The sequence below is a fragment of the Desmodus rotundus genome, chromosome 9 (assembly GCF_022682495.2).
Source record: "Desmodus rotundus isolate HL8 chromosome 9, HLdesRot8A.1, whole genome shotgun sequence".
In the NCBI taxonomy this organism is placed as follows: Eukaryota; Metazoa; Chordata; class Mammalia; order Chiroptera; family Phyllostomidae; genus Desmodus; species Desmodus rotundus.
The window spans coordinates 110,231,076-110,487,682 of NC_071395.1; the positions used below are offsets into that span (position 1 = coordinate 110,231,076).

General features: G+C 53.9%; 12 protein-coding genes, 3 long non-coding RNA genes and 1 other non-coding gene across 38 annotated transcripts; 5 read left to right on the forward strand and 11 right to left on the reverse strand.

Moving 5' to 3' along the window:
- Window positions 1-4,036: 4,036 nt before the first annotated feature.
- On the reverse strand, window positions 4,037-10,436 carry TRIM65 (tripartite motif containing 65). 2 transcript variants are annotated; one of them, XM_053911829.2, is made up of 6 exons: window positions 9,989-10,435; window positions 8,651-8,746; window positions 8,153-8,386; window positions 7,893-8,067; window positions 7,698-7,763; window positions 4,041-7,326 (listed from the first exon to the last, which is right to left on the reverse strand). In XM_053911829.2, the coding sequence occupies exons 1-6, from the start codon at window positions 10,400-10,402 to the stop codon at window positions 6,782-6,784; spliced, it is 1,530 nt and encodes a 509-aa protein (XP_053767804.1). In that variant the 5' UTR covers window positions 10,403-10,435; the 3' UTR covers window positions 4,041-6,781. The 2 variants fall into 2 exon arrangements, with proteins under 2 accessions (XP_053767805.1, XP_053767804.1); XM_053911830.2 differs by lacking the exon at window positions 7,698-7,763 and having other exon boundaries at window positions 4,037-7,326; window positions 9,989-10,436.
- A 1,689-nt stretch (window positions 10,437-12,125) lies between these two features.
- MRPL38 (mitochondrial ribosomal protein L38) lies at window positions 12,126-17,512 on the reverse strand. 2 transcript variants are annotated; one of them, XM_053910938.2, is made up of 9 exons: window positions 16,836-17,512; window positions 16,525-16,704; window positions 15,156-15,250; window positions 14,869-15,077; window positions 14,279-14,351; window positions 14,073-14,118; window positions 13,017-13,175; window positions 12,659-12,795; window positions 12,126-12,483 (listed from the first exon to the last, which is right to left on the reverse strand). In XM_053910938.2, exons 1-9 carry the CDS (start codon window positions 17,369-17,371, stop codon window positions 12,347-12,349), a joined length of 1,572 nt encoding a protein of 523 aa, XP_053766913.1. In that variant the 5' UTR covers window positions 17,372-17,512; the 3' UTR covers window positions 12,126-12,346. The 2 variants fall into 2 exon arrangements, with proteins under 2 accessions (XP_053766913.1, XP_053766914.1); XM_053910939.2 differs by having other exon boundaries at window positions 15,156-15,290; window positions 16,836-16,995.
- Window positions 17,513-18,223: 711 nt separating this feature from the next.
- On the reverse strand, window positions 18,224-39,586 carry FBF1 (Fas binding factor 1). Of its 4 annotated transcripts, none has more exons than XM_045190122.2 (30): window positions 39,379-39,586; window positions 38,405-38,494; window positions 37,820-37,847; window positions 37,030-37,071; window positions 35,586-35,679; window positions 34,974-35,034; window positions 34,343-34,393; window positions 32,728-32,863; window positions 32,181-32,258; window positions 31,483-31,602; window positions 31,028-31,166; window positions 30,756-30,889; window positions 30,052-30,160; window positions 28,693-29,169; window positions 27,547-27,642; window positions 27,205-27,293; window positions 26,966-27,024; window positions 25,785-25,940; window positions 25,549-25,649; window positions 25,210-25,416; window positions 24,443-24,550; window positions 24,223-24,362; window positions 24,020-24,138; window positions 23,264-23,386; window positions 22,992-23,177; window positions 22,374-22,550; window positions 22,146-22,283; window positions 21,901-22,018; window positions 20,598-20,710; window positions 18,224-20,011 (listed from the first exon to the last, which is right to left on the reverse strand). In XM_045190122.2, exons 2-30 carry the CDS (start codon window positions 38,405-38,407, stop codon window positions 19,928-19,930), a joined length of 3,486 nt encoding a protein of 1,161 aa, XP_045046057.2. In that variant the 5' UTR covers window positions 38,408-38,494; window positions 39,379-39,586; the 3' UTR covers window positions 18,224-19,927. The 4 variants fall into 4 exon arrangements, 3 of the variants coding, with proteins under 3 accessions (XP_045046057.2, XP_045046059.2, XP_045046058.2); XM_045190124.2 differs by having other exon boundaries at window positions 18,224-20,054; XM_045190123.2 differs by having other exon boundaries at window positions 18,224-20,072.
- Window positions 39,587-42,745: 3,159 nt separating this feature from the next.
- On the reverse strand, window positions 42,746-65,766 carry ACOX1 (acyl-CoA oxidase 1). 3 transcript variants are annotated; one of them, XM_024553703.3, is made up of 14 exons: window positions 65,633-65,766; window positions 65,229-65,388; window positions 53,176-53,333; window positions 51,199-51,306; window positions 49,937-50,056; window positions 49,674-49,789; window positions 48,865-49,034; window positions 47,231-47,393; window positions 46,629-46,819; window positions 46,183-46,362; window positions 45,947-46,052; window positions 45,662-45,805; window positions 45,207-45,413; window positions 42,746-44,593 (listed from the first exon to the last, which is right to left on the reverse strand). In XM_024553703.3, exons 1-14 carry the CDS (start codon window positions 65,751-65,753, stop codon window positions 44,543-44,545), a joined length of 1,995 nt encoding a protein of 664 aa, XP_024409471.2. In that variant the 5' UTR covers window positions 65,754-65,766; the 3' UTR covers window positions 42,746-44,542. The 3 variants fall into 3 exon arrangements, with proteins under 3 accessions (XP_024409471.2, XP_024409472.2, XP_045046060.2); XM_024553704.3 differs by lacking the exon at window positions 53,176-53,333 and adding an exon at window positions 60,048-60,208; XM_045190125.2 differs by lacking the exon at window positions 65,633-65,766 and adding an exon at window positions 60,048-60,208 and having other exon boundaries at window positions 65,229-65,367.
- Window positions 65,767-65,956: 190 nt separating this feature from the next.
- Window positions 65,957-81,838, forward strand: TEN1 (TEN1 subunit of CST complex). 2 transcript variants are annotated; one of them, XM_024553961.3, is made up of 5 exons: window positions 65,957-66,093; window positions 71,947-72,088; window positions 72,687-72,821; window positions 74,452-74,609; window positions 81,700-81,838. In XM_024553961.3, the coding sequence occupies exons 3-5, from the start codon at window positions 72,730-72,732 to the stop codon at window positions 81,819-81,821; spliced, it is 372 nt and encodes a 123-aa protein (XP_024409729.1). In that variant the 5' UTR covers window positions 65,957-66,093; window positions 71,947-72,088; window positions 72,687-72,729; the 3' UTR covers window positions 81,822-81,838. The 2 variants fall into 2 exon arrangements, with proteins under 2 accessions (XP_024409729.1, XP_053766614.1); XM_053910639.1 differs by lacking the exon at window positions 71,947-72,088.
- Window positions 68,705-78,842, reverse strand: LOC123479053 (uncharacterized). The gene is made up of 3 exons (XR_006654523.2): window positions 78,493-78,842; window positions 73,260-73,579; window positions 68,705-70,413 (listed from the first exon to the last, which is right to left on the reverse strand). It is a non-coding gene; the product is annotated as an uncharacterized lncRNA (long non-coding RNA).
- Window positions 81,839-82,063: 225 nt separating the features above from the next.
- CDK3 (cyclin dependent kinase 3) lies at window positions 82,064-85,904 on the forward strand. The gene is made up of 8 exons (XM_053910638.1): window positions 82,064-82,172; window positions 82,531-82,656; window positions 82,936-83,013; window positions 83,095-83,215; window positions 83,307-83,477; window positions 83,571-83,672; window positions 83,941-84,144; window positions 85,237-85,904. Exons 2-8 carry the CDS (start codon window positions 82,541-82,543, stop codon window positions 85,360-85,362), a joined length of 918 nt encoding a protein of 305 aa, XP_053766613.1. The 5' UTR covers window positions 82,064-82,172; window positions 82,531-82,540; the 3' UTR covers window positions 85,363-85,904.
- A 358-nt stretch (window positions 85,905-86,262) lies between these two features.
- Window positions 86,263-103,472, reverse strand: EVPL (envoplakin). Its single transcript, XM_024553705.4, has 23 exons — window positions 103,343-103,472; window positions 102,742-102,922; window positions 99,881-99,980; window positions 99,440-99,594; window positions 99,210-99,336; window positions 98,317-98,442; window positions 98,096-98,134; window positions 97,801-97,962; window positions 97,581-97,688; window positions 97,328-97,423; window positions 96,338-96,463; window positions 95,752-95,898; window positions 95,341-95,495; window positions 95,079-95,176; window positions 94,598-94,770; window positions 92,902-93,080; window positions 92,656-92,794; window positions 92,337-92,530; window positions 91,847-91,997; window positions 91,112-91,195; window positions 90,872-90,982; window positions 90,689-90,781; window positions 86,263-89,969 (listed from the first exon to the last, which is right to left on the reverse strand). The coding sequence occupies exons 1-23, from the start codon at window positions 103,398-103,400 to the stop codon at window positions 86,529-86,531; spliced, it is 6,243 nt and encodes a 2,080-aa protein (XP_024409473.3). The 5' UTR covers window positions 103,401-103,472; the 3' UTR covers window positions 86,263-86,528.
- A 6,849-nt stretch (window positions 103,473-110,321) lies between these two features.
- SRP68 (signal recognition particle 68) lies at window positions 110,322-137,069 on the reverse strand. Its single transcript, XM_024553707.3, has 16 exons — window positions 136,870-137,069; window positions 135,250-135,316; window positions 133,412-133,525; window positions 131,449-131,644; window positions 130,683-130,765; window positions 130,354-130,463; window positions 129,878-129,960; window positions 128,598-128,738; window positions 120,730-120,828; window positions 118,680-118,744; window positions 115,537-115,693; window positions 114,805-114,899; window positions 113,932-114,061; window positions 112,276-112,351; window positions 111,575-111,627; window positions 110,322-111,145 (listed from the first exon to the last, which is right to left on the reverse strand). The coding sequence occupies exons 1-16, from the start codon at window positions 137,039-137,041 to the stop codon at window positions 110,918-110,920; spliced, it is 1,869 nt and encodes a 622-aa protein (XP_024409475.2). The 5' UTR covers window positions 137,042-137,069; the 3' UTR covers window positions 110,322-110,917.
- Window positions 137,070-139,697: 2,628 nt separating this feature from the next.
- Window positions 139,698-142,391, forward strand: ZACN (zinc activated ion channel). Its single transcript, XM_053911277.1, is given in 10 exon segments — window positions 139,698-139,961; window positions 140,081-140,249; window positions 141,008-141,046; window positions 141,049-141,097; window positions 141,099-141,135; window positions 141,266-141,334; window positions 141,336-141,463; window positions 141,571-141,740; window positions 142,135-142,284; window positions 142,287-142,391. Coding segments are annotated over 10 exon segments (1,113 nt in total). The 3' UTR covers window positions 142,325-142,391.
- Window positions 142,392-143,228: 837 nt separating this feature from the next.
- EXOC7 (exocyst complex component 7) lies at window positions 143,229-159,438 on the reverse strand. Of its 9 annotated transcripts, XM_045190126.2 has the most exons (21): window positions 159,284-159,438; window positions 159,041-159,106; window positions 157,663-157,847; window positions 157,362-157,467; window positions 155,523-155,745; window positions 153,343-153,510; window positions 150,661-150,753; window positions 149,692-149,760; window positions 148,572-148,717; window positions 148,161-148,313; window positions 147,813-147,911; window positions 147,446-147,508; window positions 147,123-147,189; window positions 146,367-146,405; window positions 145,582-145,647; window positions 145,200-145,320; window positions 144,922-145,017; window positions 144,098-144,161; window positions 143,862-143,903; window positions 143,630-143,763; window positions 143,229-143,401 (listed from the first exon to the last, which is right to left on the reverse strand). In XM_045190126.2, the coding sequence occupies exons 1-21, from the start codon at window positions 159,341-159,343 to the stop codon at window positions 143,299-143,301; spliced, it is 2,163 nt and encodes a 720-aa protein (XP_045046061.1). In that variant the 5' UTR covers window positions 159,344-159,438; the 3' UTR covers window positions 143,229-143,298. The 9 variants fall into 9 exon arrangements, with proteins under 9 accessions (XP_045046061.1, XP_024409478.1, XP_045046062.1 ...); XM_024553710.3 differs by lacking the exon at window positions 149,692-149,760; XM_045190127.2 differs by lacking the exon at window positions 146,367-146,405.
- A 14,615-nt stretch (window positions 159,439-174,053) lies between these two features.
- FOXJ1 (forkhead box J1) lies at window positions 174,054-178,940 on the reverse strand. Of its 3 annotated transcripts, none has more exons than XM_045190134.2 (3): window positions 178,793-178,940; window positions 177,569-178,232; window positions 174,054-175,859 (listed from the first exon to the last, which is right to left on the reverse strand). In XM_045190134.2, exons 2-3 carry the CDS (start codon window positions 178,064-178,066, stop codon window positions 175,092-175,094), a joined length of 1,266 nt encoding a protein of 421 aa, XP_045046069.2. In that variant the 5' UTR covers window positions 178,067-178,232; window positions 178,793-178,940; the 3' UTR covers window positions 174,054-175,091. The 3 variants fall into 3 exon arrangements, with proteins under 3 accessions (XP_045046069.2, XP_024409481.2, XP_045046070.2); XM_024553713.3 differs by having other exon boundaries at window positions 178,677-178,940; XM_045190135.2 differs by having other exon boundaries at window positions 178,650-178,940.
- Window positions 178,941-180,097: 1,157 nt separating this feature from the next.
- RNF157 (ring finger protein 157) lies at window positions 180,098-243,577 on the reverse strand. 3 transcript variants are annotated; one of them, XM_045190132.2, is made up of 20 exons: window positions 243,249-243,577; window positions 227,779-227,897; window positions 204,750-204,838; window positions 200,730-200,876; window positions 200,162-200,279; window positions 199,645-199,711; window positions 199,307-199,350; window positions 198,890-198,937; window positions 197,233-197,304; window positions 196,578-196,737; window positions 196,358-196,470; window positions 194,301-194,539; window positions 193,590-193,698; window positions 191,853-191,964; window positions 191,232-191,455; window positions 190,931-190,993; window positions 189,822-189,870; window positions 187,998-188,108; window positions 184,481-184,521; window positions 182,722-182,853 (listed from the first exon to the last, which is right to left on the reverse strand). In XM_045190132.2, exons 1-19 carry the CDS (start codon window positions 243,334-243,336, stop codon window positions 184,481-184,483), a joined length of 2,013 nt encoding a protein of 670 aa, XP_045046067.1. In that variant the 5' UTR covers window positions 243,337-243,577; the 3' UTR covers window positions 182,722-182,853. The 3 variants fall into 3 exon arrangements, with proteins under 3 accessions (XP_024409794.2, XP_045046067.1, XP_053768004.1); XM_024554026.3 differs by lacking the exon at window positions 184,481-184,521 and having other exon boundaries at window positions 180,098-182,853; XM_053912029.2 differs by lacking the exons at window positions 182,722-182,853; window positions 184,481-184,521; window positions 187,998-188,108 and having other exon boundaries at window positions 188,604-189,870.
- LOC128779316 (uncharacterized) lies at window positions 180,866-193,710 on the forward strand. Of its 2 annotated transcripts, none has more exons than XR_008425220.2 (7): window positions 180,866-180,949; window positions 183,601-183,673; window positions 184,506-187,234; window positions 187,568-188,000; window positions 188,772-189,891; window positions 190,903-191,096; window positions 193,648-193,710. It is a non-coding gene; the product is annotated as an uncharacterized lncRNA (long non-coding RNA). The 2 variants fall into 2 exon arrangements; XR_008425221.2 differs by having other exon boundaries at window positions 193,674-193,710.
- Window positions 214,381-217,668, forward strand: LOC123479056 (uncharacterized). Of its 2 annotated transcripts, none has more exons than XR_008425219.1 (3): window positions 214,381-214,670; window positions 215,112-215,314; window positions 216,479-217,668. It is a non-coding gene; the product is annotated as an uncharacterized lncRNA (long non-coding RNA). The 2 variants fall into 2 exon arrangements; XR_008425218.1 differs by lacking the exon at window positions 216,479-217,668 and adding an exon at window positions 215,561-215,777.
- Window positions 231,396-231,502, reverse strand: LOC112298949 (U6 spliceosomal RNA). Its single transcript, XR_002974186.2, has one exon. It is a non-coding gene; the product is annotated as a U6 spliceosomal RNA (small nuclear RNA).
- Window positions 243,578-256,607: the final 13,030 nt, after the last annotated feature.

Below are 256,607 nucleotides of genomic sequence, written 5' to 3' on the forward strand. Positions count from 1 at the left end.
TCTTCGTGACTTTTCTTTAAATATGTAACCATGCTAAAATTAAAAAGAAAGAACAATCGAGGCAAGTTTCTCTACCCTGAGGCCTGCACACCTCCTGCTGGTGAGAGACCCCAAAGTGGAAGGAATAAAGGGATGAGGGGGTGACCCATCCAGAGCTGAGGTTGCCCCTGTCTCAGTGTGCCCAGGCCCCTCTCGAAGCCTGGTGCAGCCTGCAGAGCCCTCTTCAAAGTCACGCTTTTCAATGTACAAAGTAAAATGCGCAGGATTCCATGGAAACCAGTTACCCTGAAGCACAGGTACAAAATATTAAGAAAACAAATTTGTGATAGTTATATATGTGTTTCTTTAACACAATACATAATAAGATCTGCTCAAGGCCTGTTACTGTGTTTTTCTGAAACAGCAATAAACATAAATGGTACCGAGTTGCCTGTCACCGCTGCTATGAAAGTATCTATAATTTCTATCAGTGACAAGTCACAAGTATTGCTAATAGCATTGTGGCGTCTTCTCTCCGATCGTAACTGAGAGATATGCTAAATCTCGGCTAGAGGACAATGAAAATGAAGATAGACTTTTCCCCGCAAGACCCCAGGTTAAGAACGTCTAATTTAGAAATACGCTATGCAGCACCTCCTGACGTCTTCCCTGGGAGGAGGGAAGAAGACTGAGATCTATTAACTGTTACAAGATAGGTGTCATCCACTCCCACCTGGGGGACTGATTCATGGGAAAGGAAGGGGGGGCCCTCATGGAAGAAGTGGCATTTGAGCTGGGCTTTCACGGACCGACTGCTAGGACTCAAGCATGCACAAACTAGGACGGGAGAAGATCTTCAGGGCAGAAGGAGTAGCAGGGGGAGGGCCTGGGCGTGCCCCGTTTGGCAGCGAGGCCGGTAATGAGTTCCATACGTTGCTTTCCACAGGGAGCCCTTGATTGTGACCCGCCCTTGTTCGCCAAGAACAGAACGATAAGAGGCTCGGGCATCAGCACCACCCTGCTCCGCGGCTTGGCAGCCGGGCTGCCTGGACTTGCTGAGACCATGTGCCTGATTCTGGAGGGGACAGGGGTGCCTCTCAGGTTGGGGGTGCTCAGGGGTGAGTCCCAGCTGGCCCCCTCTCCCCGCCACAGCTGGCTCAGGAAAATCTGCTCCTCCAGGAAGGCGTGGAGATCGGATTTGTCTGGGCGGGTGGGGGGCGTTTTGATATTTCCTTTGCCATAGCATAGCTTTAAAGTTGCTTGCCCAATATAGTCATTCTTTTTTAAATGAGTTGGTTCTTAAGGGGAAAGGGTAACTGGCACTTCTGAGCTCTGCTGGAGCGTGTCCACGCCTACATCTCTCCCCTCTCCCCTCGCAAGGACTGTGTTGTGAAACGTGGGAAATGGAATGCCGGCAGGCTTCATTTCTTGCCGTAGGTCACATAACCAGTCCTGCGGAGGAGGAAGAATTTAAACCCAGAAGATGCAGGCTGAAAATAATCTTAAACCTCATATGTGAGCCTGTCTAGCTGCGGTTTTGCTTTTTTAATTTTTAATTTATTTTTAGAGAGAGAGAAGAGAAGGAGAAAGAGGGAAACATCAGTGTGTGGTTGCCTCTTGTGCGCCCCCTACTGGGGACCTGGTCTGCAACCCAGGCATGTGCCCCGACTGGGAATCAAACCCATGCCCCTTTGGTTCACAGGCCTGTGCTCAATCCACTGAACCCTGCTGGTCAGGGATTCAGTATTGTTTTTTTGTTCTTTGTCTTTTAAAGGTTGAACAGAAACCAAAAGGAACAAGCAAAAGCAGCCTAGCCAATGCGAATAATTAACAAACCATCCTAACTTCGCTTGCATCTTTGAAAGAAACTGAAGTGGGATTCAAAACATATTCTTTTTTGAAATGTTTTTGATGTACTTTAAAAAAAACTGGACTTGTGTTTATTTCAAATCATATCTTTAGAGTGTTTTAAAAGTAAACAATGGATAGGAGAACCAAGATGGTGGCGTAGGTAGACACACTGCGCCTCCTCGCACAACCAGAACTGACAGAAAATTGAACGGCAAGGAAGTCCGACACCAAGGAAATAAAAAAAATAAACATTCATCCAGACCGGTAGGAGGGGCGGAGATGGGCACCGGGGCAGGGAGGACTTGCGTGGCTGTGGCGGGACTGAGACTGGCGGAGTGTGGGATGAATGGGGCAGGCAGTCTGACCACTGGCAGACCCTACGACCCCACATTCGCGCAGATAAACCAAGAGGGCCAGACTCAGAGTGGCAAAGAACGGGGCAGGCAGAGTGCGGGTAGCACCCCTCCCGCGGCTCCACATTCGCGCACAGATAAACCGGGACGAATGGCGGGGCGCGAAGCAGACCGTGCAACCCAGGGCTCCAGCTTGGGGAAATGGAGCCTCAAACCTCTGACTGAAAATGCCCGTTGGGGTTGGGGCAGCAGGAGAGACTCCCAGCCTCACAAGAGAGGTCATTGGAGAGACCCACAGGGGCCTAGAGTGTGCACAGGCCCACCCACTCGGCAACCAGCACCAGAGGGGCCCAGTTTGATTGTGGGTATTGGAGTGAAAGATTGAAATCTGGAGGAGAGTGAGGCGGGCGCCATTGCTCCCTCTCCGCCCCTCCCCCACGTACAGCGTCACAGCGCAGTGACCAGCATTACCCGGCCCGGGGAACACCTAAGGCTCCGCCCCTTACTATGTAACAGGTGTGCCTAGACAAATGAAAGAATGGCCCAAATGAAAGAACAGATCAAAGCTCCAGAAAAAATACAAGTAAGCGACGAAGAGAGAGCCAGCCTATCGGATGCACAGTTCAAAACACTGGTTATTAAGACGCTCACAGAATTGGTTGAATTTGTTCGAAACCCAGATGAAAAAATGAAGCCTATGCCAAGAGAAACAAAGGAAAATGTGCAGGGAACCAATAGTGATGGGAAGGAAACTGGGACTCAAATCAACGGTGTGGACCAGAAGGAAGAAACAAACATCCAACCAGAAAAGAATGAAGAAACAAGAATTCGGAAAAATGAGGAGAGACATAGGAACCTCCAGGACATCTTGAAACGTTCCAACATCCGAATTATAGGGGTGCCAGAAGGAGAAGAGGAAGAGCAAAAAATTGAAGACTTATTTGAACAAATAATGAAGGAGAACTTCCCCAGTCTGGCAAAGGAAATAGACTTCCAGGAAGTCCAGGAAGCTCAGAGAGTCCCAAAGAAGCTGGACCCAAGGAGGAACACACCAAGGCACATCATAATTACATTACCCAAGATTAAACGCAAGGACCTACATCCAAGATTACTGTATCCAGCAAAGCTATCATTTAGAATGGAAGGGAAGATAAAGTGTTTCTCAGATAAGGTCAAGTTAAAGAAGTTCATCATCACCAAGCCCTTATTATATGAAATGTTAAAGGGACTTACCTAAGAAAAAGAAGATAAAAAATAGGAACAGTAAAAATGACAGCAAACTCACAGTTATTAATGACCACACCTAAAACAAAAACAAGAGCAAACTGGGCAAACAACTAGAACAGGAACAGAACCATAGAGATGGAGATCACATGGAGGGTTGTCAATAGGGGAGTGGGAGGGGGAGAGGGGGGGAAGGTACAGAGAATAAGTAGCATAGATGATAGGTGGAAAATAGACAGGTGGAGGGTAAGAATAGTGTAGGAAATGTAGAAGCCAAAGAACTTATAAGTATGACCCATGGACATGAACTATAGGGGGGGGATGTGGGAGGGAGGGGGTGGGCAGGATGGAGTGGAGTGAGGGGGGGAATGGGACAACTGTAATAGCATAATCAATAAATATATTAATAAAAAATAAAAATATAAACCTTTTTTTAAAAAGTGAAAAAAAAGAGTAAACAATGAGGCTTATACTAATAAAAACGGGCAGTCCCGTGCCCCACCTACTCCAGGCTCTCGTTCTCATGGACGAGTCTCTCAGCAGTCACCCCCACACCGCTAGAGCACGTCTGAGGAGCCTTGGGCCTCTGTGTGGATGCGGGGCTTGGATTTCTGGAGATTTAGATTCTCACCCACTTCTCTCTTGCATCACATTCCACTGTCTGGACCCCAGGTCTGCCTTTCCCTACATTGATTTACCTCTTCCCTTTCGGAAACTCCCCCGGGAGCTTCCGCAGACTGCACAGGGTGGGCCTGGCCTGCGAAGATCTCTGTTCAGCCCTCACCCTAGGTCGACAGCTTGGCTGGGTATGGCATTCCAGAACGGCATCCTTTCCCCGGAATCTCGCAGAGGTTCCCCTGGCTCCCCTGTCCTCTGGCTGCCCGTCACTTGGAGGCCCGTTTCCTTCAGAGCAGCCTCTTCTCTACCCCTCACCTCTCTGACCTCCGGCCCAACGCCCTCCAACTCCACTGGCCCCTAAGCCCATTTTTTATTTACCTATTAACTTTCAGGGTTTTTTTTTCAAAAACTTTTCTCGATTACAGTTTAATTTAGTATTATTTTGTATGAGCTTCAGGTGCACAGCGAAGAGGTTAGACAGTCGTGTACCTTACGAAGTGCTCCCCGTGATATTTCCAGCGCCCCCAGTACCGTACAGTTATTACACCATCACTGACTCTCTGTCCTGTACTGTAAGGGTCCCCATTTTGTAAAATCTCCCCTGCCCCCGTTCTGTGTGTCCATTCTGATTCTGCCTCGCAGAAGCCCAGAGGCTGTGAGCAGTGGGGCAGAGATTGACTGTTCAAATGTGACACCCCAAGTCCGTGCTTCCTGTCCCTCTATACCAGTGTATTTTCCTGTCAGAATCCACTGAACCAGGTGAGTTCAATTTGAAGCTTTCCGAGAGACCTGTAAATGTCCTGTCCCCAGCCGAGAGAAGTGCCGCTCTGCTTCGCTCCATGGAAATGGCAGTACCACCTCACCACGAGACATAAAGGCTAACAGTAACTGTGCAGAACACCCCCAGAGATCCACATGGAAGGGGCCAACCCGACAAAAAAGTAAATCCACGGAGTAGGTGACCCCAAACACGTCTCCCCACGGAAGCGAAAAGGGAGCCAGTCTTCCCTCCTGTCCCTTCAGAGTGTGGGCTCAAGCAGTTGGACACGTGTATCGAGGCTTTGGTGTCAGGAGGGATGGCAGTGGTCCATGCCCCATCCCACTTCCGGCCCTGCTGGGCCTTAACCTGGCTGCTCAGTGAGCTCCTGCCTGCTTCCTGTCCCTCTGTCAGGCTGCCCAGTGTTCCAACCCCCTCCCCAAGTTTGGGGAGCTCCCCACCTTAGGAATCCGACTGGGAGCTCCTTGCCCAGGCCGCACCGGTCAAAGACCTGGACAATTGTCCTTGACCAGAGAGCCACGCGGCTGAGGAGCAAGACCGCAGATGGGCCTCCTGACTCTGGCAGCGACCAAGGCCAGATAGCGATGTGGGAGGGAGGTTTGTTTTTAACAAATATAAAAGCACTGTGTAACAAAACCAAAAAATTATGTTTTTGCATGGGTTATCCTTAAAAAAAAATTTGTTTTGAGACACTGGTTTGTTGTTCTAGTTATTAATATATTCATTGATTGCTTCTTGTATGTGCCCTGACATATCAGGAAGACACTCTTAATCAACTGTGCTACCCGTCCAGGGCCTAAAAAAATAATTGTGAAATACTTGCACATGAGTATATAAACCTTGTATGTACAGTGTAAGAAGTTACACGGCAAACATCCTTGTAATCACCACACAGACTGAGAAGTAGGATGCGTCAGTAACAAAATTACAGCCGCCCCACAGCCAGAAACACAAGACTCCTGCGGGTTCCTCCCGGAAGCACGTTCTCAACAGCAAAGGGACCCCCGCTGTGCGCTGCTCCTCATGCGTATCAGCGCGCATGCGCCCCACACCCTGGTAGGGATGACTGGCCCAGGTGCCGCCACGGCTCGCTGACGTGATGGGGGGACAGTGGGCAGAGAAGAGGTGATGCGGGGATCAAGTTGACTCATGGGTGCTCCATTTTGGCCTTTGGTTCAAAAATAAAATCTTCAAGGGCTCACTGTTTTTCTATCGAGCAATTCCACTTTAGCTTGTACAAAGCTCCCTGCTCAAAAATATTCATTGTGGCAGTATTTTTATGGCCCTAAATAAAAGAGTGTCAGTGTCCAATGATGTGTAAATAAACCCTGAGAGTCACTAGAACGACTGTTTATATAGTAATCATTCTGGAAACAACTTTATGTGAAAAATGCAGAAAACACAACTGTTTATGGAATAGCTAATCACAAGGACAGCAGACCAAAATATACCAAAGTGTTAAGAAAAAAGAAAGAAATGGAGACCAGGAAGGAAGAGGTAAAAACCCCTTTTCTCTGGGTTTTCTGTGGGAATGCTCCGTGGCTCAGCTCCCTGGTCCACCCTGTCTTAGAGGGAGGTGCCCTGGAGGTGACACATGTACTAGATGGCTGCACGCCGAGGCGTGTACCACACTGCACATGCTCTCCTCCGGGACCAGGAGTCCCTGGGCGCTGCCCTAGCCTCTGAGGCCCAGGCAGCACCGAGAGCTGGGTGCTGCCTGGGACAGGGGCCTCCCATTTTATTCCATTCCTAGTCCCTGTCCCCTTCAAAGAGGCTGGAAAAGTAAACTCTAGTTTGGGGGAGGAGGTCCTCCCCACACCCACAAGTGGCCCAGCCCGGTCCCAAGTTGGTCTGCTGGCCAACAGCTGGTCCCGTTATAGCTGTGGCCTCAGGTCCCCAGGCCAGGGGCTGGGCAGCTCTTGGACACACAGGCACGGTGGCACCTGTTCCCAGCCCAGATTTCCATCTGGTGCCTTCCTCAGCTAAGCCCAGAGGCCTCAGGCCTGTGGCACAGGGTCAGGGTCCTACCCTCCAGGAGCCAGAAGATGGGGCAGAGGGGCCGGGTGAAGATGGCATGGAAGGTGTGCAGGTGCTGGATCTTGGGCTCCAGGCTGTAGAAGGTGAGGCAGCCAGAGGCCAGGTCCAAGTCCACGCCCAGGAGCCTCCCTGACACCCCTGGGAGGCGCTGGGCCTCCCCATTGTGCCAGGCCTGGGCGCTGTCCTCCTGGACGCAGAGCCCCCAGGAGCTGGGCCCGCGGCCAATGTTGTCTGTGTGCGGCCCCAGCTTGTGCCGTGCCAGCTCTGGGTAGGCGACGCCCAGCGTCACCGAGTGGTTAGATGTGCGCACCTCCCAGTAGTGCCGCCCCGACCGGAAGCTCTGGGCGCACTGAACCTGCCAGAGCTCGAAGCTGCCTTGCTCCGCCGGGCCCCGGGGCCTTCGGCAGTGCTTCACCTGCTGCGCCTGCGCAGACAGGTAGAGGTGGCGGTTGGCGCTCTCCGGGTCGAAGGTCAGATTGCGATAATCTGTTCGGGAGAGATGGACTGAAAGTGAGCGAGAGGGCAGGGTGCCTGCGCACCGTCCACCCTCCTGTCCCCGGAAGGAAGAGCTTGGCCACCTCGGATGCAGAGCCTCCCGTCAGCCTCATTTCAGAGGGGTAAGTGGAGGCCCAGAAAGGTAACCTAACTTGAAAGCAGCGGAAGAATCGCGATTGATAACAGTGAATCTCCTGAAACACTGTACCTGGAAGTTCCACTGGCAACAGGTATGTGTGTGGGGGGGCGAGGACAGTCACGGCATGTGCACACACACTCACAAGCGCACGCACACGGTGCACACCCGCATCCATGCACAATGCACTCACACACGCGTGCGCACACACCCCTAGCCGCCTTACTCTGCCAGAGTTTCCTCCTCAGCGGACAAACCGGGCTTGGGACTGATGCCAGGACACCTGGGGCCTCTAGGGGGCAAAGTAGAGTTAGGGGAGCAATGTGGAGAGGAGCTCATGGGGGGCGGACTCTACTCCCACCCCCAGTGGAAAGGACCGCTGGGCCTGGCCAGGTAGAAAGAGATTGTGGGGCAGCCTTACCCAAGGGAACCAAGTCAGCAGCCTCAGCTGGTCCCCTGCCGGGGCCACCCTCGTCCAAGAGGAGGCCACAAAGCTGGCTCAGACACTCCTTCAGGCCACCCAGCTGCTTATCTGCGTCCCACTCTGGAGGAGTCAGTGGCCCCAGAGGCCCTGGTGGCTCCAGGAGCTGTGATTCCTGAGTCCAGGGGACAGCTGCAGTCAGCCAGGGTACAACGGGCAGGCGTGTGGGTCCCCCAACCTGCCACCCTTTGCCCTGCTACCTGGAGGAAGGTTCGGTCATCCAGCTGCTCCAGGAGGCCCTGGATCCTGCGGTCAAAGCGAGTCACGGCCTCCAGGTGGCCCTGTAGTCGCTGCTCCTCCTCCTGGGCCTGCGCCAGTGCCTGTGTCTCCGCCACCTTGATGTCCCTCAGTACCAAGTCCCGACGCATCTCCAGGGCCTGAATCAGGCAGCTGAACTTGCCAGAGACCCTGGAAGCCAGGGTGCAGGCCGAGCTCTGGATGGGCACAGGAGGAGCCTAGGGTGGCCAGGGCCCTGCCCCATACCAAGGCAGGCCAGGGCCACAGATCCCTGCTGGGCTGAGGGGTGTGGATATGGGGAGCCGGGGCCCCTGGAACCTCTTCCCCCTGTGCAGCCCCTCACTTCCTGATTTCAGGAAGCACTTCCGAGGTAGCTTACACCTCCTGCCCAGTGTCACAGGGACCAGCTGGTGGCCACCTGATGGACACATGAAGAGGTGGTAGGTGGGACAAGCCTGTACCTGGATCTGGCTGTGCTGCTGCTGAAGCTCCTGTAGCTGGCTCTCAGCCTGGGTGGCCTGCTGCCGGGTGACCTCCCGCATGGCTCTCAGCTGGTTCTGTGGTGCCCACCGGGGGACAGGGGACGAGTGACATGAGGGCCAGGATTGGCTGTGAAGTACCCCCTCAGTCAATCAACAAACACCTGCAGATGCTGGGCATCCCCTCTTGGTGCTGCCCCAGGTGAGGCTGACCAGTGGTCCAGTGCACAGAGCACAGGCCTTGGTCTGGGCCGCAGGAGATTTGGGCCAGCATCCCCGGGAGGCCTAGACAAAGCCCCTTTCCCGCCTGGAACAGGGCCCTGCACGGGCAGAGCAGAAGCCTCGGGCTGAAGACCTGACTTACAGTCCGACTCATGGTCTGAGCGACCTGGGGCAGAGCACTGGCTCTCTCGGGTTGTAACCCTACTGTCTCTGACTCGCAGGGACAGTCGGGGGGAGGGTGTCCAGAGCACCAGAGTAGTTTGATGAGTGGGCGGTGCAATGCATGCGTAAGATGGGCTCTTCCAGACGCCTGGCCTTGGGCACCAGGGGAAGAGGACACTCCTATTTGGTCGTGTCTGCTCTGGTCCCCTTGAAGATCAAAATGTCATCTCCTGGGAGCTGGAAAAACTCCCCCAAGATTTGGTACCCTGCTCTAGGCCAAGAACCTGTGTTGCTTCCTCTGCTCCCCACAACACTCTGAGGAAAGGATGGTGTGATCTCTCTTCCAGATAAGGAAATGGGTGAGAGAAGTTGACAGTTCGGCTGAAGTCACCAGATGTTCCCAAGCCCAATGCTCCACCTTCGTCCAGCCCCCCAGTGGGAAATGGAAGGCAGACTCTCCTGGTTCACTCCTGGGGCCCCACAGGACACCCACGCAGCCCCTCATCACTTACCCTCGCTCTAGCAAGATCCGGGCTCCAGTGGCGCTCAGGCCATCTGGTTGTAGCACCTGTTACCCCCTCTCCTTGTTGCTGTCATTTACTGGCCTGCTGCAAACCCTCATGCTTAATGCTCGGTCTTCGTGCCACCAACGGTATCATCTGGGCCTCATTCCCTGTGACCTCAGCGGCCACAGGGATTATACTCCCGCACTCGGGCTCTGGGCTCCCTGAGGGACTCACTCCACCTCAGCTACTCCCGCCCATAACCCCGGCCTTGTCCCCGGCTCGGAAATCTCCTCTAAGTATCTGTTTTCTGACCACCACCTTCTTGGAATAAAAACATCCCGAAGTTGCCTCCTGCTGAAGCTGCCAGCGCACAGAGAGCAGAATGCCCCGCCCTGTCCCTCCGCGCCCCCCCCCCCCCCGCGCGTGTCACCTCGCGCTCCTGGCGCTCAACGTCCAGCAGCGCCCGCTCGTGGAGGCGACACTCGCTCACGGTGCACGCGCTGCACACACAGCGGCCCTCCGTGCGGCAGAAGAGCTCGAGCGGTCGCCCGTGCTGGGGGCAGCGCGCGCCGGCGTCGGCGCGGGGGTCCGCGGGGGACTCGGGGGCCGGGCCGGACTCGGCGCGCACCACTTTGAGCACGTCCGTGAGCGCCACGTTGCGGCGCAGCTCGGCGCGGTCCGGGAATGGCGCCCGGCACTCGGGGCACGCCTTCTCGAGGTGGCTCCACCCGTCCCGGATGCAGGCCCCGCAGAAGTTGTGGCCGCAGGGTAGCGTCACCGGGTCCTCGTAGAGCTCTAGGCAGATGGCGCAGGTCAGCTTGTCCTCCAGCAGCGCCTTGGCCATGGCGGCGGCGGCCGGCGGGCAGGAGGGCAGGCCGCAGCCACGCAGGGGGAGGGCCGGGTTTCTTAAAGGAGCCGCGAGCCCTGCGGTGCGGTGGGGGGAGAGAGGACCCGCCTGGGGGGAAGAGGGTGACAACCCCTCCTGGAGGACGCGGACCAGCCGCCACTCCGGCGGCCAGCGGCTGCCGTGCACCCCAATCCAGCCCTGAGACTCCCCTCATCTAGGCTCAGAGCCACCCCTGGCTGCCTCCTGCTACCCCAGGCAGGAAGTTGGGGTCCAACATGTTCTCACTGGCCCTACCCTGGGACCTCCATCCCACTTCCCTAGACCCTCAGTCCAGCAGCTCCTGAGCAGGGGATCCGGTCCCTGCCACTGGAGACAAGGATCCCAACGGGCCACCAGCCTCGCCCTGACCATCACCTGGACCCTTCATCCGAAAAGCTAATCCCACCGCGGCCTACCTCCCAGGCGTTTTAGCGCTTGGATGAGAGCGCTGAGAGTGCCTGGCAGCAAGAGCAGGGGGCACAGAGATTGTGCTCGTTACATGCTCTCTCCTGACCCGAGGGGCTCCGCCGTACTTTCCTGTGGAGCCGAGTTTCAGACATTTGCCAAACCAGGTCTCCCTTCAATAGGCTACACGTAAACAGCGAGGTGGAAATTTCTGGTCAACAACAGACCTGTCCCGTGGTTTTTTCACACCCCCTTCAATAGAAACTGAAAGTGCTCTTCACCTGCACTTGGAATCCCCTCTCTAGGCTGTAATGGCACCTCACTTTTCTATTTTTTAAGCTTTTAAAACATTTCATTTATTTTTAGAGAGAGGGGAAGAGAAACATTAATATGTGGTTGCCTCTTGAGCACCCCCTACTGGGGACCTGGCCCACAACCTGGGCACGTGCCCTGACTGGAGGAACTGAATTAGTGACCCTTGTTTGCAGGTGGACACTCTACCCACCTGAGCCACTCTAGCCAGGGCGGAACCTCACTATTTTTGAGCGGTGGCTCCCCTGTAGCTGAGCAGTGGGCTCTGGCCACTGACCCGCCTGCCCTGGGGCAGGGTGTGTTGGGCCAGGACCAACCGGAGGCGGGGACTGGAGGGGGGGGCACGCCCTCACTCCAGGGCAGCCTCCCCTCTCCTGTGTTGTAAATGCAAAGTGTTCCTTCCTGGAAAAGATGTACAGATCTCTTGCTTGACTACTAGGCAGTTTTTTCCTGCAAAAGTTGTACAGATCTCTTGCTTGGCTACTAGGCAGTCTTTTCCTTTTTTTTTCTAAAAATTTTTATTGTTATTCATTTACAGTTGGCTGCATTTTCTCCCCATCCCTCCACCCTACCCCAGGCAGTCTTTTTCTTTAGACGGCAGAAATACCCTAACCACCCAGGGAAGGTACAGGGTCTCTCAGCCTGAGTAGAGGTGCATGTTGTGCCTGAGGTCTCTGAGGTGACAGGAGTTGACAGGCCATGAGCCCACATCGCACTGCTCGCCCAGGGGCCAATGCACGGGGCTGGCAGATCTCTTTCCAGAGGCCCGTGGCCTGCTTTTCTTCTGGACCTGTCTTCAGCCACTGGATCATGGGGCCTCTGACTCCCTCAGGAGGCGGAGGGGAGGGGCTACCTCATGGGGTGGGAAGCTGCCCTCTTCCCACCCGTGAAGCAATACAACTCCATGGGACTGGTTGGGGGATGGGGTGACTGGCTGCTCCTAGAATACAGACCTGGACCAGCATAGCAGAAATCATCTTTATTCACACAGCCACCCCTGCAGAGTCCCTTCTCTCCCAGGCCCTGGGCCTGCTGGGAGGACCACAGAGGGGCTGCCTTTGGCAGGCCCTAGAACTCCACAGCTTGGCCCCTGGAGTGGGCATTTATGGTTCTTGGCCTGCAGAGGCTGACAGAGTGGCCTGAGAGGCCCAGGGCACCGTACAAGGTGCATGGCAGCCTGGCCACTCAGTAGATGCCGTAGGTGGGTTCGTGACTGTCTCTGTACCGGTCCAGGTAGCGCAGGGGCTGCCGGTGGGGGAAGCACTTCTGCTTGGGGTGGTAAGGAGGTGGCCGCACAAACTCGAACACAGGCTCCCGCATGTCTGCAGGAAGAGCGGGCAGGGAGGATGTGGGCTGCTGCTGGCTGGAGCCTCTCTGCCTCATCTCTAGGCTAGGCCAGCCCACCCAAGGAATGGCTGACTCCCTCCCCCTGACTGGTCAGAAGAGGCCTGTGAGCTCCGGCCAGCCACCCCCTCCTTCAGCCCACTCTGCCCTTACCCAAAAGCTGGTGGAAGATGTGGGTGACCGAGTCGTCCCAGCGGCACTGGAAGAAGGCCAGGCCAGCTGGGGTCATGGCTTCCTGGTGCTTCTTGTAGAAATCAAATGTGCGGAAGGTCCGCTGGGCAAGCTGGTAACTGAGAAGATGGGGGAATCTGACCGAGGGGAAGTGGGCACTGGAGCCCTGCCCCCTCAGGCACCACTGAGAAGGCCTCAGGGCCTGTCTAGCACAACTCCTGCCTGCCCATCTCAAGGCCTGAGTTAACAGAGAGAAGAACTGAGCAAGACTGACCATCGCTGGGAAGCTGGCCTAAGGCTGGGAAGGAGGTGTGTGGGGCACGTGGGGGGCGTAGATTACCAAGGTGAAGGCCGGGTGTCCCCAGAGAAGTCCATCAGCTTGTCCTGCTTGAAGAGCAGAAAGACCAAGCGGTGGAAGCCAGAGCCCCGGGCGGGGAATGGGGGGAGGTAGGGGCACGTCTCCTGTCCTTCAGCCACCCTGTTGCCTGGGATGTTGGTTCTGGCAGGAGAAAAAGTAATCCGTTAATAGTGGATCAGTGCCCCCACCACACACTCCCTAGAGGCTGAAGCAACTCCTGGCACACAGACCCTGAAGGAGCCCCACCAGACCATCGAGCAGGAGGTAGGGCTCTGCTAGCCCTTGCGGTGCAGAGGCGGCCGCCTAGGGTCCCACAGACAGCCAGCATGAGAGCAAAGCCCAGCAGCCTGTTTGCTGGGCCCTGCACAGCCGGTGGGGCTGCCACGGCCACTCAGGTGGAGACCACGCCACCTTGGAGCTCTTCTCCCTCTGTTTCCTGCAGCTCAGGCTTTGTCAGAGTGTCCGCCCAGCCTGGCACCGGGACAGCCACTGCACCTGCCTGGAGAAGCATCCCGCTGCACAGGCGGGTAACTACATCAAATAAAAGTGACACGTGCCAGACTCCCAGTCACTGGCCTTGATTACTCAGAAGTCCCAAAGCTAGGGTCACCTGCCTAGTGCTCAGAGCCAAAAGCCACTGGGAACACAAAAGGCAGGCCAACCTGGGTGGGCCATAGCTGCCAGAGGCCTCTCATGGTCCCTCCCCTGTCTGACCCTTGTAGAGCCCCGCGGGGGGATTAAGGAATGTGAAGGCATCACCCCAGATTTACAGGTGAGGGAAGGAAGGAGCTCAGGGAGACAGAGAAGCTGGCAGGAACAGCCCAGGCCCGTGGCCCGCTTTCCTTCTGCACCTGTCTCCAGCCACCGGCTCATGCGTCATGCAGCCCCTGACACTCTCAGAAGCAGAGACGAGGGGCTGACTCCAGGGGAGGGAGGCTAATCCACAGTGGGTCTGAGACTGAAGTTCAGGGGCAGCCCTTCCCATGATGCCAGGGCCTCCCTGTACGCCTGACCCGCGGCCCCACCCCAGGTACTTACACCAGCCAGTGGACATACTCGGCATCCGGCTCCAGCAGGTGTCCATCTGCACACAAACAGACCTGCTGACTGAGGGCTCTGCCACCTCTCCCCGCTCCTGCGGAAGGAGCTGGAGATCTCTACCTGGCCCCTCCCCCAGCTCCCCAGGGCCCTGGCTCCTGGCAGGTGAGGGAGGCAGAGAAGTCCAGTGCACCCTAGGTACCCACCCAGGTTGGTGAGCAGCAATGTCCACGTGGAGCCCTTGTCCGCCTCATAGGTCACCTCTGGGGCCTGGGCAGCCTGATGAGGAGAGAAGGAGGGAGCTGTCACCCCCAGGAGGGGCAGACGGCTGTTATAAAGAGAGCCTTCTGGAGGCAGGGGTCTGAGGGAGCTCTGGAGAAGGCAGAGCCCACTCAAATCCAAATGTCCTTGACAGCCCCTCTGGAGGCAGGCCAGCAAAGAGAAGCTTCTAGAAGGAACTGTGCAGAGTTGCCTCTCCAAAGAGCTGAGCCACAAGAAGGCCCACGGGTCAATGGACAGGGGTGAGGGGGGCACCCTGAAGACAGTGAACGGCTGCTTTTTCTTTCATTTTGTGCCCTTTTGTTTGGTAATTATCATGATGCTGTTTACTAGGAAACCAGAAAGAGGAGCTATAGGACAATAAAACTCCGACTCAGACCACGTCTCTGCCAAGCTGGTGCCCTCAATGACCATAAAAACCTGCTCTGTAAAGGCTTCCAAAAAGAGACTGTCTGTGGCCCCCCACTGGGCTGTGTCTGTCCACTCAGGGTGGGACGGGGCCTAGGCCAACACTCACCTCGGTTGGCGTGACCTCATTGCCGTGGTACACAGGCATCAACTCATCCTCACCCACCGTGTAGGCCACATGCAGGGGCACGCGAGGCACGAAGGTGGCACCGTGGAACAGGTCTCGGTAGAGGCCGTAGTACTCTGCCAGACGCTGCTTGTGGTAGGGGCCACAGGTCCTCTCCCATTCAGCCCGCACAGCTTCCAGTGGGATTTGCCCTGGGAAGGGATAATGCCAGTTTGGACGCAAGGTGGGGGTGGGGACACCCCTGGGGCCTCCCCCCTGGGAGGGCTTACCCGTGCGCAGGCGGTCGGCCCGCTCCTCCTCCACATTGGCCCGCAGTTCCCGGAGGATCTGTTTTCGCTCCCGCAGTTGTTGGGTACGACGGACCCTGGGTGGAGGCAGCCCAATGTCAATCTTGTCTTTGGGATCTAGGGAGGCAAGATGTGCTGGAGGAAGTGAGCTCATCCTTGGTAAAGCCACCTGTGCCTAGTGGTCCTCTCACTTGCCCAACCCGGGCTGCCAAAGCCTTCCCTTTAATTCACAAAACTAATATACAGTGTAGCCTGCCTCACAGACCTGAGCAGGGTCCAGTTGCTAAGCAAATCGGACAAGTGTGAGATTGCATTTTCTGGTCCCTAAACCAAGATACGCTGTCCGTCTAGGTGACGGGAAATGGAAGCAGACGGCCTCCCAATCACAGCTGGGATTGATCACCTTCAGGCCTGCTCACAGCCAGCCGCAGACACCCATCTGGGTGCTCAGTAGAAAAGCTGGAGCTACAAGGACTTAAAGAAGCACTGCTCACACTTTAACACGCAAACCATACAAGTCACCCGGGAAATTTAACAAATTTGATTCTGATTCAGCAGGTCACAGTGGAGCCTGAAATGACACTTCTAACGAGCTTCTAGGTAACGCCCGTGCTGCTGGTCCCAGAACACACGTTTTGAGTAGCAAGGCTCTAGAGAACTTTTAAACCAACACCTCTTCCCATTTACGTTAGACAATAACGGTGGTTAACACGATCTAAATCCTCATTAAGGATGGATTGTCTAGGAATTCCAACGGACTGTCCTTCAATCCTCACAATTTTACGACACAGGCACAGTTATTTGACTTTATGGTGAAAGAAATAAAAGCTCAGGGAAGTCACTCCTAAGAGGCGGGCTTGGGTTTCACTCCACACCTGTGCCCCTAACCACCACAAACAGTGCCTCTGGAAATGCCTTCCCAAAGGATGCATTTGTCAGTTGCTCAGTGGCAGGGTTTTCCAGCCACCTTGCCCAGGGCTTTTAATTTCATTCAGCCAAGTATTGCACACTACACAGGTGATGCGGGTGCAAGGACCCAATGACGGTTAAGACAGGCAGGATCCCTGTCCTTAGGGACCTCACCATCGCGGGGAGCGGGGCAGGGGGGGGGGGCGGCGAAAAGAAAGTAAGGATGCAGTGTGGCCAGAGCTACGTATTATTCTAGGAGGCCAGCCAGGAAAGGATTTTAGGAGTAGAAATATCTGAGGTGGAACTCCAATAGTGGGGGCGGAGCTGGGCGGGATTTTCCAAGCAGGGGGCCCACCAGGTGTGAAAAATCCTGGCACACCTGGCCCGTCCCCCCGTGCTCCGCAAGGACGCCGGTGGGGCCCTTGCTCTGCTCGCCCGGTACCTGACTCCTCCACGAAGTGCTCGCGGTAGGTCCGCCACCAGTGCGGGGCCCGCGCCTCCTGCTCCGCCCGGCGCCGGTAGCGGTCGAAGCTGCGGTATTTCTCTAGCCGCTCCAGGTTGCTCACATCGATGTCCTCGTTGGGCATGGGCCCCAGTGGGGGGGTCCTGCGGCTCAGCGCGGCTGCGGGCAAAGAGCGGGACGTCAGGCCGGCAACGGCCCGGCCCCGCGGACGCCGGGGCGGACGCTGGCTCGGTCTCAGGGCTTAGGCTAAAGGGAGACCTGCGAGAGCCCCACACCCTTAAACCGTTTACCTGAGGTGCTGAAGCCCCGCCACCTCCAACTTCCGCCCAGCACAGCTCGCCACCAGGGCGCCGCCATCTTCCCTCAGATTGGCACCGTCCCCGCCCCTAGGACCCCGCAGAGGTGGCCGGAATAGCGCCGGAGTTTCGCCGCGGAGCTCCGCCCCGCTAAGCCCCGCCCCCCGAGCCGAAGACCTAGGATCCCTGCCCTTGCCTAGGCTCCCCACTCTACCTTCCCTGGAGCCCGACGACCTTTCCTCCTGGCGGGAGGCGGCTGTGGGTCCTGGGAGCCCTGGTCGGTGAAGTGCCGGGTGGGCCACGGGGCGGTCGCGTCTCTTGCTTGCGGCCGGCCACCAAGGGTCGTCACAGACCGGGGTAGGTAGACTGGGCCAGGCGGCTACCCGGACGCGCGGAGGTCGGCCCTTTGCGGGGCTGCGGTGGGGCTCTGGGCCCACGCCCAGAAGGCGGCATCCAGAGCCCCCAGTGGAGCAGGGGCAGGGGAGAGGTGCGAACACTAGCTGCGTGTGACCTTTCTCGCACCTTTGCATTGCCTTATTTGGGGAAAAAAGCAGGTAACAGTAGTAATTACCTCAGGGTTGTTAGAGGATTAAATAAAAGTTATATAAAGCATTTGCCGTGGTACACGTATTAGCATTGGATCACCTCCAATTTACTAGTATCCATCCACACCACAGCATAAGCGACCTGGTTAAGGCAGTGTCTCTGTTTAAATCCTTCCAGGGCCATACTGCTCCTGGTACCCCAGGTGACTGGACACCGTGGGCTGGTACGCCAGCTTCCATGACACCATCTCATCTGCACTTAGCACTTCGCTCCCTTGGGCCCAGGGCCTTTGCATGTGCTGTCACATATGCCTTCCACTCCTCACCTTTCCCCCTGTGGCCTGGCTGTCACTGTTGGAGTATAAATTGGTCCAACTGCTTTATAGAGCAATTTGGCAATATCTAGTACAATTTAACTAGTGAAGTTAAGCACATACTCTGTGACCTAGAAATTCTTCTAGTTATCTATGTTAGAGACATGCTTACATATAGGCCAAGGAGGCATGTGGAGCACTGTCTGCGACAGCATTGTAAATAATACGGGAAACTGGGAACATCTTAAGAGCCCAATTAGCAGAAGAATGAATAAATCGTGCTATAGTCAAAGAATGAAATAGTATTCAGAAGTTAAGGCTCACAAGCTGAAATAGCATGAATAAATGTGAAAAAAAAAAGTGAGAAAAAGCCCTGGCTAGTGTAGCTCAGTGGATTGAACTCAGGTGGTGAACCAAAGGGTTGCCGGTTTGACTCCCAGTTGGGGCAAGTGCCTGGGTTGCAGGCCAGATCCCCAGTGGGGGGCACGAGAGACAACCACACATTGATTGTCTCTCCCTCTCTCCCTCCCTTCCCCTCTCTCTAAAAATAAATAAAGTGAGAAAAAAGTAAGCTTGCATAACTATACAATACTGTTCAGATTTAAATTTTTTTAAATTTATTTCTATTATTTTTTAGAGATTTTATTTATTTTTAGACAGAGGACAAGGGAGGGGAAGAGAGAAACATCAATGTGTGGTTGCCTCTTGTGCACCCCCCGCCAGGGACCTGGCCTGTAATCCAGGAATATGCCCTAGACTGGGAATCGAACTGGCGACCCTTTGGTTCACAGGCTGGCACTCAATCCACTGAGCCACACCAGCCAGGGCCATTTAGATAGATTTTTAAAAAATGTTTTAATTACTGATTTTAGAGAGGGAGGAAGGAGGCAGGGAGAAATACATCAGTTTGCTGTTCCACTTATTCCTGCACTCATTGGTTGATTCTTGTACATGCTGCGACTGGGATGGAACCCACAGCTGTGGCATATCTCGACGACACTCTTAATTGAGTTACCCGGCCAGGCTAGATAGATTTTTAAACACACAAATCAGTATTGTGTATTACTGGTGGACACATACATAGAGTGAAACTGTAAAACCATAAAATAGAAAGGCTGTCTCAGGATCATGTATGGCAAGAAATGAACAGTTGGATTTAACAAAAAAGAATAGAGCAGTTTAAGGGGTCCAAGATGAAGACTGAGTTGTCGGTAAGGCAGGAAGGCCGCACTAGAAGCTGTCCTGAGACAGAGTACAGACTGCCCACTCGGGGCCCCTCCACCTTCCTGCTCCCTGGGACACTTTCTTTCCCCTGCCTCGACTCATTGCTGGCCTGGAGAAGCCGTTTTACAAGCAACTGTGATTCCCACCCCTCCTCTCCAGCTGGTCTTGGCCCACACAACCTGGGTGGGTAGGGGGCATTCTGGGTGTGTCCCTCAGGGTTCCCCAGTGCTCTGCACCCTCCCAGGGCAGAGGCCCTCACGGTCATCTTCATTCCCGCCCGACTGTGGCTTCATGGTGGGTGAGCAGAACAAGAGAAGCCTTCGTGCTGTCCCTCCCCCACCCCATCATCCCCACCTCTGGGGTGCCTATTAGAAAAAGCCAACAAGGCGAGTGTCCATGCCAAGCTAGTCACCCAGGCAGGTGGCAACGAGGCAGGGACTTGGTGTGAGCCCGCCCAAGGGCACGAAGGGCTGGCTGTGAGGGAAATGCTGGCCAGCACGTTACCCTGCCTGCCCCTCACCCTCTGGCCCTGACCAGCAGGATAGAAGGTCCTTCCAAATGTGTGGTCCCACTCCACATCCCCATTAGGCAGGGGACACGGTGCTGTCTTTGCCGTGTCTTTGGGTGGAGAGGGCAGGAGATTGCTGGGGCATCCCTTGAGAAGACCCCCAAAGGGAGGGGTCCACGGAGCCCAGGCAGATCCTGAAGTCTGAGCTGGACCTACGCGGCGCAAGAGAACCAAAGCTGAGGCTGACTGTCTTGGAGCTGAGACAGCCTCAGCGCTGTGTCTCCCCAGAGGCCATCATACAGCAAACCCCAGAGGCAGGTGGCGCCTGCCTGCCTCAGCCACTAGGGGGCACGCTCAGAAATAAGGCCCAGTACCCAGTCCACAGGCAGAGCTGTTATCAGGCCCTGGGCAGCCCCTCCCTGGAGCTGGAGGCCAGCGGGGCAGTGGGGACAGTGCCAGGGTCTGAGTCCTCTGTTGAGGTGGCAGTGGGGCCCCTCAGGCTGAATGAGAGATCACGTTGTAGGAAGCTTTCTTCAGGGTCTCCAGGAAAAACTGTTCGTTCTCCAAGAATTCTCGGTCCTGGAAGGCAGAGCTGGGTGAGCGGTCAACCTCTGGCCCTGTCCTGGAACGCGGGCAGGGCCTGAAAGTGAGGTGGACCCCAGGGTGGTGGCCCAGCCAGCCCTTACTCGGGCCCCTCCCTGGCTCTGGGGCGAGGGGGCAGGGAAGAAACACGCACACTGGAGTGGGAGGCCCCTTGCTAGCACGTGACTTCACCTCTCTAAGCCTGCCTGTAAACTGGACATAACAACATTACCTGCCTCGTAGGGCAGGGGGGAGAAAAGCCTTATAGTGCACAGAGTTTTCAGTGCAGAGCTGAAACACAGGAACGCTCTGGAAGTGGTAACTGCCGTCACTGTTGTCACAGGGTTATCGTGAGACTCAACTGAGGTGACAGAGGCAATGGCTTCAAACAGAGCCTGGCCTAGAGGGCAGGTCTCAGAGATGGTGGCTACACAATCTGCCTGATTACCCTCCTCTGGGGGTGGGCTCAGTCCTCCCCCCGCCAGGATGTGCTCCTCTCTGCCTGTGCCCTGGGCTGCTTGTCACCAATGTGACCATGACAGGGAGTGACAGGCCAGGGCCACCTGTGCTATGGGATGCTTACCTGCTCCGCTGTGTGTTTCAGCAGCCCCAGTTTGGCGTGGAGGAGCGAGGGGCCAAGGCTGGCGGGCGGCCAGCGGCACTGACTGGTGGGGGCAGGACCCACGGTTGAGAAGCCTGAGGAGGAAGTCGGGCCGAAGTGTCGGTGGGAGGGCAGGATGGCCACAGCCTATCTCCCTGGGGCCTGCTCACCCCCAAAACGCGGGTGCAGCCAGAACCAACCTTCTGGGCATACCCACCAACTCGCAAAAGCCGTTGAAAGTGCTCATGGGATTTTACCTAGCAAGCCCAATTCTAGAAACTTACTCAAGGATAAAAACCGGGCAAAAGTGTAGAATGTATGTAACATATTTCCACTGACATGTCACTAATATAAACATGGCTGTTTATCTTAGTGACAAAAAAAATCATCTAGTAGAAAATCTAAAAATACGGAACGGCCTCATAATGGAAACTTATACTGATTAAAAGTTATGGTTAAATGTTTAATTACGGATATGAAAGCATGCTCCATGTAGTATTTCCAAATAAAAAAATCAAGGTACAAAACAGCATACGTCATATCAATTCTGTGTTTAAAAACACACACACAGCATCTAGAACACTATGCACCAGCGTGTTAAAGGGGGTTTTCTCCAGAGGGTGGGGTTGGGAGTGACATTTAAAAAGAGCTTCCTGCCCTGGCTGGTGTGGCTCAGTGGACTGAGTGCCAGCCTGAGAACCAAAGGGTCGCCAGTTTGATTCCCAGTCAGGGCATATGCCTGGGTTGCGGGCCAGGTCCCCAGTCGGAGGGGTGGGGGCATATGAGAAGCAACCACACATTGATGTTTCTCTCCCTTTCTCCCTTCCTTTCCCTCTCTAAAAATAAATAAATAAAATCTTAAAAAAAAAAAAAGAGCTTCCTGCTCTGGCGGGGTGGTTCAGTTGGTTGGAGCACTATCCCGTAAATCGAAAGGTCGCTGGTTCAATTCTGGGTCAGGGCACATGCCTAGGTTCTAGGTTTGGTCCCTGAGCAGATGTTTTCTCTCTGGCATTGATGTCTCTCTCCCCCTCTCCTCCCTTCCCCTTTCTCTAAAATAAATAAGCATGTCCTCAGGTGAGGGTAAAAAAGAAAAAAAGACTTTTCCTCCCTCTATTTTCAAATTTATTTTCTATAATGAACATGCACTCCTTGTATAAAATAGTAGTTGTAAGATGACTTGAAAACCCAGCCAACCCCCTAATTTGAGCAGAGGGAGGCGTGGGCAGGATGCTCCTGGCATTGCCCCGCCCAGTGGCCAAAGTCCAGTCCTCCTGGGGCCACTTACCACTTGGGCTGGAGGCTGCCAGGCCCTGGGCCCTGGAGAGCAGCCCCACAGGGCCAGAGGGCAGGTCCTGTCGGACACGGTCCAGCTGCAGCCTCTGCTGGGCCAGACTCAGATGCTCCTGTCCCCCGTCCCCAGAGAGAAGGACACAGATGTGAGAGCTGGAGGCTGGAGATAGGGGGTCAGTGGACTGCTCCAGTCTGACTCCCCCACACTGCATGGAGAGCCAGAGCTGGGAGAGGCCTTGCCTGGTGCACATGCTGTTCCTGCTGCTGCAGCCACTCCTGCTGCCGCCGCACTAGCTGTAGCCGGGCCTGCTGCTCCGATTGCACCTGCCGGGCCTCACGCAACGCCCGCTCCCCCTCCTCGTACTTCTCCGAGGCCACCTATGGGGAGGCCACGTGGGTCATCCAGGCTGGCTAAGGCCAGGGAACTGCCCGAGCTCCAGCCACACCCTGAGCTGAGCTGCCTGGCACCTGGCTCATCTTCTCCACCTCCTCCGCACGGAGCCTGATGCGCAGGGCGGTGGCGCTGACCCTCTCCTTCTCCAGCCGCAGCTCCTGCCGCTCCCGCTCCAGAGCCTCCCTCTCCGCTGCCAGCTGGTCCTCCTTGGCCCGGAGCTCACTTGCTCTGATCTTCAGCTCCGCCTGTTCCTGGAGATGGCAAAGTCATTGCTGCACTGTCCTCTCAGGAGCTGAAGTGGGCTCTGCTCAGGGTTTGAGGAGCCCCTGGCCTGTCCACTTTGTTGCTGTGGCTCCACCTGACCCTGACTCTGGGAGGAGGTGGTGATATAAGGGGGCCCAGTCACAGAGGCCTGGGGCCAAACCTCGGGGCTGCCCCTCTCCCTGGGCTCAACTTCTCTAAACCCGTTTCCTTATCTATGGAATACCTAAGTCATGGGGACGTAATGCAATTGAATGAGCAACGTGGACAAAGCACCTAGGACAGTAGAATGAAGTTGTTATTGTATGAGTATTGTGGTTTTAACTCCGATGCTGCTGTTGTGCCCTTTGCAAAGCTGATGCGTCCGGATGGAGGAGCAGACAGTGAGGGCTGGGAAGGGAAGGGGCAGGGCTGGCGGCTCTGGGCCCTACCTTGACCAGGCTGACGAAAGTGCCCTCCCGCTGGGTGTCCACCTGCATCGCCCGCTCCGCCTCTCGCTCGGCCCTCTCCTTACTCAGCTTCTGCTGCTCGAAGAACTCGGCCCACTCAGCTGCCAGGCGCCGCCGCTCCTCCCCACACTTATGCATGACGGACTTCTGCTCCTCCAGCAAGGCACTCTGGGAGGAGGGCGTAAGGGTGAGAGATGAGCATCCTTGGGCATAATGGCAGGGGCAGCAGCTGGACATGGTGTGGCAGGACTCACCTTGGTCCTCTCCAGCTCCTCCCGCTCCGTGGCCATCTGCTGGGCCTTGACCCTCCTCTGCTCCTCCAGGGCGCGCTGTGTGGACTCCACCTTGGACTGCTCAGCACTCACCCGCCAGCGTTCCTATGGCCAGGTCAGGGCTGAGAGTGGGTTCCCCTACTCCCAGTGAAGCCTGACTGCTGTGCAGACCCACCTGCGTCTCCCACACTATGTCACAAACACCTCCTTTCCAGAGAGATACAAAAGGAGGGGCCCCGAGAAGGACTCAGGGCCAGCTGCTAGGATTAACTGCGCCAAGGTTAACCGCTTGGGACCTCTACTGGGAGGCTCTGGAGGCAGCAGCTTCCCTGCCCCCTGAATTGCCAACACTCGGCCTCCCTGTCTCCCATCAACCAAGCAGGCAAAGCACCAGGGTGGGCATGACCCTGCATATGCCAGGGCACCCAGGTGTTTTTAAAGAATAAAGCTTCCTCTTATATGTGAAAGTATATAGGCAATTAAAAATATCTCTTAGGCAAGAGCGTTTCTCCCAATGTCACAGGCGTTGCCTGGCGTGACAGATTCATATGACCACAAAGAAAGTGGGACGTGCAGCCAACAGGCAGAAAAAGGTTGGGCTGCGGCAGGCGAGGGCACTTGTGGAGGTGGAGTGGGGAAGCAGGGGCAGGAAGGGGCAGGAGACATTTCAGAGGCCATGAGGGTGGGCTGTGAGTGCTGCTCACACTAGGGCCCTGTGTCGGCAGAGGGCAGCCCCACCTGCTCCAGCAGCCTGCTCTGCTCATTCAGGCGGGCCTCCATCTTCGCGATGACCTCCTGGAGTCGGCTCCGCTCCTCCTCCATGTCCCGCTGCTGGTGGCCCAGCCTCTCCTGCAATGCTTGAGGGGGCCCACAGGGCACTCACTGTCCACCCACCTTCCCACCGAGATGGGAGAGGAGGGGACATGTGGCCCCCACAGTACCTCGGAGCTGCTCGTCTCGCTGCCGGATGCCCAGCTCCCACTCCTGGGTGGTGGTGAGATGCGAGGCCTCCACACGGGAGGACAGCTCATTCAGGCTGCTGGAGAATTTCTCCATCTGCTCGATGATACCATTCAGGGACCTGGGGAGGATCCGGTCACCATGGCCTGAGGACCCCAGCACCGGCCCCTTGGGTGGGCACAGCCCAGACCTCACATGTACCTTGTGTGAGAGGTGGCACTGGTGACAGCATCAATCTCTCGGTCCTTCAGCAGCTTCAGCCGCTGCAGCTGCTCCTCGTGGTCCTTGCGCATCTCCAGGATGGAGGCCCTGTGGGGCAGTGGGGAGGGCGGGCTGTGGGCTCCTTCTCCAGGGAGGGCCGTGCCTCCCCTCCTCCTCCAGGCACTGCCTCAGTTCCCCTGGCTCCTCAGCCTCATCTGTCTTGGTGCTTTAATGTCAATGCCACATCTGCTCTCTAAGGGGGAGGTGCCTTCCATTATTCAGCGAAGGGTACTTTACACAGAGGAAAAGAAAGGTGAGTCTGGGCTCTGAGCAGTGTTCAAAGGCTGCTCTGCCCTCACCAGCCAACTCCTTTACGTGCCTTTTCCTCGTTTGTTCTAACCTAGAAAGGCAAGCAGATCGACACTCCAGGCACACAGCAGACCACATCCAGGGCCAATCCAGTAACTAGACTCAAGGGATCCAGCAGGCAAGTGGATTAAGCTGGGCTGAGTTAGCCTATGCTTGTTGCCACCAGGCCTGGCCCATACAGTGAGGGCCCTTAGGAACTGTCCCCACCCCCCCCGACTTGGGTGTGACGGTCCAGTGTGCTGGCCTGGGTTCTCACCTGGAAGGGAAGGTGTTAGGCTGTGGTTCAAAGGCTGCTGAGTCATGGCTTTGCTGAGTCTCATGGCAAACAGGTTGCTCTGACTACCCTTGAAGACTGCTCCCCTGCCTGCCTGGGCTGCTCCCCTGGGCTGGGCCCTCACCGCTGCAGCTCCCGGAGCCGCTCCATCTCCTGGTCCTTCTCCTGCGCAGCCGCCGACAAGCGCCGCTGGTGCTGGGCCGTGAGCTCGGCTCGGGCCTGCTCGGCTTCCTGGCAGTGAGACAAGTACCGGGCGGATAGCTCCTCATTCTCTCTCCGAAGCCGCTCTTCCCTTTGCTGGTACGATGTTTCTAGCACCTTGACACGGCTTCTGCCAACAGAACACCCAGCTCTAAGGCTCAGAAGGTGAGGGTGGCCTCCTGAAGGGCCTCTGGGAGTGCAATGGTCCTGGAGCAGGCCGTGAGCCTGGGAAGCTCAGGAGGCTGCGGGCAGAGTGGGGTACCTATGAGCATTCTCGATGAGCTCCAGGTCGGCCTGGTGTCGCTGTTGCAAACTCTCCAGCAGCAGCTTGTGCTGGGTCCGCTCCAGCTCCAGCTTCCGCACCTGAGAAGGCAAGAGTGACACCTTGGAGGGTAGGAAGGCGGGTCCCTCACGCTCCCTGGGGAACCCTTCCAGCCCTCACTGTGACACCTTCCCATCACAACCCTGCCCCCACAGGCAGCCACCTCTGACCCTCACCTGGGCCTCCATCTCTGCCAGCCGGGCCTGACTCTGCAGCAGCTCAGCCTGGAGCTCAGCAGTGCCACTCTGAAGCTGCACCTGGGCAGCCAGAAGCCGCTTCTGATATTCTGTGCCTGGCAGCAAGTGCTGTGCCAAGGACTCCGGGAGTGGGAACTGTGGGAGAAGGTGAGAGATGTTCCAGGTGAGGTGGGGCAGGGGCTCAGCAAAGCTCAGCTACCTCTGGTCCTCTGCTCACTGGGCCTCCCAGGCCCTGTACCTGATCTGGGCTGTACATGAGGACCCATGTAGATGGGGACCATGGCACCAAGAGGCCAAGAATGAGGCCCCGGAGAGTCACACGGTCACTACACCTCCCCTCAGGTCTGGTTAGGAGAATGAGTCTCCCTCCTTCCTCGGAACACCCTCCCCAGCAGTGGTCCAGATTCCCTGACAAATGGCCAAGTCCCAGCAGTCTGTTTTCTTTTAATTTTTAAAAATTTACCGATCGATTTTAGAGAGCGGAAGGGAGAGGAAGAAATACTGATTTGCTGTTCCACTCCGTGTTTGTGCATTCGTTGGTTGCTTCTGTGTGCACCCTGACTGGAGACTGAACCCACTACTGTGGCCCATCAGGACGGCGCTCTGACCAACTGAGCTGCACCAGGGCCCCAGCAGAGTCTTAGTGCCGACAAAAATTGAGAACACTGACCCTTTCTATCAGGCCTGCAGTCCTAATGTTGGTAGCTACCCTGTTTCCTGATGGCTGCTCACCAACCCCCATCTCCAAGAGGGCGCTTCTGGGTTACTAGGGATGTGCTCCTATGGGGCTGGGCCTCCTCACAGCCAGGGGCCAGAGGTGACTGCCATATCTGGGAAAGAGATGGAGGTGCAGAGGGAGCATGGCAAGCATGAAGGAGACTTTCTAGACTGAACTATAAGACGCCTGCAGCTCTGCTTTCGATTGGAGCATTCCTGGCTACCCCCACCTGGTTACCACCTAATTCCCTATTAGTGTTGGCAAGTTAGCACCCGCTCTGCCTGCCCAGGCTACAGGTGTAAGAAAGTGCCTGTGGGGAGAGCCAGGGTGCGCTCTCCGGTATCTCAGCAGGCTGTTAGGTCAAACCACTGGTACTGCCTCTGACCATGGGAGAATTGCTTCATGGGCCTGAGACCTATACCTGTTTGCCCGCCCTCCCTACCTGGACAGGCACAGGAAGCCCGGTGGGTTCCTGGGAGCTCAGGAAATGCATCGCAGGCTCTGAAAAATCAAGAGCAGAGAACTGACAGGGAAGGAGGCCCACAGAGGCCCCAAGGTCTCGTGCGTGTGTGTTTGTGTGTGCGTGCGTTCCAGCATCACTGTCTTCTGGGTGCCCCAAGGGAAGTTCAAAGTGCCTCTTTCCTACCCAGATTTAGCCCCCAGACAAAGCAGAAAACAAACCAATGCCAGAAAGGTCTCCAGGGGCTGTGTCCTTCTTTGAGTCACCTGCATAGAGGGCCAAGGTGGCTGGGTTCCGTGTCACAGAGGACCTGAGGACACAGGAATGGGGGGTGGGGGCGGACAGTAAAGGAAAACATCAGCCTCCCGTCATGGACTGGAAAGGCCCCAGTGGCTGGCGGCTCACCGAAGTGAGATCCTGGTGGGTAAAGAAGATGGGACCCTGTCTTCAGTGGACTGGACACAAGGTATCAGAAACCACATACCAATGGCCCAGGTCGGAAGGAGGCCCAGTCCAGCCCCCAGCGTGCCTCTCACCACCCTCAGCCCTGACTGCACACATACCCCATGGTGGCGGGCCGGGCAGGTGGCTTTTGCGCTGCTGGTCCTGAGGTCCCTTCAGCAGCTTGCTTGAGCCCTTGAGAGTTGGCAACAGGCTGACTGAGGAAGTAAACGTTAAAGTGAAGGGGGCAGAGATCCAGGTTAGGCTGGACAGAGACACAACAAGGCCCAAGTGTAAAGCTGTGTGGCTGTCCTCCTCCCACCTCCCCTCGGCCCTCCTCCTGTCCCTGCAGTCGTCATGGGAAGTCTCCTCCCAAGTTGGAGCCTGTGGCCTTCCAGAGGCCCCTCCCTGCCCCAGTGCCACCAGAGCACAGTGAGTGGACAGTGACCATCTGATGACTATCCAAGTAGCAACAATGGAAATGTTATAGGCACCAGAGTTAAGTTCAAGTTCTAGGGCTTTAGAACGAGGCTCTGTTCACTCTGCCAGGTCCAGCTGTCCTTGGGATTCCTCCCTTCTCCCACCTGTTGTTCTCACCTCTCTTCTTGCCCCCCAGGGTCAATGAGGAAGCTTCCCCCTTGGTTTCAGGTCCAGGTCAAGGCCGCCCTCCTCATTCACACCAACCCCTGGGTTGGGCGATGTCCCTGGCCTGTCACTTCATGTCCCCTTTGCTCTGGCCACACAGCATCTTGTCACTTCTTCTGGATGATCCCAGCCTTTCCAGCCCCTTCTGCCTTCCTGCCCTCAGGGGTCACTCACTGCCCTGCCCCACAGGACCGCCATTCTATGGCTTCCCCCAGGAGTCACCTCTTGGCCACTGTGTCTTCCCTAAAATCCCCAGAGAGCACGGGCAGATGTCAACCCACACGCGGCACCTTCTTCAGCTCAGGCCGACATGAGCACTGACAATTTGGGCACCGGGGTTTCACCAGCCCAAGGGCCCTGTGGGCAGGGCCCCTGCTCAGAGGCGCTGCATGCCTGCTACATCAGGGACCCTTGTTTCCTACCTATCAAGTCAGCACCCGTCCCCATAGCAGCTGGGGTACGAGTGCTAACAGCTTCCTGTGCCCTTGTGTCTGCACGGGGACAAAGGCAGGAGCCAGGTACCCTCTGTGCAGTGCCCGGAGGAAGGAAGCACGGGGAAGAGGTGGTGCTCCCCATATACTGCCCAGTCCTCCCGCCATGGGAGATAGCAGCCCAAGCCGTACCTGCCGGAAGGGGGTCGGCCCGCTGCCCCCTCCCCGTTCTGGCCCTCCGAGGTCAGAGCTCGCTCTTCCCTGGCCAGACCTCGGGACTTCTTCCAAGACAAGGCATGGCTCAGCCAGTCCTCCTCTGTTTCCTCAGACGCCTGCTGGGAAGGCCGGCCGGCTTTAGCAAGGGCATCAGTGCCCTCCTGTGGTGGTTTTGCCCCCACGGAGGAGGGGGGCAGCCCTGCTGGGGCAGAGTGCTGGCCCAGAGTAGAATGCTGGTTCTCAGGGTGGGGCACAAAGGGTGTGGAGAGTGCAGAACCTCCCTTTCCAGGCTCTCTGGTGGGAGAGGGAGGGAGTAGGTCCTCATCTTCGTCCTTGAGGCCCAACCAGTCAGCTCCTCCCTTCCTGGGGTTGGGGGAGCTGGTTGTCACTGGGATGCTCTGCGTGGAGCCTGGTTCTCCCCTGAGGTCTGTGCCACCTTCTGCTAAGAACCTACTTTAAGACAGAGAGGGACGGGGTCTAGGGCAGGGCCAGCAGCCTGTCCTAACAGCCCCTGAGCAGTCTTCCCCTCCACTGCTGGGGGGGACTATAAGGTCCACACCAAGGAGTCGGGGTGCCCAGGTGCTTGGCATGCCAGCCTGAGGCCTCAAGAACATGGTGCCTGCACCAGTTCAGGTGGCAGCACGGTGGCAGCTGGGCGCCGTCTGTAAAACACCATGAAACACAGACACCCTGAATCAGGGACAACTGCATCCGCAGTGGACAGGACCAATGACACTACAGGCACATGCGTCCAGGGTGAAAATCAGTTGGATCAAATGGTTTCCCAGCAACTGTCACTTTGTTCCCTGTTCGTTTACTCAGCCGCTGCCTGTGTGCGTTACCGGCCAGTGGCAGCAGGTTCCAAGGCTGAAGAATATACTGGGATTGGAAACAAATGTTGATGTGTACAGAGGATTATTTAAAGAGAACGGAAGGCTGACAAGGCCGACACGGCACAGTCTTGACAACCGCTAAGTTTGGGAGAAGGGCAGGGGGTTCTTTGTGTTGTTCTCACAGCTATTCTGTCAGTTTGAAATTATTTCAAAATACAAAGCTTAAAATATACACTGGGAGAAAATTCCAAATTCAGACAATTCTTTTCCCTCCGAGGAACCAGCGGCAGACAGGGGCCTGGGCTCCTGCTGGGGTGGTGGCTTTGCCAAGTGTCCTGTGCTGGTGGGGCTGGGCCACCTCCCTCCTCCTTCAGCACCCGCAGAACTGACACCATGCGCAGTGTGGCCTCCAAACAGGACTGTTGGTGGGATGGGGCGGGGCCTGGGCGTTTCCCAGCGGGCAGCCTGTCTCCAAGGCCAAGCTCCTGGCAGGCCCGCTTACCTGACTGGCCGGCGGAACTGCCGGCCCTCGGAGGAGCCCACAGTGGGCTGATAGGCCCCAAAGATGAAGTCCTCGTTGCCCCAGGTATCTTCTTTGTGAATTAAGGAGCCTGTGATTTAGGGAGGGGCAGTCCAACTCTATTGTAGCTGTAGAACTCTATTTTTAAAAAGCTGAACTGGCAGCTTGCCAGGAAGACACAAGCCGATGAAGCTGCTTTGCAGGAGTCGGGGTGAGGAGCTGGGCTCCACATCTCCAACCCCAGCGCCCAGAAGGCCATCGGGAAGCTGCTACAAGTGCACTAGTGGGGTCCCGCCCCACGTCCTCTAGGTGAGGCCAATGAGCTACTTGTGTAACGAGAACGATTCAACAGGTAGCCCCAGGGCCAACGCTTTCAGAAACACTGCAGTGGTTTTGAAACTGTGAGCTGCTACCTATGAGCAGGTGCAGAAACTGATTTAATGAGTTGCAAGCAATGTATTTATAAGTCAAATAGCATATAAATAAAAAAGCAGTATTAAACGTGGTAATTATGATTTCATAACTCTTGTCTTAGTTATAAATGTACACAATAAAAAAAAATAAAATAAACATGCACAATAATGTGTACATGCCACGATGTAAAGCTTATTTCTTTTTACGGGTTGTGGTAGGAACCTGCTTTGGGGGTCCCCCACTCCACCTCCCTGCCCCACAAGCCTTCTCACCCTGTGGCCTCTGGTACTTCCTGTCCAGCTTGAACTCCCGGTGCTCCCCGGGGTCCGGACGAGCCAGGTGTTTGGAGGCAGAGCCTCGGCCCAGCAGCTCATCCAGTTTGGAGCGAGCAGGGAGGGGCCCTCCCCTGCAGGGTGGAACACAGGGCTCGTTATGTGTGCATACGAGGGGCTCCTGGGGGGCCCACGCTGTACCCACCCTCAGCTTCTTCCCAGGCCTGAAGCAGCAGCCTGGCCAGGGATTCTCCCCTCCTAAGGACCCTTACTGGTCTCCTGTCTGCCTCCTCTCTGCTTTGGGGCTGTCTCCAAACCCTAGGGTGGCCATGAGGTCGTCCTCATCGTCAAAGAACAATTCTTCTTTCTTTCGGACAGGGGTGTCCCCAGGAGTTAGAGGAATGGAGGGACCTAAGATTCAGAACACAGGGCACAGTGCCCAGTTGTCTTGCCCTCCACTGTGATGTCTGGATGGGTGGAGGGACACGTTTCTCTGCCACCTTGACTTTTGGATGGGGTAGCAGGCATTGAACACATCTGGTTTGCCCACAAGACCTGACCAGACCCCAACCCTGACCCACTCCCAGGCTTGCACACCCCACCCCAGTTCTGAGAGATGAATAATCTTTTGATCCTGGATCTTGGTCCTGAGACACGCCTGGTGGGCGTGTTAACAGGCTGCCTACTGCATCTTCCTTGGAACAAGAAACAAGCCCACCCTCCCTACCTTGATCTCTGGCTAGGGCTGGGCTCTTCTCAGAAGCGGCTTTACTCTCTGTCCCAGGCGGCTTCTTGGTGATTCCTTCCTCATCATCAGAGAGAAGTCCTGCCAATGGGTCTTCCACATCTCAGGGGCGGAAGGGAAAGCACAGGTCAGACCGCACCCTTGCTCCAGAGCAAGCTCTGTACCGTGCTGGGGGAGCTACTGTGTTCTTCCTCCCAGCTGCTCTGACGGAGAAACAAGCCCCTGGGCACCGGGAGGGGCCTGTGTGAGGGGGGCCTCTGACGCAGATGGGGCACACAGGGAGAGGGATTGGGAGAGCCCCGAAGGCCTGACTCTGCCATGCTTGCCCGTGACCCCAGACGCTGCTGCCTGCATGGCCTTCTGGAAATGTCCCTGGGCATCAGAAGAGAAGCCAAACATCTGTGTGTTCATGAAGGGAAAGGAATTTTCCCTATACTTTATAAAATCTTCAGTTTGACATCTGGTTTCAAAGTCCTTGCAAATAAGCTTCCCAATTATCCAGGTGAATACACATAATTAGTCCCTCCCTGGAATCATGAGGCAATAAATCAGTGGCACCAGCGTTGGCTCCTTGTCTGATATACACAGCAGCTCGGCTGAGGTCAAGCAAGTAAGTGTTGCCATGGCTACTCCACCCCCAGACTGGAGTGTCCCAGAAGCGTGACTGAGACCCATGGTACCTTCAAAAGAAAACTTCTTGTACTGATGCCCAGAGCTGCTGGGAGATGGAGACGGCTTCATGGTGGGAATGGCATCTCCTGTGGAAAGCAAGGAGAAGGCAAGGCCTGGGTCTGTCCTGGCCAAGGTTCTTCCATAAATGGGGCCATGGGAGGGCATGGACTTCTCCCACGTGGAGCTGAGGGCTTGTGGCCGTGGACACAGCCATTCTCACACTGGCTTCTGGCAGGGAAACAGAGTCTGGAAGCTGCCTGCCCCTAGTCATAAGGCACTCCAGAGACATGGGTTTGGGAGATGCACAGGCTACCATAACTTCTCAAACACTGATAGCTTCTCCAGGAGCTGCCATGTTGGACTTAGAGGGACTGGAACAGCCCTAGGAAGGAAGCTCAACTTGTCCCCCTCCCCCACTATAATCACTCATAGACACGAGCAGCTCCTAGCCTCTCCGTCCCAGGCAGAGAAAACCCTCAGGACTGGAAATCTTCCTTCTAAGCACCTTCCACATCCCCAAAGCTCCCCAGATATGAAGAACTATGTCCTACTCACCCTTCTCATTGGCTGTTAACATATTGGCAGGTTTGGGGTTGCTAGGCAGCTCTTCCTTCCCAGTTGTAGGGCTTTTGCTAGAAGCTAGATGAGACTTCTTCAGACCTAGCAGATCGGCATCCATGTCGTCCAGATCCTGGAAAAGCAGGAAGGAGGGAGGAATCCCCACAGGCACTCAGATGGTGGTTGCTAGGTGCCTCCATGCTCCCAGCAGCCTGGTGGTGATGTTGCCTCTTTTTCCACATGGGACAAAAGGGGACCTGGCCAGACGGGTTACAGAACAAGACAGAGGCAGGGCCAAAGCACAGTCCCCACACACTGGCCTCAGGCAGGTCCGGGGCTCAGACTGGGACCCCTAGCAGCTGCGGCCCTGATGCTAGAATGAGAGGTGGTTGACACCTGCTTTCAGCAGCTGCTCACACAGACTTAGCCAGTGTTGAGACTGTCTGCAGAGGGAGCCAAAGAGCAGGGCCCTAAGACTCCCTAAGGGGTAGCTGCTGGGCATGAAAAGGGGCGTGAGACTTTCTGTCCAAAGTCAAGGAAAAACTTGGATTCCTTCGCCAGCCTGGGTCAGGGGAAATGAAGTGCAATTAGAAGCAGAAGTGTAGGTGAATGTTCTATGGTGATGACATTAAAAGCCACGTGAACCAAGCCAGGAGCCACCAGGAGCCCTCAATACAGACCCACCGAGTGACGGTTTTGATAAGGAGGAAGTTGGTACCCCAGGGGCAGAATTGTGAGGAAACAAAGGAAAATGAAAAACTACTCAGAAAAAGATGAGCTGGGATAGAGAACAGAACCAAAGGTGAGCAGCGTGGGGGGTGGGGGCTTAGCTCATGGTTCTGGAATGAGACTCAAAAGTCACCACCAAAAACTGCGCCAGAGGACTTAAGGGTCCAGCTGGCTCCCCTGGGAAAGAGCGATTTCAAGCTGAGGTTAGAGAGGTTGAATCTGGAGCCAGGAAGGGAACAGACTGCAGTTCCTCAGGGCCCCACAGGGCTGAAAGCAAGTGCTCAGCCTCGGCCCAGACGGACCAGGAGACATGTGTTAGCCAGAGGGGCTCAGGTCAGGCAGCAGGGCGTTGGTGGAGGGTGGAGGGAGAGGAGGGAGAACTAAGGGTGACTGGAGGCTTCAGACTCCGGCCATACCACCAGAGCATGGAGAGATTAGAAAGTCTTCAGAATTTGTCTTAAACTCCATTGCCAAGATTATCTTAGGGCTTGATCTGATCGAAGGACAGCTGTACTGAGGGGCACTGGGCAAGGGGTGTAGGGAGAAAGAGGGAGAAAGGTTAAGAATAAGCTTTAGAAGAGATAGTCTCCTCCTCTTTCCCAAGGGGGGACGCAGCCAGGTAGTTTCCGGTGGTGGTGGGGGGAAGGGGCAGGCCCATGTCACCAGAGGCCCAGGCCTGATGTGTCTCTGGGTAGGTGCATCTCTGCAAGCCGGGAAACCAGACTCACCCCCAGAGGGGCGGAGGGCAATAGCTCAAGGATGAGCTCCATTGTTGCCCTAGGAAGGGCTCAAAACACACTCTTTAGAGGGAGAATGAAGGCCTGGCACAAAATATCAGCACCCCAGCCCACGAGCTCCCAGAATGTGCAAGCTGCTTCGTTACCTTCATGGCCTGGAGCAAAGCCTGTGGGTCTGCCTCTGAGACATCGGAAACCTAAGTCCCCAGGAGGGTAAGGACATGTGTTAGTCAAGGCCCTTCAAAGCTCAGGGCTCTGGCCCCCTGCAGCGCTGCTTCTGTTAGGGCCGGAGCAGAGCTCTGCCCATGGGGCATCAACAGGAACTTCCCGCCCTCCTGTGGGGTTGGGTGTTTTTTGAAGTTGACCTGCCCAGGTATGGAGACCAGAAAGTGCTGCCACTTTCACTTCCTCCCAACCGGAAAGACCACTTCCATTGGGCTGCACTGTTCTGACTCCAACAGGACTCAACCACACCACTTCCCATCCCTGTGACTGGGCAGCTGCGGAGTTTATTATGGAAGCTCAGTTCCAAGGGGCAACATTCAAGGCTGCAGCAGATGCCAGGAGCTCTAACTTCTAGGTCATCTCACTGGTGGGAAGGAAGAGGATGTGGCTTTGGGCACTTGGCAGCCCTTGGGTATTGTTTGGCTTTAAGAACAAACTGGCTTTGCAAGGCCTTCTAAACTGTTCTGTGAGCAGCCCCCCGGCCACCACACCCAGCTCACTGTCTCCGGGGTAAGTAGAGAGGGTGGGAGGTAGGGACTGGACCAGGCTCACCTCGGCGTCAGCTCCTGCCAGGTCTGCCATGGTGCTGTAGGCATCGTTCTCCAGGAGGGACCTGCAAAGGGGCGGCATCAGCACCCACCTGCACCCCCAGGGTACTAGGTGACTCCAAGAAAAGAAGGGCGGCTTCGAGAGTCCACGTGAGCTTGGAGAGACACTCCTCTCCGGGAGAGCAGAGTTTCTGAAAGGGATTTCACAGGCCACCTAACGCTGTGATTTTTAACTTTTTAAAAAAGGAGTAGAGCCTCTTTAAAATCAAACTATTGAACACAACAAGTAAGAGAGAAAAACAGATCTGCTTTAGCTAAAATGAAGGTGGAGTGGAAAATTCAAAAAGCTCCCCCCTATTGCTCAATTGTCAGAACCTTAGAAGAACAAACAACCCGAACATCACCAATCTAGGCCAGTCCTCTTATTCTGAGGATAAGGAAATTGTGGCTCAGAGATTCAGGAACTGCCCAAGGTCACACAGTTAAGTAGCAGCTGTAAGACTACAAGCCAGGACTTCTGCCCTCCAGTTCCGACCTCCTTCCCCTCACCCAGGTTCCAGGGAGGCAGAGCGTCTGGATGGAACTGGGTTGTGGATCCCACCCATCCTGTGCTTACTTTGCTCTAGTCCTTGCAGAAGGGAGCGTGTGGGCTCCACCTGTGTTATCTCTGGCACGTGAAGCGATTTTAACAGGCTTCTCAGGTGGTGTCACTGGAAAAAAAGAAAACAGAGATGTCATTTGGCTACAGAGAACTGGAATGAAGGTGAGAAGGTTCCCCACCAAGTTCCCCACCAAGCTGTTAACCAGAACTTCGTATGGGAAGAAGGGCCCCTATGGAGGAAGGAAACAGGCCCGATACGCAGGCTCCAATGTTATCCCTTGAAAAACCTGAATGGGAGAGAGGATGTGATATTTCCAAGCAGGAAGTCAAGCCTAAACGCCAACTGATGACACATGAAGAACCCACTCCCACCCCAGCCCACAGGAATGCAGGAAGAACAACGCACTTCCAAGGCCCAAAGCTGTCAGTTGGAACACACGGGCCTGTGCTTGGTGGGTTCTCCTGGGCCAGGTGTGGGGAACCTCAGCCCGGCTGTCCCTGCTGTCCCCAGTGAGCTCTGCAGGACCCTGAAGTCCTGCCCCTCGGAGCACCAGAGATGGACACACAGGGTAAGGGACTAGTCTTCGGAATAATAGAAACTCTTACAACGCACCAATTAAACAATGGGCAAAGAATCTGAATAGACCTTCTTCAAAGAGAACAAACAAATAGCCAATAAATGCATGAAAAGGTGCTCAACGTCATTTTAGTCACTAGGAAGATGCACACCGAATCCACAACAAGATGCAACATTTCACCCAGCAGGAGGGTTAGAATCAAGCAAGCAGACAATAACGACCATCGACAAGGACGTGGAGAAACCGGGACCCTCCCACCCTGCTGGTGGGAGCGCAAAGCTGTACAGTGGCTGTGGAAGTAGACCGGCAGTTTCTCAAAGAGTGAAACAGGTTCCATATAGTCCAGTAATTCCACTCCTAGGTTTATACCCCAAAGCACACAAAAACCTGTGCATAAGTGTCCCTAATACCATTATTCATAATGGCCTAGGCAAAATGTGGCAACCACCCACAGGTCCATCAGCTAATGAACGAACAAACAAAATGTGGCATATCCACGCAATGGGACGTCGCACAGCCATGGAGAGGAATGAAGAAAGGGACCTTGAAAACAGATAAATGAAAGAAGCCAGACACAAAAGCCATACACTGTGTGATTCCATTTTATACAAATTGCCCAGGTGCAGCAAACCCATAGCGAAGTAGATTAGCGGTTGCCTGGGGCTGGGAGAGGAGAGAATGGGGAGGGAGTGCTCATGGGCATGGGGTCCCTTTACGGGGTGATGAGATGTTCTGGAATCAGACTGTGGCGATGGTTGTATGACTCTGTGAATAAGTAAAAGCCGTTGAAATGTACACTTTAAAAGAGTAAGTTTTATGTGAATTATGTCAATTAAAAAAAAACAAGCCTAAATCAGGGGATTCTGGGAAGGGGCACTTACTCTCATCCGCCAGGAGGTCACCAAGGACATCAGCGATGGAGCCTGGAAGAGAAGGGGCGGCACCATGACTTCAGGAGGAGGGAATGGTCCTACAGCCTCCCACCTTGAAACCACTCCCGGGACCTCAGGGCTCACAGACGATGGACCTCAGGCTTAGCTCTGTCCTCACTGGCCACGAGACGTTTTCTCACTCTCTGGCAACAGGCCACGCCGCCTCACTGAAACACCCCAAGGGGACGGCTGCGAACGACTTGCTCACAGGAAGATGGCGAAGATTTTCAGTGGAACCCACTTTCTGTTTGACACACTGGCCACCAAGCCAGCCTTCCAGACTCTGAACAAAGCCCAGCGCGCTTCTTTGGGAAAAGTGTCCAGGATTTCTGGACATATAAGCTTCTCTCCTACCAATACCCTCCTAATCCCCTTCCATCTGAGAACCCCCAGAGCTGGTCTGGAGGCACCCTCCCTCGGCCCCTTCTCCCTGGCACGTGGGAACCTGAGTGCGAGTACTGAATTCGTTCTCACGTGCAGCTGGAGTGCCTTCACCACCCTCACCCGACCGCGTACTTCTAGGTACAGAGCCCAGGAGAAGGGCTTTCTTCCCAAGTCCCACCCCTCGTTTATTTCTGAACTGCTCTAAGGGCCAATGAGGCAGCATAAGGCGCCCTCTAAAAGACCAAAACTGCCCATGGAATTAGGAGAAACCACCACGGACATTCGGGCCCAGACATGGACCCAAGGCGGGGGGATTATTTTTGGCTTAAGGGTGATGTTCAATCTCTCCACTCACCTTTCAATCCCTTCTTGGTCTTCGGTGGCTAAAATGAGAAAAACACATCACTTTTAAGAAATCAAACAACGAACGTTATGTTGAAACCGAGAACGCACAATGAATTGTTTTGCCTTTTGCCGAGTCACCAGTGGTAAAAGGAGCATGGATGGCATTTAGAGACAGAAGCCATTCATGCTTCTCCCAAGTTTCTGAGAATAGACTCATTCAAAGAGTAGAAAGAGCCTTGGCCAACAGAGGATGCCACTATGGGTCCCCACCCCCACCCCCATTGGGGACAGAAGTCTCCCCTTTTCCCTGAATTCCAGACGCCACACACCAACCCTCCCAGCCGGGACGTAAAGTGACTGGGAATGTTTTCCTCTATGCCATATCTCGAACTCAATGCCAGGGACAGACTTAAAAATGCTTTCAGCTGGACATGCAGAGGCTCTAAAGAAATGCCTGAAGTTCGCTATCAATGCACTTCCACCACCCTTGTCCAGGAACCACATCCCGGTCCTCCTCACCCAGCCCCCACAGCACTCCCTGCAGTCAAGATCTTGGGGGTGGGGGCCAGTTCACATTTCCAGGCATTTTACTCACCATCTCCAGGCTCTGGGGGCTGCTTGCAGCGCCTTCGCAGCGCCGCCCAGCTCATCTGAATTCTGCCCAAATTCACCAGGCCCCTGCTCCCTGGTGAAGAGAGGGAAAGAGATTGCTTAAAAACGATGTAGCCTTAACCGTGCTTGGGTCCAAGGCCTATCAAGGCTTCTCTCACTTTACTCATTCCAGAGGTCACGACCTATTTCCCTAAATTAAAACTTCCTTATGGGGGAGCAATTCCAATGAGAAGCAAAGTGGTGTGAGCAATTGGGTGGGCGTTGGGAGGCCTGGAGATCCCGCGAATAAAGGGCAGTGCTCCTCGGAAAGAAGATGCGGGGGGACGGCAGGTTCCCATCTCAGGAAGGAGGTGCCTGGCACTACAGCCTGAGTGCTGGCTACTTCCTGGCCGTGCATATTCCCACTGCCGGTGTTCAGTTTCTTTTTTCACACTAACCATAAATCCGACTAGCCCCATTAACAGAGAACTGTGTCCTTCAGAGTTATCACTCTCTGCCGCCCGACCCCCGACCATGTCACCAGAGACTCGGTCAATTTCGGTAACCGGCCTCGGAAGAGGGGAGTCGGAGCGGGTCGTCTGTTTCCTTGGTGCTGGCCTGTCCTGTTATGAGAACGCAAAGGTTCTCTGGGGTTACACACAGGGGCCGCTCTGAAGGTTCGTGTTTCTCTTTCTCTATAACGGCATTTTCACGACCTCGAAGTGCCAACTCGCTGTGTCCCACACGACGTCCAGGAACTTCCGGTCAGCCCCCCGCGGATCGTGTGCCAGCCTCCTAGATCGCGGGAAGCTCTCGCAGAGGCTAGCGGAGGCTCCGGGGCCCCAAGTACCGTCATGTCCTTGCGTCTGCTCAGCCGACTGCGGGCTAGTCATTTTAAAATCCCGAGCCCGCCCCTTAACGAGGGCCCTCCCGAAGGCACCCCTCAGTTCCGAGTCCCCGCGCCCCTCCACGCGTTACCTTTCCGCGCGTCCAGCCCCTCTCGACCGCCGCGCAGCTTACGATGCTCCCAGCCCGTGAAATACCGCGGGTTACGCGCCACTGCCTTCAGAGGCGCAACCGCTGGGACTTGTCCGAGCCATAGCCGCGGGTCCGCAAGGCCCTGGAGCCCACCTCGGTCAAGCCTCCCGCCTCGGAGCCCAGCGGCCGCCCACCTCGCAGTCCAGCGGCCCCCGCCAGAAAGGCGAGGCGCGAGGCATCCTGGGAGTTGTAGTCCGCGTCCCGCTCACCTGCCGGAGCCAAGGGAGCAGGGGGCGCCAAAAATAAACTACACTTCCCAGGGTTCCCCGCAGCCGCCGTTAGTCGAGACACAGCCTGGACTTGCGGCTCCGCGCGTTGCTAGGAGCCGTCAAAACGCCACTTGGTGAAGAAGAGTCCTCGCTCCAAGGCCTTCTTTCTTCTGCCATTCCTTGGAGGCCACGGCTCCAAGACCGAGCACTCTTCTGAGGGCTGGCTCGTGACGGGGACGGTGTGAGGAATGTGTTAAAATTGAAAGATTGACACGTCAAAACATAATTACGTATTTATCCCACGTTCCAAAACTTAGAGAAGTGGCTGCGACCTTCCTGTTCAATGAAGAAAATCCAAGGTGCAAAGCCAGCATGAAACCCAAAGCCATCACCAATTAAGACATAACACATTTTAGTGTTAAATACAGATTTTTATCAAGGGTCTTTCAATTTTGCAAAGGAAAAAAGGGTTAGTGGTTTGGCTTAACCGCAGGCCAGGCAGTGCAGGCTGGTCACCACTGTCTAACCCTGAGTGACTCGCCCTGGACCCCTGCACCTGCTCCGCACTCCCGCGCCCGCTGACAAGTCCAGCCAGGGATGGGTAGCTATGCACGCTAACTGCACCCCGTCAGGTAGAAGCCAAACTCAAACCCCAACAGTAAAAGAAGAAAAGGGTAGCAAAGTAATTATACACTCCAAAGCATACAAGTCCTACCCTTGAATGCACAGCAACTGTGAATAAAATGGTGTTTACAAAGTAGCTGTCAGCAGTCTGAATATTATGTGGAAGAAAGATCACACAGTCGTTACCTAATCTGTGAAACAGTCAACAGTATTGTAGCAAAAACAACTCACTTGGGTTCAGAGTTTGTAAAATCACGTCCAACTTACCATGATCTTCCTGAGATAATGAATGGCTCACTGAAATTCAAAGCAAAATCGAACGAACAAAAACCCTCTGGAATCTAGGAATTTGCAGGTCTGCAACAGCTAACATCTGGTAACTAGCTCCAAAGGTTCCTTGTATGTTTGTTTACTATCACAGACCACAGAATAAGTTACTGAACATTTCAGTAAGTATGTACAGTTAAAGGCAAAACTCCACTACCAACATTTTAAAATGAAAAATCATTTTAGTCATTTACATATGACTTGGTCTAATCCTCCAAGAATGGAGTAATGAATATTCAACTAGCTGAGATGGTCCCTGCATTTTCCATGAAAATGATCAAAGCCGTTATCAGAGCCAGGAGAATCAACAAGAGTCCAGGTCTGGGGTGACTAATCTGTTTCCAGCTCTGCTCCTCTCTCCAGCTGCAGAAGCAGCTACTGCTGGAAGACAACCTATATAACTCCAGGCCTATCTTCCCCACATGTAAAAAGATCAGCATCTGTTACAATCCACCTGCATCTATTCTCTTCCTTCCTAGTAAGATGGAAAGAACTCAGATGGGGGGAGCTGGGACTAAGCCACACTCTCCAGGGAACTCTAGGATCGTCAACTTGAACCGTTACATTTCTCCCGCTAGAGCTCTTCGCTGAAGGAAAAAAAAAAAAGGAGCCAAGGATTAAGATCTAACGTGTTAACATCAGGAATTACAAAATGCCTCCAGATATAAAAATTATGAAATTACAAGTAGTGAGTTCTCAGAAAGCGTGTAGAGTTAATGTTGCAATTCAAGTGTTCGGAAATAAACTGGTACTTGAGCAGTGTTTGTGCTGGAAACAAGAGCAGAAAGGGCCCCCAGGCTTTGGGAGCAAGAGTGTTTGGAGGTGACTAACGTTCAAACACCTCAGCACATACCTAACAGAGCATAAGACAGAGAAAACATCCCTAACCAACCTCAGATTTTCCACGTAGAGTACCATTCAGAGATTTTTTAAAAAGGCTCATCTCAGTATCATGTAATAGAAAAATCTCATTAATTCCACTCCAGTCATTATCATCATTTTGGAGGAGACTAGGTTGAAGTTTATCTTTGTACTCTTTGGAAACAGCTCACAAAAGAACCCAACAAAACCTAATTTACCTATGGCAAACGCTGGCTTCTTGGGGACCATCGACGAATCTTCTTCCTTTTCAGCAGTCAAGTTCTCCTAAACCAACCAGAGCACTCGTGGCTCTGAGACAACTACCGCAATTCTAGCAGGTTTGGTGCTATCGGTTCAGGTGGGTCTCACTCCTTTCTATTTTCATCCTTAGTGATACTCAAACCTAAGAAACCTATCTTCAAATTCTTCATAATTTGAACTCAGGTTTAATTATGTGGTACACTCTTTCCCCCTTTTTTTACTTTATTTCCTTATTGTTTATTCTATTACAGTTCCAGTTTTTTCCCTTTCGTCCCCCTCCACCCAGCCCACCCCTCTCCCCCAATCCCACTGTCCATGCCCACTTGTCACTCATGGATGTTTTCACTAGTCCCTTCCCCTTCCTTCCACTGTTCTCCCCTCCCTCCTCCAGCTATCGGTCTGTTCCTTGTTTCCACATCTCCGGTCCCATGTTCCTCGTTATTTTATTAAATTCCAGTTACAAGTGTGGTCATCCTGTATTTGTCTTTCACCGACTGATTTCACTTAGCGTAAGTGTCCAGTTCCACCCGTGCTGTTGAACAAGGTAGGAGCCCCTTCTTTCTGCTATGCAGTATTCCACTGTGTAAATGTACCGGTTTTTTATCCACTCATTTACTGGCGGGCACTCAGGCTGTTCCCAGCACTTGGCTGTCGTAAATTGTGCTGCTACGGACACTGGGGTGCATAGGTTCTTTTGGTGTTTCAGGGTTCTCAGGGTATATTCCCAGCAGTGGAACTGCCGGGTCAAAAGGCAGTTCCATTTTTAGTTTTCTGAGGAAACTCCCTGCTGTTTCCAGTGCCAGCACCAGTCTGCATCCCCACCGACAGTGCACTAGGGTTCCCTTTTCTCCACGTGCTCGCCAGCACTTATTGATTTATTAATGATGGCCATTCTGACAGGTGAGAGGTGACACTGCGGTTTTCCCCTCAATGTACAAATTACTGAGCTTTCCCTACATCTTTACTCTTTGATTACAGTGAATGAAGTTCAAGACAAAACACTCCAGTATTAATAAAAAATAGTATCAAATATCAAATTTAGTTTTTTATTAGGTTCACGTCATTTCAAACACCCTCAGATCCTGATTCCAGATATTCATCTGTAAGGTATTTAAATACTAATTTTGAAACAGTTCTACATTTACCAGGTGAATACTGAGCAATTTAAATTTACTATTTCCCAGAACCTGAACTGTTAAGATATACCCCAATGAGGTTAACACGGTGCTGTTTTCCTTCAATCTTAACACAATGATCAGTTTATTCCCCTGGTGGAAAGATTAAGGCTTGTGTCAACAGAGAGTACTTCTGCTGGACTTAAAATTCTCCTATTACAGTTCCACTGGGACAGACTGCGTATCAGGTCCCAAGACAGAAGTACATTCCCACTGAATGATACTGTACTCACAAGACTGATTGCAGGACACCTGGTTCCATGAGGCAGATGTCACAGGTACAGGTAACAGGTTAAAAAAGAAACCAAGGATGTGCCGCTTTACATTGATTTTAAGAATAAACTTCCTTAAGAGGTACATTTACCTTTTAAATATAGGATGATTGTGTACATTAGATTTCAGCTGAAAGGACAATTTCGCGATTCAGATAAAGCTCCTAGAAACATACTGGAAATAAAGCCAGACACACAGTAGATTCCATGGAACTTCCATTTATCCTTTAGCCATAATTCCAACCGCATTTTCTGATCCAAAAATCAGAATGCAGGGTTTGCAAACGATTTTTGTTCTACTCCTGGGTGTGAGAGTGAGTAACCTGAGTGATACTTTCACTTTTTGTCATGCCAGGCACTGTCACCTCCAAGCACTTTAATGGTTTGGGCCAAAACGACAGAACTCTGAGGTGAAATCCAGATTGTTCCGGACCATCAATGCGGCCACTAGAGTGGTGGCGAGCAGAACCGGGAGCTCCCCTATACTTCCTCTCCCAGGGAGGAACCGTGACTCTGGTCTCCTTCCTTCAGCGCATCTTTCAGGAGGTTAGGGGAGGAGGGGGGCGCGGAGATCAAACACCACTGACTGAAGTCCCATCAGCTGTCAGATGTCCTATGTGCTCCTAACTTTGCCACCTACCAAAGCTGGGGACGAAGGGAGTTGCAGTGCTGCTACTACTGCAGTGACAATTTAAGGACCCTTCAAACGGAAGATTCATACCCAGCTGCGCAGGACAGTGGCCCTGCTGAGGAAACCCTTGTGTTGGAGAAGCGCTACTGGGAGCAGGTGGGAACACTGCGTCTGCGACCGAGGGCAGGCGGGCGGGAAGCGTGCCGAGCACGAATCACACACACCAAATCTCCTGATGAGTTTATTTCCCCCAGTCCGGTTCTTCAGTCCTGCTTTTAAGCCAGGGCCCATGTGGGCACAGTAGGGTATTTAGCAGAAAGCTTACAGGGGTTCTACCCCACTTAAAAAATACCTTTGCTAAAAAACACATATATCCAGTGATTAGCAATTAATATGTGAAAACATTAACTACTTAGTAGTTAAATTCTACTAATTATCAAAAGTTATGGCCTACTGGGACCAGCAGTGTAGCAAAGGGAAGACATACTGCATTTCTTTAAGTTTTTTCTGAATGCTTAAGAGGCCTCTTTCAATGTTAATTGCACTTAAAACACATTGGTTTTTTCATTTAATCTCTGAAAACTGTTCATTTTTTTCCTTCATTTATAAAGAGGAAAAGGGTCAATTTATCATTTGCCCAATAGTTCTGATTCGATAAAGATTCTGCGCAGATCTGTGTGACGTACGGGGTGAGTGGACGGGTCCAGCTGCTTCCTGGAGCAGAGCGAACTGGCTGCTTGACAGTCACAGCTTGGACTGCAGGGGCTTCAGGTACTTGTAGAAGGATTCGTGGACCTGCAGGGAAGGGAGAGAGGCAGTGACTGGTAGGGGGCTTGCAGTGTAGAAGAGCACACTTTTAACCAAGACATTATCAGAATCTTATTTGGGTCCTGATCCAAAGAAATTGAAGGCATGAAAAAACGGAACTGAGCCAATTGGGAAAATCTGGACATTGAGTAGTTCATGATATTAAAGAATTATTAATGTGTTTAGGCGTGAGAATGGTATTGTGGTTATGTTTCTAAAAAGAACCCTTATCTTTCAGAGATACATACTGAAACATCCATGGGTGAAACGACCCTGGATTTGTTCTGAAATCACCCTCAGGAGGAGGGGTGAGGGCTGCTGACAGGTGCTGTGAGCAGACAGGCGCTGAAGCCTGAGAAGGGCCGTGGGGCTGCGCCATGGTGTCGTTTGTGGGTCTGTTCAAATGTTTCAAGTAGCCACCAGTCAAGGAAACGAAACACCTGCTTACCGAGGGAGCGACCCAGTTCCCTTCCGAGCCTGCTGCTTGAACTAAGTGATGTCCGACGCGAGCTCTCACAGCTGGACCATGCTCAGAGGTCTTTCCTGTCTTAGGGTCTTAATTGAGAATTCAAAAAGTAAAAGAAAAGACAGCGTTTTCTACCTCTGTTTTGTTCAGCGGGGAAGACTTGGCCCACTCAAACAAGTTCTCATAGACGTTCCCGTCATAGCGGCCAAGCACAGAGCCCAGCGACACATCCTGGAAATCAAACGCATCAACCAAAGCAACGGCATCTGGGCGAATGACAGTCAGCAGCTCCTTGATGCGCTGGTGCACCTGGGTGACCTGAGAGTCTGTCAGGATGTTCTCCTGGAAGAAGCAGAGCAAGCAAACGATACACAGGTGCGGGCCCAACTCGGTTTATAGTTGTGACACTCGAATTAAGAAAGCTAATTCATCACAGCCTGTGCCCCTGTTTTCCATATGAACAACTGTAACCTACTACAACTGTAAACCACCCCTGTATCTAGACAGATACATTATACGCATGTGTACTTATAAAGCAGACCAATTATTTTTCTACCAAAAAACAAAATAAAACTTAGGAAAATACTGACCTGAAGAAAATCCCCTGCTTCCTGACTGATTCCATACAGAGAATACAAGAGACATAAATTCCTTAAGACAGTTTGGATGGATTTATCTTGAATTTTGAGGAGCTGTTCTGTAAAGAGCTTAACTACCACATAGTGGCAATGTGCCTAGAAAAAAGAAAGCAGCAGAACGTGAGACCTTTGAAAAGGATCCTCCACGCGGCGACAGGGTTTCTGCCCTCCCCAAACGAGGGTGGGCGGTGGCATAAAGCGTGCAGAAAGGGGGACGGAGAGAGACCTGCCACTGACCCCACTTGCTCGAACGAGGTCTATGGAAGTCAGGTTCCATGCTACTTCCTTGCTTTTTCTGTGACTCACTTCGGTTTGAAGGTTTTTCGCAGCAATTTCTACTAATCTGTTGAGAGTGAAAGAAAGCTGAAGCTGGGAGTAAACGATCCGTGGTGCCCGTGCCTTCCTCCTCTTCCATCAGCAGGCCCTCACCCGAGGCCCCCACAGCAGCCACTCCAGCCCCTGTGGGGGCTCACCTGGCCGCACGGAGTTTGTACGCCTCGGTGAGGCTGTCGGGGCTGCTGAGGTCCACTGAGGTTGGCCAGACTGCCACCTGCTGTGGCTGGATGCGCTGGCTGGGCAGGTCATTCAGGTAGGACACCGTGCCACACACCAATTTCCCCGACTGCACCTGGTCATAACTTTTCATCAGGAACCTAAAAATCATCGGTACATGTGCTTTCAGTAACTCTGCTTCTTGTGAAACAGAAATAAAACAATCTTCAAAAGGCTTTAGGTTCTGACAGATGTTCCACCCTTGCAAGCAGGATCACGAGATAAACCAGTGGGCCGTGGCAGAAGGCAAGACGGCGTCTTTAGGAACAAATGTAATGTGCAGAGAAAACACAGTAACGGGAAGTGAGGAAAAGGGCGTGGACGGTCTTACCAACAGGTAACAGGTAGCTCGAACTAAGACCCTCACCTGGCCGTCTGCAGCATCATGACAGTGTTCTCTCCCTCAAAGGTGCAGGTCGGGGTGAAGGTGACGTAAATGTTGGGAAGCCCACTGCAGTGCGAATAGCCGTGCCCGCCACACGCCATCCGACAGGCCTCGATGGCGGTGTTTGTGGTCCAGGAGGTGAAGGCCTTCAGCCCGGCGGTGAGCGCGTGAAGCTGAAGGGGAAGCCCGGGCCATCAGGACACCTGCGCGCTGACAGTCCCTGTCGCAATGGGAACCACGAAACCCCTCTACCAGGGCCGCCCACTTCCAGAATCGCTGGCCACACACCCAACTGCAGTGGCATGGCCACCACACACGCCCAACTGAACTGGTCTCCTTGGCAAAGAGCCACCCCTCCTGTTCCCTGGATTAACAAATGACCCACGTGGCACAGCACTTCAGAAACTTCAAAGACAAAACCCACACATCCTCATACCTAATCTACTTTCAATCAAAAATTTCTGGGTCTTTTGAGACTACAGGGACTGCTGAAGAAACCCCAATATGCCATTGCCTCTGGACATTGCTAACGGGCAGACAGGAAAGAGAAGGGCGCCCACAGGTGAGCGCGACTCCACATGCACCTCAGGTAGCTCACTCAGGTCCCCGTGGCCAATGTCTTCGTTGATCCGATGGTAGGTCTCCTTCATGTATGCGCCTACGAAATGGAAGGCGTAGGCGGTGGCCAGCAGTGGAAAGAGTTTGTACTGCTGGGTCTGAAAATCCAGAATCTGTGGTTCCGGTTCACTAACGGATATACAAAAAAAGAGAAGAAAAAGAAAATTAAACACACGAACAGCACTTAGTCTGTGCCAGGGTCAGTCTAAGCACGCTGACATATTATATAATCCTCACAAAGACCCTGCCGGCGCTCATGCAGCCAATGAGTGGCAGATCCTTGAACCAGTGAGGCTATTTGGCTGCAGAAGATGCTCCTAAGCACCTCATTAAGCTGTCTCAGGTGGACAGACGTTTCTGGCTGTGAAGTTTGTATCTTTGTCTTTCCAGTATGACTAAGGAAATTATATTTTGTGGCAACTTACAGAATCAAAGTTAGTTAACTTTATAGGAGGAAGAGAATGTGTTTTTTTTTTTTTTAATTTAAAAATTTTATTTATTTATTTTTAGAGAGAGGGAAGGAGAGAGAAAAACCATCAATCAGTTGCCTCTTGCATGCCCCGAACTGGGGACCTGGCCCACAACCCAGGCATGTGCCCTGACTGGGAATCAAACCAGCGACCTTTTAGTTCACAGGCCAGCACTCAATCCACTGAGCCACACCAGCCAGGGCAGAAGGCAATGTTAAAACTACCTAACCCGCTAACTAGATGGGTGAATACACTACTGAAATATTTTTACCACAATTATGGAAAAGACCCAATGCACAGAGTTAAATATCTGAAGACTAAGATCTGCTCTCATCAATTTCGTTATTCCTTCTTTAAGAGTAAAAGGGCTGCCCTGGCTAGGTAGCTCAGTTGGTTAGAGCTTCATCCCGATACACCAAGGTTGTGGGTTCTATCCCTGGTCAAGGCTTTAAAAAAAACAAAACAAACAAACAAAAAAAGTAAGAAGGTTATCTGGGAGTCATGCCCAAGTGAAAGGCAGTAGTAGGAGTGAACTATGGGCACGAACACAACAGGGAATCAAGTTTAATGTCATTGCCCTGGCTTCTGTGACTCAGTGGATTGAGCACTGGCCTGAGAACTGAAATGTCACCTGTTTGATTCCCGGTCAGGGAACACGCCTGGGTTGCAGGCCAGGTCCCCAGCTGGTAGTGTGCAAGAAGCAACTGATCAACATTTCTCTCACACATTGATGTTTCTCCCTTTCTCCTTCCCTTCCCCACTCTCTAACAAACAAATAAAATCTTTAAAAAGAAAAGGTAAAATGACAGACACATACTTCTTAAAAAAATAAAGTTTAATGTTACTTTTACCGTGCCCGATTTATAGTTGTAACATTTTGCACATTTCATGTACAGAGCTCAAGTAGTGTTACTGTTTCTCTTAGAAGGTTAAAAATAACGAGGCGGCACTCTCATCCTTTTCACGTATGAAAAGGAAGTCTAGGTTCTAAGTAGCAGACCCAGCACACTGCTACCTTAATTGATTTTATACCATAAAAGTCTTCCCTATACCGTATTCGGGTAACTGATATTTGAATGGGCTTCAGGCCAGGTCTCCAGAATCGCACCCCCTTCAGACCCCACCCTTACCCGGGCTTGATTTCAGACTGGTGCCTCACGGCGCTGTATCGGACGGCGATGGTGCACGCCTTGGCCAGAGAGCGAGCAGCTTCCCCCACAAGGAAGGACCTGACAAACACCATGGTCCCGTAGGTCAGCTTGTTACTCACAGGTTTCACGTAGGTGCCATCAGGCTTCACCTGCAAAAAGAACATGGGACGGATGCTTCCTTCTGTTAAACCCACAGCACGGTTTAGGCTGGTGGGTCTCAAAGTGTGGCCGCTGAAACGGAACGGCAGCATTGGCTTTGCCCCAGAACTTGGTTGAAATATAAAATCTCAGTCCTGCCTTGACCGGTGTGGCTCAGTGTGTTGGGCATCATCCCACAAAGCAAAAGCTCACTGGTTCAATCCCAGACCGGGGCACATGCTTGGGTGGCAGGTTTGGCCCCCAGTCGGGGGATGTATGGGAGGCAGACAGTCTGTGTTTCTCCCTCCCTTCCCCTCTCTAAAAATAAATAAATAAAATCTTTTAAAAAAGTCTCAGTCCCCACACTGACTTATTAAATCATAAACTGGGGGCCAAGAAATCTGGATTTCAGCCAACCCCCCAGACAATTCTAACGTGCCCTGGGGTTTGAGAGCGCCAGTTCGGCAAACTAGAACATGCTCTCCGTGCCTGCCAACAGCCTCTGGTTTCACCGTCATCATTAAAGAAGCATCAGAGGTAAAACTACGTTATGACCTTCCAGAGACAGACCCCTCTTGACCCTGTGGTTATCAGCAGCCTCAGCAACCCCTGAGCTTGACACCTCCGCCGCCGCCTCGGTGCTGACATACCTGGGCGTACCTCATCAGCATGTTTTCCCTGGGGATACGGTAATGGTCCAGCTTCAGGTAGCCATTGTCCATCTCATCATAGCCAAATTTGGGGCCAATGTCACCAACGGTGATGCCTACCTCAGGAGAAGGGAAAGCCACCAGGTGTTCACGCTCTGGAACCCCGGCTGTCCCCACTCCCCTTTAGTTGTGTATTGTATGTTCTGCAGAAGGTAAGTGCTCAGTTTAAGTTTTCTCCCCAACGTCGGATGAACGATTCTAACCTGGCAAAGGCTTGTGGGTTCCGATTTCTCGAATGGGTACAATGAAGGCATGTAATCCATAGCATTTCCCCTTCGTGTAGAGCTGGGCAAGCACTATCGCATGATTTGAAGTCTTTCCAACTGTCACGTCAAAGAAAGAAGAGAGAGAAGTGAGCAACCATCCTTACATGTTCAAAGGACAGAAACAGAAGAAGGGAGAAGAACATCCATTAACTAGAACACTGGGCTCCATCAGCAAAGGGTGAGTGGAGAGCTGGTCTCAGGGCAGCGCCACACCTGTTTCCAGAAGCGAGTCCACTTAAGCGGACAGTTACCAAAACTTGTGGGATGTTGGCAGCGCAATCCCAATGCGATAACTGGCATAGAACACCGGGTAAGGTCAAGGTGGATTCGATAGCAACCCGTTTTAGAAGACAGCTCTACTTTCTTTCCTAGTTATTTACTCATTTACATAAAACACTTATAGGATAACCAGTAAGAACATTAAATTACTTCCTTTACCTCCCTTAAGGCAGCGCTTTCCAAAACAGAAGCAACGAACCACATATGGCTATTTACATTTAAATTCATTATAATTAAATAAAACACTCACTTCCCTAGTCAGGTAGCTACATTTCAAGTGCTCAGCAGGTGTACATGGCCGGTGGCACCTCTATGGAGCTGCAGAGATGGGGAGCATTCCCACCACCGCTGGCAGCTCCGTGGGCTAGAACTGCCTTGAGAGATTTCTGGTTAGTACATCCAGAAATATTCGTCTTCTTTGTGAATGCTAGTTTTTTTCTCATGAAAATGTAACAGTACAATTAAAATACATAACGTGAGTAACAAAAATCCTTCGAGCACTAACGTCATCTGAAACACACACCCTAAGACAATGACTCAGAATGCAAGACATTAAATAAGTTTCATGTCAGACTTACTCTCCTAATAAATATTTGGAAACAACTCAAGTGTTTTCATTATGGAAATGACTGACCAAACAGGGGATACGAAGTTACCTTAATGACGGCAGTGGGAACTATGCTAAGACACGGAACTGTGCAGACGAAAAACTAAGAAAAGCAGAGTGAGACAGCTGTCCTTTCTGCACTTGGTCCACCGTACAAATGTCTGAAACACGTATCACAAGGGACCAAGAAATACTGAATTGCTTAGAACAGTTTAACCCTTGTAAAATTATATTCTCATATAAACTCTACCTCTGAAACATGATCTTATAATAAATCTTCAAAACATCCTAAACTGTAAAAAAGTTCACTTACGTCCCCCAGGCCACCACTTGATGGAGGTCACAGTTGGACTATTGAGAATAAACTCCTGGGTTTCAGGGTCATAAGTGGCTGTGGTTTCCAAGCCTCGAAGATGAGTTCCTAAGGAAATAAATTACACTGACTTCAGATGGAACATGGGGAAAGATAGGTACGGGGTAAAATCTCCCGTCCAGTTCTTTAAGGCAGGGGTGTCGAACTCATTTTCACCGGAGGCCACATCAGCCTTGCGGACGCCTTCAAAGGGCTGAAATAATCTTAGGACTGTATAAATGTAACTACTCCTTAACTGTTAAGGAGCTGAAATTACATCCGGCCCTTTGAAGGCAATAGGGAGGCTGATGTGGCTTCTGGTGAAAATGAGTTTGACACCCCTGATTTAAGGTCTGATATCTCAGAGAATAACACAATCTGACAATAGTAAAATGTTTTTAGATGAGCTACAAATGGTTGATAACTAAGATACATAATTTCCATGATTTCTGGTAGTATTTACTTATATCAACCAAAAGAAAATGAGAAGGCAGCTTAGAATCATAGTTTCATAGGATCACAGGACACGAATTTCATAGGAAAGTTAACTGCCCTTTTAAATCCGTCTCTAAGTTGTGAGCACACCAGTTTCAACTCACACGATTGTGTTTACCACACCAACTACAAGAATAAGGTAACATGTGACAGGAAGAGACTCTAGTTAAAGGCCTTGTAAATGGAGAATTTATTTCAGAATGATTGCTAGAACGGAAAACAAGATCTTAGAAAGGTGTGACCATTACAGAGGAAAAGACCTCGAACGGTGACTTTGTCCTGGCTGGTTCGTGAGTGGGACCAGGAAGAATTTCCAGTTTCCTGTTTATTGAACAGGGACGGGGAGTCGTGTTTTAAATTCCAATACAAATCTCACTAAACACTCAAGCTCTGAAACCAGACCAACAACAGACAAGGCCCATTCACCTGTAACCAACAACCTCCCCCAGGTGGGAGTCAAGGAAAGACACTTTAGAGTCCTTTCACCAAAGAAGCAGTTTTTTAGGAAAATAAGATAACATTCACAGAACAGATTCTGACAGAACGCTTTTAAATGCACAGATGAAGCATTTAAAATGGTATTCCAGAGTCTTGAAGCCCCTGTAAAGCACTGTTCAGCACCAGCACTAGAAGCCAAAGCAGCTATAAAACGAGGACGAAGTCCCGGAGATGTAAGGAGCAAATGGCAAATACACATTAGACCGGCCGTCCTGAAACCTCTGAGGAGAAAAGGAGGAGCCAAAGCAGATGAATGACAAGCACAGACACCAACTCGGAACAGACTGAAAAAGGCGGGAGGGGGGGGGGCGGAAAGAAAAGAGGTGGTGGTTACAGAGTGGGAACCGAGAGCCTGGAGCCGCAGCTTATCTTATTTTCGGAACTCGGGCTAAGCCGCCTTCAGAACTTTACTGCCTTTACGGACTCAGGCACAAACCACTTCCAGGTATAAAATGCTGCATGTTTTCGTTAAGTAAACCACTCGTTTCCCATCAGCAAATCAAAGAGCACACACGCTATGAATCTGTATTTCTTCTGGAACTGCTGCAAGGCCAGTAACGGATCAGCAGTGAGGGCGCTCGGATGGTAAGGAAGAAAGAAAGACGGGGTCAGATTCTGTATGCACACACGTTCTATGCAACTTCAGGAGCCTGGAAAACCACTTAGTAAGGCCTCCCTTGTAATTCTTGACCTTCTGAAGGGGAACCAATTTTTTTTTTTTAAATCAGCATGTATCTTGATAATGTAACCTTTCATTTTCACTGAGCAAAGCAATGTTTGCGCCAAGACTTGTGTGTTGAAAAACCTGGCTTCTGCAGAGCGCCACACTTGAACAGCTCACACATGGCATGCAGGGCTGCTGTCGCAAACGTGCGGCGGGCACTCCACGCGTGCTAAGCCTACAGCGTCCCGCCCGACCCAGAAGGCAGACTGAATGCACCGTACCATGACCCATCTCTGTCTGGGCGTAAGTGCCAATGATCTCCAAGTTCCAGGCGGGCATGAAGAAGCGCTCCTGCTGTTCCGCAGTCGCCTGGTGAAGCAAGGTGGGCAGGAACATGCCCAAGTGAAGATCCAGAGGCGATGGCCCTCGGTGCGCAAAGCTTCAAAGGAATACCAAGGGAGGGCATTAGAGGAGAGCCACCGGGTGTGAGAGAATCAGCAGTGTGAACAGACAGATCAAGGGAAGGAAAAAAAAACATAAACCTCTGTACATATGAATTAGTTGGGTTGACTTTATCACATATGGGAGCACTGACCCTTTCTGTATTACTTTATAATTCTCGACCTTTTCCGGGTCTTTTATTTTGTTCTGTTCTGTTTTTGAGTAGGCACAAAGTATTGTCATACACTGCTCATCTCTAAAATAATCCAGTTTGGAAGAACTGGCTGCAGATTCCGAAGCCTGTGCAGCAGAAAACCACGTGAGCAAGGCAGAGGACTCCAGGCTTGCCACTAAATCAAAGGAAGTAAAAATCTACAGAGGCCGTAGGGAATGCAGAATTCAGGCTGGACAAGAATTAACTCCGATGAGCGGCTGAGACAGGACACAGAGTGCTCTCAGAGGGAAGCTCTTCCTAGGTACAATTCCAATTATGCAGGAACCTCTTCTGTCCGCAAACACCGGCCCTGATCCACCTTCCTCCACTAACTCTGGTCATTTCATTCGGGTTCATCATAAATATCTAGCCACATGCCTTTGAGACCATTTAATACAAAAACTGACAGTGCTCTTCATCCCAATAAATTTCAGAAATAAAAAAGACATGCAATTTCTAGTGAAGACCATAGTAACTACAAATAATAGATTTATGTGTAACAAGCTCTCCATTACAATTTATGGGACTTGTCACTAACAATAATAAGCATCTTAGCAGTCATTTTAATTCCACTTTCTAAAATCATTCTGTCCCATTTAAATCTGCAGGTGCCTTAGACTTCCGTGTGAATGTCTTTAATAGGAAACAGTTCTACGTGCCTTCCATATGCCCGTGTATTTTTTAATTTTAAAAAATATTTTATTTATTTTTAGAGAGAGGGGGAGGGAAAGAGAGGGAGGGAAAGATCAATGCGTGGTTGCCCCCCGTGGGCCCCCAACTGGAGACCCAGTCCGCAACTCAGGTGTGCACCCTGAGTAGGAATCGAACCAGCAACCCTTTGGCTTGCAGGCTCGCGCCCAATCCACTGAGCCTCACTCACCAGCCAGGGCTGCCCTTGTATTTTTGATGTTACTTGCAATCCATGAGCTTTCAGCTCTACATCAATCAACTCTACATTATTCTTACTATTCTCTTTAATTATCTTAGAAACATTTGTTTTAAGATCTTTCCATTTGTCCCATGTAAGGTGAGGAGGAAAATAATGAAGGCCCACTGCTCAGTCAAGGGCTGACCAAGTCTGTCTTCCAACTGGGTGGCTGTGCTTTCAGCTAACCAACCACATTAAAAAAAAAAAAAAAAAAAAAAAAAAATCAAAGAATGTGCGACTGACTCATTTTACAAAGAAATCAAGACTGAGAAGAGGTAAATGCCTGCAGGACAACAAGACAATGGCAAAAGGAGGACAAGAACTTCATCGCCCAGCCCTGGCCGGGTGCAGTTCAGTTGGTAGAGCATTGTCCCACTATGGCCAGGTTGTAGGTCCCCTTCCCAGCACCCCGTCCTCCCGCCATCAGGGCACATATAAGAATCAACTCATGAATCAGAAATAAGTATAACAACGGACTGATGTTTGCCTCTCTCTCTAAAAAAAAAAAAAAAGGAAAAAGGACTCATTGCCTGATGCCACTGTCTAGTCTAATGCCACCAGGCCGAGGCCACCAGAGACTTGCTAAGCGGGGCTGCCCTTGGAAGCACCCAGTCAGACGGGGCCACTTGCGGAAACTGGATGAAAGGTCCATGGGACTGCCCCACGCTATTTCTGCAATTTCCTATGAATCAATGATCATTGCAAAATAAAAAGTTAAAGAAAAATACATTTGTGGAATGACAGAGTGCCTTTCACTCACACTCAGGAATGCCAATACTCCCATTTTTAGAAGGATGGTAACTAGGGAGAAAAATAAATGTAGGCCTAGGACCCCCAAAGAGAAAACTCTTTGAATTAGGCCTGAAAACTGTGGCCTGGGACCAGCCCCTTCCAGCGCTGATAATGTGCATTACTGGAAGCCAGGGCGGCGCCCAGTGAAGGGAAGGCCACCGGAAGCACCCATCAGACTTGGGAGGCGAGGTGGCAGCGTGTGGCCCTAGGGAATAATACCAACGGTTGACCGCAAAATGCACACAGTAGGGCGGAGGTAAAACTACTACAGTCAGAAACTGTTTTGAGACTGAAGAATGTTTTCAGGAGAAAAACATCTCTGTGACTAAGATTATTCAGAAGTGGATGGAATTTAGACATGTTACAAGGAGAAAGTGACCAAGATAATTTTTTTGACTTAAATATTTGTTGTTAAAAAGTTAATTATATAAAGATTGTATATTATTTTTAAATAATTTACTTAAAAATTACAAAGCACCAGCATGTTCCTTGGGGAAGTGCTACAGAGTGAAGAGAGAGTGGTCTTCCCAAACCACGGCACCGAAGGCCTGCCCAGGCGCGCCTCCTGGGTGAGGCAGGGCCGCAAAGGCTGCCCTTCCACGCTGAAGACATGACTCGGTTAATGGGGTATGAGAAAGGAAGAAACAAAAACAACGTCGTCATGAATAAATGACTTTAGAAAATCTGTAAGCGATAAGGAAAAAAATCACTGCATTCTGATGCATTAGTTCCCCTCAAAGCAGAAACGGCACAGAGGAGTTTTACCAAAGCAGAGTCCGGCAGAAGTGAGGCCTGCTTGAGTGTGGTTGGGAGGGTACGTGTCTCGCACGAGGTGGACAGCAGTTGGAACGTTTCACCCAGAAGGTCACATGGTGTGCTTGAGTGTGATACTGTTGTGTTACAGAATTACATGCTTATGATTTCGTAATAGAAGACTTTATGTAATAAAAAAGGGGCATTACTTGTGCCAGACCCTGTATTTAAAATGTGTTAAGTAACAGGATATTAAAGATTTAACTAGGAAAAAATACATACCTAATAGGATAACTAAAAAAATACAGGGAAGAAATTGCTAATTCTTGGCTGAAAGAACTATAAAGTTAATACTTTATAATAAGGATTTAATGTAATATGGATTCTAAATTCCTATAGAATATATTTTACAACTCGACAAATTGAGATCGGAATTCATCTAGAAGAGTAAGTATGCAAGGACATCAAATACTTGTATCTTGAAATGTTGTAATAGTAGGCTTATCCTATCAGATTTTAAATATCTTACTAAGCAGCAATGAGCACAAATTTATGACGCTAGAGGAAACCAAAGAAACAAATTATTGTAATATATTTAAGAATCCAGAAATAAATCGACACTATTATAAAACTCCAAGAGGAACTAGAAAGAATGTAATGGAAAATAAGCTGATAGTTAAGAAACATAAAAACAATATAGGATTCATTCATCATTCTATAGCACACATAAGTGTTAAATATGTATCAAACAACAAAACTGGGAGAAAACAGAAGAAAACTTACACCTACTCAGAGAAGGATGCATTGAATACACACAATCAAAATGTTTAAAGAAACAGCAGGCAATAAAAAATACTGGAACGATAAAACGTAACCATCTATGATCAACATCCTTATTCCATGTAATCAATACTCAAAGGAGAACAACCCGGTTTTATACAAGATACAGACAGTAAGCCAAAACATGCGAGAATATCCAGGCTCGTTAGCACTGGAAAATTAAAACTCTTTAACTCTAGACAGTATTACTGTAGCAAAACCAAGTTAAAGTAACCATGTGGATGGGGCCATGGAAATACACGTACGCTAACAGTTGCTGAATATGTTGTAAGCTGGGTCTGTGTTTCAGGAAAAGCCTTGAACTATGCAACAGAAGCTGTAAAATGTTCATTTCCTTCAATGCACTAAGTCCTTTCTGAGATATTCTAAAGACATAAGCCCGAAGAATATGGTTTTTGTAAGAAGTTGATATTGTTATTTATAAGAGTGGGGAATTAGAATAGCCCAGATACTGGGAGCAAGCCTCACGGGAAGGAAGTCCAACAGCAGAGAGGCTCACCCAGGACAACCGGGTGAGCAGGAGACTGTCAGGAGACAGAGCAGTGAGGCTACGGGGCGGAAAGATCAGTGTCTTCCAAAATCAAGTTCACCATTTTTCAAGTTTCAGAGGAACAATGGTGCTCTACTTCATATTTGAGCATTTGCAATGGGAATTTGCAAAGATACTGCACCATCTTCAAAGATGATCTCTATGTATTGTAAAAGCTCCATTTTCCTTAATGTTAATAACATTAACAACAACACACAGGAAGAATCACCAAGTGACCAAAACTCGAAATGACCACAGGTCTGTGAAGACCACACATACTACCTGCTTTGTGACCTGGAGCAGGACGACTAACGCTGGACCACGTTCTAGGCTGTCCCTCCAACACCCAACCCCAGGGAGAGGGCGCCTTCCTCGGCCCAGACCCCTGCCTTTCATTAAGGCTCACGGACCCACACACCAAGTGCCGGAACGTGTGCGCCCACCAGACAGGTGCGCTGAGAGGAGGGGACGATCTAGAGGCAGTGACGGGACTTTGAGATTCCTGAGAATCCTGGAATGAGCATGAATGCTCCGGAGTCCCAGACTTGCCCTGGCCGTGTAGCTCAGCTGGTTAGAGCTTCATCCCCAAACGCCAAGGTTGAGGGTTTGATGTCCAGTCAGGGCACATACAAGAACCAGCCAGTGAATGCATAAATTAGTGGAAAAATAAATCAATGAAAAAATAAGAAAATTACAAAACAACAACAGACTTCTAGGAAAAAAAGAATCCCTGACTCAAAGTTACAGCCAATTCTGTGAGAATACTTTAGATAATAATTTCCAAAGTCTCAGAATTTAAATAGTCCAATCTTCATCTCAGACCAGCTGCTCTACTGCCAGTCTCTTCGATGCTGAAGGACTTATGTGCTCTGTCCAAGGCGACGCTGTCACACGGGGACATTCACTAACAAACTGACCGCTCCCCCGGGAAAGAGGGGCAGTGGAGGAAGCACAACCCGCAGCTGCGCGCACTGACAAGGTTCCAGCGGGGAACAAGGGAGACAAGACCTCATCTCACGACGCTGTTCTCTGAGGCTGCGACTTTCAACCCTTCCCCCTCGCGGCACTCACAAACTAATTACTCCGCGGGGCACCGAAAAATGTATTTTTTGCTGACTTGACACAAAATAGATAAATTTTTATTTTCATTTAATCTTTATTGTATCGTTTCCCATTAGCATGAATCCCCTGATACCCTTCTCCCCTCAGGTATATTTTTAATTCATTCGCACTGGACGGCTATTGTGTTGGTGGTGGTTTTTTTATTTGACAATCGAAGGGGAAAGAGGTCAGTGTCCCTGACTCGTCAGGTGTTGCACGTTTTAAAAATTCTTGTGGCACACCGGTTGAAAATCTCAGCTCTGAAGTAAACTACAGAAATTAAGACAAAGTTGGTTCAAATACAAGAAAATATCCAAAACCTAGAAGCAACAGGGAAAGACGACTCCAACATGCAAACTCACCCAGAGCAACAAAGGACCTTTAGTCCAATTTCTGGGCTCCTCAAACCAGTGAAGTTCAAGTCTTTGCTTCTTCCTTTCTTCCTTCAAAACTCAGGGCAAATACATATTTTGAATGGACTTTACAAAGAGAGGCAGAAAGATTATACTAATAAGAGATAAACACATCAGACTCATTCAGAACCACAAAGCTATTTCAAGATATTCTCTCTCTCTTCCCTCCCACCCCAGGACCCTCCAAGACAGAAGGACTGTAAATGTTATTTGCCCTCCCTCGGGACACCTTTCTTCAGGCTTGTTACTGCAGCACTGGCCGTCCTAAAGCTCCAGTCGGGGTGTTTGACAAGGTGTTCAGAACACCGCAAGCTCGAGTCTGCAGCCCGCCCCCCCCCCCCCCCCCAGGGATTACGATAAAAACCATTTCCTTAAACGGAGTCACAAATCAAACGCACCCAATCAAACACAAAAAGCAACTTTCCCGATACTTGCATCCTTTCCTGTTTCCCTCACTTTACTCTCCTTTATTTACGTAACAGAAGCAATATAATTAGGATTGAGACCGGGCAGCGCAAATGCAAGACACACAAACCTGCCAATGGCCTTGTCCGTGAAAACAAACTTATTTCACATTGAGACCAAACACAAACTTTTACAGTAGCCAGGCTTTTAGGAACAATTTAACCAAGAATTTTTTGTAATGCAAAGTCCACGGACATGTAGAGAGAAGATGTAGAAAAGAAACAGAGAATCAGGGCTTTTTCCAAACCATCTTATAAACCCACTAGTGGGCAATAGCAGAGTGACGACACTTAACTGCTCTAATCCTCTGCTCCATCAAAACCCACTGTTAACTTTATTTGGGCAGAGGCATCCACCACATGTAGAGGCATCGACTCTCTCAAGAATTTCCAAAAAAGACTTCAATAATTTGACACCGACACGATGCGGCACTTGGGCACATTTAAAAATGGGTGTATGGAGCAATGGTAGGTCACAATGAAGGATGTTTCAGGCCAGAGTCTGATACCCGTTTATGGGGCGCTGCTGAGCTGGACAAGGCACTGAATTTTAAGATTGAACAATTTTAAAAATAAATTCCTAAACATGTAGCAGCATGAAAAAAATCAAATGCCAGGAGCCATCTGTTAATTGAAGTCCTGAGGGGGGTTACCCACGACCCTCGAACGTGGACTAACCGTGGCCCAACTCCGTCTGGGCGTAGGTGCCATTTATCTCGAGTTCTTGAGCGGGTCGCAGCCATTTCTCTTGCTGAGCACTGGTGGCCTGATTCAGCAAGGTGGGGATAAACATGGAGAAATTGAGGGTCACGGGCTCCACAAAATTGATCTTATGTAGGCTACAGGAGAGAAAAGAAAAGTATCTCAGCCGCACTCTAGAGACTACACTCTACCACCCCTTCTTGCCGGATGATGTGGCCTTCAGGAGGAAGGTTAGGAAAATTCAAACCCCTCTCTCATGAAATTAAATGTAAACGTTACCATTTTACTACTTAAAAAGCCAACAGCAGAATCTGTGTCATGTCATTTCAGGGCCAGAATTCCTCTTTAATTCTACACTTTTTCCAGGAAGCAAATTCTACTTTCATTTTAGCCTAAAAACACCTTTTGCTTTGGTTTTGTTAGTTAAGACTTTTTTTTTGGAGTGTGTCTTTACTTTTGCTTTATTTTCAGGTTTAACTTATAAAAAAAAAAATCAAAAGAACTCCATAGAACACTTATTTGCAATCTGTTCACAAGAGCTCCCAAAGAAGAATAATGTAGGAAGGAGGCTTGACGTGGGGCGGTGAACACACAATACAACGTGCAGACCATGTATTACAGAACGGTATAGCTGAACACTATATAAGTTTACTAACCCACGTCACCCCAATAAATTCAGTTAAAAAAACAAGTAAAATAATTTCTGTTAATTTTTCCTGTATGGTGGCTATTTTAAAAATAAAAAGTTCTTTTAAAGACACATAAGAAAATATCACAAATGAAAACAAGGACAGGAAGAACGCAGACGATTTCCCCGGATAACTGAAGCAGGCGCCCGGGTGGTAAACGGACGTTCCAGGCCGGAGCACAGCGGGGTCAGGAGGCAGCGTGAGCGTGTTACACACTTATCGCCAGTGGTCTCCAAAACATTCCTCTGGATTAAGGAACTCTCTAATCATAGTGAAATTCAGTCTTCAGCTATTTTCTAATAAAACAGAATTTGGGAAATAGTCAAAATAGAAATTACACAGTCAGCTTTGGCTATGCTGAATTATAGATGTACAGGGGTCCATTTTGTTCCATCCATCCATTGAAAGGGTGTACAGTACAACCTAACCGATGCTCACGAGCTCTCAAGGGATGAAGAGGAGGAGGTGCTCCCCCGCCCCCCGGTGTATCCCCGTCTGTACAACAAACAGAGCATGCATTAAAGGACAGAGGGGGTACGCTGCCAGTTCACTTTTGCAGAGGCCCTGTAATCACCCCACCACGTTTAGGGTGGTGGACCACCTTTCAGCAGGGCCAGGACTGCCTCAAACATCCAAGGAATGGCTGGCTAGCCACCATCAAAGTTCTAGGATTTTTACAGCAGCATCAAATGTTAACTGAAACTGAGTGGAGAGAAAGAAGGAGTATGAACAGAAAAGGTGAGCTGTTTCCCAAGTAACTTGGATGAGCAGCTCTTTGCTGCTGCCCTGCAGGAAAGTAACATACTTCCCAAAACACACCCCACCTCACTGAAGGGGGGCCAGGGCCTAAGGAACAGCTGAGTGCAGAAGTCATTCTCAAAGGCACCAAGGCACTCCCCCGCAATCCCGTCCTACCAAAAGAGGAACCGGGCCTACGAGGGTTTCCGAGAAATACAAGCAGTCATCTAGGTGCTAAAAATGGTGGAAATGTAAGACACTCCAACTTCCAGGAGGGAACCGCGGCTCTGAGTTTATAAAATGACACTGGCACAAGGTAACTCTAGGAAACTGAGAGGGAAAAAGATGTGACACAAAATAAAGACTGCCAAATATTTATGTTCTTAATAACATACTGAGATTTTGTTTTGAGGCCACTTGAAAATCACCTCAAGAACAAAATCTGAGTGCTTGTTTTTATGTTGTTTTATCCCTCCTGAAGACACTTTGCAAGACACTGGCTTTAAAAACCTAAGAAAGGTAACAAAAACTATGACTGGTTCTCATTAGAATTTTATTTTATTTTATTTTAGAGTTCTTTTTTTAAAAGACTTTATTTATTTATTTTTAAAGAGAGGGGAAGGGAGGGAGAGAGGGAGAGACACATCAATGTGTGGTTGCCTCTTACGTGCCCCCTACCAGGGACCTGGACCACAACCCAGACATGTGCTTTGACTGGGAATTGAACCGGCGACCCTTTGGTTCACAGCCCGTGCTCATTCCACTGAGCTACACCAGCCAGGGTCTCACTGGAATTTTAAATTAGCCCTGGCTGGTGTGGGTTGGTGGATTGAACGCCAGCCCCCAAACCAAAGGGCTGCTGGTTTGATTCCCAGTCAGGGCACAGGCCTGGGTTGTGGGCCAGGTCCCCGGTGGGGGGCATGTGAGAGGCAACCACACATTGATGTTTCTCTCCCTCTCTTTCTCCCTCCCTTCTGTCTCTCTAAAAAGAAATAAATAAAATCTTTTTTTAAAAAAGAATTTTAAATTAGTCTCAAGACAGTTTTTTTTTTAATAGGAAACAATATTAATTAACAGACAAAATTACAGGAAAGGGGATCAGGAAAACATGTTCTCTCAACAGCAAGGCCGTATTTTTTTTTCAAGGACTGAAAAGTTCTTTTGTTGCTCAAGTTGAGAAAGTTCAAAGTATTTTACTAATATTTAGTCAGCTTCAAAACACTCTCATGAGTTTTGCTTTGATAGGAGAAATGGATGTAAAAGAGACCAGCAAACGCCCAAAATCCCCAGAAATAGAATAATTACTGTTTTCCATCATGTCTAGCATGCCCCCACCCCAATTTTAGAATTTAAGGAATCTGATGTACCTCACAATGTAGGCTACGTCATAGTTAACTTTCTTAATGTCTATAAATCACGGGCGTGAACTTCCACCGATGGCAGGTTTAGACTCGGTGGCGTTCAGAAATTGCCAAGATTACCTTCCGTTCCCTTCTCTTAACCGAAGTCGATCTCCCTGTCCTATTCTACAGATATTGGAAGGATGTCAAAGCAGGTACCGACGATTTCCTTTGCAGTGTCCAACAGCAAGTCTGCACCATGAAACAACCGGCTGGTGTCCACTAAACTTTAACCCACAGAAAGGACTTTGTTCTAGCTCCTCGTGACTTCCAATGAGTCTGGTTACCCCCCCAGATGGTGAAATCTTCTAACCAACTCTGAACTACATTACATCAACCATTTTAAAAGCAAAACAAAATAAATCTTTTTGTGTCATTTTTAGGGATAAAATCTTACTAATATTTTAAGGTTTATAAACCCAACTTGGATTATTCAGAAACATAATCTTCTAGGAGTTGCTCGACCTCAGCAATTTTCAACAGGTTTGCAGAAAGAATTTTTAAAACATGCAATACCTGACTATTTAGTCAGGGGCACTGACCTCTGCTCCCTTAGATTGTCAAATAAAAATTTTAAAAAATGAGAACAGCCAACATAGTAACAGTCATCTGGTACGAATGAATCAAAATTATACCTTTTTTGGGTTAGGTTGACAAAATATAAGGGTTTTTTTGGTGTGTTGCTGAATTTTAGTAATTAGTTTGTGCGTGCCATGAGAGAAAAAACATTAAAAATCACTGCTCTATCTCCATATTCCCACAGCCATGAGTTACAAACTTTAAAAATAAAACAAAGAGCATTCCGCCCTGGCTGGTGTGGCTCAGCGGATTGAGCGCAGGCTGTGAACCAAAGGGTAGCGGGTTTGATTCCCAGGTGGGGCAGGTGCCTGGGTTGCAGGCTGGGTCCCCCCAGTAGGGGGCACACGAGAGGCAACCACACATTGATATTTCTCTCCCTCTTTCTCCTTCCCTTCCCCTCTCTCTAAAAATAAAGAAACAAAATCTTAAAAAAAAAAAAAAAAAAGCCCACTTGGAAGTTACTAAGTACTCTGATATGGGCTACCAAAAATAAATTAAGTGTATTTTTGTAACTAAAATGGAATGGAATGGAATACAGAGGGCAGTGCTAAGGGCCAAAGTAAATTATTTCACCTTGACAACAATAAGCAGGTAAAGCTGAAATAACCAGAAACCGAATGTGCTAGAGGCGGTAGTAGTATGTGAGGGGTGACTATCACCCCATAAAGGCAGAGCTTCTAACACGTTTCATTTTTTTTCTTGGCTCTTGAATATACACCATTCATAATATTTAATCTTTATTAATGAAAATACTGGAGTTCTAAAATGCAGACATCTAGAGGAGGAAATGCCCGGGAATAAATGAGGAGTGTACGAGGCGCCACAGGCGGAACGAGTTCCGTGCAAAGATCACAAGGAGTGTTTATTTAGATAAAGGCCAAAACAAAGTGCATTTTCTCCCAAGTAAAAAGCACGACTGCTGTGGTGACTGTGGGGGAGGGTGCAGGTGGGAGAGCAGAGAGGGCAGAAATGGTGATGGAAAAAATAAAAAGAAGTAAAAATAAACAAACTACGAAAACAAGAGTGTACACTTGAAACCTGTATGATCCCATTAGCCAATGTCACCCCAATACAGTTAATAAAAAATAAAAGTAAGTCAAAAATGAAAAAAACAAGACACAACAGCAACAATAACAGATGGTCTGAAAAAAGGAAGTACTCAGCCCTGGGGCCGCGGGAGGTTTCACGGGTCTCGCGCGCACTGGAGAGGCGCGTGAACTCCGCCACCAGATTCGACAACGCCTCGTTCTTAGAATACTTCCCATTCATTCTGAGATTCGACTAATGCTCTTCTTCATCCATCCCCTATTCTCTCTCATTTAAAACCCAAGGTCTACACTATCCCACAAAAACGTTATTGACACAAAAATACTTAAATGTTGGATCTCGAAAAATCCTCCCGAACTCGGCTTCTAAATGTTGCAGGCCTCCTTCCTACAAAGAGCAAAGGCATTCTGAATTTAAATCACTCAGAATTGAGATGCCTGGCCGAAAAAATCTGTAGGACCCTTCAGAATGAAAACTGCAAGCTCTCCAACACATTATCAGCGTTCTACCATGTCATCCCTCTAAAGGGCTTACGTCCAAGAGTGAACATTATTATATATATATATATAAATAACTTTCAAAGGGCATAAAAACGTGCCAGTTGGAGACTTCGAGTGCCAAGCACGACGACACCACACACCGCGGATTTAAAGTTTGAGCTTGTACCACAGATAAAAATGTCGTCTACGCTTGGACATACATACTTTTTAAACCACATGATTTCATCGGGGTCTGAGATGCCAAACTCCCTGATCTTCTTCACCAAGGTGGCACTCTTCCGCACAGCCACGTCGAATCGCTCGCTGCGCGTGAGGAAGTTCAAGTCCTCGTGCTGGAAGTCTGGGTCGTTCAGAATCAGGTTCTCTGGAGGGGATTAAAGGACATCAAGACGAAGACATTCTGGTCTCCGTTACGCCTCCCTCAATCACCGCGCAGGTCCCCGTTCCAGATGGGCAACACCCCCCCACAGGACACCCTCAGAAGTGGGGGGTCGCGGCGCCTCGAAAGCTGGGCCACAGCCTACGGCCTACGCCCTACAGCAACCACAGGCTCCGTATCCAGAGCGCCTTGCTCCGGGAAGGAGAGAGGCCCGGCCCGCCGCCCTCACCGATCTCTCGGCGGCGCCGGGTGTTCTGGGGACTGCCGTCCAGGATGTGCGTGAGCAGCTCCGGGTTGAAGCTGGCGGCGGCCCGCTCCCGGCGCAGGTCCGGATTCATCGTGGCGGCCATCGGAGGCGGCGGAGGACGAGACGAAGGTGACGAAGGGTGTCCGTAGCCCCAGTGTCGACCTGACCCGAGGAGCAGCCCTAGTACCGCACGAAGCCCCGCCCCCGGCCCGCCCCTTCTGGTTCTGGTTCGCGGCCAGTCGGCGGGTGAAAGACTCGAGACAAAGCGGTGTTGGCCCCCGCGAGCTCGCAGGGTCCCGGCCGACCACCGAGGCGAGTCTCCAGCCCTCGGCCACGAGAGCCCTAGAGCGAACCCCCTGCCTCCCAAACCGCGGAGTTGTCTCCGGAAAAAGCTCAAGAAATTGGCCGGGAGTGTGGGGAGACGGAGAGGCCTGGGGTTCACGGTAAGTCGCCCCTCCCTCGTCACGTGATCACACGGAGCAGAAAAAGGAAGCGCAGGGCCGCCGGGATGCCCACAGGTTGGCTGGGGTTGGGAAGGGGCGGGGCAACAAGGATAAGGAAAAATGCGCCTGCGCCTTGGGATTCGCCGGTCCGCCTCCCTGTCTGGGTTCTAGGGATGAGGCGTCCGGGAAGGAGGCTCCAGGTCCGGGGATTGGAGGACCTCCGGGCTTTGCTGGGGGAAGTCGTAGGATTTCCCAAAACTTTCCCTCATTGGATTAAGAAGGGACGACGACGAAAGCAGCACTAGGGAGAGGTTGCAGTAATATTTTATGAAACTAATGGCGTCTCTGCTGCCGGAAGCGTGGGCGGCTTGGAGCTGGTGTAGGATTGCGGGTGCTCCCCGCGATTGATGTGTTGGGTGGGCGCGGATTTACAGTGAGACTGAGGTAGCCCTGCGTTTATACCTTGAAATCCACTTTATTTTCCCAATTATCTTGGTCGTCATCAAAGTTTTAAGTGCACAGGTTTTACAAACATGGTAGAGGAGGATTTACAATATAAAACAAAAGGTCCCCATCCTCAGAAACAGCCACTGTTAATTAGTTGTGCTTTACTTTTTATTCCTAAAAACTTTTGAAGTAAAATACTTAAATGCTTTATTTGTTCGTTTTCGTTAGTTTTTTGACTTCATCCCATTATAATAAAGATAACGCACTCTGTATACCATCCCCCTTACATCTCCCTGATTTACTTTTGTAATTTTAATCGATACTTAATCCCTTTTTTAAAAACTATGGTCCTAGTAAAGAATGGCCAAACCTGTAGAGAATTTTTATATGAGTTTGAGTCAAACTGACACCGTATTTGGGGAAGCAAGATCTCAGCTGCGCCAGACAGAATTTTGCAGCACTTGAAATTGGGGAGAAAACATAAAGATTGCGTGGAGGTGGGAAAAGGCAGGGAGGCATCAGGTTACAGAAGAGGTAACGAGGTTATGTGCTCTCTGGAGGCTGATTATGCTTATTTCAAAGGTGTGTTGACCTAGATGCACTAGAACAGGGCTGGCTTAACACCTTTCACTAAGTTAAAAGTGAGGTTACCGTCCATAGAACCTCCGCCCCCCCCCCCCCCCCCCCCGCCCCGCGTCCACGAAACTATACATTTAATTCTGTGTTCCTTCCAGTACTGGGAGTAGGATGAGATGAGTAAGGCATTCCCCTCCAACACAAAAATTTAAGGAAGTGCCAAAAAATTAACCAAGGTTAACAGTGTTTTAATGCAACTTTAAAAAAAAAAATCAAAATTCATGCAGGAAAAATCCACAGTGAATAAAATACCAAAAATTTAAATCTAGACAAGGTCATTACTACTTGTTTTTCTCTCCAAATTATTAGGATGTTACAGAGGCGGTAGGTCCCTGGAGCTTAAGAGCAAGAAAGGCAGAGGTAACTCCCCGGAGGGGAAGAAGTGCGGGGAAGGGAAAGACACTGATAATTCCTTTTGCTCGAGCTCCAGTATACCTGGGGGAAGGCACTGTTACTGATGCTGTTTTGTTTGGCTACTGTGTTAAGATTGTATTCCCCTGGTCAAAAGCTGGCTCAGACTCTGACCAGTGTGGCTTAGTTGGTTGGCGATGGTCCTGCAAAGTGAAAAGCGTCTGGTTGACTCCTGGTCAGGGCACATGCCTGGATTGCAAGGTTCAGCCCCCTGGTTGGGGTGCCTTTGAGAGGCAGCGCATCAATGTTTCTCTCCCTCTATATCTAGCCCCCTCTTTCCTCTCTCTAAAAATATTTATTTTTTAAAGATTTTATTTTTAGAGAGAAGGTAATGGAGAAAGAGAGGGAGAGAAACATCAATGTGTGGTTGCCTCTCGCGCCTCCTACTGGGGACCTGGCCCGAAACCCAGGCATGTACCCTGACTGGAAATCGAACCAGTGACCCTTTGGTTTGGAGGCCAGCGCTCAATCCACTGAGCTACACCAGCCAGGGCAAAATTAACTAATTTAAAGAAATGTTTTATTGTTATTCTATTACAGTTTCCCCCATTTTCCCCCCTTTGCCATCATCCACCCCCCAAAATAATTAATTTTTAAAAACTGGCTCAGAATATCACAGCACACCCTGTGGACAGACAGAGCCGGGTTTACTGCTCCTTGGGCAAGGAGCACACTGCTTGGCAAAGCTCTGGCAGTGTCTCAGAGGAGAAGGGCAGGTCAGAGCTTTTTGAGAATTGGAAATTTGGGTTAAGGCGGGTCTTTCGGTTCAGGGGCTTGACTAGGATTGGTTAAGAACTGTACAACAATCCAGAATTGGCAGAAACAGTAAGGAGAAAGAATTCAAAGAATCTCCATGGGCAAACAGGCTGTTGATGTTCGAACCATTTGCCTGGACTGGATGGTCTAGGAAGAGCAAACAAATGCCAGTGAAGGCAGCAGACCACAACGTCACCTTCCCATAGGCAGTAAGGTGTGGTTTGCCTCCAGGCCGAGTTTGGGAGTAGATGGTTATGTTTTCACTCTCTTCTGCATGCGTACCTTCACCCACTCAATAAATATTTAATATAATGTCCCAGATGCTGCATAAGACAGAGGATACCCTGAGGAATAATGTGAATCCTGACTTCGTGGAGCTGATGGTCTAGTGGGAGGCATAGACATTGAACTGGTAAACAAATCACTATTTGAAAAATCTATTATTTAATAAGCTACAATGAAGAAAGTAAACCAAGGTGAGGTGACAGAGTGATTGGGGGGGTGCAGAATGCTGTTTTAGGTGGGGTGGACAGGGAAGAGCTCGCTGAGGAAGAGGTGAAACCAGAGACACCGGCGTTGGTGCTGCCGGTCGCCAGACAGGGACTGAATCTCCATGGGGGCTTTATTCAGATGCCGGCGATCTGAGAAGACGGCGGGTTTGTACCCTACAAACTGTCTTAACATCTCATCTCGGGCCGCCCTTTTTTATGAAGAAAAGGGTAGGTAAGGGCTTCAGGAAAGGTTAATCAGGTAAGAGTTGCCGTCCTGTAGGTGATTTTCCTAGTATCTCTTTATGTGTTGGGCAGCAATTCTTCATCTGCATCACAGACACTTCCTCCCTGGAACCCAGTGGCTCAGCTGTCAACCTCGCAGGGTCGAGTATTCCAGTTGGACAGCAGCTTCCCACCTGCATCGTCACTTAAGCCTAGCATTTACAACTAAAGCTAAAAGCTGTCCCTCTCAGGGCATCACGTCCAGGAGGCACACGAAGGTTGTGTCTTCACTGAGAAGTGGACCATTTTTCTCTTTGTGGTTGATAAGTATTGTGTGGGGAGTTACGTAAATAGCCTGTTTGTCATCAACTTGTATTAGCATCCACGAGTGATTCTTCTGTATTTTCCTCCGGTGACTGGAAAACCTTTTTTTTCCTTTTTATGGAATGTAATGGGGTGACACTTGTTAACAAAACAGTGCAGGTGTCGGGTGCACAACCCTACAACACATCTCTGCACACTGTTGTGTGCGCACCGCCCCAAGTCAAGCCTCCGCCCACCACCACGTGCCCCCCATACCCTCCTCCGCCTCCCTCTACCTGCCCCCATAAACTTTTAAGGACAGTAAAATAATCCTTTTATTTGCTTACTGTAAAATTCATTTAGTCGAGATCACACGTAAACTTCCTAAACCCCATGGGTAGAAGCTTTTGAGGCCATAGTTCAAGTCGTGGGACATAACTCAAGTTTTCATGTTGAAGATCGTGCAGTATAGGCTTACAGAGAATTGTAACTTTTAAAGCATTAACGAGTCGCCTCTCGGTTGGTGAAATGTGCAGGGGTTCGTGGGAGCGTGGTGCCCTCAGAGGGCGTGGGAGCTCCACGCCCCTTCCCACATACTCGCCCCGTGCATGTCTTCCACCTGGCTGTTCCTGAGCTCTGTCCTTTCACAATAAACCAGTAATCTAACCTAACTGTGGAGTGGTAAACATACAAACAATCGTGATTCTTGTCTTCAAGAAAGAAACTCACCTTTCCCGTGGTGAGACCTCCCCATGACAACATGCCTCTCACTAAGGGTCGCCTTCATCCCTCTCCGGAAGAGAAGAGGAGACACAAGACGAGGGCGCCTGGCGCCGAGCCCCAGTTCTTACCTAGTGAGAGGGAAATGCCTGGGATGCCGTGACATCACCGCCACTTTCGCCGTGCGCAAACGGTGGCAGTCCTGTGTGCTGGCGCTCTGCTGTGCTCTGTCCGCCTGCAGGAGGACAAGCGAGGCTGACGGGAGGCTGCTCAGAAGGAAGCGCACTAAAGCACCCCAAACCAAGATGCGTGGGGGGTTCATGCCAATCAACACCTTTTGGATTAAAAAAAAGAAAAGAAAAAAAACCCAAAGCTGATAAAAGCTATGATGAGCTTGGTTACAGGTGTCACTTCTCTTACCTCTGGTCCTACTGCAGAAATCTTGGCAACTGTTTCAGAAAAAAATGAAAGAAGCAGATTGGTTCACCATCCTTCCTGTACAGCACTTTCAAACTTCCCGTTTCTTAAAAAGAAGCATATTTCTCCTCCTCCTACCGGGGATTTATCTCCCAGAAGTGCCTGGGGAAGTGAGAAGGGGAAGGCCCCTAAATTCCGGTGGCGCCATTACTCAGACTTCTAAGGAGATCAGCTGGAATCCAGCTGAGTCACAAGAGAAGCCGTCCTGATATGTCTTCTTGGGAACCTCTGACTGTGACATAATGTGCAGTAAAGGCTTATGGAGCCAGCTGTGCTTGTCTTAATAAACGCAGAGCAACTTTTGTTTGAAAAACAAATTGAGGTTAAACTTATGTGTATGCCCCCCACTCAATTCTACTGCATGATAATTTTGAAAATAAAAATAAATTTAATGGCATTGCTACTTATAGCTTAGCTTATAATATATATGGTGCTTGAGAGTGGAAAAATTACCTTAAAAAAGATTCTAAAATTTCAGGTTTTTGCAAGATTGGACAGGATCGTCCACATCATCCCAAACAGGAAGCACAGCAACCTCCTGGCAGTTTTTGAGGGGGGTTTTTGTTCTACTTTTTGCTTCTCTCTCATGCCAAAGATGATCAGAGGCTCTGCTTCCTGGGCGCGCCCTGCAGAGCGCTTGCGTTCAGGGGAGAGGACTGGACCTTGGCCAGCGGCTCCTGCAGCACAAGCCGGGCATGTTCCAGACACATGTGCTGACAGGACCGTGGGCTGTGGACGGCAACACTGCCCACCTCGGCAGGACACTGAAACCAGTTTTGCGAGACTCTCAGCTACGTTCCACTTCTGGACTAAAGCTGTCACCTGACTTCTACAAGGACCTTACTTGGGATTATTTCATTACCATTTTCTTTGTTTGGGTCTCCACGTTCTTGTCCTATCAAGAAATTGTTCAAGGTTCTCACCGGCAGGATGCCTTTGTCACTGAATAATTATTGCTGAGTCCCCACCTTGCTAACAGTCTACACGAGGCTTCTCATGTTAGGGAGTTGTTCTCTCTCTCTCTTGCACACACACACACATACAGACACACACACCCACACACAGAAAGGTACATATTACATGTACGTGCCTACTCCTTCTTTTCCTGATAGTATATCTTGGAGATCTTGCTATATGAGTATGTGTAATGCCTCATCTAAAAAAAAGCCTGTGAAGAAAAAATACAATAAATACTAAATAAAATACAGAAGAAAAGCCTGTGAGTGTTCCATTGCATTGTTATGAAATCACTTCTATAGCCTCTTTCTCTTTTTAAAAAATTGTAACAAAAACCTATAGCCCCAGACTAACCATGATAAAAACAGCAGACAAAAGCAAATTAGAAGTCATACTACAAAATACCTGACCAATATACCTCAAATCTCTCAAGGTCATAAAAAATCAAGGAAAGTCTGGGAAGCTGCCACAGCCAGGAGCATCTAAAGGAGTCACGACGACGAAATGTGATGTGTGTCCTGGAGGGGACTCGGAAAGAAGAGGCTGTTAGGGGAAACCAAGGAAATCCCAGTGAAGTATGGAGCTGAGTTAATAATGACTCTACGGGTTCTTTAATTCTGACAAATGTGTCACCTTAACGTGAGATGCTAATTACAGGAAAAACTGGGTACATAGGAATTCTCTGTACCATCTTTACAGGTTTTTAAAAAAAGATAAATCCAAAGCTATTCCAAAATAAAAAGTTCACTTTAAAAAACAGGAAGACTCCCTTTATGCACAACTCTGAACGAATGTCAAAACATGGTGGTGCAGAAGCCAAGGTGCAGAGCAGCGTGCTCCCACAGTTCACGGGGAAAGACACAGTTCGAAGACCAAGCTGCCCACGTGTTTCCGCGCGTGTGAGAGTTTCCGCGCTGTGACGGCAGGGCGTAGTTGTCGTGATGGAGATGGCAGACTGCCATCCGCCCTTCTGCGGAGCCCCTGCTGCAGGGGATCAGGGAGGGAAGGGTTGCACGGGGATTAGAGTAGGGACAGTTCTTCATTATGTGAAGGCACAACCTATCAAAAAAATATTTTTAATTTTAAACCACCACCCACTGGAACTAGCCTTCCAGAGGTAGCGGGTCTCAGGCATCTGCTAACCTCCATCTCACCGTCTGCTTGGTTTGTCAGAAATCCTCAAAAATCCACCCCAGCTCTTCGGTGACAGGAGCCAATGACGCTGCCCAAGCCCGGGGTCTATTACTTCCCCTGGGAGGTCTGTGCCGGCCAAGTTCCCGATGGGGGCGCCCTGAGGACGTTTGGCAGGTGAGAACGGTTCTTTCTTCACAAGGTGGGGGGGATCGTTAACTGACCCCGCCAAAAAACAATTAAAAATAGTTTTATTATCATTTTGTCGAATTATTTTTTAAATGCTAACAACTTCATGGGCCGTCGCTGTAAAAAACGTAGACAATCCATAAAGCAAGCAAACGTCACCTGCGATCCCACAGTCGGCCGGCGCTGCTAGCCTCCTGGTGATTACAGACTTTTTCACGGGTGTAGGTATGCACAGATGTGTAAGTGGGTGGGTATGTGTACACGCTATATATACACATGTACATGCTGTATGAGTCAGGTGTTGCTGTGTAACAAATTACCCCCAAATTCAGTGGCTTAAAATGACAACAAAAGCTTGTGATTTCGTAGTTACTACAGGCCAGGAACTTGGGAGTGGACTAGCGCATGGTTTGGGCCCAGACTCACTCGTGAGGCTGCAGCTAAGGTGGCGGCCAGGGCGGCCGACACTGAAGGCTGCCCTGGGCCTGGCGGGTCTGCTCCCAGGGCGACTGCACATTCGGCGAGTCTGTCCAGAAGGCCCTCACAGTGCAGATCTCTCTGTGGGGCTGTTTGCAGACCCTCAGGACGTGGCCGCTTCCCCTGGGAGGAGTGGTCCAGCAGAGACAGCGAAGAGAAAGCCGCAGTGCCCTCCTTCTATGGCCTGACTTTGGAGGTCACTCCCCATCACTTCTGCGAGATCCTGTCGGCTACATGGGTCACTGCCAGTCAGGGTGATCGGGGACTACCTAGGGATGCAAGTGCCAGGAGGAAAGAATCACTGGGGACTCTCTTGGAGACATGTGTACCTATATGTAGAAAACGTTTAACCTAAATGAGATCCTATTGCATTACTAGATGGTACCGTTTATTTACTTACTTACTTGGATACAGCAGCCCTAGTTCCGTGCCTAGTGTACAGATCCATATCATCACTTCAAATAGATCCATTTCATGTCATGGCAGAGATCCATCAAACTTACTTACCGGTACTGTCATCTATTTACTTAACCAGTGTTGACTTTCAACAAGGACATTAACGTGTCTGAGTGGGGAAGGGACAGTCATTTCAGTTCAACGTGGCTGAACAACAAATGTTTCATTTCTTTCCCCATGCATTGGAGTGCTACTGAGCAACGAAAAAGACCAAAGTACTGGTTTACCCAACAACATCAACGAGTCTGAAAACCACTTTGCTGAGTGAAAGAAGCTGGACCCAAGAGACCACATGCTGTTAGAATATCATTTGCATCAGATGCTTGAGCAGGAAAACTCATCTAGAGGGACCAGAAGCATGGGTGGGAGATGGGGAGACTGGCTTCCAAGGGGCACAAGGGAACTGTAGGGGGCAACAGAAGTGTACTAAATCTTACTGGGGTGGTGGTTACACCGAGTGTGCATTTTTGTCAAAACTCACTGAACAGGTGTCTTTTAATGCATGGGACTTACACCCCAACACTCTAGACTGAAACGCTTTTTCTGTTTGCTGCCACCATTTTACCTTGTTGGATCCAAGTATGGCTGACCATCTTCCCTTGGATTTATTGGCCTCCCCAAACCTTGTAAGCGCCGTGGTGTTGTGCCTATGGATAGAAACGATTGCATTTTCCCCGACTGCCAGGCTGTGCCTCTACGATGTGACCCAGTCCCGAGTGACCCTGACGGCTCAGCGCGGATCTGAGCAGCACCAGACCCTCGTCTGCACCAAGCTGGTGGAGCCGTTCCAAGCCCAGATGGGCTCCCTGTACACGGTCCTGGGGGAGCTTGAGCACCAGCAGGGTAAGCCGGGGCCTTGCACCCAATTTCTCACTCTGGCTCCTGAGTGGAGCCTCGGTTAGGACTGGGCCTGGTTTGTGACCCAATGGGAGTCCCTCTCCGGGGTTAACATTCCTTCCAAATCAGCCTACAAGTTCACGGACTCATGGGAAACAGATGATGGGGCTCACAGCCAATTTGCCACAGGGAATTGAGAAAGAGTGGAGAGAAACCATTCATTTCTGAAGGCCTACAACGTCCAGGCCTGGTACCGGGTTTTTGAAACTGCCCATCAGTTCTTAACCTGACTCTTACTCCTGCTAGTTCATAGATGAGAAAACCAAGGCTTGGAGAGGTTGGGGCTGAAGTGACCATCCGGGAAGTCAGGGCGAGAGAGCTAGAACACGGTGCAAGCAATAAAAGCAGCCGGGAAGAATCTCTGGCATTCAGAGTCGAAGGCTGCTCTTTGACACGCAGGTCCTCGGGGCTCTCTCCCCCGGGAGCACGCCCATGCCCTTCCTCTCTCTCAGGCCTGCATCTCCTACACTCTAAGGGTCCCCAAGAGACTTGCAGCCAGGGGAGCGGTGGGTGGCTGCAACTTGTCCTGGGCTGACCCCCTGAACCTGTCTCCAACGCCTCTTCTCCGACTTTCCGGTGAACCTAAGCTGCCCCGCCTCAGCTCCTTTCTTTCCTGTAACCTTTTTAGAGTCAGAGCACCCCGCCGAGGCTCCTGTTGCCCTTCCTTGTTTCACTGTCCCCAGCCTTAATAAATGTACTCTCAAAATCAGAGAGAGAGAGAGGGAGAAAGAAAAGGAAGAAAGAAAACCCCATGTACTCATATTCTTTGCCTCCTGTCTGCCTGTCTCCATGCCATTTTCCCTTCATATGGTTCATATTATATAACGTTGGATCTGGTTATTTTGGCTTAACGTTATATCATAAGCATCTCCTATATCTTCAAAACCTTTCTAGATATGGTGTTTAATGACTATAATATTTTATAGATTAGATGTGTGTCTAATTCATACACAACCACTGGACATTTATATTGTTTCCATTTCTTGCTTTTATAGATGTACTAAACATTGATTATGTTAATGCAATCATGGTATACTTAGTCAGTGGAATATTATGCAGCCAGCAAAAGGATGCTTTAAATTTCTATTAATTGACATAAAAAGTTTTACAATAAGTTATTACGAAAAAGTTTACAAAACAATAACAGTATGTATCATATGACCTCATTTTTGCTTAATATATTTTTACATAAATATAAATGTAAGTTTGTTACATTTCACATGTAGCATTTTGAAACATTATTTCCCAAAATGTTAATAGTTGTTTCTGGGTGGTATGATTGTGGGATTCTTTATACATTTTACAATGAAAATGTATTGCTTTTATAGCCAGAGGGAAAATATTTATTTTAAATCTATATATCTAGGTATAGATTTAAATCTATACCTAGATATATAGATTTAAAATACTGCAATTAATATTCTCATACACTAAACTTTGCTATTTTCTGATTATTTCTTCAGGGTAGTTTCCTAAAAGTAGAATTGCTACGTTAAAACATGTGAATGTTTATGGTTCTCCATTTGCACCACCAACTTCCTTTCCAGAAGTCACAGTGATTTTTAACTCTGGGTGACATGCACTGGAAAAAAAAAGTAATTAAGTGGTGCTCACTTCAATTATATTTGACTTAATACAAGTTAATCTCGGCCAAAAAAAAAACTCGGCCAAAAACTCAACAAGTTAATCTCTATTCAGACTTAAGCCTTGGCGTTCACAGAGTTCCTGCCCTGAACACTGGCTTGGCAGGTACCAGGAGGAGGGATGGGCAGGGGCACAAGGGCCATCCCAGGAAGGATGTCTGAAGCTCGCTTTGACCGGGGCCCAGATCCTCGGAGGCTTTCCCCTGCCCCCTGGCCTCCATCGAGTCCCGGGAGCTCTGGAGATCTGACCGCCTGGAGTCTGAACCCCTGAGGCGGATTGCTAATACAGGGAAGGGATGAAATGACTACGGGGCAGCAGGCTGGGACAAGGCAGGACCTGGAATGGACACTTAGAATCATTTATAGGAAGAAAAATGGAAAAAACTTTACAGTATAAATCTGACCCATACAATTTTTTAAATTTAATGTTTTTATCTCAAACACACACTATTGTAGAATGGTAGAAATCACGTCCACGCACCCATCACCCAGGTCCAGCGTGACCTGCGCTCCACTGTTCAGTGTCTCTTCGCCTGCATTTATCTTGCTGGTGTGTTTTAATGCCAACATAAGACATGGTCTCATTTTACTCATAAATACCTCACTGTGAATCTCTAACACCACCCCAGTCATGCCCAACAAAATTAATAGCTACTTCTTCATATGTTCTAATACCTTGTTCATGTTTACTATCCCCCAGTTGCCTTAAAAAAGAAAGGAGGACAGAAAGGTGGGTTGTTACAATTACCTAGCTTAATTAGATCAGGGTCCTGGAGTCCACACATCACGTTTGGGTTACGTATCTCCACTCTGTGTTCATCTCTAACAGTTCTGTCTTCCTTCTCTCTCTCTTTCTCTTTTAAAATGCCATTTATTGGAGAACATAGTCATTTATTCTATAGAATTTGCTGAAAAATACTGGAATCTGGGACTTCCTCATTCTTTCCTCCTGGTTGCCTTACGTACACCTGCTGCTCCTTCCCGTGCATTTCTCCTGCCTTTTCCTGTTTGGATTGTATTTGAGGGAAACCAAATGACTGGCGAGGGAAAGTTCTTTCGAAAAGAATCACAGTGAATAAACGCAGGAGAGAGCATTGAATTTGAAAGTCGCCTCTTTCAAAGCCCTGGTGAAAGACCAGATGCAGGCAACGGCCAGTATCACCAGCTGCTACTCACTAGGCGGAACTCGCCAGTGCCCGGGCCTGCCCGGTCCATCCAGCCGGTGACAAGGCAGGTGACCGGTCTGCTGTGGGACACACACACAGGGATGCACACAGTTCCTCTCTGAAGTATTCTGGCCAAAAAAAGGAAAACCTGAACCTAAACAATCTACCCTCAGACCAGGCAGCTTTCTTCCTAGGCTCTGGCTAGTTTATTGATCACATTTTAACCTTTTTTGTTTTCCCTCACACAAATGTTCCCCAACTTTCTAAAAGTCATACATGCTCATCATTTGCAGCTGACACAAGGGAAGAAAGGTGACAATGAGGAGGCAGGGGCGGAGCACGGGCTGACTGTGGAAGTGGCCACCCCACCCCAGCCTGGGCAGAGGGCGCACGTGTGGCTGGCCCCGCGGTCAAGTCCAAAGTCCTGTGGGGATACGAAGGTCAACCAGACACCAGTCATGCCCCATGACAGGATGGCAGTGCTGCCTACAGTCACCTAAGAGCTTGCTGAGCAGATAGAAGAGGTGAAGAAATGCCAGCTCTGTGTCGAAACTCGCTGGCTGTGTCACCTTCTTTGGGCACCACCCAAAGGCCTAAGGGCTTCCTGTCCAGGTACTAAGGTATCGGGGCACAGCCTCTCCCCACTCTTCTCCAGGGTCCCTAATAGAATCCCCAGGCTGGAGGTGACTTGCCTAGGGCATGTGGCTACCCTAGAACTCTCACCGTAAACCCCAGACATGCCACCCGTTCTGGTTTGTTCCACGGCACCACTGTTTCCTCCTCTGTGGGTCCTCCTGTTGTGTCCTCTGGGACCTTCCTCTGGGACCTTCCCTCTTACATCTTCGAGCATCCTTTGCATGTTTTCACCTTTGCCAGGACCCGCCTGAAACCTGTCCTCTCCCCAGGCCCTCAGTTCTCTGCCCACCCTCCCACATGGTGGCTCGGTCAGCTTCCCCAGCCACATTCCCCACAGAGGTGGTGCCTGGATCCTGCCGGCTTCTCCGGTTTGTCATTGCTCACCTTTCTCCTCGACCTCTGTGGGCGACCAGTTCTGCCACTGTGTGACCTGTCCCGCCTCTGCCTCTGACACCCACAGCTGCTCCTCAAAGGGCCACACCTCTGCTCCGTGACACAGCTGCAGCCCTTCCCTCTTCTGCCCCGTGGACTCAGGACCCCTTTATTTTCTTCCATCTTCCCTCTCCTGTTCCCTTTCCTCCCCTCCAGCTGGACCTCACTATCATTTCAACAACGTTCCTGGCAGAAGTTTCAACCCCCTGCCCTCCCTCCCTCCTGCCTGATGAAACCCCAACCTTCCCTCTCTGGGGCCCCACCCCACTGGCAATGGAGAAAGTTCCCAAAGCTCCTCAGAGTCCAAGCACAATGGTCTGTCGTCTCACCCGGGGGGGCCTCCACGCTGCTTAGAGACCCTCCCGCCCGTCCCGGTCAACCCCAGGCCCACAGTCCACACGGCTGCCAGGCACCCACCTGTTACGCAACACTACTGGCTCACCTCCCGGTTCCTTTCTGGGGATTGCCTCACCTCCTACATCCCGGGGAAGGTTGGGGCCACAGCAGCACCCGTCCTCCTACAATTGTATGCGTCCACGCCCATCAGCAGCTCCCTTGCCCCCACCTGGGATGGAAAAGGGTCCCTGCAGCCTGAGGTGCGCCCCCGTAGTGTGACTCTGGTCCGTGGCCTGCCCTCCGTGGGGACTCTGCTTTCTCAGCCAAGCCCTTCACCTGTTACCACAGGTTCCTCCCTTTCAACGCAGAAAGCACTGGAGCCTCTTGCATTTTAAAATAACAAGAATGACCCCTGGCTGGTATGGTTCAGCAGATTGAGTGTGGGCCTGCAAATCAAAGGGTTGCTGGTTCAATTCCCAGTCAGGGTCCATGCTTGGGTTGTGGGCCAGGTCCCCAGTTAGGGGCTCATGAGAGGCAACCACACACTGACGTTTCTCTCCCTCTTTCTCCTTCTCTTCCCTTCTCCCTAAAAACAAATAAATAAAACCTTAAAAAAAACATATAAGCATCTAAAAAGTTAAAAAATAAAAGAAAAAAATAACAATGATGACGGTAGTTGATACCAGGCGGCACCCAGGGGGGCCGAGGGAGGCCTCAGCCCCGTCCAGGTCCTTGTCACAGAACAAGAAAGAATTCGAGAGCACGACAGGAAGGTTTAGTGAAGCGCAGTAAATTTATTAAAGCGACCGGACGCATTCCAGACGTGAGAGCAGGCGACCTCGGAGAATAAGACGCACCCGTGAGTCTGCGTAGAAGGCTTTTATTAGACACGGGCTTCGGACGCTGGTGGGTGACTGCCTACATGGCTCGGAATTTGGTGGTTTGTTTTTTTTTTGGCCCTCTGAATTACAAGAAATTGAGGAAACAGGCGGTCAGCAAAGGGGGCACCTGTGATGCTCTTGCCCAGACAGAGAAAGGGAGAGGTAGAGCGTGAGGCCTTTGTTCCCCGTCCTAACCTTCCTGCCTCAGGAACGGTTAAGAACGTGGCGCTCTGCTCTCTATGCCCACCGAGCCGGGACCCCCCTTCCCTCTGCGGTCAAGCTTCCTAAGAGGCCTGTTCTCCCGATCAGCCCAGCACCGGGGTCAACAGAAGCCAGTGACACACAGGTGACCTCGTGTTTCAAACAGGCACGCCTGAACATCTTCCCGTGTTGAGGGCCGGCATCTACACGATGCAATGCCCTGAACTCTGCCCAGGCCGTGTTAAGTCAATAACGTGGCCCAGACTACAAGGAAAGCCGGGCACCGACTCTATCTAACCATAGGGCCTCTGTCTCTCTCAACTGCGTCACAGCAGGACAGGACAACGTCCTAGAACGCTGAGTGTAGTCACGAATTCGCCCAGAGAGCAGAGAACACATGAGTGACAAAAAGTAAAAGAAGTGTCCACGTGAGAAACATTCAAACCCGCAGAGAACTTCTGTGAGTTTGAGCCAAAGCAACGACAGCTGCCAGGAAGCAAACTCTCGGCGGGTTGAGAAATGGTCTGGAGGACAGCAGGGTAGCCCCTCGTTTCGCACGTGACAATCAGAGGACCGGACTGAAGGGGGTGACGGGAGTCCTCCGGTGATGGATTAGGGAGGCGGGGGCTCGGGGAGTGGGTAAGAGGCCAAACGCTAGACACCTACTTCTTTGACGTAGGCGGGGAAAGGAGGGTCCACAGGCAACAGTTAACACGGTAACAACAACAGTGAGGGGGTCTGTGGTCTCAGCGCTGGCGGGGGTGGGGGTGGGGTTACCTGGACACTGCAAAGGTGTGTTATCACAGATGCAAAAAGAAAAAGGGCTCGGTCAAGATAAAGATTAACCTTTGTTAAAGAAAAGTCCCGGCCTAGGCCCGGCCATGAACTGCTGATAGTTCATCTCAGACCAATCTTTGAGGTTGCTTTAGGGCTCTGCGTTCCTGAGGCTGCCTTGCGGGCCTCCCCTGAGCTGCTCAGGTTACCGTGGGGCCTCTCTCCTTCCACGGACGGACGGGTTAGGGCGAACCCCAGACCTCCTTCTGTTTGGTGTCACTTGCACATTGACGAACCTTTCCATCAGGTCACCACAGCTTCTGCTGGAAGCCCCCGAGCCCCTCGCCGGGGCGGGATGACTTGCCCCTCTAAGGCCAGACTCTCCCCTTGGATTAATTAAATAGGGGGTTTCTTCGCCCTGGTTTCCAATGCCAGAGGGTCTCCGGGTGCCCTTCCCTTGGTACAAACAGAAAACTGGGACGGTGACGGACACCCCTGCTCAACCCTGGGCACTTCGGCCTACAGAGAAGGTAGCAGGGAATCAAGATGACGAGGGAGGGAGGGAAGAAGGTCCCTCTGGCCCTTCTTCCCTGGAGAAGCGGAATTTCCCGGCTGCCCCAAGTGCCGGACGCCTGACTGCAGTACATGGGGGGCCCGAGTAGACGAATTGCCAGTGTCGCATGTGCTTTGTCCAACTCATCCCGTCAAAACGGAGGACAGAGCTCTGGCCTGGTGGCTCAGCCGGTTAGAGCGTCACCCCTTATAACCACCGGAACGCTGTGGCTTCGATCCCCCGCCAGGGTGCTTGCAGGAGGCAACCGATCGATGTTTCTGCCCCCCACCCCAAAATGACAAACATATCTTGGGTGATCAGACAAAAAAAGTCAGGTGGGGGGTGGGGAGAAACAGCTGGACCCCGGCGGCGGCGGCGGCGAGCTAGTAGGGCCTTTGTGTTCGTGTCTTTCAGACGGCGGTCCCGTGGTGAAGGCGCGAGTGCTGACTTGTGTGGAAGGGATGAACCTCGCGCTGCTGGAACGAGCCATCAGCGAGCAGAGGGCGTACCAGCGGGAGAGGGACAGCCGCCCGTAGCAACTGGCGGCGGCCACAGCTGCGACGGAGGAGACGGAGAAGACCCAGGGACTTACCGCGGTGACGGCCGTTTTCTGGAGCCTGACACCACTCCCCCAGGAGAGCACCGGAGGCCGAGCCCTGGGCGCTGCGGACTGTGGGCCTCGCGGGAGGCGGGGAGGGTTCCAGACGGTCCTCGGAATAAAGACCCGGAGAGGCCACGCCGTGTGCGCACGTGGTGCAGCGCCCGCCGCGGCCGGGAGGGGGAGCCGCGGAGCCGGCGGCCGCGCGCCGGGGCCGCGGCAGCGCGGGGTTTCTGGGGAATTCTCGGCACGCGGCCTGAGGGGAGAGGGCCGGGGGCACCCAGTCCAGGTGCGGGCCCAGGACGCAGGGCGCCCGACGCCGCCGAGGTTCCGCCCTCAGGGGAGGCGGAGGCCCTCGCGGCCTGTGGCGGGACCGGGGCTCCGGAAGCCCTTGCTGACCCCGACTTAGTGCTGCCCCGCCCCGGGCAGCCCCTCTGGGCAGCTCTGGGCCCCGTAACCCGGGCCGGCTGGGCGGAGGCGGGCTGAACCCGAGCAGTTGGGACTCTCCTGCGCCCCGTAGCAGGGACTTTGTTGGCGGGGGCTGTCCGACTCCAGACAGGGTCCCGGAGCGGGGGCGGGGCCGGGGCGGAGGGGCGGGGCCCTGAGCGTGGGGGCGAACGCCGGGGCGCCGTCTGTTTCCCGGGCAGCTCCGCGGACATGGACGTGTTCCAGAAAGTAGAGAAGATCGGAGAGGGCACCTACGGGGTGGTGTATAAGGCCAAGAACAAGGAGACGGGGCAGCTCGTGGCCCTCAAGAAGATCAGGCTGGATCTGTGAGTGCTGGGCCGGCCCCTGAGACACCCCAGCCACCCCGTCCACCTCTTGTCTCAGGGTTTCACATTCAGCGCCTTACCCGAAAGCTGCCCAGCTACCCCCGGGTGGCCACCCCAAGCTTTGCCTTGGGCCCCTGGTGGGAATGAGTGTGCTCTGAGGAGCCCAGCGCCGAGGGATGGGCCGTCCTGAGGGAATATGGAACACGGGCGACTCCCCCCCAGAGCAGAAGCACCCTTCTTGGCTTCCTGCCTCCACTGCTGTACCCTCCCTTCCTGCAGGGAGACCGAGGGGGTCCCAAGCACCGCCATCAGGGAGATCTCCCTGCTCAAAGAGCTTAGGCACCCCAACATCGTCAGGTGAGGTGGGGAAGGAGGCGGGGAAGCCGGGCCTGTGCCAGGCCCCCTGGGAGCCGCATCCTGACCGGCGTCCCCGGCCAGGCTGCTGGACGTGGTGCACAACGAGAAGAAGCTGTATCTGGTCTTTGAGTTCCTCAGCCAGGACCTGAAGAAGTTCATGGACTCCACCCCAGTCTCTGAGCTCCCCCTGCACTTGGTCAAGGTACCGAGGGGAGCGCGGGGGAGGACGCCCTGCTGGGCCGGCCAGTCGTCCACCCCAGCTCATCCAGCCCCTCTCACGCTCGCTGTTGCAGAGTTACCTCTTCCAGCTGCTGCAGGGGGTGAGCTTCTGCCACTCGCACCGGGTCATCCACCGGGACCTGAAGCCCCAGAATCTGCTCATCAATGAGCTGGGTGCTATCAAGCTGGCTGACTTTGGACTGGCCCGAGCCTTCGGGGTGCCCCTACGCACTTACACCCACGAGGTGCCACGGGACAGAGGGGAGAGAAGGGCAGCTGAGGCGAAGCCACCCGTGTCCTCAGCTACCCCAAGTGATGCTGTCCCCTCGTCCCCACAGGTGGTGACACTCTGGTATCGAGCCCCTGAGATCCTCTTGGGCAGCAAGTTCTATTCGACAGCTGTCGACATCTGGAGCATTGGCTGCATCTTCGCAGAGATGGTAGAGAGAGGGACAGACACAGCCCCAGGGAGGCCCCAGGCAGGGTCCTGCTGAGGTGGGGCGGGGGGCTCTGATCCACCTGTTAGAGGGGGATTAAGGGACTGACTGGAGGACTGAGGAATTGGGCCTGAGTCCAGAAAGGCCAGGATTCTTAGCACAGCCCTGGGACAGGTCTTGGAGGTGCCTCCCTGGCCTGGCCTCTTATCTGGAATTGGATTCCCAGTGATGAGGGAGGGGTCCCCACAGCTTCTCCACTCCCTCGCTCCAGATGACCTGCAAAGCTCTGTTTCCTGGTGACTCTGAGATCGACCAGCTCTTTCGCATCTTTCGGACCCTGGGGACCCCCAGTGAAGCCATGTGGCCAGGAGTCACCCAGCTGCCCGACTATAAGGGCAGCTTCCCCAAGTGGACCAAGAAGGGGCTGGAGGACGTTGTGCCCAATCTGGAGCCGGAGGGCAAGGACCTGCTCATGGTAGGTGCAGGGAGGTGGCCGGCAAGGGCAAGAAGGGCCGCCTGGCTCCCGCTGCTGCTCCCACTGGAAGCGTCCCTTTTGTTAGCCAGTGTCTTGTGTAACCCCGGCTCCTTCCGAGTCCAAGCTGGTCTCTTCTCTGACCGCTGTGCACAGCCGGCTCGTTCCCGTCCCTGTGCCTATTGATTGTTCCACCTGGAGACCTCTCCTGCGATAAGTCCAGCGTTCACCCTCCCTGTTAAACCTCTGTTCTAGTCAGCTCTGTGCTGTGACTCTTGCCCTTTTTTCCTAAGTCGCTGTGCGTTTTGGGTAATTCTCCCTGCGGTCATTATCACCCCGTCTAAACTGTAAGCTTTTCCAGGCAGGGACCACAGCTGCTCCTGCGTCACTATTCTGCCTTCCACAGTGGTCACTCTCACACGAGGCCAGTCCCGGCCCCTGGCCCCTGCCGCAGCCCTCACTCACCCCTCCTGTCGCACCACCTTGACCCCTTGGGCTGGCCCAGACCAGGGTGCCTCCAAAGACTCAGGCACGTTTCTCCCTCTAATCCGGTGTTGATCAGAGGATGGCTGGGCAGTGTTTTCATCTTCGGGCTGCGTGCCCAGCTTTCCAGACCTCTGTGTGTGCCAGCCCCGCCAGCTGGGCGGCACAGACTCTCAAGCAAGGCTTTCAGGACTCTGTCCTGGTCACTCGGAGGCAGGGGGTCCCTCCATAGCCTGGCTGGGGACCCCCCCACAAGTGTGCTGCTCCCTGGCAGATTTGGCCCATACCCAGGGAGCAGTCTGTCTCAGCCAGAGGTCAGTGGGGGCCTGGAAACCTCAGTGAGGAAGGGAGAGACCAACAGCCTTAGGAGCCTGTAGGAGACCGGGTGACTCAGCAGGGCTGGGCCAGAGCTAAGTCTCAGTCTCCACGTTCCGGGAGTGTCCAGAACTGGCTCCTGAGCTGGGAGGCAGTGGCTTTGTGCAGTTCTGGGCCTGAAGGCAGCACTCCCGGGGCTCAGGGTCCCCAGACGGGATTCACCTGGGAAGGTAATTCCTCTCCCTACCCTGGCCACACCCAGGCGCAATCTCTTTCCTCTTCCTCCTGCCTTCACAGCAACTGCTGCAGTACGACCCCAGCCAGCGGATCTCAGCCAAGGGCGCCCTTGCCCATCCATACTTCTTGTCCACCAAGACCCCCCTGGCCCCCCACCAGTGTGTGCTGGAGCATTTTTGCCGCTGAGAGTGTGTGAGGCCACCACCCTCGAGCCTCCCTCCAGCTGCTGCCCCAGCCGCCTCCTCACCAGCTTTCCAAGAAAGAAAACGTGTCTGGAGAGAGAGCAGAGCTCTAAGGAATTTGGCATCAGCCATCGGGGCTGAGTTTGGGTTAGTCCTGCCGACAAGTTAGTGAGTTCCTGTGTTGTTCATTGGGTTCGATGGTGCCGTTTCAAGTTGGGAGTACAGAAGCTCTGTGCACAAGGGGTATGTTAGAGGCGGGGTCTCCTGGCAGTGGGGCAACAGGCCAACAAGAGCACGCTGCCCTGCAGAGCCTGACTCTATGGGAAAGGGTGCCCCCTGCTGGCCTTTTTGGGTTTAACGTGTTTTGGAAAAGAGTTGTTTTCTAGTTAAAAGTAGAGTATTAAGTTAAAAGAGGGAGAGGGGACATTTCTCTGATTCCGGGGGAGATCGGGGAGCGTGTAGCTGTTCTAAGTAGTCGTCACTTAGGATATGCTCACATTTGTTTGTCTCTGGCTTTAAGAACAGGAAATAAAAGTGATACACTGAGTTTTCCCGTGTTATTCTGTTGGGGGCATGCCAGGGACTCACCATCCTCGATCTCTTTCCATGACCTGTCAGCATATCCCTCCCGGGATCAAAGGGGCCTCACCTGCGGAGAGCCCCAGGTTCCCACGAGGCCCAGTGGGCATGCTCACTCCTCACCCGGGAAGTGGTGTCCCTGGTGCTCGTGCCCCAGACACATTCACTCTACCTCAGCGGTCCCCAACGGATGGGGGTGGGGGGCAGAGGGCGGGGACAGGAGGTGAACTCAGGTGCTATTCTTCGCTTGGTTGCTTGCTCCCTTCCGCTGCTCACCTCCTGCTGTGGGGCTGGGGCCCTAACAGGCCATGGCCCCCGGGTCATACTCTACATCCCCAACTGTGAACGACGCGTGGGAGAATGCATTTATTGGAAGTACTGGGTTGGGGAGGAACAGCTCTGCTGGTTTCTGGGTCTGGGGATAGATTGGACACCAAAGTTAGGGGCGGGACCCAACACCATGAATGCTGAGTGATGGAACAGGATCAGACAGCAGAAGACCCACACCCCGGATTAGGCTGCTCTGGGGTGAGGGGTGCATGCACCCTACCACCCCCCCCCCTCCACGTAGACTTCTGAGACTTAGCCCCATCAGCGCAGCGCACGCGGTATGGTGGGGGAGGCCGAGCGGAAGCAGTGGTACCCCTCTAGCGCAGCAGGGAGGAGCAGCAGGCCGCTTAGGGGGTCTTTCCGGCAGCGTCCCATGGCTTCCTTATAGCTCAGACGCTCTTTGGAGATGGGGTCTGTCAGATCCTTCTCATAGCTGGACTCATCCTGCAGGAGCTGGGCCAACTCTTCACTGATCATTCCGGAGAGCACGGCCTGCGGGATTGGGATACGGCCTGTCCTCTTGGGGTCGATGAGCCCCCCGGTCAGGTGCTGCACCAGCAGGTGCGGGAGCACGCTCTCCCGGGGCATCCAGCCCTTCTGGATGGCCTCGCCCACCGACAGCCTCTTCTTGGTGATGGGATCCTCGATGCCGGTGAAGGCCTTCTGGGCATTGAGTAGCCTCTGCGTTGAGGTGTTCTCGATCAGCCCCCTCTCGATGGCCTTGTGCACGGAGTAGCGCTCCCGGCTGAGGAGGTCCACGATGCCACCCGTGGCCGCCTGGGCCTCCAGCAGCTTCTGCCCAGTGATGGGGTCCAGCATGTTCTTGGCCATGGCCGTCTTGATGGTGCACTTGTTGTCTGTGGTTGTGTCATAGACGCCGGCGATGGGGAAGCTGTCATCACCAAGCCCGAGGGGGAAGCCAGGAGAGAAGAAACAGGAACTCTGGGGGGCTGGGGAGATGGCCGGGGACTTGGAGATGATGGAGCCGATGGAGAGTGAGGAGCAGGGCTTGGTCTCCCCTGCCACGAGCAGGGCGAACTCAGAGATGGGCAGGTGGCCATCCTTGTAGAGATGGTACTCCTCCTTGGAGATGCGCCGGCAGCACAGGGCGGCCTCGATGGAGTACTGCTTCCCGCTCTTGCGATCCAGGAGCACCGACTCCTCCCCACAGGGTCCCGAGGTGGTGACCTCCTCCCAGTCACACTCGAGTTCCTGCAGCTGGAGGTACTGGTCTCGACTGATGATGCCCCTCTTGTAGGCCTCATACGGGGACATGTCCTTCCCTGTGTCGGGCTCCAAGATGGAGATCTTGGTGGAAAGGTTGGTCTCTCGCGTCTGGGTCTCCTGGTTGAGCTCTTCCCGGCTCACTTTGGTGTGCAGATCCCGGAGTGTCCTCTCCTTCTCGTAGATCTGGTCCTTTTCCTGGAGGATGGCCACCTTGAGCTGCGAGAGCTCCTGGCCCTGCTGGGTGGCCTTGTGCCGCTCGCTCTCTGTCTTCTGGCTGAGCAGCTTCACCTCCTCCTGCAGCTGCAGCACCTTCTGCTGCTTCTGTCTCTCCAGCTCCCGCAGCTCCTGCTGCAGCTGCTTGCACTCCTGGCTTGCCTGGTTCCGGGCCTTCTGGAGCTCAGCCTCCTCCCGGGTCCAGGTCCTGCTCAGCGCTTCGGCCCTATCGATCCGCTCCCGGAGGCGCTGCACCTCCTCCTCTCGGCCCTTCCGGCCTGCGCGCTCCCTACTGAGCATCTCCCACACCCGGGACCGCTCGCCCTCCAGGACCCGGTCCTTCTCCACCCTGATCACTTCCTTGTAGATGGTCTTCTCTTGTGATTTGGTTTTCTGGAGGATGTCAATCTGGACCTGCAGGTTCTTGCACTCCCGATGCAGCTCTGTCACCTGGGTCTTCTCCTGATCCAGGTCCTGCCGCAGGGCTTCTGTGGACTTCTCCAGCTCCGGGTCCTTCTCCATCTTGACCACCTCCTCCATGATGATCTTCTCCTGCACCGCAGGAGGCCGCTTCTCGAGCTCCTGGATTCGCAAGGTCAGCCGCCGCAGCTCCTTCTCCACGGCCAGCTTCTTGTCACGGTCCTCCTGGAAGCTGAGCAGACCCTCCTTCTCTTCCACACTGGCCAGCAGCTGCTGCACCTCCCGTTCCAACTGCCGCCGCTGGCCCACCTCCTCGTCCAGGCTCCGGCTCAGCCGCCCGTGTTCCTCGTGGAGCTTCGGGTCCTTCTGGGTGACCACCACCTCCTGCACCACCACCTTCTCCTCCGGCCGCCTCCTCTCCAGCAGCAGGTACTTGTTCTGCAGCTCGTAGACCTCATCCTCAGTGGCTCGCCGCTTCTGGGTCGCCTCCCGCACCTCCTGGCGGAGCCGCTCAGCCTCCTTCTCCAGGACTGGGTCCTTCTCGTGGCGCACCACCTCCTTGCTCACCGTCTTGGTCTCCACCTTGGACCGCTCCCGCTTCCACTCGTCACGCTCCCCCTGCAGCCGGATGTGCTGCTCCTGGGCCCGCCCGCTGGTGTTGACCAGCTCGTTGAGCTGAGCCTTCAGGCGGTCGATTTCCCGCAGCACCTCTGGGTTCCTCTCGTGCTTGACCACCTCCTGCGTCACCTCCTTGTACTCCACCACGGGCTTCTGGGCCCGCAGGACCGTCAGGTCAGGCAGCAGCCTCTCCACCTCCTTCTCCATGCTGCTCCTCTTGCTGGCTGTCTTCTGCAGCTCGGCCCTGAGCCGTGCGATCTCCCGCTCAGTCTCTGGATCCACCTGGAAGGTCTCGTGGACACGCTCCTGCAGCTCCACTTTGGGCTTCTGCTTCTCCACCTCACTGTACTTGTCCTGCAGCTCCTTCAGCTCCTTGGCCAGCGTCGCGTTCTTACTCCTCTCCTCTTCCAGGAGGCTCCGTAGCCTGGACGCCTCTTTGATGAGGCCTGGGTCCTGCTCCACCTTCTTCGCCTCCTTCACGATCACCTTGGGCTGCACAGTGCTGATTTCTCGCTCCAGGTCTTCGATGCGGGCCTGCAGCCTGGCCACGGCCTCATCTGCCCTCTTCCTCTGCTCAGTGTCTTCCTCAATCTGCAGCCTCAGGGCTCGGGCTGCCTTGACCATTTCCAGATCCTTCTCCACCTTGACCACTTCCTTCACCACAACCTTCTCCTTCACATTCGCCTCCTTCTGCTCAAGGGCCAGCAGCTCCTTCTTCAGCTGCTCCAGCCGGGCAGTGATGGCAGTGTTCTCTCCCCGGAGGTGCTGGAGCTCGCTGCTGAGCCGGGCCGCCTGGCTGTCCAGGCCGGGGTCCTTCTCTATCTGGGTCACCTCCTTGGTCAGCAGATGTGGCTGCATGGCCTTCCTCTTGCTCTCCAGCTGGACGACCTTCTGGGCCGCCACCTCCAGGTCTGCCTGCAGACTGGCCCGCTTTTTGCCCTCGTCCTCCACCTGGGACTTCACCCTGGACAAGCTGCTCTCCAGCTGGGGGTCCCGATAAAACTCCACCACTTCTTTCTCCTCCAGCCTCTCCAAGGGCCTCTGGGTCCTCAGCTGTAGCAGCTGACTCCTCTGCTCCTCCAGCTCACGCTGCACCCGGGCCACCCGTTTTCTCTCCTCCTCCAACTGGGACTTCAGGGCCTCTGACTCCCTTCCTGCTTGGGCTGGGCTCTCAGACCCTCGCTGTGCACCATGTGTCACCCGGATATCCTCACTGAGCTCCTTCTGCAGAGTGAGAGGAAGAATGGGAGAGTACTGGGGAGGAGAGGAAGCAAATGAGCCCCATTCCTCCTCCCACTCAAGATCAGAGACCCCTCTCTGCTTCCTGAGACATCCCTCCCAGCAGGTTCTGGGAGGTGGAGCTGAAGACCTGAGATGCTTGGATGCAGCATTTTGAGAGGACCCATTAGTCCCATGATGTTAGGATGCAAGACAGGGCTCAGGCCAGTTTGCACAGGAATATGCAAATAGGACAGGTGTTGCCTTCCAACCTTTCCCCCTTCCCCTTCCATTCAGGCTCCCCAAAATTGGTCCACACTGCTCTGGGGGATGCTGGAGTACTCCTCTGGGCAGGAAAAGCTGGCAAGTCCCTTGGCCATCCACCAAGAGTCATGGAGAGCCTCTGGCTCCCAGTCTCCCAGGGAGGATGACCAGTGGGTCCTAAGGCTGAAGACTGAGGGAATTTTCTCCTGTCTGCACCAGGGGACTGCCCAGTGGCTAAGCTATGGACTCCTTGAGTGCTGTCTCCAGGGTCTTACTCTAAGGTGGAGATCGAATGAGATCTCATCTTGCCCTCAGCTGAGATGAGAGCTGCTGGGGAGGGAGAGCAGGGGGAGGCAGAACCCTGGGACTGCAGGTGATGGGGCGAGGGAAAGGAACACAGCCAGCTCAACCACAGGGCTGGCTGCCTCATGCAGGAATGGAGTGGGTATCCCTCCCCATACCTTCTCCAGCATCTTTCTGGCAAACTCCAGCTGGTGCAGCTGCTGTTGGTGCACAGCTACAGCCTCGGTATAAGCTTTGGTCAGCTGCTTCTCCTGGAGAGGCCAAAGGGAGGGCGCGGGACACCACAGTCAGCTCCTGCCTCAGAGGCGACAGAGCTGGTGCCCCACTGGGTCCCGTCTCACCTGGGCCTGGATGTTCTCCTGCAGGGGAGCCACTCGGGGTCTCTTGGGGGCCGACCCTGCCTGGGTAGGCTCCAGGGAGCAGCGGTAGGTGTCTGCCTGCAGCTCGTAGTCCTGAGCAGGGGTGAAAGGACAGCAGGCTGGTCAGAGTTTGGTGGTTGGTGGTCAGTGAGGGAGAGCAGGGATTGGAAGGGGGAGGGAGGGCTGTGGGTAGAGAGAGACCAGCTGAATGAGACAGCTCACCTGGAGGGCCTCCTGCAGGTCCTGAGTGACTCGGGACACCGTGGCCCTGTCCTGCTCCCGGCCCTGGATCTCCCGCAGCAGCCTCTGCCCGGGCACAGGGGGAATCAGGGGTTCGGCTAACACCATGCACCTCCATGGGCACCTCCAGGGCCCCCGGCAGGGTCAGGGAGGGTTCTATGGGAAGCTGCCCCTTTCCCTCCCCTGACCCATCGTGGCCTCAGCTTGGGACATTTCACCCTCTCTACCCAGCCACCCTATCTATTCCCCAGGCCTCGGCTTAGACGTTGGTTCCTTCCGGGCTCCTTGCCCTGACCCCACGCGTGTCTTGCTGTGGGCTCCCACAGCACTCTAGCTCCTCCACCAAGTGCTTAGCAGCATCATGGCCCATGACATGCCAGTCTCCCACCAGCCTGAGCTGCCTGAGGGCCAAGCTGTCCCCCCCAGCCCCTGGTTCATGGCCACTGTGTCGTAGGGGCCTGGCAGGTATGAGGAAGCGGGTGCAGGAGGAGTTGGAACACCAGGAGCATCGAGCCCACTTTCCACATCAAAGGGCGCTGGGCTAGCCGTTTGTGGGAGCGGAGTAGAGCCATCCCGGTGCTGACCCAGGCCTCTGTGGTCTGAACTGTAAGGTCTTTTAGAACACTGGCCACTGGGGGGCCACAGGCACCCAGGCTGCTCTCCCTGTGGCAGGGGCTGCCAGGGAAGTGGGTGTGGCCTGCCTCCCCAGCCCCTCACCTTCTGGGCCTGCAGCTTGTAGGCAATCTGGCTGGGCCCGTCGCTGGGCCGCAGCTGGTTGCGGGGCAAGTGCTCCAGCCAGGAGCTCAGGTTGTCCCTGCAGTTCTTAAACTGCTGGTAGGTGAGGCCGGCGTCCTGCAGCATCTTCTCCCTGCACCACGGGGGTGAGGCCGGGAGCAGGGGTGAGAGCTGCCCTCTGGGGACAGGGAGGGGGTGCACGGAGGAGGCTGTGGGCGCCTCCCTCACTGGGGGAGGTCAGGAGTCCTGAGTGACCCCCATGCTGATCCCCTAAGTCTGGCCTGGTGCTGGGGCTGGGCGTTGATTGATGGACCCGACGTCTCTTCCAGGCACCACCCTGGGGGAGTGTGTGGGTGCTGCTCTTACCCCATTTCAGAGGTAAAGTCACCTGTCCAAGGTCGCACAGCTTGCCAGGAGCAGCTGCTGTGCACTGTGGGGGCAGGCCCCGAGCCCTGATGGTCCAGCCACTCACCGCAGGTCCAGCTGGTCCCCCAGGGCATGGTAGCGGTCAGTGAGAGCCCGTACCCGGCGCTGCTGGCTGGGCAGGTCTTGGCAGAACTCATGGAAGTTGTTCTGCAGTGCGCTGCACGCGTGCTCAGTGGCCTTGAGCCCGCGGTGCAGTCCCAGCACGCAGGCCTGCTGCTCCAGCAGCTCCCTTCGCTGGCGCTGGGCGAGGAGGGAAACCGCGAGAGGGACCTTCATGGTTACGTGAGACGTGCATCTAGCCCACCTGCCCCTGAAAGCTTGTTCAGGCTGTGACCCCTTCTGCCAGAAGGCCTCCTGGCCCTCACCTGCAGCTCGCTGACCCTCTCCTGCAGGGTGCCTGGGCCAGCGGGGATGGGGGCCTCCTGTGCCAGCGTGGACTCGAAGCCTCGGATGACCCTGTCTGCATCCTGGATCTGCCGCTCCAGATCCAGGGCAGCCTTGGCTCTGCCACAGGGAGGCCAGGGGAGACGGAGGGTCAGTCACCCCCTTGGCCACACCCCTGCTGCCCTGCCCTGCCCTCCCCTCCCCTCCCTCACCCCCAGAGCACTCACTTCTCCCCATAGAGGTTGCAGAGAACCTGCACGTCACTGTACTTGTTCTTGACATTGTTGAGGGCCACGGGCAGGTGCAGGGCAGCCGGGCCCGCGGGCCGCGCCGACAGGAACGCCTCACACTCCTTCTGGGCTGCTTCCTTCTCTGCTCCCAGGCTTTGCAGCTGCTGAGCTGTGCCCTGAGGTGAGGCAGAGGGCAGGGGTCTGTGTTCTGGGCAGGTGGGTTTCACCCAGCCCTCCTGCCAGGTCGACCTAACTCCGCCCACGAGCTCAGAGAGAGTGGTGGGAATGTGCTTGGGCCCAGGCTGGAGATCTGGGACGGGCCAGGTCCTGTTACTCCCTGAGTGGATGCTGTTGGGCAGGTGGGCCTCTCTGACCCTCAGTCTCCTCATCTATGAGGGACTGATGGGAGGATGAAATGACGCCGTGTGTGTCAGGAGCTCAGCGGCGCCAGGCACACGGTTGCGCACCATGGTCTTCGTGTGTCTGTCCTGTTCGCAAACCTTCAGTCCTCTGCCCCATGGCCGAAGGCCAGGCAGCAAAGCCCTCACCCTGTCCACTCGGGCTTTTGTTCATTCTTCTATCAGTTTCTCACTTGTATGTTCCGTAAGTCATAGCGGCCGATGCTGTGCCGTACCCTGCCCCTTTCAGCCTAACTGGGCTTCCTTCCCGTGGACCCCTGGCATCCCTGATGTGGCAGAGGCTGTGACTTCAACACCCAGGGACCTATCTGGGGACTACCTGGGCAGTGTGACCAGTGCTGTAGCGCAGGTCTGAGGCCCTGACCCCAGCAGACCCAGAGCGTCCCCTGGGGCCAGCAGAGGCCTTTGTTGAGACGGCATCAGGCATAACGCCTCCTCTGGCCCTGCCTCCTCTCCGACCCCACAGGCAGCACCTATGAGACGCCCTAGCAAGCATCCTGCAGGCTCACCTCCACCTCGGAGCAGGCTCCTGCTGGACCGAGCCTGCAGCGTCCCAGGCCATCCTCTCCCACCCAGGGGCCCTCCTGCCCCGCCGCCCTCTGACCCGGCTGAAATGCCACCTCCCGATACCGATGGCTGACTGCACAGCGAAAGCCACAAATGGCGCCACGGTGTGAACGATGGGACCCCAGTTTTTAAAGGGCCAAACGCAATCGATACACAGTAGACCCCAGGTTGGAAGGCGGCCACCCAAACTGCTACCCCACCCACACCCCCAGGGTGAGGAAGGGACCCTTCACTGTTAGCACCTCAGGGCGCCTTGGGTAACAACCCTGCCCCCTCCACCCCCCACTCTCCACCCCCACCCCCAACCTCCCGGGAGAAATCACCCTAAAGATGCTCCAGGCTTTTCACTGCCCTCGTTGCCTTCAGCCTCTGGGTGTAGGTCGCAGGGCCTTTATTGGGTCCTGCCCTTCTAGAACCTTCCTGAGCCTTACTACCTGTGATCCGCTAGACAACCAGATGAGCTGGGTTTTGTAGCTATTTTCAGGGATGAGGAAGCCCAGGCCCAGAGAGGTGAAGCGAATTGCCTAAAGTGGTGAGCAGAGGGGCCTGGACAGGACCCCGTCCGTGTTCCCCTCTGCGTGAGCCCTGGGCTGCGCTTTCCTCTCATCAACCTGGGGTCCCTGCGGCTGTTCCCACACTCATAACCAGCTTAGTTCACGTACCCCCAGCAGGGGCTGCCCCTCATCCCAGCTGCCTCGCTCACCCACCTTGTGGTTTTGGATGCGGCCTTCCAGGTCCTCCAGGGGTGTGGTGCGGCTCAGCGGGGCCCGAGCCCAGGCCAGCACCTGCTTCTCTATCTTCTCCAGGTCCTTGTCCAGCCGGGTCATCTGTGTCAGGAGCTTCTGGGCCTGCAGGTCAGCTGTGGCTGAGCCGGCTGGAGCTGTGGGCACAGGCTGTCTGTGAGGGCCCAGGGCTGACCTTGCATGGGCCCGTCTGCCTCAGGGGATCGTCCCTGAGTGCCCGGCAGAGGGTCCCGTGTGGGGCAGGGCGGGAAGGGGCAGGGAAGGACCTAACTGAGGGAGGACAGCCCCAGGGACCTGCCAACCCAGGAGAAGGAATCCCCAGAGCAGACGTCCCTAACCCACGGCCACCCTTGCCCATCATAGCCCCTCAGCAGCGGCCAAAGAAGGAGTCCACTCCCTCTATCCCAACGAGCCTGCCCTCCACACCCTGGCCAGCCCTGGGTACCCTGCTGGCCAGGCCGAAAGGGCTCTGCAGCACTGGCCTTCAGGCGGCTCTGAACTGTGGCGAATTTCTGCTTCAGGGCTTGCAGCTCCGAGGCCAGCCTGGAGGGAGGAGGAAATCAGAGAAGGACGTCCCTCCTCCTGCTCCCTCTCCCCAACCCACACAGATACCAGTCCAGGCAAAGGCCGGCAATGTCTCAACACCCCAGGGCCTGTGTGGGCCCACAGCCTGCCCCCTGCCCCTGGATACCCCCAGGCAGACTCACTTGGAGGCCCTGGTTACGACTTCAGGGTCTGGAGCTGGGATGCAGAAGCAGGTGGCCGGGGCACGCTTGGTCTCCCCTCCCGGGCCCTGCACGACCCAGGTGTGTGGGTCCGTGTTGTCCACCAGCGTGTACCGCTCACCCCGCAGCAGCTGCACCTGAGGGGCGGGGTGAGAGGCTCACGTAGGTCCACGGGCAGGGGCTGGAGAAGGGACCGAGGCCAAGATGGGGTAGGGGCTGGGGACAGGGACAGGTAGGGGGAGAGGGGGTGGGGAAGGGGCAGGAGTCAGAGTGGGAGGTGCAGGGTGGGGACAGGGACAGGCCAGAGGCACAGCAGGGCTTGGAGGGGACGGGGGCAGGGACGGCGGTAGTGGGGGTGGGGCAGGGGTGGGGCAGGGGGGGCTGAGCCTGTACTTCTCCTGTGTCCCAGTCACAAAGGCTGTCCACGTTCAGAGGCTGCTGGGGCAGCTTCCTGCGTTGTGGCAAAGGGGCCACCCCCTGGCTCCGCCGCTGCAGGTCCCCAATGGTCTTCTCGGCCACAGCCAGCTTCTTCTCCTCTGCCTGTGGGGCTCCAGGCAGTGGGGGCTCAGGCCTGGCTTGCCCCGTACCTCCCCCACCAATAGAGCCAGGGGTCTGGCCTTCATGAGGATGGACTCTAGGTCAGCAAAGTGAAAGGAGCCCCTCCCTGGGGGCTCGAGATCTTGGGATCTGCTCGGTGGGCTGGGTGGAGGGAATCACCCAGGCCTCCAGAGTAGGAGCTGGAGGGGGCTCCGAGCAATCCTGGAGGCCACATTACAGGTGAAGAAACTGAGGCCCAGGGAGGGGAAGAGCTTGCTGGTAACACACCAGCCTCTTCCTGCTACAGTGACCCCCTCCTCCTGTCCCCCTCCCAGGCCAGGGCTCTAGCAGGACCAGGTATCTGGGAGGAGTGAGGCCCAGACACTTGGGCAAGCCCCATCCCCAGGAGGGGGGTGCAGGGGACCAGGTGGGGCCTTCTCACCTCCAGCTGTAGTAGCAGCTCCGTGGGGGCACCAGGGGCCCCCCCAGGGGCAGGGTCATACTGGGTGTCCAGGCCAGCGCTGAGCTTCGCCAGGGTCTGGCTGACAGCGTCGGCCTCTCCCTGGAACTGAGGTCAGTGGGTTGTCAAGCGCAGAGCCCAGGGCAGCCCCCCGCCCGCCAGCCCAGCAAGCCAGCTAAAGGCAAACCGGCTAAACCCAAACTGCCACTTGTCCCCACACTGCCAGCCGTTCTCCCCGGGCAGTGGGGCCTTTGGAAGGGAGCGCTCTGCAGACGGGCCTGCCTGGTTCACTGAACTGGATTTCCTCCAGGGGCGCAGACTGGCGGCGCCCTTCCTGCACGGGTGAAGGGCGCCCCTCTGCTGCCTCCTCTGCGCCCGCCTGGCTGGGAGCCGGGACGGGAGCCGGGAAGTGCAAGCTGGGGGTGTGCTTTAAAGAAACACCCCACAGCTGGGTGGTATTACAGATTTTGTGCCGATGGGCGTGATATGGCATTGTGGTTACATGGAAAAAGAAAAAGGAAGAAAAAACGCCTTGGCTTTTGTCTCTCTCAAAGTATATAAAACATTTTGGGTGAAAATTACCCAAAAAAAGTTTTCTAAGGAGGTATTTTAGACACTTTTTTCCTTAATTCCCCCCCATCGCCACGACACCCTAGGCAGGCCGTGTGTTCTGTGCGTGCTCCATGATTTATGCATGAGGAGCACGGCACTTTTCTTCACTCATAAGAACCAGCCTTCACTCCCTCGGGAGTGATACCTCCCTGCTGAGCTTGCAGGAGCCACATTAGTTTCCCTCTGGGACCTAGCCAAAGAGACACACCTCGGTCATTCTCATGAAGTGTCTTGTCTCCCACAATGCGAGTGTGTCCCATGGTGTCCTCCAGGCCCCTGTTTTCCAGCCGGGGCCCTGGTGGCCATGCCCCCTGCACCTCCCACCCCAACCCTCCCACAGCCCACAGCCCACAGGCTCACCCAGCGGTAATCCTCAACGTGCTGCAGGTGGCTCTCCTGGCAGATGCACAGGTTCAGGAAGTTCTGCCACTCCATCTTGAGGGCCTCCTGGTGGACCTGGGGACGGCAGCATGGAGCCCTCGAACCCTGGTCCATGCACCCACTCTCTGGCCCTGCCCTCTGTCCCCAACCTGGGCCATGTCTCCCTCTCCCTCTCCCCAGCCTCCCTGGGAAGCCCTCGGCCAAGGGAGCAGGGTTCCGGAGGCCTTGGCACCTGGATGGGCCCCACAGCTGGATGGCCGAGCTCCACCATGCGCTCCCCATCGTCCTCCAGCTGGTTCACACACTGCTCCTGGCTCAGCAGCTCCTGCTCCTTGAAGTGCTGGGGGGTGGGGATGGAGGGCAGGGGACAGAGAGTTGGGAAGCAGGCAGTGAGGATGAGGATGCTGGCCCATGCGACCCCCGACCCGTCCCACTCTGCACCCCCTACTGACCTCGTACTCCCGCCGCACGCCCACGGGGTCCGCCATGAGGTCGCTCCAGTCCTGCTGCAGGATGCGCTGCTGCTCCTGGGTCAGGGCGCTCAGCTGGCGCGTGCAGCCCTGCAGGTGTGTGTACAGGCTGCCCAGGCTCTGCCCACGCCACGAGGCCGCTTTCTGCGCTCGGGGAGAGAAGGGGGAGCGAGAGGCACCATCAGGCTGCACCCGGAAACCCAGGCCCTGTCAAGGGCTCAGGCAGCTGGGCCAGCCCTGCTCCCAGACCACCAGCCCGGCCCTTCCTCCTGCTCACCAGTAGGTCCCGGTATTGGCTCCGGATGGTGTTTGCGTCCTGCCTCAACCGAGGGGGAGAAAATGCAGGCCCAGTGAGAGGCGGACGCCGGGATATCACCCCACGCCCTGGCCTGATGACTGGGTCCCCTTTCTCAGTCCCTCGCCCCAGAGGGCCTGGCTCAGGCTCTGGTGGGAGAACAGGGGCAGAGGCTGGGACGCGTGTGCCAGAGGCTCACCCACCGGCCCCACGAGGTTCCGCAGCTGCTGCCCGTAGGAGTCGATCTCCTTCTGCAGGATGTTGTGCTCGGCGATCTGCTGCTCTAGCTCTGCCATGCCCGGTCCGTACTGACCCTCCCGGACCTGCTTCTGCAGAAGGGCCGGCCACTCAGCTCTGCGTTGGGTCCTGGAGTGAGAGCCCTCCCTCGCCCTCCCCCACCCTCTCCGCTCCCCATCAGCAGGAGTGGAGCTGCTGATTTGGGCAGAGGGTGGACAAGCCAGGAGAGTATCCTGGGTAAGTGGCAGCTCACCCTTGGGGACATGCCATTCTCCAGTGGCCCCGGCTGAGGCCTTGGCATCACCATGTCTGCAGTCCCTGAATCCCACTGGTCCCCAGGGTTTGGGTCTCAGCCTCTGAAAAATCTCCTGCCCTGCTGTCTCCTGGCCCGGGGCTCAGCGCCTCCTGCCCGCACACCTCCAGCCGTGCTCTAGGAGCCTGGGCTGGCGAGACCCTGCCCGTGGCCTCTCCACTGTCCCTTCATGGCCTTCGGTGTGGCATCAAAGCACAGTCCCTCACTCAGGGTGAGGGCTCGGAGCTGGTTCTGCCTGCCTGCCTGGAGAACCCCACCTCCTACCCTGCCCCAGGCTTCCTCTGGCAGGTGCCTCAGTGTCCTCTCCTCACCACTTCTCCCCAACACAGCCAAGCCTTTCCACCTCCTTGAGGCCTCTGAGCCTCCCCTTGCAGGAAGCTTTCCCTGACTGCACTGTCTCCTCCTTCTCCCCTTCCCAGCCCCCTGACCCCCTCCAGGGCCACACATGCTGTGGGGCCCCTGATGGCACTCTGTGTGGCTCTGATTGCTTCTGGGTGTGACTTGCAGCTCCCTGAGGCGTCTCCTGCGTTGGGGCTGGCCCCTGACCTGTTTCTGGTCCAGCACCCGCGCCCAGTCGACCCTGGGCCCCATGTTCGGAGGCAGCACCACCGTCTCGTACAGGGCGCGGTACTCGGCACACTCCTGGGTCACCCGCTCGTGCAGCTGCTTGATGCTGCCAAGGAGACGGCGGGCAGGTCAGGGCTGAGCTGGGGGCTCCTCCGGGACCCCCGCCGCCTCCGTCCTTGAGCCCAAGCGCCTGCCAGCACTCCACTTACTCCTTCTCAATCTCTTCAGCTTGTGGGTGCTTGAGCCGCCGGGCCTTGTCCACGTCCAGGAAGAGGTCCTTCAGCAAAACCTCCGCCTCCTTCAGGTTCCGCCCTACCTCCTGCCGGTGCTGCAGGGCCTGGCTCTGCTCGCTGTGTAGCCGGTCCTGCAGGCAGGGCACCGCATCCTCGATACCCATTGCTGCCAGAGGCACAGCCCCAGGGCATCTGCAGCGTGAGCTCAAGGACACAGGGGGCCTGGACCCCCCTCGAGTCCCTAGGACCCCCCCCCCAGATTAGAAGCTCAGCAGAGAAGTGTTTGCATTGTGTTTGGGGAGTGGCCAGTGAAGAACAAAGGTTGTCTGTCTCATCTTCACGGTGACCAGTGGACACGTCAAGGCATGTCTGCGGGGCTCCCCTGTTCCCACCCTGTTCTCTGCCCCCAGGCCCCACCTGCTGCAGCCTCTTCTGGGTCTCCAAGATGTCCCTCTCCACCTGGTCGGCGTTGGCCTGCATGCGGGTGATGAGCAGGGCCAGGTCTTGGGTGGCAGCTCTGTTGGGTGGTGGGGACAGAGGGCAGCATGGTTGGGAAAGGTCCCTCTGTTCCCTTTGGGCAGAGGTCTACCCACCCACCTGGGGTCCCCTTCCTCCCGGCCCAGCCCGCCCTGCAGCTGGGCTCACCGCCCTGGAGGGCAGAGTCCAAACCCTGGGGGCTCTGGTCTCCTGTAGAAGGCTGAGATACTCTGTGGAGGCAGGTGGGCTGAGTGCTGCACCAGTCAGGGGTCAGAAAGTGAGGGTCCGAGGGATGTGCGGCACTGTGGCGCAGGCTGACCTCACTGTCCTGGCAGCGAGTTCCCAACTCCACCCAGCTCCCTGCCTGGAGGGCGGGCAGCCCAGGGAATGAATCACAGATCAGCTGCTAATACCTGAGACAGGGTGCCTGGGCCTTGGGGAGGGGCAGCTGAACTGGCTGGGGGCCGGGGAGCAGCAACACATGCCCCCCCAAATTCCTCCCGGCCCAGCCCTGTCTCGCCCTGCCCCCTGCCACCCCAGGCTGTGCCTGTGCCCAGCTCCATCCAGAGGAGCCACACAGCAGTGGGGCATGGGAGTGCCAACAGACTTCCAGGCCACCCCAACATTTTCCGGATTTGGGGGTTCCAAGCCCAAATCGGGACCTGACCTGCTCCAGGTCACATGACCAGGAGCAGCCAGCCAGGAGCCTGAACCGGGTCCCCAGGCTTCTTTTCCACATGCTCAGCCCACAGCCTCAATGGGGCGCCGGCTGTGTGCATGAGCTCGCTCCCTGGGACCTAGAGGGTCAAGAAGACCTAATAAAAGGAAGGGTGGTCCCAGCCTCAGCAGCGCGGCACCATGGGAGGCCACAGTCTTGGGGAAGGGGAGCCTTCCCAGAGCTGGGCCAGGAACCAGGGCGGAGGACAAGCCCCGCAGGTAGAGGGGCGGTGCCCCAGAGACTGAAGGAACTCCAGCGGGACAGTGTGGGTCTGGTCCTTCTCCATCCTTCCTGCTGTGTGGCCTCGGGCAAGTTACTTGACCTCTTTGTGCCCCAGTTTCCCCACTTGTAAAGTGGGGCTTTAATAATATCTGACCCGGGTCAGTGTGGCTCAGTTGCTCGGAGCATCGTCCCGTAAACTGAAAAGTCCCCGGGTCAGTTCCCGGTCAGGGCACATGCCTAGGTTGCAGGTTCGGTCCCAGCTGGGGCATGTACAAGGGGCAACCGATGGATGTTTCCCTCCCTCTCTCCCACCCTTCCCCTCTGTCTGAAATCAATGAGCATGTCCTTGCTTGGGTGAGGATAAACAAGTTCTAAAGGAACATCTGCCTCATTGCACCAAGAGAACCGACCCATCTGAAGCGTCCCGTATGCAGCCTGCGCAGCGTCAGCACCCAGGCAGTGTTACTTTTCTTTTCAAAACTTGTATTTATTGATTGATTTTAGAGAGAGATGAAGGGAGAGAGATAAAGAAACATCGACTTTTTTGTTCCACTTACTGATGCATTCATTGATTGATTCTTGTATGTGCCCTGACCGGGAGGAACACCTCAACCCTGGTGTATCGGGGACAACGCTCCAACCCACTGAGCAACCCAGCCAGGGCTTCAGTAAGTGTTAGTTTTTATTCCATTCGGATGTAAGTGCTGCGAAGGCGGGACCTGTCAGTTCTGTGTGCGGGGGCATCCCCAGCGCCCAGGATACATAGCCTTGGCACACACGGTAGCATGCAATAAATACACGTTGAACAAGGGGATCACACGTGAGGGGAAGGAGGGGCACTCTTTGGGGGGCTGTGGCCAAAACATAGGGCCAGGGGAGCATTGCCCAGGAGGCGGTGAGCGCTGGGCCCTGGGCCCCGGGGGCCCTGCTCCCATCGGGAGGAGCGCATCTGCCTCGGCAGGACAGGTCACTCCAGTGACAGCCTTCAAGCACCGTCTTTCCCGTCTGCCCAGAGCCCGCCCAGGAGCCCAGCCCCCAGTCTGTCGCCCTTCACCCTGATCTCTTATCAGGATAATGGCCTTCTGTCTCCACTCTCATTTCCACACCCGGGACCCCAGGGAAGCAGCCACCTGAGCCAGCAGAGGGGGCGGATGGCCAGCAGAAGGAATGCCTGCCAGGTCTGTCTGCACAGCATGGGGCTCTGGGGAGCCGGAAGGGGCCCTGCAGAGAGCTGGGTGAACCAAGGAGGCTCTGAGGGGTTCTGGGGTCTGTGGGCCCTTCCCCTTTCCCCACAGCACCCCTTCCATACACCTACAGAGTAAAGGAATCACCCCAATTCTGACAAAACTCTCAAGGCCAAATGAACAACAAAAGAAAGAAAAAATAAAAAAACAAAAACAAACTCTAAAGGCCTGTGGTGTGAGCCTCTGGGGACAGCACACCCCCACCCCCCAGCTCCCAGCTTCTCTGGCCTTGGGCCTTCTGCCCACCCTGGGCCCAGGTCCCAAGGGTCAACCCAGCCCAAGCAGAGTCTTGAACAGGAGCCAGGCACTCCAGTCTCCCGCCTCCCAGCAGGAAGCCAGCTGCTCAGGCCCCTGTCCAGCAGGGCTCCTGCAGAGTGGCCTTAACTTCTGGCCCCCAGCTCCTCCTAACCACCCCCCTCCCCACTGCAAGGAGCCCCAGGCCATCCCTGGCCCCTTGCCAGGACTGGGACAGGCACAGAGTCCACCCCCAGGCCCTTTTGCCTCGGGATACCGAATGCCAGCATGGGGCTGGCCCTGGGCTCCAGCTGCACCTCCAGATGGCTGGAGCACCTGGGCCTGGCACCACCCCGCCTGGCCCCATCCCCGGTCTCACTCACCGGCTGGGCTTGCTGGGGGAGCCCTTGCCCGGGGAGCCTTTAGGGGACCCCTTCCCCTGGGAGCCTTTGCTCAGCCCCTTGAACATGGTGGTAAAGGCAGGTGCTGGCTCGGGCTGGACTTGGCAGGCAGCGGCGTGTGTCCTGGCTGGCGGCTCAGCTGGGCTCTGGCGAGGTGGGGCAGCTGGGAACCGGGAGGAAAGGCAGTTTCTGGGAGGCCCCTCTCTGCAGGTGAGGCCTGGCAGCTGCGCATGCACCCACACTCACCCACACTCACACCCGCTCCTGCACAACCAGTTTGGGAGGAAAGGGCAGAGCCAGAGGGCGGGGCGCCCGAGCCTGCCCGACTCCCAGAGAAGGTCTGGACTAGTCACACCCACAGGCTCAGAGGGAGCCAGGAGCAGTCACACCCAGCTGGGGAAGCAGCTGGGCACATGAGGGACCAGGGTCCAGGCAGACAGACAGAGGCCCAGCCTCAGGGCTTGAGATCAGGTTAATAAACCCCTCCAGCCAGTGCAGAGGCAGGACCATCAGGCGTGCCCCCTGCCCCCCGCCCCACTATCGCTTTCCCCCTGCAGCGGGAGGGCCCAGGCTCCCCACTCACCACCAGGGCGCCCATGTCTCTGCTCCGTGCTCTCCTCTGATGGGGAAGCCAGGGGCATTCACCCCAGATGACTGGCATAAGTACATTTTAAAAGGGAGACCACCCAGCTGGCTCCTCAGAGCTCTACCCAGCGGTGCTGCTGCTCCATCTCCCTGGCTGGCTAGGTGTCCCACCTGTTCGTGACTCTGTGGAGCAGACTTGGATCCTCAGAAGAGTCAGAACAACCCGAGAGGGGCAGGGACTCCTCTGGGCCCCTCCCCCATTCACTCCCAGAGTTAGTCTTCAGGTGCTGTTGACCGAGCCCCTGGGAACCCGCTGTCCTTGAGGTTTCCTGCCTCTTTGACTTGGTTCTGGAAGTGGCCCCTGGTGGCTTTTCTCAGGTCAGATGCAGTGGCTGACTGAGGTGCCAGTTTATTGGACTTTTCCTCATGTTGAGTCCCAGAAAGCTGCCCTGGGTCTGCAGGAAGGGAGTGCCCCCCCGCCATGTCATTGGCCCAGCTCAAGTCTACTGTCGGGGTGAAGAGAGTTTGAGGGGAGCAAGAGGAGCAGTGCATTGTGCTGGGTCTGGGGTGCTGGGACACCCTGGCAGGCCTTGCTGAGGACAGAAAACATTCGAGACGGGAGAAAGGCCCCAGCAGGCTGGGGGACCAAGGACAGAGGCCTGAGACTGGCCACATGCTCCAGTGGGACAGAAAAGGCCTGAGTCCCTTTGGGCTGCATCTCATGGGTGAGCCACTGAATTTGCCCCTCCCTTGCCAGGGGAAAGGGACACAGGAGTCACCCGTCCCAGAGTGGGGGGTGGGGCTGGCAGTGGCAGTGGCGGGGGTGGGCAGCAGGAAGGTGGAGGGTCTCTGTCGCTCTGCTCCCACCAGCTGTGGTGGAGTGAGGGGGAAGCTGGGGCCCAGAGGCCACTCGGCCTCCGCCCCAGCCCTCTCCCCACTTGGTTCCTGGGTGAACCAAGGAACTAGTCACACCTACAGGCTCAGAGGGAACCAGGAGCAGTTCTAACCACTAGAATGGCACACCTGCAATCAACTGTTCTCAGAAAGGAGCCACTTGTTCAAATGATTGCAGAGTCCAGGAGCCAGGCCCAACCGCAGGCAGACGCGGCCCACCAGCCCGCCGCCTCCCCGAGGACTCCTGGCCCCTTCCTGGGAGGCGGCGCTCACTGGAGGCAGAGCCCTGGCGAGGGAGTGGGGGAGATGACGTCCAGACTCCAGTCAGGAGAGGCCTTGCTGAGCTGGGCAGGGTAGGGGCTGCAGGACTTCACCACATGCCCGCCCCCTCGCGCCCCCCCCCCACCCCCCCGGAGGGCAAGTAGTGAAAGACAGCCAGGCTGAGGCTTGGAACATTGGATCTTTGCCTGCTGTGTGCGGGAGCCCTCCTGGAAATAAATCAGCGCCACAGGGGCCCTCACACGCCCCAGAGATTAGGACTAACTGATTCACCGCAAGGAAAACAAGAGCCGGATTCCTGGCGTGACTGTCTAGTGCCCAAGCAAATCAGAGCCCAGCTCCCGGTGAGGCCGACCTGCAGCAGCAGGAGCTGCTGTGTCCGAGGCAGCGCCCCCCTCCCCCAGGGCTGCTCCTGCTCCGGTGGCTGTGTCCTGGCCCCCAAGGGACAAAGAAAGACAGGCATAGGGTTTTAAATATGTGAAAAAAAGAAAAAACAAGAGTTGCTCATTTAGAAGGCAGGGGTGGACTTACGCCAGCCCGCACAGCAGCCACGAGCCCCGTGTGACCCTTGAGAACTGGAAGCGTGGCCAGTGTGAGTTTCACACCAGACATCAAAGGCTGAGTAACAGGAGGATGTAAAATAGCTCCATGACGTTAGATATCGATTACATGTCAGAATGGTAGTTTGGATACATAGAGTTAACTGAAATGTATTTTTAAAAATTAACTTCACCCGTTGCTTTTTTACTTTTTTAATGCAGCTGTTAGAAAACTGAACACTGCTGACGCAGCTTGCATTTGGGGCCCACATTACAGGTCTGTCGGGCAGCTCTGACCTAGAAGCTGGGCAGGGGCCCCAACTAGCAGGCTTCCTGGGCCTCGCCCCTGCCACGTCTCCTCCTTCTGAACCGGGCAGGAGCTCAGCACCTGGCTTCTTGTCCTGTGCCGCAGCCTTCTGCTTGCCTGGCACTTCCTCCTTCTGTGGATGGAGAGGTTTGGGAATCACTGGATCCCAAGTCTCTGTGCAGCACTCTGTCAGCCGTGACTGGAAGTGGCAGCTTCCTCCCATCCCCTGGCCTGGGCTCCCAGGCAGGCTGCCGAGGGCAGCTTGGAGGGTGTTCCAGGGCTGAAGCTGCCCACGCTCTCCTCCAGCTCACAGGGCTCCGGGAGGGCAGGGCCTCCTTCTCCCTGCTGGAGCAGTGGGGGCACCTGCCGGGCTCCCGTGTGCACCCTGGTCGGGACAAGCTTCGCCGTCTCGGGCAGTTGTCCTCCGTTTATACAAACGCTCTGCTGCTGGACCCTGGGAGCCGAGCTGTCTGATAACTTTCCTTCCTTGGCTCGCTGAGGAGCGAAGGAGGAGCGAAGGTCCCTCCATTGGCTGGGACAGGCAGACAAGGGCAAGCGGGGAGGGGAGTTGGGAGATGGGCCCTTTGTCCGCAGGTGCCCTGGGGAGGCAGAGGCAATGGCCCCAGGGATGCACAGGGTGGTCTGGAGGAGGCACCCTCTTGGCTGCCAGTCTGCCCAGCGGGTCTGACCAAAAGCAATGCTGAAGGTCAGCCTAGAGAGAAGCAGGTGCCCCCCCCAGCTGCCCACCTAGAGCAGACAGGTGGAAAAAGTGCCGGCCATTCCTTTTGGACCTTCTATGTGGAGAGTGTAGAGGAAGCAACTCCAGCAAACTAACTCTGCCTGTGTTGAGAGAACAGGGTTCCCCACACTAGGTGGCAAGATAGAGAACACAGAGGCGACCTCAGGAGTCCTCAAGCCCCAAGTCTGGCTGGGAGGGCAAGGTCAAGGCTGCCTGGAGTGCCTGTCCCTCCCTGGAAATGGTTCCCTTCCCTAGCCTTGGGCGACCCTGCCGGCCCCAGTTCACCTGTGGCCGCAGTGCTGGCACAGCCCACATCTCTGGCCACAGCTGCCGCCTCTGGCACAAGCCACCTCTGAATTCCAGAAGTCCGTGGGGCTTCCAGGTCTCCCCAGGTGCCCATGGGCTCTGGGCCACTCTGCCACCTTAAAGAAGGGCCAGTCTCAAGAGTCCGGTCTGGGGCCTCAAGAGTTCAGGGTGGACAGAGGCAGCTACTAACCCACGAGGCCAACAGCATAGCACGGGCTTGGCAGCCGGAGGGCGGGCTACCACTGGTCTATGGAGGAGCGGTGGGGACGTCCTGCTGAGCACCGTTCATTGGTCCGAGGAATAAAAAGTTTTATAAAATGAACAAACAGGAGGGGGAAAAAACTACTAACAGTGTCCATAGACTAATTTCTAATTAAGTCTTTATTGCCAGGAAATCGGGAAGCACAGTACAGCTCATTTGACTCGGGACTCAGCTCCAGGAGGGCAGGAAGGGAGGCGGAGGGGCTGCTTAGAGATGCAGAGGCCGCTGGGAAGGGAAGGGTCTCTTCACCTCAGCTGCCTTGGCCCCACTATCTCAGGGCAGAGCAGCCCACGCTCAGCAGCCCCTGGGCTCAGAGACCGGGAACTTCCTCACTGTTGGGCTGCAGGGCAGAGAGAAGCGACGCCCACTGGCGAGGCAGGGGCTCCTCCCTTGGGGCCCAGGACAGGTCTCATGTGCCAATGGACAGGCGGCAGCCAGGGAGGGAAGGCAATTCACACTCTGCCCTTGCTTACCAGGTACCGAGCCTTCTGCACATTTTCTTTTTCTCCGTGAGAGCACAGACACGCCTGTCTTATGGGCAATGACGCACACTGCCCCCCCTTCCATGGATCGGACAGGGCTCGCTACCAGTGCCAGCCCCCAGGGCCCCGGTTACCTGCTTGTCCTAACCGTCTCCCTGGGAAAAGGTCAACCTCACAAAAAAGATGTGGCTCTTGGCTGGTGAGGGGTCATTCAACCACAGGCTGAGCGAGAGGACACACAGCTGCAGGTCATGGGGGTGAAGGAAGCCACCCGCTAGAACCGGCCCCGGAGAAGCACGGCCCCGCTTTCCGACAATGAGAACCGCCACGGTTGGGCGAGAGCCATGCCCACTGGCCTGGGAGTTCGCTGCAGGTTTCTAACAGCTGCTAAGGCTGCCACCGTCCTGCCCCCAAAGCAAAAGCAAAAGCACACACCTTAGGTCCTTAGATCACAGACCCTTAACAGCTGGAAATGTCAGACCAAAGGTCCCCACAAGGATTCCACCGGTGTTTGTCAGTTGAGGTACTTTGACTTGTATCAATTAATGATGCAGCTGACACCCGCAGTGCTCCGTGCCAGCCAGTGCTAGCACGCAGGGCCCACGCCCTGTAGCCAGGGGCTGTGCTTGACACTCGAGTGCTCCTGCTGTGCCCCCTCCCACCCCCTGCCACACGCACGGCACCTCCAACATCCAACAAGCCAACAGGCTGGATTCTCCCAGCTGCTGTCGTTGGGATGTGGGCTGTTTCCAATTTCTCTCTCAGCTTTGGAACACTGATAAATCGCACAGCTAAACCTGGTTTCTATCTCCTCTGTAGCAATAAGTGTCTTCAAAACACAAACCTAGAACCTACACGTATTTTTGCTATCTTTGGGCATTCTCCTCGAGCTTGGACGGCTCCCGCTCTCCAAGACTGAGACAGCGGCGTGCTGTTTAGAATTCTGGGATCAGTTAGCTCTACACGGATGAAGGATGCCGTGTGTGAAAAATCAGCTCTGCACAGTGAAGATGGTGAGCAGGCAGACCACAGCCTCACCTTCGGTCCCGGGGGTTCAGCTTATCGCCCCAGCTTCGGGAGGCACGCTGGACGACGGTCCAGGGCCACTTTGGGGGGAAGGGCACACCGCCAGCCTCGGTTGTCACCTCACGGCCATGGTGAAAGGTTCGGGCTGCCAGCATAGGCAGGGGGTGGAGCCAGGCCCAGTAGTGTTTCATTTCAAACAGGGTTGGGGGGTCTGGAATTCTCACTTGTTAGTGTGGAACCGGAGAGAGGGCACATCAAAACGATGCATATGAAAAGGAGAAAAGACCCAGTCCCAGCTGCCTCACACTGCTTTTTCCTAAACAGAACCAATAAGGTGAAAGGCAGACACGTGGACAAGTTGCGTCTTCTCAACCCCGTTGAGCATCATCCTGGCAATGGAAGAATACCAGCTTTTCCAGGCCAGTGTTGTGCGGGTCAAGACCGTCACCACCCAGCAGGGAGAAAAATGGAATCATTAGCGCAGTCGGAGCAATACAGAATGGTTGAGCTTTCTTCCTGCTCTGCATAAGGGGAGGCAGGAGACCCTTACCGGAGCCCCCTGCTGACAGCGCCACAGCCCATCCTGCAGGGGGTCTGGGCTAAGCCTGCACAGCAGGGAAGACCCCCAGGAAACAAAGCGGGCATCCACACCCACCCCTTACACCTGGAGACTGCCCTGCCTCGCTTTCTCCCTGGCAGAAGAACCACGTGGGCACTGCACCTTCACTCCTGAACCTGTCAGCCCAGGGCCTGACACCGTTTCTGGAAGAGGGGGAGCCGCTGCTGGGCCTGAGGACAGGATGGGGCTCTGCTCTTGGCATGTTGTCCCCCACGACATGGACTGCTTCACGTCCAGGGATCCTACGGGAAGGGATGTGCGAGCTAAGCGGAGACCTCAGCCCTGCCAGCTCTGTCCTCTTATGTAAACACGAGCTTGTGACACTAAACATGTCTTGTCACAGCCTCACTGGTGGATGAGGGCCACTGCTAGTCAGAGCAGCCACCAGGGACACCAGGAGAAAGTGGCCACAAGAACGAGCAGCTTAGGAGAGCTGCGACCAGAATGCCCAATATCGGTGCTCTGTGAAGGGGGCACTTGAGGGGCCATGGGTGGGGCAAAGGGACATCTTCCTAGAGGAGGAGGACAGAAGGTGCTGCTGCAGCCCGGGGCTCACCCTACAGTGCAGACACTGGCATGGGCAGGCCAGAGGACTGCCTGCCCGACGGGGCCTCGCACTGAGCTCCTGGCATGGGAGGACAGCCAGCGGCAGCCAGGGCCAAGGTCGGCGCGAGGCGGTGAGGGAGACTCGGAACCTGGACCACAGCCCTGGCACTGCTGAGCACACCGGGGAGCTGGAGGGGTGAGGGAAAGGAGAGCCCCCAACCTCCCTGAGCCCATCAGGCCCTGAGCCTTGGGGACAAAGATCCAAGACCACCACCTGGGATCATCTGTTCCATTTTAGGAGGGAGGGAGGACACCCCCAAATTGTGTGGCAGAGGCTACGAAACTTCCTGTTTAAAAACAATCACTTCCTGAGGTTCTGACCCAAAGCAAACCCCGGGGGGGAGGAGAAGCCCTAGCTGGGAGCGCCGGAAGAGTCCTAGTGCGGTCTTTCTCCCCCCCACTCTCTCTTGACCTCTGCCACTCTCTCTGCAGTTCACTGGGTGGGGCCACCATCGTGCCTCAGGGGATGCCAACCAGCCCGACGTTCTCAGATCTTTTAACTGCTCAACCTTCTCAAGCTGTGCGGGTCGGCTCCGTGCCCCAGCCACGTGTAGGCCAGTGTCCCCCGTGGTGGGTTCTCTTTCCTATGGGATGGTTCCATCTCCAAAGGGACCAGAGGTTCCGGGTCTCATGCTTCAGTCTCCTTTATTCCTTGCTTTCTCACATGGCTTTTCTGACTTCGTATTGATGCTACAGCAGAAATAAGACTGAGGAAAAAATAAAAGGGTTATGAAAGAAACTGATTAGAACATAATGGTACCTAAAAATTACAGTGTCTCCATCACTTGCTTATCTGGCATCAAACTCGCGTTGCCAGGAAGTCAGGATGTGCCTGACGTGACAGGAAGGTGCAGCCAGGTCCCCGTGAGAGACCTGAGGCCAGATGTGAGTGAGGGCGTGTAAAAAATGGGCAGAGTCTCCAACATCTTTGCCTTTTAATATAAGATTTGTTTTCATCATTTCTGAGTGTAACACATTTCTTCTAAAAATAGAGCTCTTTGCTTGTTCTGAAACTTTGCTCCCGGAGGGAGGTGAAGGGGATAAGGCTGGCTGTAGTTCTGGGGAGACGGGGCCAGTGTGTCCCAGTTACGAAAGAACCTTCCCAGGGACTTGGGTGCTCACGGCAAGAAGGAGCGCGTTTCAAACCCGTGGTGCTGAGCAAATGGGACGACCTGTCCCGAACCCCCACCTCTGCCTGGTGTGAGCCTCCTCCCTGAACACCTTACTGACCACAGGAAATCACAGCTCACGTGGGACCGGATGGCAGTGCCTCCCCCAGGAGCAGGGGACAGAGGAGCCCCACACACACGGACCAGAAGACCGCAGGGCACCCCCAGCACGCTGGTTCAGGATGGAAGTGCACAAATACACAAGACAAGGGATGCAGGGCTAAGGCTGTCACACTCCCGCCCTGGGCCAATGCGGACCTGGGTTTAATGCCACAGAACTCGCCGGGGTTCCCTCACAATACACACTGAGTCAGAATCTCCCCCTGCCCCCAAGGGAGAGCCCGGTTAGCTCCGGAACCCAAAGATCCCCTTGATGTAGCCAGTAAGGCCGCTCTTGGTCTTCTGCTCCAACTTGTCCTCGAGCGGCGGGAAGGCCACGTGGTTGAGGGCCAGGTCAAAGAACAAGGGCTTGCAAGGGATGGGCTGGAATCCCGGTGGGAAGTGCACGAGGCTGGCTTGCTTGGTGACGAGGGAAGGGTCCAGGCAGAATGTGTCAAACCGTTCAACCAGGGGCTGGAATCAGATCAAAGGGAGGAACTTTGTTGCGGGTCAGCCGCGGACGAACAGCCGGACACGCACCGTGTGGGGGTGACCCCGTTCGGGGCCTCTGTGTGCGACCTCATGTGACGCCCACCGAGTCTCCTGTGAGGGAGGGCTCCCACGCCCCCGTCACAGCGGAGAGTCACTGACACTAAGAGGCTGACAAAGGGGCAGGCCGCCAGACATCCGAGTCAGACTACGAGCCAGCGCTTGCCTCGTTTGGGACCGTCTCGGTGACACCTGATGAGCCTCACATGGGCAGCTGTCAGGCGTTTGAGTAAAAGGAGGGGGAGTGGACTATGTCCTTAGGCCTGAGGGTCCTGTGCTCTACCCATAAGCACACGCCCCTCGTGAGCTGTGAACCCTACTGCCTATTCCTCCAAAGCCACAGCCCACACTCACCTTGTTGTCCTTGACTTGAGAGGTGGTCTCTGTTTGGTGGGAGTCGCTTACATCTGAAAGTTTCATAGGGATTCAGTAAGGACAGGGACTTAGGTTCACAAATGACACTATCATACATGTGGGCTCTAAATCCCAAGAGCAGCCCTGGCTGGTGTGGCTCAGTGGACTGAGTGCCGGCCTGTGAATCAAAGGGTTGCCGGTTCAATTCCCAGTCAGGGCACATGCCTGGGTCTCAGGCCAGGTCCCCAGTAGCAGGTACGCGAGAGGCAACCCACACATTGGTGTTTCTCTCCCTTTCTCCTTCCCTTCCCCTCTCTAAAAATAAACAAAATCTTTGAAATAAATAAGTAAGTAAATCCCAAGAGCAGAGGAGGCCAACCTGTGGGCAACTGAGCCCCTCCCTCCCGGGCCCAAACCCTGCTGAGAAGCCACACAGAGTACAGACGGGCTGCCCTGACCAGGGCCATTGACCCTATGAGGCCAGCACACTGCACGGAAGCTACGACTAGGGACAAGGGACAGTACCAAAGTCTCTCTGAATTCTCCCCCACAACTGGATGTCAGAATGCAGCAGAAGTAGTGGCGGGGAAATAAGCATCTTACAGATTAACCAAAGCAACCCCTTTCCCTCTTCAGAGGGCAGCGTGGTGGCGGGAGAGAAGGGAGCTGCAGCACAGGGGGCCGGGGACCAGGAGGCTCACCCAGGATGGCTGCAGCCTGCAGGGAGCACTTCTCGGACCTCACTTGGGTGATGAGCTCTTGCACGTCGGGCAGGTCCTGCAACAAGTTGGAAGCCGTGCACGTGTGAGCCAGTGGTCAGTGCGCAGCACACCAGACCAACCTGATGCTTGGCAGTCCCACTGGCATTCTCGTGGGACTTAGGCTTTTAAAGCACCTCCCCCTATTTACAGGAACACCCACCAGCATGTTTCAAACGGGAAAAGCTAAGCCACGGATCAAGCGCTGTCCTGGACTAACAATGACACTAATGAACACGCCTATCTTACACGACAGGCATTCTGTGCGAGGCGCTGCCCTGAGGCGTGCACGCGACTGCTCGTCCCACCTTCAGTGAGCCCAGCATAGGCCGCGCCCACTTTACAGACCCAAGTGAGGGACAGAGCGGCCACAGGATGTGGCCAGTCGCACTTGCAGGGACTGCAAAGCTGGGACTCGCCCCAGGCGGCCGGCTCCAGCGCGAGGCCATTCTGCTGCCTCCGCCTCCTCTTGGCAATGGTCAGAAGGACCCGGTAAGGTCTGGCACCCCTCATACCCCCATTCCCTGACACGCCCCCAGACCCACGGGCATACAAGGTAGGATGGGTCTTTGTGAAACATCTCTTCCCTGCAGAGAGAGGCCATCACACCTGTGTGCCCCCACACCCCCTACTCCTCCCCCCGCTCCCTGCCTTTGCTCAGGGACCTCTTCCTGCACTGGCACTCGTGACGGGCTCCTGCGGGCAGGCTGTGACAACCACACGAGCTCTCTGAAGACAGCAACTGGGTTTATACTTCAGCCCCCCACCCCCAAGCCAGTGCCTTTCAGAGCAAACAGCCGGAGTGCAGGAGCAGCGGCGCTCACGCCCGGCCCTGAATCTACACTAGTAGTGTTGTTACGACACACCGCTGTCTGCTCTCTGAACAGCCTGTGCTCAGAGAAGACGCGAGGACTCCTTGGAGCAGACAGCGCATTAAGCCCGCCGCATTGACAGTCCGTACAAGAGACCACGCCCCCAGCACCCCAGGTTAGCTTGCACTCTCACATGCACCCCCATCACCCGTGGGGCTCGCCACAATGCAGACTTCGACTCGGCAGGCCTGGGTGGGGCCTGAGAGCCTGCATTCCAGCAAACGCCCAAGTGCTGCTGCTGCGCCGGCCCAGGCGCCGTGTGGGGAGGGGCCTCAGAACCGCTTCTCAGCCCAGTGCCTTTAAGAACCTCAAGCTCACCCCAAGCCCCCACACTGATTAAACCAGAATCTCTAGGAGGACGACCCAGACACACACTTCCCCCACCAAAGGCAGCAAATCAAGACACATGGTGTGTGGGGACCAAAGAGGACAGTGAGTCTGGACACCCATTTTTAAAAAACCTTCCCAGGCAACTTCAACACGTGGCTGAGTCTAAGAACAGTACTGCAGGTTCATTTTACCTGGAGGGATGGCTTCCCTTCCTAGAGCCCAAGTCCCCCTCAGGCTGGGAGTGCTGCCATGAGCCACCCAGCCTGCAGCTCCCAGGCCCTCGGGGATGCGCCACATCCTGTGGCTGAGCAGGCAGGACCGCCCGAGCAGCGGCAGCGCCTGCTCAGCCTCCCGGCACTTCTCCCGGCTTAGAAATGAGGACAGACAGACGGCTCACCTTCAGGCTGTTCCTGAAGGCCCCAGCCCCTGCGGTCACTTCATCTGCGTACTTCAGGACTCTGTCGTACAGGACAAGGGCCTCGCTCCACTTCTTCACCAGCACGTAGGACTGAGCGATGAAGAAGCACCTGGCGGGGGAGGGAGAAGAGCCACGGTGTTCTACAGCAACGATCCCCAGAAGCACTGCCTGGGAGACACCAACACCCTCACCATGCCGGCCTGCCAGGCGGACCTCACTTGTCCCCACAATCGGAGGGGGCAGTGAGGGTCCAACACAAATCCCAGCCAGCACCTCCCACACAGCTGGGTCACAGTCGTTCACCTCCACTCATCTCTTCAAAAACCAAGTGCAAAACCCTCTTCCTCATGGAAGCCGGTCCACTGGGATCAACAGAGCCTGGGACTGCTACCCAGCGGGACGCAAGGGCCCACAGGGGCTGGGAGGAGGGGCATCAGGGCGCTGGGGTGTTAGAGCCAGAAAGAGAGGGGCTCCAGTTCTGCTGTGTCCAAATCCCCTTTCTTGCACACAGCCCACATCCAAGTTAAACCGACACGAGTAATTGAAAAACAAGAAGTTTAGCCTTCTCTTAGCTTCAGCTCAGGTGTGCCCCGCTTCCGCTAACCCACACCTTTTCCAACACTCGTCCCTTTCGCACTGGGAGGACGGAGAGGACACTCAGTGCACATGCCCTCTGGCCCCCCTGGCCCACACAGGAGGAAACAAGAGCCAGTGGGAACCCCTGCCGCCACCTGAGACACCCCCGACCACGGGGCGGGGGGCGGGCTGTCCTCCGGTCATGGGCAAGGTAACCACACAGCCAGCCCCCCAATCTTCTGGGGGCTGAAGGGAGCCCCATCGGCCCGTTCTCACCTGTAAGCCTTGTACACCAGGGTCCGGAGGCCTATCTCTTTCTGGAAGGCTTTGTCCTCCTCTAAGCCAGGGAGCTGACGCAGCTCCACCAGGTTCTGCACAGGAAGCAAAAAGAGAGACCGTGAGGAGGTGGCCTCAGACCACGTTCTGACCGGAGGCCTTGCAGAACAGACGAGGGTGAGGAGGAGGAGCCTTTGCTTAGAGTAAAGGGGACAGTCTGAGTTGAGTAACTCGGCAGCAGCCATGTCTGTGTCACCTCCATCCTCTCGAACACCAAAAGCTATCTGTCCTACCCGACGCAGCGCACACCTCAGTCCTCCAGAGAACAGCCCAGCCAGAGGGGGCTGCTCAGCCCTGCATTTCCATGCGGTGTGGCCTACTCGCCTGGCACCTTCTCGGACACCTATGTGTGCAGGTGCCTCATGAGCCTGCTCACTGGCAAACTCCCAGTGGCCGACGCAGCGTGGCCTTGGCCTCGGTGCACCACAGCATGTGGGGAGTACACGCAGGCCAAGTGCTCCAGGAAACCTGTGGACTCACTGGTCTGCACATCAACACATCTGAATGTCAGGGTCACAGACCACTGGAGTGGGACAAGGACAAGACCTGTGTCTTTTACCAAGACGCCAACAGCTGCTGGTTATCACCACCCTTTCACTATGCAAAGCAAAGTCACTTGGTGTCCCACACATGCAAAGGCCAGGCCCTTGCTTTCCCAGTCCTCAAGGCCACCTGCAGAATGATGTCGTAGAGCCGGATCAGGTCCTGGGGACGGGGGGCGCGCTTGCTGTCGTCCTCTGGCTGTGGCTGCAGCAGGGCCTTCTGTAGACCTTTGGCCATGCTCTCGTTCCGCTTGATGGCCGTCGACAGCTTGATGTAAGTCAGGTAGCTGGAAGGCACCACATGTGAGCTCAGGTTACGCTCAGGAAGCTGGTTCTGAGAAGAGCGCAGGACCACAAGTCGGGACTGGCCTGGGGAGCATGGGGGTGAGGGCGTGTCACACAGCCGGGCTAGTCAGCCTGGTCCTCAGGCTTAAGGGGCCCTCAATTCTAGCTGCTGTCCAGTGGCTAATTTGCAGGGGACCAGTGTACAACCTCATGACAAAATCTGATTTCAGCCACACAGAGCTACTAATCCCAGAGGCAGTCTGCCAGGTGAGCCACAGAGAGCGAGCTCGTTCCTGAAACGAGAGCTAGTTCACGGCCTGGCCCACACTCAAACTAGGATGGCGTGCTCACTCGATGGCTGCCTCTCTCTTCTTAGAAAAGGGGGCAGTGTCTTTGGATGGGTGAGCATATTAACCGTGTGTGGGCACCGGAGACTGTACGCGACGCCTGCTCACTGTAACTGTGCCACCAGCACACCTCTCTAATGTCTGGGCATGAAAACAGGGTGACCGCTTAAAAATCTATTGAAGAAGTTTTTAGGTATCAAGGTCCCTATCCTCCTGTGGTAGAAGGCTGGAGGGATCCCTGGGAAAGGGTACAAAAGAGGCCTGGGGGCAGGGGGTCCAGGCACGGCCAAGGTCAGGGACTCCATAATGAACCAGGGGGATAAAGGGACCACCAAGTTCTGAGTAGTGCTGCCCAGCCTCCCGGCCTTCCTCCCCGACTCAGCTTCCAGAACAAGGGCAGCTCGGTATATCCCGGGATGACCTGCCCAAGAACCAGAGCCTCCATAATTCTAGAGTCGGGGCCCTTGGCGGAGGGGCAGAGCCAGAACACCTACAGGAGCCCGAAGGTGAGGAGCCCCGTGTGTGAGTGCAGCGCCACTGCCAGCCAAACCTCGCGCTTTACAGGGGTGGACGAGCCAGACATTTAAATCTCTCACAAGACAGAACAGGTCAAAACCAAGAGGGCAAAAAAGCAACTTAGAAGAACCAGATTTTGCAGGAAGTAGACAACTTAAGAAAACTATTATTAATAAGCCCAGAAAGGTAAGGGAAGACTTTGTGATTGTAAAATTGGAATGAGACACTGCATTTTAAATATAATATTCAAAGAACCAAGTTCTTAGAAACTGAAATAGCATCAGAGCTGAGGAAGCCCATACAGGACTTGGATGAGAGGCCAAGAAGGGTCAGGGTGGAGGGTGGAGGGTGGAGGGCGCAGGGTCGAGTGGGGCAGGCGAGAGAGGGCTGCTGTGGGAAGTGTACAAAACGCCTAATCCCCAAAAGCAGCAGCAACATATGTTGTCATCCAGAGACGTGAAGGAAAGTACAAAAAGCTTTGTTAAAAGAATTTAAAATGGCTGCTTCTGGGAAATGGGAAAGGTCATGAGACAAATCTTCTTCAAGCTCTGAAGAAAAATCGGACTCTCAAAACAAAGTAACTACTATTCACAAAGTGATACAGGGATTTAGATACATCGCCATGAAGTTTTATTAAAGTACCAGAGCTTCCTATTTCTGACCTGTCAAAGCCGGCCCCCAGACCCTCCCTAAAGCCTGGAGGCTGGCACTAGTGGAGCCTGCAGAGGGAGAGGGGGGCCAGGGCGGGGTCTGCAGCCTGGAAGTCCAGAGGCCGGAGCAACTCCTGACTCTGACTGTGACTGTCAGCCACACACGGGCCCCTACACCTCCTGGAACCGTGTTTTCCTCAGTGGGCTGTTCAAGTGCAGGCCATCTAGGGCCACTCCTGCTCAGTGGTTCACCTGAGTCATCTGGCGGTCAAGGTGACATTCGCATAGTATCAAACGCCCTAAGAATGGGGATGACGGGAAGGAAACAAGTTTCCGTGGTTTTGTTTTTATAAAAAAGCAAGGAGGCTGGGAGAAAGCTGAATATATTGCCAGGTTCACCAGCAAGTTACATGCACATTTTAATTTCTCAGTCATAGAGAACAGAATCTGTTGAGAAACAGAGTTTTCCCAAATTTTATTTCTCCCCAGGAATTTCCAAAAATGTTGCTCTTCCTTCCTCCTTTTTCTTCTGTGGAACAAATGACCTACTTTTGTGAAAAAATTAAACTTCATGGCTGATGTAGAAGTGTATAGGAAAGAGCCCTGGCTGGGGTGGCTCAGTGGATTGAGCACCGGCCTGCAAACCGAAAGGTTGTTGCCAGTTCGATTCCCAGTCAGGGCACGTGCTCGGCTGCGGGCCAGGTCCCCAGTACAGGATGCTCAAGAGGCAACCAACAGATCTATCTCCCTCACACTGATGTTTCTCTTCCTCTCTCTCTCTCCCTTCCCTTCTCTCTAAAACAGAAATAAAGTCTTAAAAAATATATATAGGGAAGAACAAAGGACAAAAGCAGTCAAGATGCACCTGAGGGAACGACCGCTCCACCAGACACGGCAGCTTCTCATCTCACAGCGCCAGCAGGCAGCACTGTGTGGGTGTCGGTGCGGGCGGCTCTGTGAGCGGAGCAGAAGCGCCCAGCCAGGAGTGCGCAGGTGGGGGTGGGAGGTGCGCCTGCAGGGCGGGGCTGCAGGTCAGTGGGGAGGCCAGAGCCTCCCAACACTGTACTGAGCAACCTGGCATCCTCACAGAGAGACGAAAGCAGACCCTTACTGAGCTCAAAAAGAATCTCCAGGTGGAACTGCACTTGTTTACATTGAACTTAGATGTGAAAGGGACAACGTAAAACATTCAGAACACAGAGGAGGAGGACCACAGAGGAGAGAGGGGAATGGACCAGGTGCTTCAAAGTCACTGGCTGAATTCCAGCTCTCGTGTTATATGAAGATTTCAAGTCGCATACAGGTCAGACCCCAAACGCAGTGTACACACTCTGCTTTGATAAAGTGTGCAGACACACAGTATTATTCATCGTATACTGAACTATACATTCACACGCACACAAACATTACACGCACTCTCTGCTCCAGTGATGCACGTCACCATATTTAAAAAGTAAAAAGGCCACAGCACTTACCTGTGCAGGTACTGAAGATTAGACACCTTCCCCGACTCCCCGTCAAGGGTGAAATCTCTCTGTTTCTGCAGAAAGTGAATGGGAAAGATGGAACAGCTGACCTCACCCTTGGCCCTGACTACCTCATATTCAGTGGTGAGGTCCCCGAGGGCCCTGGAGGAGGTCCTCAAACATCACAGACTTACTGGACGTACTCTCGAGTGACAGGGTCCCTTGGGTGCCACTGAAAAGTAGACTTGAGTGAGATAAGAGAATTCAGAGTCACGGCCAGTAAGGCTCCCAGCCCGCAGCTCCCAGCGGTCAGACCCATAGCACTAATGCCAGACATTCCACAGCCCACGGCTCCACTTGGACCCAAGCTGGACCCCTCCTGCTGTCTGCTCCTGCCTTTTACGGGTGGCTGCATAAGAACCCCTCGGAGACGTGGCATCGCAACTCCGGGGCCCGTGAGACTGTGCTCTCACGTGGAAAGAGACCCTGGAGCTGTGATGATGAGAAGTGTCTCTGGTTGGGCCTAGGCTGTCCAGCCAGGTCCAAGGGGACCACAGGCTCCTTCTCGGCAGGAGGAAGGAGAGTCGGTGATGTAGTCAAAGACCAGGGCAAAGGTCAGAGAGGAGAAAAGACACCATGCTGCTGGCTTTGAAGATGGGGAAGTGACCATGAGCCAGGGCAGGAAGGTGGCTTCTAGAGGCCAGAAAATGCATTCTCTGGAATGCTAGAAATGGATTCTCCCCTAGATCCCCTCAAGCTTCTGAAAGAATGCAGCCCTGAGAACCCATTTCGACTTCTACCCTCCAGAACCATTAGTAACTTTGTGTTGCTCGAAGCCACCAAGTCTGTGGGGATGTTACAACAGCCACAGAAGTACACCGTGGTATTGCTGTACCTTCACCCTCTACGAGGTGCCCCTCAGCTGCTGTGAGTTCAAGGTCACTGACAGAGGCTGGGGCTCTGTAAGCACCTGCTCAGCGGACAACGGGAAGTGTAACACACACAGGCAGCTTACTGGGAAAGGGAAGCAGGTGACTTCAGCCTAACAAATATCTATTGAACAGTTTACACTGTGGCCGATGCTGAAGAAAATATATTGTTGCTTTTAAGATACTTATAATCTTGAGGAAAGTATAACAAAAGTTAAATAGAAGACAATTCACAAAATATTAAAAGGCAATTCTTGATTAACTATCAAACCAAAATTTTGGCTGTAAGTATGAGATCTTTAGGAAACAGAGAGATCTTTGTGGGCCAGAATGGTGCCGACAGGCTTCTTGGAGGTGGCGAGAGGGCTGGGAGCAGCTGGGCCTTGTGCAGCGGAGGCGGTGCGCACACCAGCTCTAGGAGCCCGCACTCTATCTGCCAGACCAGCGCTCTCTGAAGTGCGGTGCACACGGCTGAAAGTGTAAGGGAAGTGTGTGGGTGTAAGGGGAAAACTAGGACTTCCACTTACGTCTATTTCATTTCCAAAACCTTTCTTTTAATGCATTTTATATATTACAAGTCAATTGAATAACAAGGTATACCTTTACGAATAAACACACTAACGCTCAATTTTACTTATGGAAGTACATTATCATGGACATTTGGAGACCACTGCTCTGGACCTGGAGGGCCCACTGGGTAAATTCAGAATCAGGAGAACTGGACAAGCAGCGAGAGATTACAGAGTAAGAGGAAGCAGGGTTTTTGGCGGTAGGGCAGAAAGAGGCAAAAGTGGTGGTGCTGAGGGTTCCCAGATGCCTCAATGAGCTACAGTGATTTTATTAGAAAAAGGAAGCACTGGAGACATCTACCTGAACTTGAGACCAAAGGCTTAAAAGGTGACACAGGAAGCCACCAGGAGAAACAGGACAGAGCGAAAATCCCTCAACCCAATGGAGACCCGAGCCTTCTGCTGTTAGCCAAGCGCCACACCTCAAAACAACAATGGCTAGGGGTCAGTGCCCTCAGGCCACCGGGACCCCACCTGGGAATGGGACATGGGAATGGGACACTCAGACGCAGGAGGACCCCAGCCCCGAGCAGGAGCCAGTGGCCCCACTGGTGGTCCTACCTGATCTGGCCTGAGCTCCTCCCGAACGGCCTGGATGGCGTCCCGACACTCGCTGAGCATGGACTCGAACAGCCGCTCCTTGGTTTCCTCACTTTCAGCCTAGGCAAAGGCAGAACGCGGTCAAGGTTTTCCTCTGAGTGTTCTGATGTGAGGGGGACGGAACAGTGTTTTGATCCCCCCGTTACTCGCCCAACAAAAGTACCCAAGTCAGACAGCATTCAATTGCTATTCTGCACCACATAAAATGTCCCTTATAGTCGTAGTCACTATTTACGTGGAAATGGGAATTACACACAGAAATAACGTGAACATACTGAAAAAGTATCTGCGTCACCATCTGAAACTATCTGTCAGGCAGCAGATGCTTCGAATTCCTTCCTGTCCCAGGACTTTCTACTGCCGCCCTCCAACGCTTCTCCTCTGCTCAGGCCCTGCAGTGGCCCCTGGAGGGGCCTCAGAGGGGCCCAGGGCACTGCTACCTCTCGCCGAAGCACCCCGGGGCTTTCTTTTCCTTTCTCCCTCCAGAACAAACTGTCTGAAATTCTGCTGCAGGCCGGCAGAATCACCCTTACGAATGTGACCCAGCAGACGCACCGACCCTGGATTGCTCTTACGTCCACGCAGGTGGTGACACTACTAATCAGCACCACTCAGACCCATTTCTCTTCCACGTCTCTCCACCCACGTCTCTCCACCCCCGAAACCCGGTGCTCAGACACCCCGTACGGCTCTGCTGAGGACATCTTTAGGGCAGACAAGGCCGACCGACAGGCGCGCGATGGTGGCCTCCGCACAGTACAGGGCTGTGCGGGGACTAGCGAGCTGGGAAGAGGGAAAAGTGATTCACTAACCGAACGAATACCTGCCGGACCACACCACCGTCCTAAAGAATCCGACTGAGCAGGTGCAAGTGGGCCAACAGCAGGGAGGCGGTGAACCTGTGTCACTGGCAGACCCGCTGTGCCATTCAAAAGCCAACATCCCATTATTATATCTGACTTCCCACACAAACTGACACCCAACCCGATCTCCCGACATCCAAGAGACCTCTAAGAATGCCCAAGGGAAAACCCAGTACTGCCCACTCCTTTAACAGATGGGTGGTATGGGCTTAATCTGTTGTTCTCTTAAGAACTCTCATTCAGTGTGGAGAAAGAGAAAACTTCCTTGTGAGTTACCCAGTATAAATCAAACATACTTTTCTATTTATAAGTCACTTGCCTCTCATCTCGTCCCCTAACTTAGGGACAAATCAGGGATCCAGTCGTTCTGTGACTCTATAAAGGCAAACACGGCCACCCTCACTGCATGGAGGCCAGAGCAGCTCCGTCCGATGGGACGTTCTGCGGTGACGCAGATGCTCTGGACCCGCACTGTCCGATACAACATGTGTGAACCACATGTGTCTACTGAGCACGTGGAATTTTAATTAATTAAACTTAGCCACACGTGTCCAAGTGGCTACTGTACTGGACGGTGCAGCTCTGGAGAAACTCACTTCACACAAAAACACTGTTAAGCACTTCAAGTTACAAGGTTCTTTATAATCATTTCATCAAACTTGCTGGCCAATTTTCTAAGTAAAAACCCTGTAGGACGGGGAAGCCATGTGATAGTTTAGCAACTGAAATAAGATTTATGAATAGGCATGGCACCAACCACAGAGCCACACCCTCAGTGGGCAGGACGACTCTGCGCCAGTTCTGATACCACGCACTCCGGCAAATATGCCACCAACACCCTCTTAAAGATGGGCGGGGCTCGGCGGGTGGGACCACGGGCGAGTGAGTAAGAGGAGGGTAAACTTCACTTCACCAGCCACACAGGACCTGCAGGGAGGGCAGGGCTCAAACAGAACACGGGAACACTGCCACTCCTCTTCACCACCATGTGTCGCCTTTGTCCCGAGTGAGGGTGCCTCTGCCCCTGGTGCCGCACAAGGCCAAACCCCCACTGCTCCCACACGCCCTCATCCCACGGCGACCTCAGAGGTCTGACACCACAGTGAGTGGACAGCCCATTTGAGGGACGACTTCCGACAGCTGTGCACAGTGGCGCAGAGACCACTACCCTCTGGAGAACTTTTGGTTCTCCCTGGGCTGGGCAGGTGTCTCCAAACGGGAAGCTTTAAACATATTCTGCTGTTTATTCTACAAACCTGTCTTGGCCCTGGCTGGTGTGGCTCAGTGGATTGAACGTGGGCCTGTGAACCCAAGGGTCACTGGTTTGATCCCCAGCCGGGGCTCATGCCTGGGTTGCAGGCCAGGTCCACAGCAGGGGGTATGCGAGGAGCAACCACACATTGATGTTTCTCTCCCTCCCTTTCTCCTTCCCTTCCCCTCTCTAAAAATAAACATTAAAAAAAAACCCTACAAAAAACCTGTCTCAGAGGCTAAGATAACCCTGAAAGGACAAAGGAGACAGAAACAGCTCTGCACAGGGAGAGCAGGTTTCCTTGGAACCCACACGCGGGCCTCCCAAGGCAGCCACTGGACCAACAGATGGTGCACCAAACACTCGGCAAGCTCCCGGTGTCCCAACCGTGCTCGCCTGGGCCTCCTCCCCAGGTGTGCCTGTGACGCAGAGGAACCTCGGGCCCAGAGGAATGTTATTCATTAGCCCTAACATACATATTCCAGACCAACGGTTACATGACTTCGCACATCCCAGGATGTGGCTTGAGGTCACCGGAAGGCTGGCTAGGACAGAGGACAGCCAGCTGCTGTACATACTGCACTAGAGGCGCCCCTGCTCCTAAAAACAGACTCTCAGGTTGTTTTCACTGGTCTAGCAAAACTGCTGGAGGGGACGGTGTGACTAAGAGACCAACAGGCCTGTCTGACCACATTCTCCACCACACCCATCGGAGAGCTGAGGGGATGGGGACCAGGCCCCAGCCAGCCTGCTGAGGTCTAAAAAAAACTATGGATATTATCTGGTAAAGGGACAGACAAGCCTCACTAAGAATGTATTTTTTAAAAAGAAGGATAAATGGTCTCCTTTCCACCCAAACGTTAGAATATGAACGGTGACTTGGTAAGAACACCAAACCTGCAGACACTTTAAACTTGCTGCCGCCCGGACCCTGCCCCGAAGAGCTGCCTCACAACACGACCTCCGTGGTGACCGAGTGTTAATGCGGCAACGTGAGAGTGAGTTTTAAAGCAAGGCAACGTTAAAGACATGAAGGCTTAAAGTCTGGCTGAAGAGACTTAGGATTCTGCAACTGGATTTTGACAGCTGAGTCACTTTCAGCTCCAGCCTTTTCAATCCAATGTTTTATCTCCCTGAATTATTTCTTCCTTCCATGCTTATCAGTAAACCTCCATGCTGTTTCAGGATTTAAAGTCACAAAAACCTCAACAAAAAAGCAGTAAGAGCGGGGCTGCCAAGTCCAAGTGTCCGGGCTTCTAGAGGTGGCACACACCAGGCTCAGGCCGGCCAGGAGACCCTGAAATGAGGAGCCTGCTCACTAAGGCCCAGCTCCCAGCTTCCCAGGCAGAGAGCTCAAGCACGACAGCGAGAACTGGCAAGGCCGGTGAGGCCATGTCCGAGCCGGCCCAACCGGCTGACACTGGCACCGAGGGCTAAGTGGTTCTTCCTGGGGTTTACTTCAAATGGCCAAAGGGTACTTCCTATACTGAATAACCCATGGTTCTTCAATTCAGCAGACACTTAATCAGCGAGATCTGACATGTAAGGACCTCATTACCTTTGACACCATATTTAATTATTTTATTTACCTGCTGGACTGGGTGTGTCTGTGACAGAGGACATGCGGCGGTAAAGTGTGTTTAATATTCAAAGCTGACCAGGATTCTCTGGGGTTAGTACACAGTTTGTTTGATCCACGTCTTCTACAACCACATTATTTAAAGACCTCTGATACTCAGAGGCGACCCTAACACACTGTAATGTTGTTAAAAAACAGAGATAATCACATTCACCACAACTAGGACATCAACTAGGTAATTAATGTGAGATAACACTACAGAGCCTACAAACATTAAAATGGTAAAGGAATATTAAAAACTTTGTCAGTAAATTAAACAATTTTCATGAAATTAATAAGTTCCTCTGAAAAATAAAACTCATCCAAACTGACACAAGATGAAACAGAAAATCTGAATAGCCCTGCATCTCGTAAAGGAATGATATTTGTTTAAAACAAGCAAAGACAAATTTTAAAAAACTTCCCACAAATATCAAATCATTATGCTGTACACCTGAAACTAATGTTATGTCAATCATATCCCCCTAAAACAAACAAAAACTTTCCCGCAAAGAAAACGCCATCCCCTCAGTTTCACTAATGAATTGCAACAAACATTTAAGGAAAAAAATACCACGACTGCATAAATTCTTTCAGAAAACAGGAGGAGCACCTCCAAAGTCGCTCAATGAAGTGTGTATAACCCTGATACCAAACTCTGAAAAAGGTATTACAAGAAAATTATAGACATTATTCCCCATGAAAACATGCAAAATTCTTAAAAGTAACAAATCAAATCAGCAATACACAAAAATATAATGCACCATAACCAAGTGGACTTATTATCCTAGACACACAGCTGTTGGTTTAACGTTGAAATTAATCAATGTAATTCACCACGTTAACAGCCTCCAAAGACCCTTCATCCTTCTGGATTTGAAACCGTCCTCACACGGTTCCTCCCAACCGTTCGACTTCACACACAATTCGAACACTCCACTGTGTCCTGCGGAGCAGCAGTGAAAAACCCACACAGCATTCCCGGTGTACCTGCACATCACAGTCTGTACTGGTGCAGGAAAGTCTCTACTGACCCAGTGGGACCCAGGAGCAGCAGCACCTGGCCGTGAAAGCCTGCACAAGCGAGGGCAGGGAACCCTGGTTACGCGTCCTGACCTACCTGCAATAACAAGTCCTGGAGCCACCCTCCACGGACCTGTGCAAAACACGCCCAGGGGGCAGAGCTCTGACCCTCGTGTGCAGAAGCACATGTACGTGGTTTTAATTTTTTTTTTTATTATTTATTTATTCTTAGAGGGGAAGGGAGGGAGAAAGGAAGAGAAACATCAATGTGTGGTTCCCTCTCATGCAACCCCTACCAGGGACCTGGCCCGCAGCCCAGGCATGTGCCTTGACGGGGAATTAACCATCAACCCTTTGGTTCACAGGCGGGCACTCAATCCAATGAGCCACACCAGCGAGGGCTCTTGTATGTCTTTAAAATGCATCACTTTCATGATTGAGCTACTGTAGTATTGCAAAGAGCTATTCATTGAAGAACTGTTTTCTTCTCGATAAGGACCCTCAATACCAAACAAACATAGCATGTGATAAAAAAACCTATCAAATACATTGAGATTCTTTTACTCTCTCCACCTGACTTCTTTGGGCAGATGCTTAATAATAAACAAAAGCTTTAAGCATCTTCTGCATTAAATAAGATGTAAATTCTTAAATTTAAACAACTTCAATCAGAAAGAGATCAAACACACTGAATTTGCCACGTACAGCGTGCTCCCGTGTATGCTGCACACCCATGTTTTGGGGCCAAACTTTCAGGGAAAAAATCTTTTAATTTTTTTAATTCAATTTTTTAATTATATTTAGAAACAAAATCAATTATTGTATTCCAGGGTATTCTGCATATGGGTATCATTATTGCTTTCTAGTGTTACACTTTTAACGCATGAACATAAATAAAAGAATTAAAAACATTTATATAAATACAAAATTAGTACTACCCATGTATAATGTGCACCATTTTTCCTTCAAAACTGTGGGCAAAAAAGTCCATATTATGCACAGCAAAATATGGTATATGTTTAAATTTACATGGTATTCTAATTTTTGGCAATTTATTCTAGAACAGTAATCCAAAATATGGAAAAATCCATGTAACAGAGATTTGCTACATCATCATTTAGTTTTGTGACAGCTAATAAAATCTTGAGAATTCTGGTTGGTTTTTTTTTTTTTTTAGATTCTATTTAGCCCTGACTGGTGTGGCTCAGTGGATTGAGCACCGGCTTGTGAACCGAAAGGTCACTGGTTCAATCCCCAGGCAGGGCACATGCCTGGGTTGTGGGCCAGGTCCCCAGTTGGGGGTGTGAGAGAGGCAACCAAACGATGTATCTGTCACACACTGATGTTTCTCTTCCTCTCTCTCTAAAAAATAAATATAATGTTAAAAACTTTTTATTTATTTTTAGAGAGAGGGAGGGGAGAGAGAAAGAGATGGAGAGAAACAATCGGCTGTCTCTTGTACACTCCCCAACTGGGGACTGAACCCACAACCCAGGCATGTGCCCAGCCCGGGGATCATACTGGCCACCTTTCGCTTTGCAGGAAGATGCCCAATCAATGGACCACACTGCTTAGGGAAAATCCTGAGAGTTCTTAGTCCAAAGGACTCGCTCCTGATCTTCTCAATCATTTAATTAAGAAAGCTGCTGCTGTTCAGAAGCACCCTGAGAGGGACAAAAAGGGTAAGGAAGGGTGTGACGTTCCATTGGATTTTGATCAAGGGCTGTGCTTACCAGCTGGCCTGAAAATGTAAGATTAAAGGAGCCCTGGACGGGCGGCTCTGTCCATTGGAGCACGGTCCCTTGCACCACAGGGCATCGGGAGGCAACCAATCGGGGTTTCTCTCTCACATCAATGTTTCTCTTTCTCTCTTTCTCCATTCCTCTCTCTCTAAAATCAATAAAAACATACCCTCGGGGGAGGATTAAAAAAAAAACAAAAAACAGCCCTGGCTGGTGTGGCTCAGTGGATTGAGCACCCACCTGTGAACCAAAGGGTCGCTGCTTCGACTCCCAGTCAGGGCACATGCCTGGGTTGCAGGCCAGGTCCCCAGTAGGGGGCACGTGAGAGGCAACCACACATTGATGTTTCTCTCCCTCTTTCTCCCTCCCTTCCTCTATCGCTAAAAAGAAATAAATAAAATCTTTAAAAAGGAAAAAAAAAAGTTTCTCATTCTAAAAATAACCTTCCTGGTTGTGTTCCATCCCTCTGTCACTTAACCAGATAAAAGAGAGAGGAGAGGGGCATTCTGCAACACAGAGGCACCAAGAAATTCCATCACTGAAAGCTGTCCCTAACGCAAAGCAGCTACTTTGGAAGGAGTTTGGATGCTTAAAACGACCCATCAGCACAACTCACAAAGTGCCCCTACATGCACATTTTTAGGGTCAACAGCTTACTGTGGAGTCTCATGAAATACACGCCACTGGTCCTTGGTGAGGCTGTGGACATGCTGAGCAGTCTGGTTTCGTGTGGTTTGGTTTTTAGAGGCTCTTTGTCTCATACAGAGGAGGAGCTCTAGAAAGTGCATTAATCACCATCCACTTTGTACAAGCCAAGAGCACCAGGGTCTCATCTTTTGAAACTCATTTGGTTGTTCACACCCTCACACGGTGAGCAGCTCTACATAGACATTACATACACGCCATGTGTCAAACGAGATATTCTGGCTTAGCCAGGCTCTCCTGAAAAGGCCCAGGAACAAGAGGCTGCCCCCTTAGGGCTAGAAGGCTGGGACAAGAGGTCAGAGGCAGGAGGGACATAGTTATGCTGCTGCACCACCTGCTGGGCCAAAGTTACCCTTCACCTCAAGCCAATCTTTTATTGCCCCCTTTTTTACGTTGCTGACTGTCCTGTCAATTTCTTTGCCCTTTAAACAGAACACCTCCTCTATAAACTTACCTCTTAAAAAAATTTTTATTCAAGAGGGTACATCTTGAGACTGTTACGAAATCCCCAACAGCATTAAGATGAATTTCTGTTTTGTGATAAGTGAACACCAACAAAACACTACATTTTAAACACACATGTCTGCAGACTCAAACCAAAGAGAGAAGAGGCACTTCCTCTTTACCTGAGCAATGGCCGCCTCGTTATCGGCCAGTCCCAGCAGAAAGATCCTCACTTTGTCGATCTTCACCGGGACCGTCCTCCCCCTCCACTCCACCTCGCTCATGGTAGCGGCCTGCTTGGCTCGAGTCTGAGTGATCAGTGCCTGCAGGGAGGGCCAGGGAGTTAAAGATCAGCCTGGTGGGCGTGAGTGACCGACGTGAAAGGAGACGAAATCTGCGTGTGTCCTTTCCTATAACCAACGCATTGTGCCTCACACAGTGAACATGAACTTACATTTAAGTTCCTCCTCGGTTTACTATGTCTTGGCTTACAGAAACTCAAATCGTAAAAGGACAAATCAGAAGGTTAAGAAGACCATCACTAAGTTCTAGTAAGGGTATAAGGCGAAAGTAGATCTGTATACACCCCAAGCAGAAATGTAAACTAGAAACTTAAAATATTTGTCAATACATATCAAAAGCTTCCAAACACTCCTTCCACTTTTAGGAACTTATCCTAGGAAATAACTAAGAATGTGTATGAACCAGACACACAGATACTCCCAGTGGCACTGTTTACCACTTAGTGACAGCGGAGCGGTCAATTCAGAGACTTCAAAGGGTGCCGTGCACCCACCCGAGACGGCGATGTGCGAACGCATATGCTGAAAGGGAACAGCTGCACGCGACACTGTGTTTTTAAAGAATGTTACTAAATAGTGTGTACTGAGATCCCACTTTCAAAATGCTTGCCTTTCGGTCCTGACTGGTGTGGCTCAGTGGATTGAGTGCTGGCCTGAAAACTGAAAGGTCACTGGTTCGATTCCCAGTCAGGGCACATGCCTGGGTTGCAGGCCAGGTCCCTGGTTGGGGGTGTGTAACAGGCAACCAAAGTTTCTCTTGCACATCCATGTTTCTCTCCCTTCCTCTCTCTCTAAAATAAATACTTTAAATAAATGATGAAATACACGTCCCCCCTCCCCCCGAGACATACAAAAGTCTGCAAGTTACCCATCCATATTATCAATACTGGCTACCTCTGGTGGTAACCTATGTATTTCCCCCCACCTTCTGTATTTCCTACTTTTTCGATGAGCCTATATTGCTTAAAAAATAAATGTAACGTGGTAAAAGAGTTGAATACTTAAAAGTATTAAGTGAAGAAAGTTTTTTACTAAAAATCCATAGATATAAATATGCACATACTAACAGCACCTATACTGGGTGGTGGAATTAAGGATACTTCTTTCTCTGGACGTCTTCAAACCAAAGACCTCCCACAACAGCGTGCGCGCCACATTACCTCCAGTTTTTCGGCCAGGAGGCCCTCGGTGCCCCCAGACCGCAGCCGCATCTGCATGAGCTCGCTGATGGCTGACTGGTCCCCTGAGAACGAGGGAGGGGGCAGAGTGAAAAACCCTCAAGGGTCTGGTCTGTTCTCTCCAAACCACGGGGCCGAACCCTGCCAGCAAAGCGCGCCCCTCCACAGGCACATGCAGCAACCCCATCCTGGGACGAAGCCGTGGGGGGGCCGAAGACGGCGGGGAGGAAACGAAAGCAAAGGCACTGCCTTCCTCCATCTTGAGTGGGGCTGACTGGCAGTTCCACCTATTTCTTTCTTTTTTAAAATTTAATAATTATTGTATTTTTTTTCCATTAAGCTGTAGGTTTTTCATCGACCAAAGCCCGTATCGAGGACGGACGGAGGGGAAAGGGAAGAGAGTCACGTAACGCCCAGGCTCTCTGAGCGGGGCCGCCGGCCGCCCACCAGCCGCTCACCGATGTTGTATGCACAGTAGCGGATGTTGGGCGAGATCTCCTCCACGCGCTGGTTGTACAGCACGGCCTGCTCTTCTGTGAAAGCACTGGCGAGCTTCTCGTAGATGGTTCTGCGAGGGAAGAAACACTAGGCTTCACAGCAGCCATATATTAAGAAAATAAACTCCCAAGGAACACAGTGGCTAAAACCAACACCCGGCACTGGGAGGCCTTCTACCGCCTACCAGAACTGGCACGTTCTGGGGAGGAAGGGGAATAACCAACATCTCTGACGGGAAGAAAAACCAGAAACTGTGCTAACTTGCACAGAAACAATCACCAACACTCACTTGCACTTGTTAAAAGCCTCGATGGCAGCCTTCCATTCTTGATGCTCGAACCGCAGCATTCCTGAGAGGTAAGCCGTGTAAGCCTGGGGGCGGGGGGCAGGGAGAGAGCAACTGCTTCAGCACCCAAGGACCACTCACTGTTCCAGCTCAACCTCCTCAACCTGCTTCGACCTTGGGTTTCAAGAATATAGATATTCAGGTTGACTTTGAAGAAGAAAAACTTTTCACTAATCAAAGGTGAGACACAGGTAGTTTGTTGATTCATTTACTTCCTAGAAGAAAAATTCCAAAAAAAAAAGGAAATGTGTTTTCTTCATTTGACTTAACCTGCATATGGCCCTGACTGGGTGGCTCAGTTGGTTGGAATGTCGTCCCACACACCAAAAGGTTGCGGGTTTGATTCCCAGTCAGGGTGCATGCCTAGGTCGCGGGTTCGAGCTCCAGTTGGGGCACATATGGGAGGCAACACATTGATGTTCCTCTCACTCTTTCTCTCCCTTCCTCTCTCTAAAAAATCAATAAAAACATATCCTCAGGCAAGAATTAAAAAAAAAAAAAGAAACATGAGCTGTCTTTAAAAGTTAGACCTAATTATTAAAAACCAAGAGCTCAAAGAAAGAGACACTAACTTCACCTTGAAAAACCAAGACCAGCTTTCCGTGTCCTGACTACCCTCGTATAACCTAAGAAGCTGTTCTGTTCAAGGGTGTTTTCCAGTAGCGTCTCTGGTCTCCAGACCGGGCGGGGCTGGCGCCGCCCCGCTCACCTGAGCCTCTAACTTGGTCTGGGCGTCCACGCGATTGCTCTCGCACAGTCGCTCCAGCTCTTCCGCATGCTTCACAGCTTTGCGCAGGCGAGACAGCAGGTGGAACCGTTTCCGGGGTTCGGTGTTAGCTTCCTGTTTGAGCTGCATGGCGTAGCTCCAGGCTCTTTCAGCATCCATCAGAACCAGAAGCAAGTATCTAAACCGTTGGCGAGAATGAGCGGCTGAACCACCAAGGCCAGGGGCGTCAGGCCTCCACGCACCCCGGGGCACCATCTCCAGCCTCTCACCTCTCCCCGCGCTCCCTGCTCGCTCACGCCTGACCCCTCCTCTCACAGGGTCGCTGTGACCCCAAATCCGCCCCTCCGATCCAATTCCAGCTCCGCCTCAGGTTTCTAACCCACCACCAGATCCATCTCACTGAAAAGCTTGCTCCCACCTCAGACTTGGCAAACCCAGACCGACCCCTCCCAAGTTTCAGCAAACAGAGGCAGGCTGTCCGAGCACACAGTCTGGCCTCAACTTTCAGTCAACACCTCCTTCATCCCGACCCAGTTAGAAACCAAGGCCCGAAGAGGCAATAGGCTGAAGGGGCTGAGGAAGAGGCTCCGGCGTCTGGGTTGGACGTGCAGTGCCATCGCTCACCCTCGCTCACCAGCTGAGTGGCTTTGGGCAAAGCACTGACCTGTCTGTGCCCGACTCCCACGCAGTCACACACGGAGCACACTAAGACCGGAGCCCGGCACTCACGAAGTGCTAAATGAGTTAGCTACTTCGTTATGACTGTGGTGCATCTCTGTTTAAACTACTGCCTTGATTCATCTTCCTTAAACATCAGCTTCCCCTTTTCTCTCCAAAATAAAGGTTCTCGCTATTGTAAGAGACTCTTCCCAATGTGATCACATCAGGTTCACGCAGTGTGTCCTGCCCCAGCCCTTCATGGTCCCTGTGCTCTAGTTTTCTGCCCCCACACGCCAAGTTCCCAGCCCCTTCACTGCCTGAGCAGAGACGAGTAACTGTCCAGGGAGGGCAGTGCCTGAATATTACGGCCACCACGGCCACCACGGTGTGGTGCTCCCTACACACCGTTCTTCCCTCTCACAAACCCGTCACGGTCCGGCCTCCTCTCACTTCCCAGCCTTCAGAGTCGACAACACACAAATGGCATGACCCCGTCCTACACTGTTTCCTGTTTTGTACCTGACCAGCATCTCTCAACAAGATCACAGTCAACAAGGGCTACGAACTATGCCTCCTGAACTCTTCTACACCCGGTACGGCGTCTAGCTCAGTCCTGCCTCATACTAGACCAGGGCACGGGAAACTGTTTTTTTGTAAAGGACCCAACAGTAGATATTTCAGACTCTGGAGGCCGTATGGTCTCTGTCACAATTACTGTTATTGTAGCACAAAGCAGCTGTAAACAATACTAGACGAACAGTGGGGCTGTGTTCCAATAAAACTTTATTTACAAGAACACGTGGCAGGAGGACCGATTTGGCCCCCAGGCCGAAGTCTGAGGAACTGGCTAAAGAGCTTCAATGCCTGTTGTTTGACGGATGAATCCTTCAGCAGATACCAAGCATGGGTGCCTGCGGCGCTGAAACACAGAACTCTTCTGTAATAATTTACACCCGGCCAGACTGCACTTAGATACACTGACTGAAGGAAGGACACTGAAATCTGCATTCGAGGAACCTTACCCAGTAACTGGTTAGATTTCAATCACTGACTGTAACGTTTCCCATTCCACCATGGTTCTAGAGCAAGCCCTTGGACCCCTTTGAGCCTCAGCTTCCTCATCTCACTATAACACAGCAATAGTAAGAACACAGGCCAGAGCTGCGAAGAAGTCTCATGAGACACTTAAAACACGAGGAGTCCAGCACAGTACCCGGCGCACAGTAACTGCTCAGTGACGTACTAGCCAAAGCGACATTCAGCACCAGCACTGAGTAGCCAATACCTGTTATCAGTCAGAAGATCTTCGGTTACTTTTTTTCCTGTGAACTTGTGTCTGTTTCCCATCTTGAAGTTGAGTGTTTTCCGGAGACGTCTTTGTCTACGGGAACAGTAGCCCCTGTAAGAAACCACAAACGAGAATTATTCGGCCAAGCTGACAGCACTTCAGCAGTAGGTTCTGTACTAAAGTGAGGTCACGGGATTCACACGTTCTGCTTACAGTGACTAGAGACACCGCACATCACGTTGCAGACAGTCATGGAGCTAAAACATGCAGGGCAGCCTGACTGGTGTCACGGACAACATGGAGAGGCAGGGGCACAGGACCCGTTCTCAAAGAACCCGTGCTCTCGTTGGGACAGACTGTGCAGCTAGAACGGTAACCAAGAAAACAGCGGGTGGCTCAGTTGGTTAGAGCATCGTCCCTATACACCAAGGTTGTGGGTTTGATCCCCAGTCAGGGCACATACAAGAATCAGCCGATGAACGTATAAATAAGTGGAACAACAAATCAATGTTTCTCTCCCTTCCACTCTCTCTAAAATTAATAAATAAAATTTAAAAAAAGAAAATAATACCAAATTGAATGTAGAGTAACAGTTCTCCTCGTTAACATTTTTACTGGAGCGGACTTGTGACAGGTTTTGAAAGAATGAAAAGGAAGCTCTTATGCCAGGTACTTCCTTTGTGCTCGTGTAGTTCTGTATTCTTTTTTTAAAAATTTTTTTGAAGATTTTATTTATTTTTAGAGAGGGGGAAGAGAGAAAGGGAGGGAAACATTAAACTTGGTTGCCTCTCAAGTGCCACCTACTGGGGACCTGGCCCACAACCTAGGCATGTGCCCTGACTGGGAATCAAATCAGCAACACTTAGGTTCTCAGGCCACTGTCAATCCACTGAGCCACACCAGTCAGGCCTCTGCACACTTCTTTGTATATAAATTATACTTCAATAAAACGGTTAAAAATCCTTCAATTAATTTTTTTTTAAAAAGGAGAGGGAACAGATGCAACAAAAAAGGGCAGAAGGTTCATCAGTGTTGAATATGACTAATGGGTTCACTGCACTACCCACTCTACCTTCGTTTTGTAAGTTTCCTTATAATTAAAAACAAATCAAGTCCTACCGGTCTCCTGTTTAACTCTTCAGTGGCTCCCCTCGCACCTGAATGAGCTGCGCTGGCCTGCAGCGCCCTACACACTCCGGTCCCGTCACTTCTCCCACCACCGCCCACCTTGCTCACGCCGTCCCAGCACTGCTGACCCTTCACCACGTGGCTGATGCCTTAGATTCTGAGATGTACAGTGTGTCAGTAGTACTTTTAAAAGTCAGGTAGCCAAAGCCCGTATCTACAAGACACGAACAGCTGGATACTTCTGCTTCCCCAGGATCGAACTGCACTACACATCCAGCATCTATTGTATGTCTTAAACTCATATTAAATGTTTTCCAACTTAAAGTCTGTTATAAAAGTTTACCAATACATTATAATGATGGAAATTCCCCTTATATGTTTAAAATACTGTAAAGCTTTGCATTTAACCAAAACTACACGATATGGTTACGTTAAACACGATTACCATTAACTGCTTATTAGTTTCAGCAGAAGCTCCCAATGTATCTGCAATATTGTGAGGCAAAATGGATTAAAAGGTTGGCTCCTTTTATTCACTATAACACTTTACATTTGAAAATTAAGTACCTTTTGAGGGTTCAATATGAGTTCGGAGCTGGACCTTCTAGGTGCACTTTCTGATACCGCAGAGCAAGTGCAATATTAAGAAAGGCAAGCTAAGTTGGAAAATGCCACAGTGATTTGCACGTACCCTGCACGATACTAACCTGTACCTCTGAAAATCTCCGTGCCGTAGACCATGCTGCTGCTGAGATTCCTTAATGATCTGAAGAACTTGAGCCAAGGTTAAGGAAAAGCTTGTGATGGCAAGAACCCAAATAAATCAAAACATGTCTCCATTGGTCTATATTTGTATCAAACCACAGCACATTAAACATTTCTGAAAAACCTAGCATATAAACTAGGGAAACCTGCTGTCAGCATTTCCAATAGCTATCTTGCCGTAGGGCAGGTCCAGGCGCATAGAAAAGTCGATCGGCTTAACTATTATTACTGCTGAATACTCTCAGGGGAAAAAAGGAGGGCACTGCTAGCCATTAAGGATCACCGAAACGCACCAGCTTTAAAGACGCTGTTCTGGTCTCTAAACGCTGACTGTAACTGCGGTGGCTCCCACTGATTTACACCTGGACCCAGCAATTTACTCGACTCATTGAAGCAGACTCAGGCTATAAATGACCTGTATTTCTCCCTATTTGCATAACCTCCTCCATCTGCCAACTCTACCTTCCCTTAACAGCTGTGACGCGGCACGAGCTATGGTTGGCACACGCCAACCTACCTAGGCCACAGTTTGCATAGAAACATTGAAGTTTTTCTTTTAAAAGAAAAAACCCTGACCAAACTCTCTTTTTAAGAATCTTAAAATGTTTTAAGATCATGTACCACATTTTAGAAAGTCCAATGGCCTGCATCTAGAATTTTAGTTTTCTTTCCAAGTTTTTTCAATGCTTCTTTATAGGTGTATTTTAAAATACTGAAAACTAAAAGGACTACTTCGATACCTAAAAAGGACAAGGAGAGCCGAGGTCCACAGTAAAACCAAGGCATCCGAACATGCATTCGGAGCTACAGTAGTTCAAAAAGCAAAACTCCAGCCTCCTGAAAACTTAGCATTAAGATGTCAAGTTAAATGTGTAATTTCAGGAATTCAGCTACATTTTCTCCATTTGCTATTTCATTTCAAAAAGCCACCAACAGTGTCCTCGGCGCTCAATCGTGATTGCTCTCTAATGTAAACTAGAAAGCAGCTCCTCCAGACCATCCGAACGGCTCTCAACAGGATAACATGCCTACAGATCCAGTCAGAAAATCACAGAAATGATGCTGAAAAGCTACGATGATGTACATTCACCATGCGCAACAAGCTTTCCCGCAGGGCAGTCCATCTTTGCCTTCATTTCCTGAACAGCAAACTCATTTTTACTACCCGTTCTCCGACGGCTGTCAGACAAAAGTATTAAGCCAAAACGTCCAGACTGCAGTTTCCTCTCCCCAGTTCAGTAGCTGAAGATGCCAGAGAAGGAGCTCGCTGGGTTGGCCACAGTGTCATTGCCGTCACCAGCCCACCGACTGGGCAGCTGCGGGGCAAGTGCAGAAATCTGCCAATGGTGCTGCCTGAGAGAAAAGGACGTTCCCCAGCCTGGAGATGCGAGGAAAGACCGCTCTCAATATAGACCCTGAAACCCTGTCAAAAAGTAAGGGCGAAAGAAACTGCAACCCTCGGCATCCCTGCCCAGGACACGCGGACCCGCAGCCGCCCCCGCCCCCGGCCCGCCAGATCGACACGTAGTCATTCCAAGTTAGGCCCGATTAGTCTAGGATACTCTCCAAACTCAGGCTATCCCCGAATTCTTGGTTTGCCTTCGATCCGGCTGACGGTCTTTCGTTTTCCTTATTTTCCTCTCCTCCGGCACCGCGTCCACCGCCGCTACCGCCGCCCCCGCCGCCGCCGCCGCCACCGCTGCCGCCACCAGGAACCTGTTTCTCAGCAGCCATCTTGCCCAGCGCCGCGGAGCAGGACGGGATAGAGGAGGCGTGACGATCGCGTAGGGAGAGAGCGGCACTGCCTGGACGGGCTGACGGGATAGCGGCGGACTCTGCTGCCCACCGCCCTGCCCGCAGGCAGTGACCACTTGGAGCGCGCCTGCGCATAGGCTCCGCTTCCCGGTTCCCAATTTCCGGGCAGGAGGCGGAGGGTGAGCAGACGCTTCACGGAGCAGAGTCGCTGAGGTCTTCTCCGGGGCAATCCTACCTCCCGTCCACCAAAGAAAGAGGACCAGGAGATGGAACCCCTACCTCCCGCATTTTTGCATGGCTCGGGCACAGAGACCGCGAGCGGGTGGTTAAACACTTTGGATTTCGAGTGTCCACCTCCCAGGGCTCGGGTACCCACCTACAGGAAGGAAGCACCCCACGTAGGAACGTTATGACTGCGAGGACCTGTGCCTTTCCCTGAACTCTGGGGCGAGCAGTCCTAAGAGAATTGCTGGGTTAGGGAGACCACGGCTCTTTGCTCTGGCTCAGCCGGCTGTGGAGTCTCGTGTCCTGCCGCTTCAATTCTGGCTCCACTATGACTGGTTAGAAGATTTTGGGCAAATAACCTCTCTCTACACCTTTTTCCTCATCTGTGAAATGAGGGTAACTAATTAAGATGGTTGTTTTGGAAGGTTAAATGAACTGGTTAAAGGAAGTTTCTGCTCAACACCACTGATCAGTAGGGAAATGCAAATCACAACCACAATGAATGATCACCTCACACCCATTAGGAGGGTTAGTATCAACAAAATAATGCATTAGCGAGGATGTGGAGAGAGTGGACCCTTGGTGCATTTTTGGTGTGAATGTAAAATGGTGCAGCCCACTGTGGAAGACAGTATGATGTTAAGGATCACCCCATGATCCAGCAATTCCACTTCTGGGTATACACCCAAAGGGATTGAAAGCAGGTTGACGTACTTGTGCACTCACGTTCAGAACGGTATTATTCACAACAGCCTGCAGACGGAAGCAACCCAGTGGCCCTTGAGGGATAAATAAAAGTGGTCTACCCATTCAATGGAATGTTTATTATTTATCCTTAAAAGGGAAGGCAACTAGCCCTGGCTGGTGTGGCTCAGTGGATTAAGTGCCTGTCTGCAAACTGAACAGTCCCAGGTTCGATTCCCAGTCAGGGCACATGCCTGGGTTGCAGGCCAGGTCCCCACTTGGGGTCGTTCAAGAGGCAACTGATTGATATATCTCTCAAACGTGGATGATTCTCTCCCTCTCTTCTTCCCTTCCTCAGTCTCTAAAAGTAAATAAATAAAGTTTCCAGGAAAAAAAAGGAAGGAAATTATGACACATGCTACAATATGAATGAAGCTTAAAATATTGTGCTAAGTAAGCCAGTTACAAAAGACAAATATGGTTTGATCCCACTTATGTGAATTACCTAGCCAAAATATAGAGTTACTGTTTGTTAGGGATAGTTTCAGTTTTATAAGATTAAAAGTTCTGGAGATTGGCTGCACAACAACGTGAATATACTTTACTAAACTGTACGCTTAAGAATGTTTGAGCCCTGGCTGGTGCAGCTCAGCTGATTGAGCGGGGGCTGTGAACCAAAGAGTTGCCTGTTCGATTCCCAGTCAGGGCACATGCCTGGGTTGCAGGCCAGGTCCCCGGGGGGGGGCACGAGAGACAACCACACATTGATCTTTCTCTCCCTCTCTCCCTCCCTTCCCCTCTCTCTAAAAATAAATAAATAAAACCTTTTAAAAAAAGAATGTTTAAGATGGTAAATTATATGTTTTATGTATTTAATCACAATTAAAAATAAACCTTTACGCCGTGGCTGGTGTGGCTCAGTGGATTGAGTGCCATCCTGAGAACCAAAAGGTCGCTGGTTCGATTCCCTGGGCACATGCCTGGGTTGTGGGCCAGGTCCCCAGTACGGGGCACACAAGAGGGAACACCACATTGATGTTCCTCTCTTCCCCCTTCCCTTCCCCTCTCTAAAAATAAATAAATAAAATCTTTTAAACTTCCAGCCAAGATGGAGGCATAGGTAGACACACCGTGTCTCCTCCCACAACCAAGAAAGGGACAACAAATTTAAAAACAAAAAATAACCAGAACCGACAGAAAATCGAACTGTATGGAAGTCCGACAACCAAGGAGTTAAAGAAGAAACTCCTCTAGACACGTAGGATGGGTGGAGACAGGCAGCTGGGTGGAGAGGACTCACGGCCAGGAAGTGGCTGGAGGACAGGGCGGTCCCACATTCCGGTGCAGATAAACCGGGAGGAACAACTGGGGTGGTAGACAGACTGCAACCCAAGGCTCCAGGGTGGGGAAATAAAGCCTCAAACCCTTGACTGAAAACACCTGTGGGGGTTGCGGCTGCAACGGGAGAAATCCCAGCCTCACAGGAGAGTTCGTTGGAGAGACCCACAGGGGCCTAGAACGTACACAAACCACCCACCTGGGAAGCAGCATCGAAAAGGCCCAACTGCTTGTGGGTAACGGGGGAAGTCACTGAAAGCTGCTGCTCTGGCTGCTGCGAGCCCAGAGTGGGGGGCGGGCAGTGAGTGCAACAGGGTGGAGGTGGGGCAGCAGAACCCACTCTCGGTCCAGCTGCGAAGTACCAGTCTTCACCAACCTAAGCTAAGGCATGTATACACAAAGACCCAGAGCCTTAGTGGTGTCCTTGTGTCCCCAGGCCTGGGTGGACACTCGCCTGGCCTGGCACGTGAGTGTGCACCCATGGTGCATGCTTACACTGCCCTGGGACTCACTATCCGTGTGGCATGAGGTGGGAGCTCTAGTCCCAGGACCCACCTTGCATGTCCCTGTCCCCCCATTTACAGCCTGGAGCCCTGGTCGTGTGTACCCTCTCCTGGTGGCCCTTCCAGACCACTGGCAACCCCCACCACCCGTGCCCTCTCCTTCCTGGAACCCCAAGGACTGGGGATGGCAGCTGGGCACCTGCCCATGTCCCCCGCTGCCCCCTTCAGAGAAGGGGCTGGGCCCGTGGCTGTGAGCTTTTCCCCACAGGCTCTGGGTGGACTGGTAGGACCAGAGCCCATGGGCCCAAGTGGACCAAGATGGCCACATCGAGCTCCCCGGGCCCTCACCACAGAGACCAGCTGCGACTTTGAGCTCCTCCACTTCCCCAGGGACCAGAGCAACCGCACCCTCAGCTTCTATGCTCTCGGCTACACTGGTGCTGACTGGTTGGGTGTAGGGGTGGAGGGTGGAGGGTGAGGGGAGACTCTGGCCTCCAGCCCATGTCTGACCAGGGATGGTGGGCCTGTCTACCCCCGGGGTTTAGGGCAGCTGAGAAAATCCAGGAGCAGAACACGCCTCTCACGCTGCACCGCCCACTCAAACAGCAGCCTGTCCCCTGCCTCTCCCTGCTCTGGCGGCCCGCTTCTGACCTGCCTCTTCCCCCCGGCTACTGCGAAGCAATTGCCCCCAGCGGCCAGGCCACTGGTGTTAGTGACCAGGTAGATGCGGCCTCATCCCTGGAAACATCCTGAAGGTGTGGCCACCCAATAAACATGCCCCCAGACCTGTCGGGGGACTGACGGCTTAGCTGAGCAGTCCCACCCTTCCCCGCCTCCCTCCCTTCCAGGAATCAGCACAGCTCCTGCCCCTGAACCCTGGTCCTTCAGACACAACATGAGACACTGGTGGGAGTATGCGACCACTTCCCTCCGTGGAGCGGAGCAACGTGCATTTATTTTTACAATGAAAATGTCTGTGAACCTGCGAAGCCCCTTCCTCTAACTGGGGAACCCAGCCAGGGGTGCAAATTCGGGTCTGGAAAGCCCTTGCAGAGGCCAGTTCCATCTCTGCATGTGCCCCCAGCAGCCGTCCGGAGTCTCCGTCGTCCATGGGCGCCAGCTCATCCCTGCCCTCCTCCCGAGATCTGGGGGCCGGATTTCTCTTAGCTCCCTGTTCTCACCCCACCCCTCGCAGTGATGGAGCTGGTGTTCCAGGCCCAAGTGGTGAACGAGATCATGTCAAGAGAGAGCATGTGGCTGGGGATTTGAAAACCCAAGTCCACCCAGCTGGTGCCCTGCTTCCAGGCGACGGTGAGTTGGCAGGTGGCCGACAGAGGGCTGCAGGGGCATCACAGATGCGGGGCCAGAGGCAGGATGTCACCTTTCTGTTCCCCACCACCTGCCCGTCCCCCAGAAAGCCCCCCAACTTTCTTCCTTCCTGTTGCACCTACAGAACACAGCACTAAAGGCCGTACTGTTGCTGGTGGTACCCGGGGAGGCACTGCTGTTGGTGGACGTGTGCGGGGGGGCTGCTGCCCCTCCAGGCCACGGAGCGCACCGCCTACAAGGTGACTCCCCTGCTGGGCTACCCGGTCTTTTGCTCCTCCCTGGTGCAGGCCCTGCCCAGCTCCTCCTCCTGCACCCTGCTGCTCCAAGCCTTGTGCCCTCGCCCCGCCCTGCCTCCTTCTCCTCTTGGGTCAGCTCTCCTGGCACTAGGGGCACAAGCCTGGCCCCTGACTGTTGCCCCCGCCCCTCCCCAGTTTACTACTTCACCGTCCCGCTGCTGCCGCTGCTCTTCCTCAGAACAGCAGAGATGGTCCTGTTGGCAGGGCTGCTGACCCGGGACCACCTCAGGACTGCGAAGAGCCCCAGCCCAACCCCGAGAGGGGAGCAGCAGGACTAAGAGAATGCAGGGCCTAATCCTGAAGGTGGGCAGAGGCTGGGCCCTTCCTGGGGGCGAGGGGTGGGGTGTGAGGAATGAGGCCAGGAACAGGTCGGATGGGGCAGAGCTGGCATGCCTGCGGCTAGAGGCTGGGGTTGGGTTCACTGGGCTATTGGGAGGCTCCTTGCACTCTCTGCTGGCCCCACTGGCCCTGGCTGACTCCAAACTCCCCAACACAACCCTGTGCCTGGGGAGCCTCTCTAGGAGGGTCTTTCTTCAGCTCAAGATGGCCTAGAACAGGCCACATCCACATACTCGCTGGTTGTGAATCATGGAAGGGGGGAATACAGCTGACAGTCCCTGGCCTCACTCTTCTGCTCTGGGAGAGGGGACGGGCTGAGCCCTGCAGTACGGGTCCTCTTCCTGCCTCTCCCCCACAGAAGCCACCCAAGGAGTAACAGGGTCCTGGAGAAACTAAGCCCAGGCTGCTGACTGCACCTTCTTCCTGCTGTACATGGCAGGGGCGGTGTGTAGCCAGTTCATCTTCTTGGGACTCTGGGTGTGGGTGGCGTGAGAGTCCGACCCAGCCTCCGCAAGGCTGCACCCCAGGGCGGGCAGCCCAGGCTGTGACAGGGTGGGGCCCGGGACTGTAGGCCTGAGGGAAGGCCATGGCAGGGTCTCTGGGAATAGGCACGGGGAGGTGGACTCTTCCCTAAGCCTGGAGGACCCCCTGAGCTCTCCCTTCTGTTAGCACACAAGCAACGAGTGTGAAATAAACCCGTCCCCTAGGGCACCCCCCAGGGTCTGTCTGCATTGAGCTGCTCACTCTTGTTACATAGGTGGGGCCTACTCCCCCCACCCCAACCCCCACTCCGCTCCTGAACTCAGTGGTGGCCACCTGTCTTCCAGCTGCCCCTCACCCCCAGCCTAACTGCTCTTCCTGCGCCCACGGCTGCTTGGCCCTGGGACAGGAGGCACAGGGACCAGGAGACAGGGGCCTGAGAGTCGCACAGGGCCGTCGGAACTCCTCTGAAGGGTTGAGGTGTACGGGACCCCAGAGGAAATGGAGAGAGTACACTCCTGGGGATAGAACCCCCCAGCCCCAGGTTGCGACAACAGGGAGTGTGCTTCTGCCCCAAGTCCAAGCGCAGGCCAACCATGCTTGTGCCCCCTCCAGGCCCCCTGGCTGCCATGTGGCCTGGGCCACTCTACCCACGGGTCTGAGCCGAAGGGGGGATGTTGCATCCTCAGCTCTGACCTGGCTGGGTGGCAGGGTTGTCCTGCCTCCTGCTGCTGTGCTCCTGAGGCATCTGTGGGCACAGGCCTGGGTCTCTCTCTGTCATTTCCTGCCTGGAAGCCACCACGCGGCCCCTGCAGGCTGTGCTCAGGGAAGCCCAGCGCCCAGGAGAGAGCTTTGGTGGAGGACGGGGGCTGCAGGAAGAAGCACAAACCAGGACCCAGGGACAGGACACCTGGCCGGGGCAGGGAAGGAACATCCCTGTCCCAAAGGACATCAAACTCACCCAGTTCGGAGGCAAGTTAACATTGGTTTATGTGTCCAGCAGCATGCTGGTCGGGGCGACCAGGCAGGGACAGGAGCAGGCTCAGGCGGAGGTGTCAAAGAGGCGATCGATCATGTCGCCCACCTGCTCCACGCGGTACTTGATGTACTTCTCAGGGTTCTTGGTGAAGGGCACGCTGCTATACCTGAGCAGGCACCGAGGTTGGTGGGGAGGCCCGGCCCCTCCCCACCCCTCCTCCTCCTCAGTCTGAGGCCCTTCTGATGGGGGTGCCCCTGAGAGCCGCCCCTGCCCGGCCCGACACCAACGCCCAGGGCACTGGATCTGCCGCTCAACCCCACCCCCCTCCATGTTTTCCTGAAGAGCGCAGAGCCCCAGCTGGGGGTGTGGGGGGCGCGGGGGGCGCAGGGCTCACCTGTGCAGAAAGGCCCCATAGGTCTCCTTGACAATGTGTTTCTGAGCTTGGCGGATCTTGTCCCTCTGCTCTGTGTCAGGAATAGCCCAGGCTTTCTGGATCTTGCACAGTTCTTCAAGGCCATCATTGAAGCCCTGGCCCCCAAAAAGGTGGGAAAGGAAACAAAGGTTTGAGTCCATGTCGCTACAGCAGCCACAGTAGCACCAGAGGAGGGGACGGGACCCCTACGCACCTTGAAGCGCTCCTTGATCATCTGCCGCTCCTTGTCCCGGAGCTGGGGGCCCAGAAAGCCTTCCTCAGAGCAGGGTCGCCTGCCCGCTCCCTGCCCAGCCCTCGCTCCTGCTGTGCTGGTGGCCACAGGCATCCTCCACTCTCTCCTCCCAGAGGGCCTTTTGTCCTTTCCCCCAGGGGCACGACAAAAGTACCACACCAGCTAGGCTCGCTCCCCAGCCCAGGCCTCCAGCTCACCTTGACTCCCGGTTGGAACACAGGTAGATTCTTTTCGGAGATGTAGTCAGTCACCTTTAGCCAACTGCCAGGAGGGAGAGAAAGCAGAGGGCAGCGGAGGGGCAGCGGAGGACAGCTGCTCCTTCCTGGGCTGGTTGGTTGGTTGGTTTATTCAATCTCTTGATCTACTGCAGGGCAGTGGGGAGGGCAGGAATCGATCTGGGTCACAACTGAGCAAAAGACACCTGAGGTTTTTCCTCGGGAATGGAAAGTGCTTGAGACGGTTGCTTTTAAAATGAAGAAGAGGAAACAGCATTCAATAAATTGAGCAAATAGTATCAGCTGTGCTTCACATCAATAGCATGGCCAGGTAAGATGGAGACGCAGATGAGCAGGAAAGGAGGGGCAGAGGACAGACCAGGGGGAGGAAGAGAAAGGCACTTTCAGGGCAAGAAACACACCCCCCGGAAGCAGAAGAGGGAGCTCTGCAGCGCGATGCTCAGCCAGTTCGAGTGCCCTTGTTGCCTCTCTGCTCGGGCCAAACATGACCCCCATCTCTGACAGTCAGCCCTTAATCCACGTTTGGCTTCACTTCGGCAGGCAGACTACCCTCTGAGGAGGCTGGCACAGCAGCCCCCTCGGGAGCAAGCGTGATGGGGGAGGGCGCTCCCACTGCCACCCCATGAATGTGGCTATAAAACAAGCAGAGGGTCGTTGTCCACAGGGCCACAGTTCCCCATTACTGACCCCTTTCTGGCTGGCCCAGCATCCTGCGACTCTGAGGAGGGTGAGTGGTGGGTACAGGGTTGGGGGGGGGCGTGGCGCAGAGGGGCCCAGCTTCTCACCTGCGCTGGTAGGTCTGGATCTGCTGCTCGATGTGCTCCCGGTAGGAGCGCTCGGCAGTCTTCTGTGTCACGGCCACCAGCTGGATCAGCTCAGACCTGGGGTGGGGCCAGGGACAGAGCAGAGGGGGTGGGATTGGCTCCCAGGGCCCATAGGCTCTGGGCCTTGGGGCGGCAGCACCGGTGGGGCCTACCCGTCCCAGCCGACCTTCAGGAGCTCTAAGAAGGCAGCACACACGCCCCCCCTGGGTGGGCTGCCGACCAGCACCACGGTCACCTACTTCTCCAGGGCCTTGAGGATGTAGTTGTAGTTGTTGTGCAGGAAGATGGCGCTCAGAGCCGGGTCCTCATACACCTTGGACTTGCTCAGCAAGTTCAGCTGCAGGTTGCCCAGGACTTTACCTGCACAGGGAAAGATGAGGCCATGCCCACATGGCATTGTGGCCAAAATGACCCACTCCCAGGACCCACAGACCAAGCCCTCCTGTCCCTCCCCAACTCCAGGAGCCCTCTGCCCAGCCCCGCTCCACCCCGGGACCAGAGGTTAGGTTGTAATCCCGAAGGTCAGGGGGCTCAGTGGCGTGAGCAGGGTAGTAGGAGCACAAAACAGGAGGGCGGGAGGCAGGGACCGGCCACGGCTGCCAGCCAGCTGGAGACACTCACAGATGTAGGTGCTCAGGAGGCGCTTGCTGAACTCGGAGTTGTAGCTGGTGGCCGAAGAACTGGTCTCTGTGAGAGAGGAGAAGTCCCGCTACCACAGCGGCAGTGGCCCACACCCTCGCTGGCCTTCCCTCGGCCCAAGGGGCAACTGAGGTCACGCTGAGAGGGGCCTCTGAGCCTGCCTTCCGCTGGCTGATGGGACAGAAAGGAGCTTGGGCCCCCTGCCCGCTGCATGGAACACTCCCTTGGACCCCTTCTGGAAGCCAGCGCAAGCCCCTCTATGGTGACAGGGTGGCCCATGATGAGCAGGACAGCCGGCAGGAGAGGAGTGGGACACCCCTGGCCCGCCAACCCCTACCCGTGCTGCATGGTACTTAAGGCCCACCTTTCCCATTGGCCAATATCAGGGTCGGAAGGGGCTCCATGGCCTCTCCCCCTACCCCGCTTCCCACCACCTCCTCGGCTGTGCCCTGCTGAACAGAGGGGACCTGCCTACACAGAGCAGAAGGCCAAGCTCGGGGAGAGGAGGGGCGGGCAGGTGCTGGGCTAGGCTGGAGGGTGTACTCGGGGTGCCGGTGACAGCAGGGCGCTGTCTGGGCAACCTCAGACACAGAAAGTGGCCGTGAGGGGGGCTTCGAGAGCTGGAGGCCCCCAGGAGGGCCACATGTTCCCTGACCCCCACTCCCCAGTAGGTCCTGAGTCTGTCCAGTTGCCTGTCCCCAGGGAGCCTCACTCACAGGGCTTCGGGGGGGGGGGGGAGGGGGAGGCTGCAGAACCCTGCCGCTTACCTCGGGGGTCTAAAGGAATATTGTATGTGTCCCCAAGAACTACGGAGTGAAAGGCAGTGCGCAGAGGGGAGGAGAGGGAGACAAAGACAGGAGAAAGATGCAAAGTGCAAAAACAGGTTAGAAACAGCTGTGTCATCCCGAGCCAGCAGACCACTCCCATGACAGCCAGGACCCAGACAGCAGTTCACACCCAGGCCAGACCCACTGAAGACCAGGGACACCCAGGACAGTGGGGCCAAACAACCACAGGCCAGCGCTGCCCCGTGGCTCCTCACCCCCCAAATGGGGGGAGCAGACACCCTGGGCTGGATCTCGGTGACTGGCACGACTGGCAGTGTGTGCACCCCCACATGCCAACCCCAGGGAGATGCCAGGCTGGCCCTGAGATGCCAGCCTCCGTAAGCGCCAGCTGTGTGAGGTTCATTAGAAGCACAGGCAGACACAAGAAGAGGTGGAGAAATCGGACAGAGGGCGGGGCCAGAGGGGCACCTGCAAACACCTGGGTGCCTCCCCAGAGAGCCCAGGGGCGGAGGTTGGCCAGGGGAAGCAGTGGAGCCCGGCTCTCCGGATGCTCGGCCCCTCAGGGGCTGCCCAGCCCGCTATCCCACCATGGGCAACATTTCCACCTCACTCCACCAGCTGGAGGAAATCTCATCAGAGGTGGCCAGTGCCCACTGGGGAGCCTAAACCCCCATCTCCAGGCAAGAGGGTGGAGGGGGGCACGGGGCTGGGGTCCCGCTCGGAGGTGCCAAGTACCTTGGGAGGCCAGCATGGCGCCCGCTGTCTCCTGGAAGTCCAGGAGCTGCTGCAGGAAAAGGATGGCCTGTGTGGGAAAATGGGTCCAGGGAGGTCAGGGGCAGGACCCAGAGGTCCGGTTAGCTCCCACAATGCATCCCCTTGACCATTCTGGGGCAAGTGCGGGGTCTGCCCAGTGAAAAGGGTGGCTGAAAACTTCCCGTTTCCCGCTTTGGGTTTGGCCTGCGAGAGAGGCCCGGTCTGCTGGAGGGGCTGAGCACTTCATGGTCCAGTCCTGGTGGCTCTGGGCACCCCCACCCCGGGCGACCACAGGCAGCACTTACGTTGCTCGTGAGCTCATGCACGGTGCCATCCTTGGGCATGTTGTACTCCTTGTCCGGGTCATTCTGTGGGGGAAAGAGCCGGATTTCCTGAAAGAGCTCCCAAGAGGCCTCGGACCCAGCCCCCCTGCCCAGCAGCCTGCTCATGGCGCCATCTCCTGCCAGATAGGTGTCAGGACACACTGAAGGCACAAAGGTAAGATGAACATACCAGGAAAAGTGAGGCAGGAGATTAGTAGTCAGGCCTGCAGCCCCCAGCAAGAAAGGGAGGCTCTGTGAGCCAACAGGAGACTCCCTCCCGCAGGCTGCCCCACTCGGAGCCCTGCCCACAGCCAGCCAGCGGGGTAGACAGCAGGGAGGAGGGGTGCACCTTGATGTTATCGGCGAAGTCCTCCAGCGCCTTGGCACCCACGGTCTCCATGGAGGCAATGAGGCTGGGCAGCTTGTTCTTGGTGCTGGCGGCTGTGCCCTGAGGAAGCACATGCTACGTGGCGGCCGGCTGCCGGCTGTACGCATGCAGCCCCGTCCACTCCCCGCTGCTTCCCGCCCCTCCACCCAGGGGACTGCCTCTTCTTCACTCACAGGACCCTCGAGTGGCTGCCAGCCACCCTCCAAGCAGAGGTGAGGGGCAGAGAACGTGGTTCCCATGGGAGGCCATGCCTGGTAGGGCAGCAGGATCCATCCTCCCCACGGCCCCCCGGCCTCCCCATACACACACCTGGAGCACCTGGTCAACCTCGGGCTTGGTCTGCTTGAGGTGCCGCAGGACGGGGAAGACGGTGAGAACTGCGGAGAAGTCGTGTCTCGCGATGGCCTTCCGGGCAGCGGACACAATGTTCTCCCCCTCGAGCATCAGCCCGTCCAGTGCGTCCTGAGAGAGGGGCAAGGGCACCGCTCAGGGAGGGGGCAGGGTGTCCACAGCTGCTTCCCGGCGGCAGTGTGGGCACCGGACGGGGCTGGGGGAAGGCAGTGTGCTTCCAATGGGGAGGTGGCAACCGGACAGATCCCTGGGACGCAGGGTGCGGGTGGTGGCTGTGCCTGAGGGCTACTGACAGCAGGCACGGCCCCAACTCCAGCTTCTGCAGTGACAGCTCCTGCTATGACAGCTGGACCCAGGGCAGCGCAGGACCTGTATCAGGGAGTCAAAGGTCTTCTTCTGGTGGTGCTCGGGGATGACCTCCATCAGCAGCTGGTACTCGCTCTGGGCCAGCTTGACGAAGGCGCTGACACAGTGAATGTAGGCGTCGGTCTCCACGTCTAGCATGTCATCTCTCCCTGGGGGACAGCAGTGCACTGAGCTGCTGGGCTGGGGACAGCCCTCTCCCTGCTGCGGGGGCATGGGTCCCCCCAGCTCCTGGCCTGTGACTCAGACTGGCAGCAGATGGGGAGGGCTGTTCTGGCAGGAAGCTGAGGACCAGCAGGCCTAACCTGGCTGGAGGGGAAACCTCTGTCCCGGCTTTACTTTTAGCTCTGCCTCGGACAGTGCTTATGTCCCAGAGCATCAGGTGCTGGAGGTGGTGGGAGTCAGGCAACAGGGTAAGGAGGAACTTCCCTAAATGGATTTCCTGGGTAGGGTTTGTCTGACCCCAGGACTGAGGGTTCTGGATTGGACTGGAGAGAGGGCAGCCAGGGATGGGCAGGTGGCAGTGTGCACGACGTCAAGGAGGCAGGCACCCTGAGGTGGACATGCAGCTCAGACAATGCTGGGTCTGCGAGGGCAGCTACCAGCCCAGGCAGGCCTTCTGGAACATATGAGAAGGCCGTGGGCTATGGCCTATGAAGCGTGAGGTTAAAATCTGAGAAGAGGCAATGTGAGCCCCAGAGAGTGAGGGCCCTCTGGCTGTCGGCTGGCCCAGGAGGAGACTGGACCCTACTGCTGGAGGCTGGGGCAGGGGCGCCGGCAGGCAACATAGTTCCATGTGCCAAGCGGTGGGCCCCAAGAGCCAGAGCCTTGGCGCTGCTGCTGGAGCCAGTGTCGGGGCTCCCTGCTCCCCAAGGAGCCACCTTCCCTCCCTGCCTGCCTTACAAGCAGCGGCAACTTCTCCCCTTGGCCCGGGCCCTGAGAGCCAGGTGCGCACTCCCACCTGGAGAGAGGCAAGGAGACCTAGCTCCCAGAACAGCGAGAGACTGGGAAGAGAGAGGACGTAGGTCTGACCCATCTTCCAGGCGGAGCGGCAGGCCGGCCGGGCCCTCCGGTGGCTGCTGTGGGGGCAGCAGCGGCTGCCCTCGGGCTGGGCTACGGTACTCACCGGCCAGCGGCCCGTGCTTGTCGTTCGGGGCCTCGGACAGGTGCTTAACTCGGAAATCACGCTCGTGACCTAGCGAGATGTCAGCCGCACAAATACAAGCAGCGTTTATCCAGGGGCTGGGCGGGCTGGCCCTTGGGGTTCTGGGAAGAAGCCCTCGATCTCCAGGAGGGGTATAAGATGGGATGTCGGGGAAGGGACAATGGAAAGGGCTCTGAGCCCCTCCTCTGCCTCAGGCCACCTTAGGAACAGCCGTTTCAAGCCTGACTCGCAGTGCCCCAGACCACCCTCAGGAGCTGGTTTCCCCAAGCCCGGAGGCTGAGAGAAAGCTGCGAGGACCGGAGAGGAGTCTAAGAATTCTGGCAGCTGCAGGGGCCGATGGTCGGCCCCAGGGGTTGTCTCCCTGTGTATGGGGAGAGACCCAGCTAGGGAAATGCCACTGCCAAGTGCAGGGGACAGCCTTCTGCTTGTCCTCCGGCATCATACTTATAAGCCAGGTCAGGTCCTCCAGGGTAAGGATGTCCTTCCTCTTACAGGACAGAGGAAGGGACACGGATGACCTGTCTCCTTGCTGCACACATCCCCCTTCTAAAGTTGGGGGTGGGGGGTAACCAGGAGGCCTAGGCCACCTTGGTCCTGCCACTGCTGGTCTGGGCGTGAAAGGGCTGCCCAGGCAAAGAACTTTCTCCGAGTTCAAACAGGAGACAAGGACAGAGACAGGGAGGGAGAGGGTGGGGAGCCTCAGGGAGGGCAGAGCTGCCGCCAGCCAGACGGGACCGGGCCAAGGCCACGGCCACAAAACCTGTCCCTGTACCAGCCGGAGGCAGTGGCACAGGGACCTGCAGTCCCCACCCCTGGTCCCCTCTCAGGGCTCCTCCCGAGGCCCTCCTGGGGGGCTGCAGACTCTGCCCTGCCTCGGGAGCGAACACACGGTGGAGGAGGGGGAGCAGGAGAGGAACATGGGGTGATTACCTTCCAGAGGAATGAGGTTAGAGCCCCCCTTTTTCCCATCTAGACCATGCTGGGAATACTGTTTCAGAAGGTTCTGAGCCTTACGGATCGTCCCTGTTACCAGAGCCACACAGAGAGGAGATAAGAAGACCTAGGAAACGAGTGAGAGAAAACAGCAGCGGCCCTCCCCTGGACCCCGGCCCCCGGCCCCATGCCCGGCCTCCCAACACCGAGCACGCCCAGGTGCCACCACTCCCAGCAGACCCTTCCCCAGGGCCACCGGGTAGCTAGCAGATGGAGACGAAGGAACGGACACATCCCCCAAGTGGGCCTCCTGGTCCTGCTGCCGACCCGCATCGTTCTGGCTCTGAGCTCATTTAGGATGAGCAGGGGGTGAAGGAGGTGAAGGTGAAGGTCCACGAGGAGGGGCCAGAATAAAAAGTGGCCCTGTGATCACAATAAACGAGGGCTGGCGGGGAGGAGCTGGGGACGGAGCCCTCACACCCAGAGGGCATGACCCGGGAGCAGAGCCTGGGTAGCTGGGAGCTGGGGGGCCTGAACAGACCACCAGGCAGAGCTCTCGGGCATGCTGGGCATGCTCGGTGTTGGTAGGGAGCCCAACAGTAGACAGCGGAAAGCAGCCCCAGGAGCTGGTGAGACTGGAAGCGCTTCCTGGGAGGCTTGGGGACACTGAGGCAGCCTGGCCCCAAGCACCGAAGTTCCCACACCACCAAAGCAACAGGAAAAATCTCAAAAGCTGAGCGAGGTTAACAGAGCCACCTCAGAGAGCAGAGGGAGGGCAGTAGGAAAGGGCACACGCTCTTGGCACGGAAAAAAACAACAGTTAGTATCACAAGTAAAAACGATGAGAAAAAATCCGCAGCACCCCAGGCGCGGGTCGGCCACCTGTGCAGGATGAGACACCTCAGGACATGGGGAGGTGAAACAACGTTTCAAACAGGCAAGTAGAGCTGCTTTGTGCTGGGGGAGGGGAGGCACCCACGAGCAGAGCTCTGGCCCCCTTCCCTGGAGACGGCCGGTCCCGGCCCGAGTCTTGGAGCACAGCGAGGCTGCTGGAGTCCTGGATGCGCCCCACAAAAAGCCGGGCAGAGTGAAAGGGACAAGGTCTGGAGGGGATCATTTCTTTCTGTTTGCACCACAACTAGCTACGGATAACCAATTTTGGGGCCCCCCTGAGCACCTGTCTCCTGTGTTCCCGCTAATGAGCACATCGGATCCTGCCCCACACCCGACCAGGAGCAGACGGGCCTGTGGGCCTGGCCATCAGGCACCCAGTCACCACGGACATGAGTCTGGTGTTTCGTCACCACCCACCGACCGAGGCCTCCCCGCTCCCCTCCCTAAGCCGCTCCCCTCCCTAAGCCAGGAACTGAGGTCTCCAGGCCCAGTGCCCCAGGCCTGACATCAGTCCTGAGCCCCTCCTGACAGCTCTCAAAACCCCACAGAGACCACGGGGACCCTTCCAGAGAGTTCTCCTCTTGGGTCTACAAGCCAAGGACTGATTAGGTCCCCGGTGAGCACCGCCTCCTGGAGGGCCCTGTTCCCACAGGGCCAGCCAGCACTCTTGGGCAGCGTACATGGGTCCGGGGCCTCCAGGGCCCATCGGAGAGACCGAGGGGAAGCGGGTGCGGACGGCCGAGGCCCAGGCGGCCTCCCAGGCACAGCCCAGCTGGACACACAGTGGCCCAGAGAAGGACCGACCGTGTGTGGAAGCCAGGCAAGCTGGTGGGGTGGAGTCACCGGTTTTCTGGGTGGGTAGCTGGGGTACACCACTGTAGGGGAGGACACAGTGCACTTCCTGCCAGAGCCCCCAGCCACCCTAACGCTCCCCTCGCGTGTGCTCCCTCGGCTCTGCCACAGCTCCAACCTGGACATGGGTGCTTCCGTGGGGTGAGAGAAGGTGCCTAGGGACCCGGCCGAGTGTGAGTGCTACACCACAGGCCACACCCGCTGAGGGCAACATCTCTCGGCAGCCAGACAGAGCCCGGCTGGCCGAGCTGCAGCTACATAAAGGGGCACTGTTGACCCACACAGCCTACAATCAGCCACTGATAACCAAGTAGCGAGTGGGGGACGTGGTGACTGGGAGAAGGACAGACAGTGAGCTGCTCACCAGGGCAGCAACACCACATGGCCCAGGCTGCTCCCTGCCCAGCCCCGCACCGCGACTTTCCCACCACCAGGCCCTAATTTCGCAGTGCGGCCTGAAAGCCAGACAGACTTCTTTCTTTCTGGACCCGAAGTGTCAGCTCTCCCCTGTCACTTATGTGCCATTTCCTGCCACCCTGGCTTTCTGGAAAGTGAAGTCTGCCCGTCCCATCCCACGGCCTTGGCTGTAGCAGCAGGCAGGCCTCCTGGCGGGACAATGTGGGGAGCGACAGGGGCCCAGCAAGTGGCAGTGCCCTGGCACCCTGTTACCCCGCCCCCCCATCTGTGACTCCCCTCCCTACTCCGAAGACACTGATGTAACCCCCAGACTCTGCTGAGTAGAAGGGAGAGCCTCACTGGATGGGGGCCTTGCTGGCTGGGCAGACACTTGCTTTCTGTCCTGCGCACCTATAGCTGGGGTCACTCTGACAAGCTCTGGAGGGGCCAAGGCGGCTAAGCCCAGGGTGGCCGAAAGCAGTCAGGGTCCCACACCACCTTCTGGCTGGTACTCACTGGGCCAGGGTGGGGACTCACCTGGCCGCTTGACAGGCTTCTTGGTGGGCGTGTCTTTCCTCTTGTTGGGGATGGCCGGGGAGTAGGGGACCCCAGAGGCAGAGCTGCTCTTCCGGAAATGCTCCCTCAGGCCCTTGATGGAGCGGTCCAGCTGGCTGGAGCGGATCTGGTAGTAGACGTTCATGAAATCTGAGGAGAGGTGGGGTGGCAGACTGTGGTGGCCGCCAGGGTCCCTGCTAGGCCAGCTCAGCAGGGCGGCAGTAGCGCCCACTATTTCTACTTGCGAATCCTTTCCAGCATCTGCCCTGGCTCACTGCCACCCGCGGGGACTCGTCCCAAATCAGGCGGACTCTTAAAAGGGAAAGTATACCCCAATAGGACACGTCATTTTTAAGGTTTGAAGCTGAAGTGCTTTTTAAGATAAAAAATATAAAGCTAACATCCAATTCAACTTGGTAAGAAGTCAAAGGGTGTGAGCAATTTATAGGAGGCAAAGAGACAACAAATGTCAGTGAATGAAAACATCCAATCTTTAGCCAATAACAAAGTGAACACTTAAGGAAGTAACTGGAGGAGCCCTGGCTGGTGTGGCTCAGTCGATTGAGCCACAGCCTGCGAACCAAACAAAGGGTTGCCAGTTCGATTTCCAATCAGGACATGGGCCTGGTTTCGGGCCAGGTCCCCAGTGGGGGGCGTGTGGGAGGCGGCTGATCCATGTTTCTCTCCCTCTCTTCGTCCCTCCCTTCCTCTATCTCTAAAAATAAATAAATAAAATCTTTACAAAAACAACCAGGGGACTGTGACAGCCCCGGTGAAGAACGAATAGCAGTGGGGCTGTCAACAGAGCTGTCACGTCCCCCTCTAGCTGGAGAGGAACTCGCCACGTGGTAACTGCACTTTCGAGAAAATACCCCAAAGAACTCCCTACCTAAGAAAAGCACTTCACTCAGGTGTGCTCAGCGCGGTGCTGCTAATCAGAACTGAAAAGCTGGGAAACCCCAAAACGCAAATGAGTGAGGAAAAGGGGATGGACTCCCGGTACACCTCAGCACTTCCCCACAAATGCGTCCCAAGGAACCCCAGGGCAGGAAATGGGCCGCAGCACCAAGGCTGTCTGAAGGGTCTGGACATGCCCGCTGGCCTCCGTCTTATCCCAGGAGGCCCCCCAGCTCAGCACATGCGCTATGAGGTGTTTCTGTGGTTAGCACAGGGCAGCTGGAGACCTGCCACCAGGCAGTCCTCGCGGGAAGGCAGGGATACCGGCGACGCACACCGAGAATGTGGCGCGTGCACACACGAACATAGTAGGGAGGGCTAAAACGCTTAGAACTAAATATTCGTTGGAATTTTTGTTTTCTAAAACGTTTGCTTGGTTCACAATTTTTGGTTTTTCAATCTGAGGGCTGGTGAAAAAATGATGGTACTGCCGTGCCATGGAATACGGTGTAGCCGTGAAAGGAGCCCGGAGCAGATGCACGTGTGCTGGTACGGAGCGCTCACGGCCTCTCGGAAGCTACAGACTGAAAACCGCAGTGGGACACCAGTGCTGGGTGCACTGCCTTCCACTTAGAAAGGAGGAGAACACACACACACACACACACACACACACACAAACTCACTCACTCCCTGTTGCAGGAGTTTCTGGAAGGGTGTGAATCAACCCTAAGAGCGCTCATCTTTGGGTAATAATAATGTTGTAGGCATCCAGAAAGCGTGGACACGGAATCCCGCTTTCTACCTGAGGCTTTCTGTACTATTTGAGAAAAAGTTTTTCGAAAATTTTATTTATTTATTTTTTTAGAGAGAAGGGAAGCGGGGGAGAAAGAGAGGGAGAGAAACATCAATGTGTGGTTGCCTCTTACCCGCCCCCTACCGGGGACCTGGTCCACAACCCAGGCATGTGCCCTGACTGGAAATTGAACCAGTGACCCTTTGGTTAGCAGGCTGGTGCTTATCCACTGAGTGACACCAGCCAGGGCTGAAATTTTTATAATTAATCCAGAAGAAAAGGTAAAAAAACGGGAAAGTAAGGTATATAAAGAAAAGGTTGGATTTGGCTAGACTCACAATTTCATATATAAGCTGTAGATTTATTGCCATATTATTTCCTATTAAGTTTTTTATTAAAAAAAAAAAAAAAACCAGGCAGATTAAACAAATAAAGGGAGACCGCACCCCCAACCCCGCCCGGGCCCTCTTACCTTGGTTGCGCCCATATTCCACCAGCCAGCGGGAGATGCGGACCACATCCAGGAGCACGCCCTCGGGCAGGTGCTCCAGGGGCACCTCCTCCTGGACCTCCAGCTCCTCCTCGCTGCTGATCAGATCCAGGATGAGCACAGGGGAGACGACCTTACTGTGTCGGGTCATCAGGCTGCGGAACTCGGACTCCAAAGACTCCTTCCCGCGCTCAAACAGCAGCTTCTGCGGGGGCCAAGGATGGAGGGAAGGAAGGAAAGAAGGAAGGAAGAGGGTCCGCTACTGCTTGGGCACTCAGCTAGCCCTCACCGCCCTCTCCTCTGCCTTCACTTCCTGGAACCCAGAGAGGAAATGCCAGGAAGGCTTCCTCGATTGTATCTTCACCTCGTGTTCTCCCAAACTGTCTGTTCCCAAGTGAAACCAGGGTTTTATAAGTAGATGCTTCATAGATATTGGCCGATTATTTTCTCACTGCACTATTAAATGGTCTTCTTGTTAGAAAAGGGTTTGCAAAAGAAAAAAAATAGATAAATTGAACTATGTCACATCAGAAACTTTTGTGCTGCAAGTGATACCATCAAAAAAAAAAGAAAAGACAACGCACAGAATGAGAGAAAATATCTGCAAATCATCTACCTGGCAAGGGGCAGGGACCTGGGACACGTGAGAGAACTGGACACGTTCATACAAGAGTGTGTGCGCGAGGGTTCACAGCAGCACTTTTCGTAACAGCCAGAAGGTGGGGCGCCCACCAAGTGAGCACTGCCACGCACACACTACGACATGGGTGAGCTCTGCGACAGTTACGCTGAGCGAGCAAAAGAAGCAAGACACAAAAAGTCACATGATTGAGTGAGTCCACTGGTAAGAGAAGTCCTGAGCAGGCCCGTCTACAGAGACAGAACGTGGACTAGAATAGCCAAATTCATAGAGACAGGAGGTAGAACAACGGTTGCCAGGGGCTGCAGGGAAAGGAGAGAGGGGAGCTAGGGCTTGATGGGTAAGAGGCTCAGTCTGGGCTGCAGAAGAGCTCTGGAGGTGACGGCGGTGATGGCTGCACAGCCGAGTGAAGGCACTTAGTGCCACAGAGCAGCGCACTTAACGGGGGTTGAAATGTGGATGGACCTAGAGAGGGGATTATGCCACGTGAAGTAAGTCAGACAGAGGAAGACAAGTACCATATGATGTCAGTTACATGTGGAATCCAAAAAACCAAAATAAACGAACAAACGAACAGGAATAAACTCACAGATACAGAGAACAGATATGGGTGCTGGATGGGAAGGGGTTGGAGGGACAGGTGCAAAAGGGGGAGCGGTTAAGAACTGCAGACTGGAGCCACATAAACAGTCACAGGGGTGTAAAGAGCAGCAGAGGGGATACAGTCAACGATGCTGTCGTAACTCTGCACGGGTCAGAGGGGTGCTAGACTTATCGGGGTGATACTTCATTAGATGTACCAGTGTCTAGTCACCACACCGGAAACTAGTAAGACGTCGCATGTCAACTGCAATCAAAAACTAAATTTTAAAAGGTGGTTAAATTGACAAATTTTTATATTATGCACTTTTATCACCATAAACAAACCCCAAATGCATTTGTAAAAATCAACGGTAAGTTTACATTGTACGTGTAATTTGTAATTCAGTTCACTTATACAAATGCAGTACAAATGTATCCCTGTAATTCCCGAGGCAGAGGCCTTAAGGACTATAGCATGTGTGCTGTATAACAAACTTCTGTTTATCCTGCTATATTCTCCTTCAAGCTGGTCAGTCTCTCGTGAGACCGGGCAGGGACGGGTGTCCCTGGCCCCTCACATTACCCTGCCAGCCTCTTACCACTTTGTTGAGCTCTGGGCTGTCTGGGCTATTGTCCTGGAAATACTCCACAGCCTTCTGAATCTTGGCCATGCTCGCCAGGTACTCTTCCAGCCTACCTGTGGGGCTGGGAAGGAAAGGAGCCGTGTGAGCCTGCGTGGAAGGAAGATGAAGAGGAGGACCACGGGAACGGCATTTGGAAGGGGAAAGAAGAGAATTAACACAGCGGCTCAAACATATGAGTATTCTACCCCTCCCTTCCAAGGCCCAGGGACACCCGTCCAAGAGGCATTAAGAATGCGGCCCTCTGGCCCTAGCTCACCCCTCCCTGATGATCTTCTCTGTGTCACTGGCCACGTGGTAGTAGCTGATGACGTGGTCCAGGCAGGACAGAGTCTTCTCAACGTTCTCCTGCAGCCGCTGCAGGTTCTCTGTCTGCTTGTGCACAGGGATGATGGAGTTCTCCAGCTTCATCAGGCGGCTCTCAAAGGACGACAGGATAGACACCTGCGGGGGGGACCCCAGGCTCTCAGGCCTCATGGTTGTCCCAGCGCTGCTCCTAGACACCCACCGGCCTTTGGCATTTGCTGCCTGTTCTCTGGTTTTCTAGACAATAAGCTCCGTAAGGGAAGCGACGAGGGTGTAGCTGTTCACCACTGCATCCTCAGCACCTACCCTCGGCCCGACACACAGGAGGTGGTCCAAACCAATTGGATGAAGCTTGATTTGAAGGCAATCCAGGCATCGACTGAATTCCTCCTAAGATAATCACTCCGGGATGGTTTTCCTTCCACCCTTTGGAGCCAAATCTCAATTTCTGTTCTTTCTGAGGCTTTCCTAGACTGAACAGGAAGTAGTTTCATATGGAGTAGCCGCAAACGCATTGCCAGCATTTTCAAAAGCTTCTCTCTCTAAGGGTGAATCTCATTAAATGAGAACTAGGACTTTATGATTATGTTACCAAATACATGCCCCAGTTTGTATTTACTCAGCTGTGCTTCACAGTCTCCTCTAGAAATAAAGAAGAAAAGCCCTATTTGCTGAGCACCTATTGTATACCAGGTACTGCACAAGATGCGTTCCCACGTGTTACCTCCTATGACCTCCACGGCCACACTGGGAGGTTGGCATTGCCTCTGTTTTATCAGATGAGTTCACTGAGGCTTGGAGTTACCTGTCAGGTGCCACACACAAGTAAGTGGAGGGTGAGGACTAGCTCCTGATCTGTCTGATTCAGAGCTCATGCTACCCCCAAAACCCTCTGGGGGGTGATGGCTCCTGATCTGTCTGATTTGGAGCTCATGCTACCCCCAAAACCCTCTGGGGGTGATGGCTGAGTCCTGTCTGCCTTCAGGGATCTCAGCAGTGCTAACCCCACCCTCAGCCCCCTCCGACCATCACCTGAATTGAGGATGACACATGAGCAACACCCAGCCCACCCAAGTCAGTCTCACAGATGTCTGCGGAAGGGGAGGAGGAAGAATGGAGAGCTTGGACAGAGAGCAGAAAGGGCAAGCCAGCAGGGCAGCGGCACCCTCAGTGAAGAGGCGGACAAGGGGAAGGGAGCCAGGTAAGAGACATGCCACACAGTTGCTGAAGAAACCACCCACTACCGCCATCAGCACCCAGGCCGCAGGTCGCAGGGCTCTCCTCCAGGATCTGGGGGCCTGTCAGCTCCCCCTAACCGAGGCGTTACTCACCATGTTCTTGGTGAGCTGGTCGCTCTTCTCCAGGCTGTCTCGGATGAAGGACAGCGTCTCCTCCTCCTGGGGGAGCGCAGGGAGGACATCACCAGGAGCCCGGGCCGAAGACCACCGCGCCGCGGGCCCACGGCCTGGCCTCCAAGCCCAGCTCTGTGCAGGGAGTGCCCCGCTCATCCCGCCTCCTCCCTAAGTGGACGCCCTGGCTTCCCCTCCTCCCGCGCCTCCCCGCACCAGCCCCACCTGCTTCAGCTTGTCCTCAATTTCCCGCCGCCGGGCGGACGCCTCTTGCGGGGGGATCATGTTCAGGACCCGCGGCTTCCAACCCAAGGGTTTTGTCTCAGCTGCGTGCCTCCTCGGCTTCCGTCGCTGTCACACCCACTTCCGCCCTCGGCCCCGCCCCGGAGCGCGCGGCTGGAGCCCCGCTGGGTGTGATAGGCGGAAGTGCTCCTGCGCGGGGCACTGGGATGGGCTGCGGCCGGCAGCCATCTCGGGAGTGGCTGGGAAGTGTGGCTCCCTCAAGGCCCTGCCGGGAAGCCTCCTTCAGCACTTCACCGCTGTGAACAGCACCCAGCCCAGGAAAAACACCGCTAACGTCTAGCTCTATAGGCCTTAGGAAGGGACTTGTCTGTGATTGTGAACAAAAACTTTGAACCTTGTGCAATACCTTTGCACTTTTGTAAATGAACTATATACGAGGGGAATTATCTCCTCGTATATACCTCCTAAAACCTAGAATTATCTTCTGGAGGGCGAGCCCTTTGTAGAGCACAGCTTCCCCCAGCTAACTGAGTGTTCTAGGAACCCATCTGGATCAGTGCACTAGTTGGCGTTGTTGTGAGAGGCTGCGTTCGGTTCCAATATATTTTTTTGTGAAGACTCTTTCAACACATTTGCCGATTTCACGATGGGTGATAAATGCGCACCTGCCCACACAGTGCTCAGTGTTCAGTTAAAAAAAAATAAAATAAGATTTTATTTATTTCCAGAGAGGGGGAAAGGGAGGGAGAAAGTCGGAGAGAAACATCAATGAGTGGTTGCCTCTGGCGCCCCCTACTGGACACCTGGCCTGCAACCCAGGTACATGCCCTGACTGGGAATCCAACCCCTGACCTCTTGATTTGCAGGCCCGGATTCAATCTGCTGAGCTACACCAGCCAGGGCTGTTCAGCAGTTTTTATCTGAAAACAGCATGCTCCATCCCTCCCTATTCACCTAATCTCTCCCTGAGCGCCTTTTTCTTTTTGTTTCCGTGGATGAAAAAAGCCCTCAAAAGGAAACGTTTTGCTGATGTGCAGGAGGTAAAACAAAAAATGGCAGAAGCACTAAAAGGCACCAAAACCAACGAGTTCAAAGATGTTTTGAGCAGTGGAAAAACATCTCAATAGGTGTGTTGCATCAAACGGAGAGTGCTTTGACGGTGACTGAAGTTTAAGCATGTAAGAATAAATACGCAATTTTTAAATAAAGAAACTCCGTTTGGGGGGGATTCCCCCGTGTGTGTCTGTGTGTGCGCACGCACACACACGTGCACACTGGCTGTTTTGTGTATTCTCAAATTTCCTTCACTAAGTGTGATTTTGTAGCCAGCTGCCCTGTACTGAGAGCCTTCTGTTTGCCCATCTCTGTTACAAGCACCTCCCTTGCACCTTATCTTGTCTAATCCTCACAGTAAACTTCCGAGTGGGGCACAGCTGAGGAAGCTCAGGCTCAGCAAGGTCAGCTGCGCTAAATCAACACAGCTGGGGAGCGGGTTCTCCTCTGCCCCCCTCCTCCAAGCTTGGTAGCTCAGGAGGTTGGTTGGTTGCTATGCAAAGCTGCCAATCTGGCTTTCAAGAAAATCCATTGTGAAAAGCAGGTTACACATTTGACAACCACATCTAGAAAAAGGTAGCAAGAATGAAAACATGAGTTTAAATCGTTCTCAACCCCACGTCAGGCCGGTGTTGACAAGCAGGCCATCAAGGACGCAGTACAAGCTGTCACCCCCAACTCTCCTGAGTACAAGCCGCTGTGTCGAAAAGAGCAAGTAGTGTTTCAACTGCAGTTTCAGAAGCCTTCATTCTCCTTCACAAACGTGTGCAGGACACAAAGGTGCCAATCACAGCTCAGCCCCCTCTGCCAACTCTCAAAGATGCTCTTTTCAGAGGGAGAGAGGGAGAGAGGGAGGGAGGACAGCTCCCTCCCCCAACAGTGTTTTGTTTTGTTTTGTTTTGTTTTTGTAATTTCCTAATTCCAGACTTGGTGCTTTTTCCGAGCCATCAAGTGTAACATTCCCCCAAATTAGTGTTTCCTGGCCCTGTTGCCATACTAAAAGTGTATGTGCTGTGGCCTGGGCAACCACAACAGCGTCCGCTCCCTGGGACTACAGCCGTTTAAAGTGATGCGTGCGTTGCAGACAGACAACCTCAGGAAAACACCGCAGAACACCAAAAGGGTCAGCTGAGTACAAGGGATGCTCAGTTTTTCTAGTTTCTGAAGATGGTGAGTTTAAATTACCTCTCTATTAAAACGCTTCTAAGAAAACAAATTTTCCTTCTTTTTCCATTCAGAAACTACCGGCCATCAACAGTGCATCTGACAAGAATGGTCAGGAGAGGTTTTTTTCCCCCTTGAAATCCTTTTATATATAAAATGAGAGAAGAGTGCGCAAAGCCCAGGAGGGCATGGCCTGGCGTGCGCTTTCTTATAAGGAAGAGAGAGCAAAGGAAATATCTAGCGTGCTTTCAGTCACATGTGGGCTCAAACCTGCAGTTGGCCTTTAAAATAGTTTTCAAATTCCATGTGATTCTATTGAAACTGCAAAGAAGGTACATAGTAAAAAACAAACAGCGTGCTCCTCCCCCTTGACCCCCAAGCATCTGTATCCCGGAAGCAACCGCAGTTACGACGTCCTAGATGAGTTCATCCAAATCCGGGCATATTATACACAGAATAAGCTCCTCTTTCTTTTTCTTAAAGAAAACAAACGCTACCACATTAAACACTTTCTCGTAGCCTGCCTGTTCACTTAACAGTATGCCTTGATCATCTTTCAGTGATAACGTTAGAGACAGGCTCCCCTCTTCGCCGAGACTCACCGAATGGGTCACAGAGCGGTCCTCCCAGCGGGCACTGGGGTTGTTTCCAGGTTTTTTCCTATTGGAAACTCCGTCTCATGGAGATAGGCGGCTCGTGCATAAGCACACCTGTACAGACATCTAGATATTACTAAATTAAAACCCACATACCTTCATAAAATTTCTACAGAAATGTGCACATTGCCACCCCAAATGGCTGAACTTGTCTGTATTTCCAATACCAAAGTATACGTGTGCTTATTCCTCTACACCTTAACTCACGCTATGTATTATCAACTTTAAGATTTTTGCCAAACTGATCAGTGAAAAATGGCATCTCCTGTGTAATTTTGAACTAAATCAAAAGGAAAGTACAGCGTATTGATGTTTGAGGGACCCAGGGATAGCAGTGCAGAGAGGGAAGTTTATTGAATGCACACAGTACGGGGAAACAAAGATCTAAAAGGAGTAACCTGCGTTCCCACCTTGGAAAACTAGAAAAAGCAAAAGCAAATTAAATCCAAAATAAGCAGAAGGAGAGAAATAAAGATGAGAGCAGAAATCAATAAAATTGAAGACAGGAAATTGACAAAGAAAAATCAGGGAAATCAAAAAGTTGGTTCTTTGAAAACATCAATAAAATTAATAACCTCTAGTTAGGCTAATCAAAAAAAAAGAGGAGATACAAATTACTAATACCAGGAATGAATTGGGAGCATCATTGTGGATCCCAGGGACATTAAAAGGATACTAAAGGGATATTTATTATAAACAACTCTAGCCCTCCAATTTGATCACTTAGGTGAAAAGACCTATTTCTTCAAAGACAGAATTTACCAAAACTCACACAAGGAGAAATAAATAATCCGAACGGGCCTCTAGCTAGTACAAATATTGAATCAATTAATAAGATTCCAAAACAGAAAGCACCAGGCCTAGATGGTTTCACTGATGAACTCTACGGAACATTAATGTACATAGAAGCGTTTCAGAAGACAGAGCAGAAGGAACCCGTCCTAACTCATTCTGTGAGGTCGGCATTACCCTAATACCAAAACTAGCGGAAGACATTACAAGAAAGAAAAACTACAGACCAGTATGTCTCATAAATTCAGCTGCAAAAATACTCAAAATATTAGCAAAATTGACTCCAACAATGTATAAAGAGAATTACCACAACTAAGGATTTATTTATTTCGGGATTTATTTCAGGTATACAACGCTAGTTCAACGGAATCGTATAACTTAATTATGTATTTCATGTTCAATATTTCCTTCTTGGCTTTTTTCTCAAAACAAACAAACCCAAAAAACCCACAAACCTCTCATTTTGTTTATTTTTTTTCCTGATGAGCTTTAAAATCATTTTCACAACTGCACATTGAATTCTGGTGCTCAGAGAGGCTGGGGGATGTCGCAGGGATCCACGCCCACTTCGGGGATGGAGGCAAAGTGTGACCCCGGGAAGGGAGGGCCGGAAGGCTGCCCAGGGCCCTCCTGCAGCAGCTGGTGAGCCTGCCACAGCGGGGAGCAGGAGCTCCCGGGCAGGAGCTGCAGGCTCGCCGAGGGCGAGGGAGGATCAAAGGCAGGCAAGAAGCACCTGGTCTTCACAGCGGAGGGACCAAGTGAGGGGGGGCTGGGCCTCCAGACAGGGCGGCATCATGGGGGTGCAGGTACACTTGGGCTGCTCTCTGGCACCCGGCCCGACACGGAGGGTGCCCACCAAATCTGTGATGGACAAATAAATAAGTGATAGCGGACCAAAGGGATGGACAAAGGGTGGGTGTGTGTCCCAGAGTCGGGGACGGAGGGGAAAGCGGTCGGTGCGCCATTGGAGACCACTGGACCCTCTGCGCCCTGAACGTGACAGCCACGTACTCACGAGGAGCAGCACCACCACACAGAGATGTGGCCGAGAAGACGCGCTAGTGCCTTCTGCCCCGCTGTGGACCCCCGACCCCAGCCTCCCACCCCAACTTGTCACCTGAGCAGGACAGGTCCCGGGGACAGGTGGGAGTCTGGCTTGGGACACGTGTTCCTCTGGGAATATGTTCCATGTGGCGGCTGACTCCCGTCCTCCCTCATCCTGCTCTCTCTCCCTGGGACATCTTCCGTCTCAAGGTCTCTTCTTAGGTCCCCTCTTCCTTCCAGAAGCCTCTGAGCGGGTTCCGAGGACGCGGCTGAGCCGCAGGGGGGCGCGCTCCCCCGCTAATTCGGGAGCCGAACGCCCAGCGCGGGCGCGGAGAGCGCGAGGGCGAGTGCGCGAGCCAAGGGGGCCGCGAGGGGGCGCCCCGGGCGGGGACCTCCGAGAATGGACGGGGGCAAGGCCAGGGAGGAGAGAGGCCCAAGAGCAGTGGATGGGTGGAAACAGAAAAGGGGGGCCAGAGGGGGCCCTGAAGAGGAGTGAAACACGGAGGCGGGAAGAAAGCCAGTAAACGCGGGGAGAAAGGCAGGCGGGGAGGAGAAACCGTGGGGCTGGGACCAACGCTCCCGGGCTTTCTTCCCGTTCCCCCGAGGCCCCCCACCGGCTGGGAAGGGGGTCCAAGCCAGCGGGCCGTGACGATGTCGTCGCTGGCACCCGCGCCATTTGGGCTGTGCGGCTCCAGGCAACGGAGGACGCCGGCGGTCGGACAGCCCTCCGCGAAGGTGCCGGGCCACTACGCCCCCAGCGCCGCCTGCCCCAGCGCGCTCCCGCAGCCCCTCCCGCCGGGCGAAGTCCCGCACCCCGGGCACATTCCCACAAGGAAGGGGCCTCGCCCCTGCACCCTGAAGGCCTGGCTTCCCCGGGGGCCGCTTGCCTTGAACTTGACTCAGTGCTTTCTCAGTACACGGCCCAAGAGGGCCACCACCCTGGCTTTTGTGGACTTGGGACAGGGGGACCTCAGCAGAGGAATGGCCCCCACACATGCCCTCCCTCTGGGTGGGGTGGATCCTTATGGGGTTAGGGTGAAGTTCCATCATTTGTTCATTAATTCGAGGGTGCTGACGGAGGACCTACCGAAGGCAGCAGAAAGAGGGAGCAGAGCCTCCCTCAAGGGGCAGACAGATGGTGTGGGTTGGTCCTGAGTCCCCCTGCTAGCTAAGTTTGCAGATAAGAAGGTAGGCCTCTTGGAAAAAATTGGCAAGCCTGTAGGATACAGGCCACAGGAGGGACAAAGGGCCCTGGGCCTCAACTGGGGAAAATAGCTTTACAGTCACCTGGACAGATCAGGGAGGCCTTGGGAGGCACCGCTGTGTGGACTGGATGTTGAAGGTTGGGGAGAACCCCAGGAAAATGGCCAGCTTCATGGCAGCTGGGAGGTAGGGGACAGGTCTAGGTGTTCAGAGAGGAGAGCGGTGTTTGCCTGGAGCGATCAGGAGTGGAGAAAGGGTGGCTGCAGGTAGCACAAGGCAGTCAAGGTTGGACTGTATTTGGTGAAGAGCCTTAGCAGGGTGGCCCGGGACAGGCACACCAGTAAGCAGCCCGCCGCAGTGATCTGGGTGGTAACTGGAGTGGACGCAGGAAGACAGCAGTGAATGGCCTCGCTCAGATGGGGAAGCGCAGGGGAGGCTCTACACACAGGGAAGTCCTGCCTGGAGCTGCCAACCATGGTCACTGGCGTCAATTCAACACCAACAGGAACCCCCGCTTTGGGACGTGGTGAAGAAGCAAACTTGACGCGGTGCAAAACAGCTCAATTGTGCTACAGCGTTGGGGATACTGCGCGGATGCGAGGCAGCGCTGGGTCCTGGCCACTCTGCTGGGCTCCTCACTGGTCAGCGGTGGTCGGTCAGCTTCGCTCTGTGCTGCTCTGCTCTGACATGACACCTTTCAGTGTTTCTGTTCGGCCAAGGAAAAAAAAAACCACACACACACACCCGTCTTCGACAGCAAAGGAACGTGGACTCCCTGAAGCCGAGGGGAGCAGGCTATACAGACAGAAGTCCTAGTCATGGGCCCCTGATTGGTTCATCCTCATGCAAATGAGGACTCCAAATCCTCATAGTTTGGTTGGTCAGAAAGTCACTGTCATGATGGGTCAGAAACGAGCTGCTGATTGGTCGGTAAAGATGTTGATGGGCACGTAGCCGCGCAGCTCCAGTTCAGAAGGGGGCAGCCTCAGGCCTGAGGCTGGCTGGGAGGACAGAAACACTGTCTGCGGACAGGTAGTTGCGTGCAGGCTTCCTCCGGAAGTGCAGTTTGCAGGACAGGCCCCGCTGGGTAGAGATGGCCCCTAGGCGCTTTTTTTTTTTTTTTTTTTTAAACATCTGAGCCCAGTTAGCCGCCAGGAGCCCTTCTTAGTAGGTATCTTTCTCAGAGTGCACAGGGCCAAGTCTTTCCCTGATGCTGAGGACTGAGGGATCCTGTCTCTGTGGTGGGAAACCAGGAGTCCTCCTTCCCGACCTGACAGCTGCCCTAGGGCAGGGGATTGAATGAGATGACCCCACCTGGGGCTGGTGTGTGTGTGGGTGGGGGGTTCTCAGTGCACTTGTGGGACCCACGTTGTCATGCTCTGCTTATTTGGTCTTCTGTGGTGTGCATGTCCCCCACGCCCATGAAAGGAAGGGGCCTCTCCTCTGACTATTTATTGAATGAATGAATAAATGAATGAGCAGAGAGAGGCCAGTGACAGTGTGTGTGGTTCTCAGTGAACATGACCTGCTGGACACCACACAGGGTTAGATCTTTAGCAAGGGGCTTTTTAATGAGGCCCAGAAGGAGGGCTGGGCTGGAAGAGGAGGCCTGGGATCCTCAAGGGTGGGGTGGACAGGCCCCAGCTGGCTTTCCCCTGGCTCCCCACTGTCTGCCCTGTCTGCCCAGCTTAAAGCTCTGGCTTCTGGATCTAGCTCTGCCAGGGAGTCACTGAGCATTGGGCCGTGCCCTGCCCACGCCGCCCCTCCATCTGCTGTGCTCTGTGGGGCACATGCCATGTGCCACTCCCGAATTCTGGCAGGTGGCTTGGAGAAACGAGCATGACCCCTGCCGTCCTGGAGCTCCCTGTCCAGCAGGAGAGGCACACACACTGCCACCTTGGTGAAATAAGGGGCGCTTGAGGCCTGCAGTGAGTGGAGAGGTGACAAGCGTCCAGAAGAGTCCCCAGCTAACAGCACCCAGGAGAAGCCAACCTCATCTGTGCTGATAGCCTTAGAGCTGTGCCCGCTTTCCGCACTCCAGTTTCCTCATCCGTAGGTGATGCTAGAAGGCCCCTAAAATCTCCTGCAAACTCCAAGTCCACGCTGCGATGACTACGGAACTTTTTGGCTGCTCCTGCCTCCCAGAGAGGGTAAACAGACCTGCACCCCGGGGGTCCAGGCCTTTAGGCCAGGGGTGTCCAACCTGCGGCCCATGGGCCGCATGCGGCTCAAGTTGGCTGTGAATGTGGCCCAACACAAACTCATAAATTTACTTAAAACATTAAGAGATTTTTGTGTGTGTGATTATGTGTTGCAGTGTATTTAATGCGTGGCCCAAGACAGCTCTTCTTCTTCTAGTGTGGCCCAGAAACGCCACAAGTTTGGACACCGCTGCTTTAGACCACACTGGCGGGTCTGCGTGGGTCTACCAGCGGCCTTGTCAGCTGATTCGGTGGCTGCTGGAGTTCAGGGCCCAGCCCCAGACCTTCTCCGGCAGACCCGAACCCCAGATGGCAGCCAGGAGCCCCCAGTGGGCCGTTCACACTGGCAGCAGGGCAAGGGCACGAGCGCTTGTCCTCTGACCTTGAGTCATGAACAGACTGCTGGGGTGAAGCAGGGAAAGGCATTCTGACGAAGGTCACCCCCCAAACCGAGCTTAGCTCCGCTCCTGCAGATAAAAGGGCTCAAGGTCGGGAGGGGACCATGGGAGGTGAGCTGGAGGCAGAGCAGGTGTCCAGGGACACTGCTCCAACCTGCCCCACCCTTTCTGGGGGGTGTGGCACTGCCAGTGCCGTCACTGGCTTGGGCACAGCCTGGGGTCCTGACATGTGTAGCCAACCGCCTCCTCTAGCAGGAAGGAGCCCAGACAGGGTTGGCCTGCGTGTTGGCCAGGATGGCAGCCTTCTATCCTCAGGGCCACAGCCGGGGACTCAGACCTCGGGGCCCTGGAAATAAGTGGTGGAGGGAGTCACCCAGGTGAAGGGGAGAGTGGGAGGGCAGGGCAGACTCTGTGTGAATGGTCACAGAGGGATGATGGGTAAGGGAGAAAGCGAATGGGGCCAGGGTGGACCTTGACCCTGCTTAGAGGGCCTGAGGTTCTTCTGTTGCAGAGGGAAGTCACTGCAGTGTTCTCAGCAGATGCGTGACGTGGTCAGAAGTGCACTTGAGAAGGTCACCCTGGCCCCTAACCCTCCCCTGTACTGAGCCTCCCCGACAGGTTGCCACCCTGGAGCTTCACCCATTCCCTGTCTTCTGCCCGTGACTCCTCCTCTCTGCGTCCTGCTGAGTATCCATGCCTACTCTCTTAGAAACACACTCCCCTTCCAACACACGCAGGTCTTGCTGTCAGAGCCTCCCCCGGGGCCTGCCTTCACCACTGCCCACACTCCCCTTCCTTTCCTCCGATTCTGAGCTCTGAGCGGCAGCCAGCGCTGGTGCTACCCTCACTGTGCTAAGGAAATGCCCCATGAGGGGCGGCAAATTCTGGCTTCCTCCCTGAGCCCCGCTCTGGTCTGTTGACTCTCCTGGCAGGCATGTTGGGGCTTGGGGTGGGGCCTGCCTGCAACAGGGACAAGGCGCCCTAACAGTGGCCCTTTTCCAAGGCTCGGTCCCTGCTCCCTCTTCTCTTCTGTCTCACTTTTTGAAGAGTGTGGACTTGAACTTTGACTTCCATCCTGGAGGCCCTGGGACCGCATCTCAGCCCAGCTCTGTGTCTTTCCGGTTCGTGGTACCCACTCACCATCAGACTCCACTGTCTCCACTGCCTGACCTGGGTTGACCTTCCGAAGTGTCCTCCCCTCCCCTCCCCACATCGGCGGCACTTCATTTGCTAATTCATGTGGTCATCCGTTCGTCTGTGAATTCAGCGAGCATCCGTTACGTGCCTGCTCCTTCCAGCTGCCCCCGATGTTTCCAGGCTGGATCAGTTTTCCGTTTGGAGCTGCACCTCTGGCTGCCCTTGTGCCTGTCTCTTCTCCGAGGCTGGAGTTCCCCTTCCCAGTAGAGTCCCCCGTGGAGGTCACCACGGGTCATCCAGGTGGAGGGGTGGGTCTGGGAGCTGGACTGGGAGTTGGGTGGAGGTCAAAGTTCAAGCCTAGTGTAGGGACTGCTCTCTCTTTGGGCATCAGCTGGGCTCTGACCCGGTCAGGTCAGGTCATAGGGACACTCAACACCAGAGTTAGGGATGAGACCACAGAGGTCAGTTCCCTCCTCTGCAGACGGAGGGCTTGGGCCAGCTCACGAGTCCATTCCACATGGAACCAGGTATCATAGTGGCCCTCTTGCCCTCTCCCCAAAGTCTTCATCAGACAAGAGCTCTCTGGGTCAAAGGGTGGCAGAGACCTTGAGCTGAGCCTTTGGGCTGGGGCCAGGGTGGGAGAGTCTGCTCTTCAGGACCCGCCTTTCTTCGTGGAGGTGCAATAATTGGGCCTAGTTGGTGATTCTTTCTTCCCTGCTTGGATTCCTTCCAGGGCTGGGAGACCCTCCATGTCCCACTCAGCCCAATAAAACCCACCCATGACATAGGGAGCCTAGAGGGACTGAGGGAACGTAGATGGGGGTGTGAGTCCTGGCCCTCTGTGAGGTTCCCCCTCCCCCTTTCTCCAGGACTGGCCTTGAACTGGTGGTCTCCACTCTACCTCGGCCCAGGTTAATTTTTAGCCAAGTACCAGGCACTGGGGGCTCTCTCACTCCTCCCAGATCTCCTGGCCTCATCTCAGATCCTGGGCAGCAGGGCTGCCAGGGGCATCTGCTCAGTGGCCCCAGGGCCCATCCTAGTGTCCAGTGGGGTGGGACCAAGCAGGGACAGCTGTGCTGGGCACGGCTCTGCTCTGGTGACCTTGCAGCCGGGGTGCAGATAGGTGAGAGGCCTGTTTGCTGATCCTGTGGGTTTCAGGGGGGCCTTGAATGCCAAGTTCTCCACAGCAGCCCTGCCTCTCAGCCCTCTGTGATCCCCCCTGCCAGGTCCTAGGCCCCAGGGAATGGGGACCAGAGGAACAGATGAGGGTGAGGAATACCACACCTCTTCCACCTCCCGCCATCCTTTGCTCCCTGTCCGATGTCTCCTCTCCCTCCTTCTTCACCTAGCTTGCACCTGCCACACGTCCCACTCAGGTTCAGCTGACACTCAAAACCCCACTTTTTCTTTTATTAACCCCTCCCCACACCCCTTGTTTCCAGAACGGGGCAGCCCAGGGCTTTCCTCGAGGAGCCCACTGGCCTGAGTTCTCTCCCCCCACCCTCTGCAGTTCTGGGGCTTCGGGAGCCTCCGCAACCCTACTGGCTGGAGACCCCTCCATGGTCATTGTGTGCATGGAATCCTGCCAAGGCTACCTGGCTGTTTCTCTACCCTTGCAGCACATGCAGCACATTCATTCATTCATTCACTCATTCATTCCCTCCTTAGGAGGTTGGGCCCTGTGCTGGATGCTGCGCAGAGAACAATGAGCAAGATGGGCCGCTTCTCTGCACGCAGGAGTCTGCAGACTCCAGAGCTCCTGAGACTGAAAGCCGGGTGCAAGGTCTGCACACCACCCTCCCACCTGTGCGGCCCACCCTCCACCCCGGTGCAGCACAGTGCACCGTCAGTGAGTTGGAGGAACCGGAATGCCATTTGGGGGTGGGGACAGGGCTTGGTGTCCAGACTGAGGCAGGAAGTGGGGCAGGGTGTCTGGACCAGGGGCAAGAGCGCTTGGCCGCCTCTCTGCTTAATTCCTTGGGCAAATAGCTGGGAGGGCTGTGGGCATTGGCTGCAGCTTCAAAGGGCCCTGGGGGCCATGAGCAGGGCGAGCTGTGTGCATGCAGCCCGCCATCCCCAGTTCCTGGAACTTCTGCTTTCCTGTGAGCTGAGCGGGCTGCTTCCTTCCAGGGGAAGTCTGCTCTCCGACCCGGGCCTCCCTCCTGCCCTCAGAGCAGGTGCAGGCATGGTGAGGGGCTGTGGGAGCTGGGGAGCAGGGCATTAAGGCCTTCATCCCTGTCACTCCCCTCTTGGTTAATGTGCACCTTGCCTCCCCCTGCACCCCCACAGGCTGCTTGGCTTCTGGGGACCAGTGCCCTCCAGCTGGTCCCTGCCTGCTCCTGAGTCACACAGGGAAAGATCCCGCCCTGGCATGCCCGTTACGTGGCTCTGACCCGTCCCTGTCCCACCTGGAGCCACTGAGTGGGACAGACACCTGTGCCCCAGGAGGGTGGCAACCCCCCAGGGCTTCCAACATGCCAGCATAGTCCCAGCATGGGTACCCTCAAAAAGCCAGCCCGCCCCCCCACCCCCGCCCGGCTTCCTGCCCTTCCTCTTCACGTGTGTTGTCTCCTCATCATTACACAAGAATGTGTCGGCGGGACCTGGGGCCACTCTCCACCCCATTGTTGATGCAGGACCCTCCCCTCATCTCCACCCCTGACAGGCCCAGGCCTGCCTACTCCCCCCTGCTGGGAGTCCAAATACACCTGTTTGCCTTTGGGCCTCTGCCCAGGATGGAAGTGCACCTGATTCCCGACCACCTCCCACCCACCTGCCCTCACACCCCCTCTCTCCCGCCTGCCAGCTCAGCCTCTTCCTTCTGAAAGTCTCTGTTCCTATGTGCGTGTGGGGGTGGGGTGGAGAGGGATTCCAGTCCTCAGCTCAGCTCTGCAGGTGCCTGGCCATCTGCTCCAGGACAGCAGGGAATGGGGGCTGGTGGGAGTCCCAGGTGCCTTCCAGACAGCCCGAGAGTCGCTGGAGCCTGTGGCAGCCTGCCCGGTGGGACAGGATGTGCTCTGGGTGGGGAGGGCCCCCAACATCCAAGCTCCTGCCCTGACCCCTCATCCCACTCCAGGCTAAGGATGCATGGTGGAGGGAGCATGGGGCAAAGGTGGTCAGTTAGGGGACACAAGGGTGGCTTTTTTGGGGGGAAGTCCTGTCCCCAACACCCAAGAATGAAACAGTCGAGGGGCTTCTCATTGCAAAGGTGGGGTTAAAGGAGATGAGGAACCTGCTCAGGGAGCTTGGGTCAGAGCACACAGCTCACAGAGATAGGCTCTCGGTGCCCCTCATCATCCGGGCTGGGGTGCTAGGCGGGAGGCGCTCCGGTGGGGCCAGCTGCGAAATTGGAATGGGTCTGAGGTTAGGTGGGGTACCATGTCAGCATTAACTTCCTGATTGTGACGGTGGTGCGAAGGTTAGGTAGGAATGTTCTTGTTCCAAGGACGCATGCCCTGAAGTGGTTTGTGCCGCTGGGCATCACTGTGTCTGCAACTTACCGTCCAATGCTGCAGAGTGGGCTGTGGTCGGGGTTACACTGAATTATAAATAAATACGAAACAATGAACATCCTTCCAGGGCAGGGATGAGGAGGAGTGAGGGGCTCTGAAACGCAGGCTTTCCGTCTTCTGGTGCTGCCTGCTTGGGGGCCTGGGAAGGCCTGTGCTCCAGCACCCTCTTGGCTTTGGTGACATCTGGGGACCCTTAAATGATGCTGATGCCTGGGCCCCAACCCCGGAAACTCTGGCCCTGGGTGCAGAGGTGTTCAGGAGCTCCCGACGATACTCCCTGCAGCCAGGGGCCAGACAGAGCCTCTGCTCCGCTCCCTGGGCAGTTCTACCTGCCCCTGACCTTGCCCTTCTTCTGGGCCGAGGCAGAGGGTGAGGTGAGGGAGAAGGTGGCACGCTCTACCTGTCCATCCAAAATGTAACCCCTTTGGCCGGTGGGGGCCAGTGTAGAGGCCCACCTCCTTACCCCACTGCTGGGGGCCAGTAGAGAGTTAGGCTGGTGGATGCTGGGGGAAGGGAGGGAAGATTTGCTTGGGGCTGAGGGGAGTCTCAGAGAGAAACTATGGGGAGGGGGCAGGCTGGCTTCTGGGCTCAGTAAGGCTCCAACCCCACCGATCCTGCAGTGTGTGTGCCCTTCTGAAATATTTGGAATAATTAGCAAGTGAAAGCAGCAAGTTAGCAAGGGGAATGCCAGGCTGGCCTACAGCCAAGCCCCAGTGAAGGGAAAGAAAGGGGCTGGGGGAGAATGGGGTCTGTGGAGGCTGGGCAGGGCTGTGTGAGACCGTGCCGCTTTGTGCCGGTGTCTGTGTGCAGGGGGGCTGTGTACCCCCAGGGGCTCAGTGGGGTGGGGGTTCCAGACAAAGCTGGGGGACGGGATGGAGAGGTGCCGCTGTGTGTCGCTCAAACACATGATGTTCCGTGCCTCACTCCCCATAAGAGCCCTAGTAGGCTGGCTCCTCCCTGAGCCCACCTGCCAGTACGAGTGGGGAAGTAGGGTCTGGGCCCTCGGACTTCCCTGGTGGCCTTCCTCCTGCTCTGGCCTGTGGCGGGCCTGGGAGGGAAGGCACTGGGCTGGGTGGACACATGCCAGGGTAGGACATGGGGGCCCTGGGGCTGGGGCCTCTGGCCTCACACTGTCCCCTCCAGGAGAGGACCAAGGGAGGTGCTGGAGGCTGGCCCAAGCCAGGGACAGCAGATCCGGGCAGGCAAGCCCAGGCAGGCCCTCGTGGTGGGGGATACTTGAGCAGAGTCCTGGGCGGGCCAGGCCTTTGTGGGTCCTCAGGGCCAGGGAGGGGGCTGTGTCTCCCTTCTCGCACCCCCCAGGGGTGTGTGGGCACAGTTCTCCCCACTGTGCAGATGGAGGCACTGAGGCCCAGGATGCAGGCGACCCACTGATGGCTGCCTCTCCCTCCCTGTCTTTCTCCCTGGGGACACAGAGGTTGAAAAGAGTTCACTGGGGACTCTCTTCAGGCCTTTGGTGACCCCCCAACTTTCTCCCAGTCATTCTCCCTTGGCATCAAAGACAAAGCCCCCCACTCCAAAATTTGCCTTCACCTTTTCCCAAAGAAAGGTGCAAGCAGGTTCAATTTTCAGATTTTTTAAAATTTTATTTTCAAAAATTTTGTATTGTAAATAATTTTCCATGAAAAAGGTTAAACTGCCCCATGGGGCAGGAGGATGGATTCGGGATGCAGCCTGGGGTGCTCTGGGTGGAGCCAGGCACTCCCTCCCACAGTGCAGGCAGGGGCACAGGGTGATCCCACCCCTTCTAGGTCCCATTGGTTCCGGAAGGATGGGCACCCCTCCCCGTTAAAGCTCAGCTATACGCTACACTCACTAGGTTAGTCTGTCTGTCCCCTCCCCCCCACAGCTTGGCTGCCTCTGTCCCTAACTCCCCCCGAACACCAACTCCTTGCTGCTCTCAGCCTCCAGTTGGGCTCAAAAATTAGGGATTTCTAGCCTCTGCTCTGCCGCACCCCCCCCCCCCACCCCAAGATGGGGCTTGGAGAAGACTGCAGACACCTTAGAAAATCTCCCTGCGCTTTCCAGCACCTGGGCCTCATTTTGGTCTCCTCTGTCCGCCCTCTCCTCCAAGCTCCTGCCCCTTCCTCCCGTCTGCTGCCCGCCCCAGCCCCAGGGAGGCTTTGCCCTGAGCGGCCTCCAGGGGGTAAATCTGCAGTCGCCTAATTAGCATTGGTTGTACCTGGGAGCTTTCTCTGGATAGAGACCTGGGGAGGAAAGTGGGAGAGGGAGAATCTTTGAAGCTGAGGTGCTCAGGGACAAACCCTGTCCTCTTGCTCCCCGGCCTGGCCAGGGCCCCTCCAGGTCACGGCTGTCACAGTGAGGGGCTCTTTAGCCGGTCCCTGGGGCAGAGAGGGGAGCGTCGACGAAACACTGTGCACGTGCGGGGCTGGGAGGGGAGGCAGCAGTTCTGGTCCTGAGCCCCAGTCCTCAGCCTCCTGGGCTGGAAGCAGAGGGCAGCCTGGGCTGGGATGGGGGGTGGCCTCGTGGGGCCAGCCTCGGGAGACTTGGCCCAGCCCCCATCTGGGCAGTCGGGTTCCATGGGCCTGTGTTGGGGGGCAGTCTGGGCCCTGACTTGGGTGCTGTCCGGAGGTGGGGTGGGGCCTGGCATCTTATAAGAAGGCGCCCACACTGGCCCAGTCTTGCAGGTCGGCAGCAAGGGTGGCATCCCCGGCCTCAAAGAGGGGCTCCGGGGGCAGGCAGCCACTGCCACTCTCGTCCCAGGGGTGCTGCAGGAAGGACGTGGCCAGGAAGGTCTCGTCGAAGTCCAGGCTGTCAGCAGCCTGCTCCACTGAAGGCCCCCAGGTAGCAGGGCAGTTGATGTGGTGACCGTGGACAGTGAGGTCCACGTCCCCGTGTGAGGCAGGGCTCAGAGGTGGGCTCAGCTCCAGGGCCTCCAGCGTGCCCAGCTCCCCACCCAGAGCGCTGGCATCGAAGACGGCCTCCCAGTCAAAGTTGCCTTTGAGGGGTTCCAGCTCGCCCTGCTCCTCCTGGGTCAGCAGCAGGGTGCTGGGAGGCCGTGGGACCTTGGCCACCCGCTTGGGCAGCGGCTGTTTGCGCTTATGACCCAGCCTGCCCTCGCCCGTACCCCAGCCCACCTCCCCGGTGGCTTCCTCGAACTCCCGCAGCAGCTGTTGGGCCTCGGTGTTCACGGTCAGCGGCCTGGCCCACGGGATGGTGCTGGGCTTCTGTGTGGCCTGGCGGGCAAAGGCCGGGTGGATGTGGACTGGAGTCAGCCGCCGCTTCTTGAAGGCCCCGCTCAGCAGGCGCTCAGCGTACTGGGGGTCGATGCGCCAGAAGCCCCCCTTGCCGGGCTCATCCTTCTCCCGAGGCACTTTGATGAAGCACTTGTTCAGGGACAGGTTGTGGCGGATGGAATTCTGGGCACAGGGAGAGAGGAGAGCCAGAGGACTGGGTGAGTGGGAAGGGGAGGTCAGTGATGTGGCAGCTAGCGCTCCTGCCTGTCCTCATGCCATCCTTTCTCTGATGGGGGAAGGGGGACAGGCTCTGGGACACAAGCCACAGGGCACGGGGAACCAGGAGTGCTGTCGGGGGCTTTTGTTCCCTGTTGCCGGGATATCTGCCTGCTCAGTCATCCGAGCCCTGAGCCACAGGGCGGCTCTCAGTGCCACCCTGTCCTGCCCGCCCTCCCTTACCCCACTGCTTGCAGCCTCTGGCCAAACGCCTCAGCTCCCCCAGGGCCTGGACAGCCATCTCCCTCTGCCGGGGCCTGGCCGGCCCTCTCTGTGGAGTGGGTGGGTCGGGGTGGGCGGCACCGGGCGGCCGAGGGTGTGAGGGTGTGTGCAGGGAGATGAGTGGGGCCATCTGATCACTTCCCTTGGTCGTTGAGCCAGCTGCTGACCTGGGCTCTGACCCTCCCAGCCCCCCTTCCCCGCCTAGGCTGTTTGGCCTCAGTTGATTATTACCCAGCAAAGGGCACAATGCTCATTCCTGGAACCCATTTCCTGCAGCCTGAGCTTCACAGGCTTGGCGGGGGGAGGGGGGGGCTCTGCTTTCTCACCAAAGCTACAGATGGCATTGCCCCCGTCAGGGCCCAGCGAGTGTAGAATAGCTGGGGACTGTTGTGACATGCGGCCTGCTGCCTGTGGGTGCCCCAGGGAAGAGTCTGGGCATCCTCAGGGCCCCTGTGCCCATCTAGCCCCTGATCCTGATGGTAGAGGACTCTCAGGGCAATATTTGATCATCATTCTGCCTTGTTCATTCCTAGGGGTGTAGTCTTATTCAAACCACCGTGGGGATGGGGCCAGGGGAGCAGGATGGATGGGTGAGTGGTGCCCCTTGGCAAGGCTGGGATGTTTACATGGCAGCCTAGCCCCGTGGCTGCTCTGTGCCAGGTTCCGGAGATGTGGACCGTGAAGCCCGAGCTGGAGGCAGAGCCCCTGTGGAAAGCACCTGGCTCAGGTAATTGTCCCCCCTGGGAGGTTGACTGAGAAGAGGAAAAAGATTAGAGGCAGAAAAGTGGGGAGGGGCTGGAGTGGGGGCTGAGACAACAGCTTTCGGAAGGCCTCATACCCACTCCGTGGAGACACAGCTGGCCTTCGCACCCCACAGCACCCCACCTCCCGCCCCCCGCCAGCCACCTGCAACTAGGCAGGATGCAGAGCTTGGCAGGGGGCTATGCTCCCATTTCCACCTCTGAGTCAGGTCCTGACAAGCTGCCCTTGGGCAGGGCAGTGTTTAGGAATTTTAAGACGTGGGACAAAAATGTATCACTTATTTTGTCACCTTATCGGGGAGCTGTGTCCACGGCAAAGGCCCTACCTAGTCTTTGGACTGAGCTTCTTGGATGAGTGACAAGTGCTTGCACCTTGAACCTCAGCATCCTCACCCCTAAAGCCCTCTGAACACCCTTCCTCCTCCGTCTCCAAAGTCAAATGAGGGGCATTTCCAAGCACTGGGCTCCCTGGAGGTCCTTCTTCGATGGCCTTCCTGCCTTGGGGCCCTGGGTGCACTGCACCTCCCTACTTGACCTGCAGCTCTGAGAGGTGAAGTGAGTCCAGTCCTCGCAAGAGTGGGGAGGGAGGGAGGAGTTTGGGACAGAACTGCCAGCAACCCAAGCCTCCCCTACCTGCCAGGTGGGATCAGCATGGCGGAAGTAGCAAAAGTTGTCCGTGATCCATTTGTAGATGGCCGACAGGGTGATCTTGGTGGCCTTGCTCGCCTGCATGGCCATGCAGATGAGTGTGGCATAGGAGTAGGGAGGCTTCACGTTCGGGTTGGTGGCGTAGTCCACGTCGTCTGGGGGCGGGGCCTGGAGCCCAGAGGGCGAGCTCCCGGATGTGCACGACGACGTGGGCTTGCCTGGCGTGTGCGGCTGCCCCAGGCAGGCTGGGTCTGCTGCCAGGGGGGACCCTGGCGCGGCGGAGCCCGGCACCTGGTGGTAGCCGTGGGGGTCGGTGCCCCCCAGGGGCAGGGCAGGGGCCTTGGCGTTGAGAATGGAGAATTCCTGCAGCCACTGCAGGCTAGTCAGGCTGTCGTCCAGGGCGTCGGGCTCCTCCAGGCCGCCCTCCAGCCCGGCCCCCTCCGCTGCCCCTGCTCCCGAGAGGCGTAGCCAGCTCTCCGCCATGTCTGCGCGGACTCTCCGAGGGGGCGGTCAACGTCCACGGCCGAGCCCACGGTGGCCCGCTGCGCTCTCAGCCAGCTGACTCCCGCGGCTCCAGCTACACAGCCTCCGGGACGCGCGCTTCCATCCTGCGACCCCGGGTAGCCTCCTCCGAATACGAATGGGGGCCCTGCGGGGAGCACGGCGGGAGCTGTGCACTCTTCCCCACCTCCGAGGGGAGAGGGGTTTGGGGGTGTGTGTGGGGGGAATTCCTCTAAAATCGTCCCTTCAGCTGGGAAGGTCTTTTAGTGCCCAGGTCTGGGAAACAGAAGCCCGGCCCTGAGGCCCGACCCCCGCAGGGTCGCCTCGCTCTTCGTTTCCTCTTCCAGACTGGACCGGAGACTTTATTAGCCAAATCAGGGAAGACGGTAGGGGCATCCGAGGCTATTCCCTTCTCCTCGAGGGCGGGAAATCAGATACCCCCACCCTGTGACACCTGGAAAAGGGGCGAGGGAGCCCGGGAGGGCAGTACCGGGGTGGGGGTGGGGGACAGCGGAGTTCGTCGGATCTTTGGAAGGTCGGGGGAAAGGAGGGGAACAGGACATACTGTTATGCGGGGCGGGAAGTGAGGTACCTCCAAACTCCAGAGATGTCAGCTCCCGGGCCCACCACTTCGGTCGGGACGGATGGGAGAGTGGGCTGGTACCAACGCTCTCCCTTCCCGCGGCCGGCAGCCCTTCAGTACCTTACCTGGCTCAGAGCGCAGCCCGGGCCAAAGGAAGGTTGTGGGAGAAGTTACCCTCACCCCCCGCGGCTCTCTGCCCTCAGCTTGAGGGCCTCGCCAGCACCCCTCGTCGGGCCCCCGCCTGACGGTGCCTCTCTGAGCGCCCGCGGCCGGGGGAACGGCGTTAAGTAGCGGCTCCAAAGGCTTCTCCGGCTGCCATGGCGACGCCCCGCCCCCATAAACAGCTTTCGCTCCTGCCATTGGCCATCACGTTTCCAAGGTGACCGCGGGCTCTGACCACTCTCTCCGGCGGTAACTCTCTTCGAACTCCCTCCTTTTGCGCCCCTCTCCCGCGTCACCCAGCCCCCTACCCGCCACCGCGGCGGGGCTGCCCTCATTCCCGCCCGAGGGCCGCGCGCAGGGCTCGGAGAAGCGCGCGGCTCGGCGCTCCCGCTGGGGCTCGGCCGCGCAGGAGAGCCGTTCGCCCCGGAACCGCACTCCCGCCGTGCCCTCTTCCTGGCCCCGCTGCTCCAAGGCCTCGACGGCTCCTGGGACGCGGCCCCGGGCGCGGGCGGTGCTGAGAGCGGGGTTTCATCTCCTCTCCTCTGGGCTGCGACGGGCACTGTCTCACGTTCTGCGGCCCGCCCCTTTCCCCCACCCCGGGTGTCGGCCCTGGTGCCCGCGGGCAGGTCTGCCTCTCCGATGCCACCTGACGCTCAGGTCCGCTGCAATGGCCGCACCGCTCGCAGACCCACCAAGCCGGGTAGGGTAATCCAGTTTCCCGGTAAGCGGCTGCCTCCCTACCCCCACCATTCCAGAGACTTCTGCGGAAGTACACGCCCTCCTTTCCAGATAGCTGAGGCAGAGCCGGCGGGTGAAACTCGGAAAAGCCACGGATTCACCACGTTCTCCTAGTGGGGTCATTTGCCCCATTCATTTCACCAACGTTTCAGTGGCAGGGACTGAGGGTGGAGGGACTGGGCGCGGGGACAGCGGCCCTTCCTCTTCCCGTCCCCTGGCCTCCCTCCCATCACGAGCACTCCTGCTCTTCAATTATTGAGGAGCTGCAGCGTTGGCAGTTCTCGGGTTTAAGGCCAATGGCGAGCCGAGGGCTCCTTACTCAAGCCTCTGGCCAGGAGCTGCAGGGCTGCGGGGGAGGCCTGTGCCCAGGGGGTGGCACCTCAACTCCAGCCCAGGGGCACATCCTCCCCTACCCCTTGCCCTCGACCACTCCTCCGCTCCCACACGTCTGGAGCAAAGGTATGAAAGGCTGTTGGAACAGGTCAGGCGGGAGCTTTCACAGACAAGCCCACTACAGTCAACAGCCCTCCTCCCCTTGTAAACAGTTTTATTCAGTTTTAAGAATCATGCAGCAATCCGTAAATATTGCATCCTTGATGTCCCCACTGTAGTGTGCCCTCGAGTGTAACTCCAAGGAGGGAGAGGGGCACAACAGTACACATACACACTTGCACACGCCAGGTGTGCAGATCCTAAAGCGAAGTGAGCAACAAGCGTGCCGGGATCAGGTGGACAGGACATGAACTCTCTCCAGGTGCCACGGCTTAGAGTTCACAGGTCCGAGCCCCAGAGGTGCTCCAGGCATAAACCCTGGTGGGGTGGAGCTGGGTAGGAGGAGGAGAAACGGCTTTGTGGGGAGCGGGGAGCCCCACACCACCTGGAGGCCGTAGGAGAGCTCCGACCTGAACGCGGCAGGGAGTCACTAGCCTCCAGTTACTCTGTGCTCCTGTGTGTGAGGAGCCAGGCTGTCCACTCTCCCTGGGTCAACTGCTTACGACACGACGCGACAGTGTCCAGATGATGGATGGGGCAGTGAGGCTGGTAGCTGCCCTGCTCCCTGGTCAGGCTGACTGAGGACCAGCCTCTTTGGATGGGGTTCTACTGTTTGCCAAAGATCTAGAGAATAAAGAAGCAGGGACGGGGAGGGGAGGATAGGATGGGTCTGAAAAACAAGAACTGAAGGGCTATTCTATTAACGCAGATGTCTTGGGTATGGAACCAAAGCCTAGAAGAATCTTCCTGGGAGAGGACACAGACCCCCCCAGAAAGGGTGAAGATAATGGCTTCCTCTTAGGGTTCCTGGCCCCTGTGGCTACTGTTTACCTGCACCTCCTTCAACTCAGGTGACACCACACTGTGAATACTACCTGCCGGGAGAGGAGGTGGGTCTGTGTATCCCTAAGCTAAGGGAGGCTTCCATTCCCTGACATTTCTGGGGCTCAAACTGCAAGGAAATCAGGGAGGGGGGTTATTGCTCAGGTTTTAAATATGAAAGGGACTGAAAGCACATGGGGGGGGGATGTGGGGGGGAGGAAGCGGGCCTTGACCTGCAGAGTCCCCTGCAGGAGTGGGGGTGGGGCTGGCAGCTCTCACGCCACATCTATCAGAACAACAGGGCAGAACATGGGCCATGACTGCTAGGCAGTGTGAGGATCCCCCAGCCGCCTGATGGCGCAAAGGAGCCACAAAGCAGGTGCAAAGGGTCCCCTAGGCCCTGGGCTCTCTGTGAGGTCTTGGAAAGGGCCCTGAGCAGCTCTTCTCGAATGGCAATTCCAAACACTAAGACAAGCCATCAGGACACGGATAGCCAAGGCTCCACAGTTCGGCCTTGCAAATTGTTGGGCCCAACTTTGCTTCCTGGCCCCGTGCGCCACTGAAAAACCACCTTTCCCGAAAGCCAGTCCACAAAGCATCTGCCTGAGAGCTATGAGGGGTCCGTATGCTGGGGCTCAGAGGAGAGACTCCCAGCAGCGTACGGGCCTGTGCAGCCTCGTTGTTGCAGCTTCTGTTCACACACCTTGCACTGGCCCGAGGTGGTGGGGGGCACGTGATGTCAACAGCATCTCTAAATCTCGAATGAGCCTGTGGAAGGCAATACCTCCCCTTCTCCTATCAGGCTCAGGGACATGGAAGGTGCTGGTGGGGGGAGGGGGGATGGAGGGTGGGGAGGCTCCCAGCCCACTGCTGGCCCCAGCTTGGTGCTCTCTACCACTTCCTCTGGGGCTCTGGAGTGCCAGTGGGGGGGATCATTGGTCCACCCCTCTTGCAGCCTATTTCTTCCACTCTTAAACTATTAACAACAGGATGGAGATGGGGCCGCCAGGGGTAAGAATACCACCTGGCAGGGTCATAACATAGCGCAGAAACAGCTCCTCACACATGCCCCGCACACGGGGGTGGTCAAAACTGTGGTTTCTGAAATGCTACCTTAGGGTAGAGTCCCAGGCCTTCGAGGATGCACCCGATCCTAAGAAACCCTCCTGCGGGTGATCATCTAGGGGGGGGTCTCCAATTCACGGCCCCCTTCCTAAACAGACAGACACACGAGGTGCGAGAGACTAGCTCATGGGCCAAAAGCAAGAACCGTTTTTCCGTCCATCCTTTCAGTTGCCACTGTCTCTCCTGTCCTTGAGGGACAGGAAACTCCACGGAGAGTGCCATGTGGCTTTCCCCTCTCCCAGGAGTCATCCCCATCCCCCAATTCAATAGGAGGGTTCAAATTGGTTACAATGTCCCAGAAACCAAAAAACGCCAGACGGATGTCTGTTATGAAGCCACGAAGACTCCAAGCCTCGTGGTCTACCCCCAAGAAGAGGGACGCTCAGGAAAAACCAGCCTGTGGACCTTGGCTCCACCTGAAGATCACGATATGGTGGGAACATTCTAGAGAGTCTCTGCAAAGGGTCTCATGAGCTGCAGTTCATCAGGCGGTTTCAGGCCGCAAGGAGAAAAGGAGGCTTCCAGTCCGTCCTGGGAGGGGAGGGACGGTGGTCACAGAAGGAGATGAGGCTGGGAGGAGGAGCAGGCTGATCTCCATATCTGGCTTCCACAGGGGTATGCAAGTCTCCATGTGTCCTGCGGAGGATGCCCAGGAGGCCCTCGGTCCAGTGAGGCCAGGATGCAACTTGGGGACAGGAGGGAGCTCTGGCATGGGGGCGGGGCTCTCAGACGGCCAAGGGACCCCAGACACAGGGCCTGTTCTCGGCATCCTCCAGGCTGCTGGACGACAGGCGACGGCACTGTGTGTTCCGACAATTGACGACGTTGTCATCAGCCTGCCAGGTGCCTGGAGAAGAGAAAGGAAGGTTACAGGAGCCAGACCTCTGGCCAGGTCCAGATGGTGTCTCCAGCAGGGTGGCCCAGGAGCTCTGCATGGAAGCTGGCGGGATGCATGTCACCTGAAACTCCTGTGCCAGCCACAGCGAGAAAGCACAACGGGAGAAGTGGTTGCCGCCAGGTGCAGGGGCTTCGCCAGCCCCACTGGGCTACGTACAGTCACAGCTACCGTGCCCACTGACAGGGGGACGCGCAGGGGGTTGCTTGTTTCGTGAACTTGCCCTAGGACCCACTTTTGTGTCTCATTAGTCCTGAAGTTGGTCTGTGTTCCGGTCGGACCAGGAGAAAGAAGCTGAGTCCAGCTGATCTTTTCCTCAGGGCGGGAAGAAGCGGAGTGGAGGGAGAAGAGAGTCCTTTGGGCCCAGAGATTGCTGAGGAGCCAGGGCAGGGCAGGAAGTGACTGGCCACCCAGCAGGGTGCCAGGGACATGGGGGGGCAGTGCCATGGTTCGAGACCCCGTCGTCCCCCACACCTGCTGTTCTTCATCTCTTTCTGACCCGAGCAGCCTGCTGAGGTTTGCTGTCCACTGGTGCCATCAGCCCCTGCAGACACCAGCCCTAGAATCTTGGGGCCCCCAGGAGTCACCCACTAACTTCCTCGCCCTCCCCCCCAGTCTGGCAGCCATGCTGGAACCCATCCTTTCCCTTCCCTTCATGCTCTGCGTCTGGTCTACCACTCCCGTTTGTTCGCTTCCTAGGGTGTCCCATCTGTCGTCCGAACGGTGGCGCTCCACTCCCGGGGCCCGGCTTACTGACTGTGGGCCCGGGCAGGTAGGTCACTTTTCCACACTAACTCGCAGGGCTGCCGGGAGGACTGAATGAAGCCACCTGGGAGAGTGCCGAGTGGGGCGCCCAGTGGCAGAAAGCGCTAGCACCCCAGGCTTTGTTCGGGCTGTCGTCATCCCTCTCCATCTCCCCTCACTCGCCCTCCCAGCCCACAGCCTCACCCCATCCACCGTGCCATCCTCTCCATTCTGGAGCAGCGAGGCAGGGCCTCAGCTGCCCACGGCTCAGAAGGCAGGCCTCCCTCCGCCAGAATCCCCCACACCCTGCCCTGCCAGGCCCCTGCCGGAGGAGGCCCAGGGGGCTCTGAGGGCTCCCCCAGCAGCCTACATGGCCACCCCTTCTTCTCACACTGTGCCCTGACTGCCTTGTCCTGGGCGGGGCCAACAGCTCTGGAGGGCAGCCTGAGGCTCGCTGCGCTGCGTTCATACTCACAAATGCGTGGGGTCGAATGGTGGAAACACCAGGATTAAGGGTATAAACTGCTTATTTCCCAGAAAGGTCCTGGTGGGATAATCCCGCTAAGGCTCTAGTAACAGCCTGAGGAGGGGAACCCCAGGGGAAGAGAAGTGAGTAGAACAGGAAATGCTCTGGTATCTCCCACAGCCCGCAGGGACTGGGGGACTCTGGCCCCTGGGGCGCTGGAGCCTGGGGTGTGGTCAGCGGCTCCCTTTCCCCCTGAGGATGGTACTCTCAGGGGACGAGAGGACGAGCGGGCAAGACTGCCCTTCCCGTTGGGAACCCCACAGTGACAGGAGTGGCGTGTTCATTTACATAATCGGGTAGATCTCATACCTATTCCTCAATGTTTATGGGGCAGGACTCCGGAACTGCGGCTGTTCGGTAGGAAAGACCAAAAGCACATGGTAAACAGGAGAGAAGACACACACGCATGCACAAAATAAAACCACACCGCCGCCACCAGCTCACCAGGAGCCCAAGGAATGACCGGCGGCCTGCCCGGACGGAGTGCACACGTGTCCTTGCGGCAGACACCGCCATTTCTAGGATCCGTAGCCAGGCTAACACCCCGTTCCTCCTGGGGCAGCCTCAAGTCCCAGCTCCAACGACATCTGTTCTCCTTGGTCACTGATACCTACGCTCTGTGGTGTCCTTTTCCCTCCAAAGGATGCTGACGCGCCCTCAGCAAAGCCCCACGCTGCACTTGCTCACCCGGTCAGGGGCCAGCCTGGCCACAGAAAGGAGACCCGGGAGGCTGCGGAGAACTTCCCGAGCCAGCGCTACCATCCCGTCCTGCCTTCGGCCAGACACCGGGGCCGGGAGGTTTAAAACCCTCAGAGGGAGATAGATAGAGGTGCTTTCCATTCAATTCCCATTTCAGCGAATCAGAACGGGAGAGTGAAGAGACCTCTAGAGGTAGATTTTGGGAGAACATTTAGGGCCCTTCCGTGCACCCCTTCCCTGTGGCTAAGTTTAAGGGCTACAGTAATAGTTCAACAGTCTGGCAGTTTCTCTCCAGGGGAAAGAGAGCCAGTCGGATGCTCCCTCAGTGCCTCCCAAGCGTGGACTTCCCCGGGAACATCTCGGTTCGGGGCCGCTCACTCCCCTGCAATTTCAGGAATCCATAAGTACTTTCAGATTTCATTAGATACACCTCCTTATGCTCCATACGGGCACTTAAAACTGTACTTGTGTTCCTACTACTAAACCCAAGTTATCTCTGCTCTTGCCCATCAGCACCCTCCCCAGAGGCTCTCCCCAGAATTGCCACTGGCCCCCAGGCCCCGTCTCCTGTGATGGTCCGTCAGACTCCTTGGAACCACAACTGCTTAGTGTGTTCCCGAAATCCCGATCCGCTCTCCGCCTGCACCTGTCCACTCGGATTGCTCCCTTTGCGAGCCTTGCAGAGCATTCTCAGAACACACCCCCTTGGTTTGGGGGCCTAAGAACACCCAGAAACGTCCTAGGGGAAGAGGGACTGGAAAGACACTGGTGCCCTCCCAGCGTCACGCTGACAAGCATGGTGACAAGGGGGACCTGCATGGTCCTCACCTCCACGGGCTAGGCCTCGGCCTGGGTCCCACCCCCCCACCCCGCATCCTGTCCCATGAGCATGGGGAGGGAGATGCAGACAGGGGGCTGGACAGTCCCCAGGCTCCGCCTCTCGCTGGCCAGACGTCCATCCGTCGTCCATCCACCTCGGTCAAGCAGAGTCCAAGGGCTGGGGAAGCTGTCCTGAGGCCGCAGGCCAAGAGAAGCCCAGTTGGCTGGCGGGTACCGCAGCTGTCAGATACCACAGCTGTCGGATGGAAGGTAGACCTCACGGCCAAGGGAGAAGAGGCCTATTCCTTCCACAGGACCTCCCAAAGTGGGTACGCCTGTCACTAGCACAGCGGATGCTTCACGAGAGTTCCCCAGCACTTTGCTACCAGAATGATGGTAACAGCAGAACCAGAGAACGTTCTACCTCGAGAGCAGATAGGCTCTCCCTCTTCCGTGGGAGCCCTGGAGACCTCTGGTGAGGGGACAATGGGACAAGCACTCACACCCGCATCCCTCTCCCCACTGTCGTCACAGGCACTTGGCTCAGGTCTGGCCTCAATTGTTGAACCCAGCTTCATCTCAGGTCAGCTGGCTCCCTGCCAAGGTCACCACAAGAACTCCAGGGGTTCCTCGTTCCTTCCAGGTCTCAGGTCCCTCCTGCAACCCCACAGAGCGGAGTATGTACCAACCAGCGGGCTGGCTAGAGGGAGTTAGGAAGAGTAGGAAGAAGAAGGAATAAGCTCAAATTTCTACCAGCATGGTGGGCTAGCACAATTTCCCTCTGCCAGAAAATGGGGGTGGTGGGGGAGCCCCTGGAGGGAGGCAGGAACCTCGGTTCTCTCCTGCAGCCCAGTGAGCAGACGGGGGTGCGGGTGCCACAGGCACAGGGCGGAGTGAGGGCAGAGACGTCTCCTTTGGCCAAAACCAGCCCCTCCCTTCACCCTTGCACAGAAGCACCCCGGTTCTTCTGGAACAGGGATTAATGTGTCCTCATACATTTTTTCCTCTCAGAAAATCTTAGTATAGAGAGCACAGGCCCTTGGCGGTTAGGAATGGGACCCTAAGCAGGAGCCTCTCGGAGGCGCGCAGGCCCAGCAAGCGCGGGCGCGGGCGCAGCGTAGCCGGGCCGGGCAGTGTGGGCACAGAGCGAACATGAACTTTCATACGGAGTCTAGATAACGTAAATGAGTTGAAAAATGAACAAACCAGACAGACAGATTTACGCTTGGCACACAGACGTGGAAAACAAACGGACAGACAGAAGCGAGGTAGGGAGCAGGAGGCAGGAAGTGAAGTCCAGACCTGACTGGGTCAGCGCTAAGCGGAAAATGACCCAAGAGCCCTCTGAAAGGCTGGAGGAAGCGTCTCCCGGGAGGCCTGGCCCCGGCCGCAGCCTGTGCGGGCCGGGCGCGCGAGGACCCTTTCACGGGCAGATGGAGCACGGCAGCCACAGGAGGCCGTGTGGCTCCAACGCCTCTGCCACTTCGCTGAACGAGGAAAGCACTGGACCCGTGACAGGACGGGGCTGCTCTGAGGCTGGCACAGGTCTTCATTTTGGGGGTGCTGGGGTGGTTACAAGCATGTGTGAAGGATGCTGTCTGCCGTAAAGCCGGGAGGGCAAGTTGGACCGCGCCCACTTGGGCAGGACCCGGCTTTGGAGCGGGGGCTCGCGGGGCCCTGAGGCGGGCACACGGGGCGGAGACAGCCAGTGCTCACCGTGGGGTCAGCGTGCCTCCTCCACAGGAAGTCGGCCCGGATTTGCTGTTGTGTTGTGGGAAGGAGTAAGGGGCACACTGACAGCCCCGATGATGTTTAAAGTTAGGGCTCCAGGGAGCAGTTACCCTTAACCCCTGACCTGACCTCTCCTTTGGGTTCCAGAGCTAACGAGTACAATGCAACTGGCAACCCGTGGGCAGCATCCCCCCTGACTCACTGAAATGCATTCCTCTGAGGGGCTGCAGAGGCCCCTTCCAAGCCGGAGAGCTGTGTCTGCCTCAAACTTCCTGCTGATGAAGACAAGACCAGGCCACCCGCCATGGGATCGCCAAGATCACGATGGAGGGGGCCGGCCAGGCCGGTGGGAAGGACAGAAAGAGCTCTCCCTTCTTCCTGTCCTAACACTCTCCCTCAGGGCACAAAGCCCAGGCCTGTCCCAGGCCTCCTCACTTCCTTTCCGCAGAGGGCTTCCAGCATCTCGGCACAGCCAGGGGCCCCTGCAGGGCAGGAGATGGGTGCCCCAGGGTGAGAGCAGGGGAGTGAGCAGGGGAGCGTCTCCCACCAAGTTCATGTTCAGCAGACTGCCACTCACCGGGTAAGCAGACCTCAGAGCACAGCTTATTGTCCAGTGCTTTCACGCTTGCGATGTCAAAGTCATTGTTATTGTCACACTCCATACCTAGAAATGCGCATGTCCTCTGGCCTGTAACGGAGTTAATGCAGTTAGACAGGGGCTGGCTGGATTTTTCTCTGCTTTGCTGTCCTTAACATAAAAGTCTTAAGGATGGAGACAAAAAAAAAAAAATCATGTGTTTAAAAAAAAAAAGACAATAATTAAGAGGGTAAAGAGTGGACAATAATAGGAATCAAACTGTGTGGGCAGGTACGTGTTCTCCAGCTCTCCTGCTCTGTTTCCCTAATCGGCCCCTTTCCAGCAGCTGATCCACAGCAGGTCAGACCGCTGGGGAGGGCTGCTGACCTGGTCGCAGGCTCCCCAGGGAACGTGACCCACGAGGAGCTCTGCCAGCGGCGTGGACCAGCTGGGGGACCCACTGGCGAGGCCACTGGGCCCCTGCCTGTGTCTGCCTGTGCTGTGGGGTGTGTTTGTCACCAGAAGGCTCTGCCAATGCTAAATACTAGCACAGTGACAGAAGATTGTAGGGTCCATGATTTTGCATATCAAGCCAGAGTCACCACGTTCACAAAATGACGATTTATTTGCTTAGGAGAACTACGAAATTTGTCATGTCGAGTATATTTTAAGGGACTGACCTGAATCCTATAGTCATATGAGAGGGGAAGGGGAAACTTTTAGAAGTTACTTTTTTCAAGCTCCCTCTTTTTTTTTTTTTCCCTTGGTGAACAGGAGGGGAAGAATCATAAACCCGCCGTGCGGGCTACGGAGCGTCGGGTGGGAACACCTGCGGCCCTGCACCTGCCGGAAGCAAACGCTCTATGGGGGGCGCAGTCACAGAGGGAGCCTTGAGCACTGAGGACGTCACTCTGGTCAATGGGGTGCCCAACGTCGTCTGGGGCTGGCGTGCAAACGTGTGGTGGAGGCTCAGCCATGGCGGCCATGCCCTCCTTCAGGGCGACTTGGCCAGGCGAGAGAGGTCAAGTCCGCATGCACACCCCTGAACTCCCAAGCAATGGCCAGCGCTAAAGCAGAAGCAACTAGGATGGCATCTGCGCCCCGGCTGGCATCCGGGTCTGCTTTGGAGGTGCCTTTCTGCAGGAGGCGCCCCAGAGCAGCAGAGGGAGAGACGCTGGGTCCCGGAACCCGTCGAAGTCCATCCCCAGGTGGGACGTTCCCAGCCCAACCCTCTCTTTCCTACTCCCTTGCTCTGGGGATCACCCCTTCCCTTCCAGCCACACTAGAAACAACATTCTTCCAACGGAAGCTCTAACTGAGTCCTGAATTAGCACAAGGAAATCTCTGCAAGTTACAGAACATTGGTCCCTACCATACCTTCCCTGCACCGCTGGCTCCTAAGGTCCCTGTTACTGGAACATCAGCCACTTTCTAGGCTAAAGCAAAACCAAACCGGCAGCCTAACAGTCCTTCCTCTGCTGTGCAACTTGGGGGCTGTGAGAGCAGCCCTGGGGGACTGGGCTGAACAGCCGCGGCAGGCAGGGAGGCGACGGGAGTTGCCGGAGAAGCTTCAGGGCCTGTCCGATGTAAATGGAGAACTGCGGTGTCGCCCGTGGCACCCTGCTCCAGGCAGCCTTGGCTCTGAGCCCAGAACGAGCTGGGAGGCCGCTGGGCACCCCAAGGGCTTTGCTGCTCCATCAGGAAGACAACTCTTCCCCCACTTGGAGGGGTGCCACCCACTCGTGCCAGTGCCCCCTGCGGGACCCTTGAAAGAACATCCAGGAAAGAAAATGATAAGAGGGAGCGAAAGACCAGGTCTTTTACCATCTTCTTGTGTGGGGGATCCGTCATCTTCCTCCATAACATCGTTCCCCTGCAACGGAAGGAAGGCACGGTGAGTGTCCCGAGCCGACAAGGGAGGACAGTCGCCCTTGAGCCATGTGGAGGCTGGGCACCGACCACCCACAGGGCAGTGCAGTCGATCCTCTGCGCAGACGCTCCCGCGGGCCGGCTGAGAGCACAGTGGGCCCTGGAAGCCGCGGTCGGCACTGCGCTGGCCAAGCCTCCGCTGCAGGAGCGTTTTTCTCAGGCTGCTGAGATCTTGCTCCCAGGTGTACCCTCTGTTTGGCCCAAAGAAATTGTTATAAAAATTTAGCAACGGAAAGGGCCAACTGTATATGCATGGGCTGAAGACTGAACGAATCCTCCTGAAGGGGTTTAACTCCAGGGCGCTGGGCAGAGGCAAGCCCAGCCCGGGGAGGCCCAGCAGGCTGGGGCACCTGGTCCGAGGCACGGTTAGCGGGCATGCCAGGAATGTCAGCAACAGCCTGGGTCCTGGTTTAGCTCGTCCTGTTTTCTAAGGCGGTGATAGAAGGCCAGTGAAAAAGCAGACAGGGAGATCTTAAAGCTTTCAGAAACCCCTGAGGGCTGCAAGCCCTACCCGGACACTCCTCTGAGGTGTGGCTCAAGACAAAGTTCTAGAGCTTTCCCTGTGAGCTGGGCATTTCATGACCCTCCACACACCTCGGTCAAGGTACTTCTCAGCTGAATTGTGACCTGTCTCCCCCTGCATTGGTACAGAGGGTGGGGGGCACGCAGAAACCAGGTCACTCAGACCTTTGTGGGCCCCAGTGCCAGCAAGTGCCCGAGACACAGCTGTCCTGTGTAAACAGTCACTAAGTGACCAAGGACAAACCCAGTGGTGTCAGGCCCAGGGTCTAGCGGGGGGTGGGGGTGGGGGGTGGGAGGGAGTCCCCACCCCAACTCCCTCCAGGCCTGTTAACTGAGACCAGTGCCCCCTGCTGACCAGACACACCATTGCTGGAATGTGCGGCCGCCCTAGTCCCCCTCACCACGCCCAATCCAAACACCACCTGGGAGAGCCCTGTCCTATCTGCCTCCCCAGCCAGCACCACGTCCCCTGGGGGTGTTACCTCTGCATCCTGCTCTTCAGCGAGGCCAACAAAGTTGCTGTCTGCGGCCGCCGCCGGCAGCACCTGTGAAGCAGTGACGAGAGTGACGGCGCAGGTGTGCCATCCGCGCACCCAGCTGGCCTGGCAGCAAACCCAGCCCCCGCCTCCGGCCACAGAAACACCAGAGGTGGGTCTAGGGGGAGCCTTGGGTCATGCTCCCCCTCATTCCCATGGCTCCCCTTCTAAGCATGAGGTCCCTGGCTGACACTGCAGTGAGCTACCTAGGGCTCCTCGCACAGGGTGACCCTGCGCCCCTCCTTACCTCTCCTTCCTCTGAGGCGGCCCTGCTGGCAGCCAGTGGGGAAGGGAAAGCCTCTCCCTCGTCTTCAGTGCCGCTGCCGGTGCCACTGCCACTGCCGGTGCCGGTGCCGGGGGCGATGTAGGAGCCGGACATGGAGGAGACGGTGTCGGTGCTGATCTGGGAGTGCCGGCTCTGGGAGGACACCATGGACATGACCGACTGGGCCAGACTGCTGCTGGCTGGGTCTTTGGAGACAGGAGGTGGAGGGAGGGGATGGAGGTCAGGCACGGGTTCGGAGAGCCGAGCAAGAAGCGACTAGCTCCCTGCACCACGCAGCGAGGGCCGCGGTGGCCCGGCCTCACCCTCACCTAAAAGGGTTTTAGATTTAAGGTTTTCCGCGGTTCTGCTTCTTCACATTAAGAGCTCAGAGCTCCACCTTGGGGACTAGGGGTTGGAAGGACTGGGAGTGAGACAGCTGCTTGCCCCACTCCCCTGCGCTCAGTGGCATGACCGCCCCTAGGAGAGGAGCCCTCTCCCCTCTATGTGGGGCTGGCTTAGGTGCTAACTGGCGGCCCCCAAGTCTGTCTCGGGAGAACTGGGCTGAGGGGAGAATGTGCGGCCCCTCCCTGCTCCCTCGTGTACCTTCTGGGGAGGAAATGGTGGAAGACAGAGGGGTCCCTGTGCAAGACGACTGGTCAATGCCTCCTGATGACGACAGGGTCAGGTTCTCGCTGTCTGGAGTGACGCCACACTCCTGGGGCAAGGGAGGAGGGCGGGTCAGACACACTGGAGGATGGGTGAAAGGGCAGGGGGCGTGGGGAGACGGGGAGGGGGAAAGGGGACCCTGGGAGGGACTGAGGCCCACGCTGGCACGACATCAGTGACGTGCAGAGGCAGCTGGTTTCTCTTGTGTCCCCACTGCCCACCCGCACGGCTGTCTCCCAGGGGAGGTGCCGACTTCAGTCAGCACAGCCGGCTGAGGCACAGCGTCTGCTGGGACCACACAAAGACGGCAGCTCAGGTGACACAGGTCACCCAGCAGCTGTGACATGGGAACACCCCAGGTCTCCCTGGGATTATAAACAGCTTTTTTTTCTGAAGGAAAAGAATACAAAAGCGGCCGAGGCCGCCCTGCCGGCTGGGTGCCTCCACATGGAAGCCGGGTTAGTTCCAGCTCGGTGGGTCGGACACAGCACCACCCTTCCCCCAACCCGCCCCTGGTACCCCTCCATCAGTCACCGGGCAGGCAACCTCACCCCACCCGGGCAGGTGCCCAGTCTTTCGGGTCCTATCTCCACAACCCATTCTTTTCGATCTTAAACCCGGCCTTGCCTCCCGCCTGGGCTCCTGGAGCATCTCCTGGCTCAGCCAGCCTCCCCCCACCTCCATCTCCACCCCGCTCCTTCTCCACACCGCCCACAGCTGGGCCTTCGGGACAACACGGAGCTCTCCCGGAACTACTGACCTGCTCAGATCCTGCCCCCCTCCCCCCACCCCCAAGGTTTGCTCGCCTCTGCCTTCATTTCTAAAACTTTTGAGACTCAGCCCCATGTTGGTCTTCCCTTGCATCCTTTCCTGGTTTCCTCCACTTGACCTCTGCCACACCTCTGCCACCGCGTTGTCTGGTCCCCGTTTGGGGCACACTCGTTTCCTAGAGTTCAATTCATTCATTCAACACTTAACTGAGCAACAGCTACGTGCCAGGCACGGTGCTGTCATCTGTGTACTCGTCTTGTCCCTGCTCGACTGTGAGTCCCTCACAACAGGACCCTCTCTGTCACCTGTGCGTGCTCCCTGGCCCCGAGCTCCCTGCTGCGCCAGGAGTGGCTGTAATGACCCCGTGGTAGCTGAAGTCTGCGAGGGGAGCACCTGCCCTCCACACTCTGCCTCCCGAGGCCCTTCTGCCTGCTAGGCCTGGGCCTCCAGCCCCCTTCCCCCGGCGTCTGCAGCTCGCTCTCATGCCACCCGTGGTCTCACTCAAGTCCCCAGTTTGATCCCAGTCAGGGCACATGCCTGGGTTGCAGGCCAGGCCTCCAGTAGGGGGCGTGTGACAGGCAACCACACATTGATGTTTCTTTCCCTCTCTTTCTCCCTCCCTGACCCTCTCTCTAAAAATAAATTAAAAATCTTTTAAAAATAAAAGTAAAAAAAGAATAGAAGCACTGCAGGCAGGGGCTTTTGCGACCTCCCCACTGCCACTGTCCTCAGCCCGTGGAACAATCACAGGTGAAGGACACAGGCTCCACCATGAGCGAGGGAACAGAACCAAACCTTTGCTGTCGTCTCAGGGAACGTTCAGAGGAGCTGGTGAGTGAGTGACTTGCGGGGGAAGCAAGTACTGGAGCCCCACACCCAAGCTAGGGAGGGCCACGTGGTTACCTCTTCAAGCTGCTGAGCCGAGGGCCTCTGAGACAGGTGCGTCTCCGATTCGCTGCAGGAATGCTCGTCCTCCTCTTCCCGCAGCACGGAGGAATTCTGGGAGACGGACCTGCGAGAGCCGGAGGGGGACGGCAGTGAGCCCACAGCCCTCGAAGAGCGCAGGAAAGAGGAGGACCGCGAGGGAGTAGGGAGGCGTGGGAGCACCAGGCAGGGACCAAGACCTCTCCTGGGGGGCAGAACACCTACGTTTTCTCTTCAGCTCCTTCCGTAACTTGTGCCTGGACTTGGGAAAAACCACTGATGGTTTTAGTGTCCTAATATTTTCGTCTATAAAATGCCTTCCTTTATCATGACTTGTGCCTAGCTGGACAAACGCTTAAAGAGACTGATCACGAGATTGCTTTAGTTTTCAGACTGAAGGGTGCTTCCTATCCCCCCGCCCCCCCACCAAAGAGAATGCATAACAGACTTGTCCATCTGGATCCTCCCAAGTGCTGTGTGCCATCTCAGTGTCCTCTCCTAAGAGATGGGACAAGCTTCCCCCAGGTGTTGGCCCCAGGTCTTCAGTGAAATGGGAAGCTCTGGGAACAGCCCAGAGGGTCCCCCCTGCCCTGGGCCCCCAGGATGAGGGCCAGCGCCAAGGAGACGAGGGAGGGCTGGAAGCCCCCCACCGAGGACCCAAGCTGACACTGCCAGGTGCTGGCCACTCACTTGGAGAGACTCCTTTTGAGCTTCGGCCCCTGGCTGCTGCAGTCGGACAGGTGGCCAAGTGGGGAGAGTGTCCTGACAGGGGGCAGGTGGCCTTCGCTGCCGTAGGCAGGCAGCATTCCTGAGAGGTGGCCGTCCCCCAGCACGTGGAGTGGAGGGATCGCTGGGGAGGGCGTGAGGGGCCCGTTGAGGGCCTCCAGAAGAGACACCACTTCATAACCTGGCGGAATGTTCTCTGAGGACTGGGGGAATCAGACAGGTTGAAAATCAATGAAATGCTCTTCGTTTTACGGAATGATGTGTTTCTTACTCTGCACTGGAAAAATGTCTTTTTTTTACATCTGGCCTGGGGTTCTGTCAAAAAAGGCTTCTGCACTAGAGGCCAAAGAAAGCTAACATGCCAAAGCACCCCATATTCCTAGCTTCTGCTTACACACGAACTTCTTCTGAACTTTTTTTTTTTATCATAATAGAAATATACAAGGAACATTTGTTACAAGAAATTTGGAAACTACATAAAAGTAGAAAGGAGGGGAACACCCATCAATAATCAAATCACCCAAAAAATAACTTTATCAGCATCCTGTGTATTTTCCCATGTTTTCCTCTCTACTGTCCACACAGCTACAGTCTGTCAGTAACAGCTTAACAACCTGCTTATTTCCCCAAACAGAAACATTTTCCTTCACACACGTCCCCTTTTCAAAGACACCGAGAGTCCGCACGGTCCCGCCGGCGCTGGGGTTCAGCAGGGTCTGACATTTCTGACCGTGAACATTCTGAGGAAAGTCTTCGTGCATAAATCTCTTTTTTTTCAGACTTTTTTCTTGGTATTAAATTTGTGGACCTTAGAACACCGGGTTGAAATGTGTGTAAGGCTCTTGGTATATACAGCTGTTTTGTTTCTTCAACGATCTTTCTAGTTACTCTCCCAAGAGCGGAACAGAAAACCTTAAAAAGGTTTTCATATTTGAAAGGTAAGAAATGGTGTCTCATTTTAACTTGCACAGTGTTGACTTTTAATGGGATTGACTTAAAAAAAAAAAAAGGCGACTGTCAGCCTGCTGTGTCTCCTCTTCTAAGAGGTTTTTTGTATTCTCTGGGCCTTTATCCGCTGTTCATATTCACATGAATCCATTCGTGACCTACAGCGAAGCTCTGAGCCTTTGCTCCGATGGAAATGTCGTGAAGACGTTTTTTTCTTTAAATGGTTGGTTGTTTGCCTTCTAGTTTTGGTCATCTTTTACACCTCTGAAGTTTTAAAAGTTTTATGTAGTAAAGTCTGCACAGTCTTTTTTTCTTTTAAGCTTAGAGAGCCTCTCCCACCCAGAGTCCACCGAAGAGTCACTGATAATTTATTCCAGGCTCTTAATGTTTTGCCTGGTTGCTTTGTTTGTAACATAGTTCCCTCGTTACTCCACGTGGACTTTGTTATCTGGTAAGGAGCAGAGCGCTGAATGGAGTTTTCCTCCCCCAAAAGCTAACGAATTATGCTGATATTGTTTCCTGGAAGATAAATCTCTTTCACTAGTGTGTAAATGTAAAGCAAGTCGCTCTCTGCCGGGCTGTACCCACACGGCTCTGAGCCTTCACCCCGCTATCCTGCCTTCCCTCCGCAGCCAGGAGAAGTGTTTCATCTGCTCGGCTCCCAGCCCCTGAAGCCATGAACTGGGATAAGCAAAGCAGTTCTCCCTTCCAGGATTCGGATACGGACAGTAAACCGTATTCCAATGTGGAACAGCACCCGCTCCGTTTCTGCGTGGGGGCGTTCCAGAGCAGGGCCCCACTGGGGGAAAGGCAGGAGGGCTCTGGGCATGCTCAGTACCAACCGGATACCAGGTTCCCAAGCAGGGAAGGGGTTTGACGATCAGTCTCCCACTTTCCCTGGCGATACAGGTCAGTTTCAACACAACTTGGTCTCGGCCAGCTTACTAACCCCTCCCGCTGCCAGGTTTAATCACTCGCTGCAAAGTCAGGGCAAGAGGGGCCGAAGGTGAGAAGAGGCGGCGAGGGGACACAGTGCTTGCTTGGCAGGGGCCGTGGCTCTGAGCCAAACTCACCGAGTGCTCTTCCGAGTCGGATGTCTGGGAGGAGATGATGGGGTTGAAGCTGGTTGGGGACAAGGGACCCAGTTTTTTCCTCATGGCTCGGATCTGAAGCAGAGCCCGGAAGGCTGTGCAGCGGGAGAAGGACCGTCAGGACGGCTGGGGGCAGGAGTCAGACAGGAACCGTGACCCCTCCTCCCGCAGCCCCCCGGTGCGCCGACCCGCAGGGGCTTACGTAGCCGGCAGATGGGGCAGTTGTTGGCCTGGTAACGCAGCGTGTCCGCGCAGGTGTTGCACAGGCAGAGGTGGCGGCAGGGCAGGATCAGGGTGTCCCGGACGTCCGAGAGACACACCACACACTCGGCACTGTTATCGCTCACCTCGTCCTCCACCACCTGGCCGGGGAGGCGGACGTTGGGCCAATGAGGGAAGATATAGACTTTCCACACAAGGCAGTCTGCCCGCAGGACTGGGACGGGCCAGGAAACAGCACCTCACGTTCACAGACATCGGACTTTGCAGTTTACCAAGTGCGGTCACAGACCCGGGTTCACTAATTCTGGGAACTGTTCTCTCGAGCTCATCCTACGAAGCTCAGGTCTGGCCCGCTCCGGCCATCTGAGCCGAGGGGCCGAGGAGACCACCCAGGAAGAAGAGGGGTTTAATGCTCAGTACCCGGAAAGCCCTGCCAGCAAACCGGGGGCCCGGGGCTTGCATTTCCAAAGTCATCAAAGTACAGTCATCTGGAATGAGGAACAGGAAAATGCCCTGCCAGGGCCAGGCTGCATCCAGAGTTTGGCTCCTGACACCCCTCGACCTCGGCTCTCTTAGAGATTTTTCTCACTCTGCCTCTTGGGAAGAACACATTCAGAATTTCGGGTAGGACTTGCCTTGGACTCTTGCGTGTTGTACTTGTTTTCAATTCCATAGATCTCCTGAAGGAGGTAGCTGACCCCATCTACCTGCAGAGCAAACAGAGAAAGAAGTTCAAGGGCGGGCTGACTGCTGAGAGATAAGATGGGAACTCACCCCCACCCCCACCTCCCTTGCACCTCAGGACCACACAGCTTCGCCATGAAAAGATAAGCAAGGGATGCTTCCATTTACTTGGGTTTTCTCTTTGGGAGGAGAAAGAAAATCAGAGGCCTGATTCACCAGTGGGGTACCATCAGGAAGCACAAAAGCTCATGGGCACAGCCATGCTTGTCCCGCCCCTCACTACTGCCGACAGTTAAGAAAGGCGTAGACCAGGAAAAGATGGAAGGATCTGCCTCAAAATATAACATTAGCTATGAAATACAAGTTAGGTTTAGACATTATAAACATGAAGGAATGGAAGAGAGAGAAAGAGGAGAAGAAATGGGCAAGGAAAAGAAGGGAGCGCCCTTCCCCGCCACGGAGTTTCCAACACGCGGCAAAAGCACACCTCTTGGCCTTGTTTCCGAAAAGTCCAACATCAACCTCCAATGTCACTGCCACTAACCTGGGCCACGTCGGTGCTAAGCTGGCCCTTCCCTTGTTTCTTTATGCGAGGCCACTCCCCTCCTCTGCCGGGCTTCTTCCCCACTACCTAGCCTGTCACTGATTTTGTAACCCTGGCCTTTCCAGGCACCCCCCTGGACTCAGGCTCTGCTTCCTCCTCTGCCTCTCTTAACACCCGTTTTAACTCAGTGTCCTTTCTATATTAGAAAGGACACTAGCAACCGATCTATACAAAGGTATTATTGACTACTAGTGACCTTGTTAAGAGGGGGTAGCACTTAACCTCCAAAACTGAATAATGCAGGATTTCAGATGCTCATCGCCCATGGGAGGGCGCCTGCCAATGTCACGGGCACCCACCCCCTGCCTCACCCTCCATGACTCTCCTCCTGCAGCAGCAGCAGCAGCAGCAGCGGGCGGCGCGGCACCAGCGGGCGGCGCGGCACCAGCTGGGTAGGGCTCCCAGCAGACATACGCATGACTTGCTGATCTTTCTGGAGGGGCGGACGGCCAGCAAACTCTGACTTTTAGAAACGCATTGCTCAGATAAATTAAGCCAAGGGCTCCAATTGGCCCTGAATCGGACACCAGCACTTTATCCTTTAGCTTGAAATGTGTCAGGCCTGGCATTTCAGATAAAAGGAGTTCTCCCCAAACCTAATGCCAGGAGACAAATCTTGTCCTTTCACTTCGAGAGGCCTTCACTCAGATAATGTGACTCAACACCAACAATTCTGGGACAAGAAAGGTACCAAAAAAATCAGCATTCCTTTCAGGCCACCCAAGTAGTTTCTAACATATAAAAGCATACCCTTTTGTTGCTCTTTGAGTTAAAAAAGGGGAGTGGGTGGGAGGGAAAGAAGTGTGCTTAGCAAAAGAGTAAAAGAGAGAGGGAAGGAAGAAAGGAAGAAAGGGAGGGAGGGAGGAAGGGAGGAAGGGAGGAAGGAAGGAGGAAGGAAGGAGGAAGGAAGGTAGGAAGGAAGAAAGTAAGGGAGGGAGGGAGAGAGGGAGGGAGGGAGGAGGAAGGAAGGAAATGTTAACAGTCCCTAGCCTTCCAATACTTACTACTTGTTTCTGTTTGAGGGGCTTAACACAGAAGGTCCCGTCTGTGTGCTGGAATGAGAACAAGACAGCTGTGACAAGCGGGGGAGGCCAGAGCGCCCCAGCTGTTCACTGTTACTTCCCCAGCTGTGCGTGTTCTGGGACACCCACCGTGTGGAATTACAGACTCCCCGGGCTGGTCAAACCCTTCCCCTTGAGGAAGAGGAAATGAAGCCCACCAGGTTGAAGGTCACGCACAACTGGGTGACCGGGTTGAAGGTAAACCACAGTGTAGCCCCCAGTGTGTTCTTTCAACACCCCCCAGCCTCCAGAGCCCCCGTCTGCTGAGCTCAGGCAGTCGGCGATAAGGGTGACCCGCGTCCTCCCACGAAGGGGTCAAACGTGCCAAAGTGAGGCCCGTAGAAAAGGCCACTCGCGTACCTTTTCAAAAGTGCCCAGCAGCACGTGGCAATGGCCGAAGTACTCTGAAAGAAAGAAAGGCACACGGGTGAACGAGAAAACCAAACAATACACCTGGAGGTCCACCGACCTTCCCTGGTTTCCGCCCTCAGGCAAATGGCCAGAGCCGTCCCAACAGGGGCACGTTATGGAGCCCAGCGGTGTTCCCGAGGTCAGTCTGAGGGCCTTGGGGACTCGAGTGTGGGGCAGGGCTGTGTGGACACTGCCCGAGTGACCCCCACAGAGGAGACCACGCTGCCCCGGGCCTTGTGCCACAGAAGGGCAGGGTGTAGGCGGAGGAAGACAGAAAGCATCCGTACCGTCTCCTTCGTCCACCACCGCGTGGACCACCAAAGGGTAGACCTCCCGGTCCAGATCGAAGCCAAGCTGAAGAGAGAGAACAGAACATAAGAATGAAGAAGGACTCCAGTGTTTAAACGGCACAGGAGCCCATTGGAGAGGGAGGCATCGCCGAGAACTGCATCTCCGCTCCTCCTCCGTCCACCTCGTAGCTGCCCAAGTCCCTCGGATGCATGGACCCAGTTTCTTTTTGAAATGTCATAGGTGACAGCCCTGTGACCTCTAGGTGCTTTGAGTGTGGATCTCTTGACATACCCTAAGCTAAGGGGCGAGTTTGGATAGAAAAATTATGAGGTTAGGTGTATCCTTTTAAGAGTGTGCAGGCCTTACAAGGCTGAAGGTGAGCATGACCTTTGAGCACGGGGCAGTCCGTGTGCCGCTAGCCATGGTCATCACTAGCTCCGGCCCGGGGCCAAGTGCGGAAGCTGCCCCTCGCCCTCTCCCAGCAGCCTGTCCCGTCCGGTGGTGGCAGCTCACCTCGTCTTCGGCCCACTCAGACAGGTCCACCGTGTGGGAGGGCAGGCAGAACTGCTGGCACACCCCTCGCTTGTAGCGCACCGTCTCCGACTGCAGGCTGTTGTCTTTGGGGAGGTAGCTGTGGGCCAAAGCAGGGGGCAAAGCGAGAGTCAGCACGCGGCCGGACGGATCCGACGGCTTCCCCCGCTCGTGCCTGTCCTCAGTGGTCCACGGGCCCGGGCGCGGAGTCGACTAGACCAGACCTCCTTTGTTTCCGATTTCCTTCGCTTTTGCGTGTAGTGCTATTCAACTTATCTACGCAACCCGTGCAGCCACGGAAGGGCAGCTTAGTGGAGTTCTCGCAGTTTCTTAATGACCCGAAGGGCTGTGCCACTGTCCGCCGCTGCACCCACACGCACAGTTAAAGGGAAAAGGTGCAAAGTGGGGCTCGGTAGAGGAAAACCCAAATTCGAGAGCCAGGTCTCACCTCATTGCAGACGAAGAACGTTTTCCCCCACAGCTGCACACAGAAGGCGCAGGCCCTAACCTGGCTGGGAGGGGAGGGGCTCGCTGGGCCTCGTGCCCTTACCTGGCGATGCCGTTCTGGAACTCCTCGGTGGCCTGGTAGTAGATGGTGATGGCCACGCGGGCATCGGCGTCAAAGGTGAACTCCACGTTGTAGTGGACTCTAGCTCTGCCAGCCTCTTCCCCTGGGGTCTTCACTTCCTCGGCACACCTAGGAAGCCAGGGGGACCGCACTCGGTGGGTGCAAATCACTATTTTAAAATTTTTCTTTTTTACTTATATAGTGGGCTTCTCTCCATGACCCCGACCTCTGGCCTGCACCTCCCCTGGGGACGCCCGCAGAGGGCTTCACGCCACCGCCGTGGGTGCTGGGTGCTTTCTGATATTTCACGGTGCTGCCGCTGATGTCCTCGTGCACCTGCCGGCTTCATTTTCGGTTTTCATTGTAATTTAAATGGATTCCCTGGGGCCCACCCCTTCCCCCTTCTGCCTCGCCAGGGGAAACCTCCTGCGTGCTCATTCCTGCTCCTGTACCTGCGTGTTTCTAAATGACACGTCAGGTTTCTCCTTGTGTTTCAGCTTCAGGCATCATCGACTGACTCCCTGCTACGGAAACGAGGGCGTCTTTGTCTCCCCGCTCCGCTCTGCCCCGTGTAGGGACGGCCTGCTTTTGTCAGATCGGCCCACTAGTGTCCACAGCACTACGACCACGTCAACATTATTCACGGCTCAGCCACAGAGTTGTTCCTGGTTAGGGTTCATCCCTGCATACACTTTTCTCCGCATTTGTGCTCATTCTGTTTTCCTCGGTTGCTGAGTTTTCTGTGTATCTCAGCGTTAACTCACACCTGAACCCTCTGCAGGCTGTCGGACCCTCTGGACAGTCAGCGGTGCCAGGTGTTCTGTGCTTTTCGTCTTCTTGAGAAGGTTCCTCCTGGAGCCTCCGGCCTCCTCGGCCTGGCACCTGCACACAGCCCCGTCCCGGGACCTCCTGCCCGTCACCCTGCTGAGTCCCTTTGCCTCTCCCAGGGGATCGAACATTTCCCGCCTCTCCTGGCTTCCTTCCACTTGCGGGGAGCACAGCTTCCAGTAGCTTCCTGGTAAGGGGCGTGTTGGGGGCTAAAGCTTCTGAGAGATTTTATGGTACAGTCGGACAGACTTTGTTGAAAGTCTGGCTGTGTAAAGAATCCCAGGTTATAAATCCATTTAAAAGCCGTGCCAAGGCGTCACCGCCTTCTCTTCCAGCCTCTGCGTGTTCTCACCCCGTCCCAACGGCTGACCCGTGTTTCCTTCAAGACAGAATTTCCTCGGTCATCCATGGTGCTGGGCGCACCGTGGCCCTTTCAATTTAGAAATTCTTTTATTTCTTATTTTTATTATTTTATTTTTTTATAGAAATTATTTATTTTTAGAGAGAGAGGAAGGGAGGGAGAAAGAGAGGGAGAGAAACATCCATGTGTGAGAGAAACATGGATCAAGTTGCCTCCTGCACGCCCCCAACTGGGGGACCTGGCCCGCAACCCAGGCACGTACCCTGACCGGGAATCGAACCGGCGATCTTTCGGTTTGCACAGTCCACTGAGCCACAGCAGCAGAGCTAAAGATTCTCACAGCACCTGTCACTGCTGATTTCCTTCCTTCTGTGTCCTCTGTTCTCTTCCCCAAACCACTGCCAGACGTTAACCCTCCAAACTGCTGCTCTAGTCTCCATCTCTCTCCTTTTCTATTTTCCGGGTCTCTGGTTCCCGGTTCCACGTTCCAGAGTGTTCAACTTTTCCTCCAACATTCCACCGATTCTCTCATTCCAACATGTTTTTAGTTTCTAAGGGCCTTTTTGTTCCCAAAATGCCATGTGAGGTTGCATCCATGGAATAAGAAGACAGTACTCTCTCTGTGTCTGGGGCTGCAGATGAAGTTTTCCCTTTCCTGCAGAATTTTTATTGCCACTTTGTGTTTTCCCTCCATCAACTTGGTTTGCCACTTTCTTTCACGCTACAGGCGCCCCTTGCACATCCAAGGATCTTCGGTTGTCTGCTTCTGTTGAAGAAACGTCAACCCCGACTGGAACTCTGAGGACATAGGGGACTTGGGGACACTAAGCCTCCCTGGGGGCTCCCTGAGTCTTTCTGGTCTTTCCATCCAGGTGCCTCCGATCCCTCTGCTTTCTGACAAAGGCCTGACTGCCGGCATTCTGGGGGTGAAAACGGGGACAGGCTGGAGGGCTGAGTGCCCAGCGATGTCAGTGCTGTGTCCAGTCTTTAGCTGAGTCGGGGTCCCCCAAGTCCAGGGATTCTCTGAGCCTTTCTGCCAGCTGCTTGCAGGGTGTGGGGAGGGCAGTCCTGGCCAGCCGTGCAGTGTAAGGCGGTGTGGGGTTGGGGGGGTCTGACTACCTCGCAAGCAGACTTTCCACCGATCCTCACGTTGGCCTGCCACCCGGCGGCCAGAGGTGCCTGGTGCTGCCCGGTCCGCAGCCTCTGGGGATGCCGCCGCACAGGCCGGGCTCTTCTCCGCGTCTCCTGCTTGCTCGGGCTCTGACTTCTTGGATCTGCTCCGTCACTTAACACACACCATCTGTTTCCAGCTCCGAGAATTTTGTTTCTGCCGCTCCTTTCCCAGTCTCCTAATTCTTGTGGATTATGCTTTAAAAAGTACTCTTTAGGGGAGTTTTGAGAGAAAGCAAAAGTAGATGTTCAATCCTCCACCTTTACCCGGAAATCAGAGACACTGAATTTACTCTGTTCCCATATTCTCAGAAAACCAAAACAGAAATGCCCTTCCCCCAACAGCTACTGGGTGTCAGGCCATTTCCCTTCCATTATCTCGTGCATTTTTGATGACAGCCGTGAAAGCCAAGGTTGTCACCCTTTTTCACCCATGAGAAACCTAGCAAGCAGCCCTGGGGCTGGAGCTCCCCGGGCTCCCGCTCCCTGGCCGGGTTCTGGCGCTCCGCAGCCGCTCCTTCTGCTCTGGAGCTGCAGCCCAAGGACAGGACCGCCCTGTGGCGCAGGCCCTTCGCCTGCCCCCATCAAACACGTGGGCACGTCATGAGATGACGGACACAGAGGGACAGAGTAGCTGACCACTGGAGGCTCCCGTGGCCTCAGGAGCCTCAGTCTGTTCTGTCCCTGGGGACTGTCCTGCAGTAGGGGGGACTCCTTGGCCCCTTGGCCCCAGATCTGATCCCAGGGCTGGGAGAGTACTTAGGCAAGCAATTAAAACTGCAGGGACAAAGAAAGTATAAAAATGAAGAGAGAGAGGCAGAAAATAGATGAGCGGTTGCTTAGGCCTAGAAGAGAGGTTTCGGGGGACATGGGAAGTGACCGCCAGTGAGCATGGGGTGTCTGGGGGGCGGAGAAAGTGTCCCCGAGTCAGATGAAGTGACATGGCGCACGTCTGTCACTGTACTACAAACCGCCGGGTCGCCGGCTTTAGAAGGGTGAGCTGTATGGTGTGTGAGCTGTATCTCAATAAAGTTGTGATGTTCGAGCCAAATTATCAGAGAGCAATCACCCTCCCAGCGCTAACACGGCTGACCTGAACAGCACGGAGCGGTCTGAGTCATCTTCCCGGCCCGTTCAGAGGGATCTGGGACTCCCGGTGTGCCCTAACCAAGCCGTCTGCCCCGGGAGCCGATGAGCTCAGCAAAGGGTGGCACGGGTTTGAAACTGACACAGTCTGGGCCGGCACAAGGACGGGGAATCAGTGATGATGATGGGGATGAAGCAGCCGACCCCGGCCGGGCACGCTGCACCCCTTGGCGGGAGGGCACAGAGGTGCAGAATAAATGTAAATGGTAAACATAAGAAACAAATGAGGATTTCATATTCCAACTGCCAATATCCCGTCTTTCCACAGGCTTGTTGAGGTATCTGCAAGATTCACTTTTTCCCCCCTCAGGAACTCTTTTTTTGTTTGTTTCTTTAAATGCATAAAGTGGAGCCAATAGCGACTCCTCCAGGAAAGGAGCGCTCTCCACAAGCACAGACCGTGTGGTGAAGTCTGAGCGGCCCAGATGCAGAGAGCCCCGATCCGCGCGGACGCGGCCCCACTGACCTGGCACCTGGCCCCAGCACCAGGGACTTACTTGACGAGTCTCAGTGTGTCCTTCCGAATGTTGATCAGGCTTCTCAGCGTCTTCACTGGCTCTTGGGGCGGCGGGGCAGCGTACGGAAACTGTCAGAAACAAATCAGGAGAAGGCCGTGTGTTTATAAAGACCGATGACTGTCCCTCACTGGTACAGGGCTTCACGGGTGACAAAGAACAGCCTTGCGAGGCGGGGTGGGCAGGCGCCAGTCTCCCAAGTACAGGAGGACAATGACATCTGACATGTCAAGGGAGCTCGCTCAAGGTCACGGCTAGTAGAACTGGGATTTGAATCGGCATCGGAAGAGCGAGATTCCTCTGCCTCCCCCATTCCGTGAAGCTTATCCGAGTCAGCATTTAAAATGTGGATAACTAATAAAAACACCCACTGCAGGTCCAAATACCAACGACACACCGTGGCCGAGTTAATCACAAAAGGCTTTTCCTTCTGACCTTGGACCATGGGGAGCCAGAGCGAGGTTTGCCCTCCAGTGAAGCCACATGGAGTCTTAGGAATTTCGGGGCTGCGAACAAAACAGCCGGCCCGCGGTCAGAGAAGAGCCCATGCTCCCTCGGCTGACCACGTGCAGCAGAGATCTTTCGACCACAAGCCAAGGGCTCTTTGGGGGCCGTCAGAGGTTTGGGGTTGTCCAGCGTGTACCTTACACTTTCACTCTTGGGGTTCGGAGTTGATGATAATGAGGACATAAGAAAGGAGAAACGGTAACAAATTTAACAGGAACGGCTTTCAGAAGATTAGGAATGATTTAGAATGTCCCCAGTACTGTTCTGATGTTTTGGGGGCAATAAACAAGTTTTGCCTATAATTCATGGAAAGCCTCCTGGTCCGTGGACTCCTGCAGGAGTCTGTCTACCTCCCGGCACCAGCTGCAGGGCTCCAGACACCCACGTTTCACCCCAATGTGCCTTCCCTGGTTTCTGCTAAACGTGGCTCTTTCGCCTGGAAAACACAACCTACGGCACCTCTGATTTTAGGGACTCAGTATGACTGCTGACAGTTCGCGGGTATGGATGCGGCCCTTAGGAAAACACATTGAGTCTAAATGGCCAGATGTGTGTCCAAATGACTAGCTTTGTGGGTACTGAATAGCAACATTTTATTTTTTTCACTGATACATTAAACATGTATTCTTTTAAAATACACGATAGCTGATTTTTCTAATTACAAAGTAATACACATTCAAGCAGAAAAATTGAAAAGCTCAACGAAGTACGAAATCAGCCATCATGTCATCACTCAGTGACACCACAGTTGACACGGGGGAAGGTCTTCCCCGGGAGCTGTGCCTCCTCCCCCGCTGCCGCCCCTGCGGCGCCCCGCCCCCCATCCATGCCCCCCCATCCACACCCCGGTTTGAACCGTGCACAGGTTCATAGCCTCTCTTTCCCTTAGGAAGGCGTGGCGAACATTTTTAAAGTCTGTAATTTGGCAACACGACCACACACGTTAGCAATAGGAACACATTTGACGTAATCCGTTCCATATTCTTCGATGTTTAACGTGCACTGGTTTTATTTTATTTTTTATGCTGCTATAAACTTGTGGTGAGTGCCTTGTTCCTACATTTCTGCATGCTTGTTTGATTACTTCCTTAGGACAAATTCCTAGATGTGGAATTGCTGGATCAAAGAGTAAGCATATTTTTAAGACTGTTGAAAATATTTTTGCCAAATTGTTTTCCAGAAAGCTGACTCCAATTTTCTCTCCCACCAACAGCGTATCGGGAGGCTCTTAGGCAGCGGAGCCGAAATCCTGGGTCGGACCACCTCTGTGGCCGTTCCTCCCCTCCTCTCCCCCAGGCTGTCACACTGAAGGAATTTAAAACAATTTAAAAATAAGCTTAAGCAAAAAGTAATTAGGCAGGAAAATCCGACACAAACGCGAGTCTATTCTAAAGCCAAAATAAATGACTTTGGGATTAAAGTCTTTTCTTTTTTCTGGAGGAGCAAAGTTAATCATATACATTTGCACAGGTACTTGGTAGTGAGCCATAACACCCCCTGAGTGAAAGAAAGAAAGAAAAGAAAAACGAAAGGGTCCTCCACACTCTCCGAGAAAAGAAAAATAATCGGGGGGTGGGGGCGGGGGCAAGGGACACAGAAACCTGTGCCCTCGGCCTTGCATCCAGAATGTCCTCAGAGGACCTGAGCCTCAGTCCTCTGTCGTTAAAGGCTCAGGCACATAAGGTTTGGTTCACAAGGCCGGGAGCAGACTGCCTGTCTCCCTGAAGCCGGTCTTCATGATGAAGAGTGAAATGGAGTTCCAGAAGCTGCATGTAGGTGCCCTTCACGGCTGTTGAGTTTATTCACTCCAGAATGGCGTCTGGGAAACGGGAAGATGTCCCATAGCCTGTATGGGAAGCCAGGACGCGGCACAGGCTTGGCAGTCCCCTCCACCTGTGGGCCCGGGGACAGGTTATGCGCGAGACAGAGAAGGCTACTTCTTCCCGTCCAGGCCTGCACATGCCGGGCGCTGGCACCCGGGAGGAGCCACTCTAGCTGGTCTTCCTGGTCTACACTCGCTCCCTAAGGTAGTAAGATGTCTACTGAGTACCTACTATGTGCCAGGCATCATGCTGGGTTCTTTAGATCTCTTTTTTGATTTTACTTTATGAAAATAGGGTAAAATACACACAGCATAAAACTTGTCACCTTGACCATCTGAGGCACGCCGTTTGGTGGCACTAAGTACATTGGCACATCATGCCCCCCTCGCCACCGTCAATCTCCAGTCCAGACCCGCCCTTATTTAATGTCCTTTATGCGAACACACGTGTCTGCTGTGGCTGCCGGGCTGTGGGCTCCTGAAGGACCGCCGGACACGCGGGAGAAACTCAAACGCATGCTGGCTCACTGAAGAGGCGAAGGCTCTCAGCACCAACATCCCCATTCTGCTTGTAAAGAAGCAGAGGCTGAAAAGACTCATGTTGTCACCGAGGGTCCCAGGGCTCATGAGCAGCAGGATCAGGGTCTCAGTCCAGAAGCCACGCTCCCTCTATGGCAGCTGCTCTACAGGCTTTCCTGAGCCTGATGGTCTAGAAACTTGAGAGGGACGTGGAGGGCCTCACGGCCCAACGGTCGTTGCAGAAGTCCTGGAAGCCTGTGCGGGCTCCTGGAGCTAGCCCGGACTCTCTGGGTGGCACCCCCGGCTCGGGTGGCAGCACACGGCAGGGCACCGAGTGCCACACCCCCTGCACGTTAACAGGAGAGCCTCGGGGCTCCTCAGAGAAAGCTGTGCTGGGGCGCACATGACAACAGCCTGGTCTGTGAGCCCCAACAGCCCCTGCAGAAGACACAGATGGACACTCCAGAGGTGGCAGTGTCAGAGAACACCGCTGGCAGCCACGGCAGGGGCAGTCACCGTCCCCCTTCCGCCTGAGACGCGCGAACACGCGTTACCCACAGACACAGAGGAGTCTCTTCTGAATTGTTTTCGAAGCACCCAGGCCTTCGCCCTTTCATTCCACACTCTCGCTGTGCCCTGCCCAGCCCGGGGTTCAGGGGAGGACCAGGAACACCTCCCCTAGTTCCGTCTGTAGGGGGCAGAACTCTGGCGGCTTCCACCCGGCCCCTGTGCTCCGCACAGCACCCTCCCTGGACGGGCCTGCAGCGTCCATACTGAAATAAGCCCAAATCTCAGAGTAACTTCAACCCAAACACCTCGAGCCCAGGATGGGAGGACAGTACGGGTTCAGCCAGATGAACTCCTTCGAGGGGTCCCCAGGGGCTTGCCGGTCGAGGCTCTGGGTGATACTGAGCAAGTTTCTCTCTGGCCTTTTACCCCCGATGTCAGCAGTTTCCCTTCACGTGAGCTTTACATTGGCAAAGTGCCACCTGGTGACCAAATGTGGAACTGCCACTGTGTCTGTATATTATCAATCATACATCCTAGATATTTTTTGATTTAATCTTTATTGTATTTTCCCCCACTACTATTCAGTCCTCTTGTAACTCCCTCCCCCCAGCAATCACCACACTGTTGTCCATGTCCATGAGTCCTTGCTCCTTTCTGCTCAATCCCTCCACCCCCAACCTCCCCTATCCTAGATATTTTTAAGCCATTCTAATTCCAATTATTTTGTTAAACTAGCCATACAAATGCACTCACAAACAACTTTGTTGTAGAAAATACGGTCACAATGAATACAAGACAGTAGGATATCTTGTTTCAATTGTAGTTTAGGGGGCAATTCCCATTAAGTCTATAAAAAGGATGATAATCCACTCAAAAAATAAATCACTAAAAAGTTATTTTGCCTGGCTGGTGTGGCTCAGTGGATTGAGCGCTGGCCTGAGAACCAAAGAGTTGCCGGTTCGACTCCTAGTCAGGGCACATGCCTGGGTTGCGGGCCAGGTCCCCAATAGGGGGCACACAAGAAGCAACCACACATTGATGTTTCTCTCCCTCTCTTTCTCCTTCCTTCCCTTCCCCTCTCTCTAAAAATAAATAAAAATATTTTTAAAAAGAAATCTTTTTAAAAAAGGGTTTTTTTCCAAGTATATAATTTGCTAACATCCGCTACGTGTTTCAGGCCCGATCGCATGCCTCTCACACCCCCGATCTGGCCCCCAGGAGCCCCTTCAAGGGGAGCCATGTCCTGAGCGCCCCCTATCACTCTCTGAGCGCCCCCTTGCTGTCGGGCACCACAGGAGTCCCAGCTTCACCTTGGGTTTCTCCTGTCCTGTCCCTGGAAGTGACTGTGTCTCGTCTCAAGGAGCCCTGGCTCCTTCTCGGAGAAGTCGGCCCCGGACCGTCCTGCGTTCACTAGTCTGTGCTGAACACGTGGCCGTGTCCAGGGTTCACCTTTAGAAACCATGATGCATGAACATTTCTTCGAAGGAATTTTAATTTAATTGGGGGCGGGGGTTAAAACAAATTAACATGCACCAATGCAGTTTTTACTTGGAAAAATAGAAAGCCCCAAATGCCAAAAATCTGCTTCCAAAGAGAAAGAAAATTATTTTAGACAATCTGTAATTTAAATAGAAAGGCACTCATTTTATGTATCCGCAGACGTGTAACATTTGTGCCAAAGAATCAAGGGATAGTTCCTAGGGAGAGTGAGATCTGGGTCATGTGAATAACTCATTTACGATACTACGTAAACCCTTTCTTTTATAGATTTTAGGGGTTTTATATTTAAATTTCAGTTCCCTTTTATTTGGCGCCTGGTTATTTTCTCAGCTTTCTCTACTTCCTCTCTTCTCAGAAACACAGTGTGTCCAAGACTTGCCGGTGGATATTTTTAGACTGGCGATGCTTTAGAACATTTTCTTAGATCAGTGTTGGGGGAGAACAGTTTAGTCTCCGCCTGAAGGCGGCAAATGCAGGCAAATCTGCCTCTTCCACCAGCTGCGGCCCCAAGGCCGACAGCATCACGCCGGCTGCGGGCCAGAACGTCAGTGAGCTGTATTTACAACAGAAAAACCCCCTTTTGCTCATTTTCCATCCAGTCCTCGTGGGGAGTTAATCACCGGAGCAGAAAGGTGATCGCAGAGCTGACAAGACACAAGACATTCTTCCCACTCGAAGCAAAGATGTCAGGGAGACCCCAAGAGGGTGTCACGAGGTGACCTTCACACAAAGATGCTCTGTGTCCAGGTTCGGTCACCAAAGGTTTCGACCGGGAAGGCGGCCTATGTACAGTCTGTTAACAACTCTGCTGGGTCCCCTGGACCCGTGGTACATAGGACCAATGGCCTGGCTATGTGACATCACATCTAATGTGGACCCTTTCCAAAACGTTTAAATCCCCAGCACGAGTATGCCCGACTCACCCATTCCCTCTGTTCACCTCAACTGGCGATAAAAAAAGAGCAACCAGTCCATTGCAGAATAAAGCGCCCGTCATCAAATCGCACGGCTCTCCGCCCACGACCACAGCCGACCCACTGCGCCCCCCTCCTCACAGTTCGGGTACAGGGGACAACAAGACCTGGCAGCCCGCTGGGCACCGCTGACACCAAGCGCACCCTTGGGGCCCAGCACACTGTTTTCGTGACAAACGCAACCTACTGGGCCTGGGGGTCCCTCACTGAGTGGGGGGCCTCTCAGCAGGACAAAACACCCCCCAGTCACACTGTACTGCTACAGTAAAGGTACCAGCCTCGAAACAAGCTGTGTTTAGATACAAAGGGTTTTGCCCACCACCAGCTAAGTTTAAGGAGAGTTAAAAGGGAAAAAGAAGGGGAAACAGCCATCTTTTCCCTCCAGCAAGTCAGTAAACACGGCAGGCAGAGGGGTCCCCCCTTTCAGATGAGCACCCCATCCCGGACGCCCAGCCTCGGGCTTGCATCTGCTTCGAGGCTCGTCCCCTGGCTCACGCATAAGAATGCACCTGTATGAAAGATTTTCAGATGCCTGATACTGTGTGTAGAGAATTTGCCCAGAGAGGTAAGAGCCATCTCGGTCAAAATGGACATTTTTTTTTAAAGATTTTATTTACTAATTTTTGGTGAGAGGACAAGGGAGAGAGAAAGAGAGGGAGAGAAACGTCAATGTGTGATTGCCTCTCATGTGCCCCTCACTGGGGACCTGGTCTGCAACCCAGGCATGTGCCCTGACTGGGAATCAAACCGGCAGCCCCTTGGTTTCTAGGCTGGTGCTCAATCCACTAAGCCACACCAGCCAGGGCTCAAAATAAGACATTTTAAAATATGCGACATGTACTGTTCCAAAGAGGCATAATATAACTATTACGTTCCAGACAGCGAATCTCAGAGACAAAAGTCAAATACCCGCTATATGTCGTGTTCGGAGGCCAGCTGCAAGGCTGACTTATGTCACTGGCAGCTCTCTTGCCCTGGGTTCCATCTCCAACCCTTCCTTGGCCTCCTCCCCAAGATCTCTGCCTCCCTCCACGTCTGTCACGGACGGCCTGTCCATCCATCCTCGTAAATCACCCTTCCTGAGCCACATCCTCCAACTTCCCTGTTCTCAGCAGCTGCCCCTGAATGGCTCCTTCTTTTTACTGATTTCCTGCCTGCGACAGAGACCCTGGGCTTCTGGTCATCTTTCGGGGCTTGTCAGAGGTGATCCCAGGTCATCCAGGACAAACAGGTGTCTGAGCATTAACTGTCAGCTCTCTGAGACTAAAAATAGCCAAGTGCCAAGTTTAAACACGGTGCAAAGCAAAGACGGTGCAGCAGCAGATAGTAATTCCCCAGGATGCATACTCGGTCGGATCCCCTAACATTGATGGTCTGGCTCCTGGCCCTGCAATCTTAGCCTAGTCATTGTGGCTCAGGGGATTGAGCATGGCCTGCAAACCAAAGGGTCGCTGGTTCGAATCCTAGTCAGGGCACGTGCCTGGGTTGCCAGTCAGGTCCCCAGCAGGGGGCACATGAGAGGCAACCACACATTCCTTATCTTTCTCCCGTCTCCTCTCTCTAAATCATCTGTCTGTCGAGAAAGTGGTCAAGGTCACCATCAGCAGTCACAACACAAGCTGTTACATACGTAACGTGACGCCACAGGCAGGGCACTGTCCTCTGTGTTCCTTCCACCTCTGCGTTCATCCCATCCCTGCTCTCCTCACGAGGAAACGGCAGAAAACCCAAACTGAGGGAAGCTCTGCCAGATACACAACCGGCCCATCTCAAAACTGTCAGGGCCCTGAAAAATAGGGAAACCCGGGAAACTGTCACGGGCCATGAAGGGGGTGCAGGAGGCGGAACAAAGGTAACCAGGGATCCTGGATGAGATCCTGGAACTAAACAGTGACAACAGTGGGAAAACCGGTGCCGTCCCAGTAAGGTCAGCGGTTTCTCGAAGCACAACGCACCCCGGCGAGTTTTCAGTGTGGATAGTGTGCCGTGGTGGTGGAAGGTGTTAATGTGAGAGGAAGCTGGGTGGAGGGTGTGTGGGAATCCTCTACTGCCTTTGCAATCCTTCTGCAAGGGGCACACAGGTTTTGGAAAAATAAGTTCAGCCAGACAGATGCTGCGACGGACCGGCCAGCAGAGGACCTCCGAGGGGAAGGTGTCGGTCTTGGCTCTGGTGTGACTGCAGACAGGTGGTCGGGCCCTAACAAGGCTCCGCCTCCCTCCCCCGTGCAACGTGCTCAGCAACAGCCACCTCAGCACCGGGGAGGTGAAAGGCTGCGTCAGTCTAGGTCCAGCCAGGAAGACAGAAACCACACCAGTTGTTTTCATGGAGAGACTTTAACATAAGGGACTAATTAAACACGTATGGGAAGACTGAAACACCACAAGGTGACACAGGGCTGACAGAAGGTAACAGCAGGGGTTATCAGATCCTAGAGACCCCCCTGAAGCTGGGACTCAAACCTCCAGCCCGCGACCACCTGGCGCCCCCTGTTGGCAGAGTCTGGCAGGGAGCTGCAGGCTGTGGAGAAATGCGGCCACTGCAGGCGCGGCCACTGCAGGCACAGCCTCAGCTGCATGGGGAGCCCAAGTTCAGAGGGCGCTTTGGGGCAGGCAGACACCAGCTTCAATGTTAACTGTGAAAGAATTCGAGTGTAAGTGTCAGCCACTGGTACTCGTTTCTATCACAGCAGCCATTAAGTTCCGAGGCTAACTGCCTGCTCCTCCCCTCTTTCTTTTAAAACCATGTTACAGCGTGGATCAGTGCAGGAGATGGGCCTCCGGTGCTCACGGCAGTTAGGGTTAATAAATGGGAAATACAGCTAGGCCCCCTGTTCGATTCTGTAACTGCAGCACCTTCACTGCGGAGCTCAAGCATCGGGGATGCCTTCCAGAGATGAGGCCTGCGTCTGACCCATTTCTGTATAAATCGGGGCTACGTTTCTGGTGACGCGCGTGGCAAGGCGGTTTTGGGGAATGACAGAGCGTGCCGCTCACTCGTGGCCCACCGGGAAGCTACCTGACCCACGGGTCTTTAGCTTCTACAGGCTTTTGCAGGACAGTTTCACTACAAGTGAGGGCCACGTGCATGTCTTTAAAAGCTGAAAAGTTAACCAAATTTTTCTTTGAAATGCAATACCACTAAGTACAGTTTCCCGTAAGTGGGGCGCGCAACAGGAAACAGAGACGAGCGTGTGCGCCCCAGGTTTCAGGATGTTTCAGAGGCATTTCGAGGAAATTCCTCCGGCACTGGCCTGGTTCACCGGTGAACGCCACAGAGGCCTCTGTGCTCCAGTTTGTGAAGAAACACAGTTCGACGACAAACCAAAAGTTCAAGTGTTCAGTGGCGTTTTCCAGGTCAGCGGAACTGACACCTCAAAGTTCCTTTCTCCGAGCTTCTGTGAGACCATCTACACTTCACTTGCTTCTCCCCCTGTGTGTGTCTGATCTTCCCACGAGATTGTGAGTTTGAGGGCACATCCACGTGACAGCCGCCTTTGTGCGACCCGGCGTGACGAGGCCGGCGTGGCAGAAGGCGGGGGGCGGGGGGCCAGGGTCGCAGGACCAATGGGCGGATGAGCTCCTCGGATGAGTACAGCGTGCGCCTGCGGTGACCCTCCGAATCTTGAGCGTTTGTTTGTCCCTCAGACTACGTGACGGGCTGGCACAATTAAGGCTCACAAAATACCTGGACGACAGACTGCCGTGGGTTCTCCAGTCACGCGTTTGAGGAGCGGGGACCCTCTGGCCCCACCAGGGAGCTGTGGGCAAGCCTGGAGAGGGAATAGGAAGAGACTTAACAAAACTGGTGTGAGGGCAGGCGCTGGAAGACCCAGGCCTCGGCCTCCTCAGCTGCACAGTGGAATCTGCAGCCCTGGCCTACCTCGCAGGGTGATCAAGGGCAAACAGAAAATGTTCGCACAGCCGTACAGACTGTGCGAATACAGGCAGTCGCCAGTGGTATGCTTACTGCTGGTGATACCACCTTCTTTACAGAGTTCTCCCTGAATGCAGCTCTGCATCCTCGGGGGAAAGAATGTGAAATAGCAGCACGCAGACGGGCGGCTCTCATCCGTGAGTACCAGAGCACTCGGCGTAAACACAGCTGTGGCCCAGCGGGACTCCTGCGGGTCCCGCCCCCCCTACGCACGCTCTACTGGAATTTTTTTAACTTCCCCGTTTTTCTTAAAGTATATTTTATTGATTATGCTATTACAGTTGTCCATTTTTCCCCTTTGCCCCGCTCTGCCCAGTACCTCCCTTCCTTCGGCAATCCCCCCTTAGTTCGTGTGCGTGGATCATGCGTAGAAGTTCTTTGGCTTCTCCATTTGCTGTGCTATTCTTAACCTCCCCCTGTCTATTTTGTGCCTACCATTTATGCTTCCTAATCCCCCCCTCTTTCCCCCCATTTCCCCCCTCCCCCTCCCCGCTGATAACCCTCCATGTGATCTCCATTTCTGTGACTCTGTTCCCGTTCTAGTTTGCTTAGTGTGTTTCTGTTTTTGTTTTTGGAAGTTAACCTCTTGGGCACAGCAGCCTCCCACGGAGACCCATAAAGCCTCAGCTCAGTGACGGAAGGCTCTCAGAGAGGCCCGATCTGCGGAGGACACTGCTCGAGGAAAACGGGAGTGAAGCGACGTCTGTAGCCTCCTGTCTGCTGTGAGCCTGGTGGTCTAACTCGCAGACACAGACGGGCCTGCAGTGGAGAGAAAGACCAGGTCTGGGGGGGCCGTGTCCATCCTGAGGGGGCGCCCTGTGCACTGCTGGCTGGGGTGGCAGATCCACTCCTCTGGCTGAGGGCCACCAAGCACCGTCACGCTGGCCTGCCAGCCCCACCGCCACATGCGTACAGTGCCTGGGCCTTTCAGTAGCACATGTACCCACAGGGGCTCCCGGGGCTCTGTGGCATGTCTGTGGTCCACCCCTTCCTCCCAAGAAACGTTCTTGTTCTTTTTTTCTTAAAGTCAGATACATATCGAGGTATAACTTACAGCCAGTAGAGTTCGCTCTTTTTAGCCTTCAGTTCCATGAATTCTGATGAACACAAATAGCTACAGAACCAACATCAGAATCAAGGTACAGGGCGTCTCCATCACCCCCAGCATTTCTCTGTGCCCTCTGTAGTCGCCCCCCGACACCCCCCGTCCCTGGTGACTCCTGACCAGCTTCCTGCCCTCTGGTTCTGCCCTCCCCAGAACGACAAGACCCGTCACAGTCTCCACAGTGCTTAAATGAAACAGCCAAGGGCCTCCTCGGCTCACACAGGCCACCGCACGCCCAGCCGCCCCCCGAGCTTCTGTGCACGTTGGGAGGAGCAGAGAACCCAAGGTGCGAGGGCTGCGAAGGGCGGCACAAGTCCCCGCAGCTAGGGGTGACTCTGCCAGCTGTGCCCGACACAGGACATGTCCCAGGGAGGCATGAAGCTGGGTCTTTCCATCCACAAAGACCTGTTTTGTTTTGTTTTGTTTTATTCATTCATGTATTTATTTATTTTAAGTGGAATTTATTGGGGTGACATGGGTTAATAAAATTATATAGGTTTCAGGGGGACCGTTCTATAACATATCACCTGTATACTGTATTGTGTGTTCATCTCCCCAAGTCAAGCCTCCTCCCGTCACCACCGAAGCCCCCTCCACCGTCTCCTACCTCCCGCCAGCCCCGAAGACCTCCTGTTTTCAATCGTGCCTTTAGAAACACCCCACTTCCCTCTCCCGTGGCGGCACTGTACTAGACACAGCCAGACTGCCTTCCAGTTTTGGGGAAAGTTCGGTGTTAAAAGAAAACATGAATTACTGTGGCTAGGACTGACGACAGGTTCATAAGAAAATTCTGCTAAACTAAAAAGCTTGAGTTCAATAGAATGTTCTCCCTCCTGTCAGGTCGGGCTTGACCTCACACTGGGCTATCCCGTGCCCAGCAAAATACTGAAGCTTCGCTGAATTCTCCAGGAATCCCTCAAGCGCCCCCTGCACAGCCCAGGCGACTCCGGACGCGCGGACACGCAGTTCGGCACCACTCGCGTCCTGAGCGCGGGGATGGCAGCCAGTTTCTAGCACGACGCGAATCGCCTTGCAGTCATTTCGAAAAAGAATTTTAAGTGTTTCCAGAAGGAAAACTCTCATACCGGCAATTTCAAAGCCTTAAAGCCCAGCAGTGCCCCTCCTAGGTGGACCCTAACAGGCATGCACACATGTGCTCAACCACATACATGTAACAGACTGGTCACGGCAGCGCTCTCGGCGACGGCGAGAATGCTCCAAACGACAGAAGCCAATGCCACACACAGTGGGACAGACCGCGGAGCACACACCCGGGGACAGACACCCGACGGGCATGAACGAAGGGCCGCCGCGTGCAAGGAGATGAACGTGCTCGTGGTCACCTCGGGTCAGAGGTAGTGACGGGAGGGGGGTCTGAGGGGAGCTTCTGGGGGGCTGGCCGTGGGCTGTGTCTCGATCTGGATGCTGGTCCCTGAGGTGTGTCCACTTTGTCAGAATCAGCTACACATGTGTGACTTGCTGACTTTCAGTGTATCTGTTATAGTTCAATGAACGATTTTTTAAAAGGACAAGCCAGCCCCATGTAAGTGAATCTAGAATGATCTCCAGGACACATTGTTGGAGTAACAAGCACAGGCAGAAGCGTGTACGGGGTATGCAGCAACGTGTGGGCTACCCCCCACCCCCGCCAACCCCCCACTGCTGACCATGCTGGCCACACACAGCCCGTGGCGGCTCCTTCTCGGTGGCTCCCTCTCGGGAATGAGGAACCAGAGCCACCCGGTCTGTGCCAGGGGCTGACTCCTGCTGCTTCATACCGCCGCCGGACAGCCGGCAGCCAGTGACTCACTGACGGGGTGCACCGCAGGCTGGCCCCTCACCTCAAGATGGGGTGACTCTGTACAAGCTGTACACCCCAAAGCTCTCCCCAGGGGCCAGGTTGATGTGTCTGGGCTAAGACCAGGCTGTTGCTTAGTGCTGCCCCCACCCCCGTCTGACTCCCGCACCCCCGCCTCCCGGCATTGCCCCGCTGCAGGGCGCTTTCGCGGAGCTCTGCAGCCCTGGCATGCTTCCCGAGAGGCCGACCCAAAGCCGCTGGTGCCAGAAGTGGTCTAAGGAAGCGAGTGGAATGTGGGGAGCAGATGGTCCACCAGCCAGAGGGCAGTGAGGACCACCCCTGGGTGTGGTCCCTGGCGTGCTGCAGTAGTGTGACATGGGGCAGGTGCACTGTCCCTGGTACAGGAGGCCTGGGAGCAAGGGTCACACTCAGGACTGGAATGGGGCGGCTGTTATTAAAAGTTCATCGAAAATGGCCCTGGCTGGTGTGGCTCAGTGGATTGAGTGCTGGCCTGTGAACTAAAGGTCTCAGGTTCAATTCCCAGTCAGGGCACGTGCCTGGGTTGCAGGTCACGTCCCCAGCTGGGGGCGTGTGTGAGAGACAACCCAATGATTTTCTCTCTTTTGCTGTGCCTTCCCTTCTCTCTAAAAGTAAATAAAATCTTTAAAAAGAAAAAAGTTTGTTGAAAATGGAAAAAGAGAGTCCCAGATGTGGCTACCAACCATTTAAAGCCAGGAGGACCCGGCCAACCGCCCCTGGGAGCACTTACTGAAAGGAGCGGCAGAACTACAACTCTCAGTCCCGCAAGTCTCCGAAGCCAAAGTCGGGGGAAGCAGGGATGGGGACGGAGTGAACGCTGAGGCTGGAGATGGGGTGTCTGTGAGATTACCCAGGAACCACAAACCCAGAGTCCCTGGCCCTGCAAGGTGGGCGACCCCCCTCCCTGCAAGACAGAGGGACCCCCTGCTCGAAGACTGTGCCGCCGTCTCAGACACATGTGCTTACAAGGCAGCACCCTCCAGAGGCCCTGCCCCCATCTTCCCTCCTGGCCACCAGACCAAACTTGGGGTGGAATCTCTGCATCGCTCCCCGGGGGCCTGCCGGGCCTGCCCAGAGAGGAGGGGGTATCACAACAGCCAGAGCGCCGCGGGCCCAGGCCGACACACCACTGCCAGGGACGGGCAGCGTGTGCGGGGTGGGTCCTGAGGGGGCTGGCCAAGGGGTGTGGAAGCTGAAGGAGAAAGAGCCGGTTGCTGTGGAGACATCCTCTTGTGACACAGAATGAACACCGGGACAAGGGCGCTGGGTCTAGCACATGCTGGCGGAGGGGGCCTCTTGGGAGCTTGGAAAAGCCAGGGACCACACACTACCTGTCCCCAGAACCCGCACAGAAGTCTCTGGAGGAAAAGACCAGCAGGCTTACAGGAGCAGGCGTGGCTCGGCCGCGGGCCACAGGAAAGCCCAGTAGCTGGGCGAGTCCTTTGGGGGGGCGCCTGAGGCCTCTGGTGACCAGAGCCTGGGCACTGCTGCTTACCTGGCTGCCAGCACAGCACTGCCTGGAGGACCAGGACGCCCTCTTCATCCCTCCTGCTCCCCACGAGCAGACTTCTTGGGCCTCGTTCAGACAGCTGGTGCTCCATTATCTGTCCTCACACCCTCCCGTCCGTCTTTCCACGCTGGAGTTGGTCTGAGTGATCTTTCAAACTGTGTGTTACATGGCTGCCAGTTTCAAACCCAGCAGCGGGTCCCTCGCCTACAGGTTGAAAGCCCTCGTCCAGGCCTGGCTCCACAGCCTCACCTCTCGCTGCGTCCCCCATGGCCCCCCTCTGGACCCTCCAACCTGCTCCAGTCTCCAGGTTATAGAACTCCTTCCTTAGGGCAGGGATTGCCTTTTATCTGTCTCCACATCTCTAGTGTTTAGCATTAGCCTGGAGTATCACAGGTGCTCAATAAAATGAAGGAATGACTGAATGAGCCAATCAGTCAATGGTTTGTGTAATGGGAGGGGGAGATCAATGGTGGGCGTGGCCTAATGATGATGAAAGAACACGGTCTTTTCAACTCCAGCAGAAACTAAATTAAGGTAAGAACAAAGCAGAAACCATTTCCTCCTCCTCCTCCTCCTCCTCTACTTCCTTCTCCCAGGGCATAGTTTTATAATCCAAAATAGTTTTGAAATTTGTAAAGGGAGAAGGGAACCCGCTAGGCTAACAGCTAGTAAGAACCTGCTCCTGCTGCTCTTTCCTCTCCTGCCCAACTTCTTCCCCAGGGACTCTCTTTTCACATTGTTTCAGGTTACACTGCAACCCCTTCCTCTCCCTTTGATTCCTAAAACCACACCCTGAAGTCTGCGCTCCAGACAGATACACCACGATCCCCGCCTCAAAGCAATGCCGTAGGTCCACACACACTTTCTACTCACTAACCTCAACCAGCGCAGTGCCTGTAGCTAAAGAAAGGAGAGGAGCAAGCTCAGCTGATGCTTTCTGTATAAAATGAAAAAATAAAAAAAAAGATCTAAGCAGTAGTTTCTAATTATCTTCCTTAAGCTACTTAACTACAAAGGGAAAGACGGTCACTACCGAAATTCAGCCCCTGGTGGATTCTATCTCAATAAGGCTGTTATTTAACCAAGTAACAGCGCTGGGACCGGGGCACCGAGGACAGCGAGGGTGCTGGCATGCTCCATCTTGACCTGGGTGTGGTTACGAGGGTGTTCAGTTTCTTAAAATTGTAGATATATGGTTTATGTACTTACAGGTAAATATTTTGTAATTCCACAGTAAAAAGAGAAAAAACAACAAGGAAAATTAAAAGCAAAATAAAAACACAAATGAACTCAAAGCAGTTGTTTCTTGTTTTCAAAAAAGAAAGTTAAACAGGAGGGGACGGTTCATCTCTTGGAGCAGGCCTTCTCGTCCCGGGGCAGGGGCTGGGGGGCTGTGCTCTGAGGTGTAGCTTCACCAGCCTCTGTCCCATGGCTGGCGGGCCCCCGGGGACCCCTGTCCCTCTGGCGGGCCACTGGCTGCAGACACGCAACTCCATGAAACCGGGGTCTCAGGGTAGAGAACCCTCGGAACAGGAGCCACATAAAAACCCCCTGTGCACGGCCGGGCGGCAAACGCTCACACCCAGCTAGTTTTCACGGTTGTCTTTTTCAGGCTGTAACTGTTTCCCAAAGCTGTGGCTAACTTTACAACCACTGTGGGTCTCCTGTGTTATGCTCTTATCTACCAAATGAACAAAATCCATCCCACTCCCCACACACAGGTCACCAGTGTTTCCATGCTATCTCCGGAATCAAGACACAGTTGAAACTAACTCTTGAGTAAAACCTACAACTTGGCTATTTGGAAAAATGACTGTGATGTTATCTCCATACTGCAAAAACAGTCTTGGTTTACATATTTGGTATGTATTCCCTAAGTGGACCGAAGCAACTTTTCCTAGAAGAAAGCATTTGAAATACTTTCGTCTTCTTAATAAGGATAAAAAGTAACCTAGATGGAATAAGGGTGTTTATTTTAATTTTTAAAAATATGTTTATTGATTTTAGAGAGAGGAAGGGAGACAGAGAGAGCGAAACATCGATTGGTTGCCCCCCTACGTGCACCCCAACCGGGGATCAAACCCACAACCCAGATTTGTGCCCTGACTGGGAATCGAACCCCCAACCTCTTGGTGTATGGGGGTGATGCTCCAACCTACTGAACCACCCAGCCAGGGCAGAGTAGGTTTTTTTGTTAGAAACACAAATCAAGCTAAATTTCAAAATTGAAGAGGTAAAACAATTTCATTATGTAATTTTCTAAAACTGAACAATCATTTCTTCCTTATCCCCGGACCAGTGAGCGTGTATGCCTCAAAAACCAGTGTGACTGACACCCATGTTCCCAGCAGCATCGTTCACAACAGCCGAGTGTTCGTCGGTAGGTGAACAGATCAACAGAAAAGGTGGTCGGTCCATCCATACAACAGAATATCAGCCTTAAAAAGGAAGGCAATCCTGCCCTGGCCAGGTAGCTCAGTCGGGTAGAGCATTATCCAGATACACCGAGGTTGTGGGTTTGATCCCTGGTCAGGGCATGTACACGAATCGACCAATGAATGCATCAATAAATGCAACAACAAATCGGTCTCTTTATCTCTCTCCCCCCTTCCTCTTGCATTAAAAATCAATAAATAATTTTAAAAATTATTTTTAAAAAAGGGAGGGAATCCTGACTCGTGCTATAACAGGAATGAACTTGAGGACACTATGCTAAGTGAGAGAGCCACAGACAGACCGACCAAGACCGGGGACTCACGTGAGGTGCCCAGACTGACACTCACAGGGACAGGAGGCAGGGGGGCGGTCGCTGGGGCGGGGAGAGGAAAAGGGGGAACGGATGTCCAATGGGTACGCGACCCTTTTACAGGATGGAAGGAGCTCTGGACGCTGGGTGCACAGCAATGCGGACGCACTGAACACCACGGACGTTCACTTAAAGTGGCTAAGAGGTCTCGTTTCAGGTGACGTGTATTTTCTCACAAAGAAAAAAACAACCTGAAGGTAAAACGTTGAGAAGATCACTTACTGAACCAAGCAGGGAAGTCAGTCTGGGGGAGCCTGCAAGCAGGGAAGTCAGTCTGGGGGAGCCTGCAAGCAGGGAGATATGTGTAATAAAAACGCTGTTTTAAAACCCTTGAGTAGAAGGTCTGCAAGCCCCAAACCACCTAGAAAGCAGGCATTCTCCTCCCCTGCTCAGCTCTTCCGTTGTCTGGGTTCCCTTTCGCTCTCGGCTTGCCCTGCAGCGGGCACAGGCGCTCGGAATCCAGTGTTCCAGGAGGACGAGGCGCCTCGCTCTGCTCCTCTGCTGCTCACTCTGACTTCCCGTCCTGCTCCACAGGCCCCACCCACTTCCCACCCGTACCCAGCGGGCCACACCCTTCCTGCCGGTCACTGAAAAAATTACACCTGTTATTTTAGGAACTACCTTCCTTTTCCTACATCTATATATTCTCCTAGACCTCCTTCCTTCCTCTGCTCGGCAGCTGTCCCTTCTCTATATTTTAAGAAAATTTAAATGCTTTTAATTAAAAAATGAAAAAGTGTCCAGTGAGGAAAACTCAAACAACATAGAGAAGACTATGCCGATGGACCCCGAGAGTTACCAGTGTATGTCCTTCTATGCAGCCATCAGTACAAATGTGTCTACGTGCACAGAAGCTGTTGCCCATGGCTACTTCTCTCACATGTGAACTTGGACTCTACACATAGCAACTCGCTTTCTCCCATGAGCGATGTGGCTGCGGGCACATTAGCGACGCAGGGGATATAGACCTAGCTCCTTTTTGGCTGCACACCGGTTCACAGGTGGATTTACTGTAGGAGAGGGAGGACTCAAAACAACAGATTTACAACAAATTATGTATTTATTCCTACAGGTTTAAACTTCAGTCACCATCAAGGTGCACTCCATTTGACGCAATACACCTGTCGAGAAGGTTTTTCCACGGCTCAAAACAGTTTTTGAACTTGTCAATGTTGATGCCTTTTAGGGCTTCTGTTGTTTTTTGGTTTCACCTCTTCCACATCAGCAAAACATTTCCCTTTGAGGAATTTTTTCATCCAGAGAAACAAAAACAAGTCACTTGGGGTGAGATTGGGTGAACAGGGAGGGCGGGGCATGGGAGTCGTGCTATTTTTGGTCAAAAACTGCTGAACACTCAGCGTGGTGTGGGCAGGTGCGCTCGTAAATCACCCATCATGAAATGGGCAAACGTGTTCAGAGAGTCTTCAAAATAAATTCACTGAGGCCGATGCAGCCTCTCACAACAACGCCAGCTGGTGCACTGATGCAGATGGGTTCCCAGAACACTCACCTACTGGGGGAAAGGCTGCACCACAAGGAGCCCACCTCCAGGAGATAATTCTGGCTTGTTTTTTGTTGGTTCCTGCCTCGTAATTTATTGAACAGTTCCTACCTGATGTGTGGAGAGCCCACACAATCCTAAATTCACTAAACCTCTAAATAACAGAGATTTTAGCAGCAATTCACTTATAAAATAAGATCAAACACAATAAAGAAGCAAAAAAGCAGCCCCAGCTCCCCCACCAGCCAGGACAGGGAGGGGTGGCCTCTCTTAACATTTGATGGCTGTGATGTCCGCACAGGATGACCTCAGCCCCCACACGGGGGCCGCAGCACAGACACCTGCAGAAGCCCCGTTCGCCACTTAAAAACCAGCGAGCCTTCTCTGCACCCAGAACCATCAGCAGCTGCAGAAACCACCGCCCTGAAAGGCTGGCACGTCTCACTAATGCTGCTCCAGGCTTCTCGCCACGCAGCAACATCAAGGCTCTTTGCAAGCAGGACGCTCCTCTAAAGGCAGGGCTCCCCTCACTGTGCAGCTGGGTGATTTGAGAGCCTGAGCGATAGACTTGCCAAGGTTGCAAAGAGTTTAATGCTAACATGCAAAAAACCCTTGAAGTCTTGGTTCCAACCTCTCTTCGCCCAGGCTGCTGGGCGGAAGGACGAAGCCAGCCCACTTGCTATCGCGGCACCATATGCTGAGCTGGCCTATGACCTTGTTAAACATAGCTGCCATTGTACTCCTCGGGGCTGATGTCCCCGGGACTGGAAATTACTGGAAAGCAAGAACAGAACTGACCGCTCCCGACAGCCACAGGCAGAAGATAACATTGGAACAAACTGCAGCCTCCTGTCCCCACGCCCCAGCAGCCCAGGGGCCACACCACAGCACCCCACCCTTTTCTAATCCAATTGTAACCCAATAAAAGCCCAAAGCCCCCACCTTGCCCCTCATTGCTGGTGCATCTCTCCCCACCGTGCCCCTCAACTTTCTTGGAGAGGGAATAAAAACTTGACTCTACACTTTCCTCTCTTTGTGAATTCTCTCACAGCTGGAGTCACTGACCACCCTAACCCTGGGCCCACAGACACTCTAGTTCTTAAAATCTGACCTTGAGACTTGATGATAAATTTGACTTCCACGGATTCTCCTAAGTGGGAGCTCCAGGAAAAACTACAGGCGGACTGATGCCCCATCACACGATGCTCTTTTCAAAGTCTGACCACTAAGAAATGCCAGGGAGGACCGCAAGTCCCAGAAGCCAGAACGTCTACGGCACTTCTGGTTTACAGCACAATTTATTTCCACCCCATCTTCATCCCCTCTGGGAAGAGGAGCTGCTCTTGCCTCGCACTGCTGGGTGGCTTTAAAAGGCTGTTTTCTTTCCTGTGCAACCTGACACGGGAGCGCTGGCTGAGCGGGAGGTGAGTTAGGAGAGAGTAGTCAGTGCTTCAGAACTCAAGCCGCCCACTCTGCAATCACTGGGCCTTCCGCTGACCAAGCGTGACATGCAGGGATGGCAAAGCCGGGGCGCAGGGCAGCAGATGGAATTACACACCGCGAGAATGCTCTCAAGAAACACTCCAAGAGAACACATGGTCGCCACTCAGTCTACTTTTAGACATCGCTCCACGTCTCCCCAGGTGCACTGTGTGCCCACTCAGGCCCACGGACCAGAAGCGGGCAGAGCTCCCGGGCCGCCAGGCCTGTGCGTAGCCGTGGATCTGGGCTGCTCTGCTGCTCCAGCCCTGGGGCGGGGTCTTCGTTCACATTCTTCAGGTCCCCAGTCCCTCACCTGTCACTCGGGAGCCTTCCTCAGTAGGGTGTGGGGAAAACGTGCCTGTAGTTTAGAACACCCAGGCCTGGCAAACAGTAAGCGTTTAATGAATGTTAACCATTATCATTACTAAATAACGTAGGGAAAGTACGCTCCATTCGTTCTGTACACTCTAACTCGATCTGCCTACACGGCAGTGCCTGATTTGCTTCTCTCCTTTTTTTAACTTTATTTTTCAATTGCGGTTGACATTCGGGATTATTTTGTGTTGGTCTCAGGTGTACAGCACAGTGGTGAGACGATCATCTACTTTATGAAACGACGCCCCGATATCTCCGGGAGCCGCCTGGCCCTGCACGCGGGTATTAATCACACCGGTACTGGCTGTATTCCCTAAGCTGCACTTCACGTGGCCCCCCGCCCCCCGACTGTTTCCTATTTGCTGTCTTAACGTGACATTTTGATGTCTTTGGAAAAAACATCTGCTCTGTACACCGTGAAGCACACTGAATGATGACTACATGGAAATAATGGCAGAAAGGCCCACGTCAGCGCTCCCTGGGTGGGGGAAAAGACTCCAACTTCAGGTGTGGGCCCTCGCCTGCACTTCGGAAAGAGCCCAGTCGCCCCGGGCTCCCGGAGAGGCCAGAGCACCGCGATGGAACTCTGGGAAGTGTGCTGGCCAGCAGAAGCCTCGAACTGAACCCAAACAAGCATGGACTCGTTTCAAAGTCATCTTTATGGCCTTTTGAAAAGGTCAGAAATGGAAAAACGAACCAACAAATGAAAAGCTGCTCTGGCACGAGACAAGGAAAGAGGAAGGAAGGAGCTGAGGTGAAGGGCAAGCCCACCTGAGAGGAGGGCTGTTTCCCACGCCTGAGCAGGCCTCGGTGAGTAAGAAAAATTCTTCCCCGGCTCAGTCGGGAGAAAAGGTTCTTTTTCCTCTAACTGCCAAGGGCGGCGAAGCAAAGTCAGAGTGGACATTTGATGAGTCTCAGCTGGCGTCACTTAATTGGAAGCCCAAAAAGCTTGGTATTTTGAAAAGTACTACTGGGCTAAGGATTGGAGGAGGAGCCAATCCAGACAGAGAGGAAGAAAACGATAAAGCCACCAACAGGAATGTTTTTAAATTACAGCTCAAGATGGAAGACCATCACTGACCAACCTTCCTGAAAAAAGTCTTTAACTTGCCTGCCTGTACGTCATCAATACTCCCCACAGCCTACCGGACAGAGCCAGAAACCTGTCCCAGTAACGAAGCCCCACCTATCTCTCCAATCCCCTTGGTGGGGGTGTCCACGCCCGCCAGACCGGCTTTCCTGTTCGCTCCAGGGAGGAACAAACCACGCCCATTTCAGCTGTGTACCCCCGCGCCTATCCCACAGTAGTTGCTCAGGAAATGTTTGCTGATTCAACAAAGACGCGACTGTGTTCAGGCCCGTATGCTGTGCCCCACTCCTGGAGAGCCCCTTCCCCAGCCCGCTGCTGGCTGCCTGCCACCTCTTCTCAGCACCGGTGACCAGGCAACCCGCCCTGGCCTTCACCTCTCCCGGCCCGAGTCACACAGACTCCCGTCAGACTCTCGTTGTTGCTGAAACACTCCTGTTCCTATGTTTTGTCTGCGCAACTGAACCGGGAGATTCTAGAGGAAGGTGGGATATTTTGAAGCAGTGAGAAGCAGCGGAAAGAAAGGTTATTGTTCTGTGGCCTGGCAGCCCTAGTTATGTGACTTCGGGACAATTCTGTATGAAACGCTTAGAACAGTGCCTGGCACGTGGCACGCACTTTGCAAGTCTAGCTCTTGCCGTTCCTCATCTCTCGGAACCTCAGTTCTCTCACGTTCAAAGTGGGATTAATAATAACTCCTCTAAAAAAATAAGTAAGCAAATAAATACAGAAGTAAATTAAACAAAATAAAGACAAGAAGTAATGTCTGAAGTCTCTAGAACCTTCCTTAGCCACTCAGTAGCTACATGGCAGCCATTATTACAAAGCTTCGTGCTGGGGGCAGAGAAAATGCTCCATAGAAGTTTGTGGAGTGAACCCTGGTGTGGCTCAGTGGATTGAGCACAGGCCGGCAAACCAAAGGGTCACAGGTTCAATTCCCAGTCAGGGTACATGCCTGGGTTGCAGGCCAGGTCCCCAGTCGGGGGCACAAGAGAGGCAACCACACATTGATGTTTCTCTCCATCTCTTCCCCTCTCTAAAAATAAGTAAATAAAATCTTTGTGGAGTGAGTTGAATGAACCGAGAGAGACACAGCCTAACATCAACTCGGATGTCATTATGTACAGGCTGGGAGGCAACAGTGAAAATAGTTCTTGACCTATGAAACCCACATTCTAAAGAGCAAGACAGAGAAGAAAAAGTTTCTATGGTATGAAGTGCTACAAAGAAGAAAAAACGCAGGGTGAGAGCAAGCTAGCGGGGCTGGGGCGGGGCTGCCTGCAGAGCTGGCACTGGGCAGAGGTCTGAACCCTGGGCAGAGCTGGCGTTGGGGAGCTGGCCTCTCCCTTCAGCAGACTCTGGTAGCCTTTTCACGGCTCAGCTTCAGGTGCCAGAGGCCCAGCTCTGTCAGAGAGGCGGCCACCTGCCTGCCAGGACCCAACTCAACTCAGACCAAGCTATAATCACTGCTGAGCCAGCAATGGTAGGAAGGAGGTGGCCACTTAGCCCCACGCGGAGGAAGTAAGCAGATCACAGCCATACCGCCACTGGTCTGTTCCCCAGGAAGTTCAGATCACTGTTCTCTCCAAACAGGTAGCCTTCGGGGTGAGTTGAGTCGAACTTCTCTCCTCCCATAATAAAGTGGCTGGCAAAGTAGCTTCCTGGAGAGGGAGAGACAGAAAGATCAGCCCCAGTCAAACTAAACCAAGCGAACCTGCCGGCTTGAAGAAATGTCAGCCCTTCGAACAAATAATTAGAGCACTTGCTAACCCCAGGAGAGCTTTCCTCTCCTGATTTGGGACGACAGCACAAAATAAGTGAGCGAAATCATAGCGGCAAGAACCGAAGATACCAAACATAAAATAGATCGCAGGTCTCCTCTTAACATTCTTTATTCCGTCTTTGCCGCGACCTACCTCTGACACCGTCAGCGGAAACACCAGAAGGCCCCACGATGCACATCAATGAACATACATATGTACTTTGTTCCTGACTTTCCCCTTAAACTTGAAGTGGTTATTCTCTGTCCTCCAGCTATTCCGGAACCTTGACCACAGAGATCAGCGTGCGCACACATTCCTTTGCCTGGTTCCCACAAGCCGGACGGTCCCCCCACACAAAGAAGGCTCACTGCCCCCGACACCAGGTGGGTACCCTCCGCAGCCCTCTCCAGCGAGGGCTCTTCATTTTTCATACGTGCTTCAAAATGACCGCTTAACGGGAGCATACGAACGTAAATAACACGGCCAGCGCTGACTGTCCTGGCAATTACCACATGGGCTACAGAGTCTGGCTGGACCACAGGTCAGCGCTCTGAAAGACAGGCACACCCGCACACCCTCCATCTCGAATTCCCTGACCGGGCCGAGCCAAGGGCCAGGGCTGCGGGACATCAGCGGTGATGGGCCCTTCTGCCCTACGCTGCAAAAACCAGACACCATCAGCAGTCAGGGGTCAGAACCCCAGGCAGCCTCCTCCAGACCCAGCCAGGCACTGTGCCAGCACACAGTGGCACTGACCGGTCACACGGGAGGCTCAGGTGACTCCGCAGAGTCCACCTGGGAATTCGTTCCAACCCTGCCCGTGAAGTGAAGGCCCTGCACCTGGACGTCTGCGTTCCCACTCTCCTGTGACGGGGTGGCCCCAAGCGCACGGCTCACACCGTAGTAAGCCTCATCCACGCTCCCAGGCACCCCAACTCTTGGATTAGAACAGAGAAATTATGAAATGACCACAGGCTTCTCGCTGGGTCGTGTCAGCCAGGATGCTGATTAAACTCCCCAAGTCAGTCCTAGCTTTTGTGGAAGGTTTGCAGCAAACTCTAAAAAGATCAGACGGGACGCTTTCAGCCCGTGAGGGAGCCACAGGAAGGAAGACGAGGACAATTCTAACGGAGAACCTGAACCAAATATTCAATTTCTGGATTCTCTACACACGGAGCTTGGGTCCAGAAACACTTTTTAGACAAAACAACATGGATGAAATCACTCGCCACACAGTGAGGCAATTCTTTAACTAAACAACAAGCAAGAAAAGATTCTCAGCCGTCAAGACCAGAGCGGTCCCTGAGGAGCCCCTGACGGTTACCCATCAAAACTTAAAAATGCAAAGGGTAGCCATCTGCCCGGAGGCGAGTGTGCAAGTCCTCATCAGGAGAGACTAATTCTCAATTATTTATGTCCAGCGCTTGCGGGCCCTACTTTCCAAGTGCATAATTTATACGGGGGGAGGAGCCTGGCTGCCTCCAGTAGAAACAGCCACCTCAAATCATCGAAGACACTTACAGTCGACCGTCAGTGAAATCTATTTTCTACACATTAGAAACAATGTCTTTATTACACGTTCGGTAAAATCAGAGGAGTTGGAGAGTGTGCCTTGCTGGGTGGCTTGCCCGAATCGTGAATAAAGAATGGTGCCAGCCAGGTTTGGGGCCTGGCGTTGCACAGGGTGAGGTCAGTGTGGGACACCCCGGGGTTCCAGCACCTGCGAGCAGTCGGGAGGGGGATGTGGGGACAGTGACACGCACAGATAAGCAGCTGACACGGTCCTAGCAAGAGAACAGCACTAGTGGCCAATGGGTTAAAGAAGGTGCCAGGGTTCTACTGGAAATGCCCCCCTTTTGCCATAATATTAAAAGGAATGATGGAGAACGTAGTGTTAGAGCTCACTGCAGTTTTGCCTTGCATCAGAAACCAAGAGCCCAAATAGATGAAGACCAGAAACTAGGGCCAACAATTCACAGATGCAACAAGGACTTTTCATTTCAGGAGAAGCATCAACGCCAAGTTCCTTTATAAAAAGCTGACCTCCCCGGTGCACTTAAAAGAATACCTCCTCAGTCAGAAGGAAAAATAAACTACACCAAAAGTTAGCCTTCTCCTTTCTTTGAAATGGACCCTCCAAAATCCTGCCCCCATGAGACCAGAGAAGGAGCAAACCCACCACCTGCAGCCCGGGTGAAGTTCTGGCCACCTGTCCCCGCCCAGAGACACCAGCCAGCGGGACTGAGCGTGTGCTAACACTAAACGCTCCAACAGCTCCTGAAAAGGTGCCTTTTAAACCACATGTGCGCATTCTTCGCATGAACTGCACTCTAAAATCAAAAATGGCATGGAGGGAAAGAACTATACCAAAATACTTCTTTGCCTATTTGCGAAAAGGAAAAAATATTTATGACTCATAAATGAAGGACAAGTTTTCCATTATTATTTAAGTGTAATTCTTTTTTTTTTTAATCTGCACCTGAGGACATTTTTCCATTGCTCTTACAGAGACAGGAGAGGAGAAAGAGAAGTATCGGCTGGTTGCCTCCTATATGTACTGGCCAGGGGACAGTACCTTCCAGGACCAAGGATCGAACCTGCCACCTAGGTATGTGCCCTGACTGGGAATCGAACCTGCAACCCTTCGGTTATAGGACGAAACTCCCACCGACTGAGCCACACCAGCCTGGGCTTTAACTATAATTTTTAACCCAAACTCATACTCAGAATTCTCTGAGGGCTTTAAGAAGACATATCTCGTGGTGATCATTTTGCAATCATTATACATATATCAAATGATCACACTGGATGCCTTAAACTTACACGACATTGTCTCAATTATGCCTCAAAAATGCCGGGAAGGACAGGAAGGCGTGTCACACACAGGACCTCCAGAATCACATTTAGAGCGGAAGGTGCAAGTGGGAGGGAGAAGGGGGAATTAGTGCTCAATGGGTACAGATTTTCAGTTTTGCAAGAAAGAAATGGTCTAGTGATCCTCACACTACTGAACCACACACTTAAAAATGGTTAAGATGGTAGGTGTAATATTATATATTTTTTACTACAGTAAAAATCAACAGCAAGGAAGAAATCCTACAAGGAAAGGCCCAGAACGGCCAACACTAGCATAAGTCCAGCATTCAGGGATGCACGAGAAGGTGCAGGCGAAAGGGATTAATTAAGACGGGCGAACGGCCCGTTATAAAAATAGTCCCGGGGACGCGAAGTACAGCCCAGGAACAGCCGCAGGACTGTGATGACTCTGTGTGGTGTCAGGCGGGCCCTGGACTTCCGGAGGGGTCACTTCGAAAGGGATATAGATGCCGGATCGCTGTGTTACACACCTGAAGTTAACATCATATGGTATATCAACAATAACTTTTTCCTCTTAAAAAAAACACGGAACGCTTCACGAATTTGCACGTCATCCTTGCGCAGGGGCCGTGCTAATCTTCTCTGCGTCGTTCCAGTTTTAGTGCGTGTGCTGCCGAAGCAAGCACTAAAAAATAAATGTAAAAAAAAGTGTTAAACAGCCCTGCTGTGGCTCAGTGGATTGAGTGCCAGCCTCCAAACCGAAAGGTCGCCGGTTCGATTCCCAGTCAGGGCACGTGCCTGGGTTGCACCAGGGCCCCAGTATGGCCGGGAGGGGGGGGTGGTGAGAGGCAATAGATTGATGTATCTCTCACACATCTATGTCTCCCTCTTTCTCCCTCCCTTCCCCTCTCTCTAAAAGTAAAATAAATAAAATCTTTAAAAAATATATTAAAGAAAAACAGGCATCCAGGCAAAAATGCAATTACTTAGAAGGGGAGAAAATGACACTGACGCTTTTCCTCCAGGTCGGCGCTGTCCAGTGAAGACATCGTGCAAACCACATCACTGTACATGGCCTGATGGCCACAGCGTCAAAGAGTCAAAATAAACAAGACAAGTTAATTTTACTGTGTTTTATTTATGCCAATATTGGATATCCCAATAGATCCAAAATATGATTTGAACATGAACATGAATCAAGATAAAAAATTATTAAGCTATTTACATTCTTTTTTTTTTTTTTTTGGTATGGGCTGGAGTCTTCAAAATCTGTCACGAGGTAAGCCAGTCAGAGGAAGACAAGCACCATATGATTTCGCTCATACGTGGAGTCTGCTGAACAAAATAAACGACAAACAAAATAGAAGCAGACTCACAGACACTGGGACGGACTGACAGCTGTCAGAGGGGAGGGGGCGGGGGCTAAGTGGGAAAGGTGAGGAGACCGATCAAGTAAAAACAATAGAAAAAAATCCATCACAGACACACACAACTGTGTAGCACCCGCCAGAGGAACGGGGGGGTCACAGGGCGGGGGGGGGGGGAGGGTAAGGGGGGATAAATGGTGACGGAAGGAGACTTGACTTGGGGTGCTGAACACACAACACAACACACAGAGGACGAGTCATTGAACTGCACCCCTGAAATCCATATACTTTCATTAACCAATGTCACCCCACAAACGCAGTTAAAAGAGTGATAGTCCAGCTCTGCTCCATGGGAAGGCACCACGCCCGCCATTCACAGTGGGCTTGAGCGTCCGGGTTTTCCCGCACACGTGAGCACATACTCAGCCGTTTTGATTGGTCGCATTTTGTTTTTTAACTTAACTGGGATATTACACAAATTGACCTGCAAGTTGTTTTTTTCCACCTAATGTCCTGCGGGCGCCCTCCCACGCCCGTCGTGGGAGCTGGCCCCCTTCCGACCGCCCACACACGTCGGCCCCACACCGCTCAGAGGCCTGACTCCAGCCCAGCTCTGTGCCGACCAGTCCCACAACGGCCCTCTCACGTAGGGTTACTAACCACTCTATTTTACAGGAAAGGAAATAAATGCACAGAGTTTAAGCAATTTGTCCAAGGCCACACAGCCGGTAAGAGGCAGCGCCAGGCCCCAAAGCCAGATATTGTTATCCCAGAGCCTGTGGATGCTCTACCTTTACCCCACATCCTCACTGAAGGCTAAGAAATTTTTATTATTATTATTTTTTTTTGGCTGTTTGAGTGTTTTAACACCTGGAACCTGCCCTTGTGAATTACGTAGGATAAGAATTTAAACTTTTTTTCCAAGTAGGAAACTTTACTGATACCATTTTTGAGTATTTTTGGAAATGCCAGTTTTAGCCTGCTCTGCGTACCTCGGTCTCGGCTCTGGTCTGTTCTGAACCTGCACCATACAGTTCACCTGCCACCAGAACAGGTTTCAGGGCCAGGCACAGGTCAGCGGATCCAACCTTTCCCACACTCCCGAGTCCCCGACCTTGACCCTGCCACCTTTCCTCTTTGCGGCCCTCCCTCAGAACCTTCTGCATTTCGAAAGCTCGACCCCTCCAGTAGGCCGACATTTCCAGCCATACTTTCTTAGGTCTCAGGAAGCTGCTCTCCGCTCCCCATTCCAAGGCTAACTTCTTCACCCGAGCTCTCATTCCCACCTGCCTCTGCCTCCTGGAGACCTCAACCACCATCCTTTCTCGGTATTTCTATTCTCCTCTCCCGGCGGGCTTTTCATCTCCCTCATTAGAAAAAGCATACTCTCTCCGCAACTTAAAAAGTAAGTGCAAAAAACAGTTCCACCTTCCATGCCTTAATATCCTCCCTCCCGCCCATCCATCCATCCATCCGTCCATCCACTCCGTCCATCTGCTCCCATCCCACACCCAGTCACTCCTCACATCTTTTCAACAGCTCCCACCAGTCCACGGAAGCTATTCTCTGGAACACCAACCTGGCCGGTAGTCTTTCTCACACGTCATTCACCGTAGGAGCTCTCAGAAGACTGAGACTCTCATTTCTGAGCACTTCACTCCTTGGCCCCTGAACCCCTCCCCGTTCTGAGCCTCTCCCTCCCTCTCACTTGCTCCACTTTTCGCCCAGTCTGCAAACAGGGACCTGTCTCCAAGAGCTCAGTCCTCTCCTCAATTTGTTCATTCTCATTCATCCTCACTCTCTCTCTCCCCAGCCCCCGCCCCCACCTTCCTCTTTCCCTCAGTGGAGATAATACCTCTTTCACAAAAGGATTATTGTTGGGACTGAGGCATCTGCAGCGGGCTGGGCACCATGGGCAATACATACACGTAGGCTTCTCCCTTCTCGTACTCCTCGACTTCCAAACCTCTGTCTCTCATCCTTCTCTAGAGTTTCAGTCCAAATCTTTAACCACCTGCCCTGTCTTTTCTCTGGATAACCCATCTTTGCCTGAGACTCAATGAATGACCTTCTCCTCTGGAAGGAGATGGAGTAAAGCGCATTTTATCTTCAGAGCTGGCCCCAGAGCTCCTCTGGGGAAGGCAGGATCCTTTTCTGGAATGTACCTTGTGAAGCTATTTAGATGAGAGAGCTACACCAAGCACATGGGCACTTTCCTTGCTTCTTGATGGAACGCAAACTGCTTTGTAATTTGTTTTTCTTCTCAGAGGGAGGGGTGAGGATTCAAAAAAAAAAAAAGCGGGGGGAGTTAAGGGGAAAGAGACAGTAACAGAGGAAGGCTGGGGCGGCTGAGCTCGGGAGCCAGCTGAGCTCCGCGGAAGTCCCAGTTAGGGGAAGGAGGCCAACTGTTCTTCTGCTTGTATTTCTGCAACGTAAGCCCCAACTTCTTTAGTAGGATCTACACTGCAAATACTTCCCGTGAATGGAATTTTCTGGAGAAAGTGAAGAAGGCACTGATGTCAGGTTTGCAGTGGGGCGAAGACAGCAAGCTGGCGCTCAGGGCCCAACGCCACCAGAACGTGAGTCCCTTGGGAGCTCACAGAAATCTTGGCGGGGGCACCAGACGTCTGCACGCGGCGATCTGGGGGAATAGGTGGGTTTCTGTCTGATTCGCCCAGACCTTACCGAACAGTAAGGCCCCAGCTGACATTCGGGACTCACTTTAAAAGCAGTGTCTGCTCCAGATTCCCGATGTCTGTCAAGGGTGCCTCACTCCTCGAGTCCCCTAGGCTAAAAGTGTCCTCGTCATCAAAGCTCCAAAAACCCTGAACGTGGGCTTTGTGGCAGGGGTGTCCAACCTTTTGGCATCTCTGGGCCACAGTGGAAGAAGAAGAGTCTTGGGCCACACATTAAATATATCATGACACATAACCACAAAAAAAATCTCATAATGTTTTAAGTAGTTTACGATTGATTTTGTGTTGGGCCGCATTCATAGCCATGCTGGGCTGCAGGCTGGACACCCCTAGAAAGCATCCTCGTCAAGAGCCCCGGCCTTTCCAAGCTCAGTTACAGCGGGTTCCCACGCTACAGCTCCCTAGCGAGTCTCTGTGCTCCCAGCCTCTCCCCGTCCAACCTACATCTCTGCAAGATAAACCTTCCTTAGGACACCACGGGGTCCCTCTCAATCTTGGCTGCTACCTATCTTCTTAACTTATTTCTCACTCTCTTTCTAGAACTCTCTGCCTCAACCAACTAACCTGTTGGTTATTCTCTGAATCCACCAAGAACACTGGCAACTAACGCGATTCTCCACACTGGACTATTTGAGAGTTCTGTTCTGCCTTCAAAGTCATCTGCCCCCAAGAACCCCACGCTTAGCCATCAAGCTCTTCTCTATTTTATTCAGCTGTTCTGTCCTTTTAAAGAGCTTTTTCGAGGTTTAACACACACGGCATAAAACCCATCCAGTGTACAACTCAGTGCCTCTGCTAACGAGCACCCCGAAACGTCCCCTCCCGTCTGTTTACAACTGAGTCCCGCTCCTGTCTCCAGCCTCAGGCGAACACTGTTCTACTGTTTCTCTCTGTAAACCTGCCTTGTCTGGCCACTCCCCACAGATCGGCTCACAGGAGACACAGTCTTGCCTTCGGCCTCTTAGCGTGCTGGTCTGGAGGTGAATCCACGCTGAGCCGGGTGCATCGGCAGTTCACCCTTTTACACTGCTGAGTAGCGTGTTACTGTACACGTGCTCTTGGTGTTGTTAAACCATTCACCAGCCAGTGGCCATCCCGCTCACTTCCGGTTTGGTGACCGTCAGACGCGATGCCCGTTTCTCGGTGTTCTCACCGACACGCGATACTGACTTTGTTATTTTAGCTGCCCTGGTGCTTGTGAAGCGCTGTCTCCCTGCAGTCTTAGTGGCACCTCCCAATAGCTACGGGTGGCCAGCGTCTCTCTACGTGTTTACTAGCCGTGTCTGCATCTGCATGCGTGATGTGTCTGACCCACTCCTTGTCCGCGTTTAAACTGCGCTGTTCGTCTAGCCGGTGAGTTGGGAAAGTCCTGGATCTTCTGGATACAAATCCTACATGTGCTTTGGAAGTAGTTTCTTTCAGAGGACGGGTTGTCTTTCGTCTTCTTAATGTTGTCTTTTGAAGCAGAAACATTTTCAGTTTTGAAGAAATCCAATTTGTCAGGTTTTTTTTTCTTCTTATGGATTTTGCTTTCGGTGTTGTATTCATGAACTCTTTGCCCGATTTGCATCAAATAAATATTTTGTCTTACAGCTTCTTGTAATGACTTTACAGTTTCAGCTCTTGTATTTAGGTCTCTGGTCCATTTAAAAACCAGCTTTATTGAGATATAAGTCACATACCATACGATCACCTAGTTAAAGGGCGCTGTCCAATGGTTTTCTGTATATTCGCAGGTATGTGACTATTCACCACTATCTAATTTTAGAACATTTTCATTACTCTAAGAGGAAACCCAGGAGCAGTCACCCCATACTCCCCCCGCCAGCCACTGGCAGTCAGTAATCCACTTTCTGTCTCTGTGGATTTGCTTCTTCCGGACATTTCCTATAAAGGGGATTATGTAATACACGAGGTTGGTCCAGAAAGTATCCAGTCACACAATATGAAAAATACAGACACTTACTGAAGATACAAGATACAAGAAACATTGTGCACAGGACAATGGTCTCTGTCCCCTTCAAAGGAGGCACCTTGGGACCTCACACAGTTCTCCCAATTGCCATCAGCTGCCCTGTCCTATTTTCCTGAATCTCATCAAAGGTCTGCAATCTCTTCCCTTTCAAAGGTGATTTTAGTTTTGGGAAAAGCCGGAAGTCACAGGGCGCTAAATCTGGGCTTTAGAGGAGCTGAGTCACCTGGGTGATTTGGTGGTTCACCAAAACACTGCACAAGACGTGATGTATGAGCTGGTGCGTTGTGGTGATGAAGCTGCCAATCACCAGTTGCCCACAGCTGCAGCCTTCTGAATCAACTGACCAGCTTCTGGGGAGGAGTGTTCGAGCTTAAACCAGTCCAGTATTTGATGCAGATTCACTGCTCCACTTGCTCAGTATTTTGAATGCGACAGCCACACAGTACACATGCTCGCTCAAGGGTATCTACCACCCCCACTGACCAGTACGGTGAAGTCGACATTGTTCGCACATGCGCATTCCAGCCCACTCTCCCCCGCTATCAGGTCACATCACGTCACGAAGACTGCTCTTGTTACATTGTTACATTGACAATGGCTGAACTTTTTCTGACATCTGGCCACCTCTGACTTAGCATTAGTGTTTTCATGGTTTGTCCATGTGGTAGCAAGGGCCTCATTACTTTATATTGCCAAATATTGCATTGTATGTAGATTTACGTTTTATTTATCAGTTGTTTGATTCATCGTTTGATGGACTTCTGGGTTATTTCCACCTTTTAACTATTACGAATAATGCTGCTATGAATAAGCATTCATGTACATGTTTTGCTTTTATCTTTGTTTTTTGTGTACATGTTTTGGTGTGTATGTTTTTTCTTTTTTCAAAGATTTTATTTATTTTGAGAGAGAGGGGGGAAGGAGGGAGAAAGAGGGGGAGAGAAACATCAATGTGTGGTTGCCTCTCATGTGCCCCCAATCAGGGACCTAGCCTGCAACCCACGCATGTGCCCTAACTGGGAATCGAACCAGTGACCCTTTGGTTCGCAGTCTAGCACTCAATCCACTGAGCCACACCAGCCAGGGCTGGACATGGTACGTTCTGTCTTCTTGTTTATCTCTGTATGTACGCATTTTGCCTCTGACTCCAGATGATAAACTCTGAGATTTTGGAAGGTGCATAATTTTTAAATAATAATTTTTAAACACTGCTAACATTTGGCTTTTAAAAAACATTTTCATAATGCAAACACTCTTTCAGCAACTGAAAATTCAAGCTTAGCATTTAGGCAGTAAGAATAATTAGTTAAAATGGAAGCCAATATGTTCAATTTCATGTGTCAACTTGGCTAGGCCAAGGTTCTGGCTCAGGGTAGACACCAGTCTAGTGCTGCTGGGGAGGGGGGGGATTAATTATCAAGGGAATAGGCCCTCAATAATGTGGGTGGGCTTCCTCCTATCAGTTCAGGCCTTAAGAGCAAAAACTGAGCTTCCCTGCAGAAAGGATTCTGCCTCCAGGCTGTAACACAGAAGTCCCGCCTGGGTCTCCAGTCCGCCAGGAACCCTACCAACACCAAGCTCAAGACCACAGCACAGCCCCACGTCTGAGTTGCCCGCCCGCCCCACCAATCTGAGACTTGCCAGCCCCACAATCACATGAGCCAATCAATTGCATATACGTCTTTGTAATTCTCTTTCTCTGCAGCATCCTGACTCACGCAGCCACCACACATTCAGTGTCGTGGACACTGCCTCTGGGCCCCACATCGTGAATAACAAAGTTGATTCGAGGGCTCCGACCTACCGCTCGCCACAGGCATCAGACTCGCTGGGCAGAGGACCAGAATCCATACGCGGGTGCACAGTGCGGAGCAGCGTGCGCGGCAGGCGCCCAATAAGGGGCATTAGCGCTAATAACAAGAAAGAGAAGAGAGATGCCACAGAGCAAGCAGGCAGAACCGCCATCATCCAGGGAAATCAGAGGTCCTGAATCTTAAGACAAAACCGGGAAGTGAAAGCAGTCAGTCTGCCCTCAATGAAGTAATGTACGAGTAAGAAAAAAACACTGGGATTTTCTAAAGTAACAGGATTACCACCTTTGAAATCTTTTAAAAATAACAGTGGCATTTGAACTCTTGTCCCGATGACTTCACCGTTAAAGAGAGTGACATTTTGTTTTTTTCTGGTTCAATGCATTTACTACAAATTTCAGGAACCTACTTAATTTCAGCTGAAGTATCAATCAGACTGCGGCGGAATCGCATAATTCTTTATTAGGTAGTTAAGTTCCACATTTTTAAGTCCCTCATTTTAAAACACTAAACTGATGCTCCTAAAAGCTAAGAGAAACTTTTATAACTACTTGACAGGCAAAGACTTATTACCCCAGTTTTCAATTCTGCTCTCACCGTAAGACTACCCCCTTGACGGGCAGAGGTGCACTCCAGCATAACAAAAACCTGGAGAATAATGCTATTAGCTGCTCAGGATGCTGATAACCATTCTGAATTTTTATAAAAGGTTTACCGCTTAGCACTTGAGCAAAATTAATTCCTCCTATTTTTCAATGTGGTCAGATATGCAGTGGGGAATGAACTAGACTGCTCAGATACTGAATTAAAATAAATTAAATGGTCTTTATAGCATGCCTGTTGCTTCCTGGGCAGAGAAAACAGGCCTAATAGTCAACTGTTAGCGACGCAATATCCCTTTCAAAAGATGCGCAGGCAGGCATTAAAAGCCATCGCCTCGGCAAAGCCACACCTCTGCTAAAAACAAACGACCTGTGGAGAGAAGCAAAGACCTGAGAGAAGGACTTAATAGCCTGCATAGCTTCTAACTCAAAAATGACAAAGACCAAACCAAATGCAGCATAGAGCTCTATAAATAGCTTTCCATGCTAAAGCAGAAATACTATAGAGAAACAAACTCCCACCACACCTTCTCTTATTTAAATGATTAGTATTCATAGATTTATTAACAAATCAAAAAAACACCTAAGAACATATGTGTAACATTAATTATTGCTGCATTGTTTGTAAAAGACTAAAAAAAAAAACCCTCCCAAATATTCATCAACAGGAGACAATGTTTAAAAATATAATGGCGCGTGCATACAAAGGAGTATTATACACTTGTTTAAAAAGAACCAGAAAAGCCCTGGTTGGTGTGGCTCAGTGGATTGAATGTTGGCCTGTGAACCAAAGGGTTGGTGGTTCGATTCCTAGTCAGGGCACGTGACTGGGTTGTGGGCCAGGTCCTCAGTGCGGGGTACGTGAGAGGCAACCACATGTTGATGTTTCCCTCTCTTTCTCCCTCCCTCCCCCTCTCTAAAAATAAATTTAAAAAATTTTTAAAAAGACTCACTTTAAAAAAAATAAAAAGAACCAAAAAACTCTCCAATATGGAGATAACACAAAAATATCTCTCACAGTGGAAAACACAAGGTGTAGAACAGTCTAAATAGCACGCTGTGCGTCTGTGCCCACAAGAACTTCTGGGAGAAACTGAAAGCAGTTACACGGGGATGGGGGGACAGGGGAGGGGGAGGGGTGGGGACAGGGATGGGGGAGGGCGTGGGGAGTGAGGAGAGCTGGGTGGGCGGACAAGCACAGTGAGGACAAGGCTTTCACAGGACACCTTTTCTCTCTTTCAAGCTGAACCATGTGACTACATTGGATATTCAAACGGTAGTTCTAAATAATTGAGGCTATTGTATTTTCACCTATCTCTATAAAAAACCTACAAACCCAAGTTCTGACAAGAAATCGGCTGTTCTCAATGATTTTTCAATGTTTCCAGGTCGACGTACATACAAAACTAAGGGTTTCCTTTAAAAATACAAAAAAAGGGAAAGCCACTTGTGCTGGGCACGGTGACCATCATCGAGGGGGCAGATGACAGTGCTGGTTTCTGGAACGGCTACCACGAGGGCCGCGGAGACTGCCCAGGGCCCGGGACCCGGCGCCCGGCGCCTGGAGAGGGCGGGTGCTGCTGTTGGCTTTGTCCTGTGCCAGGCCTCCCGGTAAGGAGGCCTCAGAATCAAGCCAGCTTGATTCCTCAACAGAGCCAGGACGCTGGGTTTTGTTTCAGTTCCGACACAGAATAACCTCCATTCCACAATCATCAAGGACAAGTTCAAAATCTACTTCCCCGTGAAAGGCAGAGGCTAATGTGTAGTAAGAAGGGCACTACTTCCTAGGTCACCCTTGGCCAGCTCACTCCTCCGGGCCTCCACTTGCTCACGGGCGAAATGAGAGGGTCTTGGGCCCGATTCTTTTGCAGGTTCCTTTCAGGTCTAAAATACTGTAATCCCATAAAGACCCAGGTCAGTGCATAGACCAGATGGAGAGTGAGACATGCCGCTAGCCCCGTGCGTATTCGTGTATGCAAGTTCACACAAATTTCCAAGTACACAAAGGCTGGCTGGCTGGGACGTGAATGTTCCGATCCCTATTTTCCGTGTTTTACCTTCAGGATAAATGATTTGGTCCACCTGACGCAAAGACGTCTCTCACACAAAGTTTCTGATTAAAGTGAGGAACAGCCCTGGCCGGTGTGGCCTGTTAACTGAAAGGTCGCTGCTGGATTCCCAGTCAGGGCACAGGCGTGGGTTGAGGGTTTGATCCCCAGTCACAGCACATTCGAGAGGCACTGGGTCGACTGACGTTCCTCTCTCACATTGATGTTTCTCTCCCTCTCTGTCTCCCCCCCCTTCCTCTCTCTCTAAGATCAATATGCATGTCCTTAGGTGAGGACTTTAAAAGGGGGGGGGATGAGTAACAATTAGGTAAAACTTTAAAAAATTGGTAGCATGGAGAGGATTATTTAAGACTGTAGGTACTGAGTGGGCAAGCTAAGAAAAGTTTCAGTTTGGTCCATTATCCTTTCATTATCATCATCCAAGGTTCATACTTCTATCAGTATCCTTCGGGGAACAACTTTCCGGTGAATCACCTCCGTGAATCCCCGCACACACAGGAGGTGCGGACGCGCTGCAGCAGGCAGCCTCTGCTGAAAACTCCAAGCTCAGCAAGACAGCCTCCCTATCCTGATCAATAGAAGCTAAGTGATTTCAGAAAGAAGAAAAAAAAATCGCAAATACTTGTGCATATATTCATCCATAAAAAACCGAAATGCACGCTCCCCCAGCACCGGTTTCCTACATTCATCATTAGCTAGAGCTTGATTAAAGCGCGATTGACCCCCCAGCGTTCTCCCAGACTGTTCTGCAACGGCTCTCAGGCAGATTCCTGCCTGCGAGGATACCTTCTCTGGCACCGCGGCAGTGAGCAGCTCGGCGCTGGCAGCCACTCCGTGGGGGCGCAGGTGCACTGTCTGGTCTCCGCGGCGGCCTGGCACAAGCAGGGCGCACTGCTGGGAAGCTGGCTCGCCTCACTAGCATGTCTTTATTCTAATGTCCAGTTCTGACACCTCTCCAGAATCACCAAAAGCCCCACCAGGTCCTAAGCCAAAGAGACGAGGACAGTCATAGGTCCCCAGAAGGCTTAAGAAAAGCAACGAAAAACAAGGAGCAGACAGGTTGGTCACGCACCAGCAGCTCAGAAATCGGCTGGTGCTCAAGCTGGCGAGCCTCTCTCCTTGGCTACCCAAACCCCGCTCCATCTCCAATGCCTATGCCACAGCCCTGGCATAGAGACGGGAGACTCTTCTCTTCTCAATGACTGCGAACACAAACCCGACACTTTTATCCATGTTAAACACCTGCGCCGGGCCCCAGAGCGATCCCCATCCCAGACCCTGGGCTTGCTGCTACACTGCCAAAGGGACAGCCCGGTGACTCCTACTTCCATTCCCAAACATTTCGGTTAAACACTTCGTTCTCCTCCTGACAGCCCCTGGAAAAGCATCAGCAGTGGAAAAGCATTTTCCGCTTCCCTCCTCTGGCAGTCGATGGGGGCTGGCCCCCGAGAAACCGAATTCAAACCTGCGCCCGTCCCTCTCTGGGGCCTGGTGCTTCGGCCAGGGCCCCCACCTAGCACAGGTGCATGTTTCCGATGCCAAGCCCTCCTCCCCCGGCCCTCGGCTCCCCACGGGAAAGGGGGCCCCGGCGGGAAAGAAGGGGACTGGGCGCTGCGGCCGGCAGACGCACCTGCGCCTAGGGCACCCCGCCCCTCGGGAGCCGCAGTCCCCCGGGCACAGGTCTCTGTCACCGGGCAGCCTGAGCGCAGGCCGCGCAGGTCCTCGGGCCGACAGCTGGCCCCCGCGGCCACCCCGCCAAGGCCCCTCCAGCACCCCTGCACCCCTGCCGCGCGACCTCCCTCCCTCCCTCCAAGATCGCTCTGCGGCGACCTGGAGCGCTCGGCCCCTCGGATCCCGGAGCCCCCGCCCAGCAGCGTCGCGCCCTCGTCCCCAGCCCGGGTGGCGCCCTCACCGGACTTGGGCGGGTAGCGGTACACGGAATTGGACGGGATGTCCACCTCCTCCACGCCCGCGTGCTGCCGGCTGGTCAGGGCGCCCATGGCCGCTGCGCCCGCGCCACCCTGGGCGTCTCACCGCGGCCGCTCGCCCCGCGCCCGCAGCGGGGGTCGGCTGCCCCGGGCGGCCGGCTCGGCGTCCGCGCTGCGGCCCTGGCGGCGGGGAGCCCCCGGCGCGCCGCGCACCATCCTCCGCCGGGCCCCGCCGCGGCGCCTCTGCGACGGGGGCTGCGGGTGGGCCAGGGGCGCCGCCGCCTCAGGCCGCGTGATGTCAGCGGCGACTCGGCACGGGGACCGCGGTGGCCACGGCCAATGGCGCGGCGGGGCGGGAGCGGCCGCGCGGCGCCAGCCAATGGGCGGCCGGATGCGGCGGAGCGGCGGTGGCGCTCGCGGCCGGGGCGGGGCCGGAGCTGAGGGCGCGAGGCCCGGCCGAGGGCGCTCCCCATTGTCCCCCGAACCCGAGCCGGCCCGAGCTTCCCCGCCGGGGTGCAGCCCCCACAGCCCAGCTCGGCGTCTGCAAAGCCGCTGGTCCGAACCCCGCAGAGGGGCGCCCACGCAGGGCCACGAGGCTTCGGCATCCCTCGCCCCACCGTAGGCGCCTCAGCTCCAAAGTGCGCTGCCGATGCCACCTCCCGGGGGGCGGGGAGATGAGTCCGTGCTGGGGACCCGCCGTCCCTCCCGGGTAACACTTTCTCGGAGGCCGTCTGTGTATGGGGTGCCTCGGCCAGCTCCTGCAGCCCTGAGCTTAGGAGGGCATCAACCGAGATAACGTCCCGACAGTCGACCTCCGATGGCACCTTTTGGAAACTTTGGAAAGGCCTGATTCCCAGAGAGTCGGCCCAGGGCAATGCAGACAGAACCGGCAGGGGGGTGGGGGCTCTTTTTGATAAAACCCATCCCGAACAGTGCGGAGCTGGGAGAGACGGAAGACGTCATTCCAAAGTTTAATTACAGACACCTGTGTTTTAAACCTTTTATTTTATCTGTGGGTCTGGTGTGGGGGATTTTTGTGGGGGGGTGTTTTTTGTTTTGTTTTCCTGAGAGGGTGGACTGATCAGCAAAAAGTTCAGATGCTAGGACATGACTTCACAACTCTTCAACAAGATTTAATGCACAGTTCCGAGCGCCTGGTCTCCTTGTTATGGAGTCTCACCTTTCCCTGGCGACATTTTGCCTTTTCCATCGCCCTCTTTCAGCAGGAGCCAACACACCCAGCGCCATGGTTTTCCCCAAGGCCCCAGGGTGGCAGGAGCACCTCTCTGGCCATTTAAATGGACTGTCGCTGAGGAGGCTGAGCAGCCCGGCGAGTCCCTGGCTCTGACAAGCTGACGGCAGCCCCTCCCAAGCCCCAGAGCTCCCCGGCAGAGTGCAGAGGCCTCCCTCCAGCCCCTGGCCCTAACCACTAGAAAGCGTTCAGACATCCCTTTGGGTGGGAGCTGGTGTCCACCTTGATACACCTTTCACCACCCACGGGTCCTACCTGTAATTACTAGGTAAAGGCGAACTACAAGTCCTGAAGAGTCTCCAACCGCTTCAAAACAGGCCTGCAGCACATCCCAGAGTAAACTGCGGCCTCGTAACTGTGGGCTCCGTTCAGAAACCTCTGTTCTTCTTGCTGTCAGCAACTTGTAAAGGGGGTACCATCTCCTTTAGGGGTTTATCTGTGTGGGAGGGTTTCTTCTTCCCAGTCAGGGCCAGGCCAGGATGGGGCTCCATCAGGCCGCTCAGCCCTGCTGCTCCCAAGGATCCGTTCTGGCCCCAGCCCAGTCGACTCTCAGCTCCTCAAACCTATAACTAGGTTTCTCTTCCCACGAATGAGTCATGAATCAATGCTTGGAACGGTCGAGAAAAACAAAGCACAGTACAATAGCATTAGTGGATGCTTATCAGACACTGAAAGTGAAAAGGAAAAAGCCTCCTCTTTAAAGCTCTACACACCCTGCAGCTTGCACCCCTCACGGCAGTGCTAAGAAGCACATGCTATTAACTCCCGCATTTTATAGTTGGAGAAAGTGAGGCGGAGAAAAAGCCGTTTCTTTTTAAATTTTTAAAAGATTTTATTTATTTTATTTTTTAGAGAGAGGGGAAGGGAGAGAGAAAGAGAGGGAGGGAAACATTAATGTGTGGTTGCTTTTCACATGGCCCCCACTGGAGATCTGGCCTGCAACCCATGCGTGTGCCCTGACTGGGAATCGAACTGGCGACCCTTTGGTCCTCAGCCCGAGTTCAACCCACTGAACTACACCAGCCAGGGGAAGCCCTGGGTTTTGAGTTGGACAAATCAGCACCCTAACCACTGTGTAACTTTGGGCTCAGGTAGCAAGTATCAGTCTACAAAATTGCCCAGCACTGAACCAATAATTGAATCCAGGTTCAGTTAAAAAGAAGGAGAAGAGGAAGAGGGAGAAAGAAGAAGAGGAGGAAGAGGAAGAGGAAGGAAGAGAAGAAGAAGAAGCAATAGCCAGCTGCCTAGGGTCATGAGGCAGAAGAGAAAGGCATAGGGAATAGGCCAGAGAAAATTCTAGATCAAAGAGACTTTCTGTGAACTAACTGAAGTTAGAGTCCCACTTTCTACAATGTAATCACACAGTGCTACAGTTTGGGAAAAGAGAACTTCAGCCAGTGTCCAGGGCAAAGGGCCGATAAAGTCGCCAAGCCCTTGGAGCAGCCCCTCCAGGTGGCCCTTCCTGCATTCCTCTCTGGTTCTTCCTGGGCACCACTTGGCTCCTTTGCCAGAGATCTGGGCCAGGGAGAAGGCCTGAGGGACAAGATGGCACAGACAAGAGGGGGAAAAAAAACCAGAAGTGACTGCCCTGGGGAGAACTATAAAAATGCCTTTAACTTGAATCCGCGGCCTGGGGAGGGTAGCACAGCACGCACAGGGAAACTGCATGCAAACGTCCTTTGTGCAAACAGGCTCAGGGCACCCCAGGCATTCCCCTGCTGTGGGTGCAGCCCTGGGAGAGTCCCAGCCAGCACCCAGCGTTAAGGGTGTCAGGGGTTCCCTCTAAGCGTCCGAGGAACACAGGGAGGCAAAAGCCACGTAGTTCACTGGGCCCAAGCCCTTCTCAACCTGGGGTCTAACAAAGGAGAAGCATGGGGGGGGAAGCACATGGACGAATAATTTCCAGGCCAGCTCATCCCTTTGGGCTTTTAATTTCATTTGTTTTGGCTGTCCTGGTTTCAGCTCACCTTTGTAACACATCCACTCAGTTCAAGGATTTGCAAGAATTCCTTTAACGAGAAGGACAGAGCCTGCAGGCGAACAGCTGACAGCCCTGCCCTGTGTCTGTAGGTCATCATTCTCAAGGCCGCTGGGCAAGGGCGCCCAGGGGCTGAAGGAGCAGAGCCTGGCCCTTCGTGGCCTTTGGCTTGGCCTTTCTGCCCCTGCGAAGGGATAGGGAGATTGGAGCCCTGGCCGTTCTGACTAAGCACAGGGTTTCTCCAAAAGATAGAGCCCGATCAGCAGCCCACAGCCTCTGATCCCCCTCTCCGTCCTTGGCCTTGGCTTCAGCAGATTAAAGCTAAAACCATCAGCAGAGAACTTCTTCCCATCCTGCTCCAGATCAGTGGGCTAGAGGAGCCATCCTAAATGCTTTGGGAGCCTGCAGACAGTTCGTCTGGCAACCTCAGGTCCTGCTGAGGAAAACGACCTTGTCCTTTAGGAAATCAGCAATCAGCTTTCTGAGTTTGCTTCTGGAAAGAACGCCTCACTGTTAATTTCCTCCTCAGCTGTGTGCCACTAAACAAAGGGACCTGTTCACAGAGCTGCACCCTTCAGCCGAGTTTGTAGCTTCTTAATCTACTTTTCAAGTGAAGACCCAAATGGAAGACGGTGTTTACACAGCCAGCATGGCCAAGCCCAGGGGGAGGATCGTGAGTGCCTAGAGAGTAACCTTGACATTGGCGCTCACTCTGTGTCCGGCAGGAGCCTCACATTAACCCTATTCAAGGACCGGTTTAAAGAATTAGACAATTCTCTTTGCCTCCGTTTGGCCCCAGTCTGGGGCTCAACCCCACACGTTGCCGGATAAAGTCTCTATGAAAGTGCACCACTCACGTTTCAGCCCAGTAGGTACGGGTCAGCTGCCTCTCTGCCCCTCTCAGCCAAACGGACCAGGCAGGCGAAAAGCCCAGCATCTTTCTCCTGCTGCCCAGAGAAACCAGAATGGAGAGGGGCAGTGGGGGGGGGGGGGCAGCCCTCACACCGCTAGAACAAATCAAAGGAAGAAAAGGACAACAAATTCTCTTCCTTTTCCCAGGGTTCCTCGAGGATGGGTGTCCTGGCTGGAGCTTCAGATCTGGAAGAAGCCTAAAGGTCATCGAGTCCAGGCCCCCTCCCCAGACGGACGCAGCAGCTGCAGCTCAGAATGGGGAGTGAGGGGCATTCAGTCCAGGCCCCGGGGAGCCCAGGCTGCAGGCCCTGGGCCTTGTGCTGTGGGAAACCCGCCCTGCTAGTGCGGTTTCTCTTTTCTGCGGAGTAAGTTATCTCCTGTGGCCCGTGTCAGAGCAGACGGCAAGTCAAGGACAAAGCCCAGAACCCTAACACGAAGGCAGGGCCAACAGGCAGGAATTGGTTCTTGCACGGAAGTGGTGGTCGTGAAAGAGAGCCACGCAGCTTCTCTGTCTCTGAGCGGCAGGCTCCCTCCCCCTCCCCCACCCAGCTCCTCTGAAACTGGAGCTGAGGCCACGTGCTACCCAGCTCCTCTCAGCGCAGGCTCCTAAGGGTGAGGAGGAAAAGAGAGTGTCAGCCACCAGGGGTTAGACAGGTTCTCAACGAACAGGTTAAGAGTGTCACATACACACACGTAGTGTGTCCCCGCTAAAGTCTGACTCTGGGCTGAAGTCCACCACCTGCCAGCGATGCGGTGACCTCATTTACAGTGACACATTTATTCCTGAGCTAATTGCTTGTCTAGTTAAGGGACAACCACCATCCTCATTAGGGCGCCTGACAGAGTAATAAACAGGAGCACTCCGCGCTGTTGTGGTTCCCACAGTAAACTGTTGGACGCCTTAGGTCTTTGTAACGCACCGGGAGGTGTGTGTTTATGATATTGCTTAGTTGTATACTGTTACCTTTTATATTCCAAGATAAAATCTGTGGATGAGAAGAGGTCTAGCAGTTCCATTAGCTTCCTCTCTGGTCTTCCTGCCTCTCGTCCATTCTAAAGACCACTCTTGCCCTGGCCGGTGTGGCTCAGTGGACTGAGTGCCTGCCTGCGAACCAAAGGGTCGCTGGTTTGATTCCCGGTCAGGACACATGCCTGGGTTGCGGGCCAGGCCCCAGTAGGGGGTGTGCGAGAGGCAACCACACATTGATGTTTCTCTCCCTCTCCTTGTCCCTCCCTTCCCCTCTCTATAAAAATAAATAAATAAAATATTTATTAAAGGCCGCTCTCAGGTTCCTGACATGCAGCAGTCATCGAGTTCCTCCCTTGCCCGCACACCTTCAGTGGCTTCCTGTTTCCTCATGCCAAACAGACGCTCCATCCCTGGACCCCCTCCTCCTTCTGCGTCCCCAGAAGCTCCCACTTGTACCCCGAATGCAGCCATCAGTCTGTCACCGGTTTGCTCATGGAAATCCCTCCTGCGTGCACCCTGCCAACTCCTGCATGTCCAGGTGAGTCCCACTCAGCTGCAGTCCGACCTTTTCCACGAAGCCTCCTCTCAGACCCCGGCTTGCCTTCTCTGAAGTCTTACTGGCGGGTAATTTTCTGTGTAACTCATTCGATACTTCTATGCGGGCTATCCCCAGCCTCCTACGGCAAGAGACGCACAGGCTCTGGAGCCAAACAGAACAGGGTTCAAAAACCAGCAGTTTTCTTGTTGCCTGAGCCTCTTGGGAAAAGTTCCTCAATCTCTCCAAGCCTTAGTTTTCTTACTTATACATGGACGTGGGAGTGACAAAGACAGTTTGAACATTCAGTCTGACGAGGCCCGTGAAGCCCTAACACGGCTCCCAGTTCACAGCAGGTGTGCAATAAATGCTAACTTTCTTTAAGAGGAGGCGAGAGATGCCTTTCCATGTATTAGTATGTATTTTGGTTTTATTTTATTTATTTATTCACTTATTTAGAGAGAGGGGAAGGGAGGGATAGAGGGAGAGAAACATCGATGTGTGAGAGATATGTCGATCGGTTGCCTCTCGCACGCCCCCATCTGGGGACCTGGCCTGCAACCCAGGCATGTGCCCTGACTGGGAATGGAATCGGTGACCTTTCACTTCACAGGCCGGTGCTCAATCCACTGAGCCACACCAGCCAGGGCTAAATGCCAACTTTTTTAAATTAAAAAAATTGTTGCAATGTGGTTAGGTTCCAAAGATAACTTTTAAAGGTCAGAGTTCCAGGATGTCAGAGCCAGGATGTGCCCTGGAGACCCTGACTTTGTCCGGCAGGCTAGACACCGAGGGGGTGCCCCTCTGCTGGAGGCAGAGCCCAGGGGTGTGGACCTCCTGAGACATCATCACGTCGTCGTGCCCACTGGACCTCAAAATACCAGGCGCACATGTCCACGGCCACGTGTGTGATGGCTGCTGAATGGCCAGAGAAAGAGCCAGCCTGCCCGCTTCCTTCTCCCCAGAAGCGCAGCCCACGCCACTGCAATAGAAGTGAATGTCGCCCCTAAATGAACAGTCCCCCGGCCCCTGAGGTCTGGATCCTTCTGGAGGGGCAGGGGGTGATACATGAGTCACCATTAACTTTTCACTTATTTGCGAGTTTGGAAGGGAACTCCTTGTGTTGGGGCCTTCTTCAGAGCTGATTACTCAGGAATTTTGCCAGCTAGTTGCTAAACTGTCAGTACCTTGGAACCAGCCAGGATGGGACTGTTTACACCACAGAAACCATTGAAGGCTGTGAGTCAGGGCTTCCCCTCCGCCCTGGAGCCCGGGTCCGGGTCCCAGGAGGACAGATGCGTCCCTTACAGTAAGGGCTCACTAAATAAATGACTGGTTAAACGGTAAGGAGAACAATCATTTTTGAGCAGTGACTCCACCCAAGCCCGTCTGAATGCAGGATCTCACTTAATCTGCAAAGCCACCCTAAGAGATGAGCATGGCAGTTGTTCCCATTTCCCTGATGGGAAACCCGGAAGCTCACTCCCTAGGTACAGGGAGCGGGAGCTTACCTGAAGTTCATCTGAGTTCAAAGTCTCAAGTCTTACCCGGATTGCCTGGCCTACAAACCTTGGGGAAACCCGTCCCAGACCTGCTGGTCACCAAGATGGTTGGGGTCGGGGGGTCAGTGGGGTCGGCGGCAGTGGCTCTGTCTGAGGAGGCGCCAGAGGTTAAGCCCATGCGTGGGGACTTTTCTGCACCCTCACCTTCATCTTGACTCCCTCCAAATTTAATCTGCTTTCCTTATCCTACCCACTTCCTTCTGCAGAATCTCCTTGTGTGAGCTAGGACCATTTTTCAACAAGCCCTTGACCCTCCATCTCCTCTTGTCTCTGGAAATCCTTCTGGGCCTTACAGGTCACCCCGAGAGCTCTGGCAGATGAATAACCTGCCTCCCCATAGGCACCTGGGTGAGCCCTGTTCTTTGTAACCACCTCCAGGCCCGGACAGACGCCCTGCCTCCCCGCACAGCCAGTTCTAACGACAGGGCTCCGTCCACAATCGGGTCAGTGGGCAGCTCGGGCCTAGAAGCTCCCGGAGGGCAGGGCACGGGATGTGCTCTGAGCGGCGAGGACTGGGCGCGGGCGCGGATGTTGCTGGTGGTTTCCCGGCGCTGCTGTGCACACCCAGTGCACTTATTCTCAGTAAATACTTCCTTCCTCTTTATGAGGAACACAGCCCCATGTTTAACAACGGGACCTGAGCATGTTGGTCCGAAGAATGATGAAACCTCAGGCAGCATCTCATCAGAAATGTCAGACCTCTTCACCATTTCTCTCTTTCTGAGCCCTCTTGGATTTCAGCACCTTGTGTGACTCAGAGATTTAGAGATAAGCAAGGGAAACTGGGCTCCTCCCACTCGCCCCTGTGGAAGAGCAGCACTGCAGTTTGGGGACACTGGGCATGCAGGGGTCAGTCTCGCTGCCCCTGGAAGTTGCGAGCGGCCACACAGTTCTTCCAGACAATGAACTGTGGACGGAGTGTATAACTTCCCGGCTAAAGCATCTAACTGCCTACTGGCTTGTTCCCGATGGTGCAAAGGGCCAGAGAGGAAAACTTTTAGGCTTTGTGGTCCATATCGCAACTACTTACTCCGTTCTAGCACCTGGGCCCTCATAGATACTACATAAACAAATAAGCTTCTCTGTGTTCCAACAAAACTTTATTTACAAAAGCAGGCAGCAGCCAGAGGGCTGTATTTTGCCGGCTCAGATCTGCAAGACCAGGGGAGCTCCTACATACAGTCTGAATCATTCAGTCACCGCCCAGAGGGCAGTTTTTCTTGAGAGTCACCGGATTGCAGGGATATTTGTAAGGGGGAGAAGCAGGACTTCAGGATTGCGTGTCGCCTCAACATAGCTTAGCCTAACCTGGTTAGTTTGAGGAGTCTCTGCGCCATCTGGAGAAAGCATGGGCCATTTTTGCTGTTGTCGTAGGTGATAAAGGCCATGGTGCTAACCACTCTCCGCCCCGCTGCCCAGAGCAGGTCCACTCTGACCCTGGGCTGTCCAAGGCTAGTGTCCCCCACGCCACTGACCCCCGACACATACCCTGAATGCACCTTGCCATACACCTGCTTTTAAGGTAACTCTGCTTCGGTGTCCATTGTTCTTTCTTCTAAAAGTTCCCTTCCTCCTCCTTTCAGTCTACCCCATTCCTCCCCAGTGTCAGCACCCCGAGCAGCCTTCTGGGACTACCTCCTCGTGACCTAGGGTAGCTAACTGGATTGGAGCCGCTTCTGTGGTCATGGGAAAGAAGCGAGCCAGCCCTCGCGGCTGGTGATCCATGCTGGCAAGGGGGCCTTACTCAATGGAATCAATCTATCGCACCCACAATGCCTTGTTTGGAGATACACATATATAGGATTATATGATAAAGAAAATCGAGGAAATGATTAATGCAAATTTACAATCATGAGTTTTTCTGGGAAGGGAAGAATATGTATTTGGGGAGGGTCATGTGAGGGTTTTCAGAGACACTGGTTTTGCACTTCTTAAGTTCTGGGTTGGGTGCATGGGTGACTTTTCATTAGTCTTCACACTGCGCATAGATGATACATAAATTCCTGGTGTACCATCTTTTCCTAAGGAAAAAAGGGCGCCGGTGGGAAGGCTGCCCCAAACCTGAAAGTGAGCAACTGCCACAGCAACAAGCCTCCTGCATTTTGGACGCAAGGTGGGGCTAGAGAAGCCCAGCTCCGAGAGGATCCATTCCTGCCCCCTGAGAGAAAGTGGCTGGGAACCTGAGTGCCAGCTGAGAGTCAAGGACTCCTGAGAAGGAGGGCCCTCCTTCGAAAGCTGTTGCTTTGCCCTGCCTGCCTCTTCCTCTTGGCAAAGACCGGCCCTCTGGCGTCTCCTCGAAATGATTGCCAGAGACTCACCCACCACAGGACACACCTGGCGACTGGAGGTGAGGCCGCCTTATCACCAGGCTGGCAGGTACAGGACAGAGAGTACAGACCACCAATGCTGCTTTGGAAAATGCCATTAACTATGTTGGGAGTGGTATGGCCTTTGTCCCTTGTAAGATATATGACATTTGGTGAAAATGTAATTTGTATCAACCAGCATGAACTCATCCCCTGGGGGCTGCCTTCGACCTTCCTGCCACTTCAAACAACATAGATGAGCTTTCATATCTTTTTAGTGTCACTGAGGAAGAAGATAAGGAGCACTCAGGAGGAAGGCAAGGCTAGAAAGTAGAAGGTGATATTTAAGAGCTCCAGTTCTGGGAGCGACCACAGGTACGTGGGTTCAGATCCCAGCCCCACCCTGAGCTAACTGAGTGGCTATAAGCAAGCCACATAACCTCTCTGATCCTGCTTTCCTCGTCTTTGGTGCACGGCCCCCACATCGCTGGGTGGTTGTATTAATTAAGGTAATAATAAAAAAAGAATTTGGCAGAGCTGGGTTCGTAGCCCATTCTCAACAGACACGTCTCGGATGTGGCAGAGGACGGCTGGAGCTTGCCTGGAGCAGAGAGGCACTCACTCTTAAGGAGAACAACTAGGAAAAAAGGGATGCCTCAAAAGTGGCAGGTCTGCCCACGCTCCTTCTAGTAGAAATGGCGTCAATCTGCAATGGAAAGTAGCAATAACAAAACGAGGTTGCACTGAACAAACACAGCTAGCGCGAGCCTTACAAGTCCACGAGAGAGGGCAGCTATCCCGCTGGTCAGTACCGACCGCCGCCTCCTGGGCTGCCCTTCAGGGAGGGCTGCCCAGTGGGCCCGGGTGCTGCTTCTCTTCCTTCTGTCTTCTTATCTGGGCACTGGCATCCTTTCCCATCGTCCCCTTGTTCTCTCATTATCTTCCTGTTTCTCCCAACCACATTGTCCCTTTGTCTTGGCGTCGTAAAGCAACAGGAGGGAAACTAAAAATAAGAATTCAAGGAAGGAGAAAAGGAAGGAAGGAGGAAGGGAAAGGGAGGAGGGGAGAAAGGAAATGAGCTCTTGCATCAATTAAACCTGATCTAACCCATCCAATCCCATGGCTACTATAAATTAGGCAGGGGCTGTGTGACCTTGAGTAGGTTTCTTGCCCTCTCTGAGCCTCAGGTCAATGGGAGTTCCAAGTCAGAAATGCTGTGTGGAGGGTATACAAAGCGTCACAGAAAGCCCGCTCTCTCCACTTCCCCTCAGTTTTGTTGGATCCTTGTGGGTTAGCAGAGTAGGAGATAGAAAGGAGGAAAAACGGAAGAGGACTCGAATGCCCTGCAGAGAGGAGGTTGGAATGATCAATTTTCCACCCTCCTCCATGATTGCTCAAGGCATCTGGTGCCTCTGGTGCCCCAAGGAGGTTCACTCACTTTCAAGCCTGGGGGGGGGGAGGAACCATCCCAGGGCCCTGGATAGCTCTCGTTTGCAAGGGGCCCCGCGTGAGCCCCACTGAGGCGACAAGTACAGCATGAAGGACGGTAGCGTGGGGTAATGGTTAACCACAAGGTTCTGGACGCAGACTGGGCCAAAGCCTGGCTCCACCACCTCCTGCCCTCTGTGCCTGAACTGCCTCACCTGGGGGACAGCACCCCGGGTTGTTGAGAGGACTGAAATGAGTTGATTGATATTAAACTGTGGGGTGCCTGGCTCACAGGAAGTGCTTGGTAAGTGGCAGCTGCTTGGGAGGGTTCAGTTACTGTTGCCGGTCTCAGCAGCAGCTCAGTGACTTCCATCTGAAACATCCTTGTTACCCGACCCGGAGGAAACACCGGCTGAGACTGCTTCTCGCCGCAGCTGCTGCATCGTGGCTCGTTCTGCAGCCTGGACCTCAGATGTGAGGAGGGTTTTGTTCCTTCGGAGGCCACTACTGTGTTTTATTTGTTGTTAATGGACATGTTTTTATTGCTGCACATTGTCCTTGCAGATTAAAATAATAACACCTTTCGTTAATAATACCTTGCATTTGGGGAGTTGCTTTCATCCCCACAGCTCAAAGCCTTCTACAAACATGACCTCATTCATTCTCCCTGTGCTCCCAGGATGGGGACACACCTACCTTAGCCCGCCTGAGAAGGGGACTCACTCAGCCTGGGTGACCTATGTCCACAGAAGATAACCGTAACCTGAGTCTCTCTGGCTTGGGGGGTCTTGTCTTCCAGGCCTCCCCCAGGTGCCCAGAGCTGTGGCCTGCAAATGGTAAACATTAAATAAACCTTCAGGATAGCCTGCCTCAGTTTCCATGAGACAGTAGGTCTGGTGCTTTTAGCATTTCAAGACCCCAGGCTTCTTGGAGAACTTCTTACTTAAGACCTAAGGGCTCCTGTGGCCTGTAATGCCTCTCTCGGCCCAGGTAGAGCCTACCACTCATGGCCCTGGCATGTTTGACACCTGTATGCACTTGTGAAAACTGGAGTCCCACACTGACAGTACTTCCTTGTTCTAGGGCTGCTTACGGCCCGAGCTCCCTGGTAATGTTAGCTGCTAGCCGCTCACTTTTGTTTTCACCTTGCAATTACTGGAAGGGAAGAGCCAAGCAAGCTGTACTTGACTCTCCAGCCACACTCCCGGCTTCAGCCCATGCACACTCGGGGGGAGCCAAGTGTAATTACAGCAAGAGAACCGGGTCTCAGCAGGCAAAACACTGACTCCTGTCCCTTTAAACCAACCAACCAACCAAACAAACAAAGGACTAACTCAATGGGATAAACTCGTGATAGTGTCTGAGGCTGTTTTTCATCAGTAATAAACACTGGATGTAATTTCTCCCCGATTTATATTCTATTTTTTATATGGTCAAGTTTTCTTCAGTGGAGAGTTAAATCCACTTTAGGCAAACTCAAAATAGAACCATGGCTGGCTTTCCTCTTAGCTTCAGAATACACTCTGGGATTAGTATTTCCAACCCACAATTCAGTAAGTTTTTCAGAAACAGATATTCTAACTGTGAATCCTTAGAATTATCACCTTCCTAACCTCTCCACCCCTTCCTTCATCTGCTTAAAATCTTAATCTAGAAGGCGGATGCTACAAACGAGCTTTGTTTTCACATTGCTAGGATTGAGAGCCAGTATCTGTATAACACCTATTTTTTAAAAAAACACGGTACAAACTAAATATCTGGTTAAGTCATCAATTTAAGGAAAAAATTCTGGGTTTAAGTATTAGTGACTGAGAAAGTCTTATTCTTTCCCTTGCAGTTATATTTGGTGTACATTAGCCTTGGTTTACATTTTCAGAGCGCAAAGCTTTGGTTTAAAGACATAAAAAACGAACAAACAACAACAACAAAAAACCCCGCTTGGCCTTTGGGGTGGGTAGTGACTGGAAGGAGGCATGAAAGGGGTCCGTTATATTTCAAAAAAAGGCTAAAAAAAGTAGAGCTGCTTGAATGATTTTTAAAAAATAAACAATCTTGGGACTTGAGCAGCTACAAAGGCTGTATCTGCTTTCTATTTTGATCATTCTGTTTCTCGAGATGACCACATCTTTCAGAGGAAATGAGTCAAAGCCACTCTGTCTTGCTTTTCCAGCTGAGCATGTTCAGTTTCAATGAAGTAATGAATGAACTTGGCCGCACCACCCCCAAGCCTACAACACCAAACACAGGGGCCTTGGCCAATCAGCAGGCACTCAAGGTTTTCAAGTTGAGTTCAAACAGGCCCAAGGGAGACCAATCAGCGTGCGCGGCTCCGCCCCAAACTCCCGGCCGTGGCCAACCACGAGCCCGAACGAGCCAAAACACAGCGGCTGGCCAATACCA

Excerpts from the sequence above, each read along its gene's own strand:
- TRIM65 (XM_053911829.2), bottom strand. The coding sequence starts at position 10,402 with ATGGCCAAGGCGCTGCTGGAGGACAAGCTGACCTGCGCCATCTGCCTA. Across the intron at positions 8,747-9,988 it reads TTGAGCGCCAGGAGCGCGAG|AACCAGCTGAGAGCCATGCG; the intron begins GTGACACGCGCG and ends TGGGCACCACAG. Across the intron at positions 7,327-7,697 it reads GAGGAGGAAACTCTGGCAGA|ATTATCGCAATCTGACCTTC; the intron begins GTAAGGCGGCTA and ends TCTCCCGAACAG.
- MRPL38 (XM_053910938.2), bottom strand. The coding sequence starts at position 17,371 with ATGCAAAGGTGCGAGAAAGGTCACACGCAGCTAGTGTTCGCACCTCTC. Across the intron at positions 15,078-15,155 it reads GGCCGACCGCCTGCGCACGG|GGCAAATCCCACTGGAAGCT; the intron begins GTAAGCCCTCCC and ends ATCCCTTCCCAG. Across the intron at positions 12,796-13,016 it reads GACACCCGGCCTTCACCTTG|TTACCAGCTTGCCCAGCGGA; the intron begins GTAATCTACGCC and ends CCATCTTCTCAG.
- FBF1 (XM_045190122.2), bottom strand. Across the intron at positions 30,890-31,027 it reads AGGAGGCAGACAGGAGACCA|GGGAGGGCCCCTCCCTGCTC; the intron begins GTAAGGGTCCTT and ends TCCACCCTGCAG. Across the intron at positions 22,551-22,991 it reads CTTTCGTCAGCCTGGTCAAG|GAACAGGCGGAGCTGAAGAT; the intron begins GTAGGGCCCAGA and ends TGCCATCTCCAG.
- ACOX1 (XM_024553704.3), bottom strand. The coding sequence starts at position 65,753 with ATGGCCGCCACGATGAATCCGGACCTGCGCCGGGAGCGGGCCGCCGCC. Across the intron at positions 46,363-46,628 it reads ATGATGCTGCAGACGGCCAG|GTTCCTGATGAAAAGTTATG; the intron begins GTGAGGGTCTTA and ends GATGATTTTTAG. Across the intron at positions 46,053-46,182 it reads TACAAACTCCGTGCGGCCAG|ATTAGTAGAAATTGCTGCGA; the intron begins GTGAGCCCCCAC and ends CACTCTCAACAG.
- TEN1 (XM_024553961.3), top strand. The coding sequence starts at position 72,730 with ATGACGCTGCCCAAGCCCGGGGTCTATTACTTCCCCTGGGAGGTCTGT. Across the intron at positions 72,822-74,451 it reads GCCCTGAGGACGTTTGGCAG|GCTGTGCCTCTACGATGTGA; the intron begins GTGAGAACGGTT and ends CCCGACTGCCAG. Across the intron at positions 74,610-81,699 it reads GGAGCTTGAGCACCAGCAGG|ACGGCGGTCCCGTGGTGAAG; the intron begins GTAAGCCGGGGC and ends CGTGTCTTTCAG.
- CDK3 (XM_053910638.1), top strand. The coding sequence starts at position 82,541 with ATGGACGTGTTCCAGAAAGTAGAGAAGATCGGAGAGGGCACCTACGGG. Across the intron at positions 82,657-82,935 it reads AAGAAGATCAGGCTGGATCT|GGAGACCGAGGGGGTCCCAA; the intron begins GTGAGTGCTGGG and ends CCCTTCCTGCAG. Across the intron at positions 83,673-83,940 it reads GCTGCATCTTCGCAGAGATG|ATGACCTGCAAAGCTCTGTT; the intron begins GTAGAGAGAGGG and ends CCCTCGCTCCAG.
- EVPL (XM_024553705.4), bottom strand. The coding sequence starts at position 103,400 with ATGCCCCTGGCTTCCCCATCAGAGGAGAGCACGGAGCAGAGACATGGG. Across the intron at positions 99,595-99,880 it reads CCCAGAAGAGGCTGCAGCAG|GACCGGCTACACAGCGAGCA; the intron begins GTGGGGCCTGGG and ends CCCTGCCTGCAG. Across the intron at positions 98,443-99,209 it reads GGGTGCTGGACCAGAAACAG|AAGCAGGTCCGGGAGGGTCA; the intron begins GTCAGGGGCCAG and ends GCCCTTCTGCAG.
- SRP68 (XM_024553707.3), bottom strand. The coding sequence starts at position 137,041 with ATGGCTGCTGAGAAACAGGTTCCTGGTGGCGGCAGCGGTGGCGGCGGC. Across the intron at positions 133,526-135,249 it reads GGAGATTTTCAGAGGTACAG|GGGCTACTGTTCCCGTAGAC; the intron begins GTTAGTATCGTG and ends GGTTTCTTACAG. Across the intron at positions 130,464-130,682 it reads GAGGCTTTTAACAAGTGCAA|AACCATCTACGAGAAGCTCG; the intron begins GTGAGTGTTGGT and ends CTTCCCTCGCAG.
- EXOC7 (XM_045190126.2), bottom strand. The coding sequence starts at position 159,343 with ATGATCCCCCCGCAAGAGGCGTCCGCCCGGCGGCGGGAAATTGAGGAC. Across the intron at positions 149,761-150,660 it reads TAACCTCATTCCTCTGGAAG|GTCACGAGCGTGATTTCCGA; the intron begins GTAATCACCCCA and ends ACATCTCGCTAG. Across the intron at positions 144,162-144,921 it reads ATCCAGACCTACCAGCGCAG|TTGGCTAAAGGTGACTGACT; the intron begins GTGAGAAGCTGG and ends CCCTCCTGGCAG.
- FOXJ1 (XM_045190134.2), bottom strand. The coding sequence starts at position 178,066 with ATGGCGGAGAGCTGGCTACGCCTCTCGGGAGCAGGGGCAGCGGAGGGG. Across the intron at positions 175,860-177,568 it reads ATGCTGATCCCACCTGGCAG|AATTCCATCCGCCACAACCT; the intron begins GTAGGGGAGGCT and ends CCCTGTGCCCAG.
- RNF157 (XM_053912029.2), bottom strand. The coding sequence starts at position 243,336 with ATGGGCGCCCTGACCAGCCGGCAGCACGCGGGCGTGGAGGAGGTGGAC. Across the intron at positions 196,738-197,232 it reads ACAACACGCAAGAGTCCAAG|GTGGTGGAGGACGAGGTGAG; the intron begins GCAAGTCCTACC and ends CTCCCCGGCCAG. Across the intron at positions 191,965-193,589 it reads CGGCTCAGCAGCTTGAAGAG|GAGTGTGGCGTCACTCCAGA; the intron begins GTAACCACGTGG and ends CCCTTGCCCCAG.